The sequence below is a fragment of the Arvicola amphibius genome, chromosome 2 (assembly GCF_903992535.2).
Source record: "Arvicola amphibius chromosome 2, mArvAmp1.2, whole genome shotgun sequence".
In the NCBI taxonomy this organism is placed as follows: Eukaryota; Metazoa; Chordata; class Mammalia; order Rodentia; family Cricetidae; genus Arvicola; species Arvicola amphibius.
Window position 1 is genome coordinate 182,039,747 of NC_052048.2, and position 206,662 is coordinate 182,246,408.

The window sequence follows — 206,662 nt, forward strand, 5'->3', positions numbered from 1 at the left end:
AGAAGGTCAGCTCGCTCCTTCCACATCCTCTTGCAACCTCTGGCAACTTGTTACAGTGTCTCGACCAGTGCGCGTGCTCCCATTGGCCCGCCGCCACGCATCCCCATTGGTTGTAGGGGTAGTGACAGAGCTGTGATTGGTCCTCAGCCTGGGGTACAGGCCAGTTTTCTGCCTGAGGCAAAAGCCTTTCTTCACACTCTGCTGCGGGCAGTCAGGAGTGACTGACCCGTCAGGGCTTCGAGAAACTTCCTTCGTGTTCCACAAGCCGTGAGGGTGCAGCGGTGCACGGTGCACCTTGGGTGCACCATAGTGGCCTTTCTAAGTGTGAGTAACCTCTGACTTCTCGTGTCGTGAGGGTGGGAGTGGGTGCTCGTGAATGCATGAACTGATATATTGAGACTTCCTGCTGCGTGTTCCACCGTGACGAGGGTGCAGCCGCGCACGGTGCACCATAGTGGCCTTCCTAGGTGTGAGTAACCGCTGACCTCTCGTGTCGTGAGCGTGGGAGTGGGTGCTTGAGAACGCACGAATTAATATAATGAAGGGTAGCCGTGCCGGGGAATTTTTAATGTGTTCAAATGAGCACGTGTGTGTTTGTCACCCGTGACTTCTAGAACATGTATGTGTGTTACCAATGATTCCTACAGCATGTGTCACCTGTGACTCCTAGGGCATGTATGCGTGTGTTATCCATGAATCCTAGAACATGTGTGTCGTCCCTGACACCTACAGTATGTGTATGTGCCACCCATGACGCCTACAGCATGTATGTGTGAGACCCGTGACTCCCAGAGCATGTTGGTCACCCGCGACCCCTAGAGGATGTGCCTGTGTGATTGCCACCCGCGACCCCTAGGGGATGTACGTGCGCGCCATCCCCGACTCCTACAGCCTTTGTTTGCCACCGCGACCCCTAGAGGATGGATGTGTGTGCCATCCCCGACTCCTACAGCCTTTGTTTGCCACCGCGACCCCTAGAGGATGGATGTGTGTGCCATCCCCAACTCCTACAGCCTGTGTGATGGCCACCCGCGACCCCTAGGGGATGTACGTGCGCGCCATCCCCGACTCCTACAGCCTGTGTGATGGCCACCCGCGACCCCTAGGGGATGTACGTGTGTGCCATCCCCGACTCCTAGAGTCTCTGTGTGTGTGTCACCCATGACTCCTAGAGCATGTGTGTTTGTCAATCAAGAGTCCAAAGGACGTATGTGGGTCTGTGACTCCTATATATAGATTGTGTATACCTCAACTCCTTCATATTTGATAGTGATGCTGGTTTTTTTTTCTTTTACACAATCAAATGGGCATAGGAAATCAAAGGCAACCCAAATACATTATCCAGCATATTGCACCATTCTGCCTTCAGTTTGCTAATTAAGAAAGGCTCACACTCAAACGTTTTTTTGTTGTTTTGTTTTGTTTTTTTTTTTTTTTTTTTTTTTTTTTGGTTTTTTTGAGACAGAGTTTCCCTGTAGTTTCTAGAGCCTGTCCTGGAACTAGCTCTTGTAGACCAGGCTGGCCTCGAACTCACAGAGATCTGCCTGCCTCTGCCTCCCGAGTGCTGGGATTAAAGGCGTGCGCCACCACTGCACGGCTCAAATGTTTTTTTAGAGATACTTTAAACTTAAGTTTAAAAAGAATTGAAAGTTCTTTTGAAACCTGGAAAAAATGAGAACACTTACTTTTATTTAATCCAGGGAATTTTAAAGAATGAATTCATTTAGTAAATTTAATTTAGTTGGCTTGTTCATTAGATTTTTGTTTGATTGAGACAGGCATGTGTCACCACATCTGGCTTTGGGAAACTTGGGGAAACGTTAGTTCTGAGTTAGTATTAAGTGGAGTTTGTATAGGAAGGAATTTGGCTATGAAAAGTGTGCTTTGGACCTCGGCATGGTGGACTATATCAGTAATCTCAGCACTCAGGAGGCTGAGGTAGGAGGATCCTGTGTTCAAGGCCATCTAAGGCTACAGAAGGAGACTCAGAAAAAAGTGGGGGAGGCGGAGGAATAGTCGAGAGAAAAAGTGTGCTTCGGTTTGTAGATGAGATGTCTTAAGAAATATGGCCGGGGCAGTTTGAATTGTCAAAGAGTCCCCCTTTGGAAGACGCTATCAATGAAGCCACCATTTTGCTTTGTCCTACTGAAAAACTGCCTGGCAAGTTGATCCCACTCTGGCATAACTCAACAGTTAGTTTTTGAGAGGAAAATATGTTACCACTCATGCAGTTTTTAAAGGCTTTGTAGATTCTTTGGTGCCCGGATGAATGGGCTTGGAACACAGGAAGTGCTCAGTAGACATTTTTTGTCACTGAATTCTTTAAGACGTGCTGGCTCACACCCCCCTCCCCTGCTGGCGTGTGAATGGGTGTGTCATTTGCTCTTGCTCCAGGTAGTCACAGATTCCTGACCATGACCAAATAACAGAAAGAGTTTAGACTGCGGTGTAGTTAAGGAATTTTTACCTCCTGGTTATGGCTAGGGAAGTAAGATCTCTAGGGAGTTTCTAGGCCCATTCTGGTCACGTGACTGGCGAATAGAGAGCAAGCATTATGACTTGGGCCTTAAACATGTCCACAGCTGACCTGCCTTTCCCGATTCAGCACACACATTGGCTCTGCCCTCTCTGAGTATGGCTCCACGCCATCCACGCCTGGATTTTTCTCTTCTTTCCTTTTTTATTATCTCCTATTTTAGGCAAAGTCTTGTCTGGTATTCATTTTTTAATTGATTTTTTTAAAAAAAGTTATCAGACAAAATAATGAGTTCCATGACATCTTTATATTGGTTTGTTTTTGCTCATCGATTGCTTGGTTTTTGTTTGTTTCTTGTGTTTTGTTTGGTTTTGTTTGAAATGGTCTTGCGACACTGAAGGAAGCCTTGAGTTTGGCACATGGGTCAAAGTGATGAATTCCTAATGCCCCTGCCTCTGCTTCTCAAGTGCCTCCTACCTAGTTTTATGTTTCTGTAGGGTTTGGGATGGAAGCCAATGTTCTGTGCACGCTAGGCAAGCCATCTACCAATTGATCTGTGTAGCCAATTCAAGTTTGGGAGTTTTTGAGACAAGAGTCTCACTTTGTAGTCCAGGCTGGCCTGGAATTCTTGGCAGTCTTTCTGCTGCCTGCCAAAGATCGCAGATGGGAGCCCCGACTTTCGGTCTGCCTGGGATTATTCTATGTGGTTTCAGTTAGGCATAGTAACATTTACTTCTAGTCCTACGACTTGGGAGGCTGAGACTACTAGCTACAGTCTTGAGACTTCACCTCAAAAACAAAGCAACCCCCTCCATCGCAACTGCAGCAACAAAACCAATGTTATCCTGCAAACTGTTTTGCCCACACTGAGTTCCCTCCATCCTGGGTCATCTTAGGTGCATGCACATCACTCCCCTGGCCATGCCCCGTCTCCTGAGTAAGAATGGGTTTTTCCGGCCCGTGTGATCACCCTATACTGTTCTTAAGTAACAAGTGCCCCGTATTGGCTTCGATGAGCTCCTTAGCCCATCGCTAATTGGTGGTATCTCACTGTGAATTCTGCTAAGAACTGAATTCACGGCATGGTGAAGAGTTGGAATGCAAGCAAGTCTTTATGGTTTGAGAAAACTAAAATTAAAATTTCTTCTCCTCCTCTTCCATTTTTTCCCTCTTAATTTTCTTTTCCTTATTCAACCATCGCTTCTGCTCCTCCCCATGCCTGGGAGATTTTTTTTTTTTTTTTTTTTTTTTTGTCTTTGTGGGCAACTCAGTAGCGTTCTTTGCTTCTGTCTGGAAGCGGTGATGGAATGAACCACATCTGCCGGCACGGTGCTGCATTCTGCCATACGACTGGAAGGATTCCTCCAGCACTTGAGAGATGGAGCCCCACCGAGGGTCCCTTCGACATGTTGGGGAAACAAGATTCAGTTGGAAGCCAGTGTGGCAGACTGGCAAGCTCCTCAGAGGAATTCAGATTTAAAGTATGCCTCGAAGAGCAAGGCAGCTCTGGATGGGTAGAGACCAGGGCTGGGGGTGGAGGTGAGTAGTGTTATCGGTGGGAAAATGGCAAGAGCTGTAAAAATGGAGGTCAGCGGGCAGAATAGGAACAATTTCTTCTGTCAAAGAACCAAAGTGAGCCAGGGCTGCTGGTGCGTATCTGTAATCCAGCACTCGGGAGGCCGAGACAGGAGGAGAGTTCTGGGCCAGCCTGGGCTACTTAGCAGAATCTCATCTGCCAGAGTGGGGTGGGGTAGCAAGAATTGATCTTTGGAAAATTCTGGATTTTTTTTTAAAGAGTATTACGAGCGGATTTGCTATTCCTGGTGTTGGAGTTCCAAGCTATACACTCTCTCCTGCTCTGTCTCCTCACACTGAGGAGAGCAGTCTTCTTAACATACCTTCACCTGTGAGGGCTTTTGGAAGAGAAGGTTTTATGCGTATCTGTGTGCACCTTAGAGGAAACCAAGTCACAGACATTGGCACTGCAGTGGAAAAGCTTCGGGTTCCCTACAAGTCAAGAGGGTTTGGCTGTGACTATCAGACACTGTAAAATCCTGGGAAGGTTCTAGTAGCATTAACTTTAAGTGTCTCCCACTAGCCTTCTATGGCTTCGACTCTTTGACACTGTAAGGGAATGTCACAGACGGGGAAACCAGTCACCTCTTTAAGGCCATACCTCTGGTTACAATTGTAGCTGAACTTCAGCCTGAGTCTATTGGTCTGAAATCTCCGAATGATTGTCATGTGATCAAGTTGGTCAGACCCTTGCCAGTGTCATGAATTCCCTGCCCTGAAGCACTGAGCTCAGGAGCGTGGACCCAGCAGGACCTAGCTGGCAGCACTGAGCGCTGCTGCTCAGAGGGAAAGAACATGCAGCCCCTCTGCTCAGCAGCCCCTCTGCTCAGAGAGCTACGGAGAGGAGCTCTCTGTGTAAGGGTGAGCCGCCTCTGGTGAAACGGGTAGTGCCCAAGTAAGAGGCCTTTGTCCTTGCCTCTCCTTAAAACTTCTATGCCAGGACTGGGGACGTGACTCCGTTAATAAGATGCTGGTCTAGATTCAGGAAGCCCTGGGTTCTGTCCTCGGCACTGCACAACACGGGGTTACAGTGCACACCTGTAATCTTAGCATCAGGGAGGTAGAGGCCGGAGAATCGGAGTTCAAGGGGGACCTTCAGCTACATCACAAATTTGAGATCAGCTTGGACTGTATGAAAACATCTTAGAAAAAGAAGGAAAAAAACCTTAAATATCAATCTCAGCAGCGTCTCCCCAAAGGAAGACTCCTGCTCTGTAGACTAATCGGTGGCAAATGTAAGTACAATGGTCATCTTTACAAAGTAACAGAAGCAAGACATGGCAGGGCCGTGCCTGCTCCCCTGAGAAGTGTCCTGTAATTGCTGGCTTTCATAAGCAGTAGCATGTTTATGGCTCCTCTTTCTTCCTGAAGTGTAATACATGCGCTTGAAAGTCTACAGATCCACAGCAGACATTTTTATGGAGTTTCTTTATTTTTTATTTCTGTCTGTAACTACTTCCCATACCGAAGAAGGGCCATTCTTAAGGTTAGAATGATCACACAAGGTGGACCCCGCGTCCGTCCAGCTTTGGACAGACTGTGAAGGACGAGCTCTCGAGGTTCAGGTGTAATCTTGGCTGCGGAAATGGATGTCTGTGAGTCCCTGTGATGTGCTGGCATCTTGCAGGGGTGAGTCCCAGTGTCCCTCAACTGAAAGTTCACCATGAACGCTTTGTGATTTGAGGAGTCACACTTCAGTAGGAGACGTGGGGTTCACTTGTGACTTGCTGTGTAGGGCTCATTGGTATATTCGCGGCCTTGAGAGCTGCCTTCTTTCTATCCGTCTGTCTTCCTCAATGTTGTGTCTTAATATGCAGTAGTAGAAGGGGTATGTTGTGTTGTAGATTATAATGGCCACCCCTGGAGAAGGCAACCATCCCAGTGATGACGGGGCACCCCAGCCAGTGGAAGAGCTGCAGCAGCTTGAGTCTCGGGTGGCCCGCAGACGCCTGTCCCAGGCCCGCCATCGAGCCACCCTGACGGGGCTCTTCAACAACCTGAGGAAGACTGTTTACTCCCAGTCTGACCTCACAGCCTCAAAGGTACGGGAGGGGGGGGCCCTACGGATGCGGGGAAACATTCCTCCACAGGGGACTGCTGAGCGAGGCAAGAGCTGGCTTCCAGCTGCCCGCCCCGCTGCCCCGAGGCAAACTGGCAAAGACACGGTTCTCGACCAGCCGCAGAGCAGCCTGACCTAAGAGGGGACATTGGGGTCCGGGGGAGACATGTGGTTACTCGGTGAGTTTGCGTGTCATGTTCGCGGGAAGGGAAGGAAGAGTAAACTTCTGAGTTCAAATTCACAGAACATTTGCTATTTTTAGATCACGTGAAATATGCTTTGATGACATAAAAAGGTGTTTAATTATTTTATTTGTTCCCCCTTTTTTTCGAAACAGGGTTTCATGTATCCTAAGCTGGCCTTGAACTCATTATTCAACTGACTTTGAGCTCCTGTTCTCCTCCTGACTACTTACTGAGTTCTGGGATTATAGGCACAGGCCACCACGCCTAGCTATATGACGTATATGCATTTAGCAAATACACATTTTAAAGGAAGGATACTGAGTTGCACATGGTTACAACTTGGGCAGAAGTCCAGTGGGCCCTTGTGCAAGTCTGAGGCTGACCCTGCTGAGCCTCCTTACCTGTATCCCACCTGCAAACAGCCTCTGTAGCCACGGCAGCTGCTTTCTAACCACGGCTTGTTTCCAGAGACTATGGTATTCCAGTGAACACCCCTTTCTAGAATACAAACACATCTCCATGCCTTCTGTGCAGTGGGACAAACCTCCTCTCCACTGTACAGACAAGGCCAAGGGTGGGACTTTGCACTGAGGGGGTGTGGCCCCAAACTGAGAAGGGGTTTTCTTGACCCAGAAAAGAAAATAGTCCCTGCAGCACTGAAAGGCTGTCTTCTCAACTGTGTCTGTGTCCTCAGTGGCAGGTACTGAATAAGACGAAGATTCATATCCAAGAGCTGGAACAAACCCTGGATAATTTGCTGAAGCTCAAAGGCAAGAGAGGCTGGTTCTGGTTTCCCATCGAAGGCACAGCCTGTGTTTCACAACATTGGCAGACTCCTGTTAGGAGCAACAATTTACCATAACTGGCCCCCATCTCAGGGAATCTGCACCCTAGCAAGATGGGCAAGGGTCCCCAGGCTGTGTGGGTTTGATGAGTTCCTTAACACAACACTGCTGAAGGCCCCCTGACCTCAACTTTAGTGACCAGTACTGACCTGAGCTCTCCCCTCATGTCTTAGAGGAGAAGTGGGAAATGACTTCACTCTTTAAACCTGGGAGGGTCAAAGTTTTCCATGCCCCCTCCCGAGACTCCCTGAACCAGACAGGCAGGAGACACCCAAAGGGTCTGGTTTTTTCCCTTTATGACTCTGGCCCTCGCCTCTCTCATAGGCTCCTACAACCTAGAGGATGGAAATGCCAGCACCTTAGAGGAGGTCAAGGAAGAATATGCCAGAATGTACTCAGAGGATGACAGGTAAGACCTGGCAGGCACCAGGAGGAGGGAGCCTTCGATGCTGAGGAACAGAGGCTTACAGTAAGCAAGGCCATCAGGGCTGCGGCCCGCCCACTTAGAGCTGTCTCATTCTGGGGAGAACTCTGTGCTCCTTTATCTTAATAGCATGCCATGGATACTCTTCCTAAGTGACTCATGCTTATTACAGAAATCAGAAAAATACAGAAAAGCATGAAACTGTATCATCTCACCTCTCAAAGAAAGGTCACGTTAACCCTAAAGGCTAGCCACCCTTCTGGTATTGATAATTTTCTACATCACTTTAGAGAAACGACATTGTAGAGTTTATCCATGTATCTTGATGTTTCTGTGTGGGTGGGTGTGATTTCATATATATATATATATACACACATATACTAAAAATACCAATCCTTTTCAAATCTCATGAAAATACAAGCCAAATTAGACTTTGTAGAGTCAGAGCAGCCCTGGTGCCCTAGGAAAGACAGGTGTTACAGATGTGGAAGGGTCTCAGCTGGCGTCACAGCCAAGCTTGAACAGAGAGACTGTCTTGAGGAATGCCTTTGTCCTTTTTTGGCTCCATGGTTAGTTATCTTCCTCATCACTCTGTCTCAGATCCCCGAGACGACAGACAGTTCAGAGGAGAAAGTGTTTCTTGTGCTCACAGTTGCAAACAGTTCAGTCCATGGTTGCTTGGCCCTGTGAGCTTGAACAGGAATGTGTGGAACGGGAGGGGCTGCTCACCTCACAGAAGACAGAGAGCAAAGAGAGAGATAAGAAGGGGCCAGAGACAAGATACCCCCAAAACCCCACCCAAGTGCTACTTCTTCTAGCCAGGCCCTACAATCTGATGTTTCCAGAACTCCCCAAACGGTATCACCAACGGAGACCAAGCCCTCAACCCATGAGACTTTTTGGGGAAGGATGGAGGGAAACTTGGTCCAAAGCATAAGAGAAGTCAGGTTTTTCCATTTGAATTTCTTGCTGCCTTTGCTTGTCATGCACAGTGTGTGTGTACAGCCTCTGCTCTGCATTGCTGTCAAAACATGACAAATGCCCCTTTCTGGGCACGGGACCCACGGGCTCCAGAGTGGCTCTGACTACATCTTGGACTTGAGGGGCAACCGTCAGGCTCCTGTGATGCCCGTGGCCCCGTGGCATCCCCATCTCCAATGGCATGGTATATGTCCAGGTTGACCTCTGATGAGACCCAGAGTGAAAGCCGTGGTTACCCATCCCAGAGAGGGCGACAAGCTACTCGCTACAGCCTACCAAATTCTGCCTGCATGAAGGGACCCTGGTATTCAGGAGTTTTGTTTGTTTGCTTTCTTTCAGTGTGGACACTTAGAACTATGACTTTCTTCTCTGTACTTTCTTCCTCTGGCTTCCAAAGTTTTATTTTATTTTTTAAGTAAAATTTTTTTTTGTTTTATTTTTCTTTTATATGTATGGGTATTTTACCTGCATGTATGCCCATGTGTGTGCAATATACCTGGAGACTGGGTGTTCGATCCCCAGGACTGGAGTTATAGATGGTTATGAATAGTCATGTGGGTGCTGAGAATTGAACCTGGCTCCTCTGGAAGAGCATCCAGTGTACTTAAACACTGAGCCATCTCTCCGGCCCTATTTTCCAAATTTTTAACAATGAGTGTGTATGATAGCCTGTGGGAAATAATTACTAAATATATATTCTTGGCTAAATTAATATTTAACATTAATCAAATTAATATACTATTAAATACTCATGAGATAAGCACTTGAGTTTTCCTCTGTAGCCTGTGGCTATGGTAAATTGACTGAATTTCAAATGATGCGCCTGCCATCTTATATCACTGAGGGTGACTTGATTGTCATCTAGAGCGTTGGCTTATATGGTAGACTCGCTGGCGATATTGGCCTAGCTCTCTCTTGACTCTGTAACCCCCACCCCCAGTGTATTCCTCAGTAGTTTTCCTCAGAACAGCTCTCCTCCCTGGTACCCGACCGAGGCTGTTGGGAAGGATGCTGAGGAAGGAGCGCATGATGAAGAGAGAGAGGAGGACGGGAGACAGGAAGAGGAGGAAGAAGAGAAGAAAGTCGATCTCTCGCAGATCTCTGCCGCTCTGCTGCCAGATCTCCTGGAATTTGAACGGTGTGCACAATGGGGTGGGATGGTTTACTCACACAGGGTGATTCTGTGGGGAAGAGGTTAGACTCCGGCCAGACCGTGTGGTGGCCTCCAAGCATGCACGATTCAGACCAGGTCCCAAATCACCAAAGTACAGGCTATCCATATGGGAAGCACCCCGATGGAGACTAGCTAAGGGGCTTGGCAAACACTGTTAAAGAGACATTGGTATAGCAAATCCACTGTTTTTATTTAGAATGGGTGTTTATTTGGGGTCCCTGGGAAAGAGTGCTGCTGACGGTAATTTCTAGTGTTCACCCCTCTTTCTACCACATAAACACCTCAGAAGTCTATTTTTAAAGGTGGAGGACCAAGTCACATCTGTGCTGGCTCAGACTTCTAATGCCTCCTCCACAGAGTTAAGACCCTTCAGCTGCCATGTTTGCTTCCAGAGGCATGGACTGGTAACAAGGAGGTTCACTCCATAGCTGAGTCCCTCGAGCCCAAAATTAAAGGAGGAGTGTAGCAGGCCAGCTACTTCATAGCCTCAGAATGTTCCATAGAGAGGGGAGCTGATGCATCCAGGCTTTCCACGAGGCAGCGATCTTAGGAGGAGAAAGGGGAGAAGCATAAATCTGTGTCCTCCGTGGCCCTCAGGATGACATCTGCATTCCCAGGGCCAGGGAAGGCAGAGACAAAAGCAAGGAATGGTCGCCATGACTGTGAGCTGTGGCCTGGTCATAAGGAGCTGGCTACAGGTCTAAGGGACACCCAACTTCTGTTCCAGGTACCTCAACTTTTACAAGCAGATGATGGACCTCCTGACCATGAACAGCATCATCTCCCCACAGGAAGTGACCCTCCCCATCGTCTCTGCGGCCATCTCCCACATGTGGCAGACTCTCTCTGAGGAGAAGAAGGCCTGTCTCCTGCAGGCGTGGGAGCAGCAGAACAGGACCTTCTCAGACCTTACAGAGGCCTGTCTGGAGCTCGCCTGTGCAGAGGAAAGTGTGAAGGACAGCGGGGTGGACAGCCAAGGGGCTAGCTGCTCACTGGAGTCCACCCAGGAAGAGGTGATTAGAGCCGTGGTGTGGTCCTGAGGACCCACGAGAGGGCCTTGTATGTGTGAGGACAGCGAGTGGCCTGCCATGTGTGGTTCTGTGAGGTTAGCTGGGCGCTAACTCTCTGGGCTCTCTATCTCAGATTGGGGGGGGGGGGGGGGAACAGAAAGCTGGTAGAACAGGGACCTTCCATGGCCCCATTCCAGATTGCCTTTGACGTGACAGCAGGGATGTCAGGAAAGACACCAAGAGTGTCCAGAAAGCTGTCTGGCCAAACTCTCAAAGGCCTGTGTCCCAGAGGGGCAAATTGGGTAAGATTGTAGAGAAGATGCTCACCCTCTGGGAAAGAATGGCATATACTGGGTACCGGTGAGAGCCCCAGGCAGATGTGCCAGCACCCACCCAATCAGGGCCAGCAAACCCTTCTTGTCCCCTCAGGGTGACTGCCAGTATAAGTGGGTGCCAGAGAGAAGGAGACAGGTCCAATCACACTTTTAATTCAAGCATTTCTCCTGCAGTGTTTGGAACCTTTTTGTGCCAAATAAGTATTAAGTCTTCTAATCTGTTATTCAAATTTACCTAAGCAGACTGTGTTTTTATTTGCTAAGTCTCCCAAGCTGAAAGTGTAAATAACATTTGTTTGGACACTTGGTATTCTGTTTGGACACAAATTCAGAAAAAGCAGAAGCGAAAGCTGTGTAAACAACACGGGTCTACGTTGGAAGTGTATTCTCGTGTTATTAATCATCGTGATTTTATCTTATCACACAGTGAAGGAATTGACTGCAGAGAAATAGTTCAGTGTGTCAGCAATGAGCATCTCTGGCAGGATAGTTACTCGGTGATTCTTAACTCACCTATTCCTGATTCAGAACTTCTACAATGTCCATGACGTTCTTTTATGAAGCAGACAGTCGTTAGTACCATTAAGTATTTGAGTTTCCCATGCATGCATGCATGCATGCATACGTGCATATATACGTGCACACATACATGCATGCATGCATGCATATGTAATTCTTGCAGCAGCTCTACACCTGCACTGTTGGCATCTTGCCTTTTTTGTGCCATTGCGCTTTCTTTCAGATCCTTTTTGAAGATGCTTTTGATGTGGCAGGCTTCCTGGACAGCAGCGAGACTCAGCACATGCCTAACATCAGGTGAGGAAGGTGGCGTGGGAAAGTATAGACGTGTGGACATGAGAGTACCTCTGGGTGAGTGTGTGGTGTGCGTGTGTACATACGTGAAGTTGTGTGGGCGTGCATATAGGTGTGAGACTGTGCTAGCGTGAGTGAGTGTGTGTGTGTGTGTGTGTGTGTGTGTGCATGAGTGCCCCATTCCTGAGGTGTTTACAGTTACTCTTCTGCATTCTGCAGATAGACACATAACTCCCAGAGGAGGAAGTGCATCCCCCCGACCCGGAACTGGCACAGTTGTCTGCTCAGGGCTCTAAGAGCCTGTGTTTCCCTTGCCTAGTTTCCCCGTGTGTCTTGGTTCTACTTACGCCTGCTCTGGGCAGCCACAGCCCCGTGACTGGCCCATCCCTTCACAGCACACCTTAGAAACAACTGACTCTTATTATTCGAGGTTCTGGAGGTTGGACTTCAAGGTCAAGGCTGAGATGATGTCTGGAGAGGGCCCAGTTCCTGTAGACATCACCTTCTCTGTGTAAACAGATCTCTCTAGGGCCTCTTTTACAAGAGTCCTGATACCCTTCCATCATTCTGCGGGTTGGGGATCAGAATGTAAGTCTGGGGGAAAATGCTGACCTTTGGCCTATGAGGCAGGGAGCGACAGCTAATCTTCCAGAAATGGGGCACAGAGAACATGGGCCAACTTAGGAGTAAGCTTTGAGTTGAAGGGATCCCCAAGCTGTACAAAGAAGGGGTGCTGGGAGAAAAAGGAGGAGGAGAGGCAAGGGTGACGGCATCATGGTGAGAAGATGTGAAGTGGGATCTGGAAGGATTTAAAGCCAGAAGCATCTTGGTTCTAGCTGTACCAAGAAGGACTTTCCCCAGAGTGAGACAGTCCAGAATAGAGCCTCTGCAGCTGCTGTTTGAGAAGCTGTGGTATTGGCTGGTGTCTTGGTTAAAAATACACCTGGTATGTACGTGTTTGCTATGGGACTGAGGGACAGCCACATCCCTATGATCAGAGTGAACGATCTTCCCAGAGGCAGCCTGGACTGCAAGGAGTCCTGGAAACTGTTGCCTGGGTGGCTTCAAGCAGAGCTTCAGGCTGCCTGTACACCCACCTTAGATCCTCCATTCCACCTCCCTCATCCACGTCTCAACAAACTTGGGGATTGCCGGGGAAGCAGTGCAATGTGAGCTTGTCCCACCAATGCATGGAGGAGCATTCTGCAACAAATGGCCAAAACCCGACATTCCCACTTTTGCACTGGGTTGTAAAGACAACTTTATCAAGAAGTTGCCAGATTACACTTTTCATGCAGTGTTAGGAAAGCCTCATTCCACTGAAAAGACATTAAAAGAGAAAACAACCCATCTATTAAAATGTCTTCTCCTGCCTTCCATAGAAAAAGATCCCTGGGCTAACTGGAACATCCTTCCAGGAAAAGTGTGAGCAGATCTGTCCTATGACACTCACAGCCTACAGACACCAGTTGTCCAGAGCTGATTCTAAAGCTAGAGAGGAACGAGCGCTAAATAGAACTACTGTTTGCTCAAAGGGGAGAACCGTGGGGAAAGCACCACGGGAACCACTCCCTGGCTGAGCTCACACTACGAACACCCTGATCTATGCTGCAGGAGACTGAGAGCAAGAAGGGCTCTCATTCCTTCACTCAGGAGGTCACAGCTTAGAACACCACATGAAGATGCAAGCGGCAGGCTTGCCGTAGTCACTGTCCAGGCCTTCCAGATGAGGCATTTCAGTGAGGCGGTACACACTTTCCAGGAACAGCCCTGGTCTACTTGAGAATTCAGCCGGGTGCTTGAAGTTTGCACAGAGAGCCAGTCTTTAGGGCCTGGGTAAAAGGTTAGGATTCTAAATGGTTTCCATTTCTTCTGCTGTCAGCTCTGTGTTTCCCAACTGCAACCCAGAAAATCCAGAGGAGAAATTCCAGCTCTACTTGCAGATCATTGAGTTTTTTAAAAGCCTTTGCTGCACTAACACTGCACAGAGCCAGGTAAGATGGAGCTGGGACAGCGAGACCTCTGCCTGAGACCTTTAACACAGGGGGAAAATGTTCTTTAGCGGGGAGGGCGCTCTAGCCCACCCTGACTCCAGTCACCTCAGGGGGCTTTTAGGCTCTCTGTTTTGCTCAAAGGTTGTTCTACCTCAGTCCAGTGTCTCCCGTGCAGGGGAGGACACCTGGGCACGGAAGGAAGAGGCAGAGGAATGTCCTCCAGGACAGATCTGTAGTTGGTTTTTTTTTTTATTTAATTTAATTTTACTCTTTGCTCTTTGGGGGACACCACCCAGCACCCAAATAGTCACATGGAGGCTTATTCTTATTTATGAATTCCTGACCTTAGCTTGGCTTGTTTCTAGCCAGATTTTCTTAAATTAACCCCATCTACCGTTTGCCTCTGGGCTTTTATCTTTCTCTATTTCTGTATGTCTTTCTTTACTTCTTACTCTATGTCTGGCTGGGGTGGTTGGGTGGCTGGACCCTGGTATCCTCCTCGCCTCCTTTTATTGCTCCTCCATCTTCTCTTTCTAGATTTCTCATCCTATTTATTCTCTCTGCCTGGCAGCCCTGCCTATCCTTTCTCCTGCCTAGCTATTGGCCATTCAGCTCATTATTAGACCAATCAGATGTTCTAGACAGGCACAGTAACACAACTTCACAGAGTTAAACACCTGCACCATAAAAGAATGCAACACATCTTTGCATCATTAAACAAATATTGCACGACATAAACAAATGTTAACACGCAGCACAGATCTGCACAGGAGTCCTTTGAAGTGAGGCTGGCTCCCAAGGGCTGGCTCCCAGCAGTCACTGATAAGTCCTGTGTAAGGCTTTTTAGTCTCCTGTGACTGAAGTAGTATTCTGGATCAGCTTTTGAAGCCTGACTTCTCTCCTGAAAGCTGACATCATACCTGATGGTGACAGAAGTCACGGGAGTCTTGGTTAGGAGGCCATTCCTGAAACTCTCGTGGGGAGCGGGGGAGTTTGTGACCATACCACCAGGGGACAGGCCCTTTCAGATGCACAGTCGTGGTTTTTCTTGGCTAAACAAGCAGGATAGAAGTGTCGTGGTTCAAGCATTGTGGCGAGGGCACCATTTCCGTACACTGAGGTGTGCTTTGGCCCACTTCTCACCGGCTCCCCGTTTCTTTCTGCTCACACCACTTTGAACCCCCACAGGGTCAGTAGCTGTCCCTGCAGTCCATTCTCTGCTTCCCACCAGTTCTTGAGTGCTCATCGTAGCCACGGCCCCTCTCTCTCTGTTGGATGTGGTTAAATTAGTACATTCGGCCGAGAGTTTACAAACACACATGGCAGAGACAAAGAACAGAGGTTAGGAGTCCATGCTAGGCAGGGTGCTTGAACTTTATCCCTCCCCCCAGAATCACCTTGGGGTCCCATTAGCCATCCAGATTCCTGGTGCCACAGGGTCCTTGTCCAGCGTTACGAGGATGAGACCTCGGAAGCTGTGCTCTGAAAGCGGCGGTGCAGGAAGTCTTGTGGATAGACCGGCGGGTGTGGAAGGGGAAGTTTAGTTCTCTTCCAAGTTGCACCTCCAGCTCTCTGCTGCCCCTACCGCCTTCGTGGGAGGGTGTGAATGAAACACGAAGCTCCGTTGGCATCCCACGTCGTTCTCTAAATAGTGACTTGAAACAGCAGAGATTCATGCCGTCGTTCTGGCGGCCAGAAGTCTGAGATGAAGCCTTAGCAGGGCTGGGTTGCTTCTGGGAGTTCTGGTGAAGAGGCCTCCTATGCCTTGCTCCAACTTCTGGTGGTTCTGACAGTGCTCAGATTCTCCAGAGCGGGTGGGGTGGGGGTTTGCAGAGCCCAAACCCCACATCTGGGTGTCACCTGACCAGGGCCTACTCTCTCTGTAAGGATCAACCCTGATCTGCAGGGCTACCAAACGGCAGGTGTCATTTCCTGCTTGGCAGAGAGAAGGAAATCAAAAACCCCAGGATTGATTTTTAAGTGTTTATTTTTCATGATAGGTACCATATCTACATGGTATAAATTGAAAACTTATCAAAAGATATTCAACCAAATCTTAATCTCTCTCCTACCATTGTTCTTGCCAACAATCCCATGCTTTTCCCCAGAGGCAGTTGCCGTGACCAGTTTCCTGAACGGGTCGACCGTTCCAAGGCAGTCCGTGGATAGCTACGCGTTCTTTCAAACACAATGGTTACCCGAGATGTGCAGGGTTTGCCCTTAGCTCTTTTCCTCATAGTCTGTACCACAAATAAAGGAACATCACATCCCTTTCTTTAAAGCCAGCCACGTGTTCCATTGGAGGGGTGCAGCACGGTGTAGGTCACCATATCCTGCCGACGGGTATTTAGGTAAAGCTTTAAGATTTTCCCTCTCATATGGGTGCCTGGAAATCCCAGGCATAGAGCAGAAGCCAGTTCTTCTCCATCCTTCCTGGAAGTCAAGGATGCTGCCTTGAACTAAATGGGAATAACCACGCCCCCTACCCGGCCTGAAGCCACTAGTAAAAGGTGGTAGATTGGGGTGTTGAGCACATCCAGGATGCTGAGACCCTCTCTCCGCCTGGAACGGGTTGGTCCTAACTTGCAGCCTCTCCTTTGCTGAATTGCAGGAACCGGACCCTCTCGCCGATGATGACTTGATGTTGCTCAAGTGCCTGGAGACCTTTGATGATGATGATCTCTAATGCAGAAGGGCTGGGAAGAAGAGGGCTGAAGCAGGGAGGGCTTTTCAAGTTTGATTGCTAGTTTGACACCTCCTTGTTTCCAGAAGCCTTTTTGATGTTCTTAGTTTCTGGTTATTATAAAATGTTACGAGAAGCATAACCTTGTATTGGTCTTTGGGGCTTATTGACTATAAGGGGCTGGTCTGTTGCAGGACACACACCCACTAGGTCCCTGCTCAGGGATGGAGGGTGAGATATCGTGTGTAGCCAATGCCCAGGGCGTGAGCTTTTCTAGAAGGCTGTAGGCAGGATCTGCCCCTGTGGGTGATGCAGCATCAAGTCCTCTCAGCAGGTTCTGGGCTCAGGACGTTGCTGTTGTGGATTCTCCAGGGTTCTGAAGCCCAGGTGCTCATCTTGTGTGCTCTGGAAGGCTGGGAACAGTGCTCAGCTCAACCCTACACTTCAGGGCCAGAGAGCATCTGCTGCTCCTGCTTCAGGCCACTGGCTGGGTGCTACAAAGACAGCTAGCGTTGTCAATACTTTGGGGCGAGGTTCCGGGAACAGTGTATACCCCTGGGCTTCTACACTGGAAGTGAGAGGGAATTCTGTGTCAGCTTGACCAGGCTGTGGTACCCTATATTTGGTCATATATCATTCTGGATGTTTCTATGAATTTATTTTTTTATGAGACAGCCATTTAAATCAGTAGACTGAGTATGACCAATCATGCTCCATAATGCATTCATAATCAAGGACTGACCTCTTGAAAGGAAGGGGGATCTCCATGGCATCACTTCCTTCCTCGCTGCCCCCCACAGTGAATGCTGAATTTGTCCTCCGTGATCGCATGAACCCACTGGTGAATTTCTCTCCCTTTCTGCACAGCTGTGCATGCCCAGTTGGTTCTATCTCTCTGGCGTACTTGACTAACTGGGTATGCAGAGGGGAAAGGCTTGCCTGGCCCTTTACAGTTTGTAAGTTCCAGTGACCATAGCTCTCCCGCTGGGCCTCCCAAGCACTTTGTGGTTCATCTCCTCAGTCTCCCACGATCCCAAGAGGCGCCCTCCTAGGATGCCTCCAAGTTCCTGGAATTCCATAGAGCCTTTGAAGAACCCTGCTGGGCTTTACAAGGATTAGAGCTTTGCCGGACACTTCACAGCTTATAAATGAACTAAAGGGGCAGATGGGAGTGAGGCAGCTTTCCAGAGCTAGGCAGCCAGGGGCTTTGTGCTCATTGGTGGCCTGGTTCATGTTAGAAATAAAAGAGGAGGCACTTAGCTACTACCCCAGTCACTCAGCAAGCCCAGAGTAGGCTAGCATGCAGAAAAGAAACCAGAGGAGCCTGCTCCCACAGCCCTAAGCAACATGCACCTCTCTGGCCGGCCCCTCTCTCACTGTACCAGGCCCTGCCTTCATCCTCTGTAGTCAAAACTGTGACTTCCTGGAGCAGAACGTGCCAGAAGCACAGTAAACAGGGATGGTGGGTTATACCTTGTCTTCAGAGCCATGGGCTGGAACGATGTCCCCCACTGTCACCAACTCCAGCATCTCTCTGTACCCCTGCCCTCTCTCATGGACCCTGCCAGATGTTACATAACTAGGACTTATTGACTGTGTCTCATGTTGCTTCCTCCCTGGCAAGGACCCTTCTCACACCAGACAGGGATCTTCTGATGGCAACCTCTTAGTAGGGTCACTGTGGGGTGGAGAGGCCTGGCATGAGGGGAGCGAGATTAAGCTAAGATCAGTCACATGGCTGTGGGCTATGGAACCAGCTGGTCCAAACGCATTAGCCCCCATCAGTTCATGCTGAGCTCTCCAGGCAAAATTTCTGATTCTCCAGACTCCATTCTACTCTATGGCTTTCAATTAAGCAGATGCACCCCTACCCATATTCTCAAGGGAAGTCTCCTGCGGCTGACTGATTGTAGGGTGTCAACCGCATGTATTACGGACCTTCACGGGATTCCTCTACGTGTTTGGTTGGATGGCTGTGTACTGTAGGCAGGCCAAGCTGATGGCTAAAGCCAGCAGTCAGGGGCATCCAGGAGGGCTTTATGTTGTTTTCATTATGATGGCTCTTGCAGGAGTTTGGACATCTGTTCCTACCTCTGTTGCGTGGAGCAGCAGCAATGGATTTGGCTGAATCTACAAGACTAATAAGAATAGAATATCATATTGCCTTGCACCAAGTATGGCTTTGATTGAAGGAAAAATGTAAGAAGTCTTAAGTCTTCTACTAAAGAATTTGGATGCTGTAGGAGTATGAAAGTATACCTTAAAGCCCACAACACAGGCCACATGTGCTATGCTGGGTCCAAGATTCTTAGGCTATAGGTTGCAACTTTCACATAACCATGTAACCAATGGCGGGAATCACATTACTTGAATGTGAGAGAGGTCTCTCATGCGCGCGTGCGCGCGCACACACACACACACACAAGCAACAGGGACATGGCTCAGCAGTTGAGAGCATTTGTTGCTCTTGCAGAGAACCCAGGTTTGGTTCTCAGCACCCACATGGTGGATCACAACCATCCTAACTCCAGTTCCAGCGGGTCCAATGCCCTCGTCTGAGCTCCAAGGCCATCAGGTACACATGTGGTACCTGTACAGACATGCTGGCAGAACACTCCTACACATATAGAGTAAATAAATCTATACAAAATTCAGAAACAGTAAAATGTCCCTGAAAAAGCAATGATCAAAAATTAATCTGAAGTCATTTCCTAAAGGGGCTGAGGTGCTTCTGGTAGCGTCCGACTGTGTTGCATCATGTGACGTCACCGTGGTTTTTACTTCTGCACGCTTTATCCTGCAGGATATGCCACCAGGCCAGGCAACGCCAGCAAACTCTGCCAAAAACACTTCCGTTCCGATTGGAGACAATTATGAATTTCACTGTTTACCCTGTGCATACAGTTTCTGCTCTTGTAGAAATATAATTGTTTAATTATAGAAAACAAGTACTTTTAATATTTTATGTTGTCGTTCATCAATTCATCACCTATAAATAGTATGTCTTTGGATTGTGTTGCTTTAGAATATTTGAATTTAAAAATTGTACTTGCCAGGTGTGGTGATGCATGCCTTTAGTCCCAGCACCTGGGAGGCAGGCGGACCTCTTTGAATTCCAGGCCAACCTGATCTACATAGAGAGTTCCAGGACAGCCAGAGCTACATAACTGAGACCCTGTCTGAAATAAATAAAAATAAGAAATGCTACACGATTTTGGGATATATATATAAATATAAATTATATATATATATATATATATATATATATATATATATATAAAGATATTTTGGCTTAGGACTAGAACAGAGTTTCCAACAATTTCAGAAATGGCCTTAAATATACTTCTGCCATTCTTACTGTATTTATACAGAGTGACATTCTCAACACTGGTGATTACAAAATCAGAATAGCATTCAACTCTGAAAAATACCAAAGACACTGCATTCTACAGTTTTGACTATTCATGAAAGACTCAATTCTTTATGTAAAATAAGCACAACCATCTCATGAATACTCAAATTATCCCTTTATCTTTAATAATGGTAACATTATATGTATAACAAAAAACTGTTTCAAAATAAAGTTTTCAATGGTTTACAGAAAGTAAATGTTTGATTTACTTTTTAGCATTATCAGTGAAAACATCATAGGCAAAAGAAAAAGAAAAAAAGAAAAGAAACGTTCAAGAAGCCTTGCCCTGGATAACCGGCAATGATGGAGGCACAAGAGAGGCTACGGTGGACCAGGGAGGCTGCCAGGCTGTTAGTACCACTGGACATGAAGGTGGTCTGCAGACTTCGACACTGACCTTGGCTTTGGATGTATCACACACCATCCCTCATGTCAATCACTTTGAAGCTGGAAATTCATTGTCTTGTTTTTGTTGTTGAAACAGGGTCTCACTATGTAGCCCTGGCTGGCTTGGAACTTGCCATGTAGACTAGGCTGGCCTCGAACTCACTGAGATCCTTCTGCCTCTACCTCCTGAGAGCTGAGATTAAAGGTGTGCACCACTAAACCCAGTCTGGAAATTTCCATTTTTAGTGGTAATCTCCTCCCCCTCCACCCCACCCAGATGCTCCCCACCCCCACAACAGACGGGATCCAGATGTTCCCCACGCCCACAGCAGACTTCAGGACCCTGATGCTCCCCAGCCCCACAGCAGACTTTTGGACCCTGATGCTCCCCAGCCCCACAGCAGACTTCTGGATCCAGATGTTCCCCACCCCCACAGTAGACTTGTGGATCCAGATGTTCCCCACCCCCCGCAGCAGACTTCTGGATCCAGATGTTCCCCACCCCCACAGCGGACTTCTGCCCTTCTTCCTCTTGAAAGCAGGTTTGGTCAGACAGTTTCTGGTGGGGCAGGTGGGGTTGGGAGATCCGATGGATCCTTTCTCTCCCTATCAAAATGTGAAACCCTGAACCTGAGCCCCCTGGGAAACAGTGGAAGGTTCTGAAGGCATCCACGATTAAATGCAGCTGCCCCAAAGCCTGAAGTCCTGCTCTGGCAGACACAGTCTATGGGCTCAGTGGAGCTTGATTCCTCCACGCTAGGGCTTTGTTGCCTTGAAAGGGTTGTAGGGTTCACTACTCGATGGCCATAAATGGTGGACCCCATTCCCTTCTGGAGAGGAGACTGAGGAGCAGAGAGCGGGAACTGGGGTGAAGCAGCGTGAGGCAGCCATGGGTCTAGCCTTAACTCTAGCCAGATGTCTGAGGCCAGGCCCTGTGTCCTGAAGCTGGACAGATCTAGGGGCAAGGAGATGTTCCTTACTGCTTTTCCGCTCAGTGAGAACTGGAAAGCCACGAGGTCCTTGGCTCCGGGGAGAGGGGGACGAAACCATCATATCAGCTCCCTCCCCCCATGTTAAGGTTTGAACCTGGGTCTGTGCACACACTACACAAGTACTCAATCACGGTGCTACATCCCCAGCATGCTTTTTACTTTTTATTTTGAGACAGGATCGTGCTAATGCTAAGTTGGTCCAGCTAAGCCTTAAAGTCACTCCAGCCCAGACAAGCTTTGAGTTTGTGTCCTTCCTGGGCAGCCTCCTGAGTGGCCAGATTCCAGGGCGCCTGGCCCCCTTGCCTTTCAGCAAACAGCCTGCCCCTGTTCAACCCCATGCTCTTGCCGCCGATCCGCCAAAATACTGCAGAGCCAAGCGGACTAGCACTGTGCAGATCCCAGACTCATCGTCCACACCAGAGCTCAAACACAGCAGAAGGACGCCCTGAGGCCAGCCTCACATGGTCGTGCTCTTCATCAGCGCTGCTTGGCCCCCACAGTGTGCGGTGTGGGAGGTCCTGAGAAGGGCCCTTGGGCACCCATTTGTGGACAGTGGTCCATGCATTCTGCAGGCAGATGGGTGGTCAGAGTCTGGCTATGAGGAGATGAGGGTCAGGCCGTTCTCTTCACATCTTGGTCTCTGTAACACTCCACAGGTGCTTTCCAGAGGAAGTTTGGGGACACAGAGTGAGCTGGCTCACTCCCGCCTCATCCCCATGCTGGTCTAGCTTGGGCCAGAATGGAAGGGCCCGAGTCCATGAAGACGTGCAGAACTTGGTGCCAATCCCCCAGGGAAAGCCATAGACCTTGGCGGCCTTCAGGGTCTCCTCAGAATCCTCCTGGATTTGACTCCATGCCAAGAGTCCTCTCTCCTCCAGGGTGCCTGAAAAGTCAAGGAAGCCCCTGAGTTTCCTTCCACTCCCCGTCCAAGCCTTGGCCAGAACCACAGATCCCGTCTTCTCATTAGACAATCTCAGAGCCGCTACTCATGTGGTGCCCAGCCTCAGCCTCAACCACGGAACCTCAGGGCTCCCCGTGGCGCACAGAAGCAGGCCTGTCCGTGTGTGTTTGTGGCCCGCAGGCACACTTACGTTTGGTAGGGAGTGTAATTTGAGAAACAGAATGCATGAAGCAGGTGCCATCACAGAAGTTTGTAGGAGAGACTTTGGGAGGTTACAGAAGAGAAGGGTGGGTGTGGCTGTCTCCCCAGAAGCCACAGTGATAAGATCTTTATGCTCCTCACTGTCAGTCTCCCCCCCCTGCCTGCACCCCCAAGGTTAGCTCAGCTCAGGCCTCACCCCACTATAGTCTTGTCTGTTTCCCTTCCCATATCCTCTTGTTAGCCTGTGTTTTTGTGGAGGCCAGAGGCATAGCTCATTTCTCTTTGTATTCTCAGTGAGTGGCACCTGCTACATGTATAATTAGTTAGATATATTATATATATCTATATATATTATATATAGTTAGAAATAGGAATGAATGAAGGAATAATATATGTGTGGTTCCCCCCAGCAATAATTATAGGTTTAAGAGAGCCACGGCCATCTCTTTTTTCCTTTCGTGTCTGGTGCGTCATCCATTTTAGGGCCCTGCTATGGCTGATCTGTATCCCTTGGCAAGTCATAAATGGGTAACGTAATCCTGGGGCTGTCCGTACTCTTCAGTGATGTTTAAAGAGGAGAAAAGTTGCAAGGAGTCTGTTGTTAGAGGCTCCAGTGTGCCCGAGCTTCCATGGAGCTCACTGTATTGCCGAGGATGCCCGGAACTCCCGATTCTCCGGCCTCCACCCAGCGCCCCCCACCCTGCATGGGGATTACAGGTGTGCATCTCAGTTTACAGACTGGTGTAAACAGAAGCTGGGGCTGTGCGTCTAGACAAAGCTCTACCAACTAAGCTCCACCCACACAGTCCTGTCTTCTTTACACAAAAGGAGATCGTGACACACAGGGAGATTGCAGAAATATGCCAGTCCAGAGCAAAGGCAACGTGAGGACACCCTCTTTAAGCCAAGAAGAAAGGTCCTGTGAGGAACCAGCCTGCCTCGGAGTCCCCGTCTGGGGGACTGGAGGGAGAATTGCTGCTTTGCTCATCATATTCTGTGATGTGTTTTGGCAGCAGCCCAAGCTGACTCATGTAAGCCAAGCCTTATTCTGACTGACAGGGGCTCTCCAATGGCCCCATCGCTGCCCAGACGCCCACAAGCCCAGCTTCAGGTGGCTGCGGCCTTACCAGGGATGGTGTTGTCCAACACAAAGCCCAGGAATCCGCCAACAAACATGCCTGTGGTCAGGAGCACCTGGATGACCTGGTCCAGCTGGAGAATCCCTGGAATGAGACAAAAGTGATTGTTTGTGGGAGCAAGGGTCACCCTGCTTCGCTCCCACAGCAGTGACAGTCCAGGGGAGGGGTGCAGGACTCACCAGTCTGCAGCTTCTCAGAGTTCTCGCTCACCCAGTTGGGGATGGCAAGCCCACAGTAGATGGAGAAGCCAAACACGAAGAGGTTCCTGGATGAATTCATGTCCACATACTATGAGAAAAGGGGTTCTCAAGTCAGCAGGGCCACAGAAGCCTTACACATGCGCATGCTGGCTGGTTGAGATGTTGGATACAGCTGGCTGCTTCTTTCTTGTCTTTGGGGTTCCCTATGTCTCCTAGGACCACAGGCACCACCTTCCTCCTCTTCCCCCTCTCCCTTTGCCCTTCCTCCTCCCTCTCCCCTCCCCCTCTTCCACACAGCTCCAGCCCCGGGGCTCCTCTCAGGAGGTGTGGAACTGTTGCTCAGTGAGGTCCCTCACCTGTAGGTTGGAGATCCCCACAGCGCTGATGACCCCGAACATGACGATGAACATGCCTCCGATCACTGGGGTAGGGATGGTAGCAAATGCCGCCCCAATCTTCCCAAACATGCCCATCAGGAGCAGCACGCAGCCAGCGGTGACAATCACTATCCTGCTCCCGACCTGCGCGTCCAGAGAGAAGGGACAGGAGCACCAGGCCAGGCAGACGCCATGGAAACCTGTTCCGCCCTCGTCCTTCACACTGCTGTAGTGAGCCTGCAGCAGGGGCACCGCGTATGCCAAAACTGCCCGACCCCCGTGCTCGCACACTGAGCTGAGGACAAGTGAAGGAGGAACTTGGGTCCTGGCTTCAGCCCTCATCTCCCCGCCCTGCCGGACTCTCTCACACCTGCTGGGCACATCACTGACCTTTCTGAAGGTCAGCCTCCACATCTACCACATGAGACTAGGGTATCACACAATTCAATATGACAAGGCCTGTGGATATTTGGAATGGTACGCGTTGCGCACACGGAATGCTCAGTAAGGGGAAACTGCAGGAGACAGAGGCGTAAGGTTCCCCCCGCCCCCCGCAGCGTGGTGCACCGCTCCGTGTTGCTTATGCTTTTATGAGGAAGGAATGTCTCTGTCTCCCCGCCACATCCCATGCTCCTCCAAAGACGTGAACCTCATTAAAACTTTCACACCTCCTTGCCCACAGCACTGTAAAGATACCCGGTGCCAGAGACACAGGTCACAAAAGGCTGGGGCAGGAAGGAAAGACAGGGTGCTTGTACACACCTCTCATTCTGTGGAAGGGAAAACTAAAGAGAGGAGCCCAAGGCCCCATGGGAGCCCTGTGCAACGCCAGGGTTTTAGCCACAGCACTGCATATCACAGCTGTGTGCGCGTCTGATTTAGGGCATGTCCATCTCCAGCCCCACATCATCTGGGGCTCTGTAAAGGGAGCATCTGTCTCTCAGCAGGAGGGACAAGCGACAAACAGGGAATCTCACGAAGGGAACTGGGAACATCCCGCAGCAGCCCAGGTGTGTCCGGAAGAGGTACAGGGCAGTGGGCACTGAGGGCGACTCTGTGGTGGCTGGCTAGTCTGCCCAGTGGGGATAGTTTAACAAATTTACAAGAAAAAAAAGGGAAGAGAGAGCGCCATGAACCCAAAGATTCGGTGGGAGAATATTCTAGAGGGAAAGCGGCATCAGTGAACTCTCTAGGAAAAGCCTGGATCGCTGGAAAGCACAAGGGAAATCAGTGTGCTGGGGCTGCTGTGCCCAGGGGAGTTGGGGAACCAGAGCAAGGGATGGGTTCTATCCAACAGGGCCCTGGGGGCAGGGGAGGGGCAGAAACAAAGCCATATAATGCCGTTTGATTTGGTCCCCTAAGGAAGCACTCTGACACCTGCTGCCATGTGTGGGGTGAGCCTTGTGATGTAAATGAAAATGTCCCCATAGGCTCACACAGTTAAACACTTGGTTCCTTATTGGTGGTGCTGTCGGCAGAGGTTAGGGAACATTTAGGAGCTGGAGTATTGTGGGGTACAGGGTGTGCTTTGAGGGTTTACAGCCTTGCTGTCCTTCCTAAGCCTGTCTGCTCTCTGTCTTTTCCTCCCTCCCTTCCCCTCCCGGCGCCACCCCTGTGAGTGGTTGATTAGCCAGTTCCTTGCTCCTTCCTCCATGTGATACCTCTCTGGTCATGAGGGCTCTATCCCTCTGGAACCAGAGGTTAAAATAAACTTTTCTTAAGTTGCTTTTGGTCATAGCATCTTATCACAGCAGTGGGGAAGTAGCTGATATAAGCCTCGAGGACACTGTGCCGGGAGACTCAGGCCAGTCACGAAAAGTCAGATACTATGTCTTCATTCGCACAAGGTCTCCAGGGTCGGCAAATCCACGGAGACAGGAAGCAGAAAAGGTTGCAGGGGCTGGGGAAAGGAGGAGCTGGGGGGAGGGCAATCGGGGAGAAGGAAGAGCAGGAAAGGGGAAAAGAGAAGAGAAACAAGGAGGTGAAGATGAGAAACGGGCTGGATGAGGAGTTGGGGGTCCTTCAGGATGGGAGGAGGATGCACAGGGCCAAGGGTTGCATAGCAACAGTGCGCCTAATGCCGTGGCAGTGGGGTCACACTGATCCCAGCATTCAGGAGGCTGAGGTGGGAGGTGTAGACATTGGAGGTGAGCCTGGGCTTTATAGTGAAACCCACTGTCAAAACATTGGAGGGGAATTATGTCAAAGCATACTCTATATGCATGAAATTGTGTATAATAAACTAATTAAAATACAAATTTAAAAATCTACCATTGTAACTTACAATGGTAAGTTTTGTGTTGTGCATCTTTCATCACAGTAAAAATAAAGACGGATGAAGCTTCACTCCCTTCCCTGGGGATATGATGTGATCTAACGGCTCCCTCCGGGAGAGGCAAGCCACTGCAATTACTCAGCCGATTTCCTCACCAAGCAAGCGTTAATATGATGCACTCGGATTTCCCCTTTGCCTGCATGGAGGTTCGCTTACCATCCAGGCCTTATCTCACACAGCACCTGCTGTTTCCACCCAGAATCTTAAAGGAGACACCCCCCACCCCCGCCGCCGCCGCCGAGTGCAGTGGTCCTCAACCTTCCTAATGCCGCGACTCTTTAAGACAGTTCTCCAGGCTGTGGTGACCCTCAACCATAAAATTATTTTTGTCGCTACTCCATAACTGTAATTTTGCTACTGCTATGAATCATAGCATAGAAATCTGTATTTTTTTGATGCTTTTAGTAACTCCTGTTAAAAGATCATTCGACCTCCTAGAGGGGTTGGGAACCACTGCCAATAGTTCATTTCTAGAGAGGGCTGGTTAGTGCCATGGAACCTGCTTTGGATACACACACAGGCACAGAGGCACACACAAAGCGCCCCCCCCCCCCGTCTCCCTTTCCCTCTCTCTCTCTCTGATTTTTTTAAAGGGTACCACCATTGCAGCCCCATTTGTGTGAGACGGATGAGGCCGAACTTCTGGTGTGTAATCATGTGAATCTACTAAACCAAGCTTCCAAACAGTTAGGACGGTGAGCTTCTGTTTTGTGCTTTTCCCACAGCCAGAAAGTAATTTTAAAAGATATTTTAGCGCCAACTGAAGTCCACTAATACAGCAACCAATGAACAGATTGCGAGCTTGCTTATTCTTCCTTCTTCGCTCTCTAGAGATGCTCTGCTCTGTTTAACACCTTAGTGGTTGACCGTGCGTGACTGCAGGTACCGCAGGTGGGTCTTCAGGTCCAGCCTGTGGTGCTAAAGGTCTCATTGGGCGGGGGCGGTCATCCCCAAGCACACCACCATGGGAGCTCCTCATGAGACCTGGGTCTCCCCTTTTGGCCTGAGACCTGACAGGTAGGCAGGTAGCTGTGACATCCAAGAGAAGTGACAGGAGTTCTGTGGCCTTCAGCCTGCCCTCCCATCACACACACACACACACACACACACACACACACACACACACACACACACACACGGGAGACCCATTGTTGCAATGCCTGAAAAGGCCACAGGGTGGAGTATGAGCCCATAAAAACCAAGTGGTCTTTGCACCAATTTCTCAGGGCTAATCTAACCTGCTTGAGTCCTGGCTTGCCCTGGGCCCGCGGGTCTCTACTCCCTGCTTTTTTCATCTCCTCTAAAAGACCTTGGTTTAGACACTATGTCCACAGCAATTCGCTTTGTTTATGTAATGTCATTTTCTGTTCTCCATGGGACTTGTTTCCTTTAATGGGAAGGACATTGTTGCTGGACTTACAAAGTCCGCCGCTACATTTCCAGAGCACACACAAGCCTTGACCGAAGGCCTTGGAAGCCTTGGGAGAGCATCAAAGACTCCAGAGTGTCCAGAGAGCCAGGAGCTGCTATGGAGGTGACTCTGGCTGGGATTTGGTTGAGGATTCAGACAGTACAGTGCCTCCAGGCTGCACACTGGAGCCACTGTAGGAGCCATGGTCAATGCAAGTTGGGACGCTGTGGGGGAGAGGACCGTATAGCTTCCCCGAGCTCACAAAAATCGCTCTGCAAACTCCTGCAAAGACACACTGAACTACGGGGGCAGCATGATGCTGTTGTTTCTACACCATTTAGAAAGACCATCCTGGGGATTCCTTACTGGGCTCCCTAGTAGGAAGTGGAGGGGGGGGGCTGAAGACACATCAGGCAGAGACTAGTCAAAAGTGGATTCTAGAAACAAGGCAGCCAAGTCATGGATGGAGTAGAGATGAGCAAGATCCTAGGAAGGGAGAACATGAGATCCTATCAAGCAGGGGACAGTCTGTGGCACCAGGAAGGGAGCAAAGGGGACATGCGCGGAACCCGGTCGAGAACCCAGCAGGAAGTTCAAGGACAGCGAGAAGTTAAAGACGACTTGAGCGGCAAATGGGTTCGCTAAGTCAGGGAGCGCAGAAAAGCGGAGCGTGTGTGTGCTTCAGAGGTCTCTGGGTGTGGGGGCCCTGGGACCCTGAGTCAGGTCTGGCTAGGGGCAGTTGGATATTCAGGACTGGGCTAAAGGCAATGAATGTCCAGCACAACCAAAGAAAACCAAGTGTTAACACTGAGATCATGCCTCCTGCAGAGATGGCCACATTCTGGCGCCTACGCCATGAGTGTGTAGCTTTGCCGAGCTGGGCGAATGTGCTTTGCAGAGGAGCCTGAGTTGGGGGAGGTGAACTATGGAGGGTCTCCTGGATCACACTGAGGGGCGAGTCTAACTTTGTGAGTCTTCGTAAGCAGACAACCTTTCATATCTGTGATGGGAAGATGGGAGAAGGGGCCACACCCTCCAGGCAGGGCAGCATGTAAAAGGGCCTCCTGAGAGGCGTAGTTCCCTGTCCACACTTTAGGCGCATACAGTCCGCATCTCGTTTCTGACTGCCGGGTGAGCAAGGTGGTATTTGTCTAAAACCAGTCTTTGTGAGTTCTCACAACCACAACAGGAAGTTAATTTGCAGGGACCCGGGGCCACCCCAGGAGCCTCCATCTGCAGCCTTACCCTGGTGATGCCCAGTGCCCCGACGTTCTCGCTGTAGGAGGTGGTACCATTCCCGGTGCCCCAGGCCCCTGCCAGCAGGCAGCCAAGGCCTTCGATGCCGATGCCCCGGTTGATGGCATGCTTCGGAGGGGGTGGGGCCCCAACCAGCCGAGCACAGGCATGATAATCCCCCACCGATTCCACCATGGAGGAGATGACTCCAGCAATGATTCCAAAGACTCCAGCCAGGCTGATGGTGGGGAGGCCCCACTGTCCTGCAGAGGTAACCCAAGGGGGCTGTCCGGCCAGAGGAAGCCGCTAGACCGACCCCAAGTCATTTCTTTGCCAGAAGGGTCTCTGGAAGGCTTTCAGACCTGGAAAGCTCTCAGCTGCCAGAGGCTTCAGCAGCTCCTGCCCGCCCTTCCACCCGGAGGGTGAAGCAGATGTCCAGACTCGGAGGTCGCCACGCACAGAGAGGCAGAAATGGTGCCTCCTTCAAAGACAGCGTTGGAGCTGTTGGAAGCTAAGTCTCTGTTAGAGGGACATTGCTATATCCACAACCCATGAACCAGACAGGCCAGCCTTCAGCCCTGGCTACCTTTGCACACTCCAAGATGAGACCTGAGTGGTCTAAATGAAGCTCTGATCTCACCCAAAATATTCTAACTCAGTCCTAGGCCTCCTTTGTTTGAGATCCACTGAACCTATCAGGAGACCCAAAGATCTGCCTGAAAGTCAGGCTTCTGGCTCAGCTTCCCTTACATACCACAAGGCCAAGGGCTTCTGGGTAACATGGCAGAGGGTTAAAGGGCTTAGGCTGGCTCTAGGAAGCTCTTGGAATAAGAGAATCTAACCTACTGCTCCCAAGGGCTTTTCAAAACAGCCTGAGTTTGGTGTCTGATTTCCCAGCTTCTTGGGAGGCAGAGTTGACAAGGCTTGCCTGCCCTTCTGAGTGAATTCAAGATCAGCTGGAGTAACTTAGCAGTATTCTGTCTTCAAAAGGAAAAGTAAAAAGAGGGCTGGGGCTATATGTTTGCGATACAGCAACTGCGGAATCCCCACTAACACACATGCATGCCTTAGAACAACCTGGAACCTCCCTCCTTACCCTCCTCTCTTAGGGGTCAGATATGGTCTCTCTGGAGCCCATGTCCCTCTTGAAATCCCTCCCCAGGAAACCTGTGTCCCAAACAAGAAGGACACCCATTTCTCCTCACCTGGATAAGGGAAGCGGAACCAAGGCGCCTGGCTCAGCACGCTGCCTTTGGTGTCTGTACGGGCCATGTATCCATATGCCATGGGGGACTTGGGGAGGGTGTTGGTGACAGTGAGCACGAAGCAGAAGAGCCACGAGATGCAGAGAGCCAGCAGCACCTGCCAGAGAGAGCTGCCCTTCACACTCTGCCTGCCTCACCCCTTCCTCTGTGTGTGGCGGTGGGGTGGGGGTACTCTGAGACCTGGGGTTGCAGGTGACTGACCCTGCTACTGACAACAGGAATCTGCTGTGTCCATGGATAAATTAGCACATTAAGGGAACGGACTGGCAAGAAAGGCAGAAGATTCACTACGGAAAGAGACCTCAGGCAGAGTGGGACAGAAATGTTCATGTCGGGTGGAGCCCGTGGCAAAAGGGTGACAATCAGGCTCTCCCTCTGTGTGCTTATCTTCATCTATGCCATGGGATTAGACCCGCTCCTCGAACAGCCCAAACCATGGTGAGATCCCAGAACACTTAGGATGGGGAGACTGCTGGCTGAAGAGGAACAGGCAATAGGAGGCAGTTGCTTCTAAGAGTCAGAGAGAAATTTGTGTGAAAGTATCTTTCTAGAAATCTCTGGAAGAGGAGATACCCATGAATCATTAGAGGTGAAGCCATCATCCCCAGGGCTTAGCTGTGCAAGCAGCCAGGGGCTAAAGCTGTGTGTCCCATGCTGGTGCTCGGAGTAGGAACCTGAGATGGTATGCCAGCAACCGCCAGGGGGCGCCCATGCACCCGCACGCCTTAGCCTCCTAGGAAGAGGCCTCCAGAGGTGCGACCGCTGGCTTTGGAGCTAACCAGGCAGGCATAGGGAGGTTGCCCTACACGCTCCAAGTGAACCAAGAGTGAAGGCGGGTGAGGAGCGGTTCTTACAGGAAAGACCTGAAACAGGTTAAATTTGGAGACGTGACACTTCCCTCTTCCGTAAACGGGCACAGGCACCACGACGTTCTTGAGATACTGAGAAAACAGCACGATGAGGAAGATGGTCCTGAAACAGACACAAATGGTCACCTACTTTGGTGGGCTGGATCCTTCCTGGTGGGGGCTCTAGGAATGGTCAGGAAGCTGACCCGTTCGCATGCTGGTGGCTTGGCTGGGTCCCTGTAGGAAGCACAGGCATCCTGCCATCCGTGAAGAGGGGTCGGGCCCCACTGGGAGATGCTGCTGGCTGAAGGGATATAGCCGGCCAGGAGAGTGTCACACGGGGCACAGTGAATGAGATGCCACCGCTAAGCTCGAGTCTAAACGCTGGAGGCTTCATTTCCCCTGTCCTTGAGCCTCCTTGGCCATCGTCACCTCCCCATAAACAGCCCAACCCCGCACACACACAGCACCCTCTGACTAATGGGGTCCTCCAGTATTGCAGGGATCTCAGTCTTCTCTCATAGACTATAAACACCCTTGTGACTGGGGCCATTCTTTGTACCCATCTGAGTTCGATGAAATCCTAGCTGGCAAGAGACCAGTGGAGTCAAGTTTTCATAAACACTACATGTTCTTAGACACTGCCGTGATAAATCGGTCTCTATGAGAATCAGTAAGATTAAAATATCTAACAGTCATAATAAATCCTAAGTATCAACTGTGACCTTCATAAGATATGATAATGCCATGGAAGTATTTATAAAGCATAGGAATTTGCCAATATCCTGGACTCTCAAAGTGTTTAGTGGGTAACTTTCCACCAAACAGGACCGAGATGGCTTACCTTTCTCAGAGAATACTTACAAGGCAGAAATCCCCCAGTGGATCCCGGCGTCATTGCCGGCAGATTCAAAGAGAGGCAGAGCCACCAGAGAAATGGTTGGGGCGATGGTCAAGGGGCCGATGTAGCGCATAAGAAATCCAATGAGGCCCGAGAAACCCACCAGCATCTGGACACAGGAAGCCACCATGACAGCACCCTGCAACTGAAGGAGAGGTGTGGGCATCAGTGGGGACCGGGCCACCACGCAGGGCTGGCTGCAGTAGCCTGTTGGTCAACCTAACCACACCTGGGGAGTGCTTTTTCAGGCAGTGCAGAGGCGGAACTGGACCTCAAAGGAATGTAGGGAAAGGGAGCTCTGAGCAAGCATTTTCATTAACTGTGGCTTTCAGGAGGTAGGTTTCACAATGCTTGTGGATTGTAGTCGCAGAGGGGAGGAAGGCCCGCCACAAGGGCAGCACCTTGTTTCTATGTTTGTCTGTCTTTCACTTTCTGTGGCAAGTGGTCGGAAACTCTTCACACAAACGGCCAGTTAGAATATTTTAGGCTCTGTGACTGTAAGGGAGGCACTGCAATGTTTCCAGGCAAGCCGTGGTCCATGGGAACTTCATTCCCAGGCAATGAAAATGGAATTTCATGGAACTTTGATGTGCCAGGGTATCTTATTCTTCTTCTTATGTTTCTAAAAATTAGCACTTAAAATGCAGAAACCATTCTTAGCTTATGTGCTGTTGAGCAATTAATTAACAGGCCGGATTTGGTTCTGTGCTGCCTGATCTATTGGATTCAATGAGTCTGTCTCTCCCTTTTTGCCTTAACGGGCTGATGGTATCTTTTCTCTTTAAAAATATTATATTTTATTTTGAGATAGGAGTTCACGTGGTCCAGGCTAACCTTGAATCCACTATGACTTTGAACTTGTGATTCTCTGCCCCCACCTCCAGAGTGCTGCTGTTACATCTGATCTATGGGCTGTGTAGGATCATACTAAAGCGCACACTCTACCAACTGAGATGTCTCTTAATTCCCTATATGTATTCTTACAGCGTTACTGTCAACTTCTTCAATGTGAACACAGTGTTGTTGTGTCTTACAGGCAAAGATATCATACAGGCTCATGTGTTTGAACACCTGATCCCATGGTTCTCTATTTTTTCTGCAACCATTCCTTTAGAAACAGAATCTGACCTGGCGGTAGTGGTGCAAGCCTTTAATCTCAGCACTTGGTTGGTAGAGGTAGGAAGATCTCTGAGTTTGAGGCCAGCCTGGTTTATAGAGTTCCAGGACAGCCAGGGCTACACAGAGAAACCCTGTCTTGAACACCAGCCCCCAAGGGAAAGAAAAGAAACGAGAAGAAACAGAATCTGTTCCCCTTTGACCGTTCCTTCTATCTCAGTGTGCCAGCTTCCCTGCAGCTGCTCTCACCGGCTGGACCTGTCCTGTGCAGTCAACCTGCTGACCATCTCTGACTTCTGCCACTGAGGCAGATGTTCAGTACATGGTGGATCCATTCCATCCCAAGAGTGAATTAAACAACCAAGCACTGATCAACTGAGGCCAAGAGGTTGGCACAAAAGCACTCTCTCTGCTGTTCAGCACTCTGGAAGACCTTGGTCAGCACAAAGAGCTAATAATGAGTAGAACTGGCCTTGTGGCTCACTATGCTGAGATTCTTCAGGGCAATGTTAGGGAAAGGGAAGTGACAGGCCACCATAGCCCTGGGCCACCAGAACCTGACCCAGGCCCTGTGTTGTACAGTACGAGTCTGTAGGCCCTATCTGTGAATGGCCAAGAAGGACAATGTTTAGATTATGAGTGTCACATATGGTTTCTGCCTCGCATTATTTTTTTTTCAAACAACCTTTTAGAAATAGAAAAGTCATTCTTAGTCCTTGGCAACAGAAGAATGGGCCACAGAGGATGAAGAGGTGGCTCAATGGTTAGGGGCACTTGCTGCTCTTGCAGAGAACTCAGATTTCGTTCCTAGCACCCACATCGTGGATCACAACCACCTGTAATTCCAGTTCCAGGGGATCTGAGGCCCTCTTCTGGCCTATGACGTAACTGTGCACATGTGGTATGCAAACATACATGCAGGCAAACACACACACACACACACACACACACACACGTATTTATAAAATCATGCCATAGATAGGATTTGGTTCAAGACTCATAGTTCGCTGACTCCTGCATTAGGGAACCCTGTATGTCACGAAAACAAAAGCAAATAGTCAATGCATTAAAGAAAATATGAACGTCACTTGAATGCTGCCTCCTTGGAGCACGCAAGACTGTTCTCAAGAAGACCTATGTTCTGTCCCGTGTTCCCCGCGCGGACAGCTCCAAATCCTCTGCTGCCCATCAGCCTGTTTTGTTTCCATTTTCTTACTGGAGTGTTTCTCTCTCTCCCTCCCACCACACACACACACACACACACACACACACCACACACACACCACACACACACCACACACACACACACACCACACACCACACACACACCACACACACCACACACACACACCACACACACACACACCACACACCACACACACACACACCACACACACACACCACACACACACCACACACACACACACCACACACCACACACACACACCACACACACACACCACACACACACACACACACCACACACACCACACACACCACACACACACACACACACCACACACACACCACACACACACACCACACACACACCACACACACACACACACAACACACACCACACACACACCACACACACCACACACACACACACACACACACCACACACACACACCACACACACACACCACACACACACACACCACACACACACACACCACACACACCACACACACACACCACACACACACACACCACACACACACCACACACACCACACACACACACACACACACACACACACACACCACACACACACACACACACAGACCACTGGACTGACAGCTTCCCAAGGACAGGACCCTTGTCTGACTTGTCTGTGTCAGTGGATTAATAAAACATCTTCCTCACAGGAAGCTGGCTAATGACCGTTGAGCAAGGGAACCCACTCAGCAGCCCTCTCTCCCACTACCTCTCGGATCCTCTTCTGCCACTCTTCAGTAAATTCAGGAGAGCTGGTGTTGACCTGGCTGGCATTGAGCGTCCACTCCGGGCATTTCCAGGCAGGAAGAGAGAGCATGGCCAGAGAGGGTGCCACAAAAGAAAAGGTCCCTCCTTGGAGAATGGGCAGCCTGAGGAGAAGAATGTGGTTACCGCCAAGATCCTCCCGCACTGGCCTTTGCCAAGTCCCAAAAGGCCTTTTGAGCCCAATCCCTAACTCAGTAGCAGCACATGGCCCCTGCTCCTTCAGTTGCACAGAACTCTACGACTAAGCATCGGAGCCTGTGTGACCTTGGACAAGCGGCAGCAGTGGGCAAGGGAGAAGACATGCAGACCCTGCCAGGAGGAAAGGATGAGGCTCTGAACACTGTTGAAGCCAGCATGGGACCCTGGAGAACATAGCAGCTACCACTCTCCACCCCAGGCCCGGAGCATCCTCCACTGACCCCGCCCCCCACAGTTCCCAGCATGCCGTTCTCCATCTCAAGTCCCCAACAAGTTATTTCCACACTGGTGAGAGCTGTGCAGCCCCAAAACTAGGTTGCTGGATTTCTTTTGGCTCCTGTGAACCACAGACAACCTCAGGCCTCTGTCTCAGGCTCCTTTTCATAACAGGCTTGATGGCCGTTCTCAGATGTGCCACCTCCGGACCCTCTGACATCAGTGACAACGAGCCCAGTCCGCACAGAAGCCCAACAGCTTGTTCACCAGCAGGCCAGGCTTACCTACGCTTCGTCATCACTGGACATTGGGATTTGGGGGCTCAGAGGACTCCCCAAACTTGAATGCAGCTGTCACTGTAACCTATTGGATCTGGGCACTTTTGTGGGGGTGTGTTTAGGTTTGGGGGTGTGTGCAGGTACATGTCTGTGGGTGTAGAGGCCAGAGAAACTGTCCTGAGTGTGGTTCCTTAGGCACTATCTTCTGTCTCTGCCTCCTCAGCTCTGGAACTACAGGTGCCCATCATCACACAGTTTTTTAAAATTATTGTTTATGTGGGTTCTGGAACTCAAACTCAGTTTCCACATCCCTGCAAAGCAAACAGTCCCACGATTGCTTGTCACCTTTAGGCAGGGCCAACATACAGCTAAGGTTTAGACTCAAAAATCTCGCCAGGAAGTCCCAAAGTAAAAAAGATGGCATGGTGCAGAGAGGGTTGAAACACACGGAATGGCGTGTTAATGTATGTACGTGAACGTCTTCATTTTAGAGTCCTAAAGCCGAGCATCAGGACAGAAAGGGGCCAGCATGGTGCACACTGTTGTGCGGAGGGTAAGCGAAGAGCACACGCCACAAGGCACAGAACTCACAGACAGCTACTCAGCCGCAATCCCGCACCTCTGATTCGTTCATCAAATGCTCACTGAGGACTCGCCATGCGGCAGGCATGAGGGTCAGAGCCGTGATGGGAAGGCAACACCCACTTGTACAGTCACCGCCCTTATCCATGCTGCTGTTTTCCACATGGTTCCAGTCACGTGTGGTCATATGTACTCTGAAAACATTCCTATTGACCTCGTCTTTCAAAAGAAGTTATTATCATAATATTATCGTGATAATTATTATCATACTTAGTATCTCAGTTCTATTTTATTACTGGACATCATGCTAATCACCTACGGTGCCTATTCACAGATCAGCTCCATCACTGGTACGCACGTTTGGAAAGAACAGCACATTGCAGAGGTCAGCATGAGGCGCAGTTTAAAGTGTCCACTGGGGTTTTGTCGCTTGTCCCTGCAGACCAAGAGGAGCCCGCTCTACTCTTGCTATCCTTTCTCTGTGTACATGCAGCCCTGACCCACACAGAGTGACGATTCACAAGAACTCGCCCCCTCTGGTCCCTATAAATATTCTAATTACGCTTACAGTCCATATGGGAGTGGGTCCCTCCTGGGTCCTGGCCGTGTCACTAACACCGGGACCCAGGAGAGCAGGAATCCCTCGAATGCTGAACTGCCACCACCAAGGGCCTGCAGCACTTTAAAAAGATCTCTTTGGTTTCTCCTCATTTTGTAGGTGTGTAAGAAAGCTCTCACAAACAGCCACTAGGCATCCCAGTAGGCCATTGAAGACATGCATTTGGTCGTGTTCTTTCACGGCCATTTTTACTATTAACTCATTGCAGAATTCCGATATTGCCAAAATCCAGTTCTGACGATTCTTGCCTAAGGATGGTGAATTTATTTATTTATTTATTTATTTTGCCTTCTTTTTTGTTTGTGTGTGTGTACGCATGTGTGGTGACCAGGAAGCAACAGCAGAAGTCAACTCTCTCCTTCTACCACTTGGTTCCTAGGGATTGAACTCGGGTCATCAGGCTTAGTGGGCAAGTGCCTTTACCCACTGAACCATTCTGCTGGCCCTCATTTTCATTTTTAAAAAGTGTTTTCTGGACTGGACAGACAGCTCGGGGATTACAGGCACCTGCTGCTCTCCCAGAGGGCCTAATGTAGTCCCTGCACCCGTGTAGGATGGTTCATACTGCCTACCGTGTCCATCTACTCTGAGGGACAGCGCTGCTGGTGTGGACTGACTTCTGAAGAGCCTCTGTCTGTGTGAGGGTGTTGGAGCCTCTGGAACTGGAGTTACAGTCTGTTGTGAGCTGCCATGTGGGTGCTGGGAATTGAACCCAGGTCCTTGGAAGAGCAGTCAGTGCCTTAAACCGCTGAGTCATCTCTCCAGCCCCAAAACTAAATATTTTAAAGAATATTTAAGAGCCCATTTTCTTCCTCACCTGAATTTTAATAAAAACTTATCTCTGTAGCAGATAATGGGGACATTCTGGGCCTCAGCCTCTACCTCTCGAAGGGCTAGTTGACTTGTCTCACAGCTAAAGTAACGTATGTTCTAATCTTTGCATGGCGGGAGGAAACCCTCTCCCTGGGCTAACCAAAGTGTAAATAGATTAAATCTCCTCTATCAGTTTCTGCCCTCTAGCTCCTTTGGAATACAGGAAGCTGAGGTGGCAGGTTTGTGAGCATCCTGCCGTATTCAACCATGGTACCCACCATGCCAGAGAGTGTGCTTTCACGCTTGGTGACTCTTCTTCACTCCAACCTCAAACTCATATAGCTGAGGATGACCTTGAACTACTGATCCCCCTATCTCCACTTCTTAAGTGTTAGTGCTCCGGGAATGCATGTAGGGATTGAACCTAGTACTCCCAGGATGCTATGCAAGCACTTTACCAGCCCAGCTACATTCCCAGCCCCTGCCATTTCTAAGTGCCATAGCCTCTGTTTCCTAAGCAAAGTCAAGCACGTCTTTCTCTTGCTACAACATCCCTTAAAGTATCACAGTATTATGCTTACTACACAGCCTGTAATTGTCTGTTCATATATTTGATTTCCTTTAAACAATATGTGCATGTATGTGTGCCTATGTGAGGGTATATGTGCACAAGTGCAGCACCCGTGGAGGCCAGAAAAGGGTGCAGTCTCAATACGTCCTAGAATTGGAGCTACAGGCAGCCATGACTTCACTGAATGCTGGGAGCTGAACCCAGGACATCTGCAAGAGCAATCGTCTCTCCAACTCCTGCTTCCTTTTTTGAGACACTCACCTCCTTGAGAGGAAGGATCATAAACAAGCCCAGCAGTTACTGATGGCAGGCATCCACGGGGCACAGGGCTAGAGACAGCGAGTTACACTGACGTCAGGACTCACCCAGAGGAGCTACAGCAGCAAGGCAGGGAGTCAAGCCCACAGGAGACAGATGCAATGGAGACCTTCGCCCACCTAGGATCCAGGGCTTTCTCGACCAACAAGTCTTTCTATTAGAAGACAGACTGCCCCCCTCTTCCCGCACCTTAGATTGCTCCCAAGAAAGAAGGGCTGTGAGCATTGTCCCCGTTTCCCAGTAACTTACTTCTGCGGAAGCTAACATGACTTAGTATGTAGACCAAATGTGGTATTCTCCCTAATCTCTCTAATGTAAATTTATTTAATCGATCTGATGGTATTTATTAAGACATGCAGCCTCTGGGAAGGAACTGGATTTAAATGAAGTCGTGCAGATGAGGCCCCCAAGAGAGGACTAGTGTCTTTACGAGAAAAACAAGGTGAGAGTTTTCTCCGTTCCTGGGGACACAACAGGAAAGAAGCCACCCGGAAGCCAGAAGAGGGGTCTCATCAGTCCAAACCCATGAGAAAAGCATGGTTCTGTTGGGTGAACCAAAGTGTGCAGATGGCAGGAAAGCAATCCATGGTAAAGATGCTCTATGACTGATTGACTGGTTCAAGCTTCCTGGCTGCCAGGGCTGGGGAGGTGGCTCAGCAGGAAGGGGCACTGACTACCCAGTGTTGCAAGCCTGACAACCCACGTTTGATCCCAGGAACTCACAGAGAGGTGGAAGGAGAGATGACGGGACTCCACGAAGTTGTCCTCGGACCTCCACACATATCCCCAATCAATAACCATAATAAATTAAAGCCTTCCCCATGGTGGAGAGTGTGGGTGTGCAGTAGTGTGTTCGACAGAAATTATCTTGGGCTGTCTTTAGATTACATAGTAGCCACCGTTGCTCACCTTGTGTCTCAGGCAACATCTTTGTGGCTGTCGGGTAAAACCTTGGGGAACGTATTAACTTATCAGAGCACCAGCTATTGCCAACCCAAAGGCCAACAATGTCACCCGAAAGGCTCTGAGGCCACAGCAGAGACGTCCTCGTCTCTCTGCACCCGGCCCACCTGACGTCTCCACGGATGCTTCTGAAAACGCCTCGACTTATGACTTGCTTCTGTTGTGTAACTATAAAAGCTTCATGAACCCGTTTCCAAATTAGAGTGTTACTCTGAGCAGCCGAAATCCAGACTCCGGGGCAACAGATGATTGACCATTTGGTTCAAGAATAAATTCTCTCATTCCCTTTGAGCTCTCTGCTGACGCGTGTTTAATCGCTCAGTCTGTGGTATTTTGCTATGGCAGCCAGAGCAAACAGTGACACTTGGCAAACAAGGTTCCATGGAAAACAAACAAGTCACTTGATCTCTTTCTACCTACGCTTGCCCTCCTGTTCAATAGGACTAACACTTAGCACTCGCTTCAAGTGGTGCGGGGAAATCAGGTGTTTGCAGACCGTGTAGCTCAAGCTCAGGCATCCTCAGGGCTGCTGTTTTCACACGGAAGAGGAACAAACCAGACAGACCAGGTCTTGGGTGGGCCCGGGGCCTGGCCCTGGTGTTCAGGCTGTATCCCCACGTCACCTACAGTGACTCATAGAGACCTGGGGTTTTCTTCTTCTGCACATTGCTCCTAGGGGTTTCTCCTTGTTTCCATTCCAGAGAGAGGAGGTATGAGGAAATGAGACACAAGCAAGTTGTCGGTGATGACAGGAAGGGCAGAGCCTGGGAAGAGACAGGGGCGAGCTGGGGTGATGAAGGAGATGGGGTGCTGGTGAGATAACCTGAAGAGTGAGCAAATAGGTCTCTTCCACACGTTGTTGGGACACCCAAGGAAGGCAGAAGAGTACAAACACTTTGAGCAGTACCCTGAGACGAAAACCAAAGTTCAGTTGTGACTCCATCATTGATAAGGATGGTCCCTGGTCATCTGACATGTACTTTATCCTGCAAACCAGAACTTCACAGGTGACCTCACTAATGATCTATCCTAAGTCCAAGATGACACACATCCATGAGAAACAAGCAAGAGGCCACCGTCTTCCCTCACTCCCTTTCTGCCTCCGTCCCTCCCTCCCTGCCCCCTCTGCCAGCCTCTCTTGATTCCGTATCACTAATATGTCTATCGTGTACAATTCTGTTAGAACCTCCGGAACCCTAAGAGGTCCCGACCTTCCCGCACATCTGTGAGAGGACCCAGGAAGTCATATAAGGCTCCACATGATGCTGACGCAGCAGCCCAGGGTCCGCCCAGTCTGTGTTCTTCAGGGCTGAGAGTCTCAGCTCATGAGACAAAATAGAAAAATAGAAAGGGGTCCTGCTGAGGCTTTTGGAATTCTGAGCCACTCGGTCACTTAGGAGAAGATGAGAGTCCTGGAAGTGGTCCACAATGAAGAAAGGGAGACCCGGGGCCAGCAAGATGGTGCGGCAAGTTAGGGTCCCTGTTGTCGAGCCTGGTGACCCGAGTTACACCGCAGAGACCCGCATGGTGGCAGGAAACAACTGACCCTGCGAGCTGCCCTCAGAACCATCATGATGTGTGCTGCGCCTCCCCCAGGGAATAAATGCAACGTTTTAATTTATTTTTATTTATTTTATTTTTATGTTTTTGCAATGTTTTAAATATAAAAAAAAAATAAAGGGGATCTTTTGCCAACTCACACTGCCCAAGGGACTTTAATAAACTCAGTGACTTTACAGCAGAGTGAGAAAAAAGTGGTTGGAACAGGAGACTGCCCGGGTTGGGAAGCTAGCAGCAAACGAGCCAGGCATCGCCGACAGCGCTGTGGACTGCTTCTAAAACTGAAGGTGAAAGGGAAGTAACTGTCTGTGCCCGAGTGTTCCAGACAGGAGGAGCAAAGGACACTCTGTCCGTCCTACGCTCGCTGTGACTGAACGAGTCTCATCCAGTCTGGGACAAGTAAACAGAAAACACGGCCTGACTTCGGCCTGTGCGGAATTTTACAGCAAGAAGGTAAGTGTTTCCGTGGCCTGAAGACTTAGAGAAGAATTTTCTGTATGAAGCAAGTGAAACAGGGGTCGGTGCCCATAAAATATAGAAGAGGACACACTCCTAAGTGACTTTGGGGTAATTTTTAAAAATAAGACTCTAGTGGAAAACGATGATAATTTGCACAGATGAGACATACATACCACGTGTTCCTTAAGAGAAAAAGTCAACATTACAAAGATGCTAAACAGCTCCAGTTAACCTACCGATGCGATGCAAATGCTACCACAAAATTTTAAAGGAAAGCACGATGGAGAGAAACATACCCAACCAAACAAAATACGCAACGAAGTTATTAATTTTAAAATGCTCTTTAAAGTGTTGGCTGCACGCGTATGAAGATGGGAGTCTGGGTTCCAGCAGACATGTTGGATTGACCCCACACACACACCTATAGCTCCTTCAGTGAGGGGAGCAGAGATAGGGAGACTGCAAGGACTTGCTGGCTGCCATCCTAGGTGAAATAACATGACCTCCAGGTTCAATAAGAGACCCAGCCTCAAAGGGACAAGGCAGAGTGACAGAGGAGGACCCTGGGCACCTCCCTCTGGCTCCTGTCTGAGTCATGTATGGTCAATGAAACACTTGCACATACACACCAAACAGACACACACACACACACACACAGAGAGACACAGACACACACACAGACACACACACATAAACACACATATACATACCACACACACATACACACACACACACACACACACTATTAAGCAGTATCTTCTGAAATTAAAGCCTTCCATCTTGGAGGGAAACTTTTAAAAGGATGTTTACAGGGGAGTGAAGGAACAGTATGTTCTAGGAAGAGGTGAACCACTTCAAGGCTGCTCAATAGGACAGGAAGTGCACAACTCAAAATAGCTTCAGGAAGTCCCTGAAACTGATCAAATCTACTAGGACCCTCCCTTCCCAAGTGCACATAAACAGTAAAGACTGCTAAGAGTTACTTTCAGACAAGCCAAGCTGCAAAGAAGACTTTCAGAGGCCCATCTGTTGTAAGAAGCAGAGACACGCTGAACTGCCTGGAAGTTTGGAAGACCCTCAGACCAACTGAGCCACCTGGAAGGATGCTCTCCAGCCTGATGGGCATCAGGAACAGCAGAGCTCTTGAGATGCAGCTCCATGGAATGGACCGCACAATTACAACAGCATCCCCTGGTGTCTCCCTGAATGGGCATGTTCCCATCTAAGAACAACCCTAAGGATGTAGATTCAGTCACATAACTGATGACATCTTGGTGTTGAGCAAATAAATTTCGCTTCATTCCCCCCTCAGTGTTGTGTAACAAAGAGTCTCCTCTGAAATTCCAACATTCCACCCTACTGGGGAGCTCCTTAATTATTGAGGTAAACAACAACAATAAAAAAGAATACCTTCAAGAACTCCCTGAATCTGACCAGATTCACTAGGGCCCTCCCTGCCTAGTAAACAGAGTCAGCTGCGAAGCAGACTCTTAGAGCAGAAAAGGGCAAAGACTCTGAGACCAGAACAGCGGCCTGGAATAAGCAGAAACCAGCTGAGCAGCCAGGAAGAGGTTAAGACCAACTGAGGCACCTAGGAAGACACCGGGGTGCTGGGGTGGGCTTTGGTGATGCAGCTGTCTTTGAGTCATTTCTGTTCCTGTACATAACCCCTCACACATATCCTTGTAGGTAACGCCAATAAAACCCATTGGCAAACCAACTTGGACTTTGGTTGACATCCATACTTTGGTCTGTTGTCAATCCCTATCGGGAGTGAGTAGACAGTTGTTCATGTCTCCCCAGGAAAAGTCTGTCACCCCCCCCCCTCTCTCTCTCTCACACACACACACACACACACACACACACACACACACACACACATATGCACACAGATAAAAAACAAACAGTGAGATTCTAGTTGAAGATATAAAAGACTCCTGGAAAATTTGGAAGCTCAGCAGGAGAATGCCTTGATACGTAAGAATTTAAGGGCTGCCGAGCCTGATAGCCTGAGTTGGATCCCTAGGACCCATATGACAGAAGGAAGAACTGACAGCACAGACTGTCCTCTGGACAACTACACACTCACTACAGCACCTCCCCAACCCCTGCTAAATAATTAAATAAAATGCAAACTAAAAATGAGTATGAATTGTTAATAGGCTCTATTAAAAGCAGTGCATTTATAAATAACTGGGAAGATTATGGCATACAATGTAAGGTGTGGTTGTTACTTGACTAGTACAATTTTGAACGGTCTATTTTTACTTTTTGCTTTATGCATTCTATATAATTTCCTATATACAGGCAAGTAGGAAACATAGAAATGTGTGTTTATTTTATTTATTTTTGGTTTTTGTTTATTTTTGGTTTTTTAAAAGATATTTATTGTGTATACAGTATTCTTTCTGCAAGCATGCCTTCATGCCAGAAGAGGGCACCAGATCTCATTACAGATGGTTGTGAGCAACCATGTGGTTTCTGGGAATTGAACTCAGAACCTTTAGAAGAGCAGGCAGTGCCCTTAACCACTGAGCCATCTCTCTAGACCCTTGGTTTTTTTTTTTTTTTTTTTGGTTTTTTTTTTTCAAGACAGAGTTTCTCTGTGAAACAGTCCTGGCTGTCCTGGAACTTATTCTGTACACCAGGCTGGCTTCGAACTCACAAAGATCCACCGGCCTCTGCCTTCAGAGTGCTGAGATTAAAGACATATGCCACCACCACCCACTATGTGTTTATTTTAAGGAAATGAAACAAAATATATTTCATCATTATAACAAAAAAGAGCTTTGTCTAAGGTGCACAGAATCATATTCTCTCTGAGAAATGGATGAATATTCAATGAATAATGCTGAGAAAACTGGTGTTTAGGGGACAAGTGATCATTTTAACCTAGAAACATAAAACCTTTAGTGTATAAAAGTCTTCATTAAAATTAAAGATACACAAAATATTTACAATAATAGAGACAAAAATTAATGTTCTCAATATATATTTAGATAATATATAAATTAAATTTCTGATTAAAAATTAAGGAAAACATTGATTTATGAATAAAATTGCCCCCTCTTGAGACCACTAACTTGGAAACTATTTTAGGGTCATAAGTCCCAAGGCTAAAGAGGATGGAGTAGAAACAACTGTACTAAGTCTGGCAACGGAAAAGCAGATGGTGAGCAGGAACGGCCGGGCCAGCCCTGGGAAACAGAGCCCACACAGGGAGAGGTAAATGGCAGAATTCTGAAAAGTCTCAGGAAACGGTCCTCAGTGTGGGATAAACTCAGAGTCGTGACAGCGGATGTCTTAGGAGACACCCCAGTCAGTAATGCCTAAGGTGGAATCATTTAGAGAGTTGAGGCAAATACCGGGACAACCAGCTAAGGAGAGTGAGAGCATCTTCCTGCGCCTAGAAGAATAGAAGGAAAATCTGTACCACCATCCCTCCATGGGAGGGGAAGCCTGTTTGTCTTCTTTAAACCAGCTGCAGTCAGTCATGGTAGTGCATACCAGTAACCTAGGAGGAGCCCCCCAGGCCAGCCTGGGCAGTATATCAAGGCCTTTTTAAACAAATAAACAACATGAACTATCCACCAGCCGCTATCCTAACTGTATCCCCAGCACTCTGTGCTGGCAGTGGGTCGGGGGCTTGGTTCTGCCACCCTGCCCGCTGCCCCTTCCGCTCTACTCTAAGGTAAGGGTGCCTGACCTTGTTACTTCTCGACTGATGAGCTTTCACTGCTCTTGAGAGACAGCGGTGAACAGATGTAGTCAGCCACAAAGGAATCTCGGGCCAGAGCCTCAAACTAGGCAGCAGCCACGCGGGTTCTTTGCTCTCAAGCACAGGTTAGAGTGTGCAGGCTCGCGTAACCTGCTCCAATGCTAGTCTCAAAAATGCAAATTAGGTCTGGAGAGGTGGCTCAGCGGTGAAGAGCACTGCCTTCTGTTCCAAAGGATCCGGGTTCAAGTCCCAGCGCTCACATGGCTGCTCACAACTGTCTGTTACTCCAGTTCCAGAGCATCCAATACCTGAGCACAGACATACATGCAGGCTAAACAACAACGCACATAATTAGATAGCCACCGACCTTCAGTCTTCACGTTCCTTTGATCTAACATCTAGATAAGCCTTATTAGCACGCGGGCGGTGCCCTGGTTGCCACCCGTGGCACAGTACAGTGTTCAGCTGCCTTGTCTGTCTTTACATAAATGCTTACTCCCCCGGTCATCAGTTACAGCGGCCACTGGAACAGTGGTGGGAGACTTGAAACAGTTCAATAGGAAATCTGGTTAAGATGAGAACACACTTACTGTATGGAACACAGAGTGAGCAGCTTTTAGAAAGTGCTATAGTAGGGATGTGTTTATTGAAACGGGGGGTGTGGTGAGTGGAGGTATTTAAGAAGCACTGTGTGTGCCAACAGGGAAGCATTTCTGTTTTGCTACAGTCACATTTTAAATAATTATTTGAATGGTGGGGGGGGGGTGCTTGGTGCAAAATGATATAGATAGTACTGCCATTTTATTTCTTTGGAAAAAAATTTCTGTGTCAGGCGTTGAGCTAACCATTTTGTATACATTCTCTGATTTAATTCTCTCTTTTCAAGGCTAAGGTGAGATTAGGATTTCAGGTAGCCTAGGCCGACCTCAATTGTTATATGGTCACTGCTGGCTTTGGACTCCTGATTCTCCTGTCTCCACTTCCACTGAGTCCAAAGCTAGCCTTGGCTATATGACAGACATGAGGGCATCCTGGGCTGTGACCCTGTATCCTCCCATCCCTCCATCCCCCAAAGAGACAAATGCTCGCCAGCTCAGACTCTGCTGTCCTCCTATGTCATGCCAGACCCTGCGGTCTCCTCATGTGACCAATCACTTACTTGCCCTGCTAAGGTTAGCCCTGCCCCTGCTCCAGCCAGAGGTCTGGGGATGGCAGGAAGTAAGATATTCTAGAGACTCTTGTACCCTTCCCCGGGATATCAAACTGTTGGATCAGTGGACCCCAAGAGGTTGGAATGTACCCTGGAGTCTCTTGCTGGGAGGAGAAAAAGGCCTTGGCGCCAGTTCAGAGAAGAACGCATCTTCCTGAGAGAGTTCACATAGCTCTGACAATTTGCCAGACCACCCTGCAGGAGACGAGCTGAGCCGAGGATGGGTCAGTGATGGGCAGAACCACACCTTGTCCGGACATGCTTAGTTATTCCTGCCTCTTATCTTAACTTAAACGTCGTGTCAGGTCCAGGAGGCTGGAGTTCCCAAGGGGATAGTGTCACTGGGGCTCTTTTCCTTTTCCCAACGTAGTCACGTGGAATAAATATCTTTTATCTATTTTTTTCTGTCTGACTAGTTGACCTACTGAGAATGGGTGGCTGAGCCTTGGTTGCCAGGGCTGCCAGGGTCTGATGCTAACAACTTTGTAACAGAACCAAGGACAGGAACAGAGCTGCATCAAAAGGGAGGCCCTGGAGCGCGGCAGTGTGAAGAGTCGGAAGCACTCGGGCACAGGAACGTTTGCTCCAAGATAAAAGAGAGAGAGATTGCCTGGAACCCCCTCCCCCGCCCAGAAATCCTCCGGTTAAAATTACAGCAGCGCCAGAGGCAGGGTTAAATCTGAAGCTCCGCACAGACGACCTTTTACTTCCTCCAGAGATTACTCTGGAAACGCAACAGTAGTGTTTTGAAATGAATGGTTTTTATCTCATTTTACAACCCCAGTGAGTTTCAGAAGAGGGCAGATAGTCAAGGAGCACGCGCGAGAGCTCCAGAGTCACGCTACAGACACTGCGAGGGTTGTCAAGGGTTACAGCCTTCCCAGCTCTCAGGTCAGGTGCAGCAGGCACGACTCTTGGAATTCTTTGGCCAGTTTGTAACTTGTTTTCCGGAAACAAGCCATGTTTGACTTGTTCTCCCGAAATCTTATTGCATTATCAATGACCAGCAGATTAACCCGATCCACTTGGCCTTTGATTCAGTCCTAAACTCATTATCACAACCTCTGATTCCCGGACGGTAATTCATGAGGACCTGAGCGGGAAGCGCATTTCCAGGGGTGGGACCAAGCTCAGCTTGTCTACTCCCACATAGTCCGATGATGCCAGCATGATCTACTTCTTAATTTTATTTCCTAGGGTATGAATTCCTTGAATCCCTAGACCCCTGACTCATGATTAGCATAAAGACTTAGGGGGAGTTGGGAGGACCTTGGACTTAACATAGTGAAGGGAACCCTGATGGCTCTTTGGCTTGGAGAGGGAGAGAGTGGGGGTCTGGGTGGAAGGGAGGGGAGGGAAGGGGGAGTAGGAGGGGAGGAGATGGAAATTTTTAATAAGAAAATGAGAATCAAAAGATTGAGGTAGAACCCCCCCCCCCAAAAAAAGAACACCTAAATAGCAAAGCTACTAGGTTCACTCATTCCTGTAACCAGCCGAGATATACTCGTTTTACTGTCCTAATATTAGAAATGAAAGAGACTTTGGAATATTATCAAATCAATTATTTCATTGTACAAATAAGAAAATTCCAGAGTTAGTGAAGGTGAGTGATTTTTTCCATGTTCCCACAGCTAAAGCCAGGACTGGAATTTGAACCTTAAGCTTTTCCCTGATTATAATTCATGGCATCAAAAGGATATGATGTACCCATCAAACTGCCTTCTCAATATTCATATGCATGCCCGTAGATTAGGGTCGCTCTCAGCCTTGGCCAGAAAAGCTTCTCGTCATGGTGGGCGAGGGGTGGCTGCTGATTCATAACTGATGGAAATGCTGAGAATAAGGAGCTGTTAGAGTCCTCATCTCTGCCACTCACTTCAAGAAGCAGGAGCAGAGACAGAATGACTGTTAAGAGTCCAGTCTAGAGCCGTAGGGCGCCTGCGATCGTGCGTGTGTCCGCGAGTTCGAATCCCGTGTGTGTTGTGTCCGTGTGCTGCTTGTGCGAACCTTGCGTGTGTGTCCTCCCACCTCCCACGCTGTCTTGTGGGAAAAAAAAAAAGAGTCCAGTCTAGAGGGACCTTTGGGACCTGCTGTCTGCAGCTGGGACACAGCTGTGGCACCACGACCTCACAGCAGCAGGTATGACCTGCACAAGCTTGGTCTTGCCAACGTTCTGCTGTGGCTGGGGCAGGGACTCACAAGGCCCCAACGACTCCTGGAGGAGCAGCTGGTAACTAAGGTTGCTGGGGGAGAGGGGAGAGGGGGAGGGGATGTTTTCTTCAGTGGTCCAGGCGCTGGCAAGGCGCTCATGCTGCTTTAGTGAGCCCTCGGCTTGTGCTCTGTAAGCAGCCCTGATGAAGGGGACATGGGAAGGAGCTGGGGGAGGAGGAGGGAGAGGAAACTTTGGTTGGGACAAAAGTCAATCAAACAAATAAACAAAACCAAAAAAGAAGAAAAGAAGAAGAAAAAGAAAAAAAGGGAAAATGTAAGAGGAGACTAGTTAGGAGCAGTGAGTGGGTCAGGAGACTAGGAGGAGAACAAGAGAGAGGTGACAATAATCAAAATGCAATATAAGCATGAATGGAATTGACAAAAATAAATTTTGAAAGGAGGCACAGTTACAAACTTTCCTTAAAAAAATGAACAGCTTCAGAATCTTGGGGGAGTGGGCTGCTCCAATCATAAGGGCAAGTAACTCTCCATGGGCCGGGTGGGAGGCGGCTCCTACCCAGCCAGGGACATCAGGTCTCTGATAGTCCCAGGGCCAACCCTGGCAGGGGCAGGAGTCTGGGTTCAGGGCCCTAAAATGTAGACTACAGTCAACTTGGTAAGTTTTTGGCTTCTTCATTGTACTTTTGGGGGAAATGAGACCTCACAGAGATGGTGACAGAAGAGGGAAGAGAGAAAATGACAAATCACCCCAAAACTGCAACGAATTCATTTTGATTGTGAAAGAGCCTTGGGTGTGGACACTTGCGGCCTGAATTCCAGTCTTGACTTTGTGTTGGGGGTTTGGAGGAGTCCCCCACCTTCACTACGTTGTGAAGACGCAGACAGCAGTTCTAGCCTCCTCTGGAACCCCAGCAATGAAGGAACAGAAACAGACAGATCTGGGAATGCCAGGCAGTGAGCCTAGCCAAAATGGTAGGCTTTGGGTTCAGAAGGAGACCTTGCCTTTAAAAACAACAAGACCAAAGAAGATACCCAGCATCCTTTTCTAACTGGTACATGTGTGCTCACAGACACACACACACCTCCATGCATGCACAAAAATAATGATACTAAAAATAAATAAATATAAAAATAAGATGAATTTTGTGATTTGCTGTTGTAGATTACTTTTTCCCGTAAGTATTTTTGTTTCTACATAATTTTGCATTCATAATTTCCTGTGCCTTTTCCTAAAGATGACACCAAAAACTATAGTAGCATCAGGCTGTTCAAAACTGGCTATCTGTTCTCAGGACCAGGTGCTAAGAAAATATCAAGGGCGGAAGCACTGGATACAAATGGGTTTGGCGGAAGGAGGAGTACAGAAAAGGAAAGGTTCCGAAGAGAGGAATTCCCAGACAGTAACTTGCAGTGCCTGCCCTCCATGTTGTGGGAGTCAAGACCCCGCCCTTTCCTGCAAACCTCTTTCACATCCACGGCTCGTGGCTTTGAGTTGTGGTCTGCTAAGTTGAACTAGGGCTGTCTATCTTTGGAGCTACCCACTGGAACCTGGTGGACTCTGCAGGGGATGTACAACTGGAGACAATGACCACCCTCTCCCAGAAGCTACCCAGAGTCAACAGTTCAGCAGTAGAGGGTAAAGCCCTGCGATCCCCTCTGCCAGTCTTGCGTGAACGGTTCAGGAAAGAACAGTTACTGTGAGCGCATGACTGTGACGGCCGAGTGGAGTCTCGAGAATGAGATTCACAGCCCTTCTTCCTTCCAGCTCCCACATACTTGCAGGCCCCTCTTTTATAATGGTCCCTGAGCCTTAGAGATGCTATTAATTTAATTTAATTTAATGTACTGATTTGACTGAGTTAGGGATGGCCAGATAGTTAGTCGTCAGAGTGCATCTGTGAGGATGTTTCCAGAAAAGCCTGCAGCAACGGCACTGCTCCTGGCAGACACTGTTTCCTCGAAACAGGACAAAAAGACAGTGGGAGGGTGAACTGGTTCTTTCTCTTCCCTTAGACTGGGATGTCCATCTTCTTAGGCCTCCACCGTCTCTGTGTACCTGGTTCTCCAGGTTTCAGACTCACAGTTCCCGCCCTCCACTCATAACCCAAAAGAATTGCATTCGGACTCAGCCCAGTTCCATCACCTCTCCCCAGGTCTCCCAAGATCCTCTGCTCGAAGGGTCCTCTGCCTCTTCCTGAGTTCCTCACTTTCCCAGGCCGCCTCCTGAAAGCTAACAGTGAGACGCTGTGAACCCCAGGCCTAAAGATGGCTAGGGGTAGCTATGAGGGAACTCTGTTCTCTCCAGGTGGAACACGGATGTACAGGCCAGCGTGTCCCCTTTCATGCGTGGGAGACCGCTTGTGATCTGGACCAAAGACGGGGTAGGAAGAGAAGGAGGAAGGCCACGGGCTGGAGGTCTCTGCACTGCCAGGGTCCACACTGAATTGCAGAGTCAGAGAGACCTCAGTTCAACTCGGGCCTTCAAAATAGGACGATGGGTTCATAGTTCAGCGCACAGTGTGTCAATTCGATTTACAACTCTCTAACATCGACCCACGGAGTGTCTGAGTCCTCAATGGTTTATTCTGATCAAGGGCCTCACAATCATTTGAGATTGGCCTGAGCAAACAGAGAGCAGCAGGGGCGGAGGAGATGGCTCAGTCGAAAGTGTGTTTCCTACACAAACATAAAGATCTGAATTCAGTCCCCCTCCCCCAAAATAATCCAGGTTAGTAGGGTACTCTATAATCCCAGCACTGGGAGGTAGAGGCCAGTGGGTCCCTGGGGCTTGGTGGCCAGCCAGGCCAGCCTGCTTGGAGGGTTCCAGACCCCTGAGCGATCCCATCTCTAAACATAAAATGATTGGCTCCTGGGACACAACACCTGGAGGTGTGCTTGGCTGTCCACACACTCATAGGCGTGTGCACAGGACATACATGTAGGCTCAAACGAACATGCACATAAACACACATGCGAGAGACAGGCTGAGAAAGAAAGAGAGAGAGTGCACCCTGTAACATTTGAGTCCCTGGCTCCTCATGTCCCCTGCATTTCTCTTAGCTTAATTTTGTAAGCTAGGAAGGAACACATCCCCCCACAGATAATATGGAAATTTGTTACCTTTTACCAAGCATCCTAGATCATCACTTACTCCTCGCTCCAACCAGCTTCCTCTCATCCCAGCAGCATCCAAGCAGCCCCTCACTGGGATCCATGGAGAGCAATTTTACCTACCTGACTCCTAAGAACACTTGCAAGAGGGTGCAGATGCCCGCGACGAAGAACATGGTGCTGATGAGGTAGCTTTGGGTCAGGGGGTCATGCTGCAGGCACAGGTCCTTGGCTAGAATGAGCGGCACAGCCACAAGGCCCCCCAGGGCTGTGAGGAAGTGCTGTGAACAGAGAAGGAGGAGGGTATGGGGACGCTGTCAACCGCATCTTCATTCTCCAAGGCAGAAGCGCATCGTTCCCAGGGACACTCACCCATGGCCAGGATTGAAAACTCTGCCCCGGTCCCTGAGAGACTGACAGTGAGGAGCACACACAGATCCTGACGAGCAATAAGTATTACAAAGTTCTGCCCTAAGAAGATGGGACCCAACCAGAGAGACTGGGCTGTGAGCACAAAGCCACTGTGTTGGGAACTGATGCCCTGAGACAGAAACTAAGATAGGGATGGGGAGGGGGAGTAAAATAGGACGAAGGTGGGGCCTTAGGAATAAGATCACAGCAAGGGTGGGTATGAGCAAGGAGGACCCAGTGTGAGCTTGGAGCTATTGGCCAAAGACTCATCAAGTCCCGCCTGGCAGATCCAGAGTTCAGAGCAGGTTAGAAGTCAATGCGTGCAGACTCCGCTACCAATGGGATAAACAGATGGATATAGGTTGTAGACAAACAGGAGATAGACAGAAATTAATATGGCACAGGAATGAGCCACTATTTCACATACTCTGGCCTCAGAATGGTCAGTCCGATTGGGTTGACGGAACTGCTCACTCATAGGGTGCAGCTAGTTCTGTTTGGAGTCACACCAAGTGTCCAGCCCCACACAAACCCGACCCTTTGTATGCATCTATTTCTCTCCCCTCCTTCTCCTCCTCCTAGGGATAGAGGGCTCCACATCTCCTGGTCATGTAGGTGGGGACAGCAGGAGGGTAGCAGGCAAGAAATGAACTGCCACAGGTCTCTTTAGGGGCAGCTCTGGCTCTTGTCACCGCATCGAGCTATGTCTCAAAGGGACCGATCAACCAACGGATTAGATACGGATTAATCCCTTCAACGGGTGTTCTGGAATAATCCAAACCATATGACCAGCACCGTACTTTGACAGATGCGGGGTGGAGTATACTGGAAGCTGGGAAGACTTTCAACTCCCTGGCAGCTTGTGCAAACCAATGAAGCCCAAAGATGGCTTGTCTGCTATGAGGAAGGGGACAGAGTTTTCAGAAAAGAAAGCATGACCACTTCAAAGCACATTCTCACGATCTCCCATGATCCCTTGGAAAATAACACAAGTTTAATCTTCTACAACCCATTTTGGTGAGACTGTGGACTGGACGCAGGACCCCATACATTAAGCAAACAGAACTTTTAAACTATCCCCCCCCCCCCCCCCCACTCCACGCATCCTTGATAGCATCTTACACAGGCTTCTTTGGCCTGCCACCAGCTAGACCAGTAGAAACCACAGCACTCTCCAGGCCTCAACTCCACCAGTGTTTCCTTTTTCTCTGGCTTGTCCAGCCATCGTGGTGAACACCACCTACCAGGGCCGGCTCCTTTCTGTGATCAAATAAACCTCTTGATCCTAGAATAGCCATTCGCAAAAGCTGAAACAGAGAGGCCACTGACGGCACCACCCACCCCTGTGGAAATGCTCAGCTGGTGCCTCTCTCTGCCTTCTCGAGAGCCTCACCTAAGTGAAGTGGACCATTAACCAAGCCAGTTGCCCCCACTCAAGTGAGAATGGTCCAGCATCTTCTTTTAAAAGTCAGCGCTCATCTTCACAGAGCTGGGATGGATGTGGCAGTGACGGCAGCTGACAGTTTAGACCTGTAGTTGTTGGACAGAGAACCGCCTTGGATCCGGCAAGGATCCGGTGTTCTGGCTGGGTGGTCTTACCTGGATCCCCAAGAAGATGCAGAGATACCATGGTGGGCTGTCCAGGATGCCATAGGCCAGGTGGCTGCTGCTAGGATCCTTCGGCTGCCCATCCTGCCTCTCGCCTTGGCCTTTAGTGTGGGAACTGGGCACACCGTCGACCCTCTGCGGAGACAAGGAAAGAGTGTTGTGACACTCTGGGAGAAGCTACTATACTTCCTGATTTCAGCACATGGCGGGACACCCTTCCAGACACAGGAGGCCTAGGGCCGGGATCAGCGGTGCTAGCCGGCTGAGGAATACAGAGGCAGAGAAGAAAAGAACAGTGCCACCTTGTCCCCTACGTTAGGCATTCGTGCTAAAGAATCTTAAGTCTTGAGCTGTGGAGAGGGGGCAGGCGGGTGTTGATCCAAAGCCTTGGCAGAGAGACAGCTTTACCAGGAAGAAGACGGGAGCATGCCTTAAAGTCAAAAAATAGGTAGATTTCCTTTCAGGAATTGAGGGTGGGCCTGGCCCCTAAGGCTGAGGACACCACACACAGGACACAGGACTTAAATGATTTGAGCTGGATCAGACCTGAAAGTCTCTTTCCTACGATCAAGCCTCCATGCTTCCAGAAAATACTATGCAAGCTGAGACAGGAGGAAAGCGGTTACTCTGTGCCCAGCAGCAACATGGACGAGCCACGACAATGGCCAGCAGAATAAGATATCCACAGAGGTGGCAGACACGTAACAGGGGCAACCAACGGCTGTCTAATTGGACTCAAGGGCCATACACAGGAGGGAGACTGTGCCTGCTACTAGAAACCCAGCCAGCTTCCCAGGACTAGTGAGATCGTGGCCATCAGAAAACAAACAAACGAACAAAACCTACTACATCATTTCACTAGACCAGCATAGTTCTTTATTCTAAATCTTATCCTTCTATCCACAGAGAAGCGTAGCTACCACCCCTCGGCAAAGAAACCTCTCCTTACAGCAAACGGAGGCCATCACAGAAAACTAACTGGACACAGAAGCCAACAGACTACGGAGAGCCCAGCTCCAATGGCCGGATCTGTATCACAGCTCCTCGTCCGTGACTCAGGGAACTTCGAGGAAGAGCGGTCAGAAGCTTGCTTCTCTTTATCATCCCAGCTTGTTGTGAAGTCTCTGTCATCATCAGTGTGAACGGGATGAAAATGACAGATTAGTGCTGACGGGTGCGTGTACACAGAACAACCCTGACCCAATAGTCTAGCCGCATTCCCACGGTTTAACTAAAAACTAACTTGGGATTATAGAGCTTTATTCCGACTTATTGACTGCATTGCCTATGCACTTTGGGAAAATCAATAATATTTCTGTCTCAGTGTTCTCATCTGTATAATTAATCTAGGTGGTTGAGAAAACCACTTTGCAGCACAAAGAGAGCACACAGTTCAGGGCTTGGTACAGCGCAATCACTCAATAAACATTAACTATTGTGCTCACTGTGACCTTCCATAAATGGAAGGGCTGATATGTGCTTGTGGCTCACACTGAGACATCTGGTTGGAGGTAGAGGACCATTGAAGCGTTATCTCTGGTGTGGCCAGAGGTAGCAAGGCCACTAGCACGAGGATCAAGTCATTCTAGCTGATGTGTCCCTAGGGAAGTCTCCGGGCCCTGGTCAGACCACAGAGTGCAGGGTCTATGCAATGGCACAGCCAGAGCTGACCTAAGGGTAGTGTGGGCAGCAGGAGACAGACCAGCAAGGTCATTGAAGTCACTTCCTCCAAGTCTACTTCCACACCTGAGTGTCCCACACTGCAGCCCCACTCAGAGAACATCTCGGAAACAGTGGCAGCTCATGACCTCTGGTCCGGCGTTAAGCACATTGACCCTGTATGCCCTTCCTTCACAGGAAAAATATTTCAAATATTTTTGGATTATCTCAGTAGAAAAGTGAGTCATGTACTAAATGCCTTCAAAATGAATTTTTCATCCAAGTATTTATTTAGCAACACTGGAGATCAAACCCAGAGCCTCCCCTGGGCCAGGTCCACTCTGACCTACACCGCTAGCCTTTTCCATTTCTTTTTTAAACAAATGAAAACATCTTCATGCGCTTCTAAAACATCAAGGGCTGGAGTGCTGTGTGTTCTCTATCTAAGGGATCAGTGGCTCTACTCCAGGGAAGTGTGAGATGGTGGTTTGCAGCTTGAGCAGATGTGGACAGCTGAGAACAACAGCAGATCAAGAACTATGTAGCTGCTCTCAGCAGCTCCAGAAAGTGCCATCCCTACAGAGCAGACTCCCATACACCCTGCCCCCAGAACTGGAAGTCTCTTTCCAAGGTTTCAGTTAGCCAAGGCCAGCCATAGCCTGGAGATATTAAACGGAAAATTCCAGAAAGAAACACGTTCATAAGCTTTACATTTTAGATTTTTATCATTTTTAAGTGTGTGTGTGTGTGTGTGTGTGTGTGTGTGTGTGTGTGTGTGTGCGTCCACGAGTACAAGTGCCCGTGGAGGTCAGGTGAGAGTGTCAGCCTGGAACTAGAAATACCTGGGGTTGGAAGCTGCCCAACAGAGGTACCAAGAACTGAACTTGGGTCCCTCGGCAAGAGCAGTAACTCTTAGCCCCGGAGCCGCCTCTCCAGTGCTAAGCTTTATATTTCAAACTGCGCCGTTTTGGGCAGTGGGATAGGATCCTACACAGACCTTCCCACCCTGCCTGGAAAGAGAATTATCCTTTATTCTGCATACGCACGCTGTACGTGTTGCCTTCTGATGACTCACGGAGTGGCTGTCCCTGACATCGGACCAACTGCCTTTGAATCACAGGACTTGTAGTTAGGCAGCCCTTATTTTCTCAGTTGGGACCCCAGCGTTCAAGAGTGGTATGTGATGGGGCATGGGAGGACACATAGATACCACGTGATAGCATTGCAAGGTGGAGAGGAGAAAGTACACGCATGCGTGCACACACACACACACACACACACACACCACAAATACACTTTTAGATGTGTGTTTATAGAGAGAAATGATACCGTTCAGCACTGCCTGAAGTGTCAGGAAGGATTCTGCTGGAGTCTTAGAAAGTATCTCTACAAATAATGGGGACTGCTGTTTCCTAAGTGAGGTCTCACTACCTCTCTGCACAGCTGACACTTTGGACTAGATAATTCTTAGTGTGCCCTGTGTCGGGGGAGGGCTAGAGGTGGCTGACCTATACACTGGATTATGTTCAGCACCCTCCCTGGCCCCTCCTCTCTTCTGGCTGTGATAACCCAACATATCTCTGGACGTTGCCAAGAAGTCACTGCTCCCCATTGCTGTAACAGCAGTAACCACCTTCCTCAAGAAAGCGCTAACTTAGGGGAAGTGCTGGCTGGCAAGGATGGGGATGTGGAGGGGGAAGCCACATCACTGTGTCATTGAAGGTGCAGGAAGTCAGATCCTCCACAGGGGTAGAATGCAAATACTCAACCTGACTCCTTCCTACTGTGTACCCATGAGCCCCTCACCAGCGATAATGAGGAAAGCCCAGTGCAGCACATTGAGGGAGGGAGCCATAAACCAGCATCATACTTCCCGATATGAGTCTCCTGAGCTAGCCTCAGCATAGCTCTGGGGAACTACTTTGTTCCCACCTAAAACATTTGTTCGTAAGTCTTCTCCCATTGGGCTCTAAATCAGAAACGTAAGAGTCTTGCTTCATTCTTGGGCAGAGTGGGCATTCGCTGAGCTGATGAAGCAGGTGGGCAAATACTATCACGGGATGACTGTGAAAGTCTTGCATATCGCCTTTAACTCTCTGCCTTTATCTATTTGGAGACCTTTCGGGATCTCATATCTGTCTGGATGTATCGACACTGCTTGGTCCTTGTGTTGTACCTGGAAGAAGTCTTCAAGGGTCAAAACTGGACTAGAGATAGAGGGGAAGCTGCCGGAGGAAGTGCTGCCTCTGAGCACATCTGGTGAGGATTTTAGTGAAGTTATGGAAGCATCTGTGAGGGGCATGACCCTGAGAAAAGAACCACAGGAAAGAGGAGACAGAGAGAAAGCCCCCGAGAGGCCTGCTGACTACCCCGGTAGGGAAACTCAAAGAAAGAAACACAAAGGAGAAGGGTTGGGTACATGTAACCGGTCACTCCTGGCACAACTGTCCACCCTAGGCACCACTGTCCCATTTAGCCTCGAGGACACCCCTGGGGTGCTCCCAGCCTCCGGCTTGCGTGGTGTGGGAGTGCCTTGCGCAGCCTATGAGGGAATGAACTCTCAGGCCTCAATAGTTTAGCTCCGAGACTTCCGCCAGCAAATTCACCACACACTCTTTCCAGGACCCTGGGACTCCCTGGAAGGTGAAGGGACAGCGAACACAGCTGGGAGCCAATCAAAGACATTTGCCAGTCTGAGGTCCTTGGAATTACCCACATTCTTTATACCCACAGAGGCCACCCTGTAGTTACAGAAACTACTTCCGTATTAGCTTCAAATCAGTCATGGGAGAAACTGATTCTACATCAGAAATCACACTTTAAAGGGAGAGCCGAGGGGCCGGAGGGATGGCTCAGTGGTTGAGAGCACTGACTGCTCTTCCAGAGGACCTGGGATCCATTCCCAGCAACCACATGGTGGCTCACAAACATCTGTAACTCCAGTTCCAGTGGATCCAACTCCCTCACATAGGCATGCATGCAGGTCAAACACCAACACACATTTTAAAAAATTACCTAAAAGGAGCTTAGAGCCCAGGAAAACATCCTCCTCGAAGACAGCTTGTTAGTCCCTTGTGATAGAGTTTGTGACTTGCATGGATCTCTGAGACTTTGCAAGGTTGGTACGAAGAGGAGCCCAAGACAATACTTTGAGCTCAGCGATAAGCTTTTCTCCAAATACATTCGTTTTCTTCCTCCCGTGTTTGCTTTGTTTTTTCTATCTTGTTCACCCAATTGCTCATAAGTGTGCCTTTTGCTGTTACCCCGAGTTATTTATGTGAAGGGGCGGGGCACGGAAATGGAAGCAGCGGGGGACACGGTACCTCATAGTCCTGTGTATTAGCCATGAATTGCTAGTGCACCAAAGATATTTAAGGAACCAGGTGATGCAGAACCGGCTGACACACCAGCGATATTGGAGAGATGGTCTCAAATGAATGTGACAGGTGTCCGAGCTCAAGACATGGCGGAATACTAAGAAAACCAGAGACCAGGAGCTGCGCACGTGAGATGCTGAGCAGCCTGTGAGCCCTGCCTGGAGGAGGGATGGGTCCTTCATGAAGCCTTCCCTGATGTCACGCAATGGTGTGAGCAGACAGATCACCCCTTTCACGGAACGACTTCATCAAAAGGGCATTCTGATGAGCTTGGCATTCCGTGGCCCTTTACAGTTACAAAGAGGTCCCAATGGACCCTTTCACTGGGGTCTCGCCTCCATCTTGTCTCCCTACCCTCGGGCATCACCTGCACCACAAAGTGCCCATTCCTTCCGCTCTTCAGGTCCCGCCTGACCTAGAAGATTTCCTACTTTCCAGTTCCCTGGAGTTGGCTCCTGGGATTTTCACATTCCTCACGGTGGCCCCCATGACTCCGCCTTAATGACTCTTTGCTGGAGTAATAGTTGCTATAGCTCCTAAGACATGGACTGAGGCTGAGCTTTCTGCACTGTGGGAAGTCGGGGTAGGAAGTCAGTGGGAGAAGTCCCAGCAGGACTGGCTTCCTCATTATTCCATGTCTCCCTGATAAAAGAGGCCCACCGCGAACATCCCAGAGGATGGCTGACAGACCAGAGAATACGCTGCAGTTTCTGAAGCAGTACAGACCACCTGTGGCCAAGAGGGGGCTGCAGAAGTTTTCCTGCTCCTGCTGTGGGTGGCAGTGCTACTGAGGCTGTGCCATATGCCCCGGAAACAAACAAAACTAAACTAAACAAAACACACAAAAAAAAACAAACAAAAATGTAAGGAAGAGCTATAACAGGAAAAAAAAATCAACAAAAACTGCACACACCATTGCCCTTGCTAGCTTATAAACCAATGGGGAGAGTGGACAGTGAAGGAAAAGATGACGAGAAGAGACGAAGGAAAAAATGATAGCGAAGGGACCGAGCAGGAGAGAAGTGGGGAGTGGCGTCCAGTTTACCGGGGCGCGCAAGCCTGTGTTAGTTCCAGAATTAAGAAGGAAGAGAATTCAGCCAGGACATCGGACTGATCCCAGGCTTGTGTGAGTTCACAGAGCTTCACATGGTTTTTCGAAGACAGGAGGGGATCCGTGGAGCGAGGAGACAAAGGCTAGGATGCAAATTGGGCTTGTGAAATGCTTAAGCAATCAATAAGAGGTGAGAAAAAGAAACAGCAAGAAAAGGGGACTGGCTGGGTTTCTCAAGAAGCTTATGAAGCAAGAGACGCGTGAAGTTGGGGTTTCTAGGGAGAAAACGGCCAGAAACTCAAAGGCTGTGATTTGGACCTTTGGAAAGCTTCAAGGCCCAGTAGAGATCACCAAAGGAACAGAGGGGCCGTACTGTGATCCCCAGTGTGTTCCCTGTCATGGAGGAAGGAGCTCTGTGGGTGGGAACCACACAGCCCCTTCTTAAAGGAGTAGCCAGTGCAACCTGAGAGGAAGACCATGCAGAGTGACAGGAGGCCCCACTTAGAACTGCAGATTTATTGGTCCCCTACTAATGTGCTGGGTATTAGGGCTTAGGTGGATTCTAGACCCAGATGACCACCAGGAACACGGAAGGTGATGGACCCCAGCTAGTGGATACGGCGGTGGAACGGTGTGTGCAAATAAATAAGCAAATTACTTTTTTAAAAAATTGAACTTCACTTAGGAGTACGCAAGTTTTTCCCCAGAGTATTCCATTCTCATTTCTGCACTGGGAGTGGAGATTGTGTGCTCAGCTCTGGGTCCTTCTGGGAGCCAGATACGATCAATAAGGAGACAGTAAGCAGGGAGCCTGTGAGGGCCCCGGCAGATACAAACATGACCTTTCCTTTTGACGCTGACTAGGTCAGAAAAGACCACAAGGCAGCCTTGCCTAGCCTCCTGCGGGTGGGGTAATGCTGGGAAGCCCCTTGGCACTACTCTGGAAGGAGGAAGGCAAACATCTCTTGGAGATTGCGGGGTGCTGGCTAAAGCAGGTGCCTCTCAAAGGTACCACTGTAGCCAACACTTTTTGGGGAAACAACTGACAATGACAATGGGCTGTTCTGCATGCTGTACCGGGCCTGGCCAACAGTTTCCTTTAGGATTCCCCCTTAGTCGTTGACTCCTGACTCCCGGCACTCGCTCGGAACATGGAGGTAGATCAGAGACCCTCTCGCTCTCTCCGTAGACGGCATGCTGCTGACCTCCAAGTCTTTTGCAGACTTAGAAAGGGCCTCTGAAAGATGTGCAAAGGCACCTGAAGGAGAGAGGGCGGCAACTCAGCTCGCACGGGGCCAAAGGTCAGACACAGTGAAATTCTTAGGAACATCATGGTTTACTGAGATGGCGATGATACCCAACCGGGGGAGGGAGACGATCCTACAGCAGCTACCCCAGTTAATAGGAAAATCATGCTGGAAGAGCTCAAATGGAGGTACCCAGAGTGGGTCCCCAAAAGCCATAAAGTCCCCAAAAGTCCTGGTGCCAGGGTAGGTCCCCAGCCCCCCTCCATAATCTGTTGACCAGGAAAGCCCCTCCAGGCCCTGCAAACCATAGAGACTATTAACCCTGCTGTTGGTTGCGTGCCAGAACTAGATGGTTAATCTCTACTGTCGAAGATACCTGTGTGTTTTACCTCCAGGGCATGGAGAAATCAGAATGGGACTGTGCTAGACAATCCTTCCCTGCCGATCAGCCTTCGCGAGGCCAGAAGGCACCATGTAGGCTGCTAGAGGTGGAAGATAACCTCCAGCAGCCTTGCTGGGCTATTAGACTCTGTACACTATGGTACCAAAGTGACAGACAGGATGTACTCACTGATGCAATAGCGCCACAATTGTTACGAATACAACAACAACAACAACACCTTTCCCGTTGGGTTTAAGGCCATCACATAAGACATGTAATCCAGGGTTAGGAAAGTCATGGACCCCAACGGGGAAGCAGCAAATGCTATGGGTTTTACCGAATAGATGTGGTATGCCTGTCAAATTGGTTTCTATACATTTGTATGTATACCCACTGCATGACTGCCACTGTGAGCCACTTGGCCATGGAAGGAAACCCTTTTCAGTCAGAAGTGTACCATAGAGAGTCATAACCTGTCAAGTCTCTGAGGCTAAGTGACCCTTGCTATATAATAGACCAGTACTCAGCCACAGATGGAAGAAAATAATCACGTATCTGTATCATCCCGTAAGGCTTGGAGAACATGGCTGGAAGGGTGGGTGGTAAGAACGGAAAAGCTGAAGAAAGAGGAGGAACATTACAGAACACCTCCCTCTGAGGATCGCTACAGAACACTTCCCTCTGAAGATCGCTACAGGACACATTCCTCTGAACACAACAACCATTACCATATCATCAGGGTGGCTCTGACTACCCAGACAAATCCACGAGAGTGGGCCTGTTGGCATCCCTCACAGAGGGATGGGTTGAAGAAGGTCATTAAACCCTCCCCTGAGATTTCAGCCGCTCTCTCTTGCAGCTCCCTGCTGGCTGTATGTCATCCTCCCCCAGCATCACCTGGGCTAGAGTATACAGGGTGTGGGAGTTACTTTAGGGGGACTTCATCTACACAGCTCCAGAGAAGTCAGCATTCATGTTGGGGTGAGACTTTTCAGTAGTGACGCAAAGCTACTTTGGGGTCACCCATGCTCCTGAAGGTAAGCCAAATAAACTCTTGGTCACCAGGCTCAGCTTGGGTGGGACGGGTCTGCCGCCAGTGCCCTATATGGGCTGAGCAGACATTTGTTTATACCACCCCAGGGAGATTCATGCAAGTCCTCTGCTCTGTATGAAAGATTTATCTCACAGAAGCTCAAATTCTAGGATGCTCAACATTCCTGAGGAGGAAATGGAATCTTCAGCATATTTCTTTGTTTTTTTTTAATCTCCAAAAAGCATAGCAAAAATAATTCTGTGGTGAGACCAAGTCTTTTTCTCTAAAGATACATTATTTTCTCAGAGGAGAATATTAGGGGCCCTTGCCAGAAATATGAACAGAGTGGGCTAAGCCTGTGTTTGGCTCCAGAGAGCAGACCAAGAACCTAACTCAGGTACTCAGGTACTCAGGTACATGGGTGGTCCCTATTTCCAACCCTTTGGCTGGATCTGAAGAGAGAAGCCTTGGTCCCTGCAGTGGGCAATAGCAAAGACATAAGGTCTCCGCTCAACCTGCCCTGTATGTTTAGGTGACCAAAATAGGTAGGAGAGGGTGTTGAGGCAGGGTTTCCAGTCTAGCTAGAGAGGCCCCGTGGGGTTACTGTGACCAGATTTATCTGGACCTCGGGTTTCTCTTTTGTAAAACAGAGAAAGAAGCACCTGCTAAGTCAGGTGGGAAGGAAGACAACCTGACCATCTTCTGCTTCCCTTTGCTTGATTCAAAAGGAGCTTTGGAAAGAAAGCGCAGCCTAACGCTGAGGGGCCGAGGGGCAGGGAAAACAGTCAAGGACTCCTCTCCAGAGACCACCTCGTAAACCAGCGGAAGCAAACAGCATCAGGGAGAGCATAGTCAGGAAACCCGGCCCCACCCTCCATCTCTTCTGTTCAGGGCTCGGAGAAAGTCCCGTGTCTATTGTGAGGGCAATTGGAGGTAACAGGCCCTGGGGGGAGCCAAGGAAGGGGAGCCACTCCTGTCTGACAGAAAGGGGTCAGGAGGCAGAGCTGCTCCCTCCAGCTCCCCTCCCTGTTTCCCTCCAAGACGACCCCGACCAGCACTCACCAGGCAGCTGGGGGACTCACAGCTGATGGTGGCAGAATTCATGGCAACCCGAGGGAGCTCTTCTTCTGTCTTCCCCTCGAGAAACAAAACAGGGAACACCAGGAAGGGAGACAGAGCTCCAAGAGAGGAGGGTTAAAGTAGTGCCTGACTCAGAGGGCGGGCACTGAGGGAGGTACCTGCGGGATCTACCCTTAGTCTGACGTGTGTGTAGCTGGTGCCCCTCCAGCCTCTTGTGGTGGAGACCAAGGAGCCTCCAGCTGTGGAAACGGCTTCGTGGTTTGATGGGTTTTCGTGGACTCAAGAATAATTCCCAGAGCACCAAGGAAACAGGGTGTGACCAGAGAACTCTTTCCGAAGGCCGAGTTCCCGGGGCAGGTGCAGGGACGGGAGCAAGGTTACAGGTAAGCTTTTGGTCTTCCAACCTGAAAACTGACTGAGATAGGATAGAACTCCCTGAAAAGACGACACACCCAGCAGGGTTGACGCGTGAAGGAAATGATTAACGAGAGAGGGACATTGCTCGTTCTGGGCACTCTGCCACTAAGGCTCATGAGTGGAAACCACGGCCTAGAGCGGTGGTTTTCAACCTGTGGGTCACGACCCCTCTGAGGGTCAAATGACCCTTTCACGGGGGTCACCTAAGACCACCCGAAAACACAGATATTCATATTATGATTCATGAAAGTAGCAAAATTACAATTATGAAGGAGCAACAAAAATAATCGTATATTTGGGGTTAAGAGGTCGCAGCGTTAGGAAGGTTGAGGACCACTGATCTAGAGGACCAGTAAGAACCTGAAGAAACAGCGCTTCAGCCCTTAGCGTAGCTAGCGCCCAACAGTTTTCAGAGGAGGCCAGGATTGCAGAGCTGCTCTCCTTTTGCACAGGGGACTTGAAGGACATCTCCAAAATCTTGCTCCCTCCCATCCCCATGAGAGCCAAGTCTAGCAAGCAGAAGTTACTCATGGTGGTAGGATATTCTGAGATAGGCGGCACTGACTCCCACCGTTCAGAACACCCATGAGAGCTGGTCCAAGAGCAAGGTGTGGACGAGGAGAGAGCATCAATCTGACTTGAGCTGTGGCAGAAAACCCAAGATCAAAAAATTGTTCCTTTGCCTTGTATGTATGTGCATGTGTTATGCCTAAGTCCTGAGACCCCCAAGAAGACCAGCATGGAGCCACACACTCCCGAATGAAAAAAGCAAGGTTCTGTTTATTAAGTACGGGCTAGCACGGGTCCTCTGCCTCACAGTCTGACACAGCAGATGGAGGGAGAAGGACCCCACCTATTATCGTAAGGGGTTTATAAAGACAAAAACCACAAAGCTGTCACAAGATGACAGTCTCAAAATGCAAAATTATTTACCCTATATCATAATTGGCTAAAGGTTGGGTGAAGCGTGGCTGTTATTCTCTGATAGGCTGCTATTACCTAGGGGAGTTTGTTCACCCATAGCAACTGTCTCCAGGTCATGTCCTTAGGACATCTGCTGCCCCTTTGCTAACCACAAGGGCTGCTTGAAAGCTTATTTGATTGGTCCCTTGTTACTCAACCAATAGGGGAAGTTAGGTGGTCAGCATCTTGTCAGCAGTTTTGTATAGCTTGAGTTTTTCCTATTAGCCAATACTTCCCCTAGAAGGGGTCTAGCGATCCCCGGCTTTTCTCAGGGGTGGGGGTTCAAAGTTCCACAAGGTCCCAGCACCAAAATGGAATCTTTTCGGGCCTCACACATATGTGTATGCGTGTTTGCATGTGTGAGGTGTGTGTGTGTGTGTGTGTGTGTATGTGTGTGTGTGTGTGTGTATGTGTGTGTGTGAAAGCCAGAGATGGGTGTCAGGTACCAATCTCCGTCGCTCTCCATGTTATTTCATGAGGCAGGGTCTCTCACTTGAGGCCAGGGGTGGCCCATTTTGTTAGTCTGGCTAGCCAGCTTGCTCTGGGGAATGCCTTGTCTACCACTCCCGAGCACTGAGATGACAGATGAGCCGCTGCACACACCCAGCATTTATGTGGATGCTAGTGATCTGAACTTTAATCTCATATTTGCACGCCAAGTGCCACAGAGGCACCCCCAGCCCTCTTAGTTAGAACTGTTACATCGTAAATAGAAGCAACTAGTATAACTAAGAGCTGAAACTGCTTCTCCTTTTCTGCAGATATCAACTTTGTTTGCTCTCTTCTGGAACCACACACACACACACACACACACACACACACACAGAGAGAGAGAGAGAGAGAGGAGAGAGAGGCACACATACATACTCTATTGTTTCTAAACCTCATTCTTGCAGAACACTGACATTTGTCTAGAGCAGCTTAGCAAGAATAGTTACAATAGGTGACTTGCCATTCTCTTGGGTAACTAACTGCTTCTGCCAACCCTTCGGCTCATCTCCAGTACCTCCTGGGAGGTAGAAATCTAATTATGAAAACCAGAGGGCTATTAAGGAAGTGAGGCCCGGAAAAGAAAGACAACTACCTCCTCCATTCTCGCCCTCTTGGTGGATGACACCCACATCAACCAAGTGACCCCAGCCCTCAACCTGAGTCCTTCCAGGGCAGCATCCTTGGTCTCCCAAATCCTGGCAAATTCACCTCCTAAATATTTCTCATGTGAGTCCAATAATCTTCAGTGATAGGCACTACACTAACCTCATCCAAGCCTCCTTTGGGGCCCCTCTTCCTACTCTACATCAATTTCATAGCCTTCTTTCCTTCTTAGACACCATCTGGGTACGGTCTTAAAACAAAGGTTAGTCAAGTTTTCCCTTAGACAAACTAACAACAAAAGTCTCACATACTCCCCTGAACCACAAGGATGAAATGAAACTCCTAGTCATACAGTCTATGACTGTGTTTCCTGATCTCTCTCTTCTCGGCGTGTTGCTCATCACTTCCTGTAATTACACCTGGGTCTGGCTCTCTCCCTCTCCCTCGTCTCCCTCTCCCTCTCCCTCTCCCTCTCCCTCTCCCTCTCCCTCTCCCTCTCCCAATAGTAAATGAATTCAGTCTAATTATCGAGGGTTGCTCAGACCTTCTTATTCATTCAACCGTCTCTCTGATCTCCTGATCAGCCAAATCTTTGCCCAGAAAGAGGTGGGTCTAAATACTCTCTTCCTCTTCCCATGGCTCCAGCCATAAAATAGTGGGCATGGGGGGTAGGAGTTAGCTCATAGTGTTTGCCCCAGAAGCACTGATGTTAAAAACAGGGCATGAGTTAGCTATGGTGGTGTATCCCCTTAATCCCATCACTGGGAAGGCAGAAGCAAGCAGATCCCTGAGTTTGAGACCAATCTAGTTTACAGAGTGAGTTCCAGGCCAGTCAAGGCAACACTGTGAGACCCTGTGTCAGAAATAATGAATAAATAAATGAACCCAGGAGTGGTATTACTCACTTGCAATCCAGAGGATACCCCTAGGGCTCACTGACCAGTCAGGGGAATGCAGACTTTGCTGGTAAGCACATCCAGAAGGCAGAAAATTGAGAAAGTGCAATGCTGGATAAAGGTTCTCCCTCAAGCAACTACTACTGACCTTGCCTTTGGCCCCCTCTCCTTCATAATGGCCCCCAACATCCCTTTCTTTAAAAGGACTGTCTTTGAAAAAGAGCCAAGGATAATTATTGAGAGAAAAATCTCAATAAATCAAATGTTCCCATGCCTTTCTTCTTTGGCAGCATGGTAGGAAAGATAAACAGGTCTCAGAATTGAGACAACATGGACAGAAGGTGCTCGGCATTGAAGGAGAAAATGGGCACAAAGAGATAAAATTTAGGAAGGCCACTGAGCTCGATGGATGGGATGCTCTGGAGAAAAGGGCACCTCAGTGCAGAGACAACCAAATCTTGGCATGCACCCAGCTCAGAGGCCCAGGCCTGGACGTTTCCCAATGGAAACCATGCATTTGCTTACATTGGCTCTCTGGAACTGCCTTAGCTTGGTTCTATCTCTCAAGATCAAAGAAGTGTGATGTGCTGGCTCTTTCTCTGCCCTCCATCATCTGTCTGGGAAAACCATGGCTTCTGTTTCAGGTGCATTGGGAACACGATTGATGGAGAGCTTCCTTGGTGGTCCTACTCATCCAACCAAGTGATGAGCAGTGTTTCAGAGACAGCCCAACCCGGAAGATGCAACTCGAGAGTCCTGGGCCACCAAGCCAAGACAATGGCAGGCTCATACAAGTTAACTTCACTGGCTGGGTCACATTCACTGGCTACAGAGTGGCTGGTGGGGTGCTCTGACAGTGCATCTATTTGGAGGATGGGGGCAGGGGAGGAATGACGACCTTGGTCCAGCAGAAACAAAGTGTGCCTTAATACAAGATTCAGCTGTAAGCATTTTGAGGCCACACAGACCTCAAAGCACACAGATGACAAGTGGAAGTGTAATTGTAGAGGCCTTGGGACTTAAATGATGGTCTTGGCATTGGGGACAAGGGCAGAAACATGTTAATAAGGCAGGAGCCAGGCTGTGACAGCCCCTTGGGAGTCACGGCTTCCTGGCTGATGTGAACAAATCCTCAACATAAGCTGTCTCTTCCAGCTGAACCTTCCCCAGAGCTGGTTAACTGATTAGGAGCCCAGTGACCAAGAACAGTTAGGAACATTGTGAGTCCAAAGCCAAGTTACCTTGAGCACGCTTTAGTCCTCCTAGCAGCTATCAATGTATTTGAAAAGTCTTGATTTTTTTTTTTTTACTTTCTTTGCTCCGTTAATATAAAAACCTCATCGAAGTGGTACCACATTGGAATGTGGAATTTGATGCAGCCTAAATCTGTGTTCCTGGGCTATGGAACACAGCCACTCATATCTGGCTCCAGGATAAACTATTTCTTATCACCTTTGAGGTGAGAGCTATGTTTTGCATTGGCTACAGCAACACCCACACGCCTTCTGTTTTAGATGTTCCTTTATAGAAAGAACCCAACTCAGGGAAAGCCCTGGCCACTTTGCCACTTGGCTGCAAAATCCAGTTATATTTTATTGTTTATTTATTGTATATTTATTTTTGGTGTTTTGAGACAGGGCACTCTGTGTAACAGCTCTGGCTGTCCTGGAACTAATTTTGTAGAGGCTGGTCTTGAACTCACAAAGATCTGCCTGGCTCTGCCTCCTGAGTGCTGGGATTAAAGGCGTGCACCACCACTGCCTGGCAGTCTATTTATATTTTTAATTTGTCTTATTTATATTTTGAAGCTGAACTTGTATTGCCCAGGATAGTCTGACTTATTATATAGCCAAAACTGACCCTGAACCGTGATCCTCTTGCCTCTACTTCCCAAATGCTGGTGTTACAAGTATGCACCATCACACCCCAGTTTTGTAGTACTGGGGCTTGAACCCCAGGGCTCCATGCATGTTGGGAAAGCACTCTTTCAGCTTAGCTTCATCCCCAGCCTCCTAAGTCACTCTGAATGTATCAGAACACCTTGCTCTAGACACTAAAAAATAAGTAGGCTGCTGTTCAACACCGTCACACGAACCCAGTAATTAGCTTAACCCTCGCTCCCCGACAAGTGACCTTGAGAAAAGCCAGCTGTGCCCATGAGAAACCAAAGCAGACAAGTAGAAAATTAAAAAAAAAAATGTTTTCAGGGGCTGGGGACATTTGGCTTAGCAGGCAAGAGTACTCACTGCTCTTTGGAGGGCATGCAGAGCTGAACTCAGTTCTCAGCACCCTCATCCGGCAGCCACAACCACCTCAACTCCAGTTCCAGGGGTTCTGACGCCTACTGTGAGCAACCAACGGTTGCATCTGATTGTGGGAGTCTCTCTAATTTTTTTCTAGAGGACCACAAGATGGCTCCTGGGGTGATTCTGACAGGATATCCATCAATGAGGCAAATGTCTAGGTCACAGGAAGCTTGGCTGTCTTCACTGTTTGTGGAGGTCCCAGAACACTCCTGGGAGGACTAAGGTCATGGATATACTATACTTTCATATATCCACTCGGACGCTAACCCTGATTTATTGCTGATTTAAACTTCTTATTTGAAAGCATTTCTATGTAAAAGCAATACTGTCTCTGTATCAGCAATTTGGCGAGCTCAGTTCTAATTTGTTCCCAGGAAGACAGTGCTGAGATGTGGAGTCCCCTGTGGGGAACTCACACCAACACACTGTGAGGCCTGGCTCCCAGAAGTCTGTCTCAATATCTCCTGAACCCTCCATGGACGGCTTCCCTAGAACACCAAGAGTCTCCTGCCACCTTTCTGGCAGTATAGGTCTGTATCTTATGCACAACGTGCTTGAATCAGGAGAAGATGCCATGGAGCAGCTCTGAGGCTGCTTGGTCTGGGCACAGTGAGCTCCCACGGTCAGTGCTGAGCCTCTGGGTGCAGGGACTCAGGAGAAGGCAGGAGAACTGAGCTCCACCCATGATTGATTCTCACACTCGACTGCTCAGAACCATCCCTCAGCGTGGGCATCTGCAGAAACAATATGGGGGCTGAGGTGTCTGGCTTGTCAGACCCAGCGGCAGACGGTGGGCTCTCAAGGTTCTCACCACTTGCGCCTTACTGCCCCGTGGCATGCTGAGACTATAACCTACGACTGCACTCTCTAGATTGACCCAGGTAATTCTTTCCCTGTTCTCAAGTTTGGAGCGCTCGGTGGATGGAAACACAACTTTGGACCTATATAGCCTGTAGGCACCTTGTGGAATAGGGAACAGGGCCACAGTGCCACCCAGTGGAAAAATAAAAGCCAGCGTCCTTCCAGCTAGAGGCAGAATCCTGAACACACCCTACCTTTCAGAACGGGGGCTGGGCCCTGTCTGTGGTGCTGACGGTCTTGGACTGACGCTCGCTGGACTGAATGGGAAACCGAATGGAAGGGAGGGAGGCAGGGAGGGAGGCAGGGAGGGAGGCAGAAAGGGAGGAAGGGAGGGAGGGAGGGAGGGAGGGAGGGAGGGAGGGAGGGAGGGAGGGAGGGAGGGAGGGGAGCCTGGCAAGGGACATCTCGTCTCAGCCACTGCGTTCCTGAGCCAAGGCCTATGTCCTGGCCTTTATTAAAGGCTCTCCTCTTCAATGTACTGGGAGATGACAGGAGAGAAATGATATTGTCCTCGATCTACAAGGCCATATCAACTGGTTTAAAATGCGTCTCGGTGAGTAAAGCGTTGTCATGCAGATGTGAAGTAAAGGTCAGAATTTGGATCCCCAGCACCTCCAAGAATGCTGGGTGAACTTGGAAGCCTGTCTATCATCCCAGCGCTTGGGATGGGGAGAGGGGATCCCTAGAGCCAGTTGGTTAGCTATACTAGCCAAAGCGGCAAGTTCGAGGCTCAAGTGTGAATAAAGTGGGGAGTAGCTGAAGAAAGGAGACTCGAACCTCTGACTCCGCATGCATGCACACATATGCTTGCACAGCTGCACACAAGTGAACACACACCACACATGTGAAAAACACCTTATGATTATTCCTTCCTTTTTCTCCTCCCCGCCACCCACCTGTCAACCATATGACACATTTTACAACACTCAGCCATTGTGTGGCGTGTTTTGAGCATCGTGCCAGGTAGACCAAAGTCAACAAGATCAGACACATGCATCCTCGCCCTTACGGAAGCCAGCATCTGGTGGATGAGGAAGGCATTAGTCCAGTAAGTATGGGGACCGATGTATGACCTCGATGGGTGTTAGAGTTCACCTTCTTGAACTGGTTGGCAACCTCAAGTCGCACCCCTGAGGGTGGGGATACTGAGAGATTTGGCAATAGGAAAAGGTTTCTAGACATTCAGTGACCAAAATTTAAGTCAAAATTAAAACTGCAATGAGTCAGAGGCATTTCTGTCAGCCTTCACCTGTGACAGTGCATGGCTTCACTGCAGCCTTGATTCCGAGCACACAACAGGTCACTCTACCCTGCATCACACCATGCAATGCCAGGGGATGCTGTCTGAAATGCCTGGCGGAGATTCAAGACTATTCCACAAGTGGAGGGTTTTTTTTTGTTTGTTTTTTGTTTTGTTTTGTTTCCTTTTTTTTTTTTCTGTGCGCAGAGTTCTCTGCTCTTACAGAAACATAATAGATTAATTATGGAAAGTAATTCAGTATTTTCCTACTGTTATTTCTCAGCATACAAGTATCAGATTTGTATATTTTTTGGATGGCACTGTGTTAGAATTTTTATTTTAAAAATTGCTATTTGATAGGGCTGGCAGGATGGCTCAGTGAATCAAGGCCCTGTTCCCAAGTCTGGCAACCTGAGTTCAATCCCCAGGCCCCAGACTGTGGAAAGTGAGAACTGGCTCTTGCGAGTTGTCCTGCCCTCCACCTGTGGACTCGTGGCACGTGTGCACACATGAGTGCACACACATGTACACCCACATAAATAAAATGTAATTCATAGTTTGCTGATTACTTGAGTTGCTGAGTTGAGTTTCACTTTTTAAAATGTTAACTGAAATTTGGCTTGGGATTAAGATAGAATTTCCAAAATTTTCAGAAATGTACTAAAACATACTTCTGCCATTTTTGTAGCATATCGCTATGTAAAGAGGTGTTCTCATCGGTGACAGTTATGGAATCAAAGCATCAAACAATTCTGGAAAATGCTGTAGATGCTGTGTTCTTCAGTAGCAGATACTCAGCCAAGATTTTGATCCTTTATCTAAAAAATAAACAGGCACCCATCTCACCAGCATCCAAATTTGGTTTTGTGTTTAATAAACAGTGATTATACATATGTGTGTGTTTGCGTATGACATATATGAATTGTTGTAAAAATAAGTGTATAATTTGCTATCTGTAAACATTGATTCCTATGCTTATTTTACACACTTCTGTTCCCAGGGTTATGTGAAAAGAGGGCTCCCGAGTGGAAATGGTCCAAGCGACCGTGCTGCAGAGGAGCCGGGAGTCCAAGCGACCGTGCTGCAGAGGAGCCGGGAGTCCAAGCGACCGTGCTGCAGAGGAGCCGGGAGTCCAAGCGACCGTGCTGCAGAGGAGCCGGGAGTGGTGCCACCGGACTCCATCGCGGGAATTCAGGAAAGGCTGGACTGACATGTGCTGGCGAAATGCAAGTGTGTGGAGGAGGCAGCTGGTGCAGAGGCTCTGGGGCAGCGGGGGAGAGAGGAACCGAGGACCTGAAAGAGGACTGAAGTGGAGGGAGCGGGGAGGGGCTGCAGGCACGCGAGCTTGTTGGCCTTGGGAGAATCCGGCATTTCATCTGAGGAGCGAGGGAAGGCCGTCGATATGTTTGTGTTGGTTGGGTAGAGAGTGTGAGAGATTATATGGGACTTCTGGGATGCTGAATACGGTGCAAGATGTGGTGTATTATGGAGTTAGGGCAAAATAGAAAAGGGGTAGGTTTGGTGTGGGGGAAACACGCAGGCAATATTCAACCGGATAGCGAGGTGCGTACGCCTCCAGAAGACCTCCTGCTAGACAGCTGTACACGGCAGGCTTGAGACTCAACTCGGTATAAAGGACACCTGCAGCCACCATGTGATATAACCCTAGCACTTAGGATGTACTAGGGGTGTGGAAGCAGGAGGTTCAGAAGTTCAAGGCCATTCCTCAGCAAATTCCCTCAGTGAATTTCAGGTCTGTCTGGAATACATGGGCTGAGACTCAGTGTAGGGTGCAGTACAGTGGAGACTCATGGGGGCCCTGGGGTACCGACTCTCTGCGTCAGCATGTCTGGCTCCCAGTCACCTCTCCCAGGTTGCTGTCCTCTAGCAGCCATCCTGAGTACAGCACCACACAGGAACCACTGAAGTGGGCTCCTCAACTGGGGGCTTATGCCTGAGGATGCCCAGAGGACATGGAACCTCCTCCTGCACTATTGAGCCCATCACCCTCTGAGTGGCAGCTGGGCTCTCCATGTAACACCTTCTAGATAATTAATGGCCAAGTGTGGCAGGGCATGCCTGTCATCCCAACACTTGCAAGGCAGAGACAAGAGGATTGCAAGCTCAAGACACTGCCTCAAAAACAAACAGAAAACCAGAACAAAACACAAAAAACCACCTGGCGGTGGTGGCGCACACCTTTAATCCCAGCACTCAGGAGGCAGAGGCAAGTGAATCTTTGTGAGTTCGAGACCAGCCTGGTCTACAAGAGCTAGTTCTAGGACAGACTCCAAAGCTACAGAGAAACCCTGTCTCTAAAAAATCAAAAAACAAACAAACAAACAAAATAAAATCCCCACAAAAACCAGGAGCCTCTCCTGATAGCCTCAGCCCCCCAAGCAAGAACACTGGCTAAAGGGCAGTGCACATCATATTGTAGCCAAGTGACTGGTTGGATGGTGACCTCAAGTCTGAACAGCAGCAAGATGAGAATGCTAGATTTGGGACAGTTTCTTCTACCCATTTTTGTTGGTGCCCTCCAGCCCTGCGTGGAGAGGCCATTCCCACATAGCTCCACAGAGGTCCCCTTGCTTCCTGGAGCATCATCCTTGTTTCCCAGAAGGGCTGGCAGGAGCTACATCTGGGCTTCTGCCATAGTCCTGTGAGGGTAGCCAAGGAGGCCTGGGCCATGAGTATTGTATGACAGGAGGGGAGCTGTCACCCACCCGCCCGCCCAGCCTGCATTCTCTAGCCTTCACAGGGCCCAGTCCAAATCTTTTTTAGTTTGAGATAAAAAAAAAAAATCAGGCTTGGCCTCTGTCAACAGCCTTCGTTCTGGCATCAGAAAGATGTCTCTCCATTGCCATATGCTGTGTCTTAAGGAAGCTGAACTCGCTAGAGGGATCTCAGAAAGAAGCTGGGTTCACTCACTGAGAGCATGAATGAGGACTCTGGATGACTCTTTCCCTGTGAGTCTTTGGAAGGAGACAGGCTGCTTGCCACAGAACAGGAGCAACTGGCAACAATGCAACGCTGAAGACCACACACCCAGAGTATCTGCAGGGCCTGAGTCAAAAGTACCCATGCACACGCCACATGTCTCCCTACTGAAGTTACAAATCAAGCTAGCAAACAGTATGCTGTCACCCCGCCCGGACAAACACACCTCTAAAACAACCTGACAGCCAATTTCCACATTGCCCTTGGAAGTCTGATTCCTTAAATTCTGTGTTCAAATGGAGGAGCCCAGGGAGGACAAACCTTGGCCCGTAACCACTCTCACCTGGTTTCCTCACCTCGGTCCCTGCCCCAGAGGCCTGAGGTGCGTGCAAGCAGATGCTCTTGTCCGAACATCTAAGAGCTGAGACGTAGATGTGGGAGGTCGATCAGAACATATCCAGCACGGCCACTAAATAACGACCCATATAAAATTATTCATGGCGATTGACGAAAGGCGGGCGGCTACAACAGAGCTTAGCGTCATGATCAACAAAGCTGAAGTCTTGATAGTAGTGTGTGTTCAATACTGCACCACTTGGTGGCTGGGAATAACGGGAAGGCAGATCCAAAAGGGGCTAGAATCTCCCCAGTGATGCTAAGTTTAGTGCTGAGAATGAGATCAGAGCCCAAGTCCCCTGGAGCCCAAGATTTCCCTCATATCTAAGTCTTTCCCTGTATTCAAACTGACAAAAAACAAGGAGCAAAATAGAAGACTGTTTCCCGCATTTTGTATGGGAAGGGACTGTGGAAGCCACTGGACCTTCAAGACCAGCAAGTGGAAAAAGAAAAAAAATGCCCCCATGATCCTCCTCTCTGAATACCAAACATGAGACAGGCTAACTTTCGCTCTCAATAGGAGCTAGCTTATGGACAGTTACTCACATGAAGACCAGAACCACACCCCGGTAAGGTACTTTGCACCTTTTCTTCCTTTCTTCCTTCTTTCCCCTCTTCTCTCTCCCTCCCTCTCTTCCTTTTTTGATATAGTCCAGGCTGGTCTTGAACTCTTGATCCTTCTGAGCCTCAAGTATTAAGATTACAGGTAAGTAATCATGGCCAGCTCATCTTAGGTTTTTGTTTTTGTCTTGTTTTGTTTTCTATCTTATTCCCTTTTCTACCCCACTTGCTCAATCATCAGACTATTGTTCCACAAGCCATTTGATATGGGGAAGCAGCAACAATATGTCATAACCCAAAGCTGGTAATTATTTTATCCCTTGGGCAGGAACTCAAGCTAGGAACCTGAAAGCAGGAACTTGGAGCATAAACCATGGGAAAATGCTGCCTACGGGCCTGCAGAAAAACCTGCGGGGGCATTTTCTTGATTGCTAATGAACGTAGGAGGGCCCACCTCAATGTGGATGGTACTATCCCCAGGCAGCTGGACTGGGTAGATAAGGTTAGTAGCTACGGTTGGAGAGATAGCTCAGTGGTTAAGAGCACATTCAGAGGACCTGAGCCTGATTCCCAGGAACCATATGAAGCAGTTCACAAACACCTGTAACTCCAGCATCCTGGCCTCCTGGGGCACCTACACACATATGCGTATAATTAAAATTTAAAAGGTTAGTGGAGCATAGGCTGGGGAGCCAACCCGGAAGCAAGCTCTGCTCTCCTGAAGCCACTGTACGTTTTTCCGTTCATCTAAAGCTGGACAGCGCCCATCCAATGAGGGCCAGACTCCAAGGCAAGCATCGTGACACCGAAACAGACAAATTGAGAGAAAAGAGAAAAGGAACTGTAGGGACTGGCCCGGAACCAGGTACTCGGATGGAAACCCTGCACAGCTTTCCCTGAAATGTCATCTGATCTCAGAACATATGCACCAGAGACGTGGGCTTTTCCGGATCTCTGACACGAAGGAGCCGGCTCCAGGGAGCTGTTCTCTCAGTCTGTGGCTTCCTTCAGCAGGCTCCGCTCACCCTGACAGTGTTGATGGGGAACGGGAAACACGCCAGCTTCTCGTCATTCTCTGCAGATTTCTTAATTAACTTGCTGATCCTGTCGAAGTTTTGGAGCGGAGCCCTTCCTCTGCTATTTTTAGGGGCTTGGACTAGGAACCCACCTGTCATTTAGCTAGCCTCTCTTCGTGAGTGACACACATATGGGCACTATGGATTGAATGGGGAAGGAGTACTGGCGAGGCATCCAGAAGGGCATCACAGATTTAGGGCTCTGGCCCCACATCCTCCTGCCACCACCAGGGGTTTCAGAACAGCTCCTGGTCTTGAAGAGAATCCCAGGGAAGAGGACAAACCAACATTCCGTGCCAAAGAAAACCAATCTGCAGTGTGGACTGGCTAATTTTGCTGTCTCCCCAGGTCCTACACAGTATCTATGTCCCCGGCAAGTCATATGGCGATCGGATTCCATTGTCACAAGATATCAGGATGGGAACATATGAGAACAGGGAGGAATTTCCGAAAACACTTATTCTGAAGTCACCTACTCCAGCACCTCGTGTTATAGGCACAGAAATACCAGCCCAGAAGAGCACGGTGACTTCTGACTTATGGTGTAGTCACATGGATGGTGAGAGGCCAGAAGGCTAACAGAGCAGGATCCAGGTTTACCAACGCCCACTGGGTCACATGTCAGCAAATAAGATGGGGAGATGGGGAACCTCATATATTTGAGAAATGAGTCTCCACCGACTGTCTCTATAGTTGCCATTTGGTTCTTTTAAACGTTCAAGGGAATTTGGTTGCACTATTACTCATGATGTCAAAGCTATATGAAACAAAGAGAATGCTTATTGTTGTAGTCAGTTATTGTCTGGTGCCACAACCTAGAAAGAGGGAACCTCACTGAGGAACTGCCTTAATCAGCCCCAGCTGTGCCATGACTGTGGGGCATTTGTTTAACTGCAAATTAATGTAGGAAGGTTCAGCCCACTGTGGGCAGCACTGCCCCTAGGTAGATGTACAGAAGCTTGCGGAGCACTGTTCTGGGAGCCAACCAAAGGGTGAGCCAGTGTCCTCCATAGTTTCTGCTCCAGATTCCTGCCTTGAGTTCCTGCCCTGGCTGCTTTCAGTGATGGACTGTGTGGCTTGGAAGCATAAGAGAAAATGAAGCCTTTTCTCTCCTAAGTTGCTTTCTGTAAGAGTGTTTTATTCCAGCAGCAGAAGTAACTAAGGTTTGCAAACACTTTAGTAATAGAAGGCATTTTTTCTTAATTATAAAGAAAGTAGCAAGAATACAAAAGCACTGGATAGCACAGTAGTGGTGTATGTGCCCCACATACTGAGGTCCTGCCTCAATCCCCGGGACTAAAAGAGGAAAGTGCTACTCTCCACTGATTCTTGATCCTAAAAGTAGAGGTATTTCCCAGTAAGTAGGCTAACTATATTAACATGTTTTAATATACATGGGCTTATGATTGTTACCCCAAATGAATTAATACATAAATATTCCAATAATAATTTCATTGAATGATAGTCACAGAAAATTATACATTGAATTAGGAAAAAAAATTTAGGCAGCCCAAGAGAAAAAATGGCCAATAATCTAAATGTGATTGCGTAAGTTGTTAACATTTAGGGAAAGTTGGATGGGAATTCTCTGTACTAATTTTGAAAGAGTCTAGAACATAAAAATAATTAGTTTCAGATGGGCGTGGTGGCACATGTCTTTAATCACAGCACTTGGGAGGCAAAGGCAGGTAGATCTCTGTGAGTTCAAGGCCAGTATAGTCTACGGAATGAATTCCTGTTATCAGAGCTGTTACACAGAGAAACCCTGTCTTGAAAAACAAAACAAAACAAAAGTTATTAGATCCATACTATCTTAGTTTCTTGTCCTGCTTTTTGGCAGATAGGTCAGGTTAAAATTTCATTATGGTATGGAGGTCAAGGTAGGAGAGCCAGTCACACTCAAGATCAGGAACAGAGAAAAGAAATATATTCTGTTGCTCAGCTCCTTTTCTTCCAGTCCAGGATCTCAGGCAAGGAGAGAGTAGTGTCAACCGGAGAGAGTAGTGTCAACCACAGGGAGGAGCTTCCCACCATGGTGGTTTGGATGAGAGTGGCCCCCACAGGCTCATATGATTAAACGCCTGCTCCCCACTTAGTGGAACTCTTTGGGAAGGATTGGGAGGTTTGCTCTTGTTGGAGGAGGTGTGTCACAGGAAGTGGGCTTTGACATTCTAAAAGCACAGGGCATTCCCAGATCTATCTCTCTTCTCCCCCTTTCTGTTTGTGGATCAGGATATGAGCTCTCAGTACTGCTACTATAGCGCTATGCCTGCTCGCCTGCCACTATAGCGCGATGCCTGATCGCCTGCTGCTATGCTTCCTACCATGGTAGTCATGAACTCTGAAACTGTAAGCCCCAAATAAACTCTTTCTTCTGTAACTTGCCTTCGTCATGGTATTTTGTCAACAGAGAAGCAACTAAGATGCCACCTCAGTTAAAATAAGATAACTTCCTATAGGCATGGAGGTTCTTCCAGAAGGTTCTAGATTTTGTTAGAAGTTTTGCTATAATTATCACTATCCATAAAACTGTATACCGGAAGAAAAGTAACCAAATCCATATATTAGTTACATTTTAACATTAGCATGTGGAAGTGACTGCCTCTTAGCATTTTAAGAGGACACGGTTCTGACATGAAATGAACGCTTGCCTTGCCCAGGAAGAGTCCTAACCCTACCTGCACTGCCACCCAGTTACCCAGTTTCACCTTTCACTCTTAGAAACTGACTCCAGGAAAGAACTGCCTCCTCTTCAGGAAGATTTGGTCAAGGTAAAATTGTTATGACAGAACCATGATCATCCCTGAATGACTGAAAAGCTACCATCTGATATGATGATGACATATGAGATGCTTTGGGCATTTTTATGGAGCCCACCTTACACACAGATGATATGTTGTACATCAGCTTCATTCACACACACTATTGTACTCTCCAGGTCAAGCAGTGAAACGCATACATTTCAGAAACCCAACCACACGACTTCCCCAACAATAACCTCTACCTTCTTCTAGAAGCAACATTCCACTGTCTGAACATCTCTCCCACTTTGCGACAAGCACTTGCTTTAAGCCTGTCTTTAAGGCTAAATGTTTTTATGTATGAAACACGACTTGATGAATTCCTTTGTACCCTGCTTCTTTGCAGCTGCAGCACTGCTGTTATGATATTAGTTTAATAATTATGTAGTGATAGCTCATTTATTCTTGTTGCTGCATCTTACTCTTTTTTTTTTCTGTTGATGTTTGAGACAGGGTTTCTCTGTGTAGCCCAGGCTGTCCTGGAACTTGATCTGTAGACCAGGCTGGTCTTGAACTCAGAGATCTACCTGCCTCTGCCTCCCGAATGCTGAAATTAAAGGCGTGTGCTACTGCCTTTACCTGTGCCACATTCACTTTTAAAATTAAATGTTATTTCCTTTTAGTCAACAAACAATAATTTATCTATGAGGTTAGTGTGGCATTATGGTATTTGTACACACCATGGAATGATGAAAATCAAGCTAAGTAATATATACACAATTTAGATATTTATTGTTTCTCTTGTGTGAGTGTGCTTGTGTGTAAGAGTCAGAGGGAGTGGGTGTCTGTAGAGAAACAGTATTTCCTGGACATAACCGTGGCAGTTCGTGCCTGAATTCACAGCACCTAGGACTGCACGAACAAGGCATTAACAGGTTGCAGCCAGCCAACTCCCAATATGCACTGAGGAAGGGCTTGTGAAGTCCTGCCCCTATCTGAGGAGTTACTGGTAGTTAATGGAGGCTGGAAGAGGAAAAGTCAGTTGTGGGCCTTGAGAGGCTGCCCACGCTCTAACTTACAGAGAGAGAGACGAGGGGTAGGGGTGGGGGAAGGGTGGGCACAGGACAGGGGAGAGGACTAAAGGGGAGGTATGGTAGCTTGAATGTCACAGATAATTTTCTGTTGTCTTCTGATGAAGATGTAGCCAGCACCGTCTCTGCATGCCACCATGCTCCCCACCATGATGATAATGAACGGAACCTCTGAAACTGTAAGCTGCCAAATGTTTTCCTTTATAAAAGTTGTCATGGTCATGATGCCTCTTCACAGCCATAGAAACCCAAAGACAGGAGGGAATGGGGACTGGATTGGATCCAGAGACATTATAAGAATGCGTGAATATTACACATTTAATTTAAAAACGAAGAGGTAAGTGCCGGATCATACATACCAGCCCTAGGTCCATGGGACCAGAAAGGGCCTTGGTGGAATGCAAGCATCGCAGAGAAGTACCAGGAAAGGGCTTACGACCTCGCCTTCCTTGCTCCAGAACCACCCAGAACTGCAGAGACCAATAGCTCCCATCTGCCCCTCCTCACACAACACAGAGCGAAGCCTGCTAGAGCTGGGAAGATCTGAGAACTTCACCTTCCAACTCAGTGCAGCTGACCCACCAATTCATTCCAAAAGTAAGCTTTTTACTTTTAATTTTCTATTATTTAATCTCCACTCTTGCATATATGTCTCAGGCTGGTTTGGTTGTCTGTATGTCGTACGGTTAGGTTTTAGGGTTGCTGTGGTTGTTTCTTCACCCAGTCTATCACAAAGCATTCTTTTCTATCCCTTCCACTCATATTTCATATACCTCCCTTCTTCCCTGTCTCCTCCTTTTACTTCTTAATTATAACATTTCATTTCTCTAACAATCTCTAAAACTTAAGGATCCTAACAGTATCCCAGTTTGCTCCTCCAAGCTACACCTCCATTTCTTTTCTTTGCAAAGTTGATCTTATACTTAGCTCTTCTCTAGCCTTGCCTACTTCCCTACCAATCATAATTTTGTGTTTTGTTTTTGAGAAAGGGTCTCACTATGTGACCCTCGCTGTCCTGGAACTTACTGTATAGACCAGGCTGACCTCAAACCCATAGAGACTGTCCTGCCTCTGCCTGAGTACTGGGATTGAAGGTGTGAGTCCCATCCCTGCCCTCCAATCTTCGCTCTTCTGAAGTCTGAGGCTTCCACACTACCCTTGGTGGCTTATCCTCCAACATTTATTGAAGCTGAAAGGGAGGCTGTTGTTATATTTGTATAGCAGCTGGGTTGTTCTCAGACAGTCCTGAGCAACAAAAGAACTCCAGATGTGTAAAGCATCCCAGTACAGCAACATTAACACACACACACACACACACACACAAAAAGGCAAAAATTCCTCAAAAAATATTAATCCTATAGTAATGGTATCTAGTGAGAGTGAGTTAAATGGAATCCCAGACAGGGGACTCAAAAGAAATTACAGGAGAATTTCCTAACTGAGAACACAAACAGTTGACTGAAATAAGTAAAGTGATGTGAGATATGAAAGAGGAACTCAACAAAGAGACAGAAATACTGAAGGAAAGTCAGTCTCCAATGCCGGGAATGAGAAACACAAAATCTGTGACGGTCTCTCCAATAGATCAAGGATAGGACAGAATGTCTGGGCTGGAAGACGAGGTTTGGACACGGAGACGATCAAATAGTAGCAAAGACAGTAAAAAGAGCCAGCAGAATGAAAGATATACACGGTATACAAAAGGCAAACCTATCGTAGTAGATATAGAAAGAGAAGGCTTTCACATTTAAAGCAGAGAAAACATTTTTAAAGGAATCATGAGGCTGGAGAGATGACCCAGGGCAAGAGTGGGGATAGGGACTGAGAGCAATTACCACTGTTAGAGAGGGTCCAAGTTCAGTTTCCAAAACTCATGTCAGGAGGCTCACAAACTCCACGGGACCTGACACTCTCTTCTGACCTCTGTGGGCATCCGCAGGTGCGCGCACGTGCATAAATAAAAATAAATTTTTTTTAGAGAGGTCTCACTGGTAAGAGTACTGGCTGCTCTTGCAGAAGACCAGGTCCCGCATGTTGGCTCACAACCATCTGAAACTCAAATTCCAGGATCTACACCCCCTTTCTGGCCACTTCCAATGCTGAATGTATGCGGTGCACAGACATATATGGAGACAAAACTCTCAAATGCATAAAATAAAAGTAAATGAAAATTATTTTTAAAAATCCATAACATAAAAAATTTTCAAAGTTAGGGAAAGAGATGTCTTTCCAGATATCTGAGGCAGTTGAGACACCAACCAGACAAAACTAGAAAAGAATTCCCCCAGTCACATTATAAGTAAAATACTAAATATATGCAGCAGGGAAAATAGACGAAAAGCAGCAAGAGTGAACACCAAGTCACATATCCAGGCCCATCAGAATAACAGCAGATAATACAAATGAAGTGCAAAAGCCAGGAAGGCTTGAAACGATGTATTTCCTGTTCTGAAAGACAACTGCCAACTGCCAACTCCATACCCAGCGAAGCTACCTGTCACAATGGAAGAAAAAATAAAAAAAAAACCTTCTGCAGCAGATCCATAGTAAAGAAATCTATGACCACTAGTTCAGCTTTGCAGAAGACACTTAAGGGCATAAAGAGAAATCAAAGTCACCTAGGTCATCACAGGAAAGAACAAACCACAGCAGAATAGTTAAGAAGAGAAGAGCATGAAAGGCAAACACTACAAGATCAACAAAATGATGGCTCTAACGCTGTTTTTGTGCTGGTTAGGTTTTGTCTTCTCGGGTACGGCCACTAGTAGGCTGTCCATGCTCAGGTAGGTAGCACTACTTGGATCCGGGGGTATAAGAAAAGAAAAGAAAAGAAAAGAAAAGAAAAGAAGAGAAAAGAAAAAGGAGGACATGGAAGTGGGAGGAGGGTGGGTGGCCCAGGGGGAGGAAGATGGGAGAGTCAAGGATAGATATGATCAAGATGCACTGTATATATGTATGAAATTGCCAAAGAATAAAAAAAATATTTTTTTTTAAAAAAAGTTTAAAGAAAATAATCGTGCCATTTTCCTGCTTGAGCCTATGATTTTTCTTAGTGATGAAAACCTTGGCTTTCCATTTAGCACCTTCTAGACATTGAGTACTCAGTAAATGTATGTTTAGTAGATAAATGCACATGAATTGTACTGGACTCAGAGTTAGCCTCCCAGGATATATAAGGGTGCCCTGGAAGGTCCCTAAAGGCTTCTTGAGCCTTGGATTCCATAAAACAACCTGGCTCTCCTGCTACACACGTGGAAGGGGGTGCATCACCAACCAAAATAAAGCAAAATAAAGAGTTTTCCTTCCTTCCTTCTTGTGTGTGTGTGTGTGTGTGTGTGTGTGAGAGAGAGAGAGAGAGAGAGGGGGGGGGGGGGAGAGAGTTTTTATCGCATCATGTGGTTAAGATTAGCAACTCTTCAATGTCAACTATAATCAAGGTAATTACTCAAGCTGTCAACTTGATTGTCTGAGGCAATCAAACCCCAACCATCAGCATCCCCCAGGAGGGCTTTTGGGAAAAGTTCAAACCTGGGAGCCACTGAAAGAGAAGACCTTGCAGGGAGCTTGTGGGTCCCTCTCCCAGGCCTGAGGTTCAGAGGACAGTGTGGCTTGTAAGGGCTGCCCAGATGCTAATCTGTTAACACTAGAGAAACCTATTCTGTTCAAACCTCCACACAGCAGTATTTCCGAGGGGAAACCCACAAAAGCATTCTGCAGGAAGTTACCACAGCAGCAGATCTCTGCATTTGGGGGCTATTTCAGTTGGTTCTCGGGGTACATTCATTCGCAGTACTTCTTTTATGCCTTGCTGCTACAGGCACAGAGTGGTCACAGTATACAGATGAAGAAACAGAGGCCAAAAATAGGGCTGGGTCTTTCCAAGGTCAGTGGGTAAGTGGTGAAGCTTTCTGGGTTACAGGCTGTGAATCAGGAGGTTGTTCAGAGCATCCCAGTAAGGCTCCTGCAGTAGGACTTGAATTCTAGATTAGAAAAGACTTTCCAGATCATTTAGAATTCCCTTTACCATCTATTCTCATTTTGCTGGATGTCCCCAATGACTCTTGATCCCCAGCAACATGAGATGTGGGGAGTCCTAGGCCACTAGAGGTGCATCACTAAATGTGGGTCCAGGAGTCTTAAAGGCTTCCCTTTTCTCTCTGGATTCTTGGCTCATGACATAGTGTGCTTGCTCACTGCACACTCCCGACCATGATATGTGGCCCTCCCCAGAGACTCAGCAAATGGAACTCCATCCAAGGTCAAAAGAAACTTTTTCTAAGTAAATTATCTCAAGTATTTTGCAAGCACAACACAAAACTGACTTACATACTAATCTTTGGCCTTGTTCCCTTCCTTAACTGGGCTTCTCTTGAATTTCTTCCGTCTTATTGGGACCTGCAAAAATCGTCCAATTCCTTTTCTCCCAATAGCCCAGTTTCCTCAATCCACTGATCTCTCTCTCTTGTACCAGTAGTAATGGGACATTTGTTTCTAATACTCACTGAGCAGGTAAAATGCCAAGTACTTGATACAGGTTCTTGTATTTAAGCCTCTCCACAGAACAGATTCTATACACCCTGTTTTACCTTGACAATATCACCACACTGGCAATCAGTGACACACACTGATACATCCAGGCAGCTTGAATCTGCAGTTACCTACAGCATCCATTGGGACTCCATCTGCTCCTTGTCTATCCTTCCTCCTGCCTCCAGTTCAACCACCACAATCACCTTCACTGAATGTGGACAGGATGTGGGCTGGTAACCCTAAGAACCAAGTTACCCCTCACCACTCCTTCACAGCGACCAAATAATCTGGAGCTTTGTATTATTGTCAATGATGTACATACTAGGCCCTCAGAGAACCACAATTATTGTCCCACACGCCCACCACACTAAGCAGAATTGATTGTGGCTAGTAAAGCCATGAACCATTGGGCACATCGTCAGCTTACATCCCTCTCCTCATTCACTGAGAACCAAGAAAGAAGGGTTCCTCTCAGGTGTGTGTGCCCAGGTCCTCGTGGCAGGAGCTAACAGATTTACTATGAATGAACACTAAGGCTTTTTTTAGTTTCTCCTTAAAAATGCTACAATGCACACTTTAACATCTACATGTATCAGAGGAGGAAGCATTGGGATAAAGTGAAGGAGTAATTCCCATCTTTTAATTGATAAATCATCTTTCCTCAATGGTTGTACCAATTCATTACCACAGCGAAGATGAGATACTTCCTACAACCTTGTTGACGTTTTATGCTTCTTTAGCGTGAGAGCCAAACATTCTCAGTGATCCTAATCCATATATCTGGACAAGTTTTATTGCTCTAGAAAAAAAGATTGGTTTACAGGCATTATTTATACATTTGGAGTCTATCTGTCTATGGCGGTCTGCAGATGTTTTCCTCCGAGTTGTGACCTCGTTTTAAGGTGTCTTGTTTAGGAAGAGCCTAGGTGTGGGCTGTGCTGGCCAGTGTTTTTTTCTTTTCAGTGATGCGCATCTTTCACATGACACTGTATCCACCGAACTGCTTCATTGCCATCTCTATCACCTGCATATGCACCGTTGGAGAGTCATGTCTGTCTTCTTGCCAGGTTTTCCTGTAGCATACCACAGCAAGGACCCTCTCCTTGCTCAATACATGTTTATTGACTAAGGAGAATAGGTTGATGGGAACATTATGAAGAAAATACAGGCAATCGTGTAAGGAAATCAATATACTGAATTTGTGATTTTTAAAATAAAAGAATGTACTGTATACGTTCTGTTAAATGCTGAGCCTTTTTAAAAAAAGTCTAGCTGCTACTAACTTCTGCAACAATCCCAAATTACCAAAAAATAAACTTTAGGGTCACATACGGTGAACTTGCCTAGTGTGGTCTTCAGTGCATAGTAGGTTGTATTACCTCTGTGTACCCAGACTGTGGGTATCAATCCCCATCCAAACAGTAGCATTAAGAGCTCCTCTCTTAGGCTGGAGAAATAGCTCAGCCATTAAAGCAAGGCTCACAACCAAAAATATAAGGGCACCACTATGATCTAGACAGGGTGCACACAGGGACACCCCCAACTTCTCGCCATTTCTCTTTGCCAGAAGCTCTACCCCATCTTGGCTTTCTTTTCTCCAAGGCTGAGTTTGTGGACATTGTCTCGTTTTTATGACTGGGCTTTCTTCAGCTCTACTTGGACCTGGGTGCCTCTTGCTATCTGCCTGCTTACCAGTCCTCCTACCCTCCCGCTAAGTGTTGCACACGTTTATGCTCTCAAGCTTCTGACCCCATCTTTTGTTTCTTCATTATACTGACTTGCTGGGACCTTAATGTTTCCCGCCTTTACCCCAGAACCGTGTATTTCTCTTGTTGCTATCCTGGAGGGAAAAGCATCTCTCTTCCTAAGACTAAACCTACACACATGCTTCTGATTCCAATTCAGCTTTCCTGTTCAAATGACTTTGTCTCCTCTAGCTTCTAGTAGGCCTGTGGGTTCCTTGTGCACTGGCATTACCACTGTCAGGCAGTTCCCCACTGGAATTTCTTTAACTCCTGGCTGTTCTTCACTCTGTCTCCCAGTTAGCTCCCAGCCCCTCCAACAGCTCAGAAGCAATCCTTCAGAGATCATCACACCAGTGCCCACCACTCAGTCATTCAAGAGTATTAGGAACTGTGCCAAGCTGAGTATATTCAGCTGTCCCTTGAGACTGGCATTTGCGTACTGAGTGTGGAGATGACTGATACCAGGATCTCTGGGAATATCAAAGTCTATGGAAATTCATCATGTCCTTTATATAAGATGGCTTACTGCTTGCACATAATTTATGTACACCCTCCCTGATACTTAAGTCATTTCTGATTACTTACAACAGATATCTAGTGTTATTTAAATGCTGCATAGTTGCATTGTATTGTTTAGGGAAGGGCACAAAAGTCTACATATTCAATTCAGAGAAATGGTTCTTCTTAGCATCTCTGCAGCTGCATCTCCTGATGCAGAACCCACTGATACAGTGGACTAAACTGTAGACACGGAGAACCAAGTTACAGTATGATAAAGGCACACGTAGAGTATAAGTGGAACTAGGACCACTAGATCAGTGGATTGTGAGGGCCATTCTCAAGCAGATGGCTGGGAGTGAGAATAGGAAGGGTGTATATACTCTGGGCTAAGAACAGACCTACTAGGAACACAGGCACAGGTAAGATGAAACAGACAATACTCTTTTGGGGAGGAGAACCAGGGTCCTGCACAGTCCCAGGCTCCAGGTTGGTGGATCTGCACTGTGAAGGTATTAGAGGTGAGGAAGTCCACGGGGAGTTTTGAGAAGGAAATGGTGACCCAGTGCAGACACACTATAAGCACAGGCACTCGCTTGTCTGTCTCCAGTCAATCATTAGCGTCATTCCGTGATCTGCATCAGCTGTCAGATAGCACCCAGATGAGTCCAGAAGGCGAGTCAGGAGATGCCATCATTCTCCAGGTGGGCGGTGGTCAGGCAGGTGGCTGTTGGCAAAGGGGGTGTCTTGGTAGCTTCTCCCAGAGTCCTCCTGGGCATCCTCAACCCATGCTGCAGGAAGCTGAGGGCACTTTGCTGGCAGTTTTCTATATCCATTGCATTTCCAAAGCTGAAAGTCTTTCCCACTTGTTCTTTCTCTGAGTTCCTGATGAAATCCGACACCAATGCAATTGTCAGTAACTCCTGCCCTGAAACCGTCCGCCTTCAGCTTGGTTGTCAGGTCTTTATTTGGAGAACATCCCACCAGCCTCCTGTGTCACCTCTCCCCTTATAGAGTGAACTTCAAAAACCTTAATCTCCATCAGGCCTGTTGGAACCTTAAATCAACAATTCCCCAAATAAGAACTGTGTTCTTTTGGAACCACAGTAATTCCTTTTCACAAGATACCATTTCTTGTAAGTACAATATAGAAATTATTGCAACAACCTGGCTTCAGAGTCCAGCTATTGCTTATTTTATTATTCCCAGATCAGGGCAAACATTTTGGAAGTCTCCGTGCCAATAAAGTGTAACATTTCCGGGACGATACTGTGTAATGGGCTAGCTATGTTCTCAGCTCTCCAGGAACTAACAGGACCTCGGAGGAACCCAGGAGGGCAGTGAAATGGTTTGTCTGCCATCTTTTGTGGCTTAGTAACTTGCATAAGAATTTTAGCCCTTTTGAACTCTCCCGAATTCTTTGCCCTTCTTTCCATTCTCATCTCCCTGTCAAAACCTTCACCTGGACCTGGCTTTTTAACTGACCACAAGGACAGCTTTGTAACTTGACGCACACATGTAAACGTGCAGTTTCTGTTCCTATGGGCACAGGCAGTTCACTGCAGCCAAACACAGATTCCCGGGAGCTCTGTCACTGACCCAAAGAAACCCTCTTCCTTATTTGCCATTCCCACTGAGGGCTGTGCACTCAAGCACAAAGCACAATCCTACCACACTTTCCTCCTGCTTAGAAACGTCTGGCAGCTCATCAACAGAAGCAGCACCCGCCTCCTCTCTGACCATTTTCTAATAAACCCCTTCACAAACTCCGAGTGCTCTCCAAACCAAGACAAAACATCTCAGCATGCTTCAGACATCTCATCTTCACGTCTGCTGCTGTTCAGAGTCCTCTCTATCTCCCCACCCGCTGAGTATCCCTTTACCCAAAGCTCTCTTCCTTGAAAGACCTTGAACTTTTGCCCTTTCGAAACTCAAGACCTTTTAGAGCTGACTATGCAAAAGTTTTCAGTTTAAGAGAAGGGATCATCTTATGCTGGTAACCTCCTAATTCCACAGCACAATGCCCAGCCTAAAGTAGTGACACTTTATAAGAATTTTAGACTAGATTACACCCAAACCTCTCTTACACCTTGGTCACAGTGGTGTCCTTCATTCTAATTCCAGAACATAAACAACGATCACTTTTTCATTAATGGCCATTGAGCTCAAACTAAATGAAAACACCTATCGTGCTGCTACCCTCATCTTACTTTTTTTTGGGGGGGGGGGCAATTTTCGAGACAGGGTTTCTCTGTGTAGCTCTGGCTGTCATGGAACTCGCACTATAGACCAGGCTGGTCTCGAACTCAGAGATCCTCCTGCCTCTGCCTCACCAGTGCTGGGATTAAAGGCCTGCACTGCCACTGCTGGCCTGTTAGACATTTTTAAGCAAAAACCCCAAACTGGCCATGTACTTGGTGTGAAGGCCCAGATGGAAGCAGTGTACTCTGGCACTGCTCGAATCTGTAACTCCCACACAAGTGCTTGGCCAATTTGTCTGCATTTTGCACAATGGAATTCCTGCTACCGAGCTGGTATAAAATGTACTTCTGAAGTGTAATAAATCAGCGGTGTTTTACTTTTAGAATGCTCAAATTATCCAGACCACATACCAAAAGACCTGTTTGCACTATTAATTTCTACAACGCTCGCCTGCTTCCTCAAACTGTGAGAAAGCTTAAGAGGCACAATTATCTCCCAACACAAAGTGTGTGCCCTTGTGCCGTTTACCAAAATAATTTCTAAAAATCATACACTTGTTTCCTCAGATCACTTTCTTATAAATATATTTTCAAAGGGAGCTCTTCCTGTTAGTAACTGCGGATCGAGTCCTTAACAGTTGTGACTTCTGTGACAAAATGAACTGTATGTCCCAAGCAGTTCATGCTAAAACGACTTCCATTTCATTTGAACAGATCCCTGACTTAGGCGGGCGTGATCCATCTCAAAACTGCTTTAAGTTCCGTGTGCTTTCATTTAAAGGCTTACAGAGTGCAGGCCGTAAACCAAATGATATAAAAAGCTCACCCACAGTGCACTGATAATCTCTGGGTGCAGGCAAACTACTGTTGGGCGCTCACAGAATTCAGATGGCTATTCTAGCAGAACCCCCATGGAAATACGCAATCCGCAGTCTTGCCTGTTCTGAAGATACAATTCCCATACAGTTATGAGCGGGCTATTATTTTCCTCTGCCACAACTTTCAGAATTGCTCTAATTTAGTTAGGTCTAAATGACCCACATCCATCTGATTTGCAGCCCTCCTTAAAAGCACATAAAATGTGACTTTAACATCTATCTTAAAATTTAATAATGCTCTGTACAGCTACCTTTCATAAACTATTGATTGCACATCAAAAGAACTTTATTGGAAAAGGTATTTAAAAAGGAAATAATTTTAAGTTAAAAAAAGTGGCACAGAAGGTAGGCACTATTTAAACAAAGGAACATCAAGACAACTGCTCGATGGCCACTAACAGAAGACAGAGTTCCCTCTTAGCTCTGTAAAATAAACTGCATGCCTACTGGTTTGTAAAATGAGAATACAAATGCTGAGATGACAGATCAAACCTACAGGTCTGATCGCATTTCTGCTCCCAGGGTGGGGTGGGCAGAAAGATCAGTGAAGTCTCACAGCTGATTTGAGAGAGTCCAGCCTTTAACAGTAGGCAGAGCTGTGAGACTCAATCCCACTTACACCACAAAGTCCTCCAAAGCACAGAACCTGGTAAAACCAGGCAGCTCAAGCCACAGAGAAAGTGTGTGGGATGAGACTATGGTAAGGATTACCAAAGGGCTGTGATGGGAATTTAGCTATACAGCTATCCCTACTCAGTCCTCAACGCCACATCAGAAGGTAATAAATAACCTATGTTCAGTGAAAACAGAGAGACAACCTTCCCGCCCCCACATGCACACACACCACGTAGCTCTGAAATGCTAGCTCTGAATGCTAAATGAAACCCTTCCCATCCTGTAAGACTCTTCTCTCCAGATCTGAAGCCGCAGAGACAAGGAAGGGCTACAGACGGGCAATGGCCGTAGAAAACGCCAGGCCTTCCGCGACTGAAGCAAGCTACTCAGGTTCTCAAATACTTCAGTCACAGTTTTTGGTCTTGTTCTTAAGCAGACAACCAAGTATTAAAACCGTCTAAGAAGCTACTGACTTGGAAGAGAAGATCAAAGCAGACAGACGAAATCACCTTGGAGAAAGACAGACACAAACAAGCAACGGAGTGAGACTTCCTAGAAAGCTGAGCTCACGGCAGGGACGGAAAACTAGCAAACAACAGGCACAAGAAATGTCCCAAGTCCCATATTTCAGTATTGAGATTTTTTTCGTTGGAGAACTCAGAATGTAAGCGCAAGAAACTCATTAATGAAGTAACGACCATTTTCCAGAGCTGGCCATGACTGGCCGAATTCTTAAATGGTCACCGTGTGCAGAACCAAGAGCCACACTGAAGACAAAGTTTTAGAACACAGCAGACAAGAGGGAGAAAAGCAGATTGCATTTCAGCTGGCTTTCCAACAGTAATGCAGAGCAAGATGACAGAGTGATGCCTTCAAACTTGTGAAGGGAAGAATTTCGGCTACCTTGAACCCTGTATTCATCAGGCCACCCACCCAAACTGTAAAATATTAATTTCAGACATCTACATTGTGAAAATGTTTTTTTTCCCCTGTCTTATCTAAGAAATTACTAAAATACACCATTCCAGCAAAGTATGAAACTGGAGGAGAAAAGGTTGGAGAATAATAATCGGAACGTAAGAAAAAGGACTTAGGAAGAGAAAGGCCTTAACGCACATGACTGAGATAGTCACAGTGAAGTTGCCCACACCACAGTTCCCCCTGCCTCTGTAAGCAGGGGCTGCGTGCCACTTTGGTCCAGGTACTTTCTGTATTCCTTAGACTTTGTCCAAGCCGTCCATGCCTTAATCAGTCACACACACACACACACACACACACACACACACACACACACACACACACCACCCCTAAATCCTGTGCTTTTAATTTACCCAAGGAGATGGCAGGGAAGCGAGTTTAGGCACAGAAAACAGTGAGCCCCAAGCATCTAGGGCTGGCCTTACACAGCAGACACATCAGGTAGTATGACGGCTGAGTTTGATCTCCAGGACTCACTGTGACCTGACCTACTCATTGTCTTCTCCAAGCAGGCTTTCAAAACTGGAGAAGCTAACACTAAACCATGCCCCAGGGACTCTAGTTGAGCACTGCTCTCCTGCCACTGTTGGGCCTGCTGTTATTCAGCTCTTAGAATCTAAACAGTTCATTGTCTAGGGCTGTAACAGTTGGCAGACAGAGAAATGAAGGTACTGACTGATAGTGTCTGTGGGTCATGACTAAAGGCCCAGCCGCGGGAGAAAGGCCCAGCCGCGGGACAGACAGAGGTGCCCAAAGTGCCACAGTCTTGTAGGCTGTTTTTAACTTGTGGTAGGTGCAAAGGTCACTGCTATCTTTTAAACAGTGGCTACCCCTTTATAGAGTAGGTATGGTCCATTAAACACACAATTACAGCATGGAAGAATTTCCCTTTCACAGAAAAAGCGCGTTTTTACTGCTTTACTGATTGCAGGATTCCCCCCACTGGCTTCCTGAAAAGGCCTGTGCTTCCTCAATGTTACGCCAAGAAGGTTCTGAAAACTAAAGCAAAGATCACAGGACAAGGCTCTTTCACATCACTACAACATTTTGGTTTTTTTTTTTTTTTTTTTTTTTTTTTTTACAAAACTTGTTTGTCCTATTATCTTTCAGCCTGTACTTGTGGTGATATTTGAGAATATACTGTTTACTATCTACAATACTGTTTTCTTTTTACTTTGTTATTTCTTTTGATAGGTGATGGGGGAGGGTCATCTGTCTATGTGTTACTCTCTTTGGTTAATAAAGAAAACTGCTTGGCCTGATAGGTCAGAACATAGGTGGGTGGAGTAGACAGAACAGAATTGTGGGAGAAAGAAAGCAGAGTCAGGCAGACACCTCAGGCAGTCGCCATGCCTCTCCTCTCCAAGACAGACGTAGGTTAAGATCTCTCCTGGTAAGCCACCACCTTATGGTGCTACACAGATTACTAAACATACGTTAAAACAAGATATGAAAATTAGCCAATAAGAGGCTAAAACTAATGGGCCAGACAGTGTTTAAATAAATATAGTTTCTGTGTAATTATTTCGGGTAAAGCTAGCTGGGTGACAGAAACGCAGCCCGCTGCTCCTTCCACTACAGACAGGGTCTCACTCCATATCCCAGGTTGGCTTGGAACTCATGGCAATCCTGTCTCAGGCTCCTGAGTGCTGAGATTATAGGTGTGAATGCATTAAACAAATCAAAAAATCTGCTTTCTTTAAATGAAGTAAAAGTGAAGATAAGTAGATTAAGGAAAAACAAATCAATCACAAAGTACATCATATACACCTTCAATCTACTCTATTTGTCCTCTAGAAGATTCCCTTTGGGCAACGCGATTGTCAACCGGGTGCAGTCTAAAAAGAGACAAACTGTTCGGACTCCCCGGGTTCTGGGAGGAAACACCGCATCCCATCTCCCCTCCTAGAGTGGGTGTCTCTCTCCATCGCCAGGCACTCCCGACTGCCCACTCCAGGGCTTCTATATCTCTTTCCTGTAATTGGTAAGAGGATGCTATCGACACCTGATGCTCCCGCCAGGTCTCCCTAGAGATGATCCCATCCTCTCGTGGCAAGCAGCCTCTCAGCTGGGACAGTCTGCTCTGCATCTCTAGCAGCCTGGTAGAAGATTCGGCTAATGAAAGCCACTGGAAGAGGAACTGCTGCCAGCAAGAAGGCTGATGATCTTTAAAACTAGCAGTAACTGACAAAAAGAACTATTATTTGTTTCCTATTTCCTTCAAAACCATCCTCGGTATTTGAAGATGTAAAATCTAGTAGAAACTCAAAATGGTATTGCATCACAAAATATTTCAAATTCACAAGGAACAAACTGGAAAAACAAAACCAAGAATCACCCAGTAGTCACCATCAAGTTTTCTGTTTTATTTAAGATTTTAGTTTTAATTCTGAAGAAAGAGGTACATTTCCTTGTTTTTAGTTTTAGCATCAGGTTATAACCAGGTTTGTTTTCTTTTCTCCTGTCTTTTCAATACTGCACAAACGTCCAGAAACTACAGGGTTAAGTAAAAGCTGCAGGCAAAGAGGTCAGAGATTTGCTCCTGTTGGTGATCAGATGGCCCCAGAGTGCTGGCTCAGAGTGCCCTGCCAGGTGGACTTATGGTCAAAGAAAAAAAGATTCTGACAGAGGAGAAAGACTGAGGAAATCATTTATAATTCAGCTCTTATATTATGGATAGGTATTAAATCTGTGAATACTTTTTTCCTTTAAAACATCTGAATTTAAATATAAAGCCAAAATTTTTTTTCTTTAAAAAATTTACTTCTCCCTCTTTATAAACTCTTTAGCAGTAGGCCAGATCCTACAGATAATTCATCTTGCCATCCACTACCAATAAACTTCCCTTTGCTTAATGACACAATTGAGTCCTCCCCATCAATTCAATAAGAATTTAAAATGAAAAAGTATTTTTCCTGCAATAGTGAAAAGCTGAATACAAGATGGATTCCAGGACCACTGCTTTCCCCCCATGCATTTAGCAATCTCATTCCAATCAGCCTGGGTTTCAGTCTGCAGTTGATAATGCATTTACTTGACCTTTCCTAGAGATTAATCGTCATTTCTTGCTAAGCAGACTATGTCATTATTATCAGCGACAACACAGTAATTTTCTAAGTATTGAGACTGCCTTGTGATTTTCTTTTTCCTCTGCTTAAAAAGGCATTTCCTCCCCAGAACCATTCAACAGTGTCACTCACTCAAATGCTGGATCAACTGAAACTTTTACAATCAAACAAAAGATGGTAAAGACGCTGTGAGCGCATCGCATCTGGGGGTAGGGAGAAAAAAAATGACCAGGAACTGGATTCTTCAGAACATAAGAGATGAGAAGGGAGCTGTGAGTGGGCCGAGAGGGAGGAACAGGGTGGACAGATCCTGCCCTTCTGAACTCCCTCTTTGCTTAGTGGCGGTCCAGTGTTGAACTCTGTAGCAGATCTGTAGGGGTTTTGCTGGGGGGTCTGAAGGCTGTCTGGAAGCCTGGGGGTGGGGAGTGGAAGCTGGAAGGATTTGAAGGAGGTGGGTAAGGATTCCAACTGGCTCTGTGCAGAGGGATCTGTGTGCTGAAGGGGGCGCTGTGGTGAGTCTGTGACGGGGCAGCGCTGGGGCCGTCCATCTCTGTGAGGGTCTGAAGGGATTTTAGCCAGTGTGGAGGATTGTCATCTTGAATAGAGTCTAAACTGTTTCCTGAAGATGCTGGAATACCTACAGAGGAAACAGGAGACAAAAAGAAAACGGTGAGTTTGTAAGGAAAGAGCACCAAGCTACTCAGTTAAATTTTTAAGAGTGATTTATTTACCCGAGAAATAAAAGAATTACAATTTTAACTGAAACTTAAAAAAAAACATGTTCTTTTAACCACCCTCCCCCTTTTCCAGCAATGATCAAGATTTACTGTTGCATAAACGCTCACTCCTCTTCAACTATGAACTTACTCCCTCACTTTCAGAGGCGGAACAGCGGAAAAACAAAACCAAAAATCCCCCAACAGCCTCCCCCCCAAAGAAGCCCAGGATCCCCAGAAGCAAATGGCGTATTTCCCTATCGCACTTGCCCTTCTCCAACAGGGATCTGAACAAGGACAGCCTTATATAGGGAGCTTTATAAAGAGTGGAGTATGTTTCTCTTAACATGGCTCAGTTAGACCCTTTTGTACTTTGAGGCCTACAAAATACACGCATGCTGCCAGACTAGTAACACCTGCTTACACCAAAAGGAGCAACCGAGGCACACAACTAGGCTGACTGGTTCACCATGACCCTAAGAATGAATCAGGCTTCGTGAAAGGAACTCATGTCGGAAAGACCCCTGTTCTGATTTAATTTGTGCAAAACCAAAAAGCCCCCACTGATGGCTGTGGGTGGAGCTGAAGGGAGCGAGAAAGTTACCTGTGATGATGGCTGGGTCTGTCCAGCTGCCAGGGCTGTCCCAACTCACGCTGTCGGAGGTGGCAGTGTTGGACGTTGGTGCACTGTGGTTGGCGTTGGAGGGGGAAGAAGAATTGGGCAGTCCACCAAAGTTGATGTTAATGTTGGGTAGAAGTGCCCTTAGCCCGTCCTGCCATTCCTTCATATTTAAACTCTCTACAGAACTGTTGTTGTCTGGGAGATTTACCAACAAAAAAATGAAAGATAAAAAAAATAAAAAGCTGACGTTAGAAACATATGCTGTTCTTTGGTGGTTAAGCGGGAGAGGAATTACTCTTTCTTTACTAAGCGTTAATGGGTCGCCCTACAAACTGGGTTAGGGCTTTGCTCGTGAGCTCAGGGCCTTCAAGTGAGGGACAGGAAGCTTTCTCAGGCTGATGGGAGGGGCCTCCTAACTACTACAAGTGTACAAATCAGTAATCCAGCTGCAGGACTCAATGCTCCCATGACAAGCCAGCACCAGCTACATGATAAAGTTTCATGATGTGAGGCTATTTAGCCAGCTCCATTGATGTACACTATTAGAAAAAAAAAATTGTCAACTCACCATAGGAGCTCATTTCTGGGTCCATTAAAAGGAAGAAAGTCATTTTATGGAGAATAAACATAAGCCAAAAGTAAAAGAAAGCCAAGTTCTCCTGATTATAAACTTGGTATTGCATTGCAGGGGCATGATCAGATAATCAACAGACTTCTGAATCTGGAAAGGACATTTTCCCTGAAGAGCAGCAAGCGGGGGCCGGGCACCTCTTGGTGGAGCTGGTCCCCGGCGTCTCTCAGCTCTGCTCTACACTCCTCCCCAGCTCCACAGAGTTTAAGCCTACGATTTTCAGAGTCTTTATGGATACTGTCAAACAGAAGTCGCTACCAATGTAAAATGGGTTTGTATCAACTGTGGTTTAAACTGGGGTTTACTATTGTTCAGAACCCATATGTAACACTTGGGGCTGGGAAGGTAAAGTCTAACAACTCCTTAGAATAACTTTTATTGAAAAGAATGAATCAACCAACTATAGCTTTTGAAAAGCAAAAACAGCTCCGCCTGCAGAACTGACCATCAATCAACAGTGACAATGATTGACCGGGCAGTCTATGCTCTTTGATAAATTCAGAATTTTCTCTTCAAATTTTGCTTCACCCCATCACTGACCTATGGTCAGATTTTACTAGGTTTCAGCAAATGTAGCATCTCAGGGTACTATCTATCATTTATGGAGGACAAACACAACTAAAGGCAGTAAGGCTCCTCTCGAACCTGACTGAAGTGAAGAACACTCTACACTAGGTAACCAAAGCAATGCGGACAGGGGCGGTGTCCTCAAACTTATCTTTACTTCACAACTGGTGTTATTTCCTAAGCCTTAGCCTTCTTACACCTGCAGATTATTTTCTTTTGCATTGTGTCATACAACTTACAAGGCACTGTACAGTTAATGATTTCATTTGATCGTCACAACTCTGTGAAGTAAATAGGTAAAAAACAGTCAGGGACATTTTCTACTATTAGTCTTAGCAGTGCATGCTTGAATGCTAGTAATACCCAATGGGTGAATGGGGCAGGGGAACCACGGCAACATGGCAAGACTGCCCCAAAAGAGAAAAAAGTTGCCCTCATTTATAAAACTCATTTTTGGTAACTTGAGACCAGACAGAGGGATATATTTGAAAAAAAATATTATCAAGATCTCTCTTGGTCTACTTTGTGTAGACTATTAATTGAATTTTTTTTAAGAGTCAAACATTTAAGGGTCCTACAAAGTCCCCAATTAAAAAGAAACAAAGAAAACAGGAGTATCACTAGCCTGTCTATCAGGGATGATGGGCAGGACACAGAAATAACACACCTCAAAGAACAGGCTGGACTTTGTAGCCAGGAGACCACCCCCACCCTGTGTTGTGTTACTGGAGGTTCAATTCAGAACTGTTTGTGAGCTAGGAAAGCACTCTATCACTGAGCTACACCTCCAAGCCCCAAGAACCAGCCTCCCTCCTTGAGACAAGGTCTTATGCATCTTAGGCTGGCCTTGAACTTCCTATATAAGTAAAGATGACTAATCCTCTTGCCTCTGCCTCTGCCTCTGGAGTACTGAAAGTACAAGTGTATTCCAGGTTTACATGATGCTGGGACTCACACTCAGGGCTTCCTGCATTCTAGGCAAGCGTTCTATCGACTATACTAAATACCCCCAGGACCTACCAATCCCGAGCATGAAAACATTCTAACTGAAAATATAATCATCAGTGTTTCCCTCTAGGTCCATATCTTGCACTACGCATAAACAAGATCTCCCTAAAAAAACCTGGAATCACAGGATGTGTTCGATTATAGGAAGGCTTGGAGGGTAAGACACAGCATGGCTTCTAAAGCAGTGAAACTGAGGGGAGAATAAACTTAGGAAACTGTTCTATGGAGCAAAGCTGAACTCTGAGAAACAAAACCTTCAATGCCTTGGTAAGAAAAAGATGCTGTGTAACTAGGAAGGACTACAGGATGGTAATTCCTCACGGCTGGTCTGGGTGCTCCAGCTCAACGACTGGCTTCTCTTCCTTACCTCACTCATAATATTTTCTTAACTGTTACTTTATATTTGCCAAAAGCAAAACAAAAGAACACTTACCTCCACTTAGTACCGCACTCAGGAAAACTTACTATGAGGCTAGTAACAATGCTGTCAAAGAGCCCCGCACCCTACATCTCAGCTTTGCCGCCAACCAATAACTATTTTTTTAAAAAAAAAAAAAAACAAAACAAAACCACTTTTTCTTTCTTTTTAATCAAAGGCTATTTGTTCCCCTGATTGCAAAATAATACAACTCTGCTATAGTGTTACCCAGAGGCAGTCATCTCTGGCACATGGCACACAAACAACGTGAAACTATAAACTCAGGATAGTTTGAATATAAGAGAGCTTGGGAAATAATCTTTACTGAAAAACATCAAACAACATTCCTTCCTCTCCCCCCCCCCCAAAAAAAAAAACAAAGCAGGTGCCTAAACATTCTGGAAGCTTCAGAGCATACATAATGTGTGGCTTACAGTGAAGACGTGTAGGGGAGAGGCACTACACAAGACAAGACCCACAGCCTTAGCTTGTGGAATGGAAACATATTCTATAGAGCTTAGGAGAAAGGTTTACTTCAACAGCTTCTCTACTGCTGAGTGTTTGTGCAGACAAAGGCAACCAACCTCATCAACACAGTTCCATACACCCTACCTCACAGCTTGGATTCCTTCTGACAGTAGACCTCTAGTAAGCCCATCCCTGGAAACACAGCCAAGTTTGTTTCTATAGTAAGTGCTGCCACTGAGCCACACCCTGCTTGGCAGCCACTGGCACTGCACTACAAGCCTCGTGTAGCTAGCTGTGACAATCCAATGTGTCTGTAGATATTCTAAGGATCATGGGAGGGAGGTGGGCAAAGTCTCCCATTAGGACCATGGACAAAGAAACGGGCTACATTCCCTCTCCAAACAGTATTAGCACTTGGACCACACTGACTCAATAGGGTGTAACTTAATGTTCTTTTAAGGATTCACACAAAACACGGGGCTGAAAACTGTCACAGGGCTGCAGAAGGCAGCTCTAGGGCTACCTGTCAATATCACCTTGAACATGTGGCATATTTAGTCTCTCAGCTGAACTCTACTGCCTTACCCCATGCGGATAGAATAGAAAAGTCATCAGAAGCACGTTCATTTTTAATAAGCGACTAACAAGTGTTTCTCTATTGGTCACCAGTAAACTTCCCAATGAGGCAGGCAGCAGGTGTCTAACGTGCAGGAACTGAGCAAGTGTACAGCTGTGCTCACAGAGGTGCTGTGTGGCCAACCTGGTGAGCATGTCTGCCCATGGCCACAACACTGCAAAGGTGAGAGAAGGTGAGAAGAACATGGGAAGGAACCACACAAGCAGAGCTTGAAAAGACCAACCAAGGTACAAAGAGGATCAAGTCACTAAATATATTTTATGGTAAAAATGATACTGACTTTTTTTTAAGTATGTAATTAGTGCTGGCAGGGCTATCTGTAGACACACAGGCCTTATCAACTAAGATAGTTTGACACAATTAAATTCACAGATATGCCAAGTCCTCCAGCTCTTTTACACTTGGGTAGGATCAGCTAGTTCACAAATTTGGCCCTAATTCTTAGTTTTCATCTACCAGACTGCAGTACTGGGACCAGAGAACTCTTATTTCAAGTTAAATTATTCTGAAAGAGAGGCCTGACACCTGTGTGAGTCCCAGTTAGAAAGCAGTCCTAAAATTCATCTTATATTTCAGCCTTCAAGTTCTTTCTCACAGTTACTCCAAAAGCCCCCAAATACGTATACTTTTCTTTTCCTTTGCTCTCATCATGCACAATCAAAGGCTCCTACACTGTGCACTTCCATCAGGACAGAGGATACGGCCCCATGCGTCTCCACACTGCTGCTCCCGTCACACCGCTTCACTAGTCTGGGCTTGATGTCTATCCTCATCAGCATTTACTGTGTGAAAGCCAAACTCCCTCAAACTTCAACAGCCCATCTTCATGTGATTCAAATATAAATGAACTATGCCAAACCAAACTTGAAGGAACAAAAAAGTTATCATATTAGAGATTTTATATAAAAATATTCTTTAGGATTGCTGCAAAAATCACTGTAATTTATTAATACGGAACTACAGCTGTCTTTCAGACATAAATACAATCAGTTTTTGAAAAATATTCTACTTAAATGATAAAGTTTATACTCAAATTTCTAGGACTATGTTTATTATAAAGCAAGACCCACCGAATGGCAGAGCTGAGTTGCTTGGGCACAGACAAAAGGGTTTCACCACAGTCCTGAAAGTAGATTTTAGATTAAAAAAAAAAAAAATCTAAGAATGCAAATGACAAGAGTTCTAAAGAGGAAATGTTAGGTGCCTTAACAAGATATTTAGAAGTTAAATTTTGCTTACACCAATATAAGGAAGCAGAAATGACACAAGCGGAAAACGCGGGGTCAGCTGGACAAGCGTTCTGCTTTGTAGACGGTAGTTCCCGACAGTCCGCTTCACTGGAATGCTTTCTAGATCTCTCAGTTCATCTTTACTCAGTCTCCCCAAATCTGCCTTTTTCTCTCTCACCCAAACCCTCTAGATGACACACACTGTGGGAACAATACTCTTGTCATGGAGCTTGGTATCTTGCACTTTCCCTTACTTCAAGATCAGACTTAAAGACCCTATACAAAATTCAATTTTTATGTGCATTATGCAATGAACAAATGGGTTTTTCAAAAAAACAAGAAAAAAATCTCAGAAGCCCAGGTGGAGGTTTGGGTACCCAAAAAGCTTCCCTCAATGTAAACAAGGAAGAAACGAGTCACAAAGATGCCTTCAGTACTGTTCAGGTGCCAAAACACTTTAACATATATACATTAAAAAAAAAATCCAGTACATCTGCACTGTTTAAATAGGAAATGCAACCCCCCCTTTTTAGACATGGTCTCATCATGTACCCCTGACTGGTCTGGAATTCACTATGCAGATCGAGCTAGCCTCGTAGAAAGCTGTCCAGTTCTGCCACCCAAGTGCTGCTATGAAAAGTGTATGTCACCACACATGGCCAGAAGCGCTTCTTTAAAAAAGCAAATATTCTGGTACTAATAAAGGACAGCAACCAATATTTGTAAAACACAGTTTATCAGTTTTCTACTCCAGACACCTCTCCGTCACTCTGTGCTAGGTCACGATTTCAGGGCTAAGAGTTCAGTGAAGTTAAACAGCAGCTTCATTTTACAAATAAGCTGAATAGCCTCTAGTTCTTTAAAGAATTTATCCAAGATTAAATAACTAAAAAAAAAATGTCAACAACAGTAACCAAGAATCAGTATAACTTGACAGTATTCATTTCTGTGAAATTCACTATCAACCAGTGCTGCGCACACATGAGATACAGTATCAGAGAGACAGGGTGCCTAACCAGAGAACAGAACAGTCAGTACTGGGGTAGAAACAAACAGGCACTATGAGGCAACCCTGACACTGTGCAGACGGGATCCTTGGTGCCCAGGCAAGCATCAGAGGCAGCTGGAAAGAGCCTCTGGGAAGAACAGAGACTGGTGGGCAACCACAATTACATATCATTTTAAAGATACAAGCAGGTGTGCTTTACATTTTTCTGCGAGGCAGTTTTCTGTTCTAAAATATGCCTGTCAAGAACTATAAGCCTGTTTTGGAAGAAACTAAGATCATCTTGAGAATAAGGGGTCCGGATGACTGATACGTGAAGAATGTCCATGCATAAACCTGAACATAAACGAGGAAAACACTGATGGGGATCACGGTGCACCGATCATCTCAGGAGCAAAACAACACTACAATTTTGAGGCTGGCCTAGTCTGCAAAGTGAGTTTCAGGCCAGCCAGGGTATCTAGAAGTACCCATCTGGAAGGGGGGGGGCAAACTATAAATTTAATACCAAAGATTATTTCATCTATATAGGAAATAATCACAGAAAGGATCAGAAGGAACCTGAACCAGAGGTTATAAACATTAAGCACAATAAAGGAGACAGAGAAGGGGAGGGAAGGGAGAAAGGGAGAGGAACAGGGAGAGACAGACAGACATACAGACAGATCTGTCTAGGAAATCTACAGAGGCTGTAGACTACAAGAAGTCCACACATACATGCGTATACAAGAGCAAAATGTGCACTCTTAAGCGGGTTAGAGTCAGGTTGTTAGGGAAAGCCCTGGGTGGAAACACAAAGACCACATGACACACACCTAATATGACATGGAGACCACCTGCCAGACTATGATTTCCCCAAAACAGATTACAAAATTGCAGACACGGGGCCATGCTAGACCTTGAGAGTCAACCACTCTAGTATCTCAAGGTCCAAATCTGCTCTAAGGCTGAGCGGTGGTGGCACATCCCTTTAACTCCAGCACTTAGGAGGCAAAGGCAGATGATGGATCTCTGTGAATTCAAGGTCAGCCTGGCCTATGAGGTACAGGCTAGCCAGGGCTAGACAGCACAGAGAAACCCTGTCTTGAAAAAACAGAAAACGAGGAAAAAAAAACCTGATAAAACATCTTCCTACATGTCTTTCTTAGACAGTAAAGGAGGAAGAGAACCTCATTCTGCACAACAAGAGGACTAGTTACTCACTGTAAAATTCACCCTCAGGATTTACAATTTTAGTAAAGAATGATGAGACTCCATTGTTAAAAGGCAATCATCCTGGCTATTTCAACCGCTGTCACGATGTGCTTCAACCATTCACTTACATTTATTCTTTTTTACCAGACTCTGAGCTCCTCCCTGGTTTGGCAAATAGTATCAACCCTTACTAGGCAATGGAATGAAGGATGCTGAACAATACCTTTTCCAAAACAGGTCAGAAAAAGAATGGGTGAAGGTGGTCCCCATGTGGGAGCAATGATTCACTGACTACAGAAGTTGTAAAATGTCATTCTAGCTATGCCCCATAAATATTAATAATAATAAGGAAGTGGAAATGAGATGGCATATAAAGAAGTCAGTTGCATAAAGAGTATCCGATAAGATTATATTTGAAAAGATCTACAAGATAAAATAGGCATATATGATCTGTCTGTAATGCAAGATAATTCTTATGGATTAAAATTAGAATCCATAATGATCTAATGCATGCTAATGGCAAGGAAAAGCCATGTGTAGAATCATGGAAAAAAGAGGAAAAGCCTCTAAGTCTTAGGTCACTAACACTGAGCCACAGGAAAAGGCAGAGATCATATTTTAGTGGTCATTTCATTCCTGTCCACGGTCTTTGGGAAGAATGGGCTCTTCTAACCAAAAGGACAGACTAAGTAACATGACGAAGGGAGATACAGAGGCAGTTAAAAGGCTCTCTAGGTGCAAGTGCACCCTAGGATGTCAGCCCTCACAGATGAGACTACAGAGCCATTTTTGACAGACAAGCCACACAGGAGCAAGAGGCCAACTGCAGAAACTGCGCACTTCAATTCTTCAACGACTGATACTAACACTTGTTTGTTCTGCTTTTGTTTCAAGACATTTCTCTGGGAAATAAGCAAGATTTAGTCAAGAACTATAGTCCTATTCCAACTAAAGTATTCAAGATGTTAAACATATTTTCAAATTGAACAGGTAGTCATGGAGGTATCTTCTACTGACAACTATTTTTTAAACAAAAATATTTCCTTCCTATATTCCGTGACTTATTTCCTCTTACATTGCCTGCTCACATCACGGGCCTTCCAGTTAGTTCTTTCTTCCCCTCTGACATAACAACCCCCAAACAGAATAGAATACAGTGGCCAATAAAAGCCAAAAAGATTTTCCATAATGAACCAATCAAATCAAAGTAATTCATTTGGTATAGGCTCCTTAGGTTGTTGGAGTATAGTATATTTTGAATTCAACAGTCCATGCTGTTTTGAATGATTACCCTTTGGAATAAAGATGGTTAAAAATAGCATGGCTACCAACAGAGTCTAGATAAATTTATGCAGAACTTTAGATACTATGTTAGTCTCTGCCATACTACTTGGATTGTTTAACTCTGCATTTTTCTATATATTTAACAAAATGTACACAAGTTCAAAACATGGAAACAAAGAGGTAGTTGTTCAGGTGACAGAATCAACCATATCTTAAAATTACTACATTCTTTACACAAATTAAAATAGTTGCTAACAACACAGCTGTCATTTTATAATTATATGGTCATTTCATAAGGCAAACTTCTAAGATGGGGACATAGAAACAAGAATTCACTCTAGAACAAATTCAATCACACAAAATTTATCATGTACACATTCCTATTTTTTTTTTCTTTTTTTAAATGCATCAGGAGAGTACAGGAGAGAAAAAAGAAAACCTAAATATCCAGTAATGTGCACAGGAAAAGGCATAATGGGTTTACTTATCAGGCTTATGGTATCTGAATTAAAAAAAAACTGGTACAGCTGGGTATGGTGGCATACATCTTTAATCCCAGCACCCAGGAAGCAGAAGCAGGCGGATCTATCTCTGTGAATTCCAGGCCACCCTGGTCTACAAAGCGAGTTCTAGGACAGCCAGGGTTACATGGAGAAACCTTGCCTCGAAAAACAAAAAACAACAAACCAAACTGGTACAGAGTGTCTAAAAACATCATATAAACAGATGTGCACATCTAAATCAGAAATATTACAACCTTGGTCGAACCACAAATGTTAACTAGTCTGAGCCTCAGCTTCCCCCTTTTTAGATGCTTATATAAACACAAATGTAAGGACAAGTATTGTCAATAAGAATGGCTTTCATGGCAAAGCAGATCTATTATCTGACCACCTGGAATTACTATCATCAGATGTAAGCTCACTCTAAGAAAGGCACTGTCAAGTAACATATATTACAGAGAGCTACAAAGAAAACTAGGTATCAAGTTACATGTGAATGGCTGAACTGAGAATCGGATCGACATCCAAAAGACAGAAAACAAGCAGTAACCTCCTTTGTGGATTTGCAAAACAGCACTGAAACGGTATAAATGAGAAAAGATGAAAAGATTTTGAGTTAACTATGAGAAAAAAACTGCAATTACAAGTTGCCATAAAGAACTCCTAATTATTAAAACAAAGTTCTTTAACAGCCTACCAGTATAAAGAATTCTGAAAATTCCAATATTTTATAGAAGCTTTTGGAATTGTGTCTAAATTAAGAAAGAGCAACACTATTTATCTACTTATATCTATACACACACAGACAGTATATATAGAATTTTTTCCTGTGCACATCGAATAAGGAGTAAGGTGGAAAGCAGGAACACTGAAGAGCTGTGGGGGGTGCTGGGAAAGGAACTGAAGGTAACATGCAGCTGGAGTTAGAGTTACGGGGGGGTCTTAATGTAAGGAAGAGGTAGGTTACAATTCAAGTTTACTCTGACTACGTGATTCCACAGCCAAACTCTCACACAAAGTGGCTCCAAGATTTGCAGGCCCCAGGAGCACATGACCCCCAAACATGCAGTGATGTCAACTGGGTCCACCCTGTTCCCACACTCTCGTAATAGCCACACTGTTCTGCTTGTTTCTCATGTCCCTGTTGAATGACAGAAGAATGTCTATTCCCAATAAAGTCAGCAACAGCTTTTGATTGTTCAGTGTTGAAAAAAACTTTTTTTTAACTAGGGTACAAGTTTCTTTCCAGTTTTGCATTCAGATTAGATTCTTGTGCTGACTTTACAGCAATTCCCAATAGTTTCTATTGAAATTTCTAAGATTTCTGATGTTCATAATTTTTATAAGAGATTTTTCCAATGATCTAGAAGTTAAATCACTAAAGCTGTATCTACTGCATTTTGATTATACAGTTCACTTTTATTTTAACAGTGAGGATACCTCTTACAAGCACAGAATTATCTTAAGGGCTTATGAACTTAAAAAAATTGCAAATGAAACTAAAATTATTCATTTTTCCAAAATATTATTTTAACTGGCAAATTCATAACTTGGTTATGAGCTGCATGCTTAAGTATTTCTGGGCATTAGAATGGTTTACTTTGCTGTAATTTCATTAAAAAAAATTCAGAACCCGATCACTACTTTATATTAAGACAGAATGTAATGGGTATAGTTGCAGTATAACAGATGACTCATACACCTCCAGATACAGCTCAGCTGACCACTCATACACCTCCACAAGTTTCTCGATGCAAAACTTTTGCAAACCAAGAGGCATTTGTTAAGGTTTGAGATTGGCTGAGATACAAACACTCATTTTCTGAAACAAACATGTACATATTGAAATTTCAGTAATTATGTGCAATGTGTGCTATAAGGGAAAAAACACTAGAAATGTAATATTAATAAGTGAAAAGAGACAAGCTGAAAAGGGTAATGTTATTCCAAAGAAGACAAAAATAGAACAGGGATAACTACAGGGAAAGTAAAGAGACCAGTGGCTTAGTGGGGGCGGGGGGATACATGAACAGATAGAATAGAGAGGAATATCAGGACAATGATGGACACATGTCATTTACAGTTGTTTAATGGTGTACAATGTACAACAGCATGGGTGAGTAGCCCTCTTACAAACTGTGGAATCTGGGTGATAGTAGTCTATCAATGTAGGCTCATCAACTGGAAGATGCAGGTAATGGAGGAAGCTACACATTGTGGTGGAAAGGAGAGCAGGGGACATTTAACTTCTAATTTTGCAGTGAACAAAAAGCAGCTCTAAGCACATAGGTTTTCTGATGCTTTTTAAAGGTTATTTTGATTTTCCTTCCTCTTATTTAATTACTAGGGTAAAATGAAACCTTTTCTGCTTCCAGTTTTCAAGTGATTATTTTAATATAAAGAACAGAGAAATTCTTCAACAACACGATCACCTGGTATTGACTACTATGATGTTTGTGACATGTAGTTGTAATTATTAAACTTTTTATTGCACACACACACACACACACACACACACACAGAGAGAGAGAGAGAGAGAGAGAGAGAGAGAGAGAGAGAGAGAGAGAGAGAGAGAGAGAGAGAGAGAGAGAGACTGTCTTAATAAGACCGCATCCTCTCCAGTCCACGAGAGCCAGTCCTCCTGTGCAGGATAGCATTTCAAAAGACTCTGATGAATTCAAAGACTTTTATGCTTACCACCAGTCCACTAAAAAGACTTTATTTTAAAATCACTTAAGATTATGTATTTATGTAAGTGTTCATCCTTAGTTATGATTTATTATAGTTGAATTTGGAACAGATTGCCAGAGATGGTCTTGACAGAACCAATTCTCAGTCAATATTCAAGCTCACTGCAAAAGAAGGCAGGAAGGGAAGAGGGAAGGAAGATTAGATGAATACATTTTAAATATAAGTCAGAAACTGTATTTCTTATTTCAGATATTCTGGAGCTTCACACTGAATTAGAACTAATGTTTTAGTGAAAGAAAATAATTAGAAGTATTACATGATTTTTAAAGAATGTCTTAAAAACTTGTCTGAACTGAATCTCAAAACCTTCCAATGTCAAAAATCTGTTGGTTCAACATTTAACAATGCAGTGGTTGCTCTTCAATCAGTTCCCAAACCCAGATTATGCCTTCTGTTCGATGTGTTGTTTTAATTCAAAGGAGAAGGAAGAAAAGACTATGGTCACTTAAAAGATCCAAATCCATTTTGGTAATAAATGGACAGGGGAGTGGAGTGCCTCCAGTTAGCAGAACATACCGAGTGACAACTAGCATTTCTGATAGACACCATTTTCTCTTCTGATAGAGAAAAATCTAGGACATTTGGGTCCAGTAGGAAAAGCACACAAATAGCAAACATTAAGGTCTAGTTATGGGATTGGGGATGTAGCTCAGTTGACGAGTGCCTGCCTAACGTATATAAGGCCCTGGGTTTGATTCCCAGCACTACATAAAAGCAGACATGTTAGCACATGCCTGTAACCCAACACTCAGAAGATGGTGAAGTTCAAGGTCATCTTGTTAAAAAGTGAATTTAAAGCAAGCCTGGACTACATGAGAACCTGTTTCAAAATAAAATATAAATAAATTTAGAAGATCTAGCTGCGACTTCCCCATTAATTGTGGTAAATTACATAAATCAAGAATAATTCTTTGTCCAAAGAAAGAAAAAGGTGAAGATGTGAGCACAAGCTGTCAGAATGGCACATAAGATGTTCAAAAATTAAAATCCAAAATTGTTGTAACATAACTTGTATATTTGAGGATTATTTAAACCCATGTTTATTTTAGCAATATATTCAAGTAAATTTAAAAACACACTGAGAGAGTGGGTGAGGTGGCTAATGCCTTTAGTCTCTGTACTTAGGAGGCAGAAGCAAGCAGATCTCCGTGAGTTCAGTGACAGCCTTGTCTACAAAACAAGCTCCAGGCCAGCCAGGATTAAAAAGTGGGAACCTGTCTCAAAACAAAACAGTAACAAAGAACAAAGACCAACATACCAGGTTTTAAGAGTTTATATCTGGCAGGACTGACTGGGACCATGTGAAGATCACAGTAAGGTTTACTAGCAAACAAATTTAGAAGGGGTAAGAAAATGAACCTGATAGACATTCTTTCCTTAATGGGCATTAAGAAGTAAACAGAAGTGTTGGAGAGATGGCTCTTCCAGAGGTCCTGATTTCAAATCCCAGCACCCACATGGTGACTCACAAGCACCCATAATGAGATCTGGTGCCTTCTTCTGGCCTGCAGGCAGAACACTATATACATAATAAATAAATAAAATCTTAAAAAAAAGTAGATAGAGACTTAATTCATAATGATGGTAGGTTTTTCTTTGTGGGGGGCAGGGAGGGGGAACTGGAGATCAAACACAGGGCCTTACACAAGTGCTACAATTATGAATTTTAATAAAATGTATTATTTTAATAGCAAAAACATAGATGGAACAATAACATGCAACCTAACAGTTTTAGGTGAATGCAAAATGTTCCTACTTGGCTGATGACTTCATAACAGAGGGCCTGGTTTACCTTCATTTAGCTGGGTTGTCAACTTATAGATGTAAAAGGAAAAAAAAAACCAACCACACAGCTTCAGGGAGTCAGACTTCTGGCAAAAGAACACATGTAATGTGCCGAGGTTTCAAGGAATCCCAGTGAAGCTCCAGACCATTGTGCTCAGTGTAAACATGGAGTCGAGTCACTGGAATTACATTTTGCCGTATCAGGAAATACACAGCAGCAGGCTGTAACAGTTGACTGCAGAGAACTTTCTTGACCTTCTCTTGGAGATGCTGATGTTACCATCTTTAAGTTCTTGTACAGTCTTTCCTGTTTCGGTATGCTAAAGCATAATGTTCTCAATTGAAAAAGCCAGCAAAGCAGCTAAGAGTCTAAAAGGTGTAGCACAGAGTACCTCTTCTTCAAACTTGAACTCGAGAGAACACACCTTAGAGCCATCACTACACAGTTGTTGGATTATGTGTTTCATAGTATTAGAGACATCAGCAGTGCGTGTTGGTCCTAAGTGCATACATTAAATATCACCACTTTTTAATCTTTTAATTCTGACATTGACAATAATACAATGAAGTCTATACGAAGAATACTTGAAAGGCCAAACTTCTCCCCTCTTCTTAAAGTTCCTCCTGGATCACTGGGCCACAGTTGACTTGACAGCTTATAGGCCATGTGATAACTGCAGGTCCATGGATATTTTGAAAGCCTTCATTTTCACTGATTCTGAGCAGAAAAACCCTTGAGAAAACCTCTAGAATAGTCAAACTGTAAGACACAACATTTAGTGAAGAAACACATCCAGAATCTTTCAGTTCTTTGTTCCAGTGAGTTGTATGTATGAAAAAAAATTCAGAATCTTAACATTCTTTTCACCAGTGAGTTGTACGTATTTAAAAAAAAAAGACAGGACTAAAAAGATCTAAATTTTTGTCTGAATGTGACTACCAAAACAAAACAAAAAAACAAAAAACAAAACAAAACAAAAAAACACCTCACAATACTTCTGAGATTGGATTATTATTTGATTCTTACAAGGAGAATTGCTAAAGACTGTGCTATCTATCAGAGCTCATTTGTAATATAAATCTTCAAAAATTATTTTTTCATAGATTTTTTTCTAAAGAGTGACATGGGATGGTCTTATTTAGTAGTAAAATTTTGCACTAAAGATTTTAATACAAAAGTCTTTATTTGGGAGAAACAAAATTAGCCACAGAATATTTTAAAAAGACAGCATTAATCCCAAATATATGAATGAGATGAAACACATCAGGATATGAGAAGTCACGGAAAAATAGCATGAGACTATTTTCTCTGCTATAGTTATCAGGTGGAGGATTTACTTGACAATTATCTACAGCCTACAAGTACAGACAGGCACTACACTCAAAGCCTCATGCACACACGCAGAACAAATGTTATACTTTATACCTTGGCTAAGTAAAGCCTTTCTTGCATGATGCTAATTAAGCATCCTGAAGACAGTAAGGTGTTCCTAGAAAAAAAATCAAGGATCCAAGTTTTGGTTCCTTGTTCTTTTTGGGTTTGTTTTGCTGCAGAAGGGGGCTTGCAGAGTGGGAATGAAAACTGTCAAACAAAGCTTAAGTTGAAGCGATGAAGAGATGTGAGTATTTTAAAGTTTGATATTTAGTTACCTTTCAGCTTACTGGGTAAAATATGGAATGTGGATATAGCCACTGTCACACTGCCCCAACAATAAAGGGCCAAAATTCTCACTAACAATGAAATAATTAAAGGGCAGTACTAGGCCAGTGCCCCGTACATATTTAAATAGTTAATCCTACTTTACATGAACTTGACTCTATGAAAAAGAAAGGCAGGGGTACTTTAAAAGTTTTTTTTTTGTTTTGTTTTTTGTTTTTTGTTTTTGTTTTTCGAGACAGGGTTTCCCTGTAGTTTCTACAGCCTGTCCTGGAACTAGCTCTTGTAGACCAGGCTGGCCTCGAACTCACAGAGATCCGCCTGCCTCTGCCTCCCGAGTGCTGGGATTAAAGGCGTGCGCCACCACCGCCCGGCCTAAAAGTTTTATAAATTATATGACAGGAGGAGTTTCGGGAGTAATGCTTTCAGATTTACCAGCACAATGATGGATGTGAGGACTAAGAAGCAGGTGTGGCAACACTGTTCTAAAGTCGGTTTGGAGCTTCTGGGAATCTCTAGGATAATCCAAACAGTGTGAAACGGCTACAAGTGAGATCAACAACTCTCTAGGAAGTGTGGGCAAGATGAAGCTAAGAAGAATGGACTGGCTTGTTAAGGCCAACATTCTATGGTATTTTACAGAACCTCAGGGCACTTTAGCCAATTCTTCAGACAGATTAAATTGCTTAGGCTTACCTCAATTCTAGGTAGAGACCAGATCCCCACCCCATGGCTAGCAATGTAACATGGTGTAATGGTTAGTTCTACCAACTTGAGAAAATTTAGAATCGCTCAGGGAAGAGTGATTTTTTTCAGTGACCAATGGACACATCTATAGGGAGTATTCAGATTACATTAACTGATGCAGGAAGACCCAGCCTAAAAGTGGGTAGCACCACTCCCTGAGTTTGTATGCTGGGGTGTGTAAAACTGGAGAAGATAGTTGGGCATGCCATGCATGATTAATTCCTTCCCCTCTGCTTCCTGACTATGATGAAATATTGACAGCTGTCACAAGCATTGTAACTCCTCCAAATGATGGATGGGCTGTAACTTGGAACTGTGAGCAAAAATAAACCCCTTTTCCTAGGCTGTTTTTGTCAAGTTATTTTAATTAGGTGGTAGTAACATTAATTCTCCTAGAAGCAAATCACAGACTAGTCAAGAGGTCTAAGAACAGTGGCTTCTCAATCAGCATGGTTTCAGAAACGTAGTATTTTTTCACAGCTGACATCTCATCCTACATATATGGAAGCAAAAAAATACTCATGTGCCAGAAAACTAAGGTTGCTTCCAAATGAGACACTTGTACTAATTAGATGAAGAAATATACACACGCACACCTTCATTCCTGCTCTTTTATACTTCAATAACTTTTAGTAAGAATACCAACCTAAGTATACAAAATATAAGAACCAAAAGTATATTAGTCCCCAAATTTGTAGATTTTATTTGTTCATAAAATATAATCTCATTGGGAAAAATTAGCAAAATATTTTGTCCTTTATGGTGAGACTGATAAATTTTCTCTATTCCACTCCAATAAGCAGAATAACATAATCCAGTTGTGTGGAACATTTTGCCTTCTTAAGAGGAAAGCCTATGTTGGGACTTCCTATTTTGCTTCTGGTTGAACAACGGTTCTTTAACAGACTCACCATATCCAGCATCGACCCACCCCAATTCTTTCTGATCCCAACATCGCAATTCACGCCTTTGCACACACAGAGACCCCTCAGACCTGCCTGTCTCGGCCTCGGCAGCTCCTTACTACTCTCACATTCTCCTACCATTCTTCCAGAGAAGTTTGCCTTTAGGTAATTTCAAATTATAGGAAACCAGGCTTTAGATTCTATTCTGCAGGCAACACCAAGCTCTCTCCAGTTCAGATCAACTTCCTATACTCCAAAAAACAAGAAGAAAACAGGGTAGAGGCCAGACAGGTGTAACAAAAGCTAGCTGTCCTTCCAATCTTACAATCCACCATTCTATCTCTGCTTTTCATCCATTACTTAGCACTGAGGTCATCACACTGACCATAATCTCACTGTTTGTCATCCACTGAACACTACCCTGTTCTTTGTCGTGAAATCCCCTTCCACATCACTCACACCACAGGTTGACAGGAAATGCTTTACTGGCCTCCTCTTGACTATAAGATTATGTAGTCCTGACTGTCCTGAAACTGACTATGGAGATCAGAATGGCCTTCTCTAAAGGAAACCTCATCTCACAAATTTTCTTCCTCAGCTTGGGGCACACCTGTAAACCCAACACTCCAGAGGCCGAGATAAAGAGAGGATGGTGAATTTGAGGCCAGCCTGGGATACATCATATGACCCTGTCTTTTAGAAAATGGAGATGGGGAGAGAAGTTGAAGATGTAGCCCTCAGTTGGGAAAGCTTGAAACCCTAGGTATGGTGACACATGCCTATAATTCCAGGACTCAGAAATCAGGGGAGATGGAGGCAGAAGGATCAGAAATACCAGGTTATACTAAGTGATATAGTGACTTTGAGTCCATCTGGAATAATAACAATATTTAATAATCTTATAGTCACACTACGTCATGAGCGATGTGGAAGGTGATTCAATGATTTTTAGATTTCACACCAAAAAACAGGGTGGTATTCAGTGAATGACAACAAAAATAATCCTGTATTTTTGGTTTGGTTTTATTTAAAATCTAGCTAGTCATATGAAGAGACCCACACCCAAGCATTAGGTGGAGCTTGTGGAGCTCCACGAAAGATAGAGGAGGAAGGATTGTAGAAGCCAGAGCTGTCAAGAACACCAGGAAAACATGGCCCACAGAATCAACTAAGCAGGACTCAAAGAGGCTCACAGAGACTGAAGTGGCAATCACAGAACCTGTGTGTTCTGCAAACATGCTATGGTTATTTAGCTTTGAGTGTTTGTGAAACTTCTAACAGTGGGAGTGGGGGTGCCTCTGATGACTCTTTTTGCCTGCTCTTGGGACCCTTTTCCTCTTACTGAGTTCCTCATCCAGCCTTGATACGAGGGTGTGTGCCTATTCTCACTGCATCTTGTTATGCCATGTTCAGATAATATTACTTGGAGGCTTGCTCTTTTCTGAAGGGAAATGGAGGAGCAGTGGATCTGGGGAAGGGTGGGGGGTTCAAGGACTAAAGGGTAGGGAGGCTGCAGTTGGGATGTCATTGTATGAGAAAATATTTTTTTTTAAAAAAAAATAGTTCCTATTTTGGACCATTTCATGCAATTTTGGTTTTAATAGGTCACTAAAGACCTAACCAAACATAATCTAGTCCAATTTGCACTGGCCAACAATGGCATCCTGAAATTAGATTCTAATTTTTCCTAACTTCAATGAAATAGCTTACCAAATTAATCCTCTTAAAATGCTACCTGTTGCTATGCCATGCCCAAACTCTACAGCACCCACCCCTACTATAATGAGTTAATTACACTTCTCTTCCTCATTTCCCAGGGTTTAGCTACTTGGACTTAAACCTCAGTCATGTCTATTTCCTGGTCCTTCTGGTCAGTGGCTCAGTCCTTCTCCTTTACTGCACCAACTTTTCCTTTTCATTGAAATGTAAGTCCTCTTCAAAAGTAACAACATTCCACTTTTTATAAAACCTTCATCAGCTCAAAAACATGCTCATTTTCAAGCTCCTGTTGTTTTACTTTGAAATTTGGCAGAGTGTTTGGCTTACTCACTAAACACGTTCATGGGATTATCTGCAAACACTAGAGCTATTTACCCAACCCAAGGAGGCACAGAGTGAGTGTTCATTCAAAAAGGGAGAGAGATGGCATTAACAGCAGATGTACTGGCTTATCACCAGATATGTGACTTTGTCTATTTCAGAGAATATAGATTATTTCTTTTAATTTAAAAAAGGCAACTATATTTTCATCTTTTAAGAAAACTAAACAGAAATGAGAAAATTTCATGATCAAAAAAAAAATCTAAAACCTTACAACCAACACAAGTAAAGTCCCCACCCCCATGTTTAAATAAACATAGCAGTGCTCAATTTTGTGGGATTTCAAATGTTTCTACAATTCTTCCTTTCTCTAGGCTTTTTGCAGAATTTGTGTCTGGCTGTACCTCCCTATGAACTTTGTGTAAGAGCAGAAGTCCTGTCAGTTCTGAAGGTACATGGAATACCATACAAATAAACTATGTCAGTACAAGCATGCACAGATAAAAATGCATGAAAGTTGCTTAATTCAAAGAAACATATAAATATATTCAATCTGCAGGACGCTCACACATGAGTATATAAAATAGAACAATGAATATGTCTTTTCTATTTTTTTAACCTCCTTCCAAATAAGTATATATTTTAGAACTTAGGTATCAGTATTAACACTCTGCCATTCTTAGAGCAGTTAATGGAATGAATCTAATAAACTAATAGAATGAGTCTGGAATGTTATGGCTGTTGTGATTAAGAGTATCAAAGGTCAACTTGATAAAAATAATGTGAAATAAATCTGCCACTAGATTGGTGTCTGTATGTTTTATTCAACCTTGTATCCCTCAAGATCTAGCTCAGGTCACTTTACAGAACAAAAATAATTAATGCTTTGCTGAAACATGAGGGAGAATGTGCCAAAGTACCACCTGAAAAATACAAAATGTGGAATGAAAAGGAAATCATTATTAATCAAAAAATTTCTACTGGAATCTTTGAGAAAATAAAAGAGCACTTCTCATCCCAGAGCTAAAAGACAACTGGAGTAGGACTCTATTTCCCTCAGAGGATAAAGGCATTTGAAGGCAGTCATTTCTTAGTATTTGAAACCATTTGGAGAGGGAGAATGTACTCTACCAATCTAGTAACTATGGATCTTCTTTAGAAAAACAACAAACGTAAGTTTATGCACATAAACCCACCATTTCACATATACCTTCCAAGAGTTTGGGACTCCGGGTTAAAAATCCCTGTGTTAAGGAAAAGACTAATCACTTTATAATGGTCAAAGAAGTGAAATTAATAGTATCCTATCTAGTGTGAAATTCATCATACAAGAATGTATTGACAAACCTGAAAGTCTTAGAACTCCTCATTCTTTCCACCATTTTGTTAAATTTGCTTACCATATTAAAATGGTACTTTTATGTACCACATAATTTCTTCCATGCTTTAGTATAAATCATGATATTAAAGACTTCTAAAATACATATTAAATGAAAATGTGAGGGTTTATAAGGTCTAGAAATTATAAAAAAAGAAAACAACTTAAAAGTAAGTTTTTAACATAAGTTATAATGCTGAATTTTAATTGCCCAGGAAGCATTTCCTGATTTCACAGCTATGTTGGAAGAAAATGGGGAGAAAGTAGGCAGGGAGAAGACAGCCTTAGACACTTATCAGGGACTATGGGCAAGTCTAGGAAAACTTTGGACAAATTTCAAATGAAAAAGAACAGAGAAAGATAAGGAAAGCAGCTCTGCTCAGCAGCACCCTCACAACACAAAGAAGTGAGTGAAGACGAGCCAGTCACCCTCTATGGCCTTGTAAGGAAACAGAGCCAAAAAAAGGCTCACTTGAAAGTTGGAGAAAGCTAAGATCCAGTAAGCATCACTACCAGGAGCCAGATTTCCAACCCCACAGCATACATAGCAAAGCCATAACTGAGTTAAGGTATGTTTAAAGGCTGATGCTTAATAAGCATACAGTAATATACTGGTATTTTCTAAGACAGTAGCTTTCTTATAATGTTGCTATAAATTTACTTTTAAATGCAAGCTAGAGATTGATATTTATGCTGTACTCGTAAAAACACAAATTAGATGAGCAGAGAATTGGTCAATTCTATGACCTCAACCAGTTAAAAAAAAAAACTAAAAATAAATTTTCACTTTACTCCACTATACCTCAGGATGAAGTCATTTATTTTGTTATATGTAACAGGAAGTCACCATATTTTATATTGAAAAGTAACCCAAAAACTGCCAATGCTATATAACATTAGCAACATCTTCAAATAAGATGTTTTATTATTATTATTATGTTAAATGTTTAGATTTAACATAATAGTTTGATTTATTTTTGGTATTCACAATACTTTTTCTTTTTAAAAAACAAATTAAGGCATACTTTTTAAACTTTTTTTTTTTCAAGACTCTCAAGAGGTCTGGTTTTCCTTTTATCCCCAGAGGCATTTGTGGTGATAATTTTTAAATTAGCTTTTGTCCACTGCGCAGAACTAAGTTCAGTTTATTTTTTATTATCATTTTTGAGACTATTTCAAGAAGCTTTGCATTATCAAAAACATCACTTTACATTATGCCTTTATAAAGTACTCAGTCCATTGTTCTTTGATTATCTAAAGTCAGCTATTACAACTTATATGGTCTCATTTTATAGGACACCCAACTTCTCTCTTCTACTGTAAGTTTTATTCTGGCCAGGTACTTTCATCACATGTCAGTTATTTAACAATGAAATTTCCAAACAGACCTAGAACTACTGTTTGCTCAATAAAAATGTTACACTGCTATGGCTACTACTTACATACAATGTTTACCCCAAGTTCAAGTTTCTAATAAGTCAACTACAAGTTGAAAATCTGTGTTTGAGGCATTTCCTGGTATACTAGGCAGTGCATGAGAAAAGAGATTATATTGCATTTAGGCCATAATAATTACCTTTTAACCATCTATGTAGAATTAACAACCATCCAAAAAGAAAAGTGCAAATGTGCAAATGAAGAACAAAACAGTTTGTATACATGTAATGCATAATATATGATATAAATCTAGGCAACTAAAAACAATGGCTGACAACATCTTTCTGAGCATTGTAGACACCACCAGTTTTGCTTTATATGTACTCTTTCTTTTCAAGGACTCAAAGAATGCAATAAACATTATCTTAATGTTTCAAAAATTTCAGGAGTAGATTAGAATATTACCATTTTTTTTCACAAACCAAAAAACAAAGAACTACCATTACTTTTGTATTATTTCCAATAATAGAATAAGAACAGATCTAGCTAATCTCCTCTGGGATCTTAATTAGTACTGTAAGTTTATTTGTATGAGTTAAAAATAGTATCACTCATGAGAAACAATGTCAAAATTATTATGCTATTAAATTATGTTAAAGGCCTAATGAAGAAATACTTTAGCAACTATGAGGTACACGCTAGTTGTAGGCATGAGGAACGTTTATATTGGCTCTTTTGGGTGTATACATTAAATGCAAAATCAGAAAGAAATCATGCAAAAATCCAGTTGCCCATGCAAGCACCCCAGAGTCTAATGCTCTCCTTTCAGTCCTGTTGTCAGGCCACAGTAGTGTGGAGACTTGTAGGCTGCTGTCCTTGTTGTAATGAATGGGAAGAGGCTGACAGTGGCCTGGTCGAAACCTTCACCTCTTCTTCCCCTGTGGAAAAGTCAGTCATGGTCTAGTTACGGGTGACTAGATTTGTTAACAGTCCCTTTAAAAATGATTTCAATATTTGGAATATTGATACACATATAAAATACATGCTTATTGGTTGGAATCTGGGTGTGAAACAAGACATGAATTTTAAAATATTAACTTAAGTACCTAAAACGTAAACTAAACACACCCTTATTTTAAGGTAAAATTAAATGTAATAGATTTGGATTACAAATGCACCACAAAAAGTAAATGAATAAAAAGAAAGTAAAGATTAAAGACCAGGAAAGCCATTCTTTTCCAAGCCAATTGGACCTTTATATAGATATTCCTTATCAGTTTAAGTACTAGTTTGAAAAAAAATTAAGCCTTGACTTACAAGAGAAAAAACTGATTTTAAAAGAAGAAAATTATAAATTCATGTTTCAAAGGTGTAAGTCGTATATTAGGGAAAAAAGAAATAATAGATATAAACATTAATTGATAAAATTAACATATAGTATCTGAAATTTACTATGTACTTTTCAAGTAATTAGAAGATAGTAAAACATTAACAGTACAATGATCCAATTGACTGAAAAGTAAGATGACTACATCTAGTCAGAAAACTATACATGAATGAGACCAGTTCTCCTAATTGTAATTGGTAATTATTTCACTACAGGTAACTTACTTTATGCATGACACAAACTCAATAGTCACTGTGAAATAGTTACTATAAAAAGAAAATTTAAAGAAAAATGCTTTCTGGTAAGTAGAATTTGAATGAACAAAAACATGAAAAATCCAAAACCTAAACAATTTCAAAAATTTGAGTAATACTGTGAAACAATAGACTTACACTTACTAATGTTTACTTTTCCAAATAAGTTTCAGTATTATATAATAAAACATTTTAGCAAAGAATTCTTTGAAAATAAATAAATTCTTTGAAAAATAAATCTGCAAAATTACACTTGGAAAGACAGCTTAACTGACAAACTGTAGAAAGAGTCTTTCAATCCATAAAACAGGTTATTTCAATTAGCAAACTCTTATATCCTCAAGTACATAACAGGAGGCTGTGCCAAAGCAAATTTAAAATCCATTTCTTGGTGAGAACATCAGTACTAATAAGGACCTAAGCAAGAGACTGAGTCTCAAGTTAATAAGCGCCATTCTACTTTCTTTGTTTTTTTGTGGATCATACTCCTAACATGGGCCAATTTGTTTCATGAAGAAATACCACGGATTTAAAAAAAATAAAAATAAAAAGGATTTGCGAGTATGTGAGAGCAAAAGTCAATTACGGGAGAAAGCCAAGTTGCAGCACATGCCAGTGGTCTTCAATTGTGAAGGAGAGCATCCGTGTTGCATCACAGAACCACTTCCATTACTGACTTTGAGATCTGGGCTGTGACCATAGCTTGATACTAACTGAACATGCAACCTTAACTTATTTAAGTTTGCTGGAATACAGTCTTGACAATGATAAAATGAAGGAACTGGACAAAGAGAGTCACTTTTTAGAACAAACATACACAGTTTCAATAATAAAAAAATATCTAAATGAATCCCTTCTCCTTTTTTACTAATCAAAACTGCTCAACAGGAAAATTTCAATTATCTTCCAGACTTAGCAAACCAGATTCACATGGCCAGAAAACACTGCTAAAAACACTTAAGTACTGAAAGAAATAGCCAATTTAAAGCACAAAAATATTTTCAGTGAAACAAAGGAATGGAAACTGAATTTCTGTCACACTTCTGGCAACTGTACTGCCCATGATAGGTTTCAGATATATCAGTGTTTTTATAATTAACTGAAACAAACAAAAATAAAACTTTAAATACAAACATATAGTAGGCAGATAAGGCTTCTGCATGACATGGTGGCTGTCAACTCTGACTTGCTCCTATAGGTCAGGACCCTGTATCTCCTCATAGTTGAAGAACAAGTATGTGTGTGTACCTTCCTTCCTACAACTGGATTAGTTTAAAGACTATTTTAGGAGGCCCCACAAATAGTGTGTAGTCTCCACTAGAGAAGCACTAACAAACAGCTCGGCTCAAAAGGCCACCAGGATACAGACTAGAGGACGCAAAGTTGAGTTCCTGGCAATCATCAATTCAAACATTTCTGGGAAATGAGAAGCAGGTAATTCCTAGGTAAACTGTTTCAAATTAGATGCATTTCAGATGTTTTCTTTTGTCATTTATCATGTTACTGAAAGTCCTAAATCATCTAGTTAACAATTTTGTAACTATTCTAAGGCATCTGTCAAATACTGACTAGCTCTAACAGGATTCTAGTATGACTCTTGACAATTTTAATTATTTTTTTATAAATTAAAACTGTTTCTCTAATCTTCAGTACTTTAAAAATAATCTAATAACAAGTTTAGTTATGTCACCATTTAAATACCAAGCAAGAATGCATAGCCAAGTATTAAAAATCTGGAATAACTCTCCTTACCCCACAGTGAATACAATAATGAGTCAGAATTAAAGTTGGTGACTTCATTTTTAGCATCTCTGAAAAAAGTTTTCAATGTTCTGTGGTTGAGTTTAGGCAAAGGGAGGTAAAAGAAACCCCATGATAGGATTATAATTTAGTGCTACATTTAAAAATTTAAAAATAGTTATGTATTTTAGGTGAAGATTCAAAAAAAAAAAAACTAAAACAAAAAGGCCTGCACTTAACAAATAGAGGCATCTCATTGCTGATATTCCAAAATATCTACTTGTTTGAAACATTTGGAAGTGTTCCTGGGTCCTGATGAACACTAACAACTCAGAAGTAGGAAGAACAGATAGCCTAGAAAACATAGACATGTAGTAAGTCCAACAAGGGCACCAAGTCTGTACAGCTAAAAACAAAAGTCCAATATCATGTACACTGTTTCTCTACCAGAGTTCCTCATCTTGTCTATTTGATCCCTGCAATTTAAAAAACACCTCTTGTTACAGAAGACAGTTCTGCTTACTCTAGTGGCACACAGTATCAGTCTCTATGCCTTTATTTAGGAGGTTTCCATCAACATCAAAGACCTATCTCTTTTGCTGCTTACCCAAATTCAAGATACCATATTACAGATCAATTTCTCTTCTTCAAAAAATTCTCCAACAATGAGCTACACTGTTTCTCAGATTTCAGGGCCACACTTACATGTTAGTCACTTTCCCACTGTTAACTCAAGTACATTATCAACTACCTGAAATAGCATCCGTTTTCTCTACTTTTGTATTCCCACATAACCTAGTTGCACTGCTGGGCAAAAAGGACCTGAAATGTTAATCATAATTGGCTCGATATTTTTAAATGTTTGGCATATTTAAGAGGACCTTAACTTTTAATGTTAAGATCAGCTAAAGACACATTACTAGAAATTAAAATGTCTTCTCTCTAAATTATTGAAACAAAGTAAACCCGAACAAAATTACATTCTAGTATGGTATGTTGAATGGAAGAACAGGAAAAGGCATGTAGAAATCAAGAGTTAGTGGATATCACAAGGAGAGGACTGAAAAATGCTACTCTAGATTCCCTACAACCTAGTATAATTCAATGACCAAATACCATGAACCCCATCAAATGTACAAATCACTACAGCAGGTGTTCTCCAATATGTTTTAATTAAGTTCGCTGTTTCAACTGTTAAACCTTACTATATCCATAACAACAAAGGCCTAGCTACTTGTTTAAAACATGAAATGCTGCTGGCTCTAAGGGAATGACTATTGATGGTTCTCAGTCCACCTGTCAACTTTCTAGAAACAGGAGCATGACTGCCTTATTGGTGAAAGTATACTGCTGTAATGACATTATGCCATGACACACTTTAAAGGCCATGGCAAGGGACGAAAACAATTGTATAAGTACACAACAGGGTGAGAAGTATTCTGTACTACTTGAAGAGAACCAGAGGGGAACAAACTTTATAACATCATCCCTAAGGCCCAATGAAAACAGTTATTCAGAATGACTCCTTTCCAAGATACTTCATTTAAAACTGTTATATAGGATCTTAAAGCCCCAAAATTCTGAAACCTTCAAGGGTAGCAATATAAAACCAGAAGTCCCCTGGCATCAAACTTGTATTACCTTATTCATCCAAATTTACTGTTCTCAGAAATAGAAACATAGTCAACTAATAAAATCTCTCCTAAACAATTTTCCACAAAAGTATGTCTGTAACATAATATGGTTATAAAGCATTGATAAATGAAGTTCTCAAATATTGTTAAATGCACATATGGCACAGTGATGTGTGCATGTATGTATCAGTCAAAACAAGCAATTGATATAGCAGTTAGAGTGGCTTTATCCCTCATGCTCTCATTAATTTTGATTAAAAAAATTTAACCACTTTACTTTTAGAATATAACACAAGATATTTTTACTATGGTGTTGTCCTTTATAACACCATAATATCAGAGCCCAATTTTTCTTTTTCATTTTTGTGTTTACATATCATCTGAATGTCTGGAAATTATCCTATTAAATACAATGCTTCCAAACAGTAAGTAGGTATAATACTCCACCATCCTTATAAAGCTCCATATTACAAGGCATTCACTCAATCCAAAAAAAAAAAAGTTAAAGATGTAACGTTTTTCATAGAAATTTCTAAGACAATTGTATACTCTTGTTACCCAGCAACCCTAACCACCCAGCAACCTGAAGACATTAATAACACACATATTCTCAGATGCTTCAAATGAACCTACCTGCTATGGGGATCCCTCCCAGACCTGTGTTGTGCTGTGGCGGGAGATTCAAGTCCAAAAAATTACTATTTGAGGTGGGGTTTGCTGTGTGGTTCAAGTGCATGATGCTATTGCGTGGAAAGGCCATCCAAGGATAGCGGGTTGCCTGGCCTGGAAAACCAAACGAATTATAAACTGCTCGGTGCTGCTGAAATTGAGGGAACCTCTGTGGCAAGACTGAAAAGGTACTATTAAGAGAGTTGGCGTTTGTAGGTGCAGCAGAATGCAGGAATCCAGAGCCTGGACCTTTGGCGGTTGTAGTGTGTGAGGAGGAGTTCTGAAGAGATGTGGGAGACAGGGAAGGTTGATCTTGGACAGACAGTTCCTTCTCAATTAGGTCTGCTAAGGCTTTTCGAGTGACATCAAAGGGATCAAACCCCAAGTCATCTTCTGGCTGTTTAGAAGAACCAAAGCCAAATGCTGCTTGCCAGTCTGTAGATGATGATACTGGGATTGTTTCTGTTGAGAATAAAAATAGTGATGAACATAAAAAGTCTATCTTCACAGTGTACATTAAACATCCTACATTACAGTCTACCAGTAGAAGTTAAACATGCTACACTACAATAGAAAACAATCATATGTGAGATCACTAATTTTAGAGGACCTCATAAATTTATAGCAGTGATTCACTGTTAAATTATGAAGTTAAAAAGCTGAATGATCTAGACTGATAGTGCTAATCAGAAGGAAAAACTACAGATTATATCCCATCATTCATAGTTAAAACCAGCCAGCATGTTATTAAAAGTACTATAGTTTAAAAGGTTCTAACTGGTAAGACTTATTCTTATATTATATACTAAGATAAATTAAAAATCTAATTAAATGTTTTTAATTGTCTACATCACAGGTGCTACTGTGGCTATTAATTTATGTCATCTTTCAGCCTAATAAAAAAATTTTTAATGAATAAAAAGAGAAATGGTGTGCTCTCTGCTTTCTAATCCCAAATGCTCTTAGCCATTCACCTGATTCTTCAGTCTAGTTTCATCTAAATGTGACGTAATAAAAGACATCAAAGTTTCTGCAGGTGAACATAATTTCAAAAGGATAAAAGCATAACTCTCATACAAATATAAACCATGTTAAAAAAATTAAAAATAAAATAGCAGAAAGGGGGCAAAATTTAGTTTTTACTACTAAATAAATTACTTGTCAATTAGACAATTAGGTGAAGATCCTAAATTGTATTACATAAGCATAAATCTGACTTAAAAAGTTGAGTCCTAAGTTACTACCAAAGCAAAATTTTTTAGCTTCTATTCCGCACCCCCCCCACCCCCCTTTGGGTTTTGAGACAGGGTTTCTCTGTGTAGCCCTGGCTGTCCTGGAACTCAAGAGATCCAGCCTGCCTCTCTGCAAGGATTAAAAGTGTGTGCCACCATGCTCAGCCACAGAGTAAGTTTTTAATTTGAGAAAATAACGTAATAAATAACTTCTAGATAAGTCTGTTCTACAACAATGTAATTTCTAGGCAACACAGTATCTAATACCATGTTGTGTGGGAACTCCTTTATTTGCTAATTACTTTAGACTGGACATTTAGCGTATGTTCCTTGCTTGATGTTTTTCATGCTGGCTGTAGTTCTATTTTTTTTTTATTTTTATTTATTTTTTTTTTTTTTGGTTTTTCGAGACAGGGTTTCTCTGCAGCTTTAGAGCCTGTCCTGGAACTAGCTCTTGTAGACCAGGCTGGTCTCGAACTCACAGAGATCCGCCTGCCTCTGCCTCCCGAGTGCTGGGATTAAAGGCGTATGCCACCACCGCCCGGCTGTAGTTCTAATTTTTTATGCATGTTTTTTGCTTGATATTTGTTCTTATTGTATATAGATTTGTATTAGGCTTAGAACTCTTTATTTAAATAAAAGGGGGGGGGGTACTATGGGAACTCCATTAGTCAATAGCCTTTTTGATACTGGCCCATTTGGGTGTGGTATGAGGAACTATAAGAGCAAATGAGAAAGCATGTGTGGTCCTAGAGCCCACAGAGGACCATGGATCTCCACCCTTATGGTGAGTTTTCCCAAATAATAAGCCTTTGTTATACTTTACTTCAGGCTATTGTGGACCTCTTTAATATGCCTACACCATGTAGTTTAAATAATTTACATTTTTTAAAAAAGAAAGTTGACAGAAAACAAGACAGAAGTATATCGACCAAAATGTATCCCAACGTTTGTCAATTTCTATGAGTCTGATTACTAATTACATACCTGACGTGAAAAGGCTCTGTGGTTCTGGAGCTGTAGGCCAATCACTGGGTGTTTGTGGAGAGCTGGGAAAAGGAGGAAGCCCACTTGGTATAGGGTTGGGGTGGCGAAAATTGTCTGAGAATAATGACTGTGACTCTGTTACTGCCCCTTCAAAAGGAGATCGTGCACTGTGATTGGATGAGCTGATGGGGATGACAGGATTGGATTTTGATAAACCAGGTGGTGGTGAAGGCGTATCACTGTTAGATATCTAAAAGAAAGAGGAAGAAGTCAAGCTAAGTTTGTATCTTCATAAACCACAATTTAAAACATTTGCAATAAATGGTTGCTAACAGTTATCTTCAAGCCAGAACACCTGACTTTTGAATCAAAGTGTGGAATTTGAGAAAAGCATGCAATTCATTAATTTATACATGTACTTAAAAAAAGAGTTCCTGAAAAGACTAAGCCAGTCTCATCTTCTTTTACACTTTTTCTTCTTGTACTTTCCAACTCCCCAAAAACCCTTCCAAATAAGTGATGTCTAGGATTTCATTATATAGCTCAAGAGCAATTGCTCGAGTAAAAACCTTTAAGAGTAACAATAAATGATCAGGAATGCTCAAACTGGTAATAAGAGAATGACTAGCTCCAAGGACAATATGCAAAATAGTCCTTTTGCAAATTAGATGATTTTAAGTATTTTAGGTTTTTTAAAAAGATTTTATTTATTATTTATACAGTGTCTGGCTGCACGTATGGTCTTCATGCCAGAAGAGGGCACCAGATCCCTTCATAGATGGCTGTGAGCCACCATGTGGTTGCTGAGAACTGAACTTATGACCTCTGGAAGAACAACCATTGTTCTTAACCTCTGAGCCATCTCTCCAGCCCCCAGTATTAGTTTTTAGTCAATATAAAGGGAGATCTAACCAAGCTTTTCTCAAATAGTCATTAAAAAATAATTCTGGAGTTAGGAGTATAGCCATGGATAAGACCCTGTATTCAAACCTCAGCATCAAAAGCAAAAAGCAAAAATAACAACAACCAACTAAACAAACAAACAAAAAGGAAAAAAGAAAACCCCATGCTTATTCCAAGATGAAATCCTAATTGACTCTGAGGTATCTAATTCCATGGTCTGAGGGACAGTAACATACCTCTCGTTTTCTACCTGTGCACTATTTATACAGATTGTCTTGGGAAAATGAAAAGGATAACTAAGATTATTCAAGTTTTTTTTTAATATTACCAATGTTCATACATTAAAAAGTATTCTGAGATGACTCCAATAAATGCTGTTTGATCAACTCAATACTAATAGAAAATCAACAGGGGAAAAAAGACTTTTAAATACTTCATACAGAGTTGGGAACATATCATTGTACCCTTATCTAGTACAGGTAAGGCCTTAGGTTCAACTGCCAGCACCACACCAAAACAAACAAGAAAATTCCTGTTATAGACAAACATTCAGTTCAAATTTATAAGTTTATATGTGGGGGTTTCTGTGTGCATGAAGAAGGTGTGTTTTTTCTTTTGGTTTGTTTGTGTGTATTTATATGATTATGTATGCATGTGTGTAAATTCATACAAAAGCCAGAAATCTGTACTGGGTATCTTCCTATACGTGTTCTACTTAGTTTTTGAGACAAGGTCTCTTAATGAACTTGAAGATCATCTAGGCAGTTGTGCTGAATCCTCCAGTCCCCTGTCCTTCCAATGCTGGGTTTACAGACTTACACTACAGTGCTCAGTTTTTATGTGAGTACCTAGGGTAGATTCGGGCCTTACAAGCCTTACATTTATCTATGAGAAGTAAAATGCATTAAGACAAATGTGTGAAGACAATAGAAAAAGGAATATTATATTACAAGAAGAAAAGAGAATGATGCAAAATTTGTAACTGTTGAAAGTATTCTCCAAAACAGAATTTTCTAAATCCAGTATCAAAACAAGAAGTGAACAAAATATGATGATGAGTACAAAATCTTATGATTCTTAGATATATTTGAAAAATAATATAGTATATATAGAAAACTGTTAGGCATGTTATATATGTATGTAAATCCAGCCCTTGGGAGGTTTAGGTAAAGAGAATCAGAAACTCAAGGCCAGTGTCAGCCTTATTTACAAAACCAGCTTGTAAATAAGACCCTGTCTTAAAATAAAAAAAAGAAAAATGTCAAAACTGATTATATGCTAAAGAGTAGATCTTGTAACTACTTTTAATTTCCCTTGTAACAAAAAAATTTTAAGGTTTATTTTATGTGTATGAATATGTATCTTGCCTGTGTGCATGTATATGCATCACATGTGTGCATGGTATCCACAGAGGTCAAAGGGGATATTGGATCCCCAGGAACTAGAGGAACTAGAGCCACCATATTGGTACTAGGAATCAAAAAACCTGGGTCCTCTGCAAAAGCATCCAGCCCCAATTACTTTTAGCTCATATTTTTTTAAAAAAAATTACGTATGCCGGGCAGTGACGGTATATGCTTTTAACCCCAGCACTTGGGAGGCAGGTGGTTCTTTGTGAGTTCAAGGCCAGCCTGGTCTACAGAAAGAGTTCCAGAACAGCCAGAGCTGACACACCTGTCTCAAACCCCCCACCTTCCAAAAAAAAAAAAGTCAACTCAAAATATACAAAGGCTATTTTACACAATTTGTGACTAAAAACTTTAAAAAAAGTACTGCAGCCGGGCGGTGGTGGCGCACGCCTTTAATCCCAGCACTCGGGAGGCAGAGGCAGGCGGACCTCTGTGAGTTCGAGACCAGCCTGGTCTACAAGAGCTAGTTCCAGGACAGGTTCTAAAGCCACAGAGAAACCCTGTCTCGAAAAACCAAAAAAAAAAAAAAAAAGTACTGCATTTTAGTTTTATCAGTTTTTTACCCATATTGTGGGAAAATGGCCATTCTTTACACAAGAGATTAAAAATACAGTAATTTTACCAATATACAAAGATGTATGGAGAGCCAGAAAAATGAATCAGTAAAAGTACTTGTTCCACAAACATGAGAACCTGAATCTTCAGTGCTCACATAAAAAAGCCAGGTGTGGAGGCACATGTCTATAACCCAGTGCTGGGAAGGCCAAGACATGTTGAACCCCAAGAGCACAGCTGGCTAGTTAGGCTAGCCATGGTAAGCTCCAGGTTCAGTGAAAGACCCCACTATGAAAAACAAACCAAAAAATTAAGGTGAATGGGGCCAGAAAGATGCCTCAGTAGATAAATATGCCTGAAATCCTGAGTTTCACATGGCAGGAGGAGACACCTGACTCCCACAAGTTGTCACTCCAACTCTATTCAAGAGCTGTGGGTTGTGAACATACCTTCACACAGAGAGTGTGTGTGTGTGTGTGTGAGAGAGAGAGAGAGAGAGAGAGAGAGAGAGAGAGAGAGAGAGAGAGAGAGAGAGAGAGAGAGAGAGAGAGAGCGCCAATGAGATGTCCCACACTGTCTAGTAAAATGAGTGAAGGCCTGGCTATGAGAGCAAAGTTGGTGTTTTCTTATTTATTATTACGCTCTGTGGAGGGCTATTTGCCCAGGCTCAAAGGGTTAAAAACTGGACTAAACCAGCTATCTGAGAATGCAATATATCACTTCCCCAAACTGAGTCAAGGGAGTTGCTAGCAACAGCTGCTGTGCCTGTGAGACAAGAAGACCTGAACCAGCCTCCAGCTGACACCCGAGACCCTGATGCCATTGCTGCTGCTTCCCCTCCCTGAGGTGGGTGGAGGGTATGTAAGGCTTTCCCTTCCTAAAATAAACTGAGCTTGCTACACCCAGCTTGTCTTCTGGGAGTCTGGGCTGTTGACCACCCCACACACACACACAAACCATGCCTACTCAACTCCTATCCCCAAGGGGAAGTTCAGTGGGACAAAGCAGCAGATCAAAGCAACAAAGCTAAGCAAAGTTCTATATTTTGTTCAAGTTTCTGTGTATCAATGTGTGTGTGTGTGTGTGTGCGTGCGCGTGCGTGCGTGCGTGCGTGCGTGCATGCGTGAGTGGTTGTTGTTATGGGAATATACAGTGAGCGAAAACCATACTTGCTAGCAAAGAGGAAAGGAACACTAACAGGGGAACAACTCCAAAGTAATAATTCAGAAGGCAAGCTAGCTGAAACCGTTTGTACAGGATCAAAACAACCAGGAACTGAAGTCGATTTGAAGGATGCTGCATTGTGATATTCTACAATTGTATGTGGTTATCAAAGTAATTTTGATTAAGAAGGGACTAACTTAATAAAGCCAAAAATTATACAACGGAAAAAGAAAGCATTTTCAAAAATAGTGCTGGCATAACTGGATGTTGGCATGTAAAAGAACGGAAATAGGTCCGCTATCTATCATCCTACACAAAACTCAAGTCCATCAAAGACCTCAACACAAATCAGTTACACTGAACCTGACACAAGAGAAAGTGGGGCACAGCCTTGAACGCACTGTTACAGAAGACAACTTCCTGAGTAGAACACCAGTAACACAGACTCTAAAACTGACAATAAATGGGACTTGATGAAACTGAAAAACTTCTGAGAGGCAAAGGACATCATCAATAGAACAAAACTGCAGCCTACAGAATGGGAAACAATCTTCACCAACCCCACATTTGAGAGTGATGATCTCCAAACCACATAAAGAACTCAAGAAATCAGACATCAAAAAGTAAATAACCCAATTTCAAAATGGAGTGCGGACCTAAACAGAATTTTCATCAGGCAGATAAACACTTAAAGAAATGTCATTCATCATCCTTAGCCACCAGGGAAATGAAAATCAAAACAACTCTGAGATTCCATCTTATACCTGTCAGAAAGGCTAAGATCAAAAACACCAATGGCAGCCTATGCTGGCGAAGGGCAACACTCCTCCATTGCTGGTGGCAGTGTAAACTTGTACTCTGGAAATCATTATGGCAGTTTTTCAGAAAATTGGGACCCATCAATACCACTCTTGGGCATATACCCAAAGGATGTTCCATCATACCACAAGGAAACTTGCTCAGCTATATTCATAGCAGCTTTATTTGCAATAGCCAAAACCTGAAAACAACCTAAATGCCCCTCAATCAAAGAACAGATTAAATGTGGGATGTTTAATCAATGGAGTATTCTCAGCTGTTAAAAACAATGACATTATGAAATTTGAAGGCAAATGAATGGAAGTAGAAAAAAATCATCCTGAGTGAGGTAACACAGACCCAGAAAGATCATGGTATGTGCTCATTCATAAGTGAGTAGTAGCTGTAAAGTAAACGATAACCATGCTACAATCCACAGGCCCAGAGAGCCTAGTTAACAAGGCGGGATGGATACTTGGGTCTCCTTGGGAAAGGGAAATAGAAGAGATCTTCTGGATGGACTGGAGACTGCTGGGGATGGGAACTTGAGGGGTCAGGTTGCGGGGGGAGGGGCAAGAGAGTACTTAAAGAGGTGACAGGAACGGGGGGGGGGGCACTTTTCAGGGACAGGCAGAAACCTCATGCAAGAGAATCTTTCACAAATCTGAAAGGAAAACCCCAGCTGAACTGGCCATCTCCTGTGATCAGACCCCAATTGTCATTAGAGAACCTTCATTCAGTAGCTAATGAAAACAAACGCAGAGACCCACAGCCAAATATAAGCTCTGGGAATCCTGCTAAAGAAAGGGAAGGATTGTAGGAGCAAGAGGGGTAAAGGACATCAGATGAAAACCCACAGAACAACAAACCTGGCCCAAAGGAGCTCACAAAGTCTGTACCAACAACCAGGAAACCTGCATGGGACTGACCTAGGCACTCTACATATATGTGACAGTTGTGTAACTTACACTATTTGTGGGACTCCTAACAATAGGAACAGGGGCTGACCCTAATGCTTTGGTTGGCTCATGGGAACCTATTCTTCATTCTGAGTTGCCTTGTCCAGTCTAAATACAAGGGAAGATGCTTAGTCTTACCACAACTTGATATGCCAAGCTCTGCTGATACCCACTGGAGGTCTTCCCCTTTCTGAACAGAAACAGAGGAGTGGATTGGGGGATAGGGTGGGAGGGTAGGGGGAGGTAATGGGAGAAGGAGGGAAAATTGTGGTAGGGATGTAAAATAAAAAATGAATGACGAGAGAGAGAGAGAGAGAGAGAGAGAGAGAGAGAGAGAGAGAGAGAGAGAGAGCAAGCCCTTAAATAAACAATCATTGTCATTAGCCATTAGGAAAATACGAATCAAAACTCTTCTGAGGTTCCCTCCTACCTGTCAGAATGGCTATGATGAATGACACAAGTGACAACTCATGCTAGAGGATGGGAAGCAAGAAGAGAAAGAAGAGACTGACATGCTCTATACATTCCATGAAGGAAAGATGCTATTATACATTTAACAAGGCAGTCCATCAAGGTATTTTTGAATTGTGTCAGTATTTAAAGTATTTTTCCAATTTGAAAAAAAATTTACTTGCATACAACACTTTGCTTTTAGGTTATAGGAGATATATAAAAGAAACTTTATCTAAACCTTACCTGTTGGGAATTATCACCATTTCCTATACTGAGAGAATCTGAAGGTTTGTCAATGGGGCTGTAAAAAAACAAACAAAAAAAAAAAACAAACAAACTGAGTAAAAGGAGAGTAAATCATTCAAACAAAAATACACTCTCTCACACACACACACGCGCGCGCGCACCAACGCACACAAGCACGTGTGCAGGCTCGCACATGTACACACAAACCAAAATCCACAAAAAACTCCCCCAAAGTTAAGAATAAACACCTGGTCATCTTAACAATGTTTTTAAAACACTATAATGTGAGACCTTATGTAAAATAGTAAGGGTTCAAAACACATAAGGGAAAATCTCAACCTTCTCTTCCCCCAGAGAAACTCACATTCTAATTAGTCCTCAAAACTTAAAGCTGAAATAAACAGCTGATGGGAGAGGTAGAAAATGACAAAAATAAACAGTGATTAACTTATTTTTCTGCATGTTTGACAGAGGACAAAAAGTATGGAAATGTTCTCTACAGGCACTTAGAAAACATAAATTTCTTTTAATACTTCTATCATTATTAATCTTATCTAAGGAGGAGAAGGCAAGTGTGTATATTATACATTCAGGCAAGATAAAGGTCACATACTTGGTGTGGGACAATTCTGTATTCTGTCGATTATGTTTTAAATAAACACTGATTGGCCAGTAGCCAGGCAGGAAGTATAGGCTTTTACTTTTTTATTTTAAGGACTTTAACCTTTTTCTCAAAAAGTTAAAAAAAAAAAAAATGGGCTGGATCTAGCCAGCAAAGCCACGGCTTTAATCCTCTCCATATTGCTTGGCAAATTAAGACTCATGTGGTCAGAAAAAGAAAGATATACAATAAAAGAAAGATTTAAAGTTAAAAAAAAAACTAAATGTTTTACAGTGTGTTAAAAATATATGCAGGCTAAAGGTTAAAGTCCTTAGAGAGAGAGAGAGAGAGAGAGAGAGAGAGAGAGAGAGAGAGAGAGAGAGAGAGAGAGAAGTTGGGTGTGGTGGCACATGCCTTTAACCCCAAAGTTTGGGAGTCAAAGGCAGACAGACCTCTGTGAATTCAAGGTGTGGTGGTACACACCTTTAATTCCAGGACTTGGGAGGCAGAGGCAGGTGGATCTCTGTGAGTTTAAAGACAGCCTGGTCTACAGAGGGAGTTCCAGGAGAGCCAAAGATTTACAGAGAACCTGTCTCAAAAAGAGAAAGAAAGAAAAGGAAGGAAGGAAGGAAGGAAGGAAGGAAGGAAGGAAGGAAGGAAGGAATAGAGGTTAAAGTAAAGCCACCTAAAAATAAAAAATACACAGAGAATCTTGATATAACTATGTTATGGTCTCTTTGAATTGTTTAAATGCTGAGGAAGGAGCAACAGATGCTAAAAGATACTTGTTTATAAATGCTGCTAAATTAATCCAAGACAGGTATTTTGAAAATACCTTGACTTCAAAATTGAAGTCAAAAGGTATGTTACTTTGGAGAAGAGATTTTGCTTTTGTTTCCACAGAAAATGAGAGGCTGTGGATTCATTCTGAGTTTAAAAAAAAAATTAGGTTTGATCAAGGAAGACCACCTGAAAACTCTCCCATAGGAACAGATGGCCCGGATGTCTGAGTTCTACATCCAGAACAGATTCAAGACTTCTGCCTGAGATGATCAAGCCTCACAGGATATTCCAGTCAGGACTTGATCATAATTCAAAATTTTCTTTAGGTCCCCAAAAGATTATCAGTGCCCCCAACCAGCAGATAGTACCCTGAAATACTATGATTACATTCCCAAAAAAATGGACTATGGATATTTCCCTTTGTTTAAAAAGGGGGGGGGGCGATAAATGGTGCAGGACAATTCAGTATTCTGTCAATTATGTTTTAAATAAACGCTGATTGGCAGGTAGCCAGGCTATTACCCAACCTGAATCCAAGCATATCTTCTACAGAGATGCTGCGAGACACATTAGATAATCTGACGGAGTGCACATTATGGTCAGCTATGAAACTATTTAAGTGATTTATACACTAAGAGGAGAAATGGAAAAGAAGAGAATAGGTGGAAACAGCCTATGTCAAATGACTTCATATAATAGAAAACTTATTAGTTCCATCAAAAAGATGGTACGAATTAACAAAGATAATGACAGGAAAAAAGAGACATAGGCCAGAAGACAGAGAGTAACGGGAATAAGCAATACTTAACAGCAACTTTTTTTTACATTTATTTGTTTGTGTGTGTGCACAAGTATATGTGCAAGCAGAAGATGGAGGACAAAGGACAAATTGCTGGAGTCAGTTCTCTCTTTCTACCATTATGTATTCATATGCACAAACACATACACAAAATAAATATTATGTCCAGAAAAATATGTATAAACCCTATAGATAAAATTTATAAAGATTTTCATAAAAAAGCCTTGCTGACATTTTTAGCAAATACTATTCCAAGAGAAACTATTTTTAAATTAACCTGAACTCTTTGAAAGCTAAATATATATTTAAATTTACTTATATATTTTATATTTATTTATATAAATGTTTATTTGAGTAAATTTATTTATTCAATCAAATAAAATACAGTATAAAGCTTAATGTCATTATCTCTAGAGATTCTGGCTCAGTCTAAGCTCAAACACCTGGCATGTTAGTCAGCTTTCTGTCAATTTGATCACAACCAAGGTTATCTGGGAAGAGGGAACCTCAACTGAGAAAATAACTCTATCAGACTGATCTGTAGGAAAGTTTATGGAGCATTTCCTTGACTAATAATTGATGAAGAAGGACCCAGTGCATTGTAGGTGGTACCACTTATGGACAGATGGGCTTTGGGTTGTATAAAACAGCAGGTTAATTGAGCCATGGACAGCAAGCCAGTAAGCAGAATTCCTCCATGAGCTTTCTTCAATTCCTGCCTCAGCTCCTGCCCCAACTTTCCTTCCTTGGCAGGGATGATGTTCTGGGCAGCTCTACGGCCATCTCGCCACAGCTTCCCAGAGGAATCATCAACAGTCTTCTAGGTGGCTGTGATGGCATGGACTGTGGTCACGAGTCCTTCCACAATGCCCAAGTTGTCATGGATGACCTTGGCCAAGGGGGCTAAGCACTTGGTAGTTCAGGAAGCATTGCTGACAATCTTGAGGGAATTGTCATACTTGTCATGGTTCACACCCATCACAAACATTGGGGGCATCCGCAGAAGGTGCAGAGATGATGACCCTTTTGGCCCCACCCTTCAAGTGGGCCCCCATGGTGGTGAAGACACTGGTTGACTCCACAACATAGTTGGCACCAGCATCACCCCATTTGACGCTGGCGGGATCTCGCTCCTGGAAGACGGTGATGGCCTTCCCATTGATGACAAGCTTCCCATTCTCAGCCTTGACTGTGCCTTTGAACTTGCCATGGGTGAAGTCATACTGGAACACGTAGACCATGTAGTTGAGGTCAATGAAAAGGTCACTGATGGAAACAATCTCCCCTTTGTCAGAAGTGAAGGCATCCCTGGCAACCAGGGCCAAATCCATTCACTCTGACCTTCATCATCGTGTCTCTGGAACGAGGCTGGCACTACACAAAAAGAAGCGGCTATCTCTAGAACAGGAAGGAGCCACAATTGCTTTTTTGAAGTACCTTCTCTTCTAGGAAATAAAGGACCCAAAGAACCTTCTCTTTTAAAAACATATTTTTTGTATATTTACTTATGTGTGGTGTGTGCACCTCTTTGTGTGCTCCCATGTGCATACATCGAGGCCAAAGGAACAACATGGAAGGTCTGCTTTATCACTCTCCACTGTATTCCCTTGAGACACAGCCTCTCTTAATGGATCTAAAGCCAGGCTGATGTTGAGAAATCATTTTTCTTCTACTGTGGACAAGTGTTTTACATGGTTTACAATCTGTATTTTTATTTTTGCATAAAACTCAGAACTGTTTACAAGTAATCAAATGTCTCCTCATCAACTGCCAGCACTAAGGTTACAGGTGCTTGAGATTTCAACTCTGGTCTTTATGTTTTTGTAGCAAGTACCTCACCTGCTGAGCCATTTGCCCAGGTTCTCACATCCTACCTCAACCATCCCTATCCTGACTCATTCATTAAGAAAGAATACACAATGGTCCATTTTTAATATAAAAGTGTTTCAAGTGACCTTGGAGTTTAGATAAGCAGGGGGTCCCCTGTCCAAATAGCTAGTGCCTATTTGTCTAGGCCTTTTAGCGATCTTTCATTCATGCTTTTTTTTTTTTTTTTTTTTTTGTTGGAGGAGATATGTTTGTGTTGACTGCTCAGAAATCATCTCAGGATGGAAAAGTACAGGCCATAGTATGCTATATGACTAGGTATATGCACTGAAGGGAATGGGTAACAAAAAATAGACAACATGAAGATTGTACCTTCTACAGTACTCAGCAAATGGTGAAGAGACAGAAAGGACCCTCATTAGGGATATAAGAATGACTGTTTTGCACCTAATGGGAGTACTTAATCAGCCTTCCTGTCACTTTGTCTGAGTTGGTACCCTATCTAGAAAGGTCATAAAGTACCTCACTATTGCCAATGAGTTTCAAGTACTTGTTACTATGAAATGGGGGACACATTATCCCCATCTAACTTTCTAAACAAATCCTTTAGATCAGTGACTCTAATAACTTTTTAAACTATAGTCAACTTAAGTTGGGTAAGCATTGCCCAGGTAACTTAAGAGCTACCCACTATGTATGCACATGTGCAGTCACTACATATAAATCAAAATCAGACAGGGACTGAAAAGAAATAAAGACAGAATTCATAACAGAAAACCAAACCAATTTTAATAAAGTATCCTAGTTTAGCAGACTTTTACCATTTAATTACTAATAAACAAACAGCTCTGAGCTTACTCAAAAATAAAACTGGAGATTGTAAATCATTTGTCTACTATAAACGGAAGTCTTTCTGGAGATCCGCAAAATGAAGGTCACTTCTGTGGCTCCTGTCCATACTTTGAGAATCACTGTTCTCTACTATTCATAAATTCACCTCTAGCCTTCTCTAGCTAGCAGCATAGCAATGCCTCCATATATAAACAATGGGTACGTAGAATTTTGCAGAAAATTTCAGAGTTCATATATATTTTAATACCTACCAAACTATTAATGATTTACCAAGTTCTCCTAGAGAGTATCTTGTACATCTTTGACAAACTGTATTACACTACACCATCTACCTCCCCGCACCCCCAAGACAGGGTTTCTCTGTGTAGCCCTGGCTGTCCTGAAACTCAATGTATAGACCAGGCTGGCCTCGAACTCAGAGATTCTCCTGCCTTTGCTTTTCATGCTGGGATTAAAGGCGGGAACCACCATCACCTGGTACCTTTTATGATTTTTAATTCCAAAAAATCCAGAGAAGAGGATTAATGCACTAATTCTTCACAATCTACTCAATTACTAAGGCATTCAGATGGCACCTGTCTGTCAGAGCACATTTAATTTTCAGTAAGAATATTAGCCAAGTTTTTTCAAAGGGTAGTAAGAGATGACAGTCAGCTGTAAACTGCATAGCACACACAAAGATGACAATAACAACGATGATGGTGGAGATGGGGATGACAACAGCGCACACTTCTCTATGAAGTAAAAACTGATAAATTCTTATAAGTCTTCCTTTTAATACCTTTACTAAGACAGTATACTAGTGCCCTCTATCTGTGGTTAAAGGAAGTTTAAAACACTATCAATTCTTTGAAAGAAAACTCTGGCATACCAGAGATGTTCAGTCAAAATGGTTTCACTTAAAACTAATATAACTGATATTATTTTCTAGCAATTTCTCCTTTAAAATTTTGGCATAGTTTTAAATGATGGCAAAGTAAGATAAGTCTAGTCTTTAAAGTGACAGAGATTTTGGTCAGAATCTGGTCTCTATAGCACATTTGAATGGAATACTTGTTAACACTTAGCTCTCTTTTAGTTTTCTTTTGTGAAGTAATAATGACAATATCTGCCACACGGGACTATTAAGATTAAATTAGCACATCAAATTTTCATTTACATCTTCTTTTCACTTCAGTCTGAACTTAACATCTTCATTTTCCTACATGGACTTCATGAGCCACATCAAGTCATGACCACCTATACTGTGCAATGTGATTCTTACCACTAGGTCTACTCAGTGTCTACAGCACAGTAGCCCAACCAGGTACTATTCCTTTTATAATCTTTAGTTGTTGCACCATGCCTCAATCTACATTTTATAGCACAAAGCTATAAAATACCCATCCTTTATGCATTACAGTTGATGGCTTCCTTGTTTCCTGCTTTCATTTCAGTACTTGTAGTCCATCATTCAAAGCAACTTAATCATGCAGAAAAACTATTTTTAATAAGACCAGTGATGTATATAAATGCTGAGTATATCAGAAATGTTTACTACAATAATGGTAGGTAATGAGCAATAGCACTTGGTTTGTCATCTACAAAGGGTAGTACAAAAAATTAGAGGGTAAATTTGTTCAAATCAAAAGATATGGCTAAATTTAGGTTTTATTTCTAACTTTAACATTAATATAGAGTGATTATGTTTTATGCTGACATCTATTTATATTTACATATGCACACCCACTATGTGTAAGTGTATAAGAAATGAACACATTTAAGTAGTCTTTAATATTTAAATAATCTTCAGCATCAAAGGGAATAGACAGCACAAAATTTTAAACACAATAATATGTTTGAAGGAAGACTCTGACAATAATCTGTATAAATTTTACTGATACATTTGAAAGCTAGTTATTTTACTAGACAAGGACTCTACTATTTAAAGCTAGCCATTAACACACATCACTTAAAGACGATTCAGATAGCACACAGTAAAATCCCAAAGTTATTAGTTAACTGTATAATACTTGACAACTTATAGCAAAGAATAGTTTAAGACAAAGATGACTAAATCATCATGAGACTTTTGTATTAAATTTTACATATCTGTTTAAACATTCACTCAATTTCTACCAGCCAGACCATGTAAGAGGTTGAAGACAGGAAGACTGCTTGTTCCCAAAGGTAAGACTCCAAATGTGTGACCCTCTGTCCTCATAGGATGCAACATCAGTGATCCCCTAGACTAAACAACCACTTATAACACAAACACACACCACTTCAGGTGAAGACCCTTTTCTCTTAGAATGTTTTCTCCATAGTGTTATGAAAAAAACCTTAAATTGTGTGGCAAGAGCTTTTCATTCCCTATGCAACACAGGGTTCTTGTTTTTTAAAGCCTGAGAAGGCCAAGAACTTCCTCTTTAGCCCAGACAGTGACCTCAAACTTGTGGCCCTCCTTCACCAGCCTCTTAAGTGCTAGGATTAGAGATGTGAGCACTTTACCTAGCTCTGTGATTTCCTTTCAGCATGAAAAGTTGTTCCTGTCTGTAAATAAGAGCCAAGAGTGAAGGCCTCAAGAAGCTAAGTGTTATCAGGGAGCAGTGAGCAACAGAAATTCAAATTTAGCCATGCCTTGTGACATGCACCTTTAATCCCAGGATTCAGGAGGCAGAGAGGCAGAGAGGCAGAGAGGCAGAGGCAGAGAGGCAGAGAGGCAGAGAGGCAGAGGCAGAGAGGCAGAGAGGCAGAGGCAGAGGCGCAGAGGCAGAGAGGCAGAGGCAGAGGCAGAGAGGCAGAGAGGCAGAGAGGCAGAGAGGCAGAGGCGCAGAGAGGCAGAGAGGCAGAGAGGCGCAGAGGCAGAGGCAGAGGCGCAGAGGCAGAGAGGCAGAGAGGCAGAGAGGCAGAGAGGCAGAGGCAGAGGCAGAGAGGCAGAGGCAGAGGCAGAGGCAGGAGGATCTCTGTAAGTACAATGCTAGCCTGGTCTACACAGTGAGTTCCAGACCAGTAAAGACTACTCTATAAGACTCTGTTTTTTAAGACAAAATAAATATCATACTCAGAAACTATGACCTAACAGTTCTATATAGCTGAAGATGGTGTATAAATGACAGGTCTTGTTATGAATTTTGTCTAAAAAGACATACACAATGAAAAGAATGACAAAGAGGAAGGAAGGACATGTGACTAGAGTGGCATCAGTATTTAGTCAGTACTTACGTATCATACCTCTGCAATGCTGTCACTTTGTTCTTATTCTTATCAACTGAACCCGTAGATAGCTGAAGAAAATTGGGATTTAATTTATATAATTCTTGCAGTAGCTTCTGTTCATACTCTTGGTGTTTACCCGCCTAATAAAAGAAGAAATTAAAACTGCAGTGGGATTCAAAAAAATAAGTCTGGTATGAAATGCTTAGCTAATTTTTGGTTATTAAAGGTACAGTAAAGAGGATATTAGTTTTCTCACAGAGTCAGAATCTGAGGATGATGCTACCAAACTTTTAGACCAACAAGTGATTCCAGTCAAGCTACATATACTACAGATACTCCAGAGACCAAATCATTCCATCAGAACCATATACGTAGAGAACAATTTCACTACATCAATGCACCAGGAGGGCACTGAGCTAGCTCAGTAGGTAAAGGCATTTGTTGGCAAGCATGACAACCTGAGTATGATTCCTGGAAAACACATACAGTAGGAGAGAATGAACCCCACAAGCTGACCTCTGACTTCTACATATGTGCTGTGGTATGTGTGCGTGTGCACATATATGCACATGTACATACACACATACATACAAATGAATAAATACAATAAAAAATTTAAACTACTTGCAGTTTCTTTCATAAAACTAAGTCCTCTAATAGATCGCTACTTAGTTAGCTTTAACTGTCAACTGAATGCAACTGAGAATCACCTAGAGGAATGCCAACTGAGGAATTGCCAAGATCAGTGGCCTGTGGGCATGTCTGCTGGGGATTATCTTGAGGGTATAGGATACCCTGGATTATCTTGAGATGTAGGATAGCCTTGCCCAGTCCACTGTGGACACCATTCCTGGGCTATAAAAAAATAAACTAGCTGTATATAAACACATCAGTAGGAAAGTAAGCAGCATCTAAGTTCTTGCCCAGACTTCCCTCAAAGATCAACAACATGTGAGCTAAAATAATCCCCTTTTCTCCCATAAATTGCTTTTGGTTTTTGATACAGCAATCGGAAGAAAAGAAAACCAGAACATTTGATGATTAAGCAAAATTTATCAATAGATTTCTACTTTTATTTAGAGATCAATAGCACAATAAATTTACAGTTTTCTTATGTTTTTCTTTATCTTAATACCAGGTAAAAATGTCATTAATTTGTTTTTATTTGCTACTTTCTCCCTACCCAAAACAAAATAAAAATTAATGTCTTAAACTTCTAAACCAGGAATAAACAGTTTGCAGACAGTTCCTTTTGTCAAATGCTTTACTGGGACACAGTCTCACTACTCATTTATTTATGGTCTACATGCCGTCTTGCTACCAAGTCAGAGTGAAGTCGTACAGCAGGGATAGTGGAGCACAGTGACAGATGCTGCACAGCCTAGGAACCCTAAAATACTTTACTAGACTGGCCTTTACAGAAGACCTTGCTGGTACCCACTGTATATTCAAGAAAACACTCCTTTCTTGTATTTTGGGATAGCTTTCTATCAGAAGATAATGTCACAAATGGTACAGGAGAAACCAGGCAAGGATCACTGTAGAAGCAAACCATAAACAAAAATAAATGGCAATGAAAAAACTTCTGAGCAGCATTTAACCACCTATAAGTGTGCCTTGAATAAAAGGACATTTCACTTACCAATGGGAATATCAACTATTTTAAAACTGTGATTTAAGTATATACTGTGGCAAAATGAAAATGTAACAGAATAAAATAAAATCAAAATACGAAGTGAGGGTGGTATCATCTAACTTAGTACAAACAGCTGTATCATATACAGCACACACGGCACTGCTTCCTACTCTGACACACAAGCTGATTACTCAATTTTGAGTTATATAGTAACAAAGATGGCTTTTGGGTTTTGTCATGTCACTTTCTCAAATTTTCTTTCCATACTGAGAAATATTTCAGCATAAAAACTATCAAATAATTTTAAAACCCAGAATGAGTGAGTTTTAAGATAAGAAAAATATATTTAAATGTAAATTTTACATCTTTAAAACATAAACCACCTAGAAAATCCTTTCTGTAATCAATACTTCTGCTATTATGGTTCAGCCTGATACATTAGTGATTATGAAGCAGTTCATTCTGGTAGTGAAAATATCACCACGCACATTTTTCTCCTACTGTTGAACAACAGATTTACATAAGATAGACTTGGAAATCCTTAGACAACTGTTCACTGTAGTAGCACATTGGGCATATAGGCACTACTTAAAATACAGTTTGAAATGTTTCTATCTAGTTTTCATCCAAGAAGGTTAATCCAGGAGCTGAGGCGATGACTCAATGGGCAGAGTGCTGCTGTGCAAACACAAGGACGTGAGTTAGGGACCGTGTGTGCACACGTGTGTGCATGCTCGTGCCTGAACAAAACAGAGTATATATGGAGAAGACTGTAGGATAATTGATTAGCCAGTATCAGATCAACCAAATAGACCCTGTCTCAAAAATTAAGGTGGAGAGCCATCCAAAAAAACATTTTACGTGTACCTTTGGTTTCCACACACCCATACACACACACTCAAAAGACAAAGTTTCATCTAAAGAAAAAAATCACTCATAAACAATAAATACTAACTGAAAAAATATGTACTCTGTCTGCCCTATTGAATATCATTATTTTAAACACTGTTTTTTTTTTTTTTTAATTTCAAAGACAATGCTGTAAAAAGTCACCAATATGTTTAATGGGACTTAATCTGCATTTACTCCAAGTCAAAAAGAGACAAAACTTCATGCTGTATACAATCTGCCTTTAAAAGAGCTCATATGTTTTCTAGTTTGACCTGGAATAAAAAGTAGCAATGAACGCCCCCCACCTTCTAAATGAGAAGTATTCCTGCAAAAGTCCACAGCAACAATCTGAAGTCCTCATCTACAAAAGGGAACTGCAGCATTGTGCTTTGATATAATCCTCATTTTAATAGGCCGTATGGTCAACATTTTTACTTGTAAAAGCATGTTTATACTACAAATTGAAAGGAGACAGGAGAAGAGGAAAGGTAAAAGATAGGATATTAAGCCTTCAAGTCACCTTTTATAGGACACTGACTACTCTGTGGACACTTAAAGGAGAGTCACTGCTTAAAAATGGTATCAGCATCACTGGATAGATTATTTTCTAGAATATCCTATAAAGAGCAGAGATTGAACCAAAATAAACAAAAGCAACAATGACAAAAACCAACTAATAATTACTGTAACTCCTTGGCTTTCTTATTGCTGACACTCTCCTTAAGGTGGACCCCGAAGTGTTTCCTGAAGCCAGCTAGGTTCCTGTTTCAATATATGCTAGCACATTAAAACCTCTGGAGCCTATGCTGATGTGCTCATGTCGCTCTCTGACTCAGCTTTTTTATTGTAGCCGTGTCCGCATAAGAGACACTGTAAGAGATGCTTTAGAAAAGCTACTTTAAAGTAATACCACCTTTTAAAAAACTCTAATCTCAGGTTCACCCATAATTTTAACTTTAAAAGCAATTCCTTTCGTACTAAATTGGTAATTCACATGAGTTTTACTACCTGCATTTCCTCTTTTGTGAAGCTGGCCGCCTCATCTCCCAATTCATGCAGATACATGCAGTCAGGCTTTGGGCACTGCATATTCTTTAAGAAGTAACTGCAGTATTTTGTGGTCCCTAGAGATGCCTGTAGGAAGAAAAGCAGAGCAGGGGAAAGCACACTCAAAATTATGAATTGATACCACAATATCAATTTCCATCACAAATGTTATTACTTCACCTAAAATGAGACACAGACAGAACAAAGCATGACTGAGAACACTATGGAGCGGACTATTACTGGTGGACTTCATGTAGACATTCACTTAGATGATCTAGAGAAAATCTAAGTGAATGCTTCCCAGAATTGGCAAATTCAGATCTTCTTCTCTAGGAATCAGGGGCAGAGAAAGGTCTGTTCCGTGTTTATTAAGTAGCTTGGTACAGAAGAAGGGAAATTCCTCTTTCTAACGATGCCATCCTTTTTTCATTTGCACTGGTGGGACTATTTGCCCAAACATAAACCAAAGATCAGGTATTTAGTAACAACAAATCACAACTATTACCTGTTTCTAAGGAGAACAGTTCTATTTTCATAAAATAAGAAAAATATGAATTGAAATCTTAAAGTATTATCCCTAAATAATGTGTATTCCTACCCAGTAAATAAAATAAAACAGAGCACTACTCAATACTAAATAATTTGTGTATAACAGGTTGGTACAGAAAGCAAAAAGACAATCTTTAAATTAAATACCTTCAAAGTTACTGCTTAAATATCAGGTACTCCTTTACTTTTTAATATTACCCCTTCCTCTTAAAAAACAGAAAATAACCAACAGAAACATGTTACCTTAAGTGTCCTGCCGTCTACTACCACATTGTTGACACACTGTATTGCTCTGAGAGCATCTTCTGACCGGATATAGGTCACATACGCACTGGCACTCGGACCCTAAAGCAAAGCACATCCCATCCCACTGTTATTAGCTTCAAATTAATACTGAACAATAAAACTCTTCTGCAACCTGCCTAAGAATTGTAAAGGCTTTTATTTTACTACTGACACTATTAATAATAATGGCAATAATTAGAATAGTTTTGATATAATGCTGTTCCTTTAATTAGTTTATTTAAAAGCACTCATACTTAAATTTTAACCTGGCTATAAGTGGATTATAACATACATAAATAAAATAGTATTATTTCCTCCCCACACCCCTCATTTTTGAAAAGTAACTTGACAGGCTCATCAAAGTTACAAAAAGGTTTAAAAGGTCAGATTTAAAGACACTGTATCAAAGTAAATGCTCTCAACAATAAACACGATCTGTACAAGTTGTTATTTTATGCCAGTTTGACAAAGCTGCTCTATTAAGTTTTCAATATCTAAAATTAATATTGATTATAAATCATTATCTAATTATCAGGTTGCCTGGTAGCCACCCCCACCCCTTAATCCCTTCAATAAACTTTTGTTTTCTAATTCTTTCTTATTCCATCAAGCCATTTGCTCTAAGTCCTGAGGGATCAAATGAACATAAAAATTCCCCCAGCCCACCAACAGAAGTCACTGCACTGTATCCTTTGACCCTCAAGCCTTCTGACTACAGAAAGCAAATTTTCCTTCTGACAGCCCAGGTCAAGCCCAGACCATAGGGAGGAAAGGCAAAAATCCCTATAATGAGTTACCTGTGAGCCTGCATATGATGTGCTATTATTGATGACAACTTTATGTATTTTACCAAACTTCCCAAAATACTCTGGTCGTTTTAAAACCTATAAAAGAAGAAGAAATAAGGCATAAACTGTCCCCGTTTAATCATTTTTATCCTTATAATGGGGACATTCACCATCCCTTGTAAGTGAAAAGCACACTGGTAATTTTTTAAGTTTCTAATTAATGTAACTACCTCCTAAGTGCATTTATGCAGCTAACTCACAGTATATTTTAAGAGTCTAAGAGCTATTCTTTTTTTGAACTGAGACTTAAGAATTGTTTGGCATTCCTATGCTCTAATCAATTATCTATGGGATCTTACCTTCACAGAATTCAACTGTATTATCACTAATAAACGATTTTCATGAAGCAGTAATGATCAAAACAATGATCAAAATTATATACAAGAACAGAGAGACAAAGAACAGACATAAGTAATGACATTTATGTCTCATAAACCTATTGTATATTATACTAAAGCATTGATTATAAATTCCAAATATATTAATAGCATCCCCTCAACATTATATGCTTTATGATTTATTATACAGTTTGTGTATAATTTCCTATGTTAGTAAACTCATTATCTTGTAATTGTCTCATGGATTACTCCATCCTCAATCTCTGCTGCTAAGTTCTATCGGGAAAATCCATTTTCATTTGTCCTGCAGTGCCTTAGTCACTTCTTGTGTTTTCTTGTCCTTGCGTCTCTCACATCTGTTACTCTGTCATTACTACAGTGCTCCTTTAGATTTTCTTACAAACTTCCATAATTTGGATTAATACAAAATCTCTCCCACGACTTAGAACTACCTCCACATTAAATTTTGTTCTTCTAGAAATTTACAGACAGTACCCTCTTTCCCAATGAACAGTCTATGTTGCGCCATTAATTCTTAACAGTTTTCAACTTAATACACACTAATCTCACTACATTTTGACTGTTTATAATAAAAGGTTATATACAGCCAGTTTTAATGGATTAAAAGGTGACTACAATGGTTTTCCACTTTTTTTCCTACCCAGACTCCTTAACCGACAAAACAACAATGGTAGCTGATGAAACGAAATCTCGTGCCCAGAATGTTTCAGGGCTTAAAAATGGAGAAGGAAATTGTTTGAAAGGGGGTTTTCTTCTAGTCAGTAGAATTTGAAACAGCATTCAATATTCCAGCAGGAATTCAGCTACCAGGCTCCCAAGGCTGGCAGCACACGGCTGCTGTCCAGCGGCTGCTCTGATCATAAGTGGGCCTATAGCAGCAGTTCAATGAAGAAAGCACTGGGGGAGCACTTTAGAGATCAGCGGAAGTCTTAACTGGGGGAAGATTTTAAAGTAAGAGGGAAACACTCTGAGCATTCAAAGGAAGGAAGCCAGGGATTCTCCCATGGTTCAAACTAGCCCTGCCCAACAGTGGTCCTCTAGACCTCTGAACGTCCCACAACACATGAATATAACTGAGGGCTGTTTCTAGTTAAGAGAAGTTAGAATCTTCATAGTATATATAAAGTATTTTCTCAGTTATAACAAAAATTTAATTTACAGATGATATGTAATTAAGGAAAGAGTATACATACTTTGAAATTTACTAGTTCTTTTGCAGAAATCACATCATTTCATGGGACAACATTGCCAATACATATACTACCTGTAATAATCTACATCATTAACTGCTATATTTAGTGATTCTACAAATTAGATGAAAGGTTATTTTGTAGTATAAAAACACTATTCCAATAGAAACTGAATATTAATGCAAAATCATCTGAGAGAAGTTAAAAAAAAATTCATATTCAATAGGTCTAAGACAGAACTAAGACTTGAGATTGTAAACTCCCAAGTAGTAATAATGCTTCTGGCTTAAAATGGCAAAGAACACAGGTAGGTAGGTTCTAGAGTAGCTGTGCCCAAGCACTGCTGTGCAGAAAAGGTCTTTTCATCACTGTTTTCCTTGATATATATTCTGAAATATACAGAGAGAGTTTATACCATCAAGAATTCATTTTTAATTGTATTAGTGATATTTGAAACACTGAATTGTTCCTGTTCATAAGTCTTTTCAAGGAAAGTGAAATGTCTTTTTGGCATTTTGTTCATACTTTTAGTTTTTTAATCTAAGTATCCTATTCATATGTAAACTTCTTGACTTGTCTCATGGATTTCTTCATCCTTGTCTTTAGAAGGCATTACACATGACAGGTGTGGTGGTGCCAGCATTTGAGAGGCAGAGGCAGGTACATCTCAAAGTTCAAGGTTAGCCTGGTCTACAGAGTTAATAAAACAAACAAAAAAAGGTGTTATATGCTATGGATGTTTTTTTCACTTCTGGGAAACCTATGCTGTCTCCAAGAAACTGGAATACAGGCATCCCACCTGATACAAGAGGATTTAGGGCACAGAAGAGAACAAGAGCTTAGACTAACCCAACAGAAAAACAGTGGCATATATGGCCAGAGAGGTAGTTTGCGATAAAGTCATGTAGTATGCAGGCCCTTATAAGGAATTAAGAGTTTTACTCATATTAATAAAAGCAGAAGAATATTGTAAGAAAAATGGATACAATCTGTTTGGCAATGGGGTAGAGTACAGGCTTATAGAAGTATAGGCAAGGCAAACTCAGGAAACCGTTATTTAGAAAGTAATAGTGCCTGTGTGCCAAATGCTGTTGACTGGTCCAGTGAAAGCAAGTCATTAAGAAAAAGATAGGTGGCCAGGTGGTGGTGGCACATGCCTTTTATTCCAGCACTTAGGAGTCAGAGACAGGAAGATCTCTAGGAGTTTGAGGTTGATCTACAAAGTGTGACAGGACTACACAGAGAAACCCTGTCTTGAAAAACAAACTAAAAGGAGGAGGAGGAAGAGGAAAGAAAGGAGGGAGGGAGGGAGGGAGGGAGGGAGGGAGGGAGGGAGGGAGGGGGGAGGGAGAAGTAATGTTTCATTTAAGAGTAATGATTCTGGATTCTGGTTGTACATTGGAAGTAATTTGGGGGTTTTGGAAAATTATTGATACAGGTCTTTCCCCAAAATATTCTTATTCAAGTACTGTATATCACACAAAAATTCATACTAAAATAAAAATGTGATCTAACAAAACAAATATTAGATTGATAAAAGTAGGCAATGAACCACTTTTAGAGTTGATAAGTTGAATATCTGATTTATGGAAATAAGTTTCTGGTAAACATTTGGGCATAACACCTTCATGACAAAATACGATAGATATAAAATTACAATTGACATGCCCATATGATAGCCAGATGGTATTTCCAGAGCAGAGATCAAGCACAACATTCTATTCTTGAGAACACTCAACAGCTTTCTACTGCTTTTAGGATAAAATACAATACAAACTCCTCAGAATTGTTGGCAAACCTTTCAAAATTATATGCTACTCAACTTGCCCCAACCATTTTTCTCACCATTGAATTCTAACCTTCCAGACAAATCAGATTGCATGAAGAGGTTTCTCTTTAGAAACCCTTGGACATTCCCTGATTAGGAAAACACTTTAGCCCAAAGATAGCAAAGACAAGCATACCCTGCAACAGTCTGCTACTGTCCTAATGTGCAGCACAGCGCTCCTCACACAAGACTGTTACCTCTGCAAATAAGCAGGTGCTGTTTTATATATTGTATATGTTCAGTGTGCTACACACAGCTGGCATGATTTAGGTACTCAATGGGTTTTAAATGAAAAAACGAATTGTGTTAGCATTAAGTGAAAAGAATTACATAAAAATCTAGGTGTGGTAGCTCATAACAGAAGCCTGAGGCAGAGGGATTTTCAGGACCTCAAGGCCAGTATGGGCAACAGAGGGTCTCAAAATGAGAAGCAAAATTTGAATGTGTACATCAATTATATTGGTAGGCTTCTAAGTGTTTGTGAATAACCAATGGTTGATATAAAATAGGCTGTTACGGCAAAGGAAATTCAAAGAATTTAAACATTACATATTAACATGAACACTCGAGATTTTTGCCTAAACTTCTGATAAAAAGGCATTTTTTTGAAACATAGTCAAGCATTCATGGACACCATCAAGAAAAACAAAAACATGGCACTCAAAGGCTGCTTAGTGGATAATGGACTAACAAAGCAATCATCACCACAGAATACACCAGAATAGGAGAAGCTGCACCAATAAACAAGTCATTCCAATTGCTTTGCCTCAGTTTCTCATTTATAAAATGAAATAGTTGTGTTTTAGTAGCCACATTCCTCAATGCTCTCTGGAGCTACCACATACACAGGACACGACCTAATCCTACTGCTACACCGCTAATATTATTAATTCTCAAAGCAGAACTTAATCATTTTTTTTTCTTGGGAGGTTTTTAACTGCATATGTGTTTTGCCTGTATATATATGCGCTCACCATGTTCATGCAGTACCCTCAGAAGTCAGAAGAGAATGTTAGATTCGCTGGAACTGGACTTAAAGGATGATTGCAAGCCACCTGGAGGTGCTCAGAACCAAACCCAGAACCTTTGCAGGAACACTAAGTGCTCAGAGATGCTGAACCATCTCTCAGTCCCCTACTCCTCTTTTCATAACGCTCAGGAATGTGTGAGCACTTCAATTCTGTCTTCTCTAACCTATGAACTTACTAAGCGCAGTCTATGTCTGGCTTGCTACCTAATTTACCTTCAGTATCAAACATAGCATTCACAAAATTCAAATTTTAATAAGAACAATTATCTCCACAAACTTGATATCTTAGAACTTTTAAGATATAATTATCTCTAGGATTTTTTACAAATTATAGGCTTGATGTCCTTTATTTATGGCTAGAAAGCAATTATGAGTGAGTACATCCCATGTTCTTCTTTTCGGGCCTGGGTTACCTCACTCAGGATGGTGTTTTCTATTTCCATCCATTTGCATGCAAAATTCAAGATGTCATTGTTTTTTACCGCCGAGTAGTACTCTAATATTTTTTTTTTTTTACTCTAATATGTATATATTCCACACTTTCTTCATCCATTCTTCCACTGAAGGGCATCTAGGTTGTTTCCAGGTTCTGGCTATTACAAATAATGCTGCTATAAACATAGTTGAACAAATGCTTTTGTAATATGATTGGGCATCTCTTGGGTAAATTCCCAACAGTGGGATTGCTGGGTCCTGGGGTAGGTTGATCCCAAATTTCCTGAGAAACCTCCACACTGCATTCCAAAGCGGTTGCACAAGTTTGCATTCCCACCAGCAATGGATGAGTGTACCCCTTACTCCACATCCTCTCCAGCAAAGGCTATCATTGGTGTTTTTGATTTTAGCCAATCTGATAGGTGTAAGATGGTATCTCAATGTTGTTTTGATTTGCATTTCCCTGATTGCTAAGGAGGTTGAGCATGCCCATAAGTGTCTTTTGGCCATTCGAACTTCTTCTGTTGAGAATTCTCTGTTCAGTTCAGTGGGTGAATCCAAAGAAAAACATATAGTTATCCTCCTGGATACTGGAAGTAGACAAGATTGCCGGACAAAAAATGGGAACTTGGGGGTGGGGTGGGATGGGGGGTTGGGGGGATGGGGAGAGAAAAGTGTGAAGTGGAGGATGGGAAGAGCTTGGGGGAATAGGATGGTTGGGATATAGGAAGGGTGGATATGGGAACAAGGAATTATATATCTTAATTAAGGGAGCCATTCTAGTGTTGGCAGAGACTTGACTCTAGAGGGGTTCCCAGGTGTCCAGGAAGACGCCCCCAGCTAGTTCCTTGGGCAGCTGAGGAGAGGGTGCCAGAAATGTCCAGATCCTATTGCCATACTCATGAATATCTTGCATATCACCATAGAACCTTCACCTGGCACTGGATGGAGAAAATGACAGAGCCCCACATAGAAGCACCAGATTGAGCTCCCAAGGTCCTGATGAGGAGCAAAACAAGGGAGATCATGAGCAAGGAAATCAGGACCGTGAGGAGTGCGTGTACCCATTGAGATGGTGGGACAGATCTAACGGGAGACCACCAAGTCCAGTTGGAATGGGACTGATGGAACAGGGGACCAAACCGGACTCTCTGAATGTGGCTGATGGTGGAGGAGGACTGAGAAACCAAGGACAACGGCGATGAGCATGAACCTCTACAGCATGGACGGGCTCACTGTGAGCCTTGTCAGTTTGGTTGCTCACCTTCCTGGACTTAGGGGGAGCTGGGAGAACCTTAGACTTAACATAGTGAAGGGAACCCTGATGGCTCTTTGTCTTGGAGAGGGGCGGAGTGGGGGTATGGGTGGAAGGGAGGGGAGGGAAGGAGAAGGAGGAGGGGAGAGATGGGAATTTTTAATAAAAAAAAAATGAGAAAAAAAGATATAATTATCTCTTAATCATCAAATTACCATAGCTTCTGAAATTTTTTTCTTCTGACTAATAAAGGAATACACTTGATAACTGATCTTGATATAAGTTTTTCTGACATACAAAAGTTATTTTAAAACTACATTTTTAGGACTTTAATATATATAATACATATAATATACATATATAATACACACATAGATATATATAAAAAATTACCTCTTAATCATCATCAAATTACCATAGCTTCTAAGATTCTTTTCTACTTACTAATGAAAGAATACACTTGATAATCAATCCACTTCTAAATGTTGCTCCACATTGTGAGAGCTGGCTAAACTAAAGATATATAAAACAAAAGATAAATTCACACCCAAAAGCTCTAAAATCAAGATCAAAGTCCCAGCAAGTTACTGAAATAGCAATTTCAGAAGGACAAAAGTTATCTGTAAGATTAGCAAAAAGTAACAAAAAGACAGAAGTAAGCAAGAGAGGTGAGCTCAGCAGGTTAAAGCTCTTGCTAACCCAAAGCACACATAAAATAAAGGTCAAAGAAAAGAACCAACTTCCTAAAGTTACCCTCTGACTTCCAGATCATGAGTGTGAGGGTACACACGTGTGTACACACAAACACATATACAGGGGTGGGAAGGAGAGAGGGGGGGAGGGATAAAGGGAGGGGGGGAGAATGAAACATTGTTTTAAAGGCAGAGCTGAAAGGGACAAAAACAGATTAGGGCAAAGGTTTAGTCCTGTTCAAGAGAAGTGGTCACAAAAGAGGTGTGAGTATGTCTGCCTCAGGAAAGCAAAAAATGAAAGCTTACAAACAAGATGGAAGAAACGACTGCTGAAGATGAGTTGTAGGTCTTAATATTCCTTCAATATTTCTTACTGAAGTCCTTTGTTTGCTTGAAATCTTTTCTTTGTTATTTTGTGACAGGACCTTCCTTCTGTAGCTCAGGATGGCCCAACACTCATTAAATAGCCAGGATGGTCACAAACTCATGGTCTTCTTGTTTTACCATCCTGAATGTTCAGACCACAGGTATGAATTCTTACCAACACCTTTGCAAAGAAATAGGTCTCCAGAATGAGATGTAAACACTATTGTCAAGTTCCCTGGACCTAGATTCCTAGTAATTTTTGTGTGTAGTGGCTGTAGAGGGAAGGACGGGGGAGTATACATGTACCATGGCACACTTATGCTGAGGTTAGGAGACAGCTTTGTGGAGTTACTACTCTCCTTCTACCTAAATTACACGAGATCCAGGGACTGAACTCAGGTCACTGAGCCATCTTACTGGCCCAAATCTTAGTAATTCTTGAGTTGCATCAATTTTAATGCTCATGATAGGTTCTTCCTGAGATTCTCCTCTACTGATCTGAAGAAATTTTAAGGTCTTAATATAAACTCATCAATTGGTAAATATTTAGTCTTTACAAAAAAAGCCAGCAGGTTCAGTTATGGTTAGATATAAAGTTAACCCCTCCCTCCCTCTCCATCTCCTGCTAAAATGATCATATACTGAAGGCTTGGTCTGTAGCTAGTAGATATGAAAGCTTTGTCCTAATCAATGATCAATTTGCTAATGGATTCATACCTGAATGGACTACTGGGAGGTGGTAGAAACTATAAAAAGTGGGGCCAATGTAGATGAAGTGGGTCACTGAGGTATGCCTTTGAAAGGTATCTTGTTCCCAGTTTCTTATTCTGTCTGTCTTTCTGCCTTTGGCTGCATGAGATGAGCAGCGTTTTCTTTCACATTCAGTTGCTAGCAGGATGATCTACCTCACCTTAGGCCCAAAGCAATGAGAGCCAGCTAAATGAAATCTCAGACAGAAACTATGCATCAAAATAAATCTTGTTTTAAGTTTTTCCCCACCCTCCAGGTAGGTATTTGCCACAGTTAGAAAAAGCTGTTGGCGCCGGGCGGTGGTGGCGCACGCCTTTAATCCCAGCACTCGGGAGGCAGAGGCAGGCGGATCTCTGTGAGTTCGAGACCAGCCTGGTCTACAAGAGCTAGTTCCAGGACAGGCTCCAAAGCCACAGAGAAACCCTGTCTCGAAAAACCAAAAAAAAAAAAAAAAAAAAAAAAAAAAAAAAAAAAAAAAGAAAAGAAAAAAGAAAAAGCTGTTGGCAACAGACAAGTGAGTGTTCCACTACAGAGCTAATCTTCAGCACCACAAGGAACAGTACCTCCAACGGTTTTCAAGAACTTTTCTTGGAAGACTATCCAGAGTTAGCACTTTCCTACTGATGCAAACATTCTAGCTGATACTCAGCTTCAATTTTCCTTCCCAATAATCTTGCCGGCACCTCATGGTATAGTGGAAATTAAAAATTAGCAGATGTATATCCAAAGCCCGCAAGAAAGTATGAGATCAGAGAAACTTTGAAAAGACTAATTGAAGGAGGAGAAAAAAGACATCAATTAGAGAATTAAACCACAAAAAACTTGGTCTTTTACTTTGTCAAATTCTCCTTTCCATAAAACTGGTTTAGAATGACAAAGTAAAGGAATGTTGATAAACTACAACAGTTCTGAACGAACAAAGAGCTACTACTTGGGGAGCACCAAGATGGCTCAGCGATGGTTCAGCTGGTAAAGACACTCACTGCTGGGGCTGAGGACCTGAGTTAGAGCCGCAGAACCTACACAGCAGAAGGCGAGAACCGAGCTTGCAAAGTCCTCTGACCTCTACGCATTCACTGTGGCAGACACAGGACTACTTGGGTAGCTCATTAAGATTACTTAATAGGTTCAATTAACTGTGTCTCCAATTACTTGGTCCACATAGCTACAGAAAAGGGAAAGAAAAAAAGAAAAGAAAAGAAAAAAAGAAAAGAAAAGAAAAGAAACCCAAACTCACAACTCATGTTAACCCTAAGGACAACTGGAATCTTATTTTCACAAGCACTAAAAGGGACTTTTAGCTCAAGCCCTTAGTTTCACAATAGAAACTGAAGCCCAGAAAGACAAAGGCATGGCTAAGATTACAATTTGCCACAGGTTCTTAACCATTATTAAAAATTATTATTATTATTCATACTTTCTCCCAAGACTTATTATTTTCAGAGGAATCTTCCAGTTTATCAGTATCAATTACTTTCAAATGAGACAGGCAAACACAAAGGACTGCCATGCTGACAGTGAAAGCAGAAAAGGACTTACTTCTGGGTCTGCGAGGCGCTGGGACAGACCTACAACAAAGACGAGGTTTTTTTGTACCACACGTACACTAGCCAAATGTTTTCGATTTTCTGAAATTTTTTGTTTTCTCTCATTTTGTTTCTGTTTTTTCTCATTCTTTATCCTTTGCAATTCTTCCTGTGAGAGTGGTTTATAAACTGCTGGGTCTTCTGGATATGGCTGTAAGTATAGTAAACAAGATAGTTAGCATTAAATAGAAAAACTGCAGAAATGATAAATATCCAATTCTGAGCAGCACGTGTAAGACAGACAGTTTCTTCTAACTGTTTCAACTGCTTTCAAATATTTTTATTTAATAAAAGTTAAAAGTTCTAAAAGTTTTTTTAAAGCTTAGCAGAGATCACTTTTAGCACAAATGTCGAAATGATAAAAATCAACCAATCAATCTTGGTATTATACCTTGCACACAATGCTTCTAAAACACTGTGTAAAAGGCAACGAAGATCCGGGCCCAGGTTGCTGCTGAAGGCCCTGGTGCTATAGCAGCCAGGGCTTGTGCTAATGTTCATAGCTCCTTTTGTCACAAGGGTCATGCAGATTTCTGGAATCTGAGCCACCACCTTGGGCCCTGTGGGTGTCTGAGAGCCACAATACTGCCAGGATCATGCCAGTCTGGGTGGATCACACAGCCAACTAGGGCCATGGTGACTTCCGCACCCAGGCTGCTACCAGTGACCATGTCTGGGCCCATGGTCCTATTGCAGCCAGAATCTGTGCTTAAATTCATATTGCCACAAGGGTCATGTGGATGCCCAGGGTCAGGTTAGCCACCAAAGACTACCTTGGTAGTTAACGGACATGCTTGGAGCCAGGGTCAAGCAGATCAAAGTGATATGTGCTGCTACCCAATGACAGGGTGACATTGGGGTCAAAGCTGCAGCTGGGGGCTATGTCTGGGTCATTGGCCCTACTGCAGTTAGGGTCTGTGTTAATGCCCAAGGTTTCTGTTACCATCAAAGACCATGTGAATGCCCAAGAATTGAGGTCAAGGGCCATGCTGTCACTGGGGCTGTGCTGCTCTGAGTAGCCTGCACTGCCACCTGGGGTAATGGTGACATCCAGACCTGCTGCTCCCAAGGACGTCTAAGACCTTTTCTGGGTCTGTGGTCTCACAGCTGCCAGGGTCTGTGTTGCCACCAAAGGTTATACAAAAGCTGGAGGCTAGGGTCCTAACCTATTGCCTTGGTCATGTCTGGTGGCCATGCCGCCACCAGAACCATCCTGATGACCTATACTCCCATCCAGAGCCAGGATGTTATCCAGTCTATGATCCTGCTGCAGCTGGGGTTTGTGTTGATATCTGCTGCCCATGTAGTCTCAGGGGATAATGGGAACCATGTATGATGGAATCAGAGAGCCATGCTGAACCAGGCCTAGGATATTTGGCTCTGACCCTCACTGGACCCTACAGCAAGAGAACTGCCCTCTCCCACCACACACACACTTGAGAAAGATGGTCCTATCCCTCACCACAGGTTGGGGAGAGCTAAAACTGATTGCATGGGTATAGGGAGGGGTGACTCTGCCCTTCAACTGAGGCGGGTAGCTTCAGCAGCCTGGACTGACCAGCTCAACTACTCCCCAGGCAAACAGATGGCCCTTGAATTGGCCCACCCTAACATCCACCACATCTTGAACCTTCTGGAGCTCATGAAGGGACTGGTCCTGTAGAACAAAACCCGCAGGATCTCCAAACTGGGGTGGCCATAGGATATCCAAGAGGAGTTCCAGAAAGGATCCAGTGATGATGGTGTACAAGAAACCAGAGGCCTTGAACCAGTAACTCCTGCAATGAATATTTGCTAGTAAAGCTGACTGGACAAAAGGGTGTACTGTGTGACACACCATGGCTCCCAATGTTACCAGAATGAATGAAGAGGCATTGGAGAGTCAGGAAAGATGGAAGAGCAGAGAGGGTTTTTGTTATTTTGGCTCTTTTTTCTTTTTGTTTGCTGCTTGTTTTGTTTTTGTTTGTTTTTTAATATCTGTTTGAGAGCTGTTGTTGGGGAGAGGGGAAGATATTGAAGGACTGGGAGGTGAATGGAATTGGGATGTATGATGTGAAATTCCTAAAGATTCAATAAAGAAATTATGTTAAATACATAAAAAAAAAATCAAAGAATTTGATGGTAGTTCTATCAACAAAATATGGATTTTATATATTATAGTCAACAAATATTTAAGGAAATCCTACTATGTGCTAAAATATTAAGTTTATATGCTTGTTTGAGTGTATGTGCTGGTTTGGGTGTACATGTGGAAGTCTCTACCTCATTTATTTCAGACAGGCTTTCTCACTGAATCTGAAGTACACAAATGGCTACGTTAGCAGGCCAACAAGCTCTAGGGATCCTTCCCTATCCCACAGGTGCTGGGGTCATAGAAACATGCCTAACTTTACATGGATGCACAGGATCAAACTCTAGTCTTCAGGAGTGCACAGTAAGTACTTGACCTACTGGGCCACATCCTTAGACCACATCCTTATTGATTTATCGTCTTAAATACATTCCTAGTCTAAAAGGAAGAAAGATGAGCGTAAATATTTAGACTTTGGATCAAGAGTTCAAATTTAGTTTTAACATTATCTTGTCATGTGCCCGTAAACAAACCAGTCTCTAAGCCTCAGTATCCTTATGTATGAAGTACAAAAATGTCCTAAAATATGATGTAAAAATTTATCATTGTGTCCTCAAAAAATATCAGCAATCTCTCTGTTGTGTGTCTTTGTCTTTTCCTTCTCAGGATTATAGATAGTATCTTCACTCCAACAGCTAACATCAGGGTCACTGGTGGACCAAAAATATGGAAGCAGAGGGCCAGGCTTTGAATTCTAGCCAAGCTGCTCCAAAACCATATGACCATTAGCCCCAGCCTTCTCAACTGTAAAATGAGAAGCACATTTAACTAGAAGTTCTGTGGGAGTTAAGACGGTTAAAAGTGATTAAAATATGACCTGCACAAATAAGTACTAAAGACTCAGTTATCAGTACTACTAATAACAAATGGATGGCAGTTACTTAAAACTGAGTATAAAGATCCCAGAAAAGATGTGATGATTAATTTTCATTGTCAATCTGACTAAATTTAAAATCATCTAGACAGACAGACAGACAGACAGACAGACAGACAGACACACACACACACACACACACACACACACACACACACACACACCCCTCTGGGCATGTCTCAAAGGCTGTATCCAGATAGGACTAATGGAGGGGGAAATACCTCACACTAATGTGGCTGGCATCATCCCATGGACTGGGGTGCACAACTGAATGAAAAGGTAAAAGGTAGGCTAAGTGTCAGAATGTCCCTCTCTGCTTTCTAGCTCTAGTGAACTACTTTCCTATTTAATACTAGAAAACTAGTGTGAATCATCCCACATATTAATACAGAACATGTTTTTTAAGTTCCATATTATCATATCCAAACTCAATGGTTCTTTATGAATCTTCTTAATAAGAAAGCACCAAGACTGTGTCCGTTTCCTTGGCTAGAGAAATTATATGACTTTACAGAAGCAACACTGCTAGTTAACACAACAAAGGCAACACTTGACCATGACTCCCAGTCCAGTGTACTCTCTCTACTTCATTACACCTTAAAGATCACAGAATGTTTGTGTTTGGGTAGAAGACTTGTTTGTTGGGGGGGGGGGGGAGTAAATATCCTGTGGGAGTGGTCTTGAGCATCTCTGGGGAGGGGGTCATTGTTTGGTGTGGTTTCTCGAGGGGTGGAGTCTGGACTGAGGCAACTTCCAGGGGAGGGGGCTTGGAATGAACTTACACCTGAATAGTTTGTTTTAAAGCCAATCACTCACAGCTATGGGGAAATAATTATACAGTTAATACTGGACAGTAAAACATCCAGATAGTAAAATAGAGTTGTTTAGAAGCACTTACCTTTCTACACGCAGGACAAAGCCCATTCTCATCAGTGCGAATTCGATGCCAACAAAATCGGCATATCTGGTAGCCACAGGTGCAAGGGAAAAAGTTAATATCATCTATCTCTAAGGGCTCCATACAAAGAGGGCATTCCACAGGGTCTTCCTTTGCATCAGGACTGCGAGACATCTTCACGCTTGTTAGACAGCAGCAAAGTTTATAATAATTTAAGGGAGAAGGAAATTCAGCACTGAGAGCTAAAATGTAGAACTCTGAAGACCTGCATGAGAAAAAAATCAAAAGCATACATACCATTTACTACAGGAAAATACTAACTTTTGCTATAATCACAGGACAGATTTCAGAAATTTTCCTCATATGAAGAAAAAAACTGGCATTATATTAGGTTTCAAATGCTATAGAAACTAAAAGAATTCCCATTTTTTCCAGCTAAGACATTTAATACTGATCTAAACACTGTTTATAACACATTTTAGAAAAATATGAAATAAAGACCTTCAGTTATAAAATAACCTGAGACCAATGAAATGGCTCAGTGGGTGAACACATTTGCTACACAAGCCTACTGACCTGAGCTCAACCACTAGAGTTCACACGGGAGAGAACCAAGTCCATAAAGTTTTCCTTTGACTTCTATGCACACATGACATGTGCATGCCGACATACTCATTCTCTGTCATAATATCATCCTCTTTCATAATAATAATAACAATAACAATAATAATGCTAAAAAGTTCAAAGCTATGCACACTTGACTATGCATCTTTCACTTAAAAGCTAATAAGGGACATAACAATTATGATAAGCAAAATGTATCACAATTAACAAAAGGAACTGATAAAAATCAATTTAATCACTTGGGCTGGAGAGATGACTCAGAGGTTAAAAGCTCTGACTGATCTTCCAGAGGTCCTGAGTTTGATTCCCAGCAACCACATGGCAGCTCACAATCATCTATGAGAGCTATGCCAACACTATATACATAAAAATAAATAACTCTTTAAAAAAGCCACAGTAGAATAATTTTTAAAAAATTAATCACTTATAGTTACATATATAATTATATTAACATAAATTTTTTGCCAGAGAAAATATAGCTTAAAACCAAGCAAGCATGCCATAACTGTTTACAAGTATGTAATATGATGCCAGTGAAAACTGCTGAACAAACAGATATATTTATAAAATATTTCTATAGTAAGTACTACAAAAAGCCTGTTTTAAAAAAAAATCAAACAGAGATTTCTAACCCAATCATGCTTTGTGAAATGTGCATTCCTTTTAAATTATGGAGAGTTGAAAACCACAGTTAACAATTTCATGCTGAAGGGTGAGTTGCAATCACTACATGCAGTTGAAAATGGAAAAGCTACAAACAAGTCTACATCTGGATGCAGTCCTATAGCACAAAGGTTCAGAAACAACACACAACTGAACAAAACAATTTTAAAGGCCACACTGAAGAGCAGAGAGAACAGCTGACTCATCTAAATGTGACAATCAGCCTCATCAGTACTCAACTGTCTGCTATGAAGCTAGACCTTCGTACTTCACAAAAGCAAAGAAAATATCAAAGAAACTAAAAGAAAAAAAGAAGAAGAAATAGAAATAAACAATAAACAATAATATTTTAAATTTTAACAGAAATCACACTACAAACCAATACAGATGAAATGGGCGCTCCCTCCCCATTTTTGTTTTTTGACACAAGGTCACTCTGTAACAGCCCTGGTTTGACACAAGGTCACTCTGTAACAGCCCTGGTTGTCCTGGAACTCACTTTGTAGATCAGGCTGGCCTTGAATGCACAGAGATTCACCTGTCTCTGTCTCTTGAGAGCTGGGATTAAAGGAAGTGCCACCATTTTATAAGCAGTAAGAAACACTGCTACAGACAGTGTCCCAGGTAGGGGTGAATCATTTTATAAATAATAAACACTGGTACATATCTAATTTATACTATTAATAAAATAACACTTGGGGGGGTTGCAGAGGACTTTATTCCCAGCACTTAGGTTTCTGAGGTAAGGCTAGGCTAGTCTCCACAGAGAGTTTCAGGACATCCAGGGCTACACAGAGAAACCATGCCTCCAAAAACCAAAATAAATAAATAAAATAGCACCCAAAGGTGACTGGAAATTTATTTGGTACAATAAACTGCTGAAGTGTTGGAAAAATAAATAGGTGAGGCTTTCTTCGCCCACTTAAGCCATGTTCACTCAAAATGAGAGGCATAAAAAGATATTGTTGACTAATACAAAAAGAAACAAAATTAAAAAGCAAGTATCCTAGGTTCAGTTCACATTACCCACATGATGGCTCTTAAACATCCATAGCTCTAGCTCTAGAGGATTCAACACCTTAATCTGGCCTTAAAGGGCACATATGAAATCTTCAAAAAAATAGACAGACAAGACAGCCAAAGGCAGACAGATAGGTAGACAGATAATGAAGAAATAAATAAGAGCCTGTGTCTTTTATTCAATATACTGCCTGTATAAGAAGTTCTTCTACATACACACACCCATATAACAAGTATTATATTATGTTCAGCAATCAATATATCAAAGAGCAAAATATTGCCAACATAACATCCAGATATAGGTAAATCATTAATAGTTAAGATACAGAAATAAAGCTGTGAATGCTTATAATCCCAGCATGAGTGAAGTGGAGACAGGAAGATACAAGAATGCTATGAGTCTATGCTACATAGCCAGATGTAGGCCATCTAGGGCTACAGTGTGAAACCTTGGCGAGAGAGAGAAAGAGAAACAGCAATTTAATAAATTTTTGTAAGTTGACACAGAAAGAGATCTATTCATTATTTAAACTTTAAAAAGAAGAACAAGCTGAAGAATTACTCTTACTTTATATAACAAGACCTGTATATATAAACTTAATTTCACTAAGAAAATAAGACAAGGATGTTGACATAGCCAAAAAAAAATAGAAGTAGACATCTTCTGTTAGAAAAATCTGTTACTATCTGAATTGATATAAAAACATTACTTTTTAAATTAAAGTGTCCAAAACCACTAGGTGGGTTGTTTTTATTTTTCTTGAGAAAATGCCTGACTTTGATGACTAGATGGGGGATACTGTTTCCTATCATACAATATGGGGCAGCCAAGCTGTACACTCCTATTTTTACATAAAGAAAACTGACTGGAAATTCAGAGGAACTACATGTGATATGATATGCTCCTGAAATGTCCTCCTATGAGTCTGCAATTTTAGTTCAAATTTAAAGTTTAAAAGAAAGAAAGAAATAGATCTGTATTCATAAACAATCCAATATTCCTAGTTTGTAAATCTGGACTAGCCATTTTTTTTTCTATATTAAAACCAGGAATGCGGAATAGAATTCTGCTGAGTAACGTGAGCATTTAAAACTAGAAAATAGGCTCCAACACAGCGTCCACCAATAGGAAACTAACCTGAAATTAAGGACTACTATGTATACTTCTAATATCTGTGGCTTTAAGATGTTTTCTTTCCTCTTCTTTTCTGTCCTTTCTTGGGGGGACGGGGGGAGATACAGGAGGAAGAAAAGGGCCTCTCAAAGCAGCCCTGGCTGTCTTGGAACTCACTATGTAAACCAGACTGTCCTCAAAGTCAGTGCATCCACCTGTCTCTGCCTCGTGAGTACTGGGATTAAAGGCATACACCACCATGCCCAACTGAAAGACTTTTTCTTAACTATACATCATTTGCATTTTAGTGAAGTAATTTACTGAATGTTGAGAAGGCAACAATATATTGGAACTTAGAAACACCAAATCTTTCTAGAAAGTGTACCTCTACAAATAAAAAAAAATTAAATAACACTTTCAAGGTTTCTTTAAAATTATTTTTATTTTTTAAAGGTTTTTAAACTGTATATTTCACATTGAGAAAGGAAGGAAGGACAAAGTAGCATGAGATAGTACACTAGATAACACAAAAGCAACTTCATCCGAATACTTTTGGTATAATAGACAGATTCCACAGAAGTGGGTTACCAAATGTTATCCAAAATTGTAAAATATATGTGGGTAATCTGACATTTGAATAAAAAGAGCTCATTTCTACCTCACCTTTTCCACTACTGGATATATGATCTTGGATAACATAGTCCAAAATTCTAGGATTTGACTTACCTCAAAAAACTGCAAACAGGGGCAGTGAGATAGCTCAGAGAATACAGGTGCTTGCCACCAAGCCTAAAGATCTGACTTTAATCCCTTGAAGTCATCTGGTAGAAAAGATGAACCAACTTCTGCATATTGTCCCTTGACAACATAGAGTTTGTGGTGCATACAAGCAAGCAAACACACACATAGTAAAACTACACATAGAAATTTAAATTAAAAAAATTTAAAAAGTATTTCTGCCAAAGGAGGGCAATATCCCAGAAAGACAGTCAAAAATTTTAAAAGGGACAATGAGAAAAGAACCTGATAAAAGTAAAAATAAAAAGAATAACATATTAAGTATTGGCAGCTAACTTCCGAGTCTTAAGAATGGCAATAATAAAAAACTAGTAAAGAGCAACATATAGGTAGGAGAAGAGCAAAATAAACTAATACACTCCGAAGTTTAACTGTAAAGATGGTAAAATTTAAAGTGCAAACACGGAACACTCTACAATTACTAATTCCATATCCTTATAGCTACTTTAGAGAAATGGGTGACCATTTGTGATGTGCCCAAATTCCCTAAATGAATGTTTATAAACATTTGGTTACAATTAAAGGGAGATATGCTATAGAGATGAATACTTTGCATTGGTATGGATCTTGGTTTATTGATACAAATTTTAGGTCAATTTTGTTATATGTATATTTCTGCTCCTGATTAACATATTGTGTTTCTACAGCTCATTTAAAAATGTAATGTATAATTAAGAAATACAGGTTAATTAATAAACATCTATAATAGTCAAGTCTGTAGTCATGTTAGGTTTTCTAATGTACAGAGATATATTACAGATGGACAGGTTTTCTATAAACCTTTCAAAGACTAACAGAATATGGCATTTAAAATGTTTTAAAAACTTAGGATTTTTCATGACAATGAGACTCATCTGCTCCTGGCAGCCCCAATCTACTTTAGGAGGATGATGAACATCAAAGAGGTTCCTTATAGAGTTTATTGGCCATTTGGGCAAGAAACTTCTCTTGCCTGGACTGCTTGATAGCGTGCTGTATAAATTGGATATGCAGGAACCCACAAAAAAAAAAAAAAAAAAAAAAAAAAAAAAAAAAAAAAAAAGACTGCTTAAGTTACCTTAAAAAGGTGAGACTATCCTTCAGGGTTCCTGTTTTATGAAAGAGTCTACCAGACATTCTACAGGATACAAAAAAAAAAAAAAAAAAGTGACAAAATGCCAACAGAGGTTAAAGTCTTTTGAATTTCTGATATCATAAAAGAGTCTACCGGATACTACAGGCCTGTAGATGGGCATATATTTATGTGGAAGTGAATGCGAACACAGGTAGGAAACTAGAAACAGGCTCATGGGGGTGCTTTAAGGAAGATGGGTGAAAAGGATTAACAGAACATATGAGATATGAAAGTAGAAGGAGCACGTGGGGCACCAGACCACAAGAAAGGGAACACAGGCAAGCAGATAGGTAAGGGGAGGAACAGGCAGATGATCAGCTAAAGCTAAGAATATGTAAAAAACAACAGAAGGAAACCTAATGCTAATTAATGCTAACAATGCCAATCAAAAGTTCATAAAATTTTTAATAAAGTTTGTACCTGAACAAGAGTGACATAATAAAGATGAATCTACATATATCAAAAATGAATGAAAAGGCTACTGGAAGTACTGAATACCAAGTTTTATATTTAAAATGTTTTCTAAATAGCTGGGTGTGCTGGTTCAGAGGAAGGTGGATCTTTGAGCTTCTGGATAGCCTGATCTACATAGTGAGTGCCAGGACAGTAAGGAGATAGAAACCATATCTCAAAATAAATAAAACAAAAATTCTATATGATTATATAATAAACTCATAGGGGTAAATGACATAAAAACAGCAGTGAGAACACGAAGGAAACAGGACGCCTAGAAACTAGAAACTTGAACCTTATCTGTGCTTCTTTTGTGTGTGGGGGGGGAGGGTTCTAGGAATTGACTTTGCTTCTTCTGGAAGAGCAGCCAGCGCTCTCCATCACTAAATCATCTCTTCAGTCCCAATCTATGTTCTTTCTTATGCAAACTATTCATGTTTTTCTTCTCTAACAGCAATTTTTAAAAACTCTTTAACAACCGAGATTTTACTAGTTGAGGAGTAGAGTGCATAAGCATTTCTCTTTTCTTCTTTTTTCTTTTTTTTTCTTTCTTTTTTTTTTTTTTTTTTTTTTTTTTTTTTTTTTTTTTTTTTTGGTTTTTTGAGACAGGGTTTCTCTGTTCTAACAGTCCTAACTGTCCTGGAACTCACTCTGCAGACCAGGGCGGCCTGCAACTCACTGAGATCCACCTGCCTCTGCCTCCCAGTACTGGGATTAAAGGTATGTACTACCACCGCCAGGTCAACATTTCAATTCTTAAAACATGCACCCAAACTCTGAAGAGTCATACATTGTGTTCATATACCCAAAAGAGCCATGTGCTATTTCTCTCTGAACTTATTCCAGTGATGTTCCAGTCCCAAACTTGGCAGGTTTTACATAAAAATCAAATGCTCATAATCCTTAATTTTACTGATTTACAATTTTATGCCACATACAGAACATACTCAAAATTTCCATCTTTCACAGCATATTATCACAACTGTTAGGAAAATGGACTGCCATGACCAGTAACATTACAGTTCTGAAAAGGCAAAGACAAGGAGTGGAACAATAGGGAAGTAGAGATAAATAAAGCTAGAGGAAACTAGACAATAAATCTAATACTAAAATTCTAATAAAGAAACTCAATAGATTTAAACTATTCTAAACACAACACTAAAACCAAGTAAGTCACATTATAGAGTTCCTAGAAGTTCAAGTATTCTGTTAAGTCAAAATTATGAATTACCTAAATAAATCAGAACAAAACAGTATCCATCTCAAGAAATGAAAAAGTAAATTGAAAGACAAGACTAAAATCCCTTAATACTAAAGGCAGACACAGCTCTCAACCTGTAACCTCACAAATGGTAGACACAGACAGACAGGTTACAGGTGCTCCTTAGCTAGTGTAGTGAAATAGAGGAACTGAAATTTGGTTCAGAGTACCTCCCTCAAAAGAATAAGATGGAGAACAATTAAGAAATATACCTAATAACACCTCCCCTGGCCTCACAGGCCAAATATGGGTAGATGTGCCCACTCACACACAAACACAACACAAAACAAACTAATGATAAAAAGATAACGCTTTCACATGGTAATGGATATATATGCTAATACACTCTAAATTCAATTCAAAAATAAATTCTATCACTACAAATTTAAAAGCATCAATAAATACTAAAGAAACTGCGTGTTAGTAAATTTAATATAAAAGGAAATGCCTAGATACCATGAAAATAATCTTTTAAAATGGACAGGGAAAGCCAGGAGGTGGTGACACACACCTTTAATCCTAGCACTAAGGACGCAGAGGCAGGCAGTTAGAGGCCACCCAGGTCTACAACAGAATGAGTTCTAGGACAGCCAGGGCCACACAGAAAAATCTTGCCTCATAAAACAAAAAAACAAACAAAAAAAGATGCTTAATCACATTAGGTGATTAAGTTTAAGCAAAAGGATGTAACTGAAAATATACATACAACATCCAGATCATCTTAAGTGCATAGTTTCTTGCCTATTGAGAGGAAAGGGCCAAACTAACAGTGAAATCCCAAAGAGAGTGGCAGAGCTAACTCAGTAATAACCTAGGGATTCCTAGAGGCTCTTGCTGAGAACAAACCAATCTTGTTAATCCTCTCCTATGGACTTTTAGGTAAAAGAAAAATAAACTAACTTCTTTACACCATTATGTTTTGGAGTCTCCTTGTAACAGCAACTTGACCTAATATGTACCCTTTCTAAATTGTTCATATAATTTTTTTTTTCAGTGCTACGGATCAAACCCAGGATCACCCATAAACTAGGCAGGTGCTCTACTACTAAACTAACATTCCTGATACAGTATATAATTATATAAAACAACAAACTGTGGACTTTAAAAAGAAATAGAACAAGGGGGGATTTACCTACTCCCACTCTACCATCAAATCACCACTGCCATTTTTAAAAAATGAAATTATATATAACTTCTTATAATGAAAATACATGCCATCTATGTCAGGAGTATACATGTATACATATTTTACAACAAGAGCAAATGCACAGAGCATACAGGATACTTTGAAAAGAACAGTGTCTCTAAATGTATCCAATCTCATTAAATTGCTTAAAGTGTCAGTATATCATGCTTTTTAAATAAAGTGAAATGAAAAACACTAAATTTTACAAGCATGTATCATTCCCATATGCATTTCACTTATGCTAAAGATAAGGAATTTATAAAATGTATAAACATTTTCAAACTTCCCTAAATCCAATGACAGAAGGGGTATAGAGATTCAAGATCTATTGTAAAAATCTATGTAATTTACATGCTACTCCATAATACAAATGAGTCTGTTACTATGCTTTAACTATTAAGAAATGCAATGTTTCAGAGGGTGTATTTTCCCCAGGTGTTGTTCAACAGCCATTCACCTTTTTTTCAGAGAGGGTCTCTGACTGGTCTAGTACTCAAAAACAGGCTGGATTGGCTGGTAAATAAAATCCAGGGATTCAGCTTCTTCATCTCCCCAGTGCTGGGATTAAAAGTGTGCAATACTATGCTAGGAATTTTCACATGGTGCTGGGAATCAAATTCAGGTTCTAACAAGTAATTTACAAATGGGGCCATCACCTAAGCATCTACTTGTACTTTTCCTCATCTATGTATTTTTAGAGAACTGAAGTTCATTTTTAAAGTAGCTAAGTGCAAGCTAGACGTGACGGCATATGCCTATAATCCCAGCACTCAGAAGCAGAAGATAAGGAATTTAAGGCTAACCTTGGCTACACAATGAGTTCAAAGTCAGACTAGAATAAAAAAGACCTTATCTCAAAACACCTTAAAGTAAAAATAAAAATAAATAAAACAGCTAATCCTAAAGCTGTTCACTATACCAGATATAGTGCCAGACATTTATAACAATGTTGGTAATGTCTGAGGAGAATTAACTGTATCCTCAAAGGCCTTCATTATAGTTACACAGGCAAATTTCAGGTACTTTGAGATTTAAACCCTTAGCAGCCATAATCTAAACATAGCTAAGCAAACTACTAAGGACTCTATCTGCTCCACGCTGCCATTAGCTTCCCATCACACTGAGCCAACTCCCATTAGTCAACAGACTACAGTGTAGTATGTAAACTCTTCAAAAAATCTAATCATCACAAGAAAACACAAAACAGGATTTTTGAGAATGCAGGGAATGACAGAAAATATTGATGCTTTATATAAATTATACTTTTTTCTACTTTGTCAAAATTTAAAGTCACCTGTTAGCTTAGCAAAATAAAATACAAATCTGAAAAGATGCCGCAGCAGTTAAGAAAGCTTGTTGTTCTTTCAGAGGACTGAGTTCAGTTCTCAGAACCCAAGTGGGCTCTCAAAGCTGCCTGTAGCTTCGGCTCCAAAGGATCCAATGGAACCCTCTCTGGTCTCTGATGCCAAATGCACTCACATGTTCACACACACACACAATCAAAAACTAAATCCCAGACAGACAGACAGACAGACAGACAGACAGACAACTGTGGTGGTTTCAATGAAAATGGCCCCCATAGGCACACTGTTTGAATGCTATATTCCTAGTTGGTGGGACTGTTTTTGAAGAATTAGGAGCTGTGGCCTTGTTGGAGAAAGTCTCACATGGGATGGGCTTTAAGGTTTCAAAAGCCTACACCAGGCCCAGTCTAGTTCTCTCTGCCTTCAACCTGGGGATGTGAATTTTCAGCTACTGCTCCATCACCACACCTGCCTGCCTGCCTACCACCATGCTCCCTACAATTAGTCATCAACTCACCCTCTGAAACTATAAGCAAGACCCCAATTAAATGTTGTTTGTTGTTGTTTTGTTTTTCGAGACAGGGTTTTTCTGTGCAACAACCCTGGCTGTCCTGGTCTGTAGACCAGGCTGGCCTTGAATTCACAGAGGTCAGTCTGCCTCTGCCTCCTGAGTGCTGGGATTACAATGCGTCCTCTTAGAAGCTGCCTAGATCATGGAGTCTTCACAGCAACAGAACAGTAACTAAGACAATTAGTTATGCTTGATACATTTCTTCACATTTGGAAGCAATCTGTAGACTCTGGACAAGCACATAAACATTTTCTTAGTCTCAAACCATGAAGAACATGACTAGAAATTTGCCTTAATTTTCATATCTTTTCTCCCTTGACTTTAGTTTATTAAAAAAATAGTAGAAATTTTCTAATTATTCTCATAGTAAATTAGAATAGAGTTATTGCATTACTGCAATAATGTCACTTTAAAATTCCTGCCTAGGGCTGGAGAGACAGCTCAGTGGTTAAGAGCACCGGCTGCTCTTCCAGAGGTCCGGAGTTCAATTCCCAGCAAACACATGGTGGCTCACAACCATCGATAGTGAGATCTGGTGCCCTCTTCTGGTATGCAGGTAGAATACTGTACACATAATAAATAAAAAATCTATCTTAAAAAAAAAATCCATGCCTAGGCTAAGAGTATAGATTAATAACATTTGTCTAACATGTGTGAGACCCTGGGTTTGAATCATAGCACAGGAAAAGCAAGACCTTCTCAATATCAGCATCTCTGATTTATAAACCTAGACAGGTTAAGGTAAAAAGAGGTTAAAGAACCATAGATGAAATAATTCCAAACTTTCAGTGACTGCAATGGAAAAGAAGGCATATAAACTTGTAAATGATATTCAAAAGACGTAGATGGAAATTAGCATATTGTGCCAGTAGAGACAGAAAAGAAAAAACTCCTCCAGTAAAACAGACCACATGATGGAGAAAAGAAGAACAGCAACAACAACGAGTTATGTTCCGGGTTTCCACTTATACAGGGATATCTTCAACTCACCTAAATGAACACACACAGAGTTAAGAAGAGACCTAAGAGCTGATAAAGTATTAATATGAGCCAGACATATATAGTATTTTAAAGCTTTAAAAATGAATGACACTGCCCAGACTTTCTGATTTATGTAATTCCCTATAAATTCTGTCTAAATTAGTTTAGACCATGTCTTCTTCATTTAGAGTCCTAGGTGACACTCTGGATCTTTAATATATTCTTTATAAATGAGAGTAAAAATATGATTTTGATGATTTTATTTTGCTATCTTAATTTTTTCCATGAATTTAATTTGTACTTGGAATAAAATTGTTTATGTAGCACTTATAAAAAACAGCCTTTTTAAAAATGAGTGGTGCATGCGTGCATACATGCATGCGTATGTGTGTACCTGTGCATATGTAGGCATATGACCCATGCACAAAGACGAGAGGAGACTAGGTGTCCTGATTTTGGCTCTATGCCTTATTCACTTAAGACAGTCTCCCACAGAACCTAGAGCCCAAACTCCAGTATTCCTCCTGTGTCTGCACTGCAAAATGGCTGAGGTTATAGATGCACACATGGTCATGTTCAGATTTTTATGTAGGTGCTGAGGATTTGAACTCAGGTCCACAAGCTTGTACAACAAGTACTCTTATCAAATAATCCACCTCCTGAGCCTATCACAGTCTTTTGATTCATGTCCACACACCTCTATCACTATGGCCCCACATAACAGTTTGTGAAGTTTCAAAACATACTTTTAACACATGACCTACAATACTAATCCTAGATATTAGCCCAAGGAAAATGAAAACATGATTCACAAAGGGCTTATATACAAATGTCCATAGACATCTTTTTCACAGTAGCAAAATGGAGAAAAACAACAAATATCCATCATACAAATGAATAAACAAATCTTTCAATAGAATACAACAAACCACTCAGGAAAAAAATATAATAAACACAGTATTAATAAATGTGACATGAATTATGTTCAGTAAGTACAAGAAACCAGTCACAAATTTAACCCTTTTACAGGCAAAACTAAGCTCTGGTGATAGAAGCAAACAATCTAGGTGATAAGTACTGAGTGGGAAGCAGTATGAGGAACATCCTAGGTGATAGGAATGTTGTCGATCTTGACAGAGGTGTGGACTATGCAGTTGTATATATATGCCAAAACAAATTTAACACAAAACTTGCTTCACTGTAAGTAAGACCACAAATTTAAACAAAACTAAGCTACAAAATTTCTACAGGCTTAAGCCTACTCTGTTAGAATTTGGATCAATTAGAACTGAAATCTCTATTCAGCCACAGAAATTAAACTAAAACACTGAGGGGGGAGGACAGTCTTCTGGGACATACCCTACATCTACAGGTCCAAACATTTAAACCAGTCTCCTATGCGGCATTCTCCAGTGAAAGTAGGAAAGATGTGGAAACACAGAAAAGATTCTAATTGACTAAAAAAGGTTAGCAGGGATAAAAGATGCCTTAGTAGACAAGATGCTTTCTGCCAAGATAATGATGGAAGTTTGATCCCTGTAGACTCACATGGCAGGAGAACCCACTCCCACAAATTGTCTTTTAGTCTCGACATGCACACTCTGGCATATATACACTTGCATACATATAAATAAATGTAATAAAAATGCTTTTAAAAGTTGTTATAATTGGCCAAAAATTCAGAGACCCTCCCCCTCAAACTACTGGAAATAAATTGCTTTTAAGACACTACTTTAAAAAATAATCAGATCTGAGAGTCTGCAAATATTGTTAAATAGAACCACTTGGCTAATTATTTATTTTCATAAAAATTGTGACATGTCTAAAATTAGCACTTTCACAACTAGAACTAAAATTGGAAATAAGTACCAGAAAAGAAATCATGATGGTAGAATAGTGTGAAAAAGAGATCATAGGGCATTCAACTGATGTGCTGTGTATGTGTGTGGTTTGGGTTGGGGGAGGTAATGCTGAGAGCTGAGTCCTGGCTCTTGTGATTGCTAAGAACAGGCACTCATCTACTTTGCCAGCCTTGATAAAAATGATGGTTGATATGCAAAACTACCAAGAGATAAAGAACCAAAGAGATAAGCCTTCAAATAGCCTTAAAAATTGCTAGCCAATATTTCCTTCATTTCTCTGAACTCTATATGTCCCTGAGTACACAATTAACTGCTTCATTTCTTCCAAACTGTCTAATGTCACTCATTAGCCTACACAATAGTGCCTTGCAGAGAGTCCCTACACTAGCTAAAGGAGACCATGTCTATGTAAAACACCTCCATTGACCCTCAGCACAAAAGGTCATGTTTGCAGAAAGTATTCCCTAGCACTGAACCCTTTCAAGCTAACCCTATTAATATATAATTGGTCCTACAAGAAATTACATATAGAAAAACTTAAATATACAATTGATGAATTTCAAAAACAAATAAAAAAGTTAAAATAAGTATACTAAAAGAAATAAATGCTTTTTTTTTTGGAGACAGGGTCTCTGTGTGGCACTGACTGTCCTAGATCTTGCTCTGTAGACCAGGCCAGCCTAGTCTGGGGGTCTCTGGGATTAGAGAAGTGTAAGGCTACCACCACCTGGCATAATTTTTCTTTCACACAGGGTCCCACTATGAGGTTCTTATGGCCTTGAACTAACTAGGTAGACCAGACAGTGCCTCGGTGCTTGAATTAAATAGATACACACTATCACGCCTGGTACAATTTTCTTTTGGACACACACACAAAAGAGATAACTAGCCTTCTATAGAATCAAGTTTTAATAAAGTGATTGGCTTGGAAGTTTGAAAATAAGTCCTAAAGGTGTCATAAGTGGGAAAATAAAAATTAATTAGCCTCAAATGGATGGAACTAGAAAACATCATTTTGAGTGAGGGAACCCAGCCCCAGAAAGACAATTATCACATATACTCACTCATAAGTGGTTTTAAGCATAAAAAAAAAAAAACAGCCTACACAATCCCAGAGAACCCTAGACAACAATGAGGACCCTAAGAGAGACATACATAGATCTAATCTACATGAGAAGTAGAGAAAGACAAGATCTCCTGAGTAAATTGGGAGCATGGGGACCTTGGGAGACGGTTGAAGGGGAGGGGAAAGTGAGAGAGAGGAACAGAGAAAAATGTAGAGCTCAATAAAAAAAATCAATAAAATTTTAAAAAACATAAAAATGTTATCAAAATTAGCTTTGCCGAAACAGCCACAAAAAAAATATCAAAAGTGGACAGCCCCTACAAAAAAAATTAATTAGCCTTTTCTTTAGGTATTTCTTCTGATAAATGAGCTAGTGATATGCTTCACTTAATAATAAACAGATAAAGGGGTATTGTTAAGCTCTCACAGTCAAAAGCCATATTAAAAAATAGTAAGGAGGGGCAGAGAGATGGCTTGACTTGTAAGTCTGGCAGCCTGAGTACAATACTCAAAATCTACATTAAGATGGAAAGAGAAAATCAACTCCACAAAGCTGTTCTCTGACCTGCATACATGAGCGACTTATAACACATGCAGCTACACACACACACACACACACACCACACACAGAGAACACCAACACTAATAACAATGAGAAAGTACAAAGATGCTCAGTGATGAAAAGCATGCATATTCTGGCAGGATCTGAGTTTGGTTCCCAGCACCCACACTGGGTGGCTCAGAACCTCCTATAAATCCAGCTCCAGGAGACCTGATACTTGGTTTTGAACTCCAGGGGCACCTGCACTCATGTGCATATACCCCATACATAGACACACACACACATATACAAATAATTAAAAATAAGAATAAAATCTTAAGATTAACAATAATTACAGGGTAGAGCTCTACTAATGTTCTTGGCTAAAAAATAATTAAGCAGAACAAAAATACCTTTTCTATTTACTTCCCAGTAAAATATATTATTAATTTGGCAAAGGATAAAAAACAATTGTTTTTAAACTGTTCTCAATCAAAGACAGATTTAAGTAGTGTGTGAAATCGCAGATAAAAACAGCCTATCATTCTATTCAGATTATAGAAGGGCATAAGACAAAAGAACAATGTCTTCTGTTCTAAGAGTAGGACAGTAATACTCTTCAGGCTTTCCTTCCAAGAACACACTATCTCATTATGCTAATCATAATTTTTTAAACTGGATCTGACTCAACACATTAATACATAGCACAGAAGGCTGCATTATTAATAAATGCTCTGATTAAGTGTCAACTTGTCTCAACCCAGGAGCTACAGCTCAGTGTTAAAGCACCTGCCTAATAGGACCAAGAACCTGGGTTCTATCCCCAAAACCACAAGAGGGAAAAAGCCAACATTATGCAACTTACTTCTGAAGTCTTATTCCTATTAAAATCCTAAAATATAATAAGGCATCATTATAAGCAACTTTCATTTCAAAATTTCTAAGAAACTGCTACTTTATGTAAAGCATCTTAAAAGTGCTATAAAATTCTAAAGAAAGCTCTAAAATTGAAGTGAATATACATACCACCAAAGATATTATAAGTATCTGAAAATCAACACAATGCAAAAGTCCACATCAGTAACAATATCCTCCAATCAAATAACTTTACATCTGGATATTTATTCTAAGATAATAGTTTAACTATAAGAAATGCTAGCTGTTTTAATTTTGCCTAGCAGTTTAGAATGCAGTTACTGCATTTTCACAGTCAATCTAAAGGAGTTAAAATCTGGGTTAAGACAGTACAAAGACCTCAATTTAGAGCATCCAAACTGACTTGTTTTATTTCCCAGATGTTTTCTGGGTGATTTAAAGAAAAAAAAAATCAATGGAATATATATAATTAAGTTGTTAAACTGGCCTTTATCAAAGCCAAAGGAAAGTCAATAGCAAATAATTTCATGCTTTAAATTCTTATCACTGGATAATGGAGAGTCCCTATCTCAAATACAAACACACAAAAATCTCATCACTGGTAAGTTTCAAAACAAAGACACCAACATCTCCACTACTTTCAGAAAAGAGACATCAAAATGTAAATGGATGGAAAGAATTCTGGAGTTCACTGATTCCGAAGTCCTACAACAGCAGAGAGAAATGCCTTTCAATTTGCTTACAGAATACCTAAGCAATAAAGCTTCAGTCTTTCATAATTCACAAAGATTACAAGTGGGAAATTAAACAAAATTAAAATGACAAAAACTACACAGGGCAAAAAATATGGCTGTCTAAAATGGAAGAATCAAATTCTTGATAAAATTTTGGTGTGTAATATTTGAGGTAGAGAAAAGAATTTCATAGAAGTTCAAAACTAACATGCTAATGTCAGACACATGGTACATGCTTGTGATTCCAACTATATCTGTCTCTTTATAAAGGAAAAGTAGCACACAAGTCAGTCACAGTGATTAAGGCCTGTGATCCCAGAACTAGGGAGAGAGAGGCAGGAAGGTTTGAGATCAGCCTGTTCTACATAGCAAGTAGGCTATTTAGTGAAAGTCTATCTGCAAAAAAATAAGTAAAATAAGGCTCAAGATGAGAAGCTTCAGTTTGTAGAGGGGATGCTTACTACAGACAAGTAATTGGTCAAAGTTTTGAGGACAAATAATGGACTGCTGAAGTGTTCAGCCATAAAGGAACATTTGTATCACCTACCACCATCCTCTTCCAAAGCTCAAGAACACAGCTGAAAAAGAAATGGGAAAACAAGAATATCAAAGCCAAAGGATGGTAAGGAGTGTCGTGAAATGCTGTTCTCAGGGCGTAATATGGCTGCTGCATCCACGAATTCAAAGTATCAGTGGTTACCTGCATTAGACTTGCACAAGACTTTCAGAAGACTGAGCCCATCAATACTCCATCAAGAACAGCCATCTTGCCGGGCAGTGGTGGTGCATGCCTTTAAAATCCCAGGACTCAGAAGGCAGAGGCAGGCGGATCTCTGAGTTCGAGGCCAGCCTGATCTACAAGAACTAGTTCCAGGACAGTCAAAGCTACAGAGAAACCTGTCTTCAAAAAAACATAAACAAAAACAAAAACAAACAAAAAAGAATGGGGAAGAGGAACGGGAGAGATGACTAATCAGTTAAGAGCATCTGCTACTCTTGGCCACAACAAAGGTTCTTCTTCCACACACCCTGGGCAACTACAACCACCAGATGACACCCTTTTCTGACACTGCATGAATGTAGTACACGGTAGTACACGTACATACATTCAGCCACACATATACACATAAAATAAAGCACATCTATAGAAAGTGAGGGAGGCTAGAAGAGGGGCTCAGACTTGTTCTTGCAGAGGACCCAGGTTCAACTCCCAGTACCCAAATGGGAACTCATGTCCATCTCTAACTCTAGTTTCTCAGTTTCAAGTCTTCTTTTGCCCTCTGTGGGCAGCAGGTATGGTGCACATATATACATACATGCAAGGCAAAACACTCATACACATAAAATAAAAATAAATCTAAAAATAAAAGTGGGGGAAGCTTAATGTTGCTATATTTACCAATATATTAGTTTAACTTTACACAGACGATAATCTGTTCATAAAGTCTGTTGGAGGTCAGAGAGGCAGGAAAGAGAAAAATGCATTTTAAAAAATCTCAATGGAAGACATGTCTGAAAAAAAAGCAAAGTTCAGTAAAGGAAGATTTTTTTTTTACACAGTAGGCTGTCATCAACCTCTATAGTTACAGAAATCTGAAAGAGTTAACCAACTATGAGGAGGGAAGAGGTCACCAGGAAACCCATAGGTCAGCCATGAGACCAGGCAACAAACATGGTAATATATATAACCACATTGCCTCCCCATCACAATTATAAAGGGTATTAAGTAACTGCTAAAAATGCTGCTTGTAGGTTTATCTTATACCTTCACTTTTCAAAGTATGTGCAATATATATATATATATATATATATATATATATATATATATATATATATTGCACACACACACACACACAAGTAGAAAATACGAATGCTATGGTAACTTTAAAAAGCTACTGCTTTAAAATGAAGCCAGGAGTGGTGGGCTACATCTATAGTCTGAGGGGGGTTAAGGCCAGTCAGAGCTACATATTCAAAGCATGTCTCAAACAATATAAATAATTATAAGCAAAAGGGAAAAAAAGAAAGTTGACAGAAAACAACAAAATGAACTTTTAACAAAAAATGTTAAGGACTAGTACACTGTTCTCAACTTGCACTTTTATACTTAACATACACTGGAAATTCTTCTATCTTGAGAGATACTCCTACTTCATTTTTCTTGTTAGCATAACATATTCCATTGCATGGTCACACAGAATTTAAAAGATTTCTTACTACTGATCCTCTGTTTTCAATCCTGTGGTCCATACCCTTTAACACACACATTTATATATTCCCTAAGACTTAGTCTGCTTAACAATAAAATCACTGATATTACCAAACTTACATGTTTACCTAAAGCAGAGAAAAGTCTGATATTTTACATGAGCACGTTATTCTGATATACTAAAATCACATGTATTTATAGTAATTTCAGATGTTTATATTAACATGTGTGAATATTTTTATTAATAGATGTGATATAAACATTCCCTATAGACATGTTTGCATTCACTAATATACTAAAAAACATATTTGCCAATATTTTCTCTAGTCATTATAATTTTTTTTATTTGAGACAGGGTCTAACCATGTAGTTGATATCGGCCTAGAACTTACTTTGGAACAGAGGTCAACTTCAACCTCCAAACCCTCCTGCCTATAGCTGCTAGGTACTAGAGTACAACTATGACTTAACACATTTGGCTAATATTTTTTAACTATAGTTTTTTAATTACTTTATTTATGGGAAGACTCATGGTTGGTCAATCTCTACTTGCACCATGTGGGCTCCAGCAATTAAACTAAGGTTGGAAAGCTTGGTGGCAAGCACCTTTACCTGCTGAGCAATCTACCAGCCCTTAACATTTATTTTTCACAGTTCTTTGTTTTTGTCTTGTTTTATTTTTTAACTTATTTATGTGGAGCTGGAAAGATGGCATGGCAGCTAACAGCACTTACTACTCTTGTAGAGGACCCAGGGTTTAGTTCCTAGCACATGGTGGCTCACAAACACCCCTAACTGAAATTTCAGGTTTACGCCATCACACCCAGCTTTTTGGATCTGTATGTGCTGAGGATCCAAGCTCCCAATCTCACATTTTGCATGGCAAGCATCTTATGCACAGAGGCATCCCCCCAGTCCCTGTGAAATGTTTTACTGAAAATATATGTATTAATAAACTTAAATAAGCCATGGTCCTGAGTTTACAAGCAAGCATTCTTCAAAATAATGTTAGGATGAATTGACAACCAAATCTTTTTGATACTCTTCAATAACTAATAAAACCATCCCATCAGATATAAAAGGCTAAATTTTAGTCAAAAAGCAAAATTAGTACAATATATGTACTTTGTTTGGGTTTAATTTTGTTTTTATGTGTAGGTTCCTGAGTGTATGTCTGTGCACCACACACAAGCAGGGGCCCTCAGAGGTGAGAAGAGGGCACTGACTCACCAGGAACTAGAGTTACAGACAACTGTGAGTTGCCATATAGGTTCTGAAGGCTGAATTTGCAAGAGCACCCAGTGTTATTAACCACTGAGTCACGTTTCCAGGCCCTACATTCTTTAAAAATTTTAAATAGCTTTTGTTTATGTGTCTGTTTGCAACTGCCACAGTACATGCATGCGAGTCAGAGGGGAACTTTCAGAGTAAATTTTCTCCTACCATGTAAGTCCCTGGATTCAACTCAGATAGCTAGGTATGACAGCTAGAGCCTTTACCCAGACTCATTTCACCAACCTATTATACACACTTTGAAACTGACATAAGCATCCTAATAATAAAAATACTGGGAATATAACATAAAGTAACCTTTTAAAGAATTAGAAAGAAAACAAACTGAAAATGATGAAACTTTGGCTATACTTACTAGAAAAAATATTTTCCTGAAAATACCAATACAATTGGCAAATCTGACCAACTGTCTGTGTATTAATTAACACAAAGCTGGAATATCTACAGAATCAATTCTTAGGAATGAAACTCTTTCATCAAGAATATGCAAATACGTAAAAACTTTTAGTTTGGGCAGTACCAGAGTATTAAACAAAACTACAGCAATCTACATTCTCAGTAAAGTCAAACAATTTAATCTAACAAAGTCAAACAATCTAACATGTAAGCATTGTAATAATCTTAAATGTTTGAATTAGCTTGAGATTGATAGATTTTATAATGGGAAAATTTCTTTCAAAATAAATTATGAAGAAATATAAAAGATATTTATATAATAAATGTTAGTATAAGAACTGTCTTCAAACTACTAAGAGTTATCTAAAAACAAGTTAACATTCTTTTTCTTAAAAAAATCAAGATAATATGAAAATAATAAGCAGATATTTATTTTAGGGGTTTTGTATTATAAGAATATTTTTCATTTCTTTTTTGAGATTTTTCTCCAGAATTGTTGTTATGCTGATTCTCTGTGACAAAAAGTTCTAGGAGTTTAAGAATAAAGAATCTTGGCTCTTTATACCACCCAGGCTTGATTTTCTGTCAATGGCCCACCCACTTTTCTGTTGTCTAGCGTCACAATCTTTGCTTCAGCATTCACCACCACTCTCTACATCGGGTCATTACATCCTACTGACTTCATTTCTTCAAGAAATCTGTTTCGGTCTCCATTTGAACTGGATTACTAACAGAGGACCTAAAGCAATCTGCATTGACTCTTATGATTTCTCTGCTCTAGAATTCATGTATTGTACATTTGTCTAATTTTCTTCAAATGAAAGCTTATCAAACACATATGTAATATCATACATATTAATTGCTTAAATATTTTGTCAAAAATGCTGATTCTAATTCACTATGACTATAGAATTTTGTATTTCTTTCTTTTTTATTTATTTATTTATTTATTATATATACAATATTCTGTCTGTGTGTATGCCTGCAGGCCAGAAGAGGGCACCAGACCCCATTACAGATGGTTGTGAGCCACCATGTGGTTGACTGGGAATTGAACTCAAGACCTTTGGAAGAGCAGGCAATGCTCTTAACCTCTAAGCTATCTCTCCAGTCCCCAGAATTTTGTATTTCTAATAAATTCTTAGGTAGTGCCAACGCTTTAAACTACATTCAAGTCACTGTTAGATTAAGAACCTTTGCAGGGCAGTGGTGGTACACACCTTTAATCCCAGCAGAGGCAGGTGGATCCCTGTGAGTTTGACACAAACCAGGCCTACAGAGTGAATTCCAGGACAGGCTGTTACACAGAAAAACCTCGTCTTAAAATACAAAAAAACAAACAAAACAACAACAACAACAAAAAAAAAACCCTTTAAATTCTAGTTCTAGGATACACAGATAATGCATGGACATAGGCAAAACACCCACACACATAAAAATAATAAATGGGAGGGGCCTTTAAACTAGTACTTAATTTTGCTCAAATTTCAATTCTTTCCTGCAGTTTTAGGAAAGTGTTCTTCTTATACTGCCTAATCCTATTGGCTCAGAAAACACCCTCACTCTCACTGCTGGCCGTACATGTTCACTTTGCCTCTGTAGTCCTCCTGTGTAGATGTGTTCCTTGGGTTCGTTTAAACTTTCTTTACCACTCATGCAAGTAATATCTTTCACAACTCTAAACAAATTAATCCTGCTCACATTCTTTGACTTCCCGGTTTTCTGAATTTCAACAATACTCCCAATTGTGGCTATGGTGTCTGTTGTTTTACACTACGAGAATTACTGCACAAAGCATTCCTCTTAGGGACACAGATTTTTCTCATTTATTTCCCAACAAAATGCTTAATATGTAGTTCATGCCAGGTGTGGAAGTGCATTCCTTTAATCCCAGTACCCAGGAGACAGAGGCAGGTGGATCTCTATGAGTTTGAAACCAGCCTGGTCTACACAGCAAATTTCAGGCCAGTCAAGGTTATATAGTGAGACCCTGTCTCCCACAACACCAAATGAATGAATGAATGGATGGATAAACAAACAAACAAACGAGGAAAGGCAATTATCCAGGTCTGGGCATATAAATTAGTAATGCAGCACTTGCCTGGCAAGTACAAAGACCCTGGGCTCGCTCAGTGGTGGTGGCAGAGGCACACACCTTTAATCCCAGCACTCAGGAGACAGAGGCAGGAGAATCTCTGTGAGTTTAAGACCAGCCTGACTATGGAGTGAGTTCCAGGACGGTCAGAACTGTTACACAGAGAAACCCTGATGTATCTATGATGGTGTTCCCAAGAAAGACCAATCCTGCATGTGAGCAGCATCCATGGGTTAAGATCTCCAACTTAATAAAAAAAAAAAGAAGAAGAAAAGCAAATTGAGTGCCAGCATTCATCACTTTGTTTTCTAACTGAACACAATATAACCAGCCACATCATGCTCCTGCTACCATGCCCTCTCTGTATCTTCAACTATATCACCTCAAGTTGTAAGCTAAAATTATTTTTCCTTCCTAAAGTCAGTAATTTTGTCAAAGCAACAGACAACCAGCCTGCAGTCCTAGCTACTTGGGAAAGTTGAGGAACTTGATCACCAGTTTGAGGCCAGTCTGCACATCCTATCAGAGCCTATCTTGAAAAGAAAGAAAGAAAGAAAGAAAAGAAAGAAAAGAAAAGAAAGAAAAGAAAGAAAAAAAAAGAAAAGAAAGAAAGAAAGAAAGAAAGAAAGAAAGAAAGAAAGAAAGAAAGAAAGAAAGAAAGAGAAAAGCTTTCAGATTTGGCTCAATGGTAGAGTGCTTGCCCAGTACCTGTGAGGTCCTAGCTATAAACTTATGCTGATAAAAGAAGTAAAAGATTTAAGTAATTCAAGAGCATTACCATGCTTACTGATTGGAAGACCTAACACAGTAAAGAAACCCAATCACCCCCAAACCTACAGGAATAATACAATTCCTAGAAGAAAATGAAAACAAAAGCAAAAAGCTTTTGCAGATACAACTGGGCTTACAGAATTTATACAGGAGGGGAAAGTCCTAGGATACCTATGGCAGTTTTATAAAAACAGTCTAATGGGAAGACTTACTCTTCCCAATGTTAAGATTTATAACACACTGCAATACTAGGGAAAGAGATGTACAGACTGATGGAAGAGGAGAAACCCCAGAAAAAAAAAGTTTGCTCAAATATGCTTACCTGATTTTTACACAATTTTATACAAGCATTCAATGGAGGAAAGAAAGTGTCCCCTGCCCCACTTTTCTTTTTGAGACAGGGTCTCTCTGTAGCTTTGGAACCTGTCCTGGAACCAGCTCTTGTAGATCAGGCTGGCCTCGAACTCACAGAGATCCGCCTGCCTCTGCCTCCCGAGTGCTGGGATTAAAGGTGTGCGCCACCACCGCCCGGCTGGAAAGAAAGTCTTTATAACAAATGATGCTGGGATGTGAACGCTTACTACTCGCAAATTCAGTCAACTTGAAATGGACACACATTTAAACATAAAGTATGGCGGTGAAGGCTCCAAAGCTACAGAGACACCTGGTCTCAAAACCACTCCCCCCCAAAAAGTGTGGTGATATATGACTATAATACTTAGGAAGCTGAAGCAGAAAGACTGTGAGACTATCTCAAAACACCACCACCCTTCTTACTACTACACAGAAATAAATACATCTCCACCCCTAGCCTTCCAAACCCCCTTTATCTTAAAATTTTTTCAGAACTCAGCATTAGACAAAGGGTACTTGGAGAACACAAAAGTCATATCTACAAAAGCGCCTCATCAAAACTTTTGCTGGGTGTGGTAGCTAACAATTTCAATTCCAGCACTCGGGAGGCAGAGGCAGGGGGAGCTCAAGGACAGCCCCGTCTATTCTATATAGTGAGTTACAGAACATCCAGGCCTACATGGTGAGACCCTGCCTCAAAATAACAAAATAAATAAATACGCATGTGCTCTGTAAATAACACTAAAGAGAATGAAATGGTATTAGAAACTGGGGCAAAATATTTGTAAACTACTTTTTTGTGTGTGATACAGAGTCTCTCACTCTGTAGTCTAGGTGATTTGGAACTCACTATAGCCCAGGCTGGCCTCAAACTTGCAACTATCTTTTTACCTCAGTCTCCTGAGTACAAGGATTACAGGTGTGAGTCACACTCAGCTTGCAAATTAAATTTTTAACAAACTTATATCTAAAGTATACAAAGAATGCTCAAAACTCAACAAGAAAAAGTCAATCCAATTGGAAAATGGGCAAAAAACAAATAGGCAAAAGGCCAGTAAGTATACAGGAAACTGTCTCCTTGGTTTGTGGAACATGCCTATAATTCTAGCACTTTGGAGGTAGAAAGGATTATGAATTCAAGGCTAGACTGAGTGAGAAGCCAGACTTCCAAACTAAACAAAACAAGATATTTCAGTATCTTTAGCTATGAGGGATTGCAAATTTACATGCCTATCAGAAGGACTCCAGTTAGAACAGTGGTGCAATGTCTCACAGTCTTTTCCTATTGCTGTGATAGAACGCCCTGACCAAAGTAACTAAGGGAGGAAGGGTTTGCTTAAACTCACAGTTTAATGTAGACCCTTATGGTAGGGTAGTCAAGACTGCAAAAGCTTGAAACAGCAGGTCACACTTTCGTCTGCTCCTGGTTAGAAGAGGAATGTATACAAGCTACTCAGCTCCCCAGTTCCATTTACACAGTCCAGGATCCTAGTCGGGGAATGGCATCACCCAAAAAAATTTTTTTTCTAATACATCTGAAGCTGGGCAGTGGTGGCATACGCCTTTAATCCCAGCACTCGGGAGGCAGAGGCAGCCAGCCTGGACAGAGCTAGTTCCAGGACAGGCTCCAAAGCTACAGAGAAACCCTGTCTCAGAAAAAAAAATAAAATAAAATAAAAATAAATAAAATATATCTGAGCTCAGGAGTCAGCATCCTTGGTTTTAGTATTAAGATGGGGAAAGAATAAACTCTGAAACTTTTAGTTTTAAATGTCTTCATCAAAACTCTTCTGGATAGGGCTAGAAAGATGGCTCAGCTCTTAAGAGTGCATACTGCCCTTGCAAAGCACCCAAGTTCAGTTCTCAGCACCTACACTGGGCAGCTCATGACCCCTGTATGTAACTTTAGCTCCAGAAGATCCAACCCCCTCATGGTCTCCATAGGCACCTTCACACACATAAAAACAAAATAAATAAAAATACTAAGTATTTTTTTAAGTAAAGCTGGGCAGTTGGCACACACCTTTAATCCAAGAATTCAGGAGGCAGAGACAGGTGCATCTCTGAGTTCAAGGCCTGGTCAACAGAGAAACTTCTTGTACAGTAAGGGGTACATAGGAAAACCATGTCTTGGGGGAAAAAAAGGAAGAAAAGAAGGAAGGAAGGGAGGAAGGGAGGGAGGGAGGGAGGGAGGGAGGGAAGGAAGGAAGGAAGGAAGGAAGGAAGGAAGGAAGGAAGGAAGGAAGGAAGGAAGGAAGGACAGATGGACTGAAAGTGTCTTCCAGGCATAGACAACAGCCCAAAACCAGGCTCTAGGCCTTATCCCTGATTCTTTATTGCCTTAACGTCCTCAACAGTGCATGATAACAATAGCTACTAACTAAATGTGTAGCATACACCACACAGTGTTTTAAATATTTTTTTAAAATCTTTTTTTTTTTTAAGCCAGGCAGTGGTAGCACATGCCTTTAATACCAGCACTCGGAAGGCAGAGAAGGCGGATCTTTGTGAAGTCGAGGCCAGCCTGGCCTACAAAGTAAGTTCCAGTCAGGGCTACACAAAGAAACGCTGTCTTAAAAAAACCAAGCCAAAAGAAAAAAATGGTTTTTCTAGATTTGATTTTTTTTTTTATGCTATGACTATTTTGCCTGCATATGTGTATCTGGTACACAAGGAGGTTAAAAAAAAAAACTGGAGTTACAGACAGTTGTGAACCACCCACATAGATGCAAAGAGCCAAACCCAGGTCCTCTGTAAGAGCAACAAGTGCTCTTAACCACATCTCTCCAGCCCCTAGGTGCTCCTTCTTAAAAAATACACGTTTATTTATTTGTAGAATGGATGGATGGATGACATGGGGCACATGTGGAGCCAGAGTTCAACTTGCAAAGACCCATTCTCTCCTTTCACCACATGGACTCCACATAGGCTCCAAGGATCAAGCTTAGCAGCAGCAAGTGACTTTACCCAGCGACAGCCTACCTCCTTTGTAAAAATGGAAAAACAAGACACAAAGAGATTAAGCAAATTTCCCCCAAGAACGCATTAACAAGGAGCAGGGCACTGGACCAGCGTGTGTACTATGAAACCACCTTTTGTACTAAGAAACCTAAGGACATCATGTTTCTCTTCTCCAAAGAATAGAAATTCTTCAGGTACATAGAAAATAAGTATGAATACTATTCTACTTTGCTTTCTTACCATTTTCATGACTGAATATCATTACAACAGTCTCCATTAACTACCTCCTTAACTTCCTGACAATTTATATTTCCATTCCCAGTGTACTCCTCTGGACTTTGCCAAATTTCTTCTTTCTTGAAACTTTACTGGTTCTCTACAGTAACAGTATTCTGGATCTTCCTATTCATATGTTCGATTTCTCTCATGGGAGTAACCCATGGAACATTAATCTCTTCCTTTTCTACCCAAGATTTCAACCCCTCCATCTTCCTTATACCTCTCCAACTTTTTTTACCAATACCTCGGAAAGACAGGAGCCCTTAAAATTGCACCTCTTTATCTCATTTTCTTTTCTTTTCTCTCTTTCTCTCTTTCTTCTTTCTCTCTTTCTCTTTCTCTCTTTCTTTCTTTTTGTTAGAATTCTCACTACATAGGCCAGGTTGGCCCAGGAACTTGCTATATAGCTAGACCGGCCTTTAAGTCCCTAGCTTCCTTGCCTTAACCTCCTTACATAACAAGCCTGACGACCTCACCAGCCCTCAGTATCTCTTAAGGTTATTTATCTGATAGAAATTGAGGGCTTACTATCAGATTCTATTTAGATCTCTTGATATATCAGTGAACAAAGGAAAAAATAGCCTCTGTCCATACAAAGTAAAGTAATTCTGCACCACAAGGACATTAAAATGGACTTGTAGGACTGGGGTGGTGGTTCAGTGGTAGAATACTTGTCTACCATGGTTCAATCTTCAGAATTGAACAAAGAAAACAAAACAAACCTTTCCAATGAATAATATTTTATACACTCCTGACTTAAAAACTCCATCAGCAAAAAGAATGATTTCTTCTATCAGCCACAACTATATATCACTGCCTTAGTTCAAAACACTTAATAATCATTTTCTATCTTGTCTAATCAGTTTTTTTGTTTTCTCCCTGATTCCAAAGAATTCTAGCAAGCCAGTCCTATGATTATTCTTCAAACACATTGCCTGTCTTTCCATTTTGTCAAGTAACTACTGAAAACATATGTCCAGCTCCTAGACAAAAAAAGTGTACTGAATACAAAGACAACTTCAAAACTGAAAGTTTCTTGATTCAAATGTATTCTAACAACAAACCTTTATACAGAGCTTACTATATACTGAACACCATTTTAATAAATTAACTCATTTATTGTAAAAAAATAACCCTAGGTCTTTTATGAATGATAAAACTGAGACTCAGTAAAGTAACTGTCCTAGGTCAGGAAGTGACTTTAAGTGGTAGAGCCAAGATTCACACTGTCTGATTCCATCAATACAGCATGTAGCTGATAAAACAATGAATAAAAGCAAAGAGTTCAAAGGACTCACATTGAAAACTACAGACTAGCTGAATATAATATTCAACTATTAAGTAATTTTCTCAGGACTAGAAAAGGCTCAGCAGTTAAGAACACTAGTTGTTCTTCCAGAAGACACAAGTTCAATTCTCAGTACCCACAGGGCAGCTCATAACTACCTGCAACGCCAGTCTCAAGGAATCTGGTACCTATTCTAACCTCTGCAGGCACCAGCATACACACAGTATATAAAAATGTCAGATAGGCAAACAACCATACAACATCTAAGACTGGGCATGGTGGTACATACCTATTTCCAGCGCTGGGGAAGCAGAGGCAGGTGGATCTGTGTGAGTTCAAGACCCTAAACTACATAGTAAATTCCAAGCTAGCCAGAGCTAGATAATGATAACCTTGCTTCAAAACAAAAAAAAAAAACAAAAAAAAAAACAAAAAAAAAAAATTCAAGTAAGTTAGTCCTTTATCTCAAAAACTTAAAAAACAGTATTTTCCTTAGTATCATGACAAGGTTTTAAAATTTTTTTAACATTTTGTTTTTACTTATTTATAAACTTTGCTTATATTTATAAATGTGTGTGTGTGTGTGTGTGTGTGTGTGTGTGTGTGTGTGTGTGTTTGGGGGAGGGGGTATTGAGAAGTTACAGGCAGTTGTAACCCATCTGATGCAGGTGCTGAGAACCTAGTAGCTCCTCTGGAAGAGCAGGAAATGTTTTTATCCACTGAGCCATCTCTCCAGATCTGCATTCCAAGTTTTAAAAAAAAAAAAATTTTAAGCAAGGTCTCACTCTATAGGCTTGAAACTCAGATCAGGCTGGCCTCAAGTTTGTGACATTCCTCCTGCCTCTGCCTCCTGATGGCTGGATTATAACAAGCATGACTTACCACTCCTAGCTCTAGACTCAGTAATATAAAAAGAAAAGAATAGGGTTGGGGATGTAGCTCACTGGCAGTACACTTCAGTCAATGTAAGGAATCCCCAGTACCAAAAAGAAAAAGAAGAAGAAAAGAACACAATAATAATCCTCTTGTTGCCTTGAAATTACAAATAAGAAAAAATAATGTCTAAGTCTTCATTGCTAATGTGAGACAATTTTTTTAACAGACAAAGGTTTCCCCTAAAATAACTTATCTTGCAAAATGCCTGGGTGTAGCAATGTTCTCTATATGCTTGAAATTAATAGGTAAGTCATGGAGTTGGAGACATGGGAAAGTGGCTAAGAGTACTTCCTAGTCAGTCTCAGAGTACCCAAGTTTGACTTCCAACACACATGCCAAGTATCACACAACCACCTATAACTCCAGCTCTAAGCCATCCAATGTCCTCTTTGGCCTGTGCAGACACTCCCACATGTGGTATACATTCACACATACAAACACAGAGACACACAAAAGGTTCTCCTGCACAAATTCAATCTTAAAATGTAACATTAACACATTAAAAAGAAAACATGCTTTAAAAAAATTCACAAAAAGAAGGCAAACGGTGTTTTGTGTTTAACAACTATAACTAGATAAATAGATTTTAAAAAGTCAAAATAGCTCTGCCAGCTAGACATGGTAGCACATGCCTATAGTTCCAGCACCACAGAGACTGAAGAAGCATGTCTGACGTCAGCCTGGGCTATATAGCAAGATCCTGTAGCACAAAACAACTGAAAACAACGACAAGACAGCTAGCGCTCACACAACACAAAAATGACGGCCTCCGAGGGCAGAGGCGGGTCAAGCAGATGATAGGCTGCACGTCCCTGAAATGCTTGAAGGAGGGCTTCAGAGTTAAGATTGAGGGAGATCCTAGAGTATGTGTGTGTATAAAATGAGACAGGTAAAAAATTAAGATCAGTACATAACTATAAACATGAAAGTCATTTTATTTCATATAAACCTTTAAACTTAAAGACTTGATATTCTAAGAAAAACTTTTAGTCTCAGTATATCTTATCTGCCATTTGACTGTGGTTTCTCATGTGAGGGAAGTATGGAACTTCCCACTATGGTTATCAGGTTAATGTTCCAGTTTCAGTTGGGAACATTTTGGAATTTGAAGTTAGGGGTAATCAACTTGTATTTCTCAATAATGTACATTACATCTTGGTTTTTATTGTTATTAATATTACACAAATGCCACAACACCCATAGCATTAGGTAGATCTTTTATAAGCAAGGAAAAAATGACTGATAAAAGTGTAAATTTAAAATTCTAAGCACTTTGGGCTTCAGAGAGTTTTAGCCTTGATTGTGAGAAACTTTGAGATTTGTAAGTTAAATACAACATAAGAATATTTCAGATACTGAAGTAATCAAAAAGTAAAAGTAAATATATTTATTATTCATCTACCATTCAGAAAGTTAAAAGAATCCCATGTATACACACACTTTAAAACACAAAGTAAAGGCTCTGGAGAGATGACTCGGCAGTTAAGAGTACTGGCTGCTCATGTAGAGGACTGGGGTTCAATTCCCAACTATACAGTGGACCACAGTCACCTGTAACTTCTGTTCCAGAGCATCTGATACCCTATTCTGACCTCTACAGGGACCAGGTACACACTTAGTGAATAGACATACATGTAAGACAAAACATTAATACAATAAAAGTAAGTAAAGACATAAAACTTAAAAAACATGAGTTGGGCATAGTGGCACACACCTTAATCCCAATACTTGGGAGGAGGCAGGAAGATTAGAAGTTCAAGGGTTATCCTCTGCTACAAGTAGCTTTCCAGAGGCTGGCAAGAAGGTTCAGTAGGTAAGGGACTTGCTACCAAACCTTATGCCATTAAGTTTGACCTCTAGAATTCAAATTGTAGAGGGAAAGAATTCCTAAAAGCTGTTCTCTAAACTCCAAATGCACCCCATGGAATGCACATGCTCACACAAGTACACAATAAATAAATAAAGGACTTAAAAAAATTCAAAGTAGGGCAGGGGCACACACCTTTAATTCCAGCACTAGGGAGGCAAAGCAGGCGAATCCCTGTGAGTTTGAGGCCAGCCTAGTCTACAAGAGCTAGTTCCAGGACAGCCAGGACTGTTACACAGGGAAACCTTGCTCAGAAAACAAACAAACAAACAAAAACAAAGTGACTTTCAGGCTAGCTTAAGCTACATAAGATACTGTCTCCAGAAAGGAAGGGGGGAAAAGATGCAAAGAACAGGGGATACACTCAATAGTATAGTACTTGCTAGCATGAGCATGGCAAGACACACAGAGGAGGGGAGGGGAAAGAACTTTAAAATGTGAAAATTGCCTTAACAAAATGAAGCATGCTGTCTAGAAATATACAATAGTTGAAGAAAGTTGATTTAATGAAGGTCAACAAACTAAATATTTTCAAGGGTCTCAGAACAGCAACAACACATACACATAAACACACACGCACACACACCAAAACAAACATGGTTTATGTTTAACCAGATTTTTTAAAATCTGTATGCAGCACTGGCCTGTGTTCATGTATATGTGCACATGTTTGAGCATGTACATGTGGAAGTCATAGATGGACACTGGCATCTTCTTCAGTCACTCTCTGACTTACCCACTGAGACACGCTTTATCACTGAATGTAAAGCTCAGGGACTCAGAGAACTCCTTTCTCTGCCTAAGCTGGAATTACAAGGGCCCAACATACTCAGCTGTTTTTTTTTTGGGGGGGGGGGGTTGTTTGTTTGTTTTTTCAAGTAGGTGCTAGAGATCCAAACTAAGGTCCTAATGCTTATATGGCATTTTATCAACCAGGCCATCTCCTCAGCCTCCAAGAGTACTTTTGTAAAACCAAGCATATCAGAGTAAATCAAAAAATAAATTTTCATTTCACAATGTCCTTATACTCTGTCACGCTGACCTTAAAATCCTATTCATTCAAGCCAGGTGATGGTAGCACACACCTTTAATCCCAGGACTGGGGAGGCAGAAGCAGATGGATCTCTGTGAGTTCGAGGCCAGCCTGATCTACAAGTTAGTTCCAGGACAGGTGGCACCAAAGCTACACAGAGAAACCTTGTCTCAAAAAGAAAAGAAAAAAATCCTATTCATCCTTAAGAGAAGCTCGAGTTTTCAATATTTAATGTCCTTATTAATCAGAATTTTCTGCCATTCTTTCTGCCTCATCAAGCCATCATTAAACTTTAAAGATACCTAACAATATTTCCTGAGTGTACTTATTCAATATAAGCAGTCTCATAACTTATCTATACTAATAAACACACAGAAGCAGATAAAATAAAATTCACTGTAAAAAGTGGTCAGGCACTGTGGCACATACTTGTAGCCCCAACACCATAAGAGACATGGGTAGAAGGATCATTCTAAATTCAGCATACTTTGTAGCTCTACAAAGCGAGACTGTCAAAAAAAAAAAAAAAAAGAAAAAGAAAGATGCTTTACTTTTTACTATCTTAATGTTTCATGTTTTCCTCACTATTACCCAGTGAATAAATATCTAAAATTGTTTTAAAAAACTGAATTTCTTTTTTAGGTTATTTGTGTAATCATGTATCACTTCCTTACTGAAAAACTGCTTCTATATTAGCCACAATAATGTTGGCCTATAGTCCCAGTTACTCAGAAAGGTGAGGCAAAAAGATGACTTGAGGGGATTGCAGCTCAGCAGTTAAGAGCACTGCTCTTCCAAAGGTCTTGAGTTCAAGTCCCAGATGAGACCTAGTGTTCTCTTCTGGCCTGCAGGCTTACATGTAGGCAGAACCTTGTATACAAAATAAATAATTTTTTTTTTTTGGTTTTTCGAGACAGTGCTTCTCTGTAGCTTTGGAGCCTGTCCCGGAACTAGCCTTTGTAAGCCAGGCTGACCTCAAACTCACAGAGATCCGTCTGCCTCTGTCTCCCCAGTCCTGGGATTAAAGGCGTGCGCCAATACCACCTGGCAAATTAATTTTAAAAAAAAACAAAACAACGATGACTTGGGCTGCACCCCAGCCTAGAAAACATAAGACTACTAGCAGCAGATAAGGGAATGACCTTGTAAAAAAAAATTTCACTTTATTATAAAAGACAAGAACAAGCCGGGCAGTGGTGGCACAGGCCTTTAATCCCAGCACTCGGGAGGCAGAGGCAGGCGGAGCTCTGTGAGTTCAAGGCCAGCCTGGTCTACAAGAGCTAGTTCCAGGACAGGCTCTAAAAAGCTACAGAGAAACTCTGTCTCGGAAAAAAAAAAAAAAAAAAAAAAAAAAAAGACAAGAACAACATATTTCCTTAGTCCTGTGTTCTAATGTAAACATGATGTGTTGGGGCTTAAGGAAGAAAAGAGACTCTGGGACAGGAGGGATGGCTTACCTTTCAACCAGGCATGTTGCCCTTGCAGAGGACCTGAACTCAGTTCCCAATACCTACATCAAGACGCATGACCACCTGTAACTGCAGCTCCCAGAGCTCCAACCCCCTTTTCTGGGTCCCATACACACTTAAAATCTACACACAGACACACACATGTACGAATAAAGATAAATCTTTTTTAAAAAAAGGCCATTCCACCTCCATTCTTTAATGTTTCTCAGAACAGCTTCCCCACTGGTCTTTAATATTTCAAACAAAATTAAATCGTTAACCCCAAATTATTCTCCTAAAAAATACCACCATGTAACTCCTGACCCTTACTTTTGGGGGTGGGAGGTCCCTACCCTCTTTGTAGACTAAATTCAACCGATTCTAAACATATACTTCATAAACCAACTCTACTGACACAAAATAATCTGCTACAATCCAAATTAACACTTTCTTCCAGAAAAATCAGACTTCTTACATCCTCCTCACAAAGTGTTTGCTCATGCTTTCATCACCCACATGGAATGTATGGAATGTTCTTCTGGAGATGCTCTGAAGATACACTGAGTTCATATTCTTTATTTAAGTCCCACTTTCTTCATGAAGCCTCACTCCTACAGCTCTGATGTGAAGACAATGGACTCAACTTAATGTGTTATATACACTGCTTGAACACTGCTCGAACAGTCCTGGTTATTATAAAGTATTCTTGTCAAGATAAATGCAAACTGTCACTATCCAGCATGTGGGTCCATAATATGCACTCAACTACTTAAAAAGATGACTGCATGATCTGATTAAAATTCAAAGTATTTGATTATGTCAAAAGAGTTCTAGTACAAAAGAAATAATGTGGTGATTAGGATTTTCATCCAAGTGGTGCAGTGTCAAGAGTATTAGGAGAAAAGGTAAAGTGAGTGGGGTAGAGACGAAACCAAACTGACTGTGAGCGCTCATCTTTGAGGCTCAGTGACAGCCACATCACAGTTCATAATTACTTCCTATTTGATGAATTTTTTTCACGAAGTTTTTGTTTTTGGTTTTCTCTTGGTTTTTCAAGACAGGGTTTCTCTGTATAACCTGTTTCCTGGCTGTCTTGGAACTCGTCATATAGATCAAGATGGCCTTGAACTCAGAGATCCACCTGTCTCTGCCTCCCGAGAGCTAGGATTAAGCACCACATGGATTCTTTTTTTTTTTTTTTTTTTTAAAGAGAATTTGATCTGGTTAGAATGCTTTCCTACATTAATCCCACATCAGAGGTCTGATCTCCAAAATATACAAAGAACTCAAGAAATTGGACACTAAAAGATCACATAACCCAATAAAAAAAATGGAGTACAGACCTAAACAGAGAACTCTGAACAGAGGAATCTAAAATGACTGAAAGACACTTAAGGAAATGTTCAACATCCTTAGTCATCAGAGAAATGAAAATCAAAACAACTCTGAGATTTCATCTTACACCTGTAAGAATGGCCAAGATCAAAAACACTGATGACAACTTATGCTGGAGAGGTTGTGGGGAAAAGGGAACACTTCTGCATTGCTGGTGGGAAGCAAGCTGGTACAACCCCTTTGAATGTCAGTGTGGCGATTTCTCAGAAAATTAGCAAACAACCTTCCTCAAGACCCCATAATACCACTTTTGGGTGTGTGTGTGTGTGTGTGTGTGTGTGTGTGTATCCATCCAAAGGATGCTCAATCGTGCCACAAGGACATGTGCTCAACTATGTTCATAGCAGCTTTGTTTGTCATAGCCAGAACCTAGAAACAATGCCCCTCGATCAAAGAATGGATAAGAAAAATGTGGTACATTTATTTTATTTTTATTTTTTTGGTTTTTCGAGACAGAGTTTCTCTGTGGCTTTGGAGCCTGTCCTGGAACTAGCTCTTGTAAACCAGGCTGGTCTCGAACTCACAGAGATCCGCCTGCCTCTGCCTCCCAAGTGCTGGGATTAAAGGCGTGCGCCACCACCGCCCGGCAAATGTGGTACATTTACACAATGGAGTGGTACACAACAGAAAAAAAATGACAGCTTAAATTTTGCAGGAAAATGGATGGAACTAGAAAACATTATTTTGAGTGTGGTAACCCAGACACAGAAAGACAATTATCACATGTACTCACTCATAGGTGGTTTTTAAATATAAAGCAAAGAAAGCCAGCCTACAAACCACAATCCCAGAGAATTTAGACAACAATGTGGACACTAAGAGAGACTTACATTGATATAATCTACATGAGAAGTAGAAAGTATAAAAAGACAAGTTTCTCCTGAGTAAACTGGGGACCTGAGAGAGGATTGAATGGAGGAGGGGAGAGGCAGGGATGGGAGCAGAGAAAAATGTAGAGCTCAATAAATATCAAAAAAAAGAATGCTTTCCTAGCACATATAAGCTCTAAATTCAAATCTTAGATCCCCACCTTCCATTAAATAATAATAAAATACCATCTTAATTTCACTTGAAATAATACACACAAAATACATTATAATACCTTTTTTCCAGGGGGTTACTCATGTTATGGATCACTAGCACCTCAAAAACAAACAAAAGGTTTGCTTTGGTTTTTTGAAACAGGGTATCACTATGGAAGCCCAAGTCAGTCTCTTAAGTATTGACATTACAGGTCTATACTAGCAGCACAGGCGCGCGCCTTGAATTCATGATGATGGTGTCTGACCTGCACTACCAGGCCTAGATGGTAATTAACTTATTTATCCAACAAATATCTAGAACTCCAATGACAATAAAAGAAAGGTTTCTACAAAGATCCAATCTGACAGGGAGTTTGCAGCATCTATATTCTTTTCTTCAAGTTATTAAAAGTAAACTGGAGAAATATATGTCATCAAAATATAAGAAATCTCCATGAAAAGTAAAATTAATCCTACCACCAAAGCAATACTGTCTATATTACACACTTTTATTCAATTTTGGCATCTGCAAGTGGTACAAACAATTGCTGAAAATTTAAAAAAAAAAAAACAGAAAAAAGTCAAGTGAAATATGGAAAGCAGCAAACTAATTTTAGTTTTTTAAAATAGAGAAAAAGCTGCTACAACCAAGGTTCAATAACCTAAGTCAGCCAATGTCAAGTCAGTAAATTCACAATCTAAAGACATCTGATGCCCAAACAGGGAATGAATTAAATAGGTTCCTTAATTATATGAAAATAACATCTTATTGAGAGACAGAAAAACATGCTTAAGAATTTCCAGATACTTGGCTTAATGACAAGGTATCTGTTACTGTTAAGGAAATAGTCCACCCCTTGGCAATGTCATTAGATAGCTACCATTCAGATTCAACCACTGCTTTTTCTACATCATTTGCTAATCCCTTCTACAAGCAGTAATATAAAAACTACTATTTTTAAGTAATGTTTTTTTTTCCCCAATTACGTTGGGTTTTAAGCTTGGTTTGGGGGTTTTTCCCCACCTATACCCTTTTGTTTGTTATTTTGTTCTGTTTTTTTTGAGCCAGGGTCTCACTGTGTAGCTCCGGCTGTCCTGGAACTCACTATGTAGACCAGACTGGCCTCAAACTCAGCTCTGCCTGCCTCTGTTTCCCAAATGCTGGGACAAAAGGTATTTGACCTTTATTTTTACACACTGGTTTTGCAAACATTCAATTTGATCATTTAGATTCCTAATTCTATTCCATTAACTGCTTAACTTCTTAAGAGATGAGGGTTTTTTTTAGTAACCATACCACACAGTAAGTTTCTGAAGTGATATCTAACACACATGCTATTCAAATAGCAAGGCTTACCCTAGTAACAATACATCATCTACCTATCGTTTAATGCAATTAAAGCTTAAAAGAGGAGAATTTTTCTATATAAACAGCTTAATAATAAAGAAGCCATCCTCACAAATATACTGAGATAAAAAAATCATTTCAGATTGCCTTAAACTCATACATCTTTATTTTAGGCTTTCCTCTTCTGACAACATAAAACCATGCAAATAAATTACAACAAAGATGTAGCTAAGTAGTAATATACTTGCTTCATATAGACAAGGCCAGAAATGTGTTCCTTAGCATGGAAAAACTAAACAAAACAAAAATGTCAGGGGCCAAAAAATGTTGAAATCGCCCATTAATAACTTTGGGCTCAGGAGGTGGAGGGTGTCAGGACACCAAACCAATCAAACAAACAAATAAACAAAAAACCCACAAAACTTAAAGAACCAGGGGGGGAGAGGATGGCTTACATGGCTTTTGTTCTACAAGTTTGAGGATCTGAGTTCTATCCTCCAAACTCACTGGGCATGGAATGCACTTGAAACGTCAGGCCTGGCTAGACAAAGACTAGGGAACCCTATGCTTTCAAGGAGAGCCCATCTAGCCTAATTGGTGCATTTCAAGTCAATGAGAACCTCTGTCCCCATTCCTAAAGCTGCCACCTGAAGTTGCTCTCTGTGCGCACACATGGATCTGTGCGAACATACAGTCACACACGAGAGAGACACATATGAATCTGTGTGAACACAGTCACGCACAGAGAGACACACATGAATCTGTGTGAACATACAGTCACACACAGAGAGACACACACAATCTGTGTGAACACACAGTCACACACACAGAGACACACATGAATCTGTGTGAACATACAGTCACACACAGAGACACACATGAATCTGTGTGAACACACAGTCACACACAGAGAGACACACATGGATCTGTGTGAACATACAGTCACACACAAAGAGACACACATGGATCTGTGTGAACATACAGTCACACACAGACAGCCATTATTTTTTAATTCTATAAGAATGATGTGGAGAACTCACTACATCACTACATTTGAAAAAGTTGTATTTTACTACACAGTCTTTTAACTAAAGAACTCTACGAAATTAGCTGGGCATGGCGGCAAAAGCCTTTAATCCCAGCACTCAGGAGGATCACTGTGCATTCCAGGCCAGCCTGGTCTACAAAGGGAGTTCCAGGACAGTCAGAGCTGTTACACAGAGAAATCCTGCCTTTAAAAAAAAAATTTTCAAGTCTATAAAATGAGATTAAAATTTTGAAGTAAAATGTGTAAATACCCACAACGTGATCAAAGAAGTATATTATGCTATCATAATTCATGTAGTCTCAACTTTTGAGAAAAAAATACATTAAATCTTTAAGTTACTAGGATTACCATAACTTTCTTTTCAAGAATGGGTATTTGTAGACGTTTCCCAATAACTCTAAGGGAATATACAGTTTATAAAATGTTAGAATGTGTTACGAAGTTTTATCCGATACATCCTATTCCTGTGGGATGAAAACCATTTACAAGTTCCATTTAGATTAAGAAATCCTTTGGGAAATGTATGTAGTACATTCTAGTTATTCTGTTTCTAGAACAGCAAAAACCTCTGTAACCTATTTCCCTACTGTTTTTGTTTCAAAACCAACTTAGTTCACTATAACTTCCTTGCCAAAAAGTCAAGGAAATATTAGAGGTAGTGACAGAACTATTTAAATTTTCAGCAGAGATTGAAGCTTTCGCAAATTTATAACCTATCACACATTCTACAAAAACAGTATTTATTACTTGCAGTCATATTTTTTTAAAAAAAATCATTAAAATGAAGAGTGTATCTTCATTTTAAAACAAAGAGTACGGAAAGAAAAAAGAAAAGCTTCTAAAAACCAAACTGCTTAAATGAACTCTCTTTCATTCTCTTAAGACAAAATCCTTTTTACAATAAAACTCCCTGAAAACTACTGTCGAGCATTCAGGAGCCTCCATGTTCCAGCCTAGAACCACAAAATAAATGTAAAACTCCCCTGATGCTAACTCATCCTTTGGCAACACCTTCTATCTTTTCCTGAGTTATCCAGGACTGGTTGTATGGTAGCTCACACCTGCAATCCAGCCTAAAGAAGCTGGAGCACGAATGGTCCTGTGTTTCAAGGCAGCTTATGCTACACAGTCCAGGATAATCTGAGCTACAGAATTAAGACCTTGTTTCAGAACAAAACCAAATTAATGGGTTGCAAGTTATCTCTAGCATTTCCATTTAAATGAAGTTGACAAATGTTACAAAACAATTTTATTTTATACTTTGCTGTTTGTCTGTGTCTCTCATCATAATCAAATTAAAGGTTTGTCTATGCAACTTTCTGGGAAATTATATGGTAAGTCAACTTTAAGTAACTCATGTTAAAAATCTTACACAAACAATTCATTTGAAGACTTCAATTATTTAACTTGGCAGAAAGAATTCCAAATTATCAAAGGAAATCATTAAGTATGAAGCTGCCATGTTGAAAATGTCACAAATCTACACAAAAACATTTATAAAATTCAGTTTATTTCCTATCAATGTGCCAAAGAACTTTTACATCTTCTCTAGACATTCTAAAGATTCCAATAAATTCACTTTTATTTCAAAAGGCTAGAAGTAAGAATTTAATAACCCCAGAGGAGAGGAAAAAAAACAAGATATTTAGTGAGCCAAATACTTTTACAAGAGAAGATGTATTAAAAACTCAATCACCCCTTCTATCAGTCAAAGAGTCCTCTCCTTAGAACAAACTGCTTACATTCAGCCAAGTATGACTGCCAAGAGTATCTAGACAAGATTGTTCAAAGTGGCAAGCTTTCTACCAGCATCTATTTTTTACTTGGAGTTGAAGACAAGTTATTGATAAACTAAATGAAAGTTATTTCTTAAAAAAAAAACAAAAAAAACAAAACCCTTCAAGTTCTGCAATATAAATTGCTTCCAAGTCTCAGAAAAATAGAGATTTATTCAGTCTTGCCAAATAAGGGCTTAGGTAGCTAAAAGTAAAAAGAGCTTTAGCCAGACTCAGGAGGGCACTCCTAGCACTCAGAAGGCAAAGGCAGGCAGATCTCTACAAGTTCAAGGCCAGCCTGATCTCCAGTGTTTGTTCCAGGCCAGTCAGAGCTACATAAAAACCCTGATTTAAGGAAGTAAAAAAAAAAGAAAAAGAAGCCAGGCAGTGATGGCACTCGCCTGCAATCCCAGCACTCGGGAGGCAGAGGCAGGCGGATCTCTGTGAGTTCGAGGCCAGCCTGGTCTACAAGAGCTAGTGCCAGGACAGCTTCCAAAACTACACAGAGAAACCTTGTCTGGAAAAAAAAAAAAAGAAAAGAAAAGGAAAGGAAAGAAAAGGAAAGGAAAACGAAAAACAGAAAGAAGCAAAGCAAGCTTTATGAGCAGCTTTTCTAACCATTGTTTACATTTTTTAAAGACTTTTTCACAATAACAGAATGTAACACCAAATGCAAGAATACTCAAAATTGTATAGGTAAAATATGTAAAACTTACAATAACCCAGTAATATCCAAAAGTGTCTAGAGGAACCGTATTTGTATTTACATGTAAAGTATTACTGTTTTTTTTCCAGTAAGAGACAAACTGCATGAGACTGTTACTGTGACTTTACTTTCACATACTATGTATGTACACATACAAAACAAAATAAAACAAAGCAAAACAAGCATTGTCTTTCAAGACAGGGTTTCTCTGTGTAGCCCTGTCCTGGAACTTGCTCTGTAGACCAAGCTGGTCTTGAACTCAGAGATTCCCGTCTCTGCCTCCCAGGTGTGGGATTAAAGGTGTATGCCACCACCACCTAGCTACATATATATTAAGAACACAATATGTTATGTTGAAACATGACATGTGTGTCTCTGACCTACATAATCCTATTTGTTTTTCTGGTAATTCTTCTTTCACCGTGGTGTATTATAGCAAAGGCTCTGGCTTCTCTTTATACAAACTAAACATCTCAATTTTGCGGTGACTATAAGTCACCCTAGCTCTTGCAGTTCTTATTCTTACTATAGGAGATAACAGCTAAGTGCTACTATATGTGCACAGCTTTATGACTTCTTTTCTATGGAAAAAAATAAGGAATTTAAGTTTACCCCCCAAAATATCAACTTCTTGCTTGCATACAAACTCAATATATACAACTTAGAAAGATAACACCTATCCTAGAAATGTCAAAAGAGGGAACTTCCCACATTAAGAGAAAAAAAAAGTCAATTTACACTTAGCCAGAGAGGAAATCTCCACCCAAATCACAAATAGATGTTATCAATTAACCTAAACATCAATATAACGTAGGTAATAACCTATTCTCAAAAGGAATCCGCTACCCGCATATAATCAAAATACCAGTTGTATTTGCATGCAGTGTTCGGAGGAATTCTATGTGTGTGTGTGTGCCAGACTCATCCTGTTTTGAAATGCTAAGCTGTTCTTCACGGGTATAATCAGCGTCCACATCAAGTGTCCTGAGGAAAGGCAATTCAGGAGAAGGCTGGGTGGCATGGAGAAGGCCAAAAATAAAAAGGGTAAAAAAAAAAAAAAATGGTCCAACAGAGCGAAGGAACAGCAGAAAGATCGCACAATGCAAAACATTTCTCTCCTGAGTAGCCTGCAGAAAAATCTTCTCTCTTAACCCTAACAGTATCCTACCTCACGTCATTCACTTCCCAACTTCCTTTACTTTTCAAGGGACAACAAGGGGCATCCCCCCTCTTCTGGAAGTGTGTGTGGAAAAGCTCTCTGGACAGGAGAGAGGGAAGGAATCGACTCTTCGCAAGAAGGTTGAGAAACAGGTGGGTTACACGGAGCAACGGAGCGGCAACACAATTTCGATACTCACGGGGTGGCTTTATATGACAGATGTGACTAAAAGACGGCACGTCGGAATCAGCTCGGGTCTGGCAGACAGACTGGGGCTGACTGCACGCACTAGAGCGGGGGGCAGAGCCTAGATCCTGGGCGACATCAGTGGAAAGGGGCAAAAAAAAAGAGAGAGAGAGAGAGAAAAGAAAAAGAAAAAACCCAAGCACCAAGCAGGACGGGTGGGCAATAAGCAGAAGCACCGGTCAGAGTAGAAGGATGGTTCTGGCTTGAGAGAGCAGGGCCAGTTGGAAAGGACGTCAGAGGGGATAGGGGGCTGGGGAACCAAGGAGGACCGAGACCTAAGGACACAGTTGCCAGAAAAATGCGGGAATAGCTGGCGATGAGAAGCCCTCTCGGCTCCTCAATTGAAGAAATTCTCGAAGGAGAGCCGGCGCCCGCCGCCGCGCTGCCTCCAGCCCGGCTGCCTTTTCCTGGTGGTAACTGCTGTGGCGTAGAGGGGAGAGGGAGGAAGAGGAGGAGGAGGAGGAGGCAGCCGGAGCAGGAGGAGGGTGAAGGCGAGGCGGGGGGTGGGGAGAAAGGGGGGTGCGGCCTGCACAGTCCCAGCGAAGCCTCCGCTCTCTCGTAGCCGGTCAGCCCCGGGTTTCCCCTAAGCCCAGCCCCGCAGACACTCACCCGCCTGTCTTGCCTCGCTTTTCCCTCAGCCGACTCCACGCGCTGCCGCGTCCTCACAGGAGACCAGTGAACCAGAGTCGGCGAAAAAACTCTTCAGAACCGGGCCTGACTGCTTCAGTGAGTCCGACCTTTACGGCTAAGAGAGAGAGAGAGAGAGACTCTCAGCTTTCGGTGGGTTCCACAGCTAGACGGGCCACCATCTTACATTAGGGTAAGACTCCTCCGGTCTCCGGTGCGCAGGCGCATGCCGATCCGGCTGGGAGGGGCGGGTGAAGGGCGGGACTAGCGGCAGGCAACCGAGTGGGAGGTTGCGGAGGACTGAGCCGCTGCACCCTGGGAGTTGTAGTCCTCGGAGAGCAAGCGCCCCGGGGCAGGCCGGGAATTGAAGTCATCCGTGGAGAGGGCAGTCGGGAGCTCGTACCTCACGTGGCTCCTGGAGCGCCGGCTTTCTTCTTGTTTTGCTTCCTCCTCTGGCGGCGTGTGTTGCTAGTGTGTCATGTGGTCGGCGGTTTTCATTAATGTTTGCTGAAATGTAGGAAACCAAAGCTCTACGAAACTTAACTGATTTGGAGGGAGCAGGGACGTGTCTTATCTGCCCCGCCCTCCATAGTTAGGTATCCTACGGGGGCGTCGTGGAGGTAGAATCAGGTTGAGGATTGCAAGAGCGCGGGATTTGATCCTAGAGTTAGGACTTGGTACTGTTTGGAAAAGTGAGCGTTCGTTTCCCGGTCTTTGCGCCTCCTGCCACCAGCAGGATTGATCTCATCCTCACGGCAAAATCGCCAGTGAAGAAATACCCTGAATTGCCAGATGCCTATTTCCCAAGAGAATTCGTGCCGTCTGAGCAGCGTGTGTTGCTGATGCGGAACAGTATGCGGACTTTACTGCACACTCCTGTGGGCTGCGAGTCCAGCATGCACAGCTGTGTGCGTCAGGTTCGCAAACTGCACAAATAAACACGTCCCAAAGAACGTAAACCAACCGCAGCCGGTTCCAGCACCAAGAAATCCTAAATAGCAAAATCGGTCAATGTACAGCACTTACCTGGTTGCCTCCTAGAACTCTGTTGTAGGTGGCGCTCCCGGGGCAGTCGATTCTGTTTATTGCCTGTATATTCTTCACCCATTCGTACAAATACTGAGCTCCTCCTTGGTACCCAGCCCTGTGCCATATGCTGGGAACATACAACAGTGAGCAAAGCACAGATCTCCAGTTCCCATTCCAGCGTGTGTGCACGTGCTGGGGTTTGGAGAAGCGAAAGGAAACGAATTCTCAAATCGAGGATTGAAATATAAAGAATGCGACTGTGAATATACCACAGTGGTAGCGCAGGGTCTGGCACACTTGAGGCCTGAAAGCAAAAGGTGAGAGGAAGGATTTAAAACAGAAAAGGGCAGAGTAAGGAAAGAAATTGAAATAAAAATCGGAAATTTTAGTGAGAAGCCCTCATTTCATTTTTTAAAATAATTTTTCTATGGTTCCATTTTCACTCAAGCTAGAGTTAATAGTTTTTGTGGGTTTTTTTTTTGTTGTTGTTGTTGTTGTTGTTTAGTTTTTGGTTTTTGTTTTGGTTTGGTTTGGTTTGGTTTTTGATTTTTCGAGACAAGATTTCTCTGTGCAGCAGTTCCAGCTGTCCTAGAACTCATTATGTAGATCAGGCTGACCTCAAACTCACAGAGATTCGCCTGCCAATGCCTCCCAAGTGCTGAGATTAAAGGTATGCGCCACTACCACCTGGTTAGGGTCAATAATTTTAGTGAAAAATTAGTAATAAACTCATACTTAACTGAATTTGAAGTTACAAACTCATATAAAATGATTAACTGAAAAGCTTGGAAAATCATTTGCATTCATCTTCAGGTACTTAAATGTCTAAATATTTCATACAGGTGGCACATATATTTTTAAAATAAGATCATTAGTGTATATATACTGTGTATTATATATATTATAATTCTACACTAGATAAACAAAATAGTGAAACGAACAAATAAGGTTTTTTTTTAATTTTATACAGTGGCTCCTTATGTAACTCAGGGTGGTCTTGAATTTGTAGTTCACACCTTTAATCTCTGCACTCAGGAAGCAGAAGCAGATGGATTTCTGTGTGTTCTAAGAATTCAAAGCCAGCCTGGCCTTACAGATGTTCAAAGCCAGCCAGGTTTACATAATGAGAGTTGTCTTTTCTCAAAAATAATTACCCCCCAAAAAAGGGGAACCAGACAGGGTTTCAGTTAGTGTAGTGGAGAGATGAAAGAGGTTAATGGGGGGGGGGGGGGCGGTGATGAAAATGACCCAAACCTATGTATACACATATGAAATTGCCAGAAAAAAAAAGAACTTAAAAAATTAAAAGCAATCACCCATTTGGACATAGCGCTGTGAGACCTTGTCTCAAGTGAAAAATCATTACTGAAGCCTGGAGACATAGCTGAGTGGTAAAGTACCTGCCTGGTGCAAAGCCCTGAGCTCAATCTACAGAGCTAAAAATAAAAAAGTTACAAACTAATATATAGTAAAATTACCAATGTTTCCATAAACATGATGGTTCTAAAAATATAACAAAGTCATCATTTGCTAACATTTAGAACAAAATCCCCACGTATATGAAAGCTGTAAACACTAACAGGCGTGGGTGTGTTTTTGTTCTCTGGTGTACAACACCAATCTACTTAGTTACACCATAATAGTTTCCTAATGTACTCGTTATTTGTTGGAACTAAAACCACAAACAACTCTGTGTTCATTTGGGTTTTTTTTTGTTGTTGTTGTTGTTGTTTTTTTTTCTCGAGATAGGGTTTCTCTGTAGCTTTGGAGCCTGTCCTGGAACTAGCTCTTGTAGACCAGGCTGGCCTTAAACTCACAAGGATTCACCTGCCTCTGCCTCTCAAGTGCTGGGATTAAAGGTGTGCGCCACTACCGCCCGGCAATTCTGTGTTCATTTGTAAAAACAAGATAGACCTTAGATAATTGAATGTAAGTTGCATTCAGATACTCATAAACAGGACTTTCACCTATGATGGGATATTTAAAAGTCATCAGGGACATAAAGTGGCTATTCACATGAAATTATGAGGATCAGTTTCCCTTTTTTTGTAGGAAAACTAGTATGTGCCCTTAACTACTGAGCCAACTCTTCAACCCCAGGAATATGGTTCTAGAAAATCACAGATTAAAAAAAATCACAGGATTCATGCACATTGTCACTGTGAAGAGACACCATGACCACAGCAACTGTTATAAAGAAAAACATGTAATTGAGGTGGTGCCTTGTAATTCAGAGGTCCAGTCCATATCATCATGGTGGGGAACATGGTGGCGTGCAGGCAGTCAAGGTACAGGCTACATTTTGATCAGAAGGTAACAGGAAGGTGACTGAAACACTGTGCCTGTCATGAGCATAGGAAACCAAAAATCCACCCCCACAGTGACACATTTCCTCTAACTAGGCCATACCCACTCCAACAAAGCCATGCCTCCTAATAGTGCCACTCCCTGTGTGTTTGTGGGGGAGGGCAATTACATTCAAATAGCCACCCACATCCAATACGTAATGTGTAGTTAGAGTCTTGAGAGAATTATGACTGGAAGGGAAAGAAGAAGAAACATAACTTTCTTCAGTAATTGTTGCATTGATTTATGGTTATTTTTATTAATCAGTTTTATACATTTTCAAAAATAGATCACTCTGCTATGTTGAGAATGAATTGGAGAAAGACAAGAATTAAATTGGAGCAACTAATTAAGAGAATATTTCAGTCATCCATATGGTTACTCTGATTGTGGTGACAAAAAAACCACATAAAAAGGTAATCAACTCAAGATACATTTTTGGAGATTGAAATAACAAAATTGATAAACTAGAAATGAAGGAGTGGTCATGAATGAGTTAGATTTTTCTGGACTAAATGACCTTGTCAATAGAACTCCTTGGATAGGAAGGAAGGAAGGAAGGAAGGAAGGAAGGAAGGAAGGAAGGAAGGAAGGAAGGAAAAAGGTGGCGCACACCTTTAATCCCAGCACTCGGGAGGCAGAGGCAGGCAGATCTCTGTGAGTTCGAGGCCAGCCTGGTCTACAAGAGCTAGTTCCAGGACAGGCTCTAGAAACTACAGGGAAACCCTGTCTCGAAAAACCAAAAGAAGAGGAGGAGGAGGAGGAGGAGGAGGAGGAGGAGGAGGAGGAGGAGGAGGAGGAGGAGGAGAAGGAAAGAAGAAGATGATGATTGAAGTAGCATATGTGGAATGTAGGAAGACAAGTTCATGTGAAAAGAAAGCTGCAGGACTTCAGAAGAATAGTGATTGCCCACGTGAACCTGATAAGCTTATTTCTAAATTTTTATTTCTTGGGTACATGTATACATGTTTGTGAGTGGTGGTGTGCACTTTTGTAAATTATTCACATACGGTTATTTAAAATAAATCAGTACTTCAATCATATTCTTGGAGTGTGGTTTCAGTTATGAACCTTACTACAGGCAAAGAAATGATTGTTGATCGCTTATCACTCACAAGGTTTTGGATTTGGTCACTAGTACTGAATGAAAAATCGGATTGCTTCAATATTAATGAATACTAATGTCACATTGTTTGTGGATCTTTATTTCCCCCCAAACCCTTCTAACTGTGAGTTTTATTGATATTTGCTAATTTTAGTCTCCATCATTTAGTGAGTATGTGAGTAGAGTATAGGTTTAGATATGCAAGCTTATTTTAGGATTTGAATGCAAAAAGAGAGACAACAAATTAACTAGAAATTATTAACTTATTGTCAAAGTTTTAAAAATGTCGGTGGTGGTACATACCTTTAATCCCAGCACTAGGGAGGTGGAAACAGGAACATAGGAGAGTGACCAGAGGATATGGCCCCCATTCAGTCTAAGGGTTCATAGAAACAGGCTCTGTATATATATTTGGTTTTTCGAGACAGGGTTTCTCTGTGGAGGGAAATTTTTAAAACATTTTCTTTAAAACTTGCCAATGGGGAGCTGGAGAGATGGCTCAGAGGTTAAGAGCACTAGTTGTTCTTCCAGAGGTCCTGAGTTCAATTCCCAGCAACCATATGGTGGCTCACAACCATCTGAAATGAGGTCTGGTGTCGTCTTCTGGCCTTCAGTCAGACATGCAGGCAGAACACTGTGTACATAATAAATCAATTGTTAAAAACAAAATGCCAAGGGTTCTTACTATTACCATGGGTACCATTTAGCATCATAGTGGAGGCCACAGCCAAAGTAAAAAGAC

The 206,662-nt window shown here is 42.8% G+C and overlaps 3 protein-coding genes across 11 annotated transcripts; 1 reads left to right on the top strand and 2 right to left on the bottom strand.

Annotated features, from left to right (window-relative positions):
* Window positions 1-5,901: 5,901 nt before the first annotated feature.
* On the top strand, window positions 5,902-16,557 carry Stra8 (stimulated by retinoic acid 8). Of its 2 annotated transcripts, none has more exons than XM_042054425.1 (8): window positions 5,902-6,093; window positions 6,990-7,065; window positions 7,465-7,549; window positions 9,486-9,683; window positions 10,447-10,732; window positions 11,807-11,880; window positions 13,760-13,871; window positions 16,483-16,557. In XM_042054425.1, exons 1-8 carry the CDS (start codon window positions 5,902-5,904, stop codon window positions 16,555-16,557), a joined length of 1,098 nt encoding a protein of 365 aa, XP_041910359.1. The 2 variants fall into 2 exon arrangements, with proteins under 2 accessions (XP_041910359.1, XP_038173832.1); XM_038317904.1 differs by having other exon boundaries at window positions 9,501-9,527.
* Window positions 16,558-21,481: 4,924 nt separating this feature from the next.
* LOC119808169 (solute carrier family 23 member 1-like) lies at window positions 21,482-64,292 on the bottom strand. Of its 3 annotated transcripts, XM_038320554.1 has the most exons (13): window positions 63,880-64,292; window positions 55,018-55,192; window positions 54,060-54,203; window positions 52,173-52,330; window positions 35,206-35,365; window positions 32,123-32,304; window positions 31,265-31,382; window positions 30,351-30,507; window positions 29,155-29,408; window positions 24,143-24,307; window positions 23,766-23,874; window positions 23,575-23,670; window positions 21,482-22,228 (listed from the first exon to the last, which is right to left on the bottom strand). In XM_038320554.1, exons 4-13 carry the CDS (start codon window positions 52,223-52,225, stop codon window positions 21,972-21,974), a joined length of 1,551 nt encoding a protein of 516 aa, XP_038176482.1. In that variant the 5' UTR covers window positions 52,226-52,330; window positions 54,060-54,203; window positions 55,018-55,192; window positions 63,880-64,292; the 3' UTR covers window positions 21,482-21,971. The 3 variants fall into 3 exon arrangements, with proteins under 3 accessions (XP_038176482.1, XP_038176480.1, XP_038176483.1); XM_038320552.1 differs by lacking the exon at window positions 55,018-55,192; XM_038320555.2 differs by lacking the exons at window positions 54,060-54,203; window positions 55,018-55,192; window positions 63,880-64,292 and adding an exon at window positions 53,854-53,998.
* Window positions 64,293-94,270: 29,978 nt separating this feature from the next.
* Cnot4 (CCR4-NOT transcription complex subunit 4) lies at window positions 94,271-201,641 on the bottom strand. Of its 6 annotated transcripts, none has more exons than XM_038317933.1 (12): window positions 201,423-201,641; window positions 159,017-159,281; window positions 155,067-155,264; window positions 145,572-145,658; window positions 144,733-144,834; window positions 143,902-144,027; window positions 140,382-140,506; window positions 132,304-132,361; window positions 125,820-126,069; window positions 123,565-124,062; window positions 96,314-96,526; window positions 94,271-95,630 (listed from the first exon to the last, which is right to left on the bottom strand). In XM_038317933.1, the coding sequence occupies exons 2-12, from the start codon at window positions 159,188-159,190 to the stop codon at window positions 95,329-95,331; spliced, it is 2,133 nt and encodes a 710-aa protein (XP_038173861.1). In that variant the 5' UTR covers window positions 159,191-159,281; window positions 201,423-201,641; the 3' UTR covers window positions 94,271-95,328. The 6 variants fall into 6 exon arrangements, with proteins under 6 accessions (XP_038173861.1, XP_038173858.1, XP_038173863.1 ...); XM_038317930.1 differs by having other exon boundaries at window positions 140,373-140,506; XM_038317935.1 differs by lacking the exon at window positions 96,314-96,526.
* Window positions 201,642-206,662: the final 5,021 nt, after the last annotated feature.

Coding starts and splice junctions, on each gene's coding strand:
- Stra8 (XM_042054425.1), top strand. CDS start 5,902: ATGGCCACCCCTGGAGAAGGCAACCATCCCAGTGATGACGGGGCACCC. Junction 7,066..7,464: donor TAATTTGCTGAAGCTCAAAG/GCAAGAGAGGCT, acceptor CCTCTCTCATAG/GCTCCTACAACCTAGAGGAT. Junction 7,550..9,485: donor ATGTACTCAGAGGATGACAG/GTAAGACCTGGC, acceptor CCCCACCCCCAG/TGTATTCCTCAGTAGTTTTC.
- LOC119808169 (XM_038320552.1), bottom strand. CDS start 63,921: ATGAATTCTGCCACCATCAGCTGTGAGTCCCCCAGCTGCCTG. Junction 52,331..54,059: donor GCATCTTCTTGGGGATCCAG/GTAAGACCACCC, acceptor CTCTGTTCACAG/CACTTCCTCACAGCCCTGGG. Junction 35,366..52,172: donor CAAGTGTTCTTAGGAGTCAG/GTAGGTAAAATT, acceptor TCTTCTCCTCAG/GCTGCCCATTCTCCAAGGAG.
- Cnot4 (XM_038317930.1), bottom strand. CDS start 159,190: ATGTCTCGCAGTCCTGATGCAAAGGAAGACCCTGTGGAATGCCCTCTT. Junction 155,265..159,016: donor TTTGTCCTGCGTGTAGAAAG/GTAAGTGCTTCT, acceptor CTATACTTACAG/CCATATCCAGAAGACCCAGC. Junction 140,507..143,901: donor TCACAAAAGAGGAAATGCAG/GTAGTAAAACTC, acceptor TTCTTTTATTAG/GCGGGTAAACACCAAGAGTA.